At 52.4% G+C, this 252,265-nt stretch overlaps 12 protein-coding genes, 1 long non-coding RNA gene, 1 other non-coding gene and 1 pseudogene across 45 annotated transcripts; 9 read left to right on the forward strand and 6 right to left on the reverse strand.

Annotated features, from left to right (window-relative positions):
• Nucleotides 1–8,318: 8,318 nt before the first annotated feature.
• LOC141581252 (uncharacterized) lies at nucleotides 8,319–19,435 on the reverse strand. 2 transcript variants are annotated; one of them, XR_012513792.1, is made up of 3 exons: nucleotides 17,307–19,435; nucleotides 13,236–13,337; nucleotides 8,319–8,722 (listed from the first exon to the last, which is right to left on the reverse strand). It is a non-coding gene; the product is annotated as an uncharacterized LOC141581252 (long non-coding RNA). The 2 variants fall into 2 exon arrangements; XR_012513791.1 differs by lacking the exon at nucleotides 8,319–8,722 and having other exon boundaries at nucleotides 11,765–13,337; nucleotides 17,307–17,596; nucleotides 18,177–19,435.
• On the forward strand, nucleotides 13,540–28,770 carry IZUMO2 (IZUMO family member 2). Its single transcript, XM_074386044.1, has 9 exons — nucleotides 13,540–13,847; nucleotides 13,995–14,069; nucleotides 17,544–17,630; nucleotides 17,870–17,890; nucleotides 18,770–18,850; nucleotides 21,350–21,476; nucleotides 21,908–21,942; nucleotides 24,317–24,320; nucleotides 28,561–28,770. The coding sequence occupies exons 1-9, from the start codon at nucleotides 13,616–13,618 to the stop codon at nucleotides 28,637–28,639; spliced, it is 741 nt and encodes a 246-aa protein (XP_074242145.1). The 5' UTR covers nucleotides 13,540–13,615; the 3' UTR covers nucleotides 28,640–28,770.
• Nucleotides 23,898–44,467, forward strand: LOC101045121 (uncharacterized). Of its 3 annotated transcripts, none has more exons than XM_039465543.2 (5): nucleotides 23,898–24,316; nucleotides 31,962–32,050; nucleotides 33,123–33,249; nucleotides 34,631–34,732; nucleotides 42,046–44,467. In XM_039465543.2, the coding sequence occupies exons 1-5, from the start codon at nucleotides 23,995–23,997 to the stop codon at nucleotides 43,920–43,922; spliced, it is 2,517 nt and encodes an 838-aa protein (XP_039321477.1). In that variant the 5' UTR covers nucleotides 23,898–23,994; the 3' UTR covers nucleotides 43,923–44,467. The 3 variants fall into 3 exon arrangements, with proteins under 3 accessions (XP_039321477.1, XP_074242144.1, XP_074242143.1); XM_074386043.1 differs by lacking the exon at nucleotides 23,898–24,316 and adding an exon at nucleotides 26,774–27,923; XM_074386042.1 differs by lacking the exon at nucleotides 23,898–24,316 and adding an exon at nucleotides 28,819–29,510 and having other exon boundaries at nucleotides 41,969–44,467.
• Nucleotides 44,468–51,997: 7,530 nt separating this feature from the next.
• On the reverse strand, nucleotides 51,998–70,505 carry ZNF473 (zinc finger protein 473). Of its 2 annotated transcripts, none has more exons than XM_003940388.4 (5): nucleotides 70,325–70,505; nucleotides 68,299–68,376; nucleotides 63,689–63,815; nucleotides 61,205–61,294; nucleotides 51,998–58,066 (listed from the first exon to the last, which is right to left on the reverse strand). In XM_003940388.4, the coding sequence occupies exons 2-5, from the start codon at nucleotides 68,305–68,307 to the stop codon at nucleotides 55,686–55,688; spliced, it is 2,607 nt and encodes an 868-aa protein (XP_003940437.2). In that variant the 5' UTR covers nucleotides 68,308–68,376; nucleotides 70,325–70,505; the 3' UTR covers nucleotides 51,998–55,685. The 2 variants fall into 2 exon arrangements, with proteins under 2 accessions (XP_003940437.2, XP_003940436.2); XM_003940387.3 differs by having other exon boundaries at nucleotides 68,299–68,495.
• A 470-nt stretch (nucleotides 70,506–70,975) lies between these two features.
• On the forward strand, nucleotides 70,976–124,055 carry VRK3 (VRK serine/threonine kinase 3). Of its 6 annotated transcripts, none has more exons than XR_012513793.1 (15): nucleotides 70,976–71,076; nucleotides 77,669–77,731; nucleotides 82,719–82,858; nucleotides 86,562–86,705; nucleotides 87,979–88,257; nucleotides 95,203–95,267; nucleotides 98,750–98,816; nucleotides 100,752–100,836; nucleotides 101,107–101,212; nucleotides 103,088–103,180; nucleotides 106,961–107,093; nucleotides 108,523–108,643; nucleotides 115,696–115,767; nucleotides 117,130–117,302; nucleotides 120,158–124,055. XR_012513793.1 is itself a non-coding variant. In XM_074386050.1 (15 exons), exons 3-14 carry the CDS (start codon nucleotides 82,720–82,722, stop codon nucleotides 117,248–117,250), a joined length of 1,425 nt encoding a protein of 474 aa, XP_074242151.1. In that variant the 5' UTR covers nucleotides 70,976–71,076; nucleotides 77,669–77,731; nucleotide 82,719; the 3' UTR covers nucleotides 117,251–117,289; nucleotides 120,158–124,055. The 6 variants fall into 6 exon arrangements, 5 of the variants coding, with proteins under 5 accessions (XP_074242151.1, XP_074242150.1, XP_074242148.1 ...); XM_074386050.1 differs by having other exon boundaries at nucleotides 117,130–117,289; XM_074386049.1 differs by having other exon boundaries at nucleotides 115,696–115,754.
• A 250-nt stretch (nucleotides 124,056–124,305) lies between these two features.
• Nucleotides 124,306–126,901, reverse strand: LOC101044797 (sialic acid-binding Ig-like lectin 6; annotated as a pseudogene).
• SIGLEC11 (sialic acid binding Ig like lectin 11) lies at nucleotides 125,315–140,122 on the forward strand. 4 transcript variants are annotated; one of them, XM_039465629.2, is made up of 12 exons: nucleotides 125,315–125,780; nucleotides 132,114–132,276; nucleotides 132,348–132,728; nucleotides 132,831–133,115; nucleotides 133,398–133,445; nucleotides 133,574–133,837; nucleotides 134,237–134,284; nucleotides 134,417–134,674; nucleotides 134,746–135,033; nucleotides 135,256–135,352; nucleotides 135,783–135,969; nucleotides 138,235–138,591. In XM_039465629.2, exons 2-12 carry the CDS (start codon nucleotides 132,129–132,131, stop codon nucleotides 138,493–138,495), a joined length of 2,265 nt encoding a protein of 754 aa, XP_039321563.2. In that variant the 5' UTR covers nucleotides 125,315–125,780; nucleotides 132,114–132,128; the 3' UTR covers nucleotides 138,496–138,591. The 4 variants fall into 4 exon arrangements, with proteins under 4 accessions (XP_039321563.2, XP_039321565.2, XP_074242146.1 ...); XM_039465631.2 differs by lacking the exon at nucleotides 125,315–125,780 and having other exon boundaries at nucleotides 126,356–132,276; XM_074386045.1 differs by lacking the exons at nucleotides 125,315–125,780; nucleotides 135,783–135,969 and having other exon boundaries at nucleotides 129,456–132,276; nucleotides 138,235–140,122.
• LOC120362923 (small nucleolar RNA U3) lies at nucleotides 138,936–139,149 on the forward strand. Its single transcript, XR_005578710.1, has one exon. It is a non-coding gene; the product is annotated as a small nucleolar RNA U3 (small nucleolar RNA).
• Nucleotides 140,123–152,801: 12,679 nt separating the features above from the next.
• On the reverse strand, nucleotides 152,802–157,642 carry ATF5 (activating transcription factor 5). The gene is made up of 3 exons (XM_003940377.4): nucleotides 157,555–157,642; nucleotides 155,959–156,255; nucleotides 152,802–154,338 (listed from the first exon to the last, which is right to left on the reverse strand). The coding sequence occupies exons 2-3, from the start codon at nucleotides 156,134–156,136 to the stop codon at nucleotides 153,650–153,652; spliced, it is 867 nt and encodes a 288-aa protein (XP_003940426.1). The 5' UTR covers nucleotides 156,137–156,255; nucleotides 157,555–157,642; the 3' UTR covers nucleotides 152,802–153,649.
• Nucleotides 157,518–179,099, forward strand: NUP62 (nucleoporin 62). Of its 6 annotated transcripts, none has more exons than XM_010351105.3 (3): nucleotides 157,518–157,605; nucleotides 159,036–159,147; nucleotides 175,948–179,099. In XM_010351105.3, exon 3 carries the CDS (start codon nucleotides 176,023–176,025, stop codon nucleotides 177,592–177,594), a length of 1,572 nt encoding a protein of 523 aa, XP_010349407.1. In that variant the 5' UTR covers nucleotides 157,518–157,605; nucleotides 159,036–159,147; nucleotides 175,948–176,022; the 3' UTR covers nucleotides 177,595–179,099. The 6 variants fall into 6 exon arrangements, with proteins under 6 accessions (XP_010349407.1, XP_003940425.1, XP_010349408.1 ...); XM_010351106.3 differs by having other exon boundaries at nucleotides 157,524–157,605; nucleotides 159,036–159,133; XM_003940376.4 differs by lacking the exon at nucleotides 159,036–159,147.
• On the forward strand, nucleotides 157,518–200,220 carry IL4I1 (interleukin 4 induced 1). 5 transcript variants are annotated; one of them, XM_010351103.3, is made up of 9 exons: nucleotides 157,518–157,605; nucleotides 181,472–181,592; nucleotides 186,496–186,648; nucleotides 192,064–192,302; nucleotides 192,945–193,057; nucleotides 193,728–193,929; nucleotides 198,416–198,484; nucleotides 198,771–198,907; nucleotides 199,270–200,220. In XM_010351103.3, the coding sequence occupies exons 3-9, from the start codon at nucleotides 186,612–186,614 to the stop codon at nucleotides 200,201–200,203; spliced, it is 1,731 nt and encodes a 576-aa protein (XP_010349405.1). In that variant the 5' UTR covers nucleotides 157,518–157,605; nucleotides 181,472–181,592; nucleotides 186,496–186,611; the 3' UTR covers nucleotides 200,204–200,220. The 5 variants fall into 5 exon arrangements, with proteins under 5 accessions (XP_010349405.1, XP_074242153.1, XP_010349406.1 ...); XM_010351104.2 differs by lacking the exons at nucleotides 157,518–157,605; nucleotides 181,472–181,592; nucleotides 186,496–186,648 and adding exons at nucleotides 189,787–191,407; nucleotides 191,935–191,969; XM_074386053.1 differs by lacking the exons at nucleotides 157,518–157,605; nucleotides 181,472–181,592; nucleotides 186,496–186,648 and adding exons at nucleotides 191,414–191,746; nucleotides 191,935–191,969.
• Nucleotides 200,221–201,099: 879 nt separating this feature from the next.
• On the reverse strand, nucleotides 201,100–213,482 carry TBC1D17 (TBC1 domain family member 17). Of its 2 annotated transcripts, XM_003940370.4 has the most exons (17): nucleotides 213,375–213,482; nucleotides 212,861–212,959; nucleotides 212,530–212,604; nucleotides 210,304–210,427; nucleotides 208,942–209,149; nucleotides 208,286–208,397; nucleotides 208,038–208,196; nucleotides 207,262–207,390; nucleotides 207,078–207,181; nucleotides 206,383–206,477; nucleotides 205,767–205,883; nucleotides 205,579–205,679; nucleotides 205,380–205,479; nucleotides 202,333–202,430; nucleotides 202,062–202,178; nucleotides 201,543–201,629; nucleotides 201,100–201,446 (listed from the first exon to the last, which is right to left on the reverse strand). In XM_003940370.4, the coding sequence occupies exons 1-17, from the start codon at nucleotides 213,393–213,395 to the stop codon at nucleotides 201,246–201,248; spliced, it is 1,947 nt and encodes a 648-aa protein (XP_003940419.1). In that variant the 5' UTR covers nucleotides 213,396–213,482; the 3' UTR covers nucleotides 201,100–201,245. The 2 variants fall into 2 exon arrangements, with proteins under 2 accessions (XP_003940419.1, XP_074242152.1); XM_074386051.1 differs by lacking the exon at nucleotides 201,100–201,446 and having other exon boundaries at nucleotides 201,615–201,703.
• Nucleotides 213,483–213,575: 93 nt separating this feature from the next.
• AKT1S1 (AKT1 substrate 1) lies at nucleotides 213,576–222,399 on the forward strand. Of its 6 annotated transcripts, none has more exons than XM_074386060.1 (6): nucleotides 213,576–214,542; nucleotides 217,596–217,743; nucleotides 218,077–218,462; nucleotides 219,655–219,732; nucleotides 219,824–219,993; nucleotides 221,421–222,399. In XM_074386060.1, exons 3-6 carry the CDS (start codon nucleotides 218,084–218,086, stop codon nucleotides 221,562–221,564), a joined length of 771 nt encoding a protein of 256 aa, XP_074242161.1. In that variant the 5' UTR covers nucleotides 213,576–214,542; nucleotides 217,596–217,743; nucleotides 218,077–218,083; the 3' UTR covers nucleotides 221,565–222,399. The 6 variants fall into 6 exon arrangements, with proteins under 6 accessions (XP_074242161.1, XP_074242160.1, XP_003940423.3 ...); XM_074386059.1 differs by lacking the exon at nucleotides 217,596–217,743 and having other exon boundaries at nucleotides 213,576–213,882; nucleotides 214,377–214,542; XM_074386062.1 differs by lacking the exon at nucleotides 213,576–214,542 and adding an exon at nucleotides 214,643–215,040.
• Nucleotides 222,400–223,570: 1,171 nt separating this feature from the next.
• PNKP (polynucleotide kinase 3'-phosphatase) lies at nucleotides 223,571–231,078 on the forward strand. 3 transcript variants are annotated; one of them, XM_010351100.3, is made up of 17 exons: nucleotides 223,571–223,976; nucleotides 224,228–224,392; nucleotides 225,016–225,062; nucleotides 226,345–226,644; nucleotides 228,068–228,147; nucleotides 228,235–228,292; nucleotides 228,374–228,481; nucleotides 228,705–228,776; nucleotides 229,612–229,660; nucleotides 229,761–229,831; nucleotides 229,902–229,994; nucleotides 230,074–230,170; nucleotides 230,251–230,312; nucleotides 230,408–230,517; nucleotides 230,599–230,686; nucleotides 230,776–230,837; nucleotides 230,919–231,078. In XM_010351100.3, exons 2-17 carry the CDS (start codon nucleotides 224,242–224,244, stop codon nucleotides 231,034–231,036), a joined length of 1,566 nt encoding a protein of 521 aa, XP_010349402.1. In that variant the 5' UTR covers nucleotides 223,571–223,976; nucleotides 224,228–224,241; the 3' UTR covers nucleotides 231,037–231,078. The 3 variants fall into 3 exon arrangements, with proteins under 3 accessions (XP_010349402.1, XP_074242158.1, XP_010349403.1); XM_074386057.1 differs by lacking the exon at nucleotides 223,571–223,976 and having other exon boundaries at nucleotides 224,016–224,392; XM_010351101.3 differs by lacking the exons at nucleotides 223,571–223,976; nucleotides 226,345–226,644 and having other exon boundaries at nucleotides 224,016–224,392.
• Nucleotides 231,079–231,442: 364 nt separating this feature from the next.
• Nucleotides 231,443–242,867, reverse strand: PTOV1 (PTOV1 extended AT-hook containing adaptor protein). 3 transcript variants are annotated; one of them, XR_012513795.1, is made up of 13 exons: nucleotides 242,817–242,867; nucleotides 236,618–236,755; nucleotides 236,430–236,512; nucleotides 236,281–236,338; nucleotides 236,091–236,198; nucleotides 234,620–234,775; nucleotides 234,041–234,130; nucleotides 233,848–233,921; nucleotides 233,712–233,769; nucleotides 233,274–233,378; nucleotides 231,899–232,096; nucleotides 231,752–231,820; nucleotides 231,443–231,570 (listed from the first exon to the last, which is right to left on the reverse strand). XR_012513795.1 is itself a non-coding variant. In XM_074386058.1 (12 exons), the coding sequence occupies exons 1-12, from the start codon at nucleotides 240,060–240,062 to the stop codon at nucleotides 231,809–231,811; spliced, it is 1,251 nt and encodes a 416-aa protein (XP_074242159.1). In that variant the 5' UTR covers nucleotides 240,063–240,279; the 3' UTR covers nucleotides 231,443–231,808. The 3 variants fall into 3 exon arrangements, 1 of the variants encoding a protein (XP_074242159.1); XR_012513794.1 differs by lacking the exon at nucleotides 242,817–242,867 and adding an exon at nucleotides 239,892–240,279; XM_074386058.1 differs by lacking the exon at nucleotides 242,817–242,867 and adding an exon at nucleotides 239,892–240,279 and having other exon boundaries at nucleotides 231,443–231,820.
• Nucleotides 242,868–252,265: the final 9,398 nt, after the last annotated feature.

Consider the following 252,265-nt stretch of genomic DNA (forward strand, 5'->3'; position numbering starts at 1 on the left):
AGGAGAATCGCTTAAGGCCAGGAATTCAAGACCAGCCTACGCCACATAGCCAGACCCCATCTCTACAAAAAATAAAATAAAATTAGCTAACCAGGCGGGGTGATATGCACCTGTGTGGTGATGGGCACCTGAAGCTCAGCTACTCAGAAGGCTGAAGTGGGAGAATCACTTGGGCCCAGGAGTTTGAGGCTGCAGTGAACTGTGATTAAGTCACTGCACTCCAGCCTGGGTGACAGAGTGAGAACTTGTCTCTGAAAAGGTAGGTAGGTAGGTAGGTACGTAGGTAGGCAGGTAGATAGATAGGCTGGGCATGGTGGTTCACACCTGCAATCCCAGCACTTTGGCCAAGGCAAGTGGATCACCTAAGGTCAGGAGTTCGAGACCAGCCTGGCCAACATGGCAAACCCCATCTCTACTAAAAATACGAAAAGTAGCCTGTCATCATGGTTGGTGCCTGTAATCCCATGACTCGGGAGGCTAAGGCAGGAGACTCACTTGAACCCAAGAGGTGGAAGTTGCAGTGAGCTGAGATCATGCCACTGCACTCCAGCCTGGGCAACAAGAGCGAAACTCTGTCTCAAAAAAATACAGGGATACAGGCCTGAGCCACCGCACCCGGCAAAAAAAAATTTTTTTAAGATAGATAGAGAGAGATGATAGGTAGATAGATAATATAGCTAGATAATAGATGATAGAGAGATGACAGACAGACAGACAGACAGATAGCTGTGCTCTCCCTACAGACTCTCTAGAAAGCCTCCCTGTGCAATTTCACTCCTCAGTTCTTCCGCCCTCTGTGTGACCAATCCCCTGTATTAAATTACCTCCCGTTGAAAGACCTAAGGTGATTTTTTGTTTCCCTGGCCAGACCCTGTCAGAGACACACGTCTGGAACTGAGAAGGGGGCAGTGGGCATGTGTTGCACGTCCTTGAGATGCAGAACCCTATAATAATGCACACCACAACCCCATGACTCCAAACTGTGCGTCCTTCTCTGTGGAAGCCTGGTAGTGTCCTGGCTCCTTCCCTTTGCCCAGGCTGCTCCTTTCACCTTGAATGCCCATCTTCCCCTTCCCACATATCTGCATGTTATTCATCTGTGTTAGCCCTAACCAAGTGCCACAAACTGTGTGCCTTCAATGGCAGAAATTTATCGTCTCATAATTCCAGAGGCCAGAAGTTTGCGGTGCTGCCTGAGCTGGCTCCTCCTGAAGTCCACGAGAGAGAATGTGTCCCAGCCCTCTGTCCTGGCCTCAGCCATTTCTTCCCGTGTAGATGATACCCTCCCTGAGTCATCACGCAGTCTTCCCTGTGGACATATCTGTCTGTGCCCAATTCCCCGCTTTTAGAAGACTGGGGCCCACCATAATGACTTTATCTTAACTCTGTCATCTGCAAAGACCCTCTATCCAAATGAGGTCACAGTCTCAGGTACTGGGGGTTAGGACTTTGTCTTTTCAGAGAGCATCATTCAACCCACAACTCACACCCCATTTTCCAACGGCCCAGCTCAAATCTTGATTCCTCCATAATATTCCCTGGGAGCCCAGTGCTCTCTAATGTGTCTGTTGAATCTCCCTCACCCCCTCCTCCAGACCAGATCACATGCAGATTTGTCTAGTCTTTTTTTTTTTTTTTTTTTTTTTCAGAGTCTCAATCTATCACCCAGGCTGGAGTGCAGTGGTGTGATCTTAGCTCACTGCAACCTCCGCCTCCCAGGTTGAAGCCATTCTCCTGCGTCAGCCTCCTGAATAGATAGGACTACAGGCGTGTGCCACCACACCCGGCTAACTTATGTATTTTTTTTTTTTTTTTTTTTTTTTTTTTTTGAGACGGAGTTTCGCTCTTGTTACCCAGGCTGGAGTGCAATGGTGCGATCTCGGCTCACCGCAACCTCTGCCTCCTGGGTTCAGGCAATTCTCCTGCCTCAGCCTCCCGAGTAGCTGGGATTACAGGCACGCGCCACCATGCCCAGCTAATTTTTTGTATTTTTAGTAGAGACGGGGTTTCACCATGTTGACCAGGATGGTCTCGATCTCTCGACCTCGTGATCCACCCGCCTCGGCCTCCCAAAGTGCTGGGATTACAGGCTTGAGCCACCGCGCCCAGCCTAACTTATGTATTTTTACTAGAGACAGGGTTTCACCGTGTTGGCCGGGCAGGTCTCGAACTCCTGACCTCAAGTGATCTGCCCGCCTCAGCCTCCCAAAGTGCTGGGATTAGAGGCGTGTGCCACTGTGCCGGCTAGCATTATTTTTATAAGGATACCAGTCATGTTGGTTTAGAGGTTCACTCTGCTCTAGGATGACCTGAGCTTGACTAATTCCATCTGCAATCACCTTTTTTCCAAATGTGGTCACATTCTGAAGTACTAGGGGTTAGGATGTCAACACATCTTTTCTGGGGGGAGACATAATTCAACTTCTCACACTCGTGAATGCAAACCAGAAAGCAGAGAAGCCTGCCGGGAATGGCTCGGGTGAGGGGCTGCTCCCTCAGATCAGGGGTCTGGGAAGGCTTCTCTTCACTGGAGATGGCGTGAGTCACAGCATGAAGGAGGTGAGTTATTGACGCTTTCCCCAGAGCAAAGAATATGGACTTCATCGCCTGGCGTTGAGGACATTTCCCTTGGTGTCTCAGAGGTGTTTAAGTTTTTTTCCCTGTTCATTTCCTGGTTTGAAAGTGGTGAGGTTAAGAAAGAGGAGAGTCACTGAGGCGTGGTTCTTGTAAGAACCTGAGAATTTTTCCGCCGTGTCAGATTCACTAAATCAGTGGATCTGAGAAGCCTCAACAGCTGTGAGGCTGAGAAGCTGTCAGATCCCCATTCCCGTGAGCGGCTGGGGGATTCTGCTGCGCAGCTGCTCTGCCAGGTATCAGATTGTCACAGGCAAAACGCTTGCCCGGTTTTATTTAATAACACGCACACAAAAAAGGTGCAAACATCATGAATGTACAGCTCAACAAACTATCACAAACTGAACACGCCCATGAAGCCAGCACCCAGATTTAAAAATCAGAACATCCGGCCGGGTGCGGTGGCTCACGCCTGTAATCCCAGCACTTTGGGAGGCCGAGACAGGTGGATCACGAGGTCAAGAGATCGAGACCATCCTGGCCAACATGGTGAAACCCCGTCTCTACTAAAAATACAAAAAAATTAGCTGGGCATGGTGGCACGTGCCTGTAATCCCAGCTACTCAGGAGGCCGAGGCAGGAGAATTGCCTGAACCCAGGAGGTGGAGGTTGTGGTGAGCCGAGATCGCGCCATCACACTCCAGCCTGGGTAACAAGAGCGAAACTCCGTCTCAAAAAAAAAAAAAGAAAGAAAGAAAGAAAGAAAAATCAGAACATCCCCAAACCCTCTTGTCCCTCCTCTTCTCCCAAGGGTCATCACTATTCTGACTTGTTTTCGTTTTTTTGTTTTTTTTTTTTTTTGAGACAGAGTCTCGCTCTCTCGCCTAGGCTGGAGTACAGTGGCACGATCTTGGCTCACTGCAACCTCTGTGCCTCCCAGGTTCAAGCAATTCTCTTGCCTCAGCTCCCCCGAGTTGCTGGGAATACAGGTGCACGCCGTCACGCCTGGCTAATTTTTTGTATTATTTTAGTAGAGACGGGGTTTTACCACGTTGCCCAGGCTGGTCTTGAACTCCTGAGCTCAGGCAATCTGCCTGCCTCCGCCTCCCAAAGTGCTGGAATTACAGATGTGAGCCACCACGCCCGGCCTATTCTGACTTCTAACACCATAGATTAGCTCTTCCTGTTCTCGAATTTTATATAAATGGAATTGTACAGTCCATACTCCCGTGGGTCTGTCTTCTTCCGCTTAACATAGGTTCTATGTTGATTGCTGACTCTCATTGCTGAATGGCACAGGCTGGAAACCTGCAGCCTGGAGTCAGCTCTAGATTGTTGTCTGTTTGTGTAAATAAAGTTTTATTGGAACGAAGCCACACCCATTCATTCCGTTGTCTACAGCTGTGTAAGCTCAGCAATGGCTGCAGCAGAGACCACATGGCTCAGAAAACTGAAAATACTTACTGTCTGGTCCTTAACAGAAAACGTTTGTCAACCCCTACTGGATGGCATTCCATTGTACAAATATAACACAATCCATTTATCCATTCAGTGGTGGACGGATGGGTGTTTGTGCAGTTTCCAGTTTGGAGTTATTACAACCGGACTTCAAAGGACATTCTTGTATGGAGTTGTGAAACTTCTACAAAGAGCCAGAGAGAAAATATTTTATTTTAATTTATTTATTTTGAGGCTAGGTCTCTCTCTGTCACCCCAGTTGGAATGCAGTGACGCGATCTCAGCTCACTGCAGCCTCCACCTCCCGGTGAGCAGATTACTTGAAGTCAGGAGTTTGAGATCAGCCTGGGTAACATGGTGAAACCCATCTCTACTAAAAATACAAAAAATTAGCCAGGTTTGGTGGCACATGCCTGTAATCCTTGCTACTAGGGAGGCTGAAGCATGTGAATCAGTTGAACCCAGGAGATGAAGTTTGCAGTGAGCTGAGAATGCACCGCTGCACTCCAGCCTAGGCGACAGAGTAAGACTCTTGGCTCTAAAAAACAAAAAAACAAAAGTGGAGGCCAAGGATGCCGCTCATCATCCTTCGACACACAGGACAGCCCCCTCAGCAAAGAATCGCATGGCCCCAAATGTCAGCAGCGCCAAGGCTGAGAACCCAGCCCTAGAGACTTACTCCTGAGATGTGAATGGACCAGCAGCGTTAGGGAAACAGGAGCCCAGGAGAGCCAGAGTAATACCACTTTCAGTTCGGCTCCATCTGGGTACTAATAAGGCACATTTCTCGCCAGTCATGCACATTCCTTGCACACAGGCACAGCTTAGTTTAGTCTTTTTTATTTTTTTCTTTTTGAGACAGAGTCTCACTCTGCCACCCAGACTGGAATGCAATGGCACAATCTTGGCTCACTGCAACCTCTGCCTCCTGGGTTCAAACAATTCTCCTGCCTCAGCCTCCCGAGTAGCTGGAGGCGCCACCACATGGGGCTTTTTTCTTTCTTTCTTTCTATTTTTGGTAGAGATGGGGTTTTGCCATGTTGGCCAGGCTGGTCTCAAACTCCTGACCTCAGGTGATCCACCCCCTCTGCCTCCCAAAGTGCTGGGATTGCAGACGTGAGCCACCACGCCCAGCCTAGTTTAGTCTTTACATAGACAAGACTCCTATATAAAAAAAAAACCCTTAAAGATGATGCATTCTTCTGCTTGCATTCAGAGGATATCCTACTCTGCAATAAAGCAGCTTTCAATAAAATCTTTCTTGTCACCACACTCTGTGACTGTCCTTGAATTCCTTCCTGTAAGAGATTTAAAGACCCTCTGTTGGGGCCTGAATCAAGATCCCTTTTTCTGGTAACAGAAGCATCATCAACTCCTGGAAGCTTGGAAAAAATGTAGAACTTTAGGCGTCTTGTAAACCTCATATAGGGAAGCGAGGGGAAGGGAATCCACATCTGCAGGAGGTCCATGTGCAAGCATTTGAGAAGTTGGAATAGTGTTGACCTGGATGACATAACGAAGTAGCCAGGGCTTGCACAGATACTATCACCCTGAACAGCTACAAACCCAGTGTGACATCAGGAGGCCAAGGTGGGAGGCTCGCTTGAGGCCAGGAGTTTGAGACCAGCCTGGACAACATAGCAAGACCCCGCCTCTACAAAAAATTTTAAAATTAGCCAGGCATGGTGATACACTCCTGTATTTCCAGCCAATCTGGTGACTGAGGCAAGAGGATCCCCTGAGCCTGGGGATTTTGGCTGCAGTGAGCCAAGATCATGCCACTGTGCTCCGGCCTGGGCAACAGAGTGAGACCCTGTCTCAAAAAATAAAACTAAAAACACAAAAACCATAACATGCAGTCTTATAGATGAACATCCAATGAAACCCTGTCCCACAAAGTGAAACAGAAACTCATGGCCCCTCAGAAGGTGCCCCAGTCCAAGCCCCCCGTCCCTGCAGAGAAAACCTCTCCCCTCACTTTCCCACCATCGCTGTCCCCGCAGAGGCCACAGGTCAGGCGAGCGCACAGCTGTGGTTCCATCCCCTGCCTTTGCCCGCTCTGAGCTTTCCGTCGATGGAACAGAAGGTCACATCGTCCTTTGTTTCTTCTTTTGCTCAACATCATGTCTGAACAATGCCCCAGAGACGTTTGTGGGCAGCCAGATCATCAGCCCACTGCCTCGCTGAATTGCATCAGAGGAGCGCACCACTGTGGGTTCATCTATCGAGTCTCCTGTTGATGGACACGTGAGCTGCCTCCAGCCTGAGCTCCATACAGAGGACGCTGCCAAGGGCGTTCGTGTCTGTGTGCCTGGCGGATGCGTGCACCCATTTCCCGTGTGTGCGTGTGGAGGAAGGTTTGTGCACACGGCCAGCCTGCACAGATCCTGACAGTTCTCCCACGTGTCCCTGTCTGCCCTCCCACAGCTGTGCATGAGAACAGGTCGTCGTCACCACACACTGTGGACTAGGCTGGGGGCTGGACATGGGAAGTGGATGGTGGGAAGACACCCCTCACCCCAGCCCGCAACGCTGGAGCCGCCTCCTCTAATTCCCTCCCCTCCACTGGGCTCGAAGCCAAATCCCTCTAACCATTTCCCAGACATTCTTTTCCGCCTGCTGCACACCAAAGCCAAATCAGGCCGTTAGTGTCACTCAGCAGGGCTTTGCAGCCTGGGGACCTCTGGCTGCCTCCCCGGCCCCGCATCTGCCTCTGTCTCTACCTGCGTGACCTCACACGAGCGGATGGCTTCTGCCCTGCCTTTGTTTCCACATCTGCCAAACGGGGTGTGGGCGAAATGAGATAAGGCATGCCTGCATTCTGGCATACACACACGTGCATGTATGTGACATCGTGAGGTTCACGAAGCCCCTAAACCCTCTGGAAATACTAGAGCAGCAAGCACAGTTTTTTACGGTCACAAACTCAGATGCACATTAAAACATACGGTCCTTTTCAGCTGGGGTTGGTGATCCCAGCACTTTGGGAGGCTGAAGCAGGCAGATCACTTGAGGTCAGGAGTTTGAGACCAGACTGGCCAATATGGTGAAACTCCATCTCTACTGAAAATAAAAAAAATTAGCCAGGCAGCATGGTGGCACACACCTGTAGTTCCAGCTACTTGGGAAGCTGAGGCAGATTGCTTAACTCGGGAGGCAGAGGTTGCAGTGAGTTGAGATCTGCCACCACACTCCAGCCTGAGCAACAGCAAGACTCTGTCTCAGAACAAACACACGTATCATTCTTTTCTTTTTCTTTTTCTTTTTTGAGGCAAGGTCTTGCTCTGTCCCCCAGGCTGGAGTGCAGTGGCGAGATTGTGGCTCACTTCAGCCTCGATTTCCAGCTAGGACTACAGGCGTGTGCCACTACACCCAGCTATCTTTTTTTTTTTTTTTTCTATTTTTTGTAGAGACTGGGTCTTGCTATGTTGCCCAGGCTGGTCTTGAACTCCTGGGTTCAAGTGATCCTCCCACCTTAGCCTCCTAAAGCACCAGGATTGCAGGCATGAGCACTGCCCCCAGCTATTTTGGTTTTGTATAGATTTATTCAAATTTAACACCTCTAATCAATCCCAGAACTTTGGGAGGCCAAGGTGGGCCAGTCACTGGAGCTCAGGAGTTTGATACCAGCCTGGGCAACATGGCCAAAAAAAATTATCATCGTGGTGTGGTACATACAGCTATTCAAGAGGCTGAGGCAGGACATTCGCTTGAGCCCAGGAGGTTGAGGCTACAGTGAGTGAGCTGAGATCATGCCACTGCGCTCCAGCCCGAGTGACAGAAAAAGAAAAGAAAAGAAAATAATTTATGTCAATGGTATTGAGTGGTAGATTTCACTGTGTTGAGCGGGGAAACCCCACAAGTGCCGTGGCAAGGGTCTGAAGCCTCAGCCTGTTCCCATATAAATATTGACTTAGAAAAGAATTAGAAATACAAGCACATTTATATAATCACATGTAATCTTATAGTTACTTATAATCATAAAGATATATACGAAATATAACCTTTAATTGTGCTAATGACTATCGGGTTACGAAGCATGGAACTGAGGCGACATTGTGAACAAAGTGACCCTAAGGCAAGATGCTCTAAGTCCTCTGTCACGCCCGCATAAGGGCTGCTGGAGGGCGACTCGGCTGTGCGGAAGCCCCAGCGCTGGGAAAGTGCCGGCTGTTTAGCCAGTTAGGGAAGGAGACGTTCAAAATGGCTGAGACGTCTCCTTCCTGGGGAAGTTAGGAGAAAACTCCACTCCCCCAAGCTCTTGTGGCAAGGCCTGATGGCTGTCAGGGGGCCCTGCCGACATCCGGGGGCTTAACTGTGTCTATGTGACGCTGTGCTTCAGTGGGCACGTTCCACGTCTGCTCTCACGCTCCGCTTCTGCACCTGGTTTCTTTTTCTTAAAAGGTAAGAATTGTGGCCGGGCGCGGTGGCTCAAGCCTGTAATCCCAGCACTTTGGGAGGCCGAGGCGGGTGGATCACAAGGTCAAGAGATCGAGACCATCCTGGTCAACATGGTGAAACCCCGTCTCTACTAAAAATACAAAAAATTAGCTGGGCATGGTGGCGCGTGCCTGTAATCCCAGCTACTCAGGAGGCTGAGGCAGGAGAATTGCCTGAGCCCAGGAAGCGGAGGTTGCGGTGAGCCGAGATCGCGCCATTGCACTCCAGCCTGGGTAACGAGAGCGAAACTCTGTCTCAAAAAAAAAAAAAAAAAAAAAAGGTAAGAATTAATTATCGTAAATGTCCTTGACATTTCTAACAAATACGTGAAGAACACTGACGCATCAGGTTTTCTCCTCATCTCAGCCACTTGAAAGTCCTGGGCCCACATGATTTCCCTGACCCTGACACTGACCACCATGACCTCACCCTACCTTCCCTGCCCCCTGCTTCCTACTCAATAAAAGAGCGGCCGGGCACTCGAGGCCACTGCAGGTGTCCACGCTGTGGTTGGCCGTGGACCCCTGAGCCCACACTCTCTTTTCTCTGTCTCTGTGTCTGCCTCTTGTATCGCCACAGTTTCTCACCTCCGTACCAGCAGAGAGGGGCTCACAGGACCCTGCAGGGCTGGGCCCTTTGACTGTGGGTTTTTTTGTTTGTTTGTTTGCTTTGTTTGGCTTTTTGCTGTTTTCACTTGGATTCATTCCTGTCACGGTGTGGACAGGCTCGTCCGTTCTTCCAGCTGCTGCAGGGTGTCCTGTCATCAGCGACCCGCCACCCTGGTGAGAACACCCAGCTTGCCTTTGCCTCCCACGACACCGTGATGGACATCTGTGCGCCTGGAGGATGCGCGTGGGAACGTCCTCGGCCACTTTTGCTGGGGTGTGAAATCTGATGACAGTTCATTTAACTTATGTCTTACCAAATTAGGATGGCTGTGCCCGAGAAGCAAAACCGGTTCTGCATCCTAAGCCTTCCTGCCTCACACCCGGACCTGGGGGTTTGGGGCTTGGAATGAGCGGCCTCCCCATCCCATTCCACCCGCCCCTTCTTAGGGCAAACGACAGCCCCTTGACTCCCTGACTGAAAGGCAGATGGCAATAGGAGTGGGGAAAAGGAGGCACAAGTTAGTATCTCAGGTTCATTTCTCAAATTATGGTCCCCACAGCACCGGGTTGACAACTGGATGATCCTAAGGAATGTAGGCGTGGCAAGGCCCTGACTCTCAGTCGGGGCGCAGAGAGAATTTCGCTTGGGTGTGAGCACCTCCTTGTGGTCTAATCCCACACTTTGTTTTTTTTTTTTTGAGATGGAGTCTAGGTCTGTCTCCCAGGCTGGAGTGCAATGGCTCAATCTCGGCTCACAGCAACCTTCACCTCCTGGGTTCAAGCAATTCTCCTGCCTCAGCCTCCCAAGCAGCTGGGACTACAGGCACGCACCACCACACCCAGTTCATTTTTGTATTTTTAGTAGAGACGGGATTTCACCACATTGGCCAGGCTGGTCTCAAACTCCTGACCTCGTGATCCACCCACCTCAGCCTCCCAAAGTACTGGGATTACGGGTGTAAGCCTCCGCGCCTGACCGTAATCCTACGCTTTGTAATCCCAGCACTTTGGGAGGCTGAGGCGAGAGGATCGCTTGAGGTCAGTGAAGAAGTAAATTAAATAATGGAAATAATAGCAAAACAAAACCTTAAAATTTGGAGTTGCTATAGAAAAGCAAATTTTGCTGTGTTGTGTGCTGTGTGATATAATACCTCCCCAGCTCTGTTGAAGGCAGAATATTAAACTGCCTTCCTGCAAAACATTTATCCCTTCTCTACCCTCCCCACATTTTTAGCAAAGTTCCTGACCATCTAAAAATTCCTGTTTTTCCTACTGACAAGCTGCAAGGTCACAGGGCAGATAGAAACTGCCAAACGTGTTTCTCAAGATGTTACTTTTCAAATGTAAAGTACATTACAAGACATGTTACAGGTTAATTAACTGCTCTTCATTCTGGCTTCTGTAAACTGGCTTCCTGCTTCATCATCCTGTACCTCCCAGGTGCATAAAAAGCAACCCGTTTTCTTTGTCCTATGCTTAGAATGAGGGAGCAATTCCACTGAGCCAGTAATCGCATTAAATAAAATCCTCCTGCAACTCCATCATTCTCTCCAGATCCCTAATTTCCTGCTAGTCAGGAGATCGAGACCAGCCTGGCCAACATCGTGAAACCCTATCTCTACTAAAAATACAAAAATTAGCCATGCGTGGTTGTGTGCACCTGTAATCCCAGCTACTCGGGAGGCTGAAGCAAGAGAATCGCTTGAACCAGGGAAGTGGAGGCTACGGTGAACCAAGATCGCGCCACTGCACTGCAGCCTGGGTGACAAGAGCAAGACTCCACCTCAAAAATTAAAAAGGAAAAAGGGGAACCCAGAGAGTTCTCTCACCCTCTTTCTGCCATGTGAGAATACAAGAAGAGAGATCCGCCAGACCCCAACTTTGTTGGTGCTCTGACCTGGCATTTCCAGCCTCCAGAACTGCATGAAATAAATTCTGTTGTTTATAAGCCACCCAGTCTATGGTGTTTTGTTATAGCACCTAAACCATTAATAAGACAACTCCCTGTTAACACACAGGCTCTGAATGAGGAGACCCCGCCCCCCCCTCCCCGACCCAAGACAGGCTTCCTGTGAGCAACACGGCTGTTTATTCACCCAGGTGCGGGAGGGCTGAGTCCAAAAAGAGAGTCAGCGGAAGGCAGTGGGATAGGAGTTGGTTTTGTCGGTTTGCAGTAGGCAGTGGAAAGTTACAGAAGTTATGGTTGAGGGCAGTTTTTTTGCAAACTGGGAGGGGGCCGTAGGGTCTGGAGTCACAAGGTTGACAAAGGTCAGCTCCAAAGTCCAACAGCCTTATCAGTTGGGGTTGGAATAAGGAACAATAGAGAATTTCTGGAAGTTCAGTAGGCCCCGCAGGGGTGGATCATTTCTTCCCCTTTTCATGGTCTTTCAGTCACTTCAGATTTTCCAGAAACTCATCTGGAGTGTCCCTGCAGGTCACAGAGGTTAACAGGTGTCCATGGCATCGTCAGTCAGCCTAAAAGACCTTACACCCCCCTCTCCTTCTCTCATCCTCTCTCCCTCCATGTACTAATATTTCGTCTTAATTAATTTAATCTCTATGAATTAATATTTACTCTTTATATTAATATATCATATATTAGTGTAACGTTTGCTATAGCGCTCTATATGCTTTTATAAGCTCTCTTAATTGAATACGATTAAATTGATATTTAATTAACCTACATAGAGAGAGAGATACAGCGAATCCAAAATGTTAAGTCATATCTGAGTGTTTATTGTGTCATTCTTGCAAGTATCCTCTGGATTTTTTTTTTTTTTTTTTTTTTTTTTTTGAGACGGAGTTTCGTTCTTGTTACCCAGGCTGGAGTGCAATGGCATGATCTCGGCTCACCGCAACCTCCGCCTCCCGGGTTCAGGCAATTCTCCTGCCTCAGCCTCCTGAGTAGCTGGGATTACAGGCACGTGCCACCATGCCCAGCTAATTTTTTGTATTTTTAGTAGAGACGGGGTTTCACCATGTTGACCAGGGTGGTCTCGATCTCCTGACCTCGTGATCCACCCGCCTCGGCCTCCCAAAGTGCTGGGATTACAGGCTTGAGCCACCGCGCCCGGCCCTATCCTCTAGATTTTAAAACTTTCAAGATGAAAATTTCAGGGAAAAGCAGTGTCCTTCCCTCAGCAGCCCCCTCCCTTGTGGATTCATTGGTTTGCTAAATATTTATTGAGTACCTGGTACCAAAGCAGGAACGGCGGCAAGAAACAGACCGCTTGAACACCAAACTGGGAAGGAAGGGGTGATTTATTCGGCAGGGAGAAAGGCGGCTTAGTTGCTTAACAGCCAAGCTGGGGTTCACAAAGAAAGGCGATGCCCTTCTAAAGGCTTACAACTCTGGAAATTACATGTGAAAGGGTCTTGACCCATGAAGTAGGCGTGGGGTGGGGGTTTGATCCTCTTTAAATAAAAACAATGCCTTCGAGAAGGATTCCTTCATACCACGCCTGCTAGCTACAGGAGGGTGGTTAAGGTGGCACTGGGTCAGCCAGCCTTTACTTCTACTGAAATGTAAGGTGAAAGTCAAGGGGGAGGTGGTCTTAGATGCTTAGGTCTCCTTCCTCACTACATGCTAGGCACCAGAGAAGCAGACCGCACCTCCTGGCCTCAAGGAACTCTCTTAACCGTAACCATATCACACTGTGTATTTGCTTCCCAGCAGGTAATGCAGTTTGTCACTATTTTATTTACTCTTCTGTGTACCAGGTTTCACATTTCTCTTCCTTCCACTCCCTCCTGCTCCTGCTGAGAACCTGTTCATCTTATCTCAATCTATCTCTGGCGCCTGACACATAGTAGGTGCTCAATAAATATTTGTTGAATGTAGGCTGGGCACAGAGGCTGCAATCTCAGCACTTTGGGAGGCTGAGGTGGGTGAATCAGTTGAGATTAAGAGCTCCAGACTAGCCTGATCAATATAATGAAACCCTATTTCTACAAAAAATACAAAAATTAGCTGGCTATGGTGGTGAGTGCCTGTAATCCCAGCTACTCAGGAGGCTTAGGTAGAAGAATCGCTTAAACCCAGGAGGTGGAGGTTGCAGGGAGCCAAGATTCCACCACCACGCTTCAGCCTGTGAGACAGAGGGAGACTCCATCTCAAAAAAAAAAAAAAAATTATCCAGATGTGGTGGCACATACCTGTAATCCCAGCTACTCAGCAGGCTGAGGCACGAAAATAGCTTGAACCTGGGCGGTAGAGCTTTCAGTGACCTGGGTGGGATCACACCACTGCACTCCAGCCTGGAAGACAGAGCAAGACTCTGTCTCAAAACAAACAAAAAAACCAATATGTGTTGCATGAATAAATTTAAGAGGAATTCGTAAGTTCCAATACGGGTAGAGGAGATGCTTTCTGTTTTTTCTTGACTCTTTCTCTCTAGGTCCTAGAACCATACCTGGCACATAGCAGGTGCTCAGTGAACACGTGCCTGTAACACCCTGATGCTCCCTGAGCCTCTTGACTGCGCCCTCGCCTGGGGGGCGGGGCTCCCTCTGTGACGTCACAAGGGCCCCCCGCCATGCCTCTGGCCTTGACCCTGCTGCTGCTCTCGGGCCTGGGCGCCCCCGGAGGCTGGGGCTGCCTGCAGTGCGATCCCTCGGTGCTGGAGGCCCTGAATCACCTGCGCTCCGCCCTCATCCCCAGTCGCTTCCAGTTGGAGCAGCTGCAGGCCCGCGCCGAGGCCGTGCTGCTGGGCATGGAAGGGACTTTCTTCCAGGACTACGCGCTGAATGTGTTTGTGGGGAAAGTGGGTGCGCGCTGGGAGAAGTTGGGCGGAGAGGTGGGCGAGGGATGCTGGGGACCACGCCCCCAAGAGGGGAGGGGCCCAGGCCTGGAGGGAGAGGGGGTCACTTGGCTCTCTGGGGACCCACCAGAGTGTCCTCTCTCCTCTCCCCCAGAGAGGAATCAACTGGACCCTGTGGCGTCCTTTCTCAAGAACCAAACGCAGGACTTAATGGGTAACTCTCTGAAAGGTAGGAGAGAGGAGGGGTCGCCTTCTCCAGCACCCCTCCCCTTTCCACTGCTCGGCCCCACCTCCCTTGAATATAAAAATAAGAACAAACATGCATGTCATGCGGCCTTTTTCTTTTCTTTTCTTTTCTTTTTATTATAAGAGATGGGGTCTCATTGCTGCCCTGGCTGGAGTGCACTGGCACCATCACAGCTCACTGCAGCCTCAACCTCCAGGTCTCTAGCAATCCTCTGGCCTCAGCCTCCAGAGCAGCTGGGACCACAGGTGTGTGCCACCACACCTGGCTAATTTTCTAATTTTTAATTTTTTGTAGAGACAGGGTCTCATTATATTGCCCAGGCTGGTCTCAAACTCCTGGCCTCAATAAATCCTCCTGCCTCAACCTCCCAAAGTGCTGGGATTACAGGCGTAGTAAGCCACTGCACCTGGCCATAAACCAGTATACTTTTTGGGGGGGCAGAGTCTCACTCTGTCACCCAGGCTGAAGTGTACTGACGTGATCTTGACTCACTGCAGCCCCTGACCCCTGGGTTCAAGCGATTCTCCTGCCTCAGCCTCCCGAGTAGCTGGGATTACAGGCACTCACCACCACACCTAGCTAATTTTTGTATTTTTAGTAGAGACAGGGTTTCACCGTGTTGGCCAGACTGGTCTCGAACTCCTGACCTCAGGTGATCCTCCCACCTCGGCCTCGCAAAGTGCTGGGATTACAGGTGTGAGCCACCGTGCCCAGCCAAACCAAGAACTCTTAAGTCAGGATATTCCAAGGACATAGAGGTTACCTTCCAGGAGCCAGGCAAGAGCCAAATATATATAAATATATAATATTGGTGGTGGGGGGATGTGCAGGGTTTGGACAACCCAGGCCTGCTCAGTTAATCCTTTACTGCACAATAAGTCAAATAGGGGGAAATGCTACAGAGAATAAAAATAAAGCAGGGACCACAGAATAGTGAGTGCTGAGTAGGGGTGGGGATTGTGGCTTGAGGGAGGGCATCCAAGAAAGATGTTCCTGAGAAAGGAGCATGTGAGAAAAGATGTGAAGGGGAAGGGAGGCAGCCATGAGGGGGTCTGGGGGCAGAAGGGCGCAGGCACAGGGAACAACTGGCGGAGTCCTGGAGACAGGACTATGGCATATTCACAGCACATCCAAGGAGGCCGGAGCGGAGTGAGGGGGCGACACTTCCTCTGGAGTTAAGGGAAGGGAATGGATACTTTGAATATTGAGCCAACAAACAGGATTTGTTGCCAGTCATGCTGACAAATGGCACTGGGATATAAGAAAAAGAAAGATGTCGGCCGGGTGCGGTGGCTCACGCCTGTCATCCCAGCACTTTGGGAAGCCGAGGCCAGCCAGTGGATCACAAGGTCAGGAATTTGAGACCAGCCTGGCCAACGTCGTGAAACCCTGTCTCTACTAAAAATACAAAAATGAGCTGGGTATGGTGGCGTGTGCCTGTACAAGTCCCAGCTATTCGGGAGGCTGAGGCCAGAGAACTGCTTGAGTTTGCAGTAGACCGAGATCACGCCACTGTAATTCCAGACTGGGCCACAGAGCGAGACTCCATTTCCAAAACGAAAAGGAAAAGAAAGGCTTCAAGGGTGGCACCAAGGATTTGGAATTGATCAGCTAGAATCGTGACACATCCATTTACCAAGATGGAGTAGACTGGGAGGTTGGGAGTGGGTCTGGAGGAGAATAAGGGGGGCTCTGTATTGGCCTCAGTGGGTTTGAGATGCCTCTGAGACATCCACGTGGAGATCCTGACTGGATGGTTGCATATATAAATCCCACCTTCAGTGAGCCCTCTGGGCTAGTGCTATAAACGTGGATGGCATCAGTGTAGAGAACAGCGCCATCCAATAGAAACATAATTCAGCCACAACTAGGAGTCACATATGTAATTGTCAATTTTCTAGTAGTGGCTGGGACCGGTGGCTCACTCCTGTAAGGCTAGCACTTTGAGAGGCTGAGCGGGGTGGATCACCTGAGGTCAGGAGTTTGGGACTAGCCTGTCCAATATGGTAAAACCCTGTCTCTAATAAAAATTCAAAAATTAGCTAGGCATGATGGCGGGCACCTGTAATCCCAGCTACTCAGGAGGCTGAGGTGAAGAATTGCTTGAACCCAGGAGGTGGAGGTTGCAGTGAGCAGAGATGGCGCCATTGCACTCCAGCCTGGCTGACAAAAGTGAGATTGTCTCAAAAAAAAAAAAAAAAAAAAAATCTAGTAGCCACATATTTAAAAAGGTAAACAGAAGCAGGTGAAATTAATTTTGATAATATATTTTAGTTAAGCCAATATATAAAAATCACCATTTCAATATGCAATCCACATAGGAATTGTCAAGATATTTTACAGGTTTCTGCATGTCTTTAAAATCCAGTGTACATTTTATACCTATAGCATATCTCAATTCAGACTAGCCCATTTCTTTTTTTTTTTTTTGAGATGGAGTTTTGCTCTTGTTACCCAGGCTGGAGTGCAATGGCACGATCTCGGCTCACCGCAACCTCCGCCTCCTGGGCTCAGGCAATTCTCCTGCCTCAGCCTCCTAAGTAGCTGGGATTACAGGCACGCGCCACCATGCCCAGCCAGTTTTTTGTATTTTTAGTAGAGACGGGGTTTCACCACGTTGACCAGGATGGTCTCGATCTCTCGACCTCGTGATCCACCCGCCTCGGCCTCCCAAAGTGCTGGGATTACAGGCTTGAGCCACCGCGCCCGGCCAAACTAGCCCATTTCAACTGTTCAGTAACCACGTGTGGCTAGTGGCCACCACACTGGACAGTGCAAGTCTAGGTAATATATAAAGCCATATGGATTGAAATCATGGAGTGAGTGTCGACACAAAAGAAAGAGGAGGCCAGGCACGGTGGCTCATGCCAATAATCCCAGCACTTTGGGATGCCGAGGTGGGAAGATCTCCTGAGGTCAGGAGTTGGTGAAATCCCGTCTTTACTAAAAACACAAAAAATTCGCTGGATGTGGTGGCACGTGCCTGTAATCCCAGCTACTCAGGAGGCTGAGGCAGTAGAATCGCTTGAACTTGGGAGGTAGAGATTGCAGTGAGCCGAGATGGGCAACAGAGTGAGACTGCATGTCGAAGAAAGAAGAAAAGAGAAGGAGGAGGAGGAGGAGGAAATGGAGGGGAGGAGGAGGAAGAAGAAGAGAAGGAGGAAAGGGAGGGGGAGGAGGAGGAAGAGAAGGAGGAGGAGAGAGATCAAGTCCACTTACCAGATGAGGAAAGTGAGGCCAAAGAAGGGTGGTTTTGCCTGGGCCCCACATTGAATCCGAAGCTAGATGCAGGATCTCCCTGGCCATAGATTTGCGCAGCAGACCCTTAGTCATCCTGGTCTTGGTTGCCCCTTATAAATGCAGAGTATTTCCTCATCTCTTCTCCTGGAAGCTGCAGGTAGCCGGGTGGGCTTTCTGGGTGCCTCCTGCCCCACAGAGATCTCTTTCTCTCCTCAGATGAGCCTCTGCTGGAAGAGCTGGTGAGCCTTAGGGCAAATGCGATCCAGGAACTCAAGAAAGTTTTAAGATCATATGAATTAAAAGGTGCAGCATGTCTCTTCACCAATCCCCAATCCCCTTCTCCCTTATCTCTTGATCCCCTTTTCCCACTTATTCTCCCGAACTCTTTCACCTCTCCTATAACTCAGCCTTCTTCATCTCTCCCCAATATTCCCTTCTCTCCTTTCCCAGCCTCGCCCCTTACCCCATCTCCTGATCCCTTCCCAATTAAGTTTTCAAGTTGTCATCCCAATTTAGCTCACCTCAGCTCTTTTATCTTGCAGCCTGCAACGCCAAAATTTGCCGTGAGTTCTGGACCGTCTATCTCTCCCTTCTCTATTCTCCTAACCTGCTTCGCCCTGTCTCCCCAAATCAAGTCCTGCTACCATTCCTTACTCTATTTGGTGGTTCCCTCACCCCAATGCCATGGTCTAGGGAGATTTGCTTCTTAAAGACTTGTGAAAGTAAGGACTACCTGCAAAACAGTGTTTCGAAGGTATGTTAGTCACAGTGAGCTAAGCTACGTTGTATTAACAAATAAACCCTCACATCTTAGCGGTTTAACATAACCAAGGTTTATTTTTCTCTCACCCAAATTCCACTGAAAGTTGAGTGGCACTTCCAGGTGTTGACTCAGGGAGCCAGGCTGCACACACATGACAGCTTCTAAGTAAGCTTCAAACGGGAAAGCAAATGGGAATCACCCTGGGAGATGTATAGCCAAGCCTGGAAGGGAGGCACATGATTCTGCTCACTTTCCATTGGCCAGGACTAGGTCACATGGTCTCAATTTCCTGAAAGGCACCCTGGGAAATGTAGTCCTCTTGTGTACGCCAGCGGAGGAGGAGGCCAGACCCCCAAAGAGGAGACATCTCACCGGTGTCTGCAAAGGAGGCTCCAAATTAGAAAAGTGCAAACTCAGAATTTAAAAATGTTTAATTAAATGTCCACAGCAGGATGTTTAATCTGCTGAGCGGCTGCAACTGAATTTAACTCTTCAATGATTATATAAAAATTATTTTGTAAGTGAACTGTCTGTGCATTTTGCTCAGTTCCTCTGCTGTGCAGTGGGACGTGTGAAATTTAGGCGAGCCAAGAGACCCCAACTCCTCGTTCTCTTCTTCCTTCCCGCCCTTGCTGGTCCTCTGATATCTGCCCTTACTGCTCCCTTTCCCCTCGCCTAGGCTTGCTAAAAGAAGAGGTGTTGGACTGTTTACACTGCCAGAGGATCAGTCCCAAGTGTATCCACAAAAAGCACTGCTTTGGTAAGCTTCTGGAGGTTGGGGAAGACACGGGACAGGCATGCAAGTGGTTAAGACAGCCATGACCCACTAGATATGGGTTTCCAGCCTCCCACATGCAGCCTCAAATCCTGCCCTTACCATTTGCGTAGAGTGTGACCCAGAAGTTGCTTCTGTATTCTGAAATTCACTTTCCTCCATCTGTTACATAGAAAGACACCTCTGGAACTTTAGAATGCCCCTAGCACCAGAATGGCAGATGCTAGAAAAACATTTTATTCTTAGCCCTTGCTGCACTCGGGGAATGTGGAAGGACATGCTGAATTCACTCATTCATTTATTCATTCAGACAGTCTCACCCAGGCTGGAATGCAGTGGCGCAATCTCGGCTCACTGCAACCTCCACCTCCCGGGTTCAAGCGATTCTCCTGCCTCAGTCTCCCAAGTAGCTGAGATTATAGGCGCCCACCACTGCACCTGACTAATTTTTGTATTTTTAGTAGAGATGGCGTTTCACTATGTCAGCCAGGCTGGTCTCTAGATTCCTGACCTTGTGATCTTGGCCTCCCAAAGTGCTGGGATTACAGGCGTGAGCCACCACGCCCAGCTTAAAAAAATATATTCTCATAGCAGAAAGAATAGTACAATGAACCCACATATATCCATCCAGATTGAATAATCATGCTGGATATTTTCACATGCTGTTCCCTCTCTGTGTCACACTGTTCCCATCACTCCCTCACTTCATTCGGGTCTCAAACGTCACTTCCTCATACAGGCCTCTCTGATCATAATCTCAAAAGTAGCACTTACTATCAAATTATGGGTGTTTTTGTTTTCATTTTTGAGATGGAGTCTGACTCTGTCACCCAGGTTGGAGCACAATGGCATTATCTCAGTTTACTGCAACCTCCACCTCCCAGAGTCAAGCGATTCTCCTGCCTCAGCCTCCCGAGTAGCTGGGATTACAGGTGCTCACCACCGTGCCCAGCTAAATTTTGTATTTTTAGTAGAACGGGGTTTCACCACCTTGGCCAGGCTGGTCTTGAACTCCTGACCTTGTGATTCACCCACCTGGGCCTCCCAATGTGCTGGGATTATAGGTGTGAGCCACTGTGCCCAGCCCAAATTATATTAACGATTAACATTCTTCCATATTTACTTTACCTATTTTATTCTTTGCCACAGTATCTTAAAAGAAATCACAGACACAGACACTATGCCCCATACATCATGTACCTCTAAAAATGATGACATTTTCCTAAGTAGCCACGATGTTGTTTCCATGCCCACCAAACCTAGCAACGATTCCACAAGGTCAAATAATTCCAGGTCCCACTGGAATTGGGACCATAATTCCACAATTGCCCCCAGAATATTTTTCACAGTTGATTTGTTCAAACCAGGCAGAGTCCAATGAAAGGACTTCTTTTTTTTTTTTTTTTTTTTGAGATGGAGTTTCGCTCTTGTTACCCAGGCTGGAGTGCAATGGCGCGATCTCGGCTCACCGCAACCTCCGCCTCCTGGGTTCAGGCAATTCTCCTGCCTCAGCCTCCTGAGTAGCTGGGATTATAGGCACACGCCACCATGCCCAGCTAATTTTTTGTATTTTTAGTAGAGACGGGGTTTCACCATGTTGACCAGGATGGTCTCGATCTCTCGACCTTGTGATCCACCCGCCTCGGCCTCCCAAAGTGCTGGGATTACAGGCATGAGCCACCGCGCCCGGCCGAAAGGACTTCTTATATCATTCAACTGTTAGGGTTTTCCTTCTTTTTAAAATCTAGAACAGTATTTTGTTTGTTTGGTTTTGTTTCTTTTTAGGACTGGGTCTTGCCATGTTAGTCTCAAACTCCTGGGCTCAAGTGACTTGCCCACCTCGGCCTCCCAAAGTGCTGGGATTACAGGCATGAGTCACCGCACCCAGCCTAGAACAGTTTCTCTTATAAGTTTTTTTTTTTTTTTCCCTCCATGACATTGGCATTGGAAAAAAAAAAAAAGTGGGGGTGGGGGGAGTGTGTCCTAGAGAGTGTCCCACTTTTGGATATGCCTGTTTGCTTCCTTTGGCTGGTATTTAGGGACAACAAATATTTTGAGCACCCTACGATGCCCCAAACTGAGGAACGGTGGAAGGGGAGACAGGTGTAGTTCCTGCCCTCATGGAGACCACATTTTCCTGGTGCCCGGGGTGAAGACTGGGTTTCTCAACCTCAGCACTGTTGGGATTTGGAGCCGGATGGACCATTCTTTGTTTCAGGGGCTGTCCTGGTTATTGAAGGTTGTTTATCAGCATCCCTAGCTTCCACCCATCAGAGGCCAGTAGCATCTCCCTCCCCATTATGACAATCAAAAATGTCTCCAGACATTTCCAAATGTCCCTTAAGGGACAAAATTATCCCTGATTGAAAGAGCACCCCCACCCCCCACCCCTGTGCCCGGCTGCTGAATGAACAGGTGGGGTGGATTTGAGGCTAAGGAGGGGCAGTGACTTGGAGGTCGGGGCTGTTTCCCCACCCTCCGCAGTTGACAGGCAACCCCGCGTGGCCCTGCAGTACCAGACGGACGGCAAATACCCGAGGAACCAAGCTCTGTTGGGCACCCTCATTTCTGTGTCTCTGGCTGTCTTTGTCTTCGTGGCCATCGTGGTCTCGTGAGTCATCCTTGCCCCCTCCTCAGTCCCCCATGTGACCCACTGGGCCCCTCAAAAATGGCGACTCCCTGGATGGGTCACTGTGTACTTTGGAAATCTCTTCAGTCACTTTAGTCTCTGTCTCTCTTTTTCTCTCTCTGTCTCTCTCTTCCCTCTTCTCCCTCCCGCCCCCTGCCCCACCCATACCTCTCTCTCACCTGTATTTCTGTCTGTTTCTCATTTTCCCTTTTCTCCACCTCTGGGCCACATTACAACTTCCCCGGGTCCTCAGCACCTTTGCCTTTGTGGGCCTCTTCTTACATTAAAAGCAAACCAAAACCCCTAAAAGTCATATTTTGTGGATGCATCCGTAGAAAGACCAATATCATCCAAGGTGGCCTCATAATGTTTGTTTTTTGTTGTTGTTGTTGTTGTTTGTTTGTTTGTTTGAGATGGAGTCTCCCTCTCTCGACTAGGCTGGAGTGCAGTGGCATGATCTCAGCTCACTGAAACCTCCGCCTCCCGGGTTCAAGCGATTCTCCTGCCTCGGCCTCCTGAGTAGCTGGGACTACAGGCACCCACCACCACATCCAGCTAATTTTTGTATTTTCAGTTGAGACGGGGTTTCGCCATGTCGGCCAAGCTGGTCTCGAACTCCTGACCTCAGGTGATCCACCCGCCTAGTCCTCCCAAAGTGCTGGGATTACACGAGGGAGCCACCTCGCCCAGCCAGTGAACGCTCTTAATAGCACTTAGCACATGGGGAGTGCTCCGTGCACTTGCTCAGCCTCTCTTCCAACTCTCACTCTCTCCTCACTTGTCTATCTCCCTGTGTATTCATTTCCTATTGCTGCTGTAACATCACCACAAATTGGGTGACTTAAAACAAAAGCAGTGCATTCTCTGGGTTCTGAAAACAGAAGTGTGAAATCAAGGGGTGGCCAGGGTTGGTTCCTTCCAGAGCCTCTGAGAGTGAAACCACCCTGTGCCTGTGTCCTAGCTGCTGACAGCTGCTGGCAGTGCTTGGCATTCCTTGACTTCCTTCTAATCCCTGCCTCTGTCTTCACATGGCTTGGCTTCCTGTGTGTCCATCTCAAATCTCCCTCTCCTTTCTCTTCTAAGGACACCTGTCTTTAGATGTAGGGCCCATCCTAAATCTCATGTCACCTTAATTACATCTGCAAAGACCGTGTTTCCCGTTAAGGTCACGTTCCCAGGTACTAGGAGTTGGGACTTGGGTATATCTTTGGTGTGGGGGACACAGCGAAACCCACTCTACCCTGCTTCCTCTCTGTCTCTACCTTCTCTCTCTCCATTTCTGCCTGTGTCTCCTCTTGTCTTTTTAGACTCTCTCTGTTCCCACATTTTACCATCACCCCTGGTCCCAACTTTTCTCTTCCCTCTCCTCACCAACTCCTGTTGGCAGAGAACCCTGAAAATCTGCCCAGACACCCACGATGTCACTGGATGAGCCAAATCAGGCTAAAGATTGGAGGGAAGTTATGGGGGTGGGGAAGTTATAGGTCCCTTGATCTGGAGGAGCCTGAAATTATCATTGTAACCTACAGGCTTTTTCTCTCTGTACATGCAGGGCTTGTACATACAGGCAAAACCGAAAACTCCTGCTGCAGTAGGACGGTGGTTTGGGGTTTGTAAGAAAGGAAAATACATTTAATAAAATTGATGGCAGTCATCAATGTCTCTGTCCGTTTTCTGGGTACCCTCCCCCCAGCTGGTGTCCAGCTCTGTTTCTCTACCTGACTGGGTGCTCCTCAAAAGCTGGGACCAGATCCCACTCATCTGTAGACAGCCATTATCCTAATTCAAGGTAGAAGTGACTTGGATCTTCAGAAAGGACGGACAACATATTATAAGCATCTGAAGGGACAACCATTTCTCCTCCAGGAAGGAAATGCATCCGAAAGGACATGAGTCAGTGCAAGCCTCCAGGATGGCTAAACAGAGGAAGAGCAGTGGTCAATGCGGAAGGCACAGGGTTTCTTCTCTATCTAAACTACAATTCTTCACCCTCTGTGCACCTGAATACTAGATTCGGATATTCTTCTCTTTTTACTTTTCTTGTTTTTGTTTTGAGACAGAGTCCTGCTCTGTCGCCCAGGCTGGAGTGCAGTGGCGTGATCTCAGCTCACTGCAACCTCTGCCTCCTGGGTTCAAGCGCTTCTCCTGCCTCATCCTCCCAAATAGCTGGGATTACAGGCCTGCGCCCCCACGCCCAGCTAATCTTCGTATTTTTAGTAGAGACGGGGTGTCACCGTGTTGGCCAGGATGTCTCCAACTCCTGACCCGCCTCGGCCTCCCAGAGAGCTGGGATTCCAGGCGTCAGCCACCACGCCCGGCCCAGCGCGACTTCTGATTGGCCGAACCCTTGACGTCTTTGTTCCAGCCCCACCCGTTGCCAAGATACCAGCTTTGGCACATGCGCAGTAGGGTATCCCTTGAATGAGCGATTTTTGAAGAGGTGGAGCATAGGCCCCCAACTTCTGAAACTGATGGGGCTGCAACCGGAAAGACTCTGGGAATGGTAGTTTCCGGCGTCAGCCTGCGCAGGCGCACTGTCCTACGCGGCATTGGCGCGCGAGCCCCTTACCTCAAGCTGCCCGGTGCCTCCCACGGTATCCGAAAGTCCGCGGGAACCAGGCTCCAATGTCTGGGCCTCTCCGTCTCTGAGAACTGCTCCCTCCCGTCCTCTTTTTCTCGATTCCTCGCCTCCGCTGGGAGCCGGCTCCAGTGTCCCAGGGACGTGGCCGGACGACGGAGCGCTGGTTGCCATGGCGACTCTCCTCCTGGTGAGCGCAACGTCACCGTCACCTGTGTGCTGGCCGGGGACGTGGCTACTCCAGGTGGGTCAGAGATGCTTGACTTCACGCACACCTCTGAAGCTGGTAGCCAGACTACAGCATCTGTGAAAAACTCCAGTTTGAGGGTCGCCAACTGGTGGCCCCCGAATGCGTTTTGCTTGGGCAGTAGTGAGCAGTGTTACGGGTTGGTTTTTACGTCTTCATGTTGCAGGTCCAGACACTTCCTCACCTTCATGGAAATTTCCTGGGAGAAGTCCGTAATAAACAGATACTCAAGTCGCGCATAAATTCTAGTGTGACGAGAGCTCTCGGGGGCGCAGACTGGAGGAGAGAGACAGTTACCAAGAATTACAACACAGCGATTAGCACATAGCGCTGTAGGATCTAAGATACCAGGATGTTCCTGTGGGAACCCGAGAGAGCGAGTTGTCAGCTCCCGCTCAGCTCGGTGGAAATCGGCGACAGTTTACCGCAGGAGAGGCTGTAATAACTTGTTCTTGCAAGAAAAGTAGGTGTAGGTGTTTGTAGGTGTTTTTCTAAAGCAGTAGTGGGGAAAAGTTAAAGAGCAAATAAAAATCACAGGTGGGAATAATTAATCCTTTTTTTTTTTTTTTTTTTGGAGACGGAGTCTCGCCCCGTTGCCGAGGCTGGGGTGCAGTGGTGCTATCTTGGCTCACTACAACCTCCGCCCCCCGGGTCAAGTGATTCTCATGCCTCAGCCTCCCAAGGTAGCTGAGATTATAGGCCCCTGCCACCACGCCCAGGTAACTTTTTTGTATTTGTACTAGACGGTTTCACCATGTTGGCCAGGCTGGTTTTAAACTCAAGTGATTCGCCTGCCTCAGCCTCCTAAAGTGCTGGGATTACAGGGTGAGCCAGCGCACCCAGCCTAACGCGTTTTTAGTAATTGCAAACACTTACATGGTGTTTTTTTATCCGTCACATGCTGTTCTAATGGCTTTACTTCTATCAGCCTGCTCATATCTCATAACCCGATGAAGAGGGTACTTATTATTGCCCCATGTACAATGAGGAAACTGAGCCACAGAGAGGTTAATGACTTTCACAGTGTCACACTGCACATGAGAATAACTATTATGCTGGGCTGCACTTGCTACATTGTTCAGGAGTTAATAAGCACTTACACTTACAAAGCTCTGATAATAATCAAGGTCTTTGGAGACAGCTGTATCAGCCAGGATGACTAGTTATGCTTTAGTAACAAACACTCCTCAACCGTCATGGCTTATAGCAATGAAGGCTTACTCCTTGTCCACGTGTGTTCCATAGAAGGACTATTTATGCAAAATAACCCCCAAATATGGAAGGAGCCAGTAACGAAAAAAGAGGGAGACAAATCCAGTTTGTTGGTAAGGGGTGATTTATTTGGGGAACTTGCAAAGAGAAGCTTGGTCTTGGCTGGCAGCGAGACAGGTCGATCTCCACACAGTTACTCCCTAATCCCAAGTCTTATCTAACATAGGGAAGGGGAATATTTGCTTTATCGAGACAATTAAGGGTTAAGGCAGGTAACCCTCCAGAACAGGCAAGGACGCTGTTTGTGTCATAGCCTATAATTTGTGTGATAACATCAAGGTTGACATGATCTTACACTAGGGACAGTAAGTAAAGTAAGAATCAGAAGTCATTCCCAGGACTGGGGTGAATCAGAAGTCAACATGACATGCCTGTTAAAGATGAGCTGAGGCTCCGCTCCATGCCACCCTGACTCCAGAGCCTCAGCTGACAGTACAGCCTGTGCTTGGAGCATTTGGTTATTAGGACACAAAGAAAAAAGAGCAAACTTGGCAGTAGTAAAATGAAGTGGTTGCAAATATGGGCTGGACCCGGATTCAAATCTTGCTTCTGTCCTCGACTATTCTGGGAGTTTGCAGGAAGACATAAATCCTCTCAGTGTGCTTATCTGTAAAATAGGGAGAACAATGCCTTCTTCATAGGGTTGTGATGCCAGCTCAGTAAACTAGTAAAGCTCATAATGTGTTGTCAGTAAGTAACACCTATTATTATTTCATTCAGGCAATGGGCCATCTAGCTTTTGATCAAGAGCACATATACAGTTTACACTTTCTTTTCTTTTTTTTTTTTTTTTGAGACAGGGTCTTGCTCTGTTGCCCAGGCTGGCACCATCACAGCTCACTGCAGCCGTGCCCTCTTGGGCTCAATTGATCCTCCTGCCTGAGTTTCACACGTAGCTGGGTCTACAGGTGCTCACCACCATGCTTGGCTAATTTTTGTATTTTCTGTAGAGATGGGGGTCTTGCTATGTTTCCCAGGCTGGTCTCAAACTTCTGAATGCAAGTGATCTTCCCTCTTTAGCTTCCCTCTTTGAAATCCCAAAGTGCTGGGATTTCAGGTGTGAGCCACTGCACCCAGCCTGGCAATTCTTTTAGTGTTTTACCATTAAGCCTGATATGAGGTTTTGATTATATGGACATAAATGCATACAATAAGAGGTCAGCAATTTTTTTTTTTTTTTTTTTTTTTTTTTTGGTGACAGTTTCGCTCTTGTTACCCGGGCTGGAGTGCAATGGCGCGATCTCGGCTCACCGCAACCTCCACCTCCTCGGTTCGAGCAATTCTCCTGCCTCAGCCTCCTGAGTAGCTGGGATTACAGGAACGCGCCACCATGCCCAGCTAATTTGTATTTTTAGTAGAGACAGGGTTTCACCATGTTGACCAGGATGGTCTCGATCTCTTGACCTCGTGGTCCACCCGCCTCGGCCTCCCAAAGTGCTGGGATTACAGGCTTGAGCCACCGCGCCCGGCCAGAGGTCAGCAATTCTTTAACATTGTTGCTGTTGTTGTTCAATATGAATATATGCTTAATTTATTAAGCTCATCTAGAAATGACTGGTTATTGAATTATTTTTTGTAAGCTTTCTCAGCTTCTAGGATTACATAATGTTATCAAAAGTCCTTTTAGTATCTGTAGATATAGTTGCATATGGATATATTCAGAAAGATCAATAGATGAAATATGTAATGTCCTAATATCAAACCATCCTTGCACTCCTTAGCATACATCTCCCAGCTCCCAGAATAGACTCCATTGCCTTTACTAAACTGCCCTTTAAGAAGTAATGGGTGAAACTGAGGCAAACAGGAAGGCAGGTGCCCAGGGAAATTGAGTAACAGTGACTCAATTCATTCATCATCAGTTTACAAAGGGCCAACTTTTATCTGTCCTGGAGACATCAGCCATGGTAGGAGACATTTGGATTAAATGGACTATGGCATCATCTCCTGTGGAGGAGAAAACGCTGCCTAAAGCAGGGTTATTCACGGTGCCAGTGCAGTCAGGCATGTCCCAAATATCAGCTTTACCCCAGCTGCAAAGCTGCTATGTATGTATCTAAATACAGCCTTGCTCCCACCCCACATTCTGCTCCCAGACTCCGTTTCCCACCATTACCCCGCACTCAGAGCCTTTAGGCCGTGAGGACCTTGAACCTCAATGCTTTCTGGGAAATGTAGTCCGGCCGCGATGCCGAGTTTAAGGTACCGGGACTTCTATTTCCGAGACAGTGACCGCGCAGGCGCGTTCCGGGGCCCGCGGGAGGGAGGGAAGGCCTGGCTGCTCCGCAGATTCCGCCTGGACGCACTGACCTCGCGGACCCCACCGGAGCAGGTGGGTGTGGACCGGGCCAGGCAGGCTAGCAGCAGCTCAGAGGGCGGGCCCGAGTCGGACCTGGGTGGGAGGGGGAAGGGCGCTATGGGTGACGCCCCGCCCCCTCTTGTCATTCCCTGAGCCCCACCTAGCCATCGGCGGAGCAGGGACTGCTCAGCGCGCAGGAACTGGGCGCTTGCTGTTTGACGAGTCTGGTGGAGCGTGGGACTGCTGCGGTCTCCTAGGAAGGGGAACCTACCTTTCCTCACTCTACAGGTGTAGAAGCTCAGACTCGGGGAGACTCCGCGACTTGTCTCAGGCTGATAGAGCTGCAACCCAGATTCTGACCCCAGAGCCCGAGAGCGGCACTGCACGGGCGCATCCTCGGTCTCGGCTCCCCTTAGCCTGAGCACCTGTTCTCCTGTCTCTGGGTCTCCCATCTCTCTCTTTAATCTTCCCCTCACCTCCGCCGCCCCAGGTCCTATCCCCCTCTCTCTGGGTCTCTGTACCCCTCACTCGGTCTCTGCGCCCTCCTTCCACTCCCCAGCCCTCCTAGCGAATCTCTGTGTTTTCCAAAAACAAGTTCATTTTCTTTTTTCTTTTCTTTTCTTTTTTTTTTTTTTGAGATGGAGTTTCGCTCTTGTTACCCAGGCTAGAGTGCAATGGCGCGATCTCGGCTCACCGCAACCTCCGCCTCCTGGGTTCAGGCAATTCTCCTGCCTCAGCCTCCTGAGTAGCTGGGATTACAGGCACACGCCACCATGCCCAGCTAATTTTTTGTATTTTTAGTAGAGACGGGGTTTCACCATGTTGACCAAGATGGTCTCGATCTCTTGACCTCGTGATCCACCCGCCTCGGCCTCCCAAAGTGCTGGGATTACAGGTGTGAGCCACCGCGCCCGGCCAAGTTCATTTTCTTACATAACCACAGCACCACGATCACAATAAGGAAATTAATACTAATAGCTAATCTGTAGACTTTGTTCAAATTTTTTATGATTCTTCCAGTAATGTCGTGTGTGTGTGTGTCTGTAGACAGGATCTTGCTCTTGTCACCCAGGCTGGAGTGCAGTGGCACAATCATAGCTCACTGCAGCCTCCACCTCCTGGGCTCAAGCCATCCTCCCACTGCAGTCTTCTGAGTAGCTGGGATTACAAGCATATGCCACTATGCTCGGCTGATTTTTTTAAATTCTTTCGTAGAACAGGATCTCACTAGGTTGCCCAAGCTTGTCTCAAACTCCTGGGCTCAAGTGATCCTCCCACCTCAGCCTTTCAAAGAGCTGAGATTACAGGTGTGATCACGGTGCCTGACTGCAATAATGTCCTTAATGGCAAAAGGAAATCCTAGATCACACACTGCACATGTTGTTGGGTCTCTTTCAATGTGGAGCCGTTTTTCAGTCTTCTCTTGGAAGTTGCGAAGATTACAACCATCTACTTGCAGAAGGTCCCTCAGTCTGGGTTTGTCTGGTGCTTCTTTATAGTTAGATTTAGGTCATGCGCTTTTGGCAGGGATGTCCCAGGGATGATGCTGTCTCCTCACCCCATTGGAAACCCTGGGCTCAGCTCGTACCACCACATACCACATCAGCTTCATTCACATGGGTAAGGCGGCATCTGCCAAGTTTCTCCTCTCTAAAGTTACCCTGGTCCGGGCACAGTGGCTTACACTTGTAATCCCAGTACTTTGGGAGGCCGAGGCAGACAGATCACCTAAGGTCAGGAGTTCAAGACCAGCCTGACCAACATGGCAAAACCCTGTCTGTACCAAAAATACAAAAATTAGCTGGGCATGGTGGTGGGTGCCTGTAATCCCAGCTACTCAGGAGGCTGAGGCACAAGAATCAATATCCCTGGAGGTGGAGGTTTCAGTGAGTCAAGATCGCCTCACTATACTCCAGCCTGGGCGACAGAGCGAGACTGTCTCAAAAACAAAATAAGGCCGGGTATGGTGGTTCACGCCTGTAATCCCAGCACTTTGGGAGGCCAAGGTGGGTGGATCACCTGAGGTCAGGAGTTTGAGACCAGTCTGGCCAACATGGTGAAACCTCGTTTCTACTAAAAACACAAAAAATTAAGACAGGTGTGGTGGTAGATGCCTGCAATCCCAGCTACTCAAGACACTAAGGTTGGAGAATTGTGTGAACCCAGGAGGCGGAGGTTGCGGTGAGCTGAGATTGGGCCACTGGACAAGCCTGGGCAACAAGGGTGAAACTCCGTCTCCAAATAAATAAATAAATAAATGCAGCTACTGCACTCCAGCCTGGGCCACAAGAGCGAAACACCATCTCTAAATAAATAAATAGCGAAACTCTGTCTCCAAATAAATAAATTAAATAAATTAAAAAGCTACCCTGTTCTTTTTGTGATTAACAAGTGATTCATGGGGAGAAAGTTAAGACTCCCATGCTGATTTTCTCATCAAAATCTCGTGCAGTGGTTTCAGCATTCAGGTGTGTGTGTTCTGGGTAGCTGGGGATGTGTCTGGCTCCTTGCCTGGGAAATAAATGTGTGAGGCGCTGAATCTTTTTATTTTGTGGGCTGTATTAGTTTTCCATGGCTGCTGCAGCAAATTGACACACACTTACAATGACATGATTTTATTCTGTTACAATTCTGGAGGCCAGAAGTTGGAAGTGGGATTCTCTGGGAAGGGATCAAGGGGCCAGCACGGCCATGCTCCCTCCAGACGCTCACAGGCAGCATCCGTTTCGCTGCCTCCTGGCCAGTTTCCAGTGGCCTGCGTTCCTTGGCTTGTAGCTCTTTCCTCTGTCGTTAAAGCCAGCAGCATAGTGTCCTCTCTACTCTCTGCTTCTTCTGCCCTGCGCCAGATTCTCCTCTGCCCCCTCTTTTTATTTTATTTATTTATTTTTTGAGACAGTTTCGCTTTTGTTGACCAGGCTGGAGTGCAGTGGCACTATCTCGGCTCACCGCAACCTCCACCTCCTGAGTTCAAGTGATTCTCCTGCCTCAGCCTCCTGAGTAGCTGGGATTACAGGCACGCACCACCATGGCCAGTCTGCCCCCTCTTATGAGGACACTTGTGAAGGCATTTAGGTCCCAGGACGATAATCCAGGATAATCTCCCTATCTAAAGATCTTTAACTTAATCCCCTTAAGTCTCTTTTCCATATAAGGTAAGATCTGTAGGTTCCAGTGCTATCTTTGGGCGCTGTTAGACAGACTGTCTAGTCTACCAGGCAAGAAGTCCCAGTTTATGGAATAAAGTCTTAAGAATCGTTGCCAAGGCTGGGTGTGATGGCTCATGCCTGTAATCCCAGCACTTTGGGAGGCAGAGGTGGGAGGACTGCTTGAGCCCAGGAGTACGAGACCAGCCTGGGCAACAGAGAGACGCTGTCTGTACTATTAAAAAAATAATAAATAAATAAATAAATAAATAAGAACTCCTGGCCAGGCGCAGTGGCTCAGGCCTAAAATCCCAGCACTTTCAGAGGCCAAGGCAGGCAGATCACCCGAGGTCAGGAGTTTGAGACCAGCCTGGCCAACACGGTTGAAACCCCAAACCCCGCCTCTACTAAAAATGTAAACATTAGCCAGGCATGGTGGTGGATGCCTCTAGTCCCAGCTATTTGGGAAGCTGAAGCAGGAGATTCTCTTGAACCCGGGAGTCGGAAGTTGCAGTGAACCGAGATTGTGCCACTGCACTCCAGCCTGAGCAACAGAGCGAGACTCTGTCTTAAAAAAAAAAAAAAAAATTATAAGAAAAAGGATAAGGGGTGGCTCTGTGGCTAGACTTCTCTGATACTTTGTATTTCCACGAACTTGAGCAGGTCTTGACTTCTTGTGCCTCAGTGTCCTCATGTAGGGATAACTATGTTCCTGTGTCCAAGAGCTGTGGTGTGGGGGAGGTGAGACAGCCTCATGGTTGCTGGCTGTTGTCACTGGTATGAAAAGGGGGCCTCAGGTGGCCTAGGCTGAGCCTTTGCTGTGACACTTAGGGGACCATGGACCCTTCTGTGACAGGAGTCTTTGGGGAAAGCGTCTGTCTGTCTGGACCACAACTGACCCCTTTTATTCTATGATCTCCTACTCCAGCTCTTCAGGCCCTGGCCTGGACCTTTTTCCCGGAGGTGCATACCCAGGACCCAGCAATGGCCAACAGGACCCTGATGGCCACCGGCCAGGTGAGTCTGGGCCTCCTCTTCCCCACGATGACTTTGTGGACTCCTGCGGGCCCTCTTCATCCCTGTGCATGATCTGAAGGTCTCCTGACTCTCCCAATACTGGGAAAGGGGGTATGAGGAGAGGGAGGTGGGCAGTGCAGAGGGGCAGGGGGCAGAGGCAGAATGCTCTGAGCTGGGACCTCATCATGCAGTCTAAAAATTTTACCTCGGCCTGGTGCAGTGGTTCATGCCTGTAATCCCAGCACTTTGGGAGGTCGAGGCGGGCAGATCACCTGAGGTCAGGAGTTTCAGACCAGCCTGACCAACGTGGAGAAACCCCGTCTCTACTAAAAATACAAAGTTAGCCAGGCGTGGTGGCGCATGCCTGTAATCCCAGGATTACTTGAGAAGCTGAGGGAGGCTGAGGCAGGAGAATCACTTGAACCTGGGAGGCAGAGCCTGCGGTGAGCCGAGATCATGCCATTGCACTCCAGCCTGGGCAACAAGAGCGAAACTTGGTCTCAAAAAAAAATTTTTTTTCCACCTAACACTGCAGCCTTTTGGTTACCAGGCAAAGTGGGCAGTGGATGGTTTTGCTTCACCCCTGAGCCTTATCCCTGGAGTCAGGAATGGGGGTCAGGGTCAGGATGGGGTCTGGGATTGAATGGGATTTAGGAATATCTCCAGCACACAATGGCTTGAGTTTTTTCTTTAAGTATTTCTTAGGGCTGTCACTTACAGTTGTACAGGCTGTGCACTGCACAAGGGTGCCTCATCCCAGGCAGGATTCACACGTTGCACCTCCTTCGTTGCTGTATTCACTGTAGCAATTTTCAGGTGATGGGTACGTCATATGCTAAATTAATTAGTATATTACAATGACTGCCCAACAGATGGCAGTAAAGAGTCACGTGAAAGGGTTCCTGGTTCTACTTTATACCCAGGTGTCTATGTAGGCCAGTTTGATTCAGGCATCCCAATTCTGCACAGTCAGAATGTTCCATCCCTGGGGGCATTTGTAGGCTCTTGACTCCTGACACCTGTGCCCCCGAGTTCCAGAAGGACCTCCATCGAGCGAAATTGGCCCTTGCAGGAATCAGTGACCTTCAAGGATGTGGCCGTAGACTTCACCCTGGAGGAGTGGGGCTGGCTGGAGCCTGGCCAGAGGGAGCTGTACCGAGATGTGATGCTGGAGAACTACCGGAACCTTCTCTCCCTAGGTGAGGCCCCTCCCCCAGCCCTCCCCAGGGGGAGGCCTGATGCCCCCTGGTACCCTCTTTGATGCTCCTGTTGCTCTCTCTAATGCCTCCCGGTGCCCTCTCTGATGCACCTGGTACCCTCTTTGATGCTCCTCTGGTGCCCTCTCTGATGCCCCTGGCACCCTCTCTGATGCCCCCCCCAGATCAGCCTGGGCAACATAGCGAGACCCCATCTCTACAAAAAAGTTGAAAATTAGCCAGGCATGGTGGTGCATGCCTTTAGTCCCACCTGTTCAGGAGGCTGACCTGGGAGGATCACTTGAGCCCAGGAGGTCAAGGCTGCGGTAAGCCATAATTGTGCCATAGCACTCCAGTCTGGGCAACAGAGTGAGACCCTGTCTCAAAAAAAAAAAAAAATAGCAAATGTTTTAACTTACGTATTTAGGAGTCTTGAGATGGAAGCTTTGGGCTTCAATGAATCTAAAACAGAATTATCCATCAGAAATAAGATGCAACCCACTCAGGTAATTTTACATTTTTTGTTGGTTACGTTAAAATAAGAAACAAATGAAATTAATTTTAATAATGCAGGCTATCTAAAATCATATCATCTTGACATACTGAAATAATAACCGATTAACAAATTGTTGAGTTATTTTACTGTTTTTTTTTTTTTTTTTGAGACGGAGTTTCGCCCTTGTTACCCAGGCTGGAGTGCAATGGCGCGATCTCGGCTCACCGCAACCTCCGCCTCCTGGGCTCAGGCAATTCTCCTGTCTCAGCCTCCGGAGTAGCTGGGATTACAGGCATGCGCCACCATGCCCAGCTAATGTTTTGTATTTTTTTTTTTTTTGAGACGGAGTTTCGCCCTTGTTACCCAGGCTGGAGTGCAATGGCGCGATCTCGGCTCACCGCAACCTCCGCCTCCTGGGCTCAGGCAATTCTCCTGCCTCAGCCTCCTGAGTAGCTGGGATTACAGGCACGTGCCACCATGCCCAGCTAATTTTTTGCACTTTTAGTAGAGACGGGGTTTCACCATGTTGACCAGGATGGTCTCGATCTCTCGACCTCGTGATTCACCCTCCTCGGCCTCCCAAAGTGCTGGGATTACAGGCTTGAGCCACCACGCCCGGCGCTATTTTACTGTTTTTAGTAAGTCTTCGAAACCCAGAAGACAGTGTTTTTTACACTTTCTCAGGGCACTTAACTGGAACAGCACAGACCCGGAGCCTTCAACAGTCTTGTCAGAGCTCAGCCTCTCTGCAGTGTGCAAAGCACGCAACAAATAAGTCTGGCATTGGCCATTCGTGCTTCTAATCATTAGGCGCTCAACGCATGCGCCTTCCCTCCAGACCTCCCTGTGATTCTGGCACCCACTGCCAACTCTTATCTCTTTCCCCAGGGGCAGGGCTTTCTGGGTCCAAACCCGACGTGATCTCCCGTCTGGAGCGAGGGCAAGAGCCGAGGTCAGAGGAGAGAGAGGCCCAGCGAGTTACCTGTCCAGGTAGGTGAGGATGGCCAGCAGTGTGAGCCCTCTTCCTATCCCATCTCTCATGGTCAGTGAGGTTTGCTCAGGGATCAGACAGTGGAACACATGGGTGATCATTGTGGGCTCTGGAGTCAGGTGTCGGGGGTTCAAATCCCAGCTGATTGCTTCCTGGCTGTGTGGCCTTGGCAAGTCATGCAGCCTCTCTGTGCTTTGATTTTTTCATTTGTGGAAAGGGGGTGACACGAGTATCCAGGGTTGGGAGGAATAAATGAATTAACAGATACAGAGCAGAGCCCAGAGCTTGCCACAGAGTTGGTCGTGACTTCGATGGCTCTCATTGTTATAATTCTCACCCCATCCTCCCCTTGTCCCACCACAGCCCATCAGTCCCCAGCCTTGTCCCTCCTGCCCCTGGCCAGGCCTCAGCTTCTCTCCTCTGGACCCTCACCTCAGCCTCCTGGCCCCCAGGCTTACCCCTCAGTCAACACACAGCCCCAGGCGATCCTTCCATACTGAGAGCTGACCCCCTCCTTCCCCTGCTCACACCTCCCCTGCTCACACCCTCCCCTGGGCTTCCCAGCTCCCCTAAGATAAAGTCCCAGCCCCTCAGCCTGGCAGTCAGTGTGTAATCCAGCCCGGGCTTGCTCTGGCCTCGTCTTCGCCATCCACCCCGGGTTGTACGCCACGCCCTGATCTCGCTGAAGCGCCTGTCCAGACCTGAACCTGAACGTGTGTTCCCACCTTTGGACCCTCACATGTGCTGTTCCCTCTCTCCGGAACACCCTTCCCTGCTTTTTCTGCCTGGCAAACACCTTCATGTCCTTCAAGATGAAGCTTACAGGTCACCTCCGAGTGGCCGGCCTCCTTGCTCGAGGTGGTGTATAACTGCGCTTGTGCGTGTTGTGCTTAAGAGTGTGGACTCTGAGTTCCAGTCCCCTTTCTGCCGCTGACAGGCCGCGTGACTGTACGCAAGTGACTTAACCTATTGGTGCCTCCATTTCCTTACCTATTAAATAGGGAGAATAATAGTACCCACCGCACTGAAATTTTTGGATGATTAAATTACTTAATACACAGAGCAAGCTCAGAACAGTGTCTGGCATGTAGTAAGTGTTTAATGAATGTTTCCTATTGCAATGATAATAATTGTTATTATCCACTCTATCAGGACTCTTGCATATAAAGAATCAAAATAGCTTAAGAAAAATTAGATTTTTTTGACCCATATACCTAGGAAGTATTTCAGTGCAAGGCTTTGGGCACAGATGCATCTAAGGCCTTAAATGGTATTTTTAGGGCTTACTTGTTTTTTCTTTCTCTCTCTTTCCTTCCCTCCTTCCTTCTATCCCTCCCTCCTTCTCTCCTTCCTTCCTTCCCTCCCTCCTTCCCTGCCTTCCTCCTTCCCTCCTTCCTTCCTTCCTTCCTTTTCCACATGTGTTCATCCTGTTTCTAGCTTTGTTCTGTCTACAGGCCTTTCCAAGTAGCAGTCAACATGGCTACCCACAGTCCCAAACTTCTATTCTGCCTAGTAATTCCGTATATTAATCTCAGGGAAGACTCCAATTGGGTCCCTTGGGAAGATGAACCAATTATTATTTATCTATTTTTATTTATTTATTTATTTATTTATTTTGAGATGGAGTTTCGCTCTTGTTACCCAGGCTGGAGTGCAATGGTGCGATCTCGGCTCACCGCAACCTCCACCTCCTGGGTTCAGGCAATTCTCCTGCTTCAGCCTCCCAAGTAGCTGGGATTACAGGCACGCACCACCATGCCCAGCTAATTTTTTGTATTTTTAGTAGAGACAGGGTTTCACCATGTTGACCAGGATGGTCTCGATCTCTTGACCTCGTGATCCACCCGCCTTGGCTTCCCAAAGTGCTGGGATTACAGGCTTGAGCCACTGCACCCGGCTAATTTTTATATTTTCTTAGTAGGGGTTTCACCATCTTGGCCAGGCTGGTCTTGAACCCCCGACCTTGTGATCCACCCACCTCGGTCTCTCAAAGTGTTGGGATTACAGGCGTGAGCCGCCACACCTGGCCAATGAACCAATTTTTATGGCCTGGGGAATGGGGTACTATGATTGGCTAGCCTGAGTGTGATGCCCAGTACTGAGGTAGGAGTTGTGGAGATATGTATGTGACAGCCACACCAGGATTATAGGAAAAGGGAAGCAGTGGTTGTTCAAAGACAGGGATGCTAAAGATATATGTAGGATATATCCAAAACGTTGGAATACAAGCCGCCCCTCCCTTCTCTCTGAGGACAAGAACCAGATGTCTTGTTTAGCACAAGGTCACCCACTCACAGCACTGTGCTTGGCACATATGTAATTAATGGACATTCCATCAACAAACCTACTGGCTAAAAAAAAATCCATTCCTTCCACATTCCAAACGGTTTTGCTTTCTCCTCATGTCTTTTTATTCATTTATTTTTATTTTTAATGTTTTTTTTGATACGGAGTCTCACTCTGTCACCTAGGCTGGAGTACAGTGGCACGACCTCAGCTCACTGCAACCTGTGCCTCCTAAATTCAAGCAATTCTCCTGCACCACCATACCTGGCTACTTTCTGTATTATTAGTAGAGACAGGGTTTCACCCAGTTGGCCAGACTGGGCTCAAACTTCTGACCTTGGTGATCCACCTGCCTCAGCCTCCCAAAGTGCTGGGATTACAGGCATGAGCCACCATGCGCAGCCATGTTCATCACTTCTTCACTACAGCTTCCTTTCTACAGATTACAAGCTGATGCTGCAAAAGCTTTATATCTAATTAATATATATTGATGTTTTTCAGATCAAATAAAAGCTATGGGTTCATCATAGAAACTTAGAAAATCTAAATAAGAATAAAGCAGGAAACGAAACTTCCCCATAATCCTGTCTCCCAAAAATTAACCGACATTTTAATGGCGTTCTTTCAAGTATTTTCTTTCCTTCTTCTTCTGCATGTATATTTTTTGATACGGGGTCTCACTCTGCCACCCAGGCTGGAGTGCAGTGGTGTGATCACATCTCATTGCAGCCTTGATGTATTGAGCTCAAGCAGTCCTCCCGCCTCAGCCTTCCAAGTAGCTGGGACTACAGGCGTGCACCACCACACCCACTAATTTTTCAAGTTTTAATTTAAAACAATTAAAAATTTTTTTTTGTGGAGTTGGGGTCCCCCTATGTTGCCCAGGCTGGCCTCAAACTTCTGGGATCAAGTGGTCCTCCTACCTTGGTCTCCCAAAGTGTTGAAATTAGAGGGATGGGCCACTGCACTTGGCCCTCCAAGTATTTTCAACTCAATGTCTTCACTATCTTTATGGGGAGGGACAGTGGGGGGGTGGGGAGTTGGGGAGAGATAGCATGGGGAGAAATGCCAGATATAGGTGATGGGGAGGAAGGCAGCAAATCACACTGCCACATGTGTACCTATGCAACTATCTTACAATGTACCCCAAAACCTAAAATGCAATAAAATAAATTTTAAAAAATATTAGTTCTTTAAAAATATTATGCTGCTATAGTAGTATAGTACAACACTATAATAGTGTAGCATAGTACTAAATCTAAATCACAAGAAGGAATAAAATTACCATAATTTTTTTTTTTCCAAGACAGAGTCTTGCTCTGTCACCCAGTCTGTAGTGCAGTGGTATCATCTCAGCTCACTGCAACCTCCGCCTCCTGGATTCAAGCAATTCTCCTGCCTCAGCCTCCTGAGTAGCCGAGATTACAGGCGCCCGTCACCCCACCTGGCTAAGTTTTGTATTTTTAGTAACGGTGGAATTTCACCATGTTGGCCAGGCTGGTCTCGAACTCCTGACTTCCTGATCTGCCCACCTCAGCCTCCCAAAGTTCTGGGAATACAGATGTGAGCCACCGTGCCCAGCCTAGCATAATATTTTTAACAGTCATTCACATTGCAGTATGTATGAGAGCTTCATTCGTGTTAATGGCTGAATAATATTTTATTGTATGAATGTGCCACAATTGGTTTATTCATCAGTTGGTAAACAGTTATTTCTTTTTGGCTATTATGAATCATACTGCTATGAACATTCATGCACAAGGTTTTGTATGAATGCATGTTTTCATTTCTTTCGGGTAGATACCTAGGAGTGGAATTGTTGAGTCATAGGGTAATTCTATGTTTGACCTTCCAAGGAACTGCCAGACTCTTTTCAAAAGTGGCTGTAGCATGTTACATTCCCACCAGCAGTGTGTGAGGGCTCTGATTTCTCTACATCCTCACTAATGCTTATTATTATCTGTTTTTTGTTTTTTGTTTTTTTTTTCATTATATAACTCGTGAGTGTGAAGTGGAATCTCATCTTTTTCATTTTAATTTCCTTGTTGGTTAATGACATTGAGTATCTTTTCTTGTACTTATCGGCCATTTGTATATCTTTAAAGAAATGACAATTGAGATCTTTGCCCTTTTTTAATTGAGTTTGTAAAAATATTGAGTTGTAAGTATGCTTTTTATATTCTAGAAACAAGTTCTTTAGCAGACTTAAGATGTGAAAAAATTTTCTCCCATTCTGTTGTCTTTTCGTTAGTATCTTTGAAGCACAGTGGGTTTTAATTTTTTTAAATTAGTATTGTTTTTGAGACAGGGTCTCACTCTGTCACGCAGGCCGGAGTGCAGTGGTGCGATCATGGCTCACTGCAGCCTCAACCTCCAGGGCTTCGGTCATCCTCCCACCTCAGCCTCCCAAGTAGCTGGGACCACAGGCATGTGCCATCACTGCCTAATTTGTATATTTTTGGTAGATTTGGAGTTTAGCCATGTTGCCAAGCTGTTCTCGAACTCCTGAGTTCAAGTGATCCACCCACCTTGGCCTCCCAAAGTGCTGGGATTGCAGGTGTGAGCCAGCGTGCCCGGTCTAGGTCTTACTTTTGACAGTGTCCAGTTTATCTATTTTGCGTGTGTTGCTTTGTGATTCTGACATCATATCTAAGATAAGATACCATTGCCTGATCCAATGACAAAAGAATAATTTCAAGAATCCTACACAGCATTTCGTTGTCGTGTCTCTGTTTTGGGAGTCCCAAAACCACCCACCGGTTTGGCAATTTTCTGGAAGGAGTCACATGACTTTGCAAGTTGTATTGACAGCTCACAGCAAAGTGTGTCACACAGGAACAGTAGGAACTAACAAAGGCAAGAGAGGTCAGACACAGGCTTCCAGCCCTCCCTTTCCCTGTGAGGGTCACGCGCGTATGATTTTTTCTGCCAGTGCAAAACCACAGACACATGTGTGAGGTGTCTTCACCCAGGAAAGCCCACTTTGAGTCTTACAGTCAGAGTTCTTGAAGAGAGCTGATCCCGTATGCACCTACCTGCTACATGACCAGCCGCAGTAAGGACCCCAATCCAGGTACCAGGTGCCCATCATGAATCTTCATATTTACAGTCAACAGTGCTGACAACCTAGTACATCTTGACTCACGGTCTTGAGCATATAGAACATCTTCCCCAGCACCTGTGTGAATACCCCAGGAGTTTAGTTCTCAGAGACTGGCCAAGGGTCATTGCCATGTCTACAGAGACAACAAAACCAGAGTGAGATGGACCTTCTGTTAACTCTTTTCTTGCACATTCCCATGAACACCGTGTGAGAGGGTCTGTGCCATGCTCCCGTGACAACACGGGATTTCTTTAATATTTTCCAATCTAAAATGGATAAAACAGCACCCTAATGATTTGATTTTTTTTTTTTTTAGAAGAAGTTTCACTCTTGTTCCCCAGGCTGGAGTGCAATGGTGCGATCTCGACTCACTGCACCCTCCTATTGCTGGACTCAAGCAATTCTCCTGCCTCAGCCTCCAGAGGAGCTGAGATTACAAGTGCCAGCCACCAGGTCCGGCTAATTGTCTGTATTTTTTTTTTTTTTTTTTTTTGAGACGGAGTTCCGCTCTTGTTACCCAGGCTGGAGTGCAATGGCGCGATCTCGGCTCACCGCAACCTCCGCCTCCTGGGTTCAAGCAATTCTCCCGCCTCAGCCTCCTGAGTAGCTGGGATTACAGGCATGTGCCACCATGCCCAGCTAATTTTTTGTATTTTTAGTAGAGACGGGGTTTCACCATGTTGACCAGGATGGTCTCGATCTCTCGACCTCGTGATCCACCCGCCTCGGCCTCCCAAAGTGCTGGGATTACAGGCTTGAGCCACCGCGCCCGGCCAATGTCTGTATTTTTTTTAGTAGAGACAGGGTTTCACCATGTTGGCCAGGCTCGTCTCAAACTCCTGACCTCAGGCAATCCACCCGCCTCAGCCTCCCAAAGTGCTGGGATTACAGGTGTGAGCCACCACACCCGGCCATGATTTGATGTTTTTAACTATTGCTGATGTTCAGCATCTATACATGTACTTATTAGCCTCTTATTTTTCTTCCGTGAATTATTTACTCATATTCTTGCCTCCCTATTTTCTTAGATTTTTTTTTCTATCATTTTTCATATTGATTTGTAAAAAAAATTTATTATATACAGGCGCAATGGCTCACACCTGTAAACCCCGCACTTTGGGAGGCTGAGGCAGGTGGATCACGAGGTCAGGAGATAAAGCCCATCCTGGCCAACATGGTGAGACCCCATCTCTACTAAAATACAAAAAATTATTCAGGTGTGGTAGTGTGTGCCTATAGTCCCAGCTACCCAGGAGGCTGAGGCAAGGGGAATCATTTGATCCCACGAGGCAGAGATTGTAGTGAGCCAAGATCGCGCCACTGCACTCCAGCCTCGTGACAGAGCTAGACTTCATCTCAAAAAATATATATATATCTACTATCTTGGCTGGGCGTGGTGGTTCACGCCTGTAATTTCAGTACTTTGGGAGACCAAGGCAGGTGGATCACGAGGTCAGGAGTTCAAGACCAGCCTGACCAATATGGTGAAACCCTGTCTCTACTAAAAATACAAAAATTAGCTGGACTTGGTGGCGTGTACCTGAGAATCTCTTGAATCCAGGAGGTGGAGGTGGCAGTGAGCCAAGATTGCGCCAATGCACTCTAGCCTGGGCAGCAGAGCAAGACTCTCTCTCACTCTCTCTCTCTCTCTCCATAGATAGATAGATAGATAGATAGATAGATGGATGGCTACTCAACCTCTGTGTACGTAAACTGTTTGCAGCTTGGTTCTCTTCAGTTTTAGAGTGTATTGAGACTGTCCTTCCATGTCAGAACATGAATCTATCTACATACACCATGCCTTTCAAAATAGCAGCGTCAAGTTTGAAACTTTTTTTTTTTTTAGGTTTACACTGCCACTTCCAAGTAATCAGCTTACTTTGTCCTTGGAAAGATGGTGTTGGTATTTTCCATTTCTTTCAGACTTGGAGGCAAGCTCTGTGACTTTTGGAAAGATACCTCCAAAAAAGAGCATTTCTGGAGATTCAGCTTTCCCACCTGAGGGAACTTTAAGGGTTGTGCTTGGAGATGCCAAGCTGGGGAAACCCATGGCATGTCACTGTTCATTGGAGGACCCAAGAAAGCAGGAGATGCATTTGAGGTGTTTATTTGCTACTGCCAGTGGAGACACCTCAGGGGAGAGAGGCCTTGGGTGTGACGAGCTTGGGAGAAGCCTTCGGCAGGCCCCTGCCCTCATCAGGAAGCAACGAGTGCCCCATGGAGACAGGCCCCAGAAGTGGAGCAGGCCCTGGAGGAACTTGAAACGCCAAAGGACCTTCGTGGAGAAGAAACCATTTAACTGCACGGAATGCGGGAAAGCCTTCATTTACCATTCCGACTATATTGTGCATCAGCGAATTCACACTGGAGAGAAGCCCTACAAGTGCCATGACTGTGGGAAGGCATTCAGCAACAGCTCGTATTTCATTCAGCACCACATCGTCCACACAGGTGAGAAGCCCTATGCCTGCCATGAGTGCGGCAAGACCTTCACTCAGAGCTCTTCGCTCACCGAGCATCAGAGGATTCACACTGGAGAGAAGCCCTACAAGTGCAAGGACTGTGGGAAGGCCTTCACGCAGAGCTCGTCTCTCATCAAACACCAGCGGTGCCACACTGGGGAGAAGCCCTACAAATGCGGCCAGTGCGGGAAGTTCTACTCGCAGGTCTCCCACCTAACCCGCCACCAGAAAATCCACACGGGGGAGAAGCCCTACAAATGTGCAGAGTGCGGCAAGGCCTTCTGTCACACCTCCTCCCTGACCCAACACCAGACCATCCACACTGGGGAGAAACCCTACAAATGCAATGAGTGTGGGAAAACCTTCAGCCACAGCTCATCCCTGACTCAGCACCAGCGAGTCCACACTGGAGAGAAACCCTATGAGTGCACTGAGTGCGGCAAAGCCTTCAGCCACAGCTCGTCCCTGACCCAGCATCAGAGAATTCACACTGGTGAGAAGCCCTATGAGTGTCACAAGTGTGGGAAGGCTTACACACAGATTTCCCACCTCATGAGGCACCAGAGCACTCATGTGGGGGAAAAGCCCTACATATGTAATGAATGTGGGAAGGCTTTCAGCCACACCTCATCCTTCACCCAGCACCAGACCATCCATACTGGCGAGAAGCCTTACAAATGTACCGAGTGTGGAAAAACCTTCAGCCAGAACTCCTCCCTCACACGCCACCAGAGGATTCACACAGGGGAGAAACCCTATGAATGTAAAATGTGTGGGAAAGCTTATACCCAGATCTCCCACCTCATTCAACACCAGAGGGTTCACACCGGAGAGAGGCCCTATGAGTGCAGTGAGTGTGGAAAAACCTTCAGCCGGAGCACACATCTCATTGAGCACCAGAAGATCCATACTGGCGAGAAGCCCTATAAGTGTCAGGAGTGTGGGAAAACCTTCAGTCACAGCTCATCCCTCACTCAACATCAGAGAATTCACACCGGTGAGAAGCCCTACACCTGCAAGGAATGTGGGAAGGCCTTCAACCAAAGCATTCACTTAATCCAACACCAAAGGATTCACACTGGAGAGAAGCCCTACAAGTGTCATGACTGTGGGAAAACCTATACCCAGATCTCACACCTTCTCCAACATCAGAAGGTCCACTCTGGCAGCAAACACTATGCATGTGAGGAGTGTGGAGAGGGTTTCAGCTGGAGTTCACACCTGACTCAACACCGGAGGCTTCACACTGGGCAGGATGCCTATATTTGTGATGATTTTGAGAAAGCCCTTGCTTGGGGAACAGAGCTTGCTGATCATCAGAGAATGCATGCTGATTAGACAACCTGAGTGTGTAATGAGCTGTCTGTCCTGCAGAAGGTCCTAACATCATCAACACTAGGAACCTCAGGAAAAATTTTGCCTTCAGGAACAGATGGATCCAGGGGCATAAATAGCCTTTAAGCCATCTGCTCTTCATCAACACTAGGGACTCTCCAGAGAAGGATGCTAGCGCCATATGTTGAGATAATTTGTTCCTTTCTTCCCTAGAGGGAAGGTGGCACAGTTTTTCACTAACTGGGACAGGTTCTGATCATTTTGGGGGTTTCCCTTTCATATTTCCTTCACTTTACCATGTCCCTAGATTGTGGTATAGTTAGGGGTTGGTCCAAAATGGATACTATTTCATCTGGTACCTTTGCTAAGAACAGCCCTCTCCAAGCTTTTAAAACTGATTGATCTTTCCTTAAATTGGAGCCTGAATATTTAGTGGGGAAGACAGCTGTAAAGATTAACTCTTTAACATTTTTAGTTTCCTTTAAAACTTTATGTTACAAATATCACAATCTGCAATTGGCTTCAACAATAAATATGTTTCATATAAATATGACTCTAAATATAAATATGTTTGACATATTTATAGGCGTTCTTAATGTCCTATTGTTTCTGTTTATTATGTTTCCAGGATCTATGCTTTACAAAGCTATTATTTTCTTTTCTTCTTTTCTATTCTTTCTTTCTTTCTTTTTTATTTTGACATAGTCTTGCTCTGTTATCCAGGCCGGAATGCATCTTATTTTTTACTTTCTGTTTTTTCTTTTTGTTTTTGAGACAGAGTCTTGCTCTGTTACCCAGGCCAGAGTGCAGTGATGTGATCTCAGCTCACTGCAATCTCCACCTCTTGGGTTCAAGCAGTTCTCCTGCATTAGCCTCCCAAGAAGCTGGGATTACAGGCACCTGCCACCATGCCCAGCTAATTTTTATATTTTTAGTAGAGCTGGGGTTTCACCATGCTGGCCAGGCTGGCCTCAAACTCCTGGCCTCATGATCCTCCTGCCTTGGCCTCCCAAAGTGTTGAGATTACAGGTGTGACCACCACACCTGGCCTACGTAACTATTTGCCTGTTAAGTGTCATGTTCTTAAGCATCATTGTTTGTTCATGCCCAAGGGGAGATTTTTTAAATCATATTTTTAAAATACTATATAATTTTGTATTAATAATTATTTCTTTTATGACAGGAAAAATTTTAGTGAAATATCATATGCTCTTCATAAAGGATAATTTGGAAAGTATAAAGAAGTATGAAATAAAAGACAAATTCCCTGTAATCGTGCAGTCCAGAGAGACTCGCCAGTCATTCTTGGGTGTGTTTCTTTGTTGGGGTTTTTTGTTTTTTGTTTTTGAGATGGAGTCTTGCTCTGTCACCCAGCCTGTAGTGCAGTGATGCTATCTCGGCTCACTGCAACCTCTGCTGCCCTGGTTCAAGTGATTCTCCTGCCTCAGCCTCCTGAGTAGCTTGGATTACAGGCACCTGCCACTGCACCCAGCTAAGTTTTGTAGTTTTAGTAGAGACAGGGTTTCACCATCTTAGGCAGGCTGGTCTTGAACTTCTAACCTCGTGATCCACTTGCTTCAGCCTGCCAAAGTGCTGGGATTACAGGCATCAGCCACCGAGCCTGGCCTCTTTATTTATTTTTTTTAAATCTATATCCCATATCCACAGGGTTAGTTGTCAGAAATTTGGGGTCGAAAAAATAAAAGCCATCACTGACAATTTAGCCATCCTTAGAAGTCATATTGCTTTTATTTTTTATATTTCCTTCCAAATCTTTTAAACAAATATAAGTTTATTTTATTGTAATCACAATGTAGGCACGGTTTTGCCATCATTATGCCATGAGCATTGTCACCGTCCCGTATACTTTTATCATTATTAAGGATAAGGAAATGCTCTTGAGAAGGCGTAATTTATAAATCCACTCCGCATTTAGAGTCCTCTTTAAGCTTCTGACTCACACCGGTTGTTCACCAATTATCCCAATTACAAATAATGTTTTTTTTTTTTTTCTAAAATTTTTGATATTCTCACCTAATACATTTAGAGCAAATAATGTTATAATGAAATTTCCATGCTCACTTCCTCTCTCCCTTTGAGGTGATCATTCCTCAAAGTAAAATTCCCGGAATGGCAATGATGGGAATCAAGGCTTCAGCCACTTTCCTGATTCCTCATGCGTACGGCTATATTGCTCTCCAAAGGGCTGAACGTAACCTACCTGCCGTAGCTGGGCGTGAGGACCATGGATGCGCTACGTTTTTATAGCAATGGGTGTTAACTATTTAACATATGATTAAGTAACTTTTTTTTTTTAAATTGCATTTTAGGTTTTGGGGTACATGTGATGAACATGCAAGATTGTTGCATAGGTACACACTTGGCAATGTGGTTTGCTGCCTTCGGTCCCCTCACCTGTATCTGTCATTTCTCCCCATGCTCTCTCTTCCCACCTCCCCACCCCCCCGCCCCTCTCCCATTTCCCCCCAACGGACCCCAGTGTGTAGTGCTCCCCTCCCTGTGTCCATGTGTTCTCATTGTTCAACACCCACCTATGAGTGAGAATATACGGTGTTTGATTTTCTGCTCTTGTGTCAGTTTGCTGAGAATGATGGTTTCCAGGTTCATCCATGTCCCTACAAAGGACATGAACTCATCGTTTTTGATGGCTGCGTAATATTCCATGGTGTATATGTACCACATTTTCCCTATCCAGTCTATCATCGTTGGGCATTTGGGTTGGTTCCAGGTCTTTGCTATTGTAAACAGTGCTGCAATGAACATTCGTGTGCACGTGTCCTTGTAGTAGAATGATTTATAATCCTTTGGATATATACCCAGTAATGGGATTGCTGGGTCAAATGGGATTTCTATTTTTAGGTCCTTGAGGAATCGCCACACTGTCTTCCACAATGGTTGAATTAATTTCATTAAGTAACTTTTAACAACCTGATGTTTTGCAGCTTCATGCGGTTTACTCGGCCGACATATTATCCAGTCCCTTGTTGGACGTTTTGGTTGTTTCTAGCTTTTGGCTTTTATATATAGTATGGAATATCACTTTGATGAAAGGGGTGAGCGCCTTACCATTTCCCAGGCGAAATCGTGGCAGTAAGGTCATGGGGTCACAGGGAGAGATTTATGTGACCTCGAGCATATTACCAATGGGTTGCCAGAAGTTCTGTATCAGCTGGAACTTCTGTCAATATATGGAGCTGTGTCTTTCTAGCCCTCATCTGTACTATTATCATATTTTAAAGTCTTTGCCTAGGGTATTTCTCTTATCTTTTGTGCCTTCTTTCATGAGTGAAGTAACATTATTTGTGAATAATTCAGATGATACAAAAATGAAGAAATCAAGCCGGGCGCGGTGGCTCAAGCCTGTAATCCCAGCACTTTGGGAGGCCGAGGCGGGTGGATCACGAGGTCGAGAGATCGAGACCATCCTGGTCAACATGGTGAAACCCCGTCTCTACTAAAAATACAAAAAAATTAGCTGGGCATGGTGGCGCGTGCCTGTAATCCCAGCTACTCAGGAGGCTGAGGCAGGAGAATTGCCTGAACCCGGGAGGCGGAGGTTGCGGTGAGCCGAGATCGCGCCATTGCACTCCAGCCTGGGTAACAAGAGCGAAACTCCGTCTCAAAAAAAAAAAAAAAGAAGAAGAAATCTTTAGTACCCTGTAAATCTTTGTTCCAGGCTGGGTGTGGTGGCTCATGCCTGTAATCCTAGCACTTTAGGAGGCCAAAGCGGGTGGATCACTTGAGGTCAGGAGTTCAAGACCAGCCTGGCCAACATGGTGAAACTCGTCTCTACTAAAAATAAAAATAATTAGCCTGGGCCAAGCGCTGAGGCTCATGCCTGTAATCCCAGCACTTTGGGAGGCCAAGGTGGGTGGATCACGAGGTTAGGAATTCAAGACCAGCCGGGCCAACATGGTGAAACCCTGTCTCTACTAAAAATACAAAAATTAGCTGGGCATGGTGGCATGCACCTGTAATCCCAGCTACTTGGGATGCTGAGGCAGAATTGCTTGAACCAGGACCCTGGAGGCAGAGGTTGCAGTGAGCTGAGATCATGCCACTGCACTCCAGCCTGGGCCACAGAACGAGACTCCTCATACAATAATAATAATAATAATGAGCCTGGTGTGGTGGGGCATGCCCATAATCTCAGCTACTTGGGAGGCTGAGGCAGGAGAATCACTTCAACCCAGGAGGCAGAAGTTGCAGTGAGTCAAGATGGCACCATTGCACCCCAGCCTGGACAACAAAACTGAAGTCCATCTCAAAAAAATCTTCATTCCAAATATCTTACAGTTTTTCTGTAAATATGAATCTCCCTTTCTGTTTTTATGAAACTGATTATATATATGAGTGTGTGTGTGTGTGTATATATATATATATATATATATATATTCACATATGAACGGTATGTATGGCATCACATGCAAACGTAATTTTAAGAAGTTACTCATTTGATAGAATGTGGATACTTTCCCACAATAATGCAATATATATACATATATATATAGAGAGAGAGTACATATTACACAAATACACACACACACACACACACACACACACACAGGTATTTTCATTTTTCACAGCTGCGTAATATTTCATGCTAGGGCTTCTTTAATTTGTTTAACCAATCCCTATTAATGGACATTTAACTTGTTTCCATTTTCTTTTCCATCATTGGATATTTATTGTTTGACATACGTACAAAATGAATTCCTACAAGTACACTTGTGGGATCATAGAACATCTACATTTAAGTTTGTTCATGGTTATTGCTAAACAGTCCTCCAAAAGGGGTGAAACAATTTACACGACTCCTGGAAGTGTACATGAGTGCCTGTTTCTCTGTTCCTTTACTTCTTTCTCTAATACTCGGTATTAGTCATTTTTTAAAGCAATTTTAATCTGATAGGTAAAAATATCCTATTGGTCATGAGAGTAATGATTTTTTTAGATTAATGATCTTTTTTTTTTTTTTTTTTGAGACGGAGTTTCGCTCTCGTTACCCAGGCTGGAGTGCAATGGCGCGATCTCGGCTCACCGCAACCTCCGCCTCCTGGGTTCAGGCAATTCTCCAGCCTCAGCCTCCTGAGTAGCTGGGATTACAGGCACGTGCCACCATGCCCAGCTAATTTTTTGTATTTTTTTAGTAGTGACGGGGTTTCACCATGTTGACCAGGATGGTCTCGATCTCTCGACCTCGTGATCCACCCGCCTCGGCCTCCCAAAGTGCTGGGATTACAGGCTTGAGCCACCGCGCCCGGCAGATTAATGATCTTTTATGCATTTATTCATGTTTTGTATTCTGTGAATTGCCTATTTATGTATTTTGCTCCATTTTTAATTGAGCAATCTTTTTATATTGATTTATAATTGCAAGTCCTGTGTTTTGTTTTGTTTTGGTTTGTTTGCAAGTCCTTATATATAACATGTATATTAACACTTTGGTATAGAAGTGACTAATATTTCTCCCAGTTATTTCTCTTTCAATTTTATGTTTGTTATACAGAGTTTTTAAATTTTTAGGTATTTAAATCCGTCTGTATTTTCCTTTATAGTTCTTGGACCTACTATCATTGCTAACAATGCTGTCCTCACCCCCAACATTATGAAAAAAATTCTGCTGTATTTTATTCTAGTACTTTTATGATTTTTTTCACAATTAAAACTTTGATCCATCTGAATTTTTAAATAATTTCTGGTATGAGATAGAGAGTTATTTCCAGCCAAGAGTATTCTATTTGCTTAAGGAAGAAAGAGAATTTGTTAGCCTATGTCATTGAATAATTTTACCTTCAGGAACAGATGGATCCAGGTGTTTAAGTGACATGTCAATCATCTGGTTGGTCACTCTTTCTCTCAGCTAAGCTTTTTCAGTTAGGTTCATATTCTGGCAGGTTCTCCCCCCATGGTGGCAAGTTTGACACAGCAGCTCCAGGCTTATCGCCTATCATCTTAGATTAGAACCTCAACAGAAAGAAGGTATCTTTTCCTACAAGTCTCTCCCATTCAGTGTGTCTCTCAACTCTTCCTTTAAATGCTGAACTTGACCACCTCTCACACAGCTCAAACGAGAAGGGTAATTTATGGGCTTGAGTAGCTAAACGCACCAAAAGAAAGACACTCATCTTGTCTATGCTAGCACATCAGGATGTCTTCGGCTGTGAGTAAAAGAAAACCCCAACTCAAATTGTCACAAACACCAGGAAGAAGACATGTGCATTCAGGGCAGATTCCAGCTGCAATTCATAGTATTTCTCTACAGTTCTCTTGAGGTTGATACCATGTATTCACATTATGTTCTCAAAGAATTATGTTTCTTGATCCCACAGTCCCTCCTTCATTCCCATCTCAGCCCCTGCCTGTTTATGTCACAACATTTATTTATTTATTTATAGATGGAGTCTCCATCTCTGGCCCAGGCTGCAGTGCAGTGTCACGATCTCAGCTCACCACAATCTCTGCCTGCCGGGTTCAAGGGATTCTTGTGCCTCAGCCTCCTGAGTAGTTGGGATTACAGGTTCCCGACACTACACCTGGCTAATTTTTATAATTTTAGTAGAGATGGGTTTCACTTCTTGGCCAGGCTGGTCTCGAACTCCTGGCCTCCAGTGATCCAGCCACCTTGGCCTCCCAAAGGGCTGGAATTATTGGTGTGAACCACCACGGCTGGCCTACTTCACAGCACTTATAATTTCCAATCATATGTCTCGTAGTTACTGCCTGCCCCCTGTATGTCTGTCCCCGCTGTATCCCTAGCGTCTGGCGCACTGCCCGGTATACCGTAGGTTCTCAGGAAACAGTCACCCACTTTATGGCTGATTTACTTCTTTAAAGGCTGAAGGTATTCCTCTCCCTACCAGTAGGGTAGGAGAATGGCAGTTTCCCCACACCCTCGTTAAGACTTTTAATTTTGGCCAGATCTCTAAATATAGTGTATTTTCCTTTCTCTTCCTGGCGACCTTCTGCTCATCCCTCAAAGCCTTATTCAAAAGCCACCTCCCGGGCCCTGAGCGGTGGCTCACGTCTCTAATCCCAACACTTTGGGAGGCCAAGGTGGGTGGATCACCTGAGGTTAGGAGTTTGCGACTAGCCTGGCTAACAGGGTGAAACCACGTCTGTACTAAAAATACAAAAAATTAGCCAAGCATGGTGGCAGGCGCCTGTAATCCCAGCTACTCGGGACGCTGAGGTAGGAGAATCATGTGCACCCGGGAGGCAGAGGTTGCAGTGAGCCGAGATCACGCCTGGGCTGGACTCCATCTCGAAAAAATAGAAGTAAAAAATACAAATAAAATTTTTTAAAGTCTCCCTTCTTTGAGAAACCTTCCCTCACATCAACTCTTTGAGTACCGCCCAGCCCTGTGCTCTAACATTCGTTTCCCATCAAGTTTTACGACCTGATCACGCTGTTTGTCCAGCACTCATACTGCTTAAAGGCTCCGGTAATGGGCGGCCCGCCTGCGGGGTAGACAGTGGCCGTGGAGAAAGGCGTTTCCAGAGTTGACAGTTGCCTTGGAGACGAAAGCCGAGCGCACCGCAGTAGGGGGCGGGGCTTACAGAACGTATCTTGCGATTGGTCGCAAGGAAATAGACGCGCGGGCTGCCATCCCCCCCCCGCCGCCTACCGAGACCAGAGTAAGCCGTGGCTTCGTGCGTCCCACGCGAGGGCCGCCTGACGCCAGGGATGTTACCGCATCTGCCATCAGAGGACCGTCACCCGAGCTCCCGCGGGACTCTGGGAAGGGTAGTTCATCTCGGAGTTTGACAGGCGCGGAAGCATCCGTGGGGTTGGGGCAGCTTCGCCACCAACATGGGGATGCTGGTGGGGACCGAGGTCCAGCGCCCCAGTTGCCAGGTACCTGGGGGCCCGACCGTCTAGTGACACTCATCACTTGCCCACCCCATTTTGGCCTGAAGAGTGGCCCTAAGCAGTGGGGGATTTAGGCCACCGAGAGGATTCGAGGGGCTAGAGAATCTGGCGGCGGCCAATGAGGGTGCAGGGGTGCGGCTGGCTGGCGGCCGGAACCGGGGGAGGGGACCGGGTTAGAGGCTGCGGGAGCGGGGCTAGGGCGTGGCCTGGAGCCGAGTCAGCGCAAGGACTGGCTGGAGTAGACGGGAAGGGAAGTGGTTATTAGAGAATTGAGCCGGTGAAGCCGGCGTGGGCAGAACGCGCTGATGTTCATTTTGAGAATCCTTAAACCGAATATGATTCTTGAGTCAATTGGAGAAACTGAGGCTTAGAGGGGGCAGGGGACCCTCAGGTTCAGTAATTCATTAGAAGGGCTCTTGGTTGCATGGATTATAGCTAAAGTATAGAGATTAAAATCAGCACTGGAAAAGGTGCATAGGATGGAGTCTAGGAGAGACCAGGCGTGAGCTTCCGGGTGTCCTCTGCCAGTACAGCACGTGGAGAGTACTTAACACACCCAGCAATGATGTGTGACAACACACGAAGTACTGCCGGAGACGCTGACCCACGCCTAGGCACCCAGGGTTATGAAGTTGGTTATGGACTGTTTACCCTGACTGACCTTAGTCTCCAGCGCTTCCAGAGGACAATCTGAAATTTAGCTGGGGTATCAGTTCTAACAAGGAGTCCCCCAACTCTGAAGTGTTGGGGGAGAGCCCAAAGACTTTGCTGCTGCTTTATACCTTGACCTCGTTTTAGCTTGTCTTCGTCTCAACCTCATAGGTGTTGGGTTTCGCCGTCTTAGCCTTGCTTGGTTTAGGCTCCTGTAGCTCATTTCTTTTTCCGATCACATTTTTTTCCTTTATTTGGAGACAGGGTCTTGATCTGTCACCCAAGCGGGAGTGCAGTGGTGTGATCAGCTTACTGAAGCCTTAACCTCCCAGGCTCGTGATTCTCCCACTTCAGCCTCCCTAGCAGCCTGACTGCGGGTATGTGTCACCACCCCTGGCTGTTACTATTTTTTGTACAGATGGGGTTTCACCATGCTGCTCAGGCAGCTCTCAAACTCGTGAGCTCAAGCAAGCCACCCACCTCAGCTTTCCAAAGTGCTGGGGATTACAGGCGTGAGCCACCACACCCAGCCTACCACACAAACTTTAAAAATTTAGTATTTTATTTAAATGTTTTTTAATTGTGGTAAAAACATGCGTAACAAAATTTGCCATTTTAATCTTTTTTATTTTTTGAGATAGAGTTTTGCTCTTGCTGCCTAGGCTGGAGTGCAGTGGCACGATCTCAGCTCACTACAACCTCAGCCCCTTGAGTAGCTGGTATTATAGGCATGCGCCACCTCACCCAGCTAATTTTTTTTTATTTCTAGTAGAGACAGGGTTTCTCCGTGTTGGTCACGCTGGTCTTGAACTCCCAACCTCAGGTGATCCACCCACCTCTGCCTCTCAAAGTGCTAGGATTACAGGCATGAGCCACCACGCCCAGCCCCATTTTAATCATTTTTAAGTGATTGTTCAGTGGCCACCACCCAGCTAATTTGTGTTTGTTTTGTAGGGACAGGGTTTCACCATGTTGCCCAAGCTGGTCTCAAACCCCTGGGCTCAAGTCATCTTCCCACCTAGGCTTCCCAAAGGGCTGGAATTACAAGCATGAGCCACACACTGGGCCCCATCAGCTCACTTTATAATAAAACTTTCAATTACTACCAAGAGCAGGAAACTAGTATCTCATCACTAAAGGAAAAAGATGGGGAGAAAAATTAAAATACTAAGCAAAGTTATATTATTGGATGCTAATTAGAAACACCGGCCAAGCCTAAAGCCTGACGAGTCTGTAAGGAGAGAAGTGAACGCAGCTGCCTGCGCACGCTCCTTGGTTACTCAGGCTCACACCACACAGGCTGAAAAGCGTTGTTTGTTGATGCATCTGAGGACCAGCTGAACTTGTGTACCTCCTCAGTGGCCCATGCGCCACTCAGATGCTGGGGAAACAGACTCAGCTGCTCCCTCTTACTGGGCAGTGATTGCCATCAGAAGCCCTCCCCACGAAGATGTGAGGCCTGGCAGGCAGGGACTGATGCCTGGCTGCATGGCAGCAGGCTGAGAAGGAACCAGTGCTTTTAGACTCAACATTTTAATCAAAGAACCAAAAAACATGCACACATGGAGGGTGTTTCTACCCCGGCCCGAAGAAACAAAGGTGACTGATTTAGAGAGGCTGTCCCCAACCCCCAATAGCTGCCAATTTTCCAGAGTCCGCATTGTGTTCCGGCCTGCAACACTTCGAACACTCTTTCGGTATTTAACATGCCCATCTCCTAGATGAGACAGAGCTCCAGAGGACGGGAACCATGTACAAGTTAAAATGTTGCAGTCATTTGAAAAACAGTATACTGGAGTTAGCCAACAGGTTCCGTTTCAACCAAGTTTAACAAACTTAACCAGCAGAACTCTAGGTGCCAGACTTGAAAAGCCTGAGTGTACAGAGCACTTACCACCTAACCATTTTAAGCGCCTAGGATATTCAAAATATCAGTGCCCAGTGCTTTCCGTAAGACTACTGTTTCCAGCAAATGTGTGACTGAGCCACTTAGTGGTAGGGCACAAAAGCCTAGAGCTGACAAAACACTGTCAGGAGGGAACTGGCTGTGTGGTCCCATCTCACTGGACTCTCCAACAATCCCTGGTGATCCCACAACTGTGATATGAGGGAATGTGGCATTTTTAAGATGTCACTTGTCAATTAACAGCAGTCGTCTATGAAAATGGGTTCATTCATCTCCCCGATTCCAGAAGGAAGCTTCAGAGCAGCAGCAGTGCATAGTGTACTGATATTACCTGCCCCGAAGCCTCGCAAATTGCCAGGTGAGTGGCCATCTTGGATAAATGGCAAATGACAGCCCAGCAGTCACCTCCGCACACCGCAGGCTTGACCCCCAAGCATGTCTTCCATATGGGTTGTGTTTCACATGTGGTTAACACCTTGATCAACGCAGCGTTCCTGATGGAATCCAGCTGTGTTTTGGTGTCAACTCCCACAACAAATTGGGTGTCCTGCTGCATAACCAATACTGTTAAGTGGAGGAAGGTCCTGGGAAGAGGCAGCATGTCCCCTTTGAGTGAGAGGCTTGGGAGGTTAGGAGTGGAAGGTTTTAGCCGGTTGAGATCAGGTGTTTACATGTTCTTAGCTTTCTGGGGGTTAAGAAAAAAAACCAGGAAAGAGAGATGAAGGGACAAAAAAGGGCCAGGCGTTTAAGAAGAGTAAGGTGCTGGAGAAAAACCTTAACAAAGGAAAACTGACATTAAAGGCTATGCGTTGTAAGAACATTAACTACAGTAAACAGAGAAATTACTGCTTCCGTTCTTCCCGTAACATGCGTCTATTTGTGCCATAGCTGACGCGTATTTGTGGCTCATACTTGGTGAGCCCTCATGTGCTGGGCATCAGTTCTAAGTGCTTCACATTAATAATTTAATCCTCAAAAAAGCCCTCTGAGGTAGGTGATGCCCATTTTACAGATGAGGACACTGAGGCCCTGAGAGATTTTTCTGACTTTCTCAATCAAGGTCACTTAGGTAGCAGACGACAGAGGTGGGATTTAACTGAGGTAGACTGGCTCCAGAGCCTACCTCTGAATCCTGACACTGTACAGCTTCTCCATTTTTGTGTTTTCATTGTCATAATGAAACTCGTGTGCGCAAACTTTCTCATCAATCTTTAGACTTATTTATTTGGAGGGAAACTTGCAACGGGATGGTTTCCAACTTTTGACATCCAACGAACATGGTCTCCTATTCTGGGACTCTGCTACCACCCAATGGCTACAGGCAGTATTGCTGCCTGATGTGTACACGCTGATGGCGGCTGAGACTCGTGGGGCACTGAAAGGTTTTCTGACAATGTTGACACTGATAAAGTGTCCCCTGAGTGTGAACTCTCAGGTGCTGGTTGAGATGGGCACTGAGCCCAAAAGCTTTGCCACACATATTACAGGAGTAAGGCTTCTCCCCAGTGTGCATTCGCTGGTGCTGTGTTAGATTTGCTTTCTGGGCAAAGGTTTTCCCACATTCACCACATACATAGGGCTTCTCCCCGGTGTGAACCCTCCGGTGAATAGCAAGGCATGAGCTCTGGGCGAAGGCTTTCCCACATTCCTGACAAACATAAGGCTTTTCTCCAGTGTGAATTCTCTGATGGCGGACAAGCTCAGCATTCAGGCCAAAGGCCTTCCCGCAGTAGTCACATACATAGCGCTTCTCACCTGAGTGAACTCTCTGATGCTTAGAAAGGCACGAGCTCTGACGGAACGTTTTCCCGCACTCATTACACTGGAAGGGCTTCTTTCTGCCATGAGTTCTCTCATGCTGAACAAGGTAGTTTATCTGGCTGAAGACTCTGTCACACGTGCTACATTTAAAGGGGTTTTCTCCAGTGTGAATTAACTGATGTTTTGAGAGGCGTGCACTTTGGCTGAAGGTCTTTCCACATTTGTCACATTTAAAAGGGTACTCCTCAGTGAGGGAGGACTGAAGTTGGTTAAGGGAGCCACTGCTGATGGCTTTCCCTTGTTCACCCCATTTAGAGAGCCTCACCCTAAAGTGGATTCTTTGATGGCGAATGAGCTGAGTACTTTGGCCAAAGGCTTTCCCACAGTGGTCACACTTAAAGGGCTTCACCTTGGTGTGAATCCTCTCATGCTGAGTTAGGTATTTGCTGCTGCTAAAGGATTTCTCACATTTGTTACACTTAAAGCACTTCTCTGTCTGTGCTGGGTTCTGAACCAAGATCTTCCCACTTAAAACAAACCCTTGTTTTTCTCTGGTGTGAACACTCTGGTGGCACTTCAGGGTTGAGCTGCAAATGAAGCGTTCTCCACACTCCTGACATTCATATGGGATTTTGACAGCGTGCATTTTCTGGTGCTGCACAAGTTGACTGTTATGGCTGAAAGTCTCCGTGCATTCAGCGCAACTATAGGGCTTTTCTGCGGCATGAATGGCCTGATGTCGCATTAGCTGTGAGGGCCGCCTGAAACTCCTGACACATTCCTGACATTTGTGGGGTCTGTAGCCTGTATGAATTCGCTGATGTTCACTAAGGTTAGTGTTCCGCCAGAAAGCCTTCCCACACTCACTGCATTTGTAAGGTTTCTCTCCACTGTGGACTCTCTGATGGATCTTTAGGGTAGAGGTATGGCTGAAGGATTTCCCACATTCATTACACTTATAAGGCTTCTCTCCAGTGTGAACAGCCTGGTGTTCAATGAGCAGCGAACTCCGCCTAAAAACCTTCCCACACTCCTGACACTCAGAGGTAGTTTTTGCAGCATGAATTTTCTGATGTTGGACGAGGTGTTTTCTAAAGTTGAAGGTTGCCTGACATTTGGCACATTCATAGTGTTTCCGAGTGTGGTTCTTCTGGTGCTGAGTAAGATGAAGGATCCGGGTGAAAGTCTTGCCGCATTCACTACAGCTATAGGACTTACTTCTTCTGTGAGTTTTCTGAGGCTCAACAGGCTGTGTGGCATGACTGGGTGGGTGGTCACTGTCTTGACTCTTACATGGTTCTTCTCCAGTGTGAGTTTTCTGAAGCCACAGGTATGCACTCTCACCAAAAGTTGTCCCATATTCATTACACACATAGGATTTGTAGCCTGTGTGGCTTTTCGGATACACAGAAAAGGAAGCATTCTGGTTGAAACCTTGCTCACACTCTTGATGCACAGTGGGTTTCTCCTTAGTATGAGTAATCCAGTGCTGGATAAGATGGTAACTCCCACTGAAGCTTTCTCCACATTCACTACATTTATATGGTTTATCCCCTTCCAGAACAGAATCCTGCTGGCTGTGTTCTGAGGAGCCAAACTCATCCCTATGTTCCTTAGATTCAGCTGGTGTGATGCTCTTCTCAGAAACATGTATCATGTTTTCTTCTCCCGTGGAAAGGGTGGACACAGGACTGAAGCCTCTCTTTAATTCCTGACTCTCACATTCTGTGGGACCTTCCATGTTGGTGGCAACATCGGACCTCAGAAGACTTTCTGGATCTCCTAGCAAACTATCTAACCAGCTGTCCTCTATACAGGTTTCTCCAAAATTGGAGTTCCAGAAGCCCTCCTTGGAAATCATCTCTATAATCTCCTGGGAGAGTCCTTCTTCCAAGAAATCCTGCATCAGAGGAGAGTTCGTGGTCTCAGCCAAATCTGAAAGAGCAAGTGCAAATGTCTCCTGTTCACCAAGGGTAAGAACACAGACAAGGGCAAGTAGGGGTGATGGATCTTAAGTCCAGCCTGTCCATCAATGGACCCAAAGAGGTGACCTATGTAGAACTGGCATCACAGAAAAGAGAGAGAGTCCATTCCCAGGAAGATCAAGAGGGAAGTTGGGAAACCACAGGGGTTCAATGAGGAAGGAGAGACTCTACCATTACCTTCACACCCATGTGACTGACCAAGTTCCCTAAAGTCTCCTGGCCTCACCTCCTTCCACTCTCCACTCACAAAAATCTTCCTCTTCATATCCTGCATCCTCTATCCCAGATGACACCCTGCCCCTCCACTCCACCACCCATCCAGTTCTCCATGCTGGAATCCTAGGAGTCAACCTCCTCCCCACCTCTCCCTCAACTTGGCACTATTTTTTTTCATTTGGTCTCTATCAAAATGTCTCAACCCACTTCATCTCCTCTCTTTATCAAGACTCCATCTGACTCCAGGCTGCTTGTTGGCCTCCTGTCTCTGTTTCTCTCTCTAGTCTTCCACACTAGTCCTAAAGGGCTTTGTAATAAATGGATCTGACTACAGCACTCAGATTAAACCCTTCCATGGCTTCCCACCTATGGAAGAGAAATGAGTGTATTAGTCCAGCGTTCTTTGTGCTGACCTCATACAACTCTTGCGGTTCCCTAAATCTACCACTTTCTTCTCTGTGCCTTTAATGGTCCCTCATCCTGGACTGCACTTCCTGGTCTAACTCCCCTAAGACTTTTACCGCCCAGCTTGACTATCACCTTCCTCTGAGAGGCTTCCCTGACAACCCCATCTCCATTCTGCTTTAAGTCCCTTGCCCTGTATTATCCAAAGAACAGCCGAGTACCTAACATCCTCTACCATAACAGGTTATGAAAGGGTCTGACCTCTGACCAGAAGGTAAGCCCTTTAAGGGGCACCTTCCACAGCTCATCCATCCACTGCCACAGGGGCAGCCATGGGAAAGGTTGACAGGACAGAGTAACTCCCATTCACGGCATGCTTGCTCACAGGCAGGAGTGCCTCAGGCACACTCTGTTACCCTCAACAACCCCCTGTAAGGTAGGCACGTCTCTGCTTTTTTTTTTTTTGAGACAGAGTCTTGCACTGTCACCCAGGCTGAAGTGCAGTGGTACAATCTCAGCTCAGTGCTCTCTCCGCCTCCTGGGTTTAAGCTATTCTCCTGCCTCAGCCTCCTGAGGAGCTGGGACTACAGGCACGTGCCACCACACCCAGCTAATTCTTTTTGTATTTTTAGTAGAGACAGGGTTTCACCACGTTGGCCAGGATGGTCTCGATCTCCTGATCTCATGATGCACCCTCCTCAGCCTCCCAAAGTGCTGGGATTACAGGCGTGAGCCACCGCACCCAGCCACGTTTCTGCTTTCTTATACCTAAGTGAGCAGCAGAGTGAGATTTGAACCCCTCTGACTAGATCTACCTGTGTGTGCGTGTGTGTGTGTGTGTGTATGTGTGGGGGGTTTTTTTTTTTTTTTTTTGAGATTGAGTCTCACTGTTACCCAGGCTGGAGTGCAGTGGTGTGATCTCAGCTCACTGCAACCTCTGCCTCCTGTTCAAGTGATTCTCGTGCCTCGGCCTCCCAAGTAGCTGGAACTGCAGGCACCCATCACCATGCCCGGTTAGTTTTTGAATTTTTAGTAGAGACAGGGTTTTGACATGTTGGCCAGACTGGTCTCAAACTCCTGACCTCAAGTGATTGCCTGCCTTGGCCTCCCAATGTGGTGGGATTATAGGTATGAGCTACCACACCTGGCCCCCATAATCTTAACTGCCAAGCTGTATGCTCTCTGGGATCCTTCACAAAACATGAATGTCACTGCTCTGCTATCTGCCTCGTCTCCCAATCTCTTCTCTCCTCCATCATCACACTTTTTCCAGCCTGTCCCTTCTGCAATTCTTGGCTCACCATCTGAGTATCTATGAGACTGCTTAAGGTCTCTCTGCCTGGAATTAAAACTTGCAAATGAAAGCCTTCCAAAACCATGTCTCGCTCTGAATTGTCACCTTTGCCTCTGGCTCACTCTCCTCACCACACCTGTGCTCATGCTGTTCCCTCTGCCGGGAAGGCATCAGCAGACAAGTAATAGGCACCCCTTACGTGCCAAGCGCGATGTCAGGAGCTGGGAATAAGGGTGAACCAGCTAAGCTCTGCTTCCTGGACAGACATGCTGCAACTCCAGTGTCACTACTGGAGGGTATGGAGGTACATTTGTTAGTAAAGGCATGGCTACCTATGCTTGGAAACAGCCAATATGCTGAGGTGACAGAAACAAAGCAGAGGTTGTGGGAGCCTGTGAATGGGTTAGTCACCTACAAAGGACACTGATGTGCTGAAGAGGAGGCTGCAGGCCTCATGTTCACGAGCTTGAGGCTGATGAGCCAAGAAGGGAACTGCGGACTGACTGGGTGGAGTGCAGCCTGAGACTCCTGCGCTCTCTGGTTTAGAGCCCTGCTTCTCATGCAGATAAAGAAACAATGAGAGAAGTCTCCCACACCAGGCAAGGCAGCTGCCTCTGCTTTCTCCTCCTGGAGACATCTCCACCATGGGTAATACCCCAGGAATCCTGATCCACCTGGAGGAACCCTGGCTTGGGAGGTGGCAGGGCAGATGCTCTTGGCAATACTCAGGCCTGGGCTTGAGTTACTCCCTGATGTGGCCATCTGCTGTGCCCCAGGGCTAGGAAGGAAAAATGGGCCTGAAAAAAGGGAGGTAAAAGAAGTAGAATGAGGGTCGGCGCACTCAGGGGGCACAAGGCAGGAAAGTAGAGAGACCAGCTCGGTGAAGGGCATCCCCTTGTTGAGTCTTGGAAGGAAAGAGGAAGAGATGCGAAGAGGCACCGGGATAGCCCTGTGCTGAAGGGCGAGGTGGAGACACGAGAGCAGGGGTCTATAAACATGTCCTGATCCCCGCCAGCTGCCAGGATGAGGGAGGGAAGCCAGAGAGTGGCAGAGTGAGGTCCTGAAGCCGAGTGCTGTAATGTCTGGGTAGACCTGTTGGAGAGCTGGCCACAGCCCCAGGATGGCGGTCTGGAGGACAGAAGGTACACAAGGGGCCCCTCTCCAACCACTCACCAGGGCCCGTTGCTTCTGGGCTTCCTTGTGCCAGAGGCTCCAGATCTTCACTGCCATCTGGGTGGGAGGTCAGGTTGGGTCTTGGGGGGTCTGCAAGGAGAGAACAGCATTGTCATTCAACCAGGACATGAAGGGCCATCCACTCGGTGAGAACCTCCTGGCGCTGACTTTTATGCTTTATGCTGCACATGGCTCCTGTGGGCCAGGTGCTGTACTGGGCGACTCTGGGGATGCCTGTCCTGTAGCTTTCCCAGTCCAGTGACAGAGAGGGAGCCAAACAGTCACAATCCAGGGTGACACCTGGGACTGGGGACACAAAGGACTTGTGACAGCTCTTCAATGGGCAGAATCTGCCAGGTGGAGAGGCACGTACTTCCTTAGCCTCTCCCATGATTCACTCACTCACCCATGGGCCACACATTGCCCAAGGCCTCCATGGGCCAGGGACAGAAGATGTCAGGGTCCCAGAGTCCAAGCAGTCCTGAGCCCTACCCTCCACAAGCTTCCCCATGGAAGGAGCCAGAGTCATCATCCAGGGGGACACAGGCTACAGCAGAGAAAACACCACTGCTAGCTTTGAAGTCAAAGTGAAAGGCCATGAGCCAAGCAATACAGGTGACCTCCAGAAGCTGGCAACGAGCCAGGAAAGACTCTATGTGCTGGAGCCTCTAGGAGGAACAGGGCCCAGCCAACACCTCGCCTCTCGCCTCCAGCCTAGCCACATGCATTTGGAACTCCTGACCTCCAGGACTATAACGTAATAAAGGTGTGTTGGTGGAAGACACTAGGTTTGTGCTATGTGTAATAGCAGCAATAGGAAGCGGATCCACTACTCATACATACACACTTATGTGTGAAGGGGCAGTTGAGGTAAACACATTTCTTATGGTGGGCTGCAGTTTAAAAATTCAAAAAGACACTGAGATAGGACCTCCCATAAGATGCTTCGTAGCACACACTGGCCAGTTTGGAGAAAGTCTGCCCAGTGTGATGAGACTGTATCAAATGATAGTTTCCAGTGTGTTATCTTTTACTTCTTTCATCTTTGGAGTCAATTATGTTTCTGGTTCTTCAAAAAGAAAGAACTGAGGCAACAGAGAGGGGATGCGAGTTAATGAGGTGAGACTGCTGGGGAGCTGGGGTGAGGCGGCCTTGGAGCTGCACAGACCTGAGCTGGAGTCTGGGCCCTGCTGCCGTCTCACTGTGTGACACTGGTGTGCAGAAGAGGGTGACACAGCAGGCTGGCTGCTCTCCTGGGAAAGGCCTGCTGGCAAGGCTGGATTTCGGGAGGGTACCCCGTGTCTGCAGAACTGAAGACACGCTCCCGGGACCTGAACTGTGCAAACACTGCGGCTTACACCTGCTTGCCTTCTGGGAGTCTGGAATTTTGGTATGTGCCAGGCAGAGGCGTCCACGTGACCAGCCCCCAGTAAAAACCCCGGCACTGAGTCTGTGATGAGCCTCCCTGGTGGACAGCATTCTACAGTATTGCTGGGGGACTTAAGCATGTCCCATGTGACTCTCCCGAGAAAGAATTCTGGAAGCTTGTGCCTGCGTCCTTGGACTTTGCCCCATGTACCTTTGCTCCTTGCTGACTGTGCTCTGAATCGTTTCCCTGTAGTAAGTCATAGCTGTGAGTCTTGACTACAGGATGGGTCCTGGGAGTCCTAGTGAATCACTGAATCTGCGGGTGGTCCTGGGGACACTGACTTAGCTGGGAAGGTGACTGCCTCTCTTTTAACCTCAGTTTCAGACCAATCAGCTAAAGAGACAACCCAGCTTCTTCATGGGGTGACTGGAGGATTGAACGAGCAAGTCCTAGGAGCTGCTACTCAATCATTCATTTATTTAGGGCTGTCGGCTGGGCCCTGGAGCAGGTACTGTTTGTTCCAAACACTGGGGACACGCCCTGGCCTCACACAGCACCTGTTCTGGATGATAAAATGGTATTGAGAATGTGATGGAACGAGGTACAAGATGAATGGGAGAGGAGGCACGGAGTTCTAACAGGCTCCCAGTTCCGACCTGAAAAAGGTGGAGAGCCACTTAGGCAGACAGGAGGGCAACTGTAAGACCCTGAAGGATCAGCTTGAAGAATGACTGACCAAAATGACAAGTAGGACAGTGGTGAAGATGAGGCTGGGAGGCAGACGGGCGAGAGCTGGGTTTCCCAGGCTTAGCACTACTGCCACTGGGGTGGGCCTGTCCTCGCTCATGAGGCTGTCCTGTGCATTGCAGAATGTCTGGCAGCATCCCCGGGCTCCACCGGCTAGATGCTAGCCGCATACTGCTGGCCCAAGGAGTAACAATCAGAACCGTCTCCACACAGCGCCAAGGTCTCCCTGGCCAGCTGAGAACTGCCGGGCTAGGTCATGCTGATTCTGAGGAGCCCAGGAGCCAGGATTTCACCCCGTGGGTGGTGGAGGGCACAGGCGATCACCAAGCAGGGCAGTGAGTAGGCCCCTGGGGACAGGCGACACTCACTCAGCAGGAAGAGGTTCTGGTAGTTGTCCAATGCTGTGTCCCAGAACGGGTCCCCCTGGTCCAGCCCGAACTGCTCCCAGTCTTCCAAAGTGAAGTCCATGGCGACGTCCTTGAGGGTCACAAATTCCTGAAACACAACGCACTATTGGTCACTCAGGGGCCAGGGTCAGGGAGGAGTCTAACACTTCATTCAGGGCACCCCCAACCCTCAATCGGCCAGGCCTTTGGCAAAAACTATCCCATCCTCATCCTCAACAAGAATCTTGAGAAGGGATTGGAAACCCGTGCATTTTGTAGGCAAGGAAAAGAGAGTCTTGACCAGGGGACGGAATGTCAACCAGTTAACGCAGGTAGGACTCAACCCAGGTCTGCCCGATCCTGAAAGTCTATTTATTTCACGCTTTTGCTTTTTTTAGTGTTCATTCAAGATTTGATTTGGTAAATTTTCAAACACACATACAAGTAGGGAGAAGTATATAATTAACACAAGGAGAGAGGGGGAACCCATCGCCCAGGGGTCATCTGATTCCACCTGCGAATACTTCAGTATGAACAGTAACTCCTTAATCGCTGAACACCCAGACCACACTCAAAGTCTGTATCCAGATTAGGATGATGTCTCAGTGGCATGTCCTAGCTAGCTTGTCTGAAGCAGAATTCAAGGGGGCCCATACCCTGCTCGTAACTGATGTGGCTCTGAGGTTTTAAAATCTACAGCTCAACCCCTGTGCCCTCTTCATCCTCCACGCTCCTGATGTGAGGTCCCACGTTCTGCCTCTGTGCAGTGTCATCTGGCTGCTCCCCTGGCCCGTGTAAAACCTCAGAGCAGAGGCCCAACTGGAGTCAGTACAGTTTCTGGGGGAAAGACCCCCTCACAGACGTGCCAGGTCCACTTTAGGCCCCATGACTACCAAAGGCTCCTATCTGGCTGTCCAACTTTTAGTGACAGCATCTTTCTTCATTTTAAAACTTTCCTAGTTAATAAGTGTTTACTATTATTTAATTACCTGTGTGTGTATATGTTATATATATTATATATATAAAATATATATAATACATACATATACAGAGAGAGAGAGAGAGAGAGAGAGAGAGACAGTGTCTCATTCTGTCTGTTGCTCAGGCTTGAGTGCACTGTCACAATCACAGCCTCGACCTCCTGGGCTCAAGCAATCTTGCCTCAGCCTCCAAGTAGCTAGGACTACAGGCGTATGCCACCAGACCCAGCTAATTTTTTTCTTTTTTGGTAGAGTAGGAGTCTTGCTATGTTGCCCAGGCTGGTCTTGAACTCTTGGCCTCAAATGATCCTCCTGCCCCTGCCTCCTGATGTGCTGGGATTACAGGCATGAGGCCAATTAATAGGTGTTTAGGATACAAATTCAAATACTTGAGAAGTACAGACAATAAAACATGAAAGCCTGCCCCCACATACCCCACCTCTAGGTGAATCCATGCCTGGTGTGTCTCTTCCAAATCTCCATCAGTGTGGGCACAGGCACACACGCACACGTGCACACACAGGCACACTTTAAGGAAGAATGAAAACCACCTTTCTGCAGTTTGGATTTGAGGTATGGCCCTACTGCCTTCACTTATGACTATTGGCAAGTAAGCCGTATGTCTCTCGTGACCCCAATTCCCGCTCCACTAGTGAAATGGGACCAACGAGCCCCATCTCATCAGGGCTGCCACAGGAAGCAACTGAAATGCTGCTAGGAGGGGACTGCAAAGTACTCAGCACACAGGAGGAGCTCGACGAAGGGGTACTTCCACTCTGGCTCACACTGCCCGTGCCAACGCTCCAGGCATTGGACTGCAAAAGCCCTTCTTTGGCCAAGAGATTCTGGCATGCCGAGAATGGACTAGACACTTCAGGTGCCATGAGTCACTGAACTGCCTGACTCCACTTTGAGGCAGGATTATCCCCAATTTACAGAAAACAAGATCAAGGACCAAACAGTCACCTTCTCCAAGTCACACAGTATATTAGTCTGTCTTCTGTTGCTATAACTGAATACTTGAGACTGGGTAATGTGTAAAGAAAAGAAATTTATTTCCTATAGTTCTCAAGGCCGGGAAGTCCAAGGCCAGTGGACTGCCTCTGGTGAGGGTCCTCTTGCTGGCAGAGACTCTCTGCAGAGCCCTAAGAGGGCACAAGGCATAACAGGGTGAGGGAACTGAAGCAATGTCAAGCTGGCTTTTACAACAGACCCACTCTCATGATAACCCATTAATCCATAAATAAATGAATTCATTCACACAGGCAGAACCTTCATGACAATCACCTCTTAAAGACCCCACCTCTTAATACAGTTACATGAGACATTACATTTCAAGGAGCTTTGATTGGCCGGGTATGGTGGCTCACACCCGTAAATCAAACACTGTGGGAGGCTGGGGCAGGCAGACTGCTTGAGCTCAGGAGTCTGCTCGCAATTCTCCTACCTCAGCCTTCTGAGTAGCTGGGATTACAGTTGCGCACTACCACACCTGGCTAATTTTGGAATTTTTAGTAGAGACAGGGTTTCACCATGTTGACCAGGATGGTCTCGATCTCCTGACCTTGTGATCGCCTGCCTCGGCCTTCCGAAGCGCTGGGATTATAGGAGAATCACTTGACCCCAGGAGGTGGAGGTTGCAGTGAGCTGAGATAGCGGCCACTGCACTCCAGCCTGGGTGACAGAGCAAGACACTGTCAAAAAAAAAAATCAGGTATTGGAGATGTGAGAGGGCTATGACAGAGCCCACGAGGGACTTCTGGGATGAGTGGCAGAAAAGATTCTCACGCTTGATCTAGGTGGTGTTCACCTTCATTAAGTCACGAATTTGATGTGTGTGTTTCTACATCTGTGATTTTGCAATAAAAATATTTTTTAAATTAAGCACATACTAAACAGCATTCTCCTCCTGCTGCTATGTGGGAAAAGACAGAAGGTGGGAAGGGCAGAAGCAGGGAGTCAAGGAAGAAGGCCAGTTTGATAATACAGGTGAGAAACAGTGGCAGGAATGGAGGAAAGTCAGGGAAAGCTTCCTGGAGGTGAGGTCATTCGAGATGGATTACTGAGGATGAACAGGTGTTTACCAGATAGAGACATGGTTTCATGCATCATTCATTCATTCAACTAACACCTCATGAGGCTTCCTACGTGCCCGGCCTGTGCTGGGCCCTAGGGACCCAGAGATGAATCCCCATCAGTTCCTGTCCCCGAGCATCTGGCGGAACTTGAAATCTGGGTGGGGCTGACGAGTGGGCAGGAACATCCGTATCTAGGTGGATCTCTGCTACAGTGGAGGCAGCAGGGGATGCTATGGAAGGCCAGAGCAGGAAAGTGCTGACTGCCTAGGGAAGGGTGGGGGAGCTGAGCAGGGTCCTAAAGGCGGTGTGAGACATCACTGGATGGAAAAGGGGCACGGGATTCCAGCAGAGGGCACAACCTGAGCAAAGGCAGGGAAGCTGCTGGAAACTACAGAATAACGTTTTACTACCAGGCCAAAGGGAGGACTGGTTACCTAGAGAAATGGCAGAAGACGGTGCAAAGGGAGGTAGAACCCAGACCACGAAGGAAGGCTGAAAAAACTGGAATTCATCCTGTAAGCAGTAGGGATGCCCAGAAGAGTACAAGCAGAAAAGAACAGCACGCAAGCTTGCCTTTAAAAGGATCACCCGGAAGCCACCGTGGGACAGCAGGCAAGCTTGCCTTTAAAAAGATCACCCGGAAGCCACCGTGGGACAGCACGCAAGCTTGCCTTTAAAAGGATCACCCGGAAGCCACCGTGGGACAGCACGCAAGCTTGCCTTTAAAAGGATCACCCGGAAGCCACCGTGGGACAGCACGCAAGCTTGCCTTTAAAAGGATCACCCGGAAGCCACCGTGGGACAGCACGCAAGCTTGCCTTTAAAAGGATCACCCGGAAGCCACCGTGGGACAGCACGCAAGCTTGCCTTTAAAAGGATCACCCGGAAGCCACCGTGGGACAGCACGCAAGCTTGCCTTTAAAAGGATCACCCGGAAGCCACCGTGGGACAGCACGCAAGCTTGCCTTTAAAAGGATCACCCGGAAGCCACCGTGGGACAGCACGCAAGCTTGCCTTTAAAAGGATCACCCGGAAGCCACCGTGGGACAGCACGCAAGCTTGCCTTTAAAAGGATCACCCGGAAGCCACCGTGGGACAGCACGCAAGCTTGCCTTTAAAAGGATCACCCGGAAGCCACCGTGGGACAGCACGCAAGCTTGCCTTTAAAAGGATCACCCGGAAGCCACCGTGGGACAGCATGCAAGCTTGCCTTTAAAAGGATCACCCGGAAGCCAGGAAGCCACCGTGGGACAGGGAGGACAGAACAAAGGAAGGCCATGGGGGTGACCAGTTAACACAGAGCCGTCAACTCACCTCAGCCACAAAGGAAGGCTAACAACTTTCCTGCCAGGGGGCGTGACCAATTCACACAGAAGGGACTTCAACTCACCTTAGCCATAAAGGAGGGTCAGTTTTCCTGCCTTCGGGGGTGACCGAGGAAGACAGTGGCCTTCAACTCACCTCAGCTAAAAAGGCAGGCCAGCTTTCCTGCCTTTGGGGCCAATCAGTTAAGACAGAGTGGCCTTCAACTCACCTCAGCCATGGCCCACTGGGATTCAGTAGCCTCTCTCAAGCTCCTCCTCCTTCCCCTCCGTGTTCCCGACTGGCAAGGCTGTGGGAAGCACAAGGGAGCTGTGAGAAAGCCTCCCTTCCGCCCATGGCTGACTCGCTGTCCAGGCTGACGAGCCCCCAAAAAGTCCAGGAGGAGGACAAGTCCCAGTGAGAGTCTCCCTGCAGGAATCACAACGACAACTGTATTTACTGAAGCCACCCCAGCCGCACGTTTCCACCGTGCTTCAGAACCTACCAAGCAGCTTCGCCACCACTGTCAGCACTTAACGCAGTCAGTAAATACACACTCAGGAGATTTGGTGATGCGAGTCTATGGCCACAGTGGGAGCTTCTGTCCTGCTCTCTGCTGTGTCTTAGCACCGGCATGGTACAGTAAGTACCTGCTTTCACAGCAGGTATAAACGCACCTACAGCTGTAGACAGAACAAAGGTGTCTAACAGAAGCAACAGAACAATGCTTCTGGGATTTCTGATGATCATCTCTAGGATTTGAGTTCAGATCCATCGGCCTCCAAAACTGCTACTTTTTTTTGAGACAAGGTCTTGTTCCTGTTGCCAGGCTGGAGTACAGTGGCACAATCATGGCTCGCTGCAGCCATAACCTCCCAGGCTTAAGCAATCCTCCCACCTTGGCCTGTCAAGTAGCTGGGACTACAAGCATGTGCCACCACATCCAGCTAATCTTTTTTACTTTTTGTAGGGACAGGATCTCACTTGTTGCCCAAGCCGTTCTCAAACTCCTGACCTCAAGTAATCCACCCTCATCGGCCACCCAAAGTGTTGGGATTACAGGCGTGAGCCACCGAACCTGGCCACTATCTGTACAACAGAAATATCTAAACTTTTCTTTTAACCATGACCCACAGTAACAACGACAATATATTATAGGCCAGGCACAGCGGCTCACACCTGTAATCCCAGCACTTTGGGAGGCCGGGGTGGGCGGATTACTTGAGTTCAGGAGTCCCAGACCAGGTTGGCCAACATGCTGAAACCCCGTCTGTACTAATAACATAAAAATTAGCCGGGCTTGGTGGCACCTGCCTGCAATCCCAGCTACTCGGGAGGCTGAGGCAGGAGAATCGCTTGAACCCGAGAGGCAGAGGTTGCAGTGAGCCGAGATCACTCCAGCCTGGGCGACAGAGCAAGACTCCATCTCAAAAAAAAAAAAAAAAAAAAAAAAAAGCAGCTGATTTTTTTTTTTTTTACCACCTAGTGAGTTTCCCCACCCCCACCCCGCCCCCTCCCTTTCTTTCTTTCCAGACGCAGTCTCACTCTGCTGCCCAGGCTGGACTGCAGCGGCGCGATCTCGGCTGACCGCAACCTCTGCCTCCCGGGTTCGAGCGATTCCCCTACCTGAGCCTCTCCAGTACCTGGTGTTACAATTTTTAGGAGTGACGGGGTTCGAGCCAGGATCGTCTCTTTTTTTTTTTTTTTTTTTTTTTTTTTTTTTTTGAGACGGAGTTTCGCTCTTGTTACCCAGGCTGGAGTGCAATGGCGCGATCTCGGCTCACCACAACCTCCGCCTCCTGGGTTCAGGCAATTCTCCTGCCTCAGCCTCCTGAGTAGCTGGGATTACAGGCACGCGCCACCATGCCCAGCTAATTTTTTTGTATTTTTAGTAGAGACGGGGTTTCACCATGTTGACCAGGATGGTCTCGATCTCTCGACCTTGTGATCCACCCGCCTCAGCCTCCCAAAGTGCTGGGATTACAGGCTTGAGCCACCGCGCCCGGCCAGGATCGTCTCTTAACTCCTGATCTCCAGTGATCCGCCCGCCTCGGCCCCCCAGAGTGCTGGGGTTACAAGGGTGAGCCACCGCGCCGGCGGCCCTTTAGCGGACTCCGAAAGGCGGTTCACGCCTCCACCCAGACAACTGCCACCGACCCAGGCGACGCACCCATTGCCGAAGTCGCCCCCACTAGCATCCCGTCACCTTTCAGAAAGGATCGAGCCAGCAAGGCCCTCCAACCCCAGCGTTTCTGTACCTCGGGATTGTCGTCGGCCGCATCAACAGACGCAACCTGAGCCTCGAGGGAGCGAACGACTCAACTTCCCTCACACGCGCCTCCTCGCATCGACTTCCGGTGCGCGTATAGTTTCTTTGAGAGGCTCCACCCAGGATCCTCCGCGCCAGCGCCAGGACTCTATTTCCCAGAGGGCTGCGCGGCCGACTTCGTTCGCCTTCCCATCTCCTCCCGCTTCTTCAGCCTTAGAGACCACGCTTAGCAATCTGGGAGTAGAGTACAAACAGAATCAGAACCAAGCGGCCTGGGATTGTAGTCCAGTTTTTTACCTTGTTAAAGAATCATTTAATTAGGCTCTTGCCTTTCCTAGAAGACTGGGAGTTTTCCCTTCTTTTAAAGAGCAAGCAGTGGGTTGCCTTGGAAACGCGTTGAGAAGGGATTTCTGAGAAAACGCGTGGGAGGGGCGGAGTTGAGAAGGGCTCACGGTGCATTCCGATTGGTTTTACATGGACACATGCGCAGTAGAACCAGAAAGCGTTCCAAAGCGGCTAGAACGGAGTCGCGTGAGGGGGCTGAGCAATGAGGGAATAATTACCTCGCCCTGTGGAATCAGAGGGCGGGCCTGCCGCGAAGGCATCTGGGAAATGGAGTTCCTAGGTAGGTGAAGCCGGGCGCCGTCGGGAAGTCGGCGGCGCCTGCGCGGGCGCATTAGACTCAGGATGCGCGCGCAGCGCTCTCCGCCCAGCGGAAGTTTTCGCTGGGCAACTGAGAAGGTGAGTCCTGGTAACTGCCGGGGATCCGAGGGTCAGGCCGCGGAAGCCTAGAATCCCGCTCCCGTCCCCAAGTACAGAGGTGAGGGGAAGGGGAGGCGGAGCGGCGGGACGTCCCCCGACCTCCTAGCCGCAGCTCGGCCGGGGTGCCTGTGACGTCAGCCCGAACCTTTGTGGGAGGCGGGGTCCCCCGCGGTCGCGATCTAGGTTCGGGATGAGGGCCGTTCCGGGTCGGGGGGCTCACTGGCCTGCTCTTGAGCGGGCTTCGTGTTGGGCCTGGCTACCGCGGAGATGGGTGGGACTTTGGGGAAGTTTGACTTCTACTTCGCCTGGGCAGCTCCTCGTCTTTCGGTTTCTATGGGGGGTGCGACCGAAGGGAGGCTGTGTCGCCTGGGCAACCGTCCCACCTGCGCTGGGGTGGGGTCTGACCTTTAGCCTTTTTGCTGTGCTGTCTCCCGAAGTGTAGAAGGAACATTATGCTGTAGTTGACACATAGCAGCTGTTCAGTAAACATTTGTTGAATAAGTCAAATAAATGGATGGGTGAAGACTGGCCTGAGGGTTGGAACCTTGGGTTTCAAGTGATGAACTGGCCATTGCGTAGGTGACTTGAGCACTCTGAGACTCCTGTCTTTTTTGCATCTACTTTTATTGAGCATGTTCTACACGGAAGGCTCCGTGCAACCGATATTGCTAGTTGGAATGCCTAGTCTAATAGGCACCGTTCAAGCCCATGTTATAGTAGTGTCTAAAACAAAAATCCTGCCCTAGCTAATTCACATTCTCATGGTGGCTGGGGATGCCAGACACTGATAAAGGAGTGTTAAAGAATATTTGCAGGTCTGCAATCCCTTATCTATAACTTTAAAATCCAAAACATTGTAAAAACTGAAAAGTCTTCTTCTGTTTGGCAACTTACCTGGTAGCCCAGCCTCACCTGGCTTTGAACTTGTTTTCTGGCAATACCCACTCCGAACTGATGTGTGACTATTTAGAATTTTTAAAGATACTGTTGCATAAATCACATACTTACTTATGGAGAGTTGCCCTGGATCCCACCAGTGTTGTAATATGTAATAGGTTCTAAAATCCGACAAGTCTGGCTTGGTGGGGTAGCTCCCGCCTGTAATCCCCACCCTTAAGGAGACCGAGGCAGGAGGATCACCTGGGTTGAGGAGTTCAAGACCAGCCTGGCCAACGTAATGAAGCCCCACTTTTACAAAAAATACAAAAATATTAGCTGGGCATGGGCACACGCCTGTAATCCCAGCTACTCGGGAGGCTGAGCCATGAGAATCGCTTGAACCCAGGAGGCAGAGATTGCAGTGAGCTGAGAGCGTACCACTGTACTCCTGCCTGGGTGACAGCGGGACTCCATCTCAAACTCAGTAAATAAAATAAAAATGTTACAAAACCTTCAAAATTCTGAACTTTGAAACACAACTGGCACCAGGTGATTAGAATAAGGAATTGTGAATATATGTTAGATGTGTTAAGTGCTAAGGAGAAATATTAAGGAGGAAAGGGGAAGGGAGAGAGAAAAGTGGGGCTAGGGAATGCAGTTTATGTGAGGTGGTCAGGGAAGAACTCCTAGGCAGAGACCTGAATGAAAGAATCACCCACAGGGGAAAGTGGTGGGAAGCACATTCGTGGCCAGGGGAACTGCTGCATGTGTGAAAGTTCTCGGGGAGGAATTCACTGGCTGGAAATCAATGGAACCAAATCAGTTGTGAAGCCAGTGTTAATCAGATGTACAATATATGTCAGGTACCTTACACTTCAAAATTCAAGAGGTAACTGCTGCTGTTCTCAGTTTACAAATGGAGGAACAGGCAAAGACGTGTTTTTTAAAAATTGGAAATAGGCCAGGCGCGGTGGCTCAAGCCTGTAATCCCAGCACTTTGGGAGGCCGAGGCGGGTGGATCACGAGGTCGAGAGATCGAGACCATCCCGGTCAACACGGTGAAACCCCGTCTCTACTAAAAATCTAAAAAATTAGCTGGGCATGGGGGCGCGTGCCTGTAATCCCAGCTACTCAGGAGGCTGAGGCAGAAGAATTGCCTGAACCCAGGAGGCGGAGGTTGCAGTGAGCCGAGATCGTGCCATTGCACTCCAGCCTGGGTAACAAGAGCGAAACTCCATCTCAAAAAAAAAAAAGAAAAAAAATTGGAAATAAATTAGCTGGGCAAGGTGGTCTGCGACTGATCCCGGCTACTTGGGAGGCTGAGGTGGGAGGATTGCTTGAGCCCAGAAGGTGGAGATTACAGTGAGCTAAGATGGAGTCACTTCACTCCATCCTGGGCAACAGCGAGACCCTGTCTCTAAAAAAAAAAAAAAAAAATTGGCCAGGCATGGTGGCTCATGCCTGTAATCCCTCCTTTGGGAGGCCAAGGTGAGTGGGTCACAAGGTCAGGAGCTCGAGACCAGCCTGGCCAACATGGTAAAACCAGATCTCTACTAAAAATACACAAATTGGCCAGACATGGTGGCACGCGCCTGTAATCCCAGCTATTTGGGAGGTTGAGGCAGGAGAGTTGCTTGAACCCAGGAAGCAGAGGTTGCAGGTGAGCTGAGATTGTGCCACTGCTCTCCAGCCTGAGTGACACAGCGAGACTCTGTCCCAAAGGAAAAAAAATTATTTTATTGCCCACCATCACACAATATGTGGCAGAAGCAAGATCCAAACCCAGGCAGATTAGGTCCCAAATGTATCCTCTTAACCCCTATACTGATCTGCTTCTAAGTGGCAGGTCTATTTAAGGACCGTCCAGCTAGATAATTCTGGCCCTGAGCTTGAGGTCTCCGGCTCAACGTCTAGACTTCCCCTAAAGGGTGGATGTGTGCTGACACAGCTGGAGGCCCCTCTGCCTTCTTGGCAGGTTTCCTTCTGCAAAGAAGAAAATGATATATTCACTCAGCAAACATAGACCCAGCGTTTGCTCTGTGCCAGGCCTGTTTGAGGCTCTGGCACACTGTGGCAAACAAGGCAGACAAAAGTCCCCACCATCGTGAAGCTTACGTTCTAGTAAGTCAGAGTAAGTCAGGCGGTGACAAGTACTGTGAGGAAAAATAAAGCAAGGGTAAGGAGGATAAAACATGCTATTGGTAAAATGTTGTCCAGGGCCAGGCGCAGTGGCGCGCACCTGTAATCCCAGTGCTTTGGGAGGCTGAGGCGGGCGGATCACCTGAGGTCAGGAGTTCAAGACCATCCCGGCCAACGTGGTGAAACCCCGTCTCTACTAAAAATACAAAATTAGCCAGGTGTGGTGGCAGGCACCTGTAATTCCAGCTACATGAGAGGCTGAGGCAGGAGAATCGCTTGAACCTGGGAAGCGCAGGTTGCAGTGAGCCGAGACTGTGCTACTGCACTCCAGCCTGGGCAAAAACAGTAAAATGATGTCCAAGAAGGTCTCTGAGAAGGTGACATTTGAACAGAGAGCTGAAGATGGTGATGAGGGAGTCACCTGTGTGCACTCTGCGGGGACGGCATTCCAGGCAGTTGGAAGAGCAAGCGTAAAGGTCTTGGGGAAGAAATGTTCTTGTCACGACTGGGGAAAAGCACCGAAGCCAGCGTGGCTGGCTCAGAGCGAGCAAGGGGAGATGGTGGGAGAGGCCAGCAAGGGGACAGGGAAATGGCAGCTCATGTAGAGACTCCTGGGCCGTGGTAGGAATTTTGGCTTTGATTCTGTCTAAAATGAAATCCACCATACGGTTTTGAGTAAAGCAGGGACAGAGTCTGACTTAGATTTTTTTTTTTTTTTTTATTTATTTATTTATTTATTTATTTATTTTTGAGATGGAGTCTCGGTCTGTCACCCAGGCTGGAGTGCAGTGGTGCGATCTCAGCTCATGGCAACCTCCGTCTCCCTGGTTCAAGTGAATCTTGTGCCGAAGCCTCCTGAGTAGCTGGGATTACAGGTGCCCGCCACCATGGCTGGCTGAGTTTCTTTTGTGTGTGTGTGTTTTTTTTTTTTTAAGCTGAGATGGGTTTTCACCATGTTGGCCAGGCTGGTCTGGAACTCCTGACCTCAAGTGATCCACTTGCCTTGGCCTTCCAGAGTGCTGGGATTACAGACGTGAGCCACTGTGCCCAGCCCTCCATATGGTTTTGAGTAGAGGAAGGACAGGGCCAGGGTCTGATTTAGACTTTAAATGGATCCCTCTAGCTACTAGGTTGAAAATAGATTGTAGGGGCAAGTGTAGAAGCCAGAAGTCTGGTTAGGAAGCTGCTGCAGTAGCACAGGGAGAGATGGTGACCTCAACCAGGCTAGGAGCAGGATGTCAGAACCAGGGTTGGCACATGGTTAAAAACCCTCTTGGCGGGCCGGGCGCGGTGGCTAAAGCCTGTAATCCCAACACTTTGGGAGGCCGAGGCAGGTGGATTACGAGGTCAAGGGATCAAGACCATCCTGGTCAACATGGTGAAACCCCGTCTCTACTAAAAATACAAAAAATCAGCTGGGCATGGTGGTGTGTGCCTGTAATCCCAGCTACTCAGGAGGCTGAGGCAGGAGGATTGCCTGAACCCAGGAGGCGGAGGTTGCAGTGAGCCAAGATCACACCATTGCACTCCAGCCTGGGTAACAAGAGCGAAACTCCGTCTCAAAAAAAAAAAAAAAAAAAAAAAAACCCTCTTGGCCTGATTCCATACCCAGTGTCAGCTTCCAGATTCAAATCTGCAAGAATATTCTGACCTACTGCCCCAGGAACACAGTCCAGGTGTGCATTTTCATTGTATAAATTGGCACCAGGTTAAGAACATGGGTGTGGCTGAGCGCAGTAACTCATACCTGTAATCCCAGCACTTTGGGAGGCCGAGGCATGTAGATCACAAGGTTAGCAGTTCGAGACCAGCCTGGCCAATATGGTGAAACCCCATCTTTACTAAAAAAAATACAAAAATTAGCTGGGCATGGTGGTGTGCACCTGTAATCCCAGCTACTCGGGAAGCAGAGGCAGGAGAATTGCTTGAACCTGGGAGGCGGAAGTTACAGTGAGCCAAGATCATGCCATTGTACTCCAGCTGGGCAATAAGAGTGAAACTTCATCTCAAAAAAAAGAAAAAGAATGTGGACTTTGGGGCTCAGGGCTCCGGATTTCAGCTCTGTTTCCATCGTTTTGTAGGTGAGTGGAGTCGGGTCTAGGGGAAGGAGAATTCTCACCCATTTGTGCATCCTTTTGTAGCTTTCAAACATGGGATGACCATCCCTACCTCACAGAGTAGAGGGAAAGATTAAACAATGATGTGTCTGCCTCGCCTCTTTAGAGCTGTGTGGCGTTGGGCAAGTCATTTTCTCTCTGAGCCTCTGCTTCTCAGTAATCATTCTTACCTTGAAGAGGGTGACTGAAGGTTCTGTAGATAATACCTCCCAAGAACTTAGCACAGTGATCTGCACATACTGAACTGTCACGAAATGAGAGCTGTCATTAAGTAAGTGACTTAACCTCTGTGTAGACAGGACTGCCTGCCCCCTGTTCTGGTTACTAAGTCCAGAGGACAAATTATCCCCCAATTCAGTGATGGAGAGCCACCATTTGTTGTGCCCATGGATCCTACGTGCCAGGAATTCAGAGTGAGCACAGCGGGGTGGCCTGTTTCTGCTCCCTGATGCCTGTGGCTTAGCAGGAAGATGAAGCCTGGAGTCTATGTGGCCTGAGGACTTGCCCACTGACATATCCAGCAGCTGACGCTAGCTGTTGGCCACGGGCCTCAGTACGTCTCTTCCTGAGCCTCTCCATGTGACTTCTCTGCCTGGGCTACTTGAGGCTGCCTCATGGCATGGAAACTGGGCTCCATGGGTGAGCATCCTGAGCAAGCCAGCCAGGTGCAAGTTGTTTTTTATGACCCAGCCTTGGAAGTCTTGTGGCCTTACTTCTGCCCGTCCTCTATCAGTAGAAGCAGTCACAGCTCTGCCCAGATCCGCAGGAGGTCAAACAGATACCCTGACTCCTGGGAGGACAGGGGATAGGGTTCGAAAAAGCTCACAGGACCAGAAATACTGGCGTGGTCCGATTTCAAAAATACAAATGTCACACTCTCCAATGAAGTGGTGATAATTCTGGAACCTGCCTCCTGGACTGTAGTATAGACTAAATGGGATAATGCATAAAAAGCTCTCTGCCTGGGGGACTCCTTTCCATATATTGAAGACTCACTCCCTGGTTTCCTTTGGGTCTCTGTTCAGATGTCTTCCTCTGGGCAAGGCCCTCCTTAACCACCCTGTGTGAATGTTGACCCGCCGCCCTCTGTGGCATCCTGTTTTCTCCTATGGTACTTTATTGTCCTCCATAGCACTGTCTCCATCCGACCTGTTCAGCAGTTCCTTGCTCATTTGTTTGTTAGCTTCTCTTCTCCCACCAGAACACAAGCTTTCTGAGGGCAGGGGCTGTGTTGTTTCCTTTGCTGCTGTTTCCCCAGTGGCTGGCATAAACAGGAAACTCAGTAAATAATTATAGAATAGGTGATTGAGTGAATGAATGAACAAATGGATTTGGCACATGCTGGCGACGTGGCCAGTGCTCAGTAAACATTAGCTGTTTTCTTTCGTTGCTCTGTGAAAGCATCAATCAGCCTCTCTACTTTTGTTCACTTACAGGTTGCTGTCAAGATGGAGTTTCCAGCCCAGTAAATCCAAGGGCCAGGCCGTGACCTCCTAAAGGTATTATCCCTTGGGCACAGCCTCTCAGGGCCTTTTACCTTTTTCCCACCAGCAGCTGGCTCCTGCTTGTCTCCCTGGGTTGCTGCTGGCCAGCTGCACTCCCAGAAGGAACGTTGTCATGGATACAGCAGAGCTCACCTGTTTAGGCACTTGCTGCATCCTGGAGGCATCTTTATCCAAGGGCAGCCAGCATCTAGGGAAATTCCACTTAACATGAATCCATTTAAAACCGGCACAGATTTCTGCCAGGCTCACACCTGTAATTCAGTAGTTTGAGAGGCGAAGGCAGGTAGATCATTTGATGTCAGGAGTTCGAAACCAGCTTGGCCAACATGGTGAAACCCCATCTCTACTAAAATATAAAAATGAGCTAGGTGTGGTGGTGCACACCTGTAGTCCTAAGAGAATCGCTTCAGCCTAGGAGGCGGAGGTTGCAGGGTGCTAAGATCGCGCCACTGCACTCCAGCCTGGGCAACAAGAGCAAAACTCCGTCTCAAAAAAAAAAAAATAGCTGGGTGTGGTAGCGTGTACCTGTAGTCCCAGCTACCCAGGACCCTGAGGCAGGAAAATCCCTCGAACCTAGGCGGCGGATGTTGCAGTGAGCCAAAATCGTGCCACTCCTCTCCAGGCTGGGTGACAGAGCAAAACTCTGTCTCAAAATAAATAAATAAAACCGCAGATTTCTAAACAAATCTTTTGTTCACTTAAGAAATCTAAACCAGCTGGGCGCGGTGGTTCAAGCCTGTAATCCTAGCACTTTGGGAGACCGAGGCGGGTGGTCACGAGGTCAAGAGATCCAAACCATCCTGGTCAACATGGTGAAACCTCGTCTCTACTAAAAATACAAAAAATTAGCTGGGCATGGTGGCGCATGCCTTTAATCCCAGCTACTCAGGAGGCTGAGGCAGGAGAATTGCCTGAACCCAGGAGGCGGAGGTTGCGGTGAGCCGAGATGGCGCCATTGTACTCCAGCCTGGGTAGCAAGAGCGAAACTCCGTCTCAAAAAAAAAAAAAAAAGAAAAATCTAAACCAGGCATGGTGGTCCACACCTGTAATCCCAGTACTTTGGGAGGCCAAGGCAGGAATATTGCCTGAGCTCGGGAGTTCGAGACCAGCCTGGGCAACATACTGAGACCCCTATCTCTACAAAAAGTTAAAAAAAAAAAAAGCTATGGTGGTACATGCCGGTAGTCCCAGCTACTTGGGAGGCTGAGGTGAGAGGGTGGTCTGAGCCCAAGAGGTGGAGGCTGCAGTGTGCCATGATTGCGCTATTGCACTCCAGCCTGAATGACTGAGTGGGACCCTGTTGCCAAAAAATAAAAAAGAAGTACAGCAAAGTCTGTCTAGGCCACGTTTCAGTAACAAGCAACTTCCAAATCTTAGTGGTTTAACGCAATCACACATTCTTTCTAATCCGGCTCTCCAGGCACCAGCCTCTAGGCAGTTAAAAAAATTTTTTTTTTTTTTTTTTTTTTGAGACAGAGTTTCACTCTTGTTTCCCAGGCTGGAGTGCAATGGCGCGATCTCGGCTCACCGCAACCTCCGCCTCCTGGGTTCAGGCAATTCTCCTGCCTCAGCCTCCTGAGTAGCTGGGATTACAGGCACGCGCCACCATGCCCAGCTAATTTTTTGTATTTTTAGTAGAGACGGGGTTTCACCATGTTGACCAGGACGGTCTCGATCTCTTGACCTCGTGATCCACCCGCCTTGGCCTCCCAAAGTGCTGGGATTACAGGCTTGAGCCACCACGCCTGGCAAAAAAAAAAAAAAAAAAAAAATTTAATTTGCTAAGCCTAGTGGCTCACACCTATAATCCCAGCTATTCTGGAGACTGAGGCAAGAGAATAGCTTGAACCCGGGAGGCAGAGGTTGCAGTGAGCCGAGATCATGCCATTGCACTCCAGCCTGGGCGACAGAAGGAGACTCTGTCTCAAAAAATAAATTTTTAATTTTTAATCTGCATAGATACATAGTAGGTGCATATATTTATTGGGCACATTTAGGCAGTTTTGATCTTGTGACACGAGTGTCAACACCCAGGTTTGCCTGGGAGAAAGGAAGAAGAGGCAGTGAGACCTCTAGCTTGACAAAAATGCTCACCAGTATTTGTACCTTTGAGAAGACAGAGATGCTCTTTTACATACTATTACCAGGACAGCGTATCACTAAGTTACACAACCAATCAGAACAACTGACTTTCTAGAGGGCAAAAGGTAGTTGACTGACAGCCTTTGCAGTCCAGATGTCTTACACAACTCCTTTGTTTGAAAAAACAGAAGTGCAGATTTATGCCACAGAGTATTTCTGCTCTTCTACAGCCTGAGGAGGAATCCAGGACCCTGTCTCTCCTCACGTGGCTGAGATTTCTTCACTAGCTGATGGGGTGGCCTGTGGTTTTAAAGCACAAGCTCTAGAATTTCAGAAGTCAGTACCTAGAAGAAATAAGCTGAGAAGCTTAGAACTCCCTATCGAAGAAGAAAGGGAAGAACAGAACTATCAATGACTGGAATATAGTAACTGGGGTACAGGGCATGATATGGTCACAGCAACCACTGACATAAAAGGCTTTCTGTGCGCCCATCCCTGTTCTCAGCACCTCACATAAACGTATTCATTTAGACCTCAATGGTCATTCTGTCAGATAGGTGCTGGGAGAAGCCCCATTTTGTAGCGGGGTGGACTGTGGCACAGAGAAGTTAAGTAGTTTGTCCAGCATGTGGCAGATGTGGGATTCACATCTGGCAGCCTGGAGCCAAACCTGTGATCTTAACGAACTCCAGTGTTTCCATTTGCAACAGAAGCCAGCCTTTACACTAAATAAAGGAAAAGAGTTCCTTCAGAATGGCCTCTTGCAGCCAGGATGGTACCTCATGCCTATAATCCCAGCACTTTTGGGAGGCTGAGGCAGGAGGATTGCTGGAGGCCAGGAGTTCCAGACTAGCTTGGGCAACATAGTGAGACCCCCATCTCTACAAAAAAAATAAAAAATAAAATTAGTCAAGCGTGGTGGCACAAACCTGTAGACCCAGCTACGTGGGAAGGTTGCCTGAGCCGTGACCATGCCGCTGCACTCCTACCTGGTGCCAGAAAAAGTAAAGAAATTTTAATTTATTTAAAATTATCTCTAAAAAAATTAAAGAATTTTCTCTTTCAAGGTGAAATTAAATCACAAGCACATATTTATATTAACTTCTATTTCGATAGTTTCACTTTTCTTTTTTTTTTTTTTTTTTTTTTTTTTTTTTTGAGGCAGAGTTTCGCTCTTGTTGCCCAGGCTGGAGTTCAGTGTCACAACCTCAGCTCACCGCAACCTCCGCCTCCCAGGTTGAAGCAATTCTCCTGCCTCAGCCTCCTGAGTAGCTGGGATTACAGGCTCCTGCCACCACACCTGGCTAATTTTGTATTTTTGTAGAGAGAGGGTTTCTTCATGTTGGTCAGGCTGGTCTCAAACTCCTGACCTCAGGTGATCTGCCCACCTCAGCCTCCCAAAGTGCTGGCATGTAATCCAAAGGGATTACAGTCATGCCCAACTGATAGTTTCACTTTTAATTGCTAATGTACACTAAGCCTTAGACTATAAGAACAAAGAAATGGGCCTTTTTTTTTGTTGCTGCTGCTATTTGTTTTGTTTGTTTGTTTAAGACAGAATTTTCACTCTTTTTATCCAGGCTGGAGTGCAGTGACACGATCTTGGCTCACTACAACCTCCACCTCCTGAGTTCAAGTGACTTTCCTGCCTCAGCCTCCTGAGTAGGCTGGGATTACAGGCGTGCACCACTACACCTGGCTAATTTTTTTGTATTTTTAGTATAGACAGGGTTTTACCATGTCAGACCGACTGGTCTCGAACTCCTGACCTCGGGTGATCTGCTCTCCTTGACCTCCCAAAGTGCTGGGATTACAGGTGTGAGCCGCTGAGCCCAGTGCGTTGCTGCTGTTTGTAAGATGCTTATTACAAATAGCACTGCCATAATGAAGGGCAATACAAACTGCCTGTTGTACTCCATCCTTGTTGATTTTCTCTTCTTTTTTTTTCTTTTTTTTTTTTTTTTTTTGATGGAGTTTCACTCTTGTTACCCAGGCTGGAGTGCAATGGCGCAATCTCGGCTCACCGCAACCTCCGCCTCCTGGGTTCAGGCAATTCTTCTGCCTCAGCCTCCTGAGTAGCTGGGATTACAGGCACGCGCCACCATGCCCAGCTAATTTTTTGTATTTTTAGTAGAGACGGGGTTTCACCATGTTGACCAGGATGGTCTCGATCTCTGGACCTCGTGATCCACCCGCCTCGGCCTCCCAAAGTGCTGGGATTACAGGCTTGAGCCACCAAGCCCGGCTGATTTTCTCTTCTTCACTGGCTGAATTCTTCCATATCCTCCTTTGTCATAGGTTCAGCATGTAATTTGGACTTTTACAAAGTATCAGGAAATAGATGCAAAGCATCAAGAGTAATGTAGTGAACACTCGTCGTTCTACTAAATTAGTCAGGATAGAATAGGCTGTGCTGCTGTGACAAATAAACCCTAAAAGTTTGGCAGCTCAGTACAGCAGAATTGTATTTGTTGATCATGAGGTTCCAGTGTGGACCAGGCAGCCCTCCTTCATCTCACTGCTATGTCAGTTGGGAGCCATGGCCTCCAGGCCATATCTGCAGGTGGACGGGGAGGCAGAGGAGGTACTCTGACTCCTAACTGTCTCAGCCATGAGATGACTCTACTCATACCCCATTGGCTAGAATTAGTCTTGTGGCCCCTGCCTCACCACAGGGGAACCTGGGAAGTACAGGGCAGCATATGGATATTTGGGGAACACTGACTCTCTCTCCCATTCCCATCATATGTTTTAAGAAGTGAACATCACACACACAGTTGAAGACCCTGACTGTGCCACCTGCACACTCACCCTGTGATGGAGAGCAGTTCTCCACAGTGGCTTCCACTGACCTCCAGCCATCCTGCTTCACTTTGTGTTTGTTCATTCTGTTTCGTAGCATGATCTCCTTCTGTCCAGAATGTGGCAAAAATATCCAAGCAGCATTCAAATTCTGCCCCTACTGTGGACATTCTTTGCCTATAGAGGAGCATGTAGTGTCCCAGACGTTTGTCAAGCCACATGTGTCATCCTTCCGAGGTAAGAACCAGAGCTTTGAGCCTATTCCTGCAGATGGGATGAGGTGCAAGCACATGTGTGTCTCGGGACGGAGGACGCCTTTGCAGCCTGCCTGACCCTCTCCGGATACTGGAGAAGCTCAGGCCTCAGGACTGGACCACTCTGTCTACCCTCAGTCTCTTGGCCTCTTACTGTCCTCATGGCTTTGAACACCGTCTCTGTGTTGACAGCCCCTTCATTTCTATCTCCTGCCAGCCTGGACTCCTTCCCTGCTTGGAGGAGATGTGTATGTGCAGCCTGCCTATTTGGCATCTGCAGGTTAAGTATCCCTTATCCAAAATGATCAGGACCAGAAGTGTTTCAGATTTTGGAATATTCGAATTATACTTACTGGTTGATCATCCCTGATTTAAAAATCTGAAATCTGGCCAGGCACGGTGGCTCATGCCTATAATCCCAGCACTTTGGGAGGCTGAGGCAGGCAGATCACTTGAGGTCAGGAGTTCGAGACCAGCCTGGCCAACAAGCTGAAACCCCATCTGTACTAAAAATATAAAAAATTAGCTGGCTATAGTGGTGAACGCCTGTCATCCCAGCTACTTGGGAGGCTGAGACAGTAGAATCGCTTGAACCCAGGAGGCAGAGGTTGCAGTGAGCCTAGATCGTGCCACTGCGCTCCAGCCTGGGCAACAGAGCAAGACTCGATGTAAAAAAAAGAAAAAAAATCTGGAATCCACAGTAGCCCAATGAAATTTCCTTTGAGCATCCTGTTGACACTCAGAAAGTTTTAGATTTTGGAGCATTTTGCGTTTCAGATTTCTGGATTTGGGATACTCAACCTGTGTTGGATGTCCTGGGACCAGCCGTGCTGGCTGAGTTACTCAGTGTCAACTAAAAAGAAAGGACATTTGTTTTTAGCAATATGGCAGACCAGATGATAATAAAAACTCCTTGTAGTTCAGTGTGCCCAAATATGTTGAATCAAACATAAAAATGTCTTTTTAAAACATAGAGCTAAGCGGCAGGAAACTAAGGGGAATCCATGGAGGTGAGAAACAGTAGGAAAACAGAGACCACAGTGCCACATTGGTGTTACTTGGTGCTGGGGCTGTTTACTGTAGACCTGGTGCCTGGGTTTTTCTATTGGGGTATGGGAGACAAATCTTAGGGCCTTAGCAGTGCAGGAGTTGCAATTGGAAACCTCCTCTTAAATCTGGGGCTCCTCAGTGGGTGAACTGCAGTGAAAGTAATTGTTCCACAGAGAAAATTGGTGGAGACTTTTTTTTTTTTTTTTTTTTAGACGGAGTTTCACTCTTGTTACCCAGACTGGAGTGCAATGGCGCGATCTCAGCTCACCGCAACCTCCGCCTCCTGGGCTCAGGCAATTCTCCTGCCTCAGCCTCCTGAGTAGCTGGGATTACAGGCATGCGCCACCACGCCCAGCTAGTTTTTTTTTGTATTTTTAGTAGAGACGGGGTTTCACCATGTTGACCACGATGGTCTCGATCTCTCGACCTCGTGATCCACCCGCCTCGGCCTCCCAAAGTGCTGGGATTACAGGCTTGAGCCACCGCACCCGGCCTGGTGGAGACATTTGTCAGCCTTTGGTGGTGGGTTAAAAAAAAAAAGGAGAAATGTCTTCTTTGAGAATTCCTTTTTTTTTTTTTTTTTGAGACGTAGTCTCTCTCCGTCACCCAGGCTAGAGTGCAGTGGTGTGATCTTGGCTCACTGCAAGCTCCACCTCCTGAGTTCAGGCAGTTCTCCTGCCTCAACTTCCAAGTAGCTGGGATTACAGGCATCCACAACCACATCTGGCTAATTTTTATATTTTTTTGGTAGAGACAGGATTTCACCATGTTGGCCAGCCTGGTCTCAAACTCCTGACCTCAGGTGATCCACCTGCCTCGGCCTCCCAAAGTGCTGGGATTATAGGCGTGAGCCACCACGCCCGGCCTTCTTTGAGAATTTCTAACCAAGAATTCACATTCTCATCAGTTTGGGGCCAGAATTCACACTGATCTGTGTGGTCCCCCAAAATGCAAGCTGAACATTTAACTTAAAAGTGGTGAGATGTGGGTATCCCTCCCTCCCTGATATAAACAAGTCTTCTCTTGGAAAACATTCTTTAAAGACAAACCTCAGGGAACGTCCAAGGAACGTGAGTACCAGTCTTCATTGATTTACAGGGATGCCAGGAAATAAGCTAGCCTGAGAGTCAGCAGAAACAACAAATTACAGAATCAGACCTGCCAAGACCACAGACCTTAGAATTAATAGATGAGAATATTTACAAAGCATGCTTGATACATTTAAAGAAAGAAAGTAGGCCAGGCATGGTTGCTCACGCCTGTAGTCCCAGCACTTTGGGAGGCCGAGGCGGGTGGATCACGAGGTCAAGAGATCGAGACTGTCCTGGCCAACATGGTGAAACCCCATCTCTACTAAAAATACAAAAATTAGTTGGGCATGGTGGCCCACGCCTGTGGTCCCAGCTACTCAGGAGGCTGAGAATTGCTTGAACCTGGGAAGTGGGGGTTGCAGTGAGCCAATATCGCACCACTGCACTTCAGCCTGGCAACAAAGTGAGACTCCATCTTAAAAAAAAAAAGAAAAGAAAAAGAAAATAACATATTGAAAGTACAATGAAGGAGTAAGTTAAAGTGGCATAGGCAGATAAGAGAAGGAACGAAGTAAAACCTCTAATGATTGTGTGTGTGTATACACAATTACTGTATGTTTATATGTATGTGTGTGTGATATATAGTCATTGTAATCAGAAACTAAATGGGTGGTTTAAACAGCCGGCAAGACATAGCTAAAGGGAGAATTAGTTAACTGGAAGATAGATTTTAAGAAATTGGCCGGGCGCGGTGGCTCAAGCCTGTAATCCCAGCACTTTGGGAGGCCGAGGTGGGTGGATCACGAGGCCAAGAGATCGAGACCATCCTGGTCAACATGGTGAAACCCCGTCTCTACTAAAAATACAAAAAATTAGCTGGGCGTGGTGGTGAGTGCCTGTAATCCCAGCTACTCAGAAGGCTGAGACAGGAGAATTGCCTGAGCCCAGGAGGCGGAGGTTGCGGTGAGCCGAGATCGCGCCATTGCACTCCAGCCTGGGTAACAAGAGCGAAACTCCGTCTCAAAAAAAAAAAAGAAAGAAAAAAAGAAATTACGAGGAAGAAGCCAGGCAAGGTGACTCATGCCTGGAATCCCAGCACTTTGAGAGGATGAGGTGGGCAGATCACTTGGGGGTCAGGAGTTCAAGACCAGTCTGACCAACATAGGGAAGCATGTCTCTACTAAAAATACAAAAATTACCTGGGTGTGTTGATGCACGACTGTAATCCAGCTGCTTAGGAAACTGAGGCAGGACAATTGCTTGAACCCAAGAGGCAGAGGTTGCAGTGAGCCCAGATCACACCACTGCACTCCAGCCTGGGCAACAGAGTGAGACTCCATCTCAAAAATGCATACATATAAAGAAAATTTGTGAAAGAAGACACAGAGAGACAAAATGCTGGAAGATACAAGGGAGACTAAGACCTAGGAAGGAGAGAATAAAAGGAACAGTTTGCTTAGATATTCACATGATAGAAGAAGCAAGAATTGGTCTTGCGGGCCAAAGAGAAGAGCATAGCTGAATATAGCCTAAGGGCTCCAGGTCCTATGGTGCCTGCAAAGGGCCTTTGTAACTCCAGCCTGCATTTTGTCTGCCTTTCTTCAGGCTCAAAGAGAGAGCTGAACTCCAGTTTTGAAATCTCTCCCAAGAAGGTGAAATGGTCCAGCTCTGTCACCTCTCCACCTCTCTTCTCAGATGGTGACAGTTCTGATTCTGAAGATACCCCGAGTTCCTCTGAGAGATCCAAAGGTAAGAGTTAAGGTCAATCTGGCCTGACTCTAAGTGGGACCAAGTTAGATCATCTGACGATGTTTGGGACAAAACTGCCCTAGCCCTGGCTCAGACGTCACCCAGCCCTGCATGACTCTAACTCACTCCAGCATCTCCCCCAGCCTCTCATCTCCCCGTCCAGTCTGCTTCTACATGGCCCCACATGGGTCTTCTGGCACCCAGAGCTGCCCCTGCCCCTCCCTGCACACAGCCCCCTGCTGTTCCTAGCACCCACAGGCCAAGCTCTTCAGCCTGGCATCTGTGTGGCCTGGTTCCTGCTTTAGCCCTCAACACAGTCTTTGCCCAGAAAACTCACTTTTGGGGATTAACCTCGGTCTTCGCTAAGCCTGGTCCCTCAGCCCAGGGCACCCTCCCCTTCCTTCTTGGCCTGGCGTACTGCCACTCAGCCAGTCTGGTCTCTAGGAAGCCTCTCTGTCTGGTGCCCCCCGGGCCTGCTGCTACCCTCAGTGGAGTGCACGTCACTCTTGGCTCCACATCCCTTCCAGCCTCACTTTCTGGACTGGGGGCCCTTTGCCGACAGGGACCAAGTACAACTCAGGTGTGTATTTCCTGGGCCCCTGGATCTGAAGCCACAGCCACAGTTGCAGTATGAGGTGTCCCCTTTGCTCCTCCATATCCTCTGGGTCCCAGAGGCCTCCTACCATTACATGCCTTTAGGGGATGGTAGGTGGGAGGAATGGTAAGTGATGTCTTTTCCCATGTCCAAGGCTGTCTCCCACCACACCTGCCTCATTCTCTTGCCAGTCTAGGAGCCGTTCCAGGGCGGGGCTTCGGTCTAACAAATTTCTCAGCCCTTTTCTGTATCAGGACTGAGTCCTTTTGCAGGATGTTTTTGGGTAAACATCTAGAATATCCTTTTTTCCCAGGTAAACTTCTACTCATCCAACAACCCTTCCTCTGAGAAGCCTATCCTGACTTCTCCAGTCAGGATCTCTTTCTCTTTTGGTCCCTAATATCTGTCTGTACTGCCCTGTCTCAGACCCAAATCTGACTGGCTGTGTCTAGAACAGACTTCCCCACCAAACTGGGCACTCCTGAGAGAAGGATGCAGGTCTGACTCCTGTCTGGGGCCCCAATATCATCACACAAAGCCTGACCCGTAGAAGGTCCCAGGAAGTGTTTGCTGAATGAACGAATTCATAAAAGAATAGTATTTTGTGTGCTATTTCACTCTCATCTAACTTTTCTCTTCTGGTTGGTGCTTTAGCTTTATTCTTACCATCTCCTGCAGGCTTAGGGAGCAGACCCCCAACCCCCAAAAGCAGCCCTCAGAAGACCAGGAAGAGCCCTCAGAAGACCAGGAAGAGCCCTCAGGTGGCCAAATGCAGCCCTCAGAAGACCAGGCAGAGCCCTCAGACACTGAAGCGGAGCCCTCAGACACTGAAGCGGAGCCGGGTGACCACCTCACTTGAGGCTTTGCCCACAGGGACAGTGCTGACAGACAAGAGTGGGCGACAGTGGAAGCTGATGTCCCTCCAGACCAGGGACGACCAGGGAATTCTCTATGAAGGTACACTGTCCATGGACAGACAGGGGCTGGGTCATCTCAGCACTTGGACAGGGGGAGGGGGACTGTCTGAGAATGGGAATGGAAGCCACATCCCTTGCTGCGGACCTGCCACTAGGCAACTTTCTCTTAGACCTAGGACTCTACACCTACCCACCTGCAGGGCCAGGCAATAGTGGGAAGAAGTGCAGCAGGCTGGGGTAAGGCAGTGGGGAGTGGTGCGGACTTCCGCCGGTCGGAGAGCATGTGCCCCGTGTGAAGTGTGCCCCTCCTCGCCCTGCCTGCTATTGTCATGTGGGGGACGCAGGCCCAGGGGCTGCATGTTAAGGACAATTGTTGTGGCCAGCATGCAGAGAGGATGGACCCCCCTACCTAAAATTTAGTTCAAACATTGAGCCTGACGATGTCACACACACACCAAGCGGATATGAGACGTTTATTGCTTACGTAACAGGGGGCTCTGTGGAGAGCAGGGCAGGCTCCCCCGCCCCCCCACCGCAGATCTGAAATGCCCTGAGAATGAGGAAAGGAGACGGGCCAGGTGTTTCCATTGTGGTTGGGGGTGGGACTGGGGTGAGGGTTCCTGTACACGGGCCAATGCCATGCGTGGTTTGAGTCTCCTGGATGCAGACACCACAGAAGGAAGCACCGAGCCTTGCTCATCCGCTCGTCCAGGGTGGGATGGAAGGGGAGGAGGGAGGCATGAGGCTGAAAAGCTCAGAGTCTGTCACAATGAGGAAAGTAGCTATGGCAGTAGTGTTAGTATTCATTGTACTAAATATTGAGTGCTTATGCAAGGCCAGCCCTGTTCTGACACTTTACATGGGTTTTTCTTTTCTCTTATTTTTGGAGCTTTTTAATTGAGATAAAACTTACATTAAAGTTATTTTTTTTATTATTATTTTGAGAGGGAGTCTTGCTCTGTCACCCAGAGCAAGACTGGAGTGCACTAGTGCACTGGTGGAGTGCACTCTCAGCTGGAGTGCACTGGTGCAATCTCAGCTCATTGCAACCTCTGCCTCCTGGGTTCAAGCAATTCTCTTGCTTAGCCTCCTAAGTAGCTGAGATTATAGGCATATGCCACCGTACTCAGCTAAGTTTTGTTTGTTTTTGTATTTTTAGTAGAGGTGGGGTTTTATCACGTTGGCCAGGCTGGTCTTGAACTGCTGACCTCAAGTGATCCACCTGCCTCGTCCTCCCAAAGTGCTGGGATTATAGGCGTGAGCCACCATAAAATTATTATTATTATTATTTTTTTTTTTTTTGAGACGGAGTTTCACTCCTGTCACCCAGGCTGGAGTGGAATGGTGCAGTCTCGGCTCACCGCAACCTCTGCCTCCTGGGTTCAAGCAATTCTCTTGCCTCAGCCTCCCAAGTAGCTGGGATTACAGGCATGCACCACCGTGCCTAACTAATTTTTTGTATTTTTAGCAGAGACGGAGTTTGACCATGTTGACCAGGATGGTCTCGATCTCTTGACCTCGTGATCCACCCGCCTCGGCCTCCCGAAGTGCTGGGATTACAGGCATGAGCCACCGCGCCCGGCCCAAAAATTCTTTTAAAGGGTGCAACTGAGTGGTTTTCACAGTATTCACAATATTATGCAACCGTCATCGCTGTCTAATTCCAGGGCCTTTCTACCACCTGAAAAGAAACCCAGTACCTTTCAGCCATCACTCCCATTCCTCTGTCCTCCAATCCACTGGCAGCCACTAACCTCCTTTCTGCCTCATGCATTTGCCCTTTCTGGGGCAAGTTCACAAAGGTGGAATCCTACACTGTGTAGCCCCCTGTGTCTGGCATCCCTCACTCAGCAGTGTGTGCCCCAGATGCATCTGTGCTGTGACGGGTCACTGCCACACTCCTTTGACGTCCGCAGGATATTTCTCTGTATGGGAATACCCCGTGTGGCTTACCTGCTTAGTGGTTGTCAGGTGTTTGGGTTATTTCCACTTTGGGCTGTGCTGGGTAATGCTGCCATCAGTATTTTCTTACAGGTTATTTGATGGACAGAGGTTTGCTAAATTCTCACCACAGCCCTAGGATGTCGGTACTCCCGCTATCCCCGTTTTATACGTGAGAAACATGGATCCCAGAGGTGTGAATAATTAGCTAGGCTCTGGGCTCTGAGTCTTCCAAGTTTTCAAGGAAGAGCTTGCAACCTAGATTTCGATAGGAAATCTTTGATTTAGAAGTGCCCACTGGCCAGACAAGCCTGTGGGCAATTTTGAGCCTCCTGCTGGCCATCCTTCTCTTGGAGTCTGGGCAGGTAGGTGGGACAGCCAGTGTTTCAGACAGCTCCGAAGCTGAGCCTGACTTGGCTCCGACACGCTGAGGGAGCCCCAGCAAACAGCTCAGGCACGCTGTATCTTGATGTCCCCCACTGGAAAAGTGAGAGGACGCCTCGTCTCCTGTCTGCTGGGGCTGTTGGCTCAAATGATGACAGGAGATGGAGGCTGAGAGCTTGGAAAACTGTATTCAGACCTTCCCAGGCAGAGGTAGGCAGAGTTAATAATGGAGAGGCAGATAGGCAGGGCCAGGAAAGGTGAGGGAGAGGGGAGAGAGCGAGACCAAGACCAGGCAGGAGCAAGAGAAGGAGGGCCGTGGCTGGCACCTGGGGAGCACTCGCCTGTGCCGGTACGAGATTGGGTCTTGTCCCGTCACCCGGGCTTGAGTGCATTTGTGCAGTCACAGCCCACTGCAGCCTCAGGCTTCCAGGCTCAAGTGATTCTCCCATCTCAGCCTCCCGAGTAGCTTGGACTACATGCACGCGCCACCATCCCAGGTTAATTTTTAAACTTTCTTTTTTTTTTTTTTAGAAACGGTCTTGCTGTGTTGCCCAGGCTGGTCTCAAACTGCTAGGCTCAAGCAATCCTCCCACCTCAGCCTCTTAAAGGGCTGGGATTACAGGCAGGATCCCATGCCAGACACTTGGGGAACTCTGTCTTACCCACGTAATACTGCCAGCCACGCCATGAGAGAGGCACCCGTATTACCCCGTCCTACCACTGGGGCACAGAGAGGGGAAGCTACCTGGCCAAGGGCACGCAGCCTAGAAGTGGTAGAGATGGGATTTGAACCCAGGCACTCTGGCTTCTCCCAAGAAAGGGAGAGAAAGGAGAAGGAGAGGGTGAGGAGAAAGAGGAATCAGGGTGAGAAGGAATGAGAGGCTGAGGAGCACAGAGGCAGGAGACAGGGAGAGGAGTGAAAACCCACAGTGAGAAAGAGATTGCGGTGAGGGCAGGGGAGAAGGAGAGGAGAACACGCGGAGCCGTGAGCTCCTGGGAGGAGAAACCACGCTTGAGCTCCCCAGAAACCCACAGTGGAAGTACAGGAAGGGGCTGCTCTGGGCCAGCATAGTTTTGGTTTTGCCTTTTATGACTCAGGTTGTTTGATAAAAATAGCAAACCCCAGTGCCCAGCCTGCCTGAGCCATCCATTCCTTCAGCAGATCCCTTTATTTATTTATTTATTTATTTATTTATTTACTTACTTATTTTTGAGACACGGTCTCACTGTGTTGGCCAGGCCGGTCTCAAGCCATCCTCCTGCCTCGGGCTCCCAGAAAGTGCTGGGCTTACAGGTGTGAGCCACCGCGCCCGGCTGCTCGGTGCATCCGTAAGCAGCACCTACCACGGGGCTGGCAGAGGCCCTGCTGTTGTGGAGCTTGCATTTGGGGATGTACCACCGTCGGGTGGCATCGCCCCAGGGCAAATCACCTTTTCCTTCCACCAGTTTGCACCAGTCAGGAAGAGATGGTGTACGTTGTATGTCCCATAGTTGAAAGCAGTAACAGTAAAACAACAAGAACAAGCTGAATCGTTAGGGTTACTCGAGCAGCGGACCCTTCTATCCCACTCTCTGCACCATGCTCTTAAGCACTTTATCAGCTCTTTTCTGTCTGTCCCGTACTGAGTTACCGTGTCGTACTCCCGGGCCTCCCTGGAGCTCTGTGGGAGAGCCACCGTCCATCATGAGTCACGTGAATCCCTGTGGCTGCTCACTGTGGTGCAGCAACTCAGGCTCAGGCCCCCGCTGCCCTCCGCAGCCCCCGCTGCCCTCCGCAGCCCCCGCTGCCCTCCGCAGCCCCCGCTGCCCTCCGCAGCCCCCGCCTTCGTGGCTGGAAGCGGCGGCTTGTGTTGGTTTCCTGCGGCCGCTGTAACAGGTGACTGCAGTGAGTGGTTTAACGCAGCACATGCTCATTTTCCTGCAGTTCTGGAGACCAGAAGTCCAAAATCACTAGGTAGAAAGTGTAGGTGTTGACAATGCTGGTTCCTTCTGGAGGCCGGAGGGGAGAAGTCACTCAGCATCCCCAGCAGGGCCAGGGCACCCTGGAGCTCGGTGGTGGGCCGGGCTGCCTCTGCTGGCCACCTGTCGCTTGACCTTTCAAATGACATCATGACCCTGTGCCTCAGTTTCCTCATCTGCAGAGGGGAGATGGTAATGCTACTGACCTCACAGGGCTGCGGTCAGGAGAATGAAATGAGTAGCGTGTTGCCGGGAAAACAGCCAGCGTTGTGTACATGCTGCCTGTCGTTACGGTTAGGATGGGCCCCAGAACAGGGTTCCTGCTCCAAGTTCAGTATCACTGACCTTTGGCAAGGGGAGGCCCTCACCTGCCTGCCTCCCACACCTTGGTCTCCATTTGGCACACGTAGAGATTTTCCAGGTGTTAGGTTTCCTTCAAGCAGCAGCCTGGATCAGCCACCCTAGATCACAGAGTCTAGAGACCTGGGCTTGTGGCCCGTCTCTGCGGGGGCCCTTGGCCAACCCCCTGTTTCCTGTCTGGCCTCCCTTGGTTCCCTCTACAATGCAAATTCCCCACCTAGCTTTCCGGACTGTCGGCAGCAGGGCCAGTTAGAAAAGTGAAAGAGAAAAGCTTTTTATCATCTGCAAAGCGGTGCAGGAAAATTATATCAAATCGTCAGCTTTTTCTGCCTGCCTCCACGTGCCAAGTATGTACGCGTTGTCACTGACTTCATGGAACCTCTGAGAGACAGGTGTTGTTTCTATTCCTGGGTCCCAGAGTGGGGCGGATGCTTGGTCATGATGTCACAGCCCACTCCAGCATGATCCCCCGAAAGCTTTCCCCACAGCGGGAACAGATCCCTCTCCCACTGGGCTTAGAGCACCCTTGGCCTTGAACGTGTAGAGCCAGCTCCCAGCCCTGCTCCAGCTGGAGCTTCTTTAGGGCAAGGACGGCTTCTGGGTGACTTTGTCACCTCCCTAATCCCTTAGCATCTTAGACGATACCAGCCTTGATGATGAAGGGAGGATGGGCACCATGAGAGCAGAGGAAGGAGGGACACCAGCATGAGTCAGGGTGCGCGGACGGCGATGGCTCAGCTCATGGGCTTTGGGATTAGCTAGACCCAGGTGGAGCCAGCTCTGCCACTCCCTGGCTGCGGGGCCCTGGTGTTATGGGGATATTTTAAGGCTGCTGCCTGTGGAGCAGTCCTCACGTGCCAGGCTCCAGGCTGGGGTCCGGGCTGAGTGGGTTACCTCAGCAGCGGACGTGAAGGGGGACGCAGACTCCTGCTGCACACTTGGCTGCTGCTGTTCTCACTCTTGCCCCCCTGTTGCGTTCTTGCAGCCAGTCTCAGGATGGGCCTTATCACTCCCGTCTTACAGACATGCAGATGGAGGCCCAAAGTCACAGAGCGGAGGGAGGAGCTGGTATTTGAACCCTGGTCAGCCTGGCATTTCCTGGCCTCTGTCCTATTCTCATCTGTCAGATGGGACAGAGCATGTGAAGCCCACACTTAGCACAGCCCTGGAGATGGGGTACGTCTGTAAATGAACAGCAAGGGCTCCTGGAGCGGCTCCGTTGGGGGATGAGCCTGCAGGGTGCTTATGGGGAGATGCCTCAGGGATCAGAACCCAGGGAGCGGGTAAGAAAGCAGGTAGGGCAGACAGGGAGGTGGGGCTGGGATGCAGCCCAGTGTTGGCCTCAGCCGACCCTGCAGGGCTCTGGAACAAAAGTGATCTTTCAGTGTGGGTCCACGTTGGGCCAGGCGCCCGGGCCTTTTTTTTTTTTTGAGACGGAGTTTCACTCTTGTTACCCAGGCTGGAGTGCAGTGGCGCGATCTCGGCTCACTGTGGCCTCCACCTCCTGGGTTCAGGCAATTCTCCTGCCTCAGCCTCCTGAGTAGCTGGGATTGCAGTCACGCGCCACCATGCCCAGCTGATTTTTTGTATTTTTAGTAGAGACAGGGTTTCACCATGTTGACCAGGGTGGTCTCGATCTCTTGACCTCATGATCCACCTGCCTCGGCCTCCCAAAGTGCTGGGATTACAGGCGTGAGCCACCGCGCCTGGCCCCGGCCAGGCCTTTATGTCCACTTTAATCAGTCATCGGACCTGGGTCACCCTGGGATGTGGCCTTGGATGAGGTCACTCTGCCTAAGATGCAGCTATTTCTCTGAGCCATAGGCTGCGACAGGACATGGGAACTGTCCACCAGGAAGCTCCTCAGACACTCAGGGCCCAGGGCTGTTTTTGGGGAGCGGTCATGTGGCCCTCTCTGTCTGACATGTGTCCACATCCCAGGTTCCCCAGAGGAAAGCAGGGGTTGCACAGAAAGCACAGTGATTGCACGAACAGTTTAGGCTCAGCAAACCCCACTCATCAGTCAGGGGATTCTGGGAGCCCTCCTGGAATCCAGGTTCCCAGACTCTGCCAGGAGAGCAGTCTCAGGCCTGCTGTATTAGCCCTTTCCTGCACGGCTGGATAGTGACAGAAAAACGAGGGAGAAGCTCGTTTGAAAATAGGAAGCAGCAGGTCGTGGCGTTTCTTGGCCTCTCTCCTCTTGTTGTCCTCTGTCCCATGTGCACTTGACCTTGTTGAAACTAGGGCACTAGAGCTGCTTTTCATTGCTGGGAAGTTTGGGGACAATGACCCTGACCTTCCCTGTGGTTATAACCTTGCTAACGTGTTTGTTCCCCCACAGCTGCACCCACCTCTGCCCTCAGCTGTGACTCAAGACCCCAGGAGCAAAAGTTCTCGCTCAAGCTGGTAAGTGACCCTGCAGGTAGGGGGCAGCTCAGAGGGGAGGGACTTTCACAAACACATCCTTGACTTCTGAGCCCCTTTCTCATCTGGGAGAGATCGGCCAGGGGCCAGGGTCCCCACTTGCAAGGAGCACTGAGACCGTGGGCAGAGGAGGTCCTCAGTGCTCCGTCACCCCAGGGTGTTGGAAACCCGACTTTGGATCCGCCTGAGTCTGGCTGAGACTCCCCAGCTCTGTGACCTGGGCAAGCCCATTCCCCTCAGAGCTCAGCTTCCTCGTCTGCCGCCTACCACCGGCCTTGTAGCGTGCACATACTGAGCACCTGCTGTGTATCACCGTGCTGGGTGTGGGGTCCCTGCGCTGAGGATTCAGTGAAGTCACACACATCGGGTGCCAAGCACGAGGTTCAGCGGACAGGATGTGTGCACTTGGGGACGGCCAAAAGGAAACAAGCACAGAAAGGGAGAGTGGTCACGAGGGGAGTCACGCCTTCCGCACAGAGGAGGCGCCCAACAGAAGGGCATCGTCCTGGTTCGTAGCCCTGCCATCATCCCTGGGTGCTGGGATTACAGGCGACTTTTATTTTCCTCTTTTCATTTGAATTGTCACGCCCCAGAAAACCGGGGACAGCTGGGTTAGCTGCCCTCCTTCCACCCTAGATGGAGGCCATGAGAGTGGGTCCCAGCATGGGCTGTGGAGCCCAGCTCACTAATGATGGGGAGCACCTGCTTTGGGAGCCTGGCGTTGCCTGAACCGGGCCGGCTAAGAGTTTCACAAGCACTGCTTCATTGAGTCCTCTCAGCAGGGCAGCTGCCATGTCCCCTTTAACGCTTCTTGTGTGGTTCAGGTATGCCTGGCACAGTACATACCCCATCAACCTGAGCTGTTCCTGTCGTTTTTTCTTTTTCTTTTTCTTTTTTCTTTTTTTTTTTTTTTTTTTTTGAGACAGAGTTTCACAGTTGTTGCCCAGGCTGGAGTACCAATGGCATGATCTCAGCTAACTACAACCTCTGTCACCCGGGTTCAGGTGATTCTCGTGCCTCAGCCTCCCAAGTAGCTGGGATTACAGGCACCTGCCACCACACTTGTCTAATTTTTGTATTTTTATTAGAGACGTTGTTTCATCATGTTGGGCAGGCTAGTCTTGAACTCCTAACCTCAGGCGATACACCCGCCCAGCCTCCCAAAGTGCTGGGATTATAGGCGTGAGCCATTGCGCCTATTGTTATTACTGTGATTATGCTTATCATCCTAGAGATACAGCCTTGCTCTCTGTCCATCTGACCTCATCAGCATTTCCTGTGACTCAAAACTGGGTGATGATGAGTTGGTCCCAGGCACAGCCCGAGAGAAGCTCCCAGTCTGGGGGGGTGCCGTGCCCCAGTCCCATCAGAAAGTGGTACCTGCTGGGAGGGAGCACAGAGTACGGGGCCGACCAGAGGACATTCACTCTTCCCATCCACTGGGAAGGCAGCTCTGTTCTGAAGTATTCAAAAGGTCGGGCTGAATGCCCAGTGATGTTCATCCATTCATTTATTCATTCATTCATTCACCAAGCCTTTCCAGCAGCTTCCTGTGAACTGAGTGCTGGGGACATCAGAGATGGGTCAGACCCAATTCCTGCCCTGAAGGAGCTGTCCCCTTGGGGGAGTGAGGCAGGCATGAATACACCACGTGAGATTGCTCAGGGCCTACAAGGCTGTGCCCACGTTGCTCACGTTTACCCAGTCCATACCACAAGATTTGCCGGCCTCGTGGGGAGGACTCCAGGAGGCAGAAAGGGAAAAGGAAGGACAGGAGGAGGAGCTGGCCAGAGAGCCAGGCCCACTACTGACCGGGAGCACCTCCTGCTTCCTGAGAACCTGCTGTGTGACGGTCCCTGGGCCGAGTGTCACAAGCATTATGTCAGTTAGTTCTTTTGGGTTTTTGTTTGTTCTGAGACAGGGTCTCTCTCTCTCCCTCAGGCTGGAGTGCAGTAGTGCAGTCAAGGCTCACTGCAGCCTTACCCTGCTGGGTTCAAGTGATCCTTCCACTTCAGCCTCCCAAGTAGCTGGGACCACAGGCATGCACCTTCATACCCAGCTAATTTTTCTTTTCTTTTTTTTTTTTTTTTTTGAGATGGTGTCTTCCTATGTTGCCCAGCTTGGTCTGGAACTCCTGGGCTCAAGCAATCCTCCCACCTTCGCCTCCCAAAGTGCTGGGATTACAGGCATGAGCCACTGCACCAAGCCTTTTGGTGGGTGGGTGGTTGGATGTGTGTCTCTGTGTGTGTGTTTACTATGTTATTGAAATCTCTCAACAAGCCTATGGGATGGCTATGATGTTCCCATTGAACAGATGAGGAAACGGAGACTCAGTCACTTGCCCGGGTGCAGCCAGCATTCATGTTGCTTTGTTCACCGCTATATCCCCAATGCCCAGAATAATAGCATATAATGGAGGCTTTGTAGGAAGAATGAATTAGTGAATAGCAGAGCTGGAATTTGAACCAAGATCAGTTTGACTCTGAACTCAAGAATCCAGCTGCACTGGTTGTATTTAATTAAAATACTTGAGTGTTTTTTTTTCGAGACAAAGTCGTGCTCTGTCACCCAGGCTGGAGGTGCAACCTCAGCTCACTGCAACCTCTGCCTCCCAGGTTCAAGTGATTCTCCTGCCTCAGCCTCCCAAGTAGCTGGGATTACAGCCGTGCACCACAACGCCTGGCTAATTATTGTATTTTTAGTAGAGATGGGGTTTTGCCATGTTGGCCAGACTAGTCTAGATCTCCTGACCTTAAGCAATCCGCCTGCCTAAGGGATTACAGGCATGAGCCACCATACCTGGCTATTTGGTGTTATTTTTAACAAATGCCCAATATTAATAATGGCTTAAGATGATACTTTATTGCTTTTTCACTTAAAAGTTGCGGGGGGCAGTTTTCCAGGGCTGATATGATGGTTTCATAACCAAGGGGCCCAGTTTCCTTTTACTTTTTGCACCAACATTTTCAATGCATAACCTCCGTCTCTTGGGCTGAAGTGGCCGCTTCAGCTCCCACCATCATATCTGTGTTACAGTCAACTGGAACAGAAGAGGAAGGGAAGAGTCTGTCCCAGCCTTTTAAGGGCGTAACCTGGATGTTGCCCACATTTCTTCTGCTCACATCCCCACTGGCCAGAACTTGGTCATGTGCTCATTCCTCACTGCAAAGGAGGCTGGGAAACATGGTTTTTAAGCTGAAGGCCAAGATCTAGGGAACACTATGGCTCTTACCATAAAAGAAAGAAGAGGAACCTGGGTACTGGGAGGTAGCTCACTGCTGCGTGTTTTTCTTTGATGTGTGTTTGTGTGCAGCACCTGAGGAATTTGGCTCAGATGTGGGGACTTGGTGAGGAACCTGGTCATCAAGGGTATTACCCTGGAGTAATAAATGGCCAGTGGGGATTGGGGGCCCTTGTCTGAGAGTTCAGTGTGACAGCCTTCTGCCCCTCCTGTCCCCCACCAGGATGCCAAGGATGGGCGCTTGTTCAATGAGCAGAACTTCTTCCAGCGGGCTGCCAAGCCTCTGCAAGGTACCTGATGGAACTGGTAAAGGAGGGGAGAGTGGGGGGTGTCAGCTTGGTCACAGCACCTGGCTTCTACCTGTAGGTGTGAGAAGGGTGGGTTCAGATTAAAGGGCCAGGTTTGCTCCCATCTGTGCTCATAACCTGACTCTTGTCACCCCTCAGGCTTCAGTGTGTGTTGTAGCTGGCTCACACCAGCTCTTGCGAGCCAAGTATTAAATATTTAGTCTGGGCCTAGTGGCCTATAATCCCAGCACTTTGGGAGGCTAAGGCAGGCGGATCACTTGAGCCCAGGAGTTTGACACCAGCCTAAGCAACATGACAAAACCCCATCTCTACTGAAAATAACAAAAATTAGCCAGGTATAGTGGCACGCGCCTGTGATCCCAGCTACTCGAGAGGCTGAGGTGGGAGGATTGCTTGAGCCCGGAAGGGGGAGGTTGCAGTGAGCTGTGATTGTGCCACCTGAACTCCAGCCTGGGCAACAGAGCCAGACCCTGTCTCAAAAAAAAAAAAAAAAAAAAATATATATATATATATATATATATATATATATATAATTTTCAGGAAGATGGCAAGCTGGTTGTTACAGCCAGTATTAGAAATTATACAGGCCAGGTGCAGTGGCTCATGCCTGTAATCCCAGCACTTTGGGAGGCTAAGGCAGGTGGATCACCTGATGTCGGAAGTTTGAAAGTATCCTGGCCAACATGGTGAAACCCCATCTCTAATAAAAACACAAAAATTAGGCATGATGTCTTGTGCCTGTCATGTGCCTCAGCTACGTGGGAGGCTGAGGCAGGAGAATCGCTGAAAGGCAGAGGTTGCAGGGAGCCAAGTTCATGCCACTGCACTCCAGCCTGGGCAATGGAGACTCAGTCTCAAAAAAAAAAAAAAAAGAAAAAGAAATTAAAGTACATAATCTTACAAATAAATTATATTCAAAAACAAAGGTAATGACCCCTCAGAAACCCATCGCTTTCTGATTATTTCCCTGCGTGTCCTGTTACCTCTGCCAGCGAGGCTGTGTGCGCGGTTGTCTCTGCGGGTGAGAACATTGCATGACGGCCTCCCCTGTGCATCTCCCCCACCCACCTCCATGACAACATCATGTCACGTTGGTAGCTTGGAGTTGGCCATAGCAGGAGTATTTACACTGCAGAACTTAGCAAATGTGGGTGGCCGCGGTGGCTCATATCTATAATCCCCGCACTGCGGGAGGCTGAGGCGGTTGATCACCTGAGGTTAGGTGTTCCGGACCAGCCTGGCCAACATGGCAAAACCCCATCTGTACTAAAAATACCAAAAAAATTAGCCAGGCATGGTGGTACACGCCTGTAATCCCAGCTGCTCGGGAGGCTGAGGCAGGAGAATCATTTAAACCCAAGAGGCAGAGGTTGCAGTGAGCTGATACTATGCCATTGCACTCCAGCCAAGGTGACAGAGCAAAACTCAGTCTCAAAAAAAAAAAAGAATTGAGCAGATGCTACCAATCAGACTGCCTTCCCTGGACAGCCAGCTGTTAAACTCGTGTCAGCTTGCCGTTGGTTCTCGTCCACTCCACTGAGATCTGGAAGACAGGCCGAGGCACATTCTGGCGACGTCATGGCTGGGTTAGGCACGTATTGATCTCGTTAGCTCTGTGTGTGAATTCGGAAGTGACGTCATTATCCTTTCCCTGCACTCTGGATTTGTATTTGCTTCCTCCAGAGCCACCATGTTTTCCCCATCACCTGCAGACTGGGATCACAGACATTCATGGGTCACCCATGCCGGCCCCATCACCATCTTCTTCCCACTGTCACCCACCCACAGTGTTGTCACCTCCAACAAAGAGACTCAGAGGCAGTCTGGACACTCTGTGCTTCTGCTCTGAGAACAGGCTGTTGTTGCCATGGGCTTGGGACCGGGTGGGTTCTAACCTCCAGCCCCTGTTTTCTGCAGTCAACAAGTGGAAGAAGCTGTACTCGACCCCGCTGCTGGCCATCCCCACCTGCGTGGGTTTTGGTGTTCACCAGGACAAATACAGGTGAGCTGCTCCACTCACTGCTTGCCTCGCCAGCCCCTTTCCTCCTCTTCCTGTCATGTGTCCAGGCATGGTTGGGTCCCCAAAGCCATGGGCCAGTTCTTTGCTTCCTGCCTTCTCATAGTTTTGAGCCAGTTTGCTGCCCAGCCAGTCGGAACCTTTCATCTCAGCCGGGACCAGGACCTTGCAGCTCCGCCGCAGTCCATCCATGGCAGTCTGTACTCCTCTCTCCCCAGCTCATCTCCCACCTCCTGGGGTGCTTGTGTCTTCCAGGTTCTTGGTGTTACCCAGCCTGGGAAGGAGCCTTCAGTCGGCCCTGGACATCAGCCCAAAGCATGTGCTGTCAGAGAGGTCTGTGCTGCAGGTGGCCTACCGGCTGGTGCGTACCCACAAGTTGCTCAGCTCCTGCATTGGGGAGGGTGCATGAGACCTTAGTTTGGCAGGCTGTTTGGTCATTGACACATCCAGCCCCCACCTCCTTCCACTGCACACTGGGGGCCGGCTCACTGACGGGCATGGCAGGCAGTTAGAGCCAGGATGATGGGTGGTTGGTCCTGTGGAGTGCCCTTGGGGGGCCATGAGTGTTGGAGGGGGGAACCCCAGCCTCAAACCGAAGGCTTAGATTGGGCTTCCTGGTAGAGGGTGTTTCTAAGTCATGACTCTCAGGATGAGTGGAAACAGCAAGGTGCTGGGTGGAGGAGGCGGGGATAGATGAGGAGAGGATGGTCCGGCCAAGGATATAGCTGTGGTAAGACTTGAGAGGAAGAGAGCATACGGCATTTGTTCCTTTACTCATTCATTCATTCATCCTCATTAAATATTCATCAAGCATTTACTGGGTGCCAGACACTGTCCCCAGGGCTGGTTGCAGATCACAGAGCAGCATGGTTTCTGCGTGTTGGAGCTTATAGTCTAGTGGGAGAGGCCACTAGTAAATCAAACAGTTGCACAAACAATGACAAGTTTTCTGAATGGAAGCGGTGTCTGCTGTGATGGAGAATAAGAGTCCAGTTTACGTTGGAGGGATGGAAGTACCGAGGGAGCAACATGCTGAGCCCCCAAGGTCTTCAGGTTCAGCATCTGCAGTATGGCACTGCAGTGGGGACAGATGGAGTTGGTGCAAAGAGGTCAGCAGTGACCACATCACGCAGGGCCTCACACACCAGGCTGAGGGGCCGGGATCTGTCTTGAGGGCACTGGAGAGCCACAGAGGGCTGGGATTAGGGGAGGGCAGAGTCAGCTCTGGGTACAGAAAGGCCCTCAGGGGCCATATGGGGAGGGGCTGGAATGGGGAGCAGAATATGAGCGAGGGTCCATGTGGGAGAGGACGAGGCTGAGGGGGGTCCCAGGCCATGGGGGTGGAGAGTCTGTAGAAGGAAAACAAGCAGAATTTGGTGGACAGTTGAACCCAGGGGTCGAAGAGGGTTGGGGATATGATCAGAATGTAGCTGACACTCGGGCAGCAGGCACAGTTGAAGAGTTGGTCAGACACGGCTGCTCACACAGTAATCCCAGCACTTTGGGAGGATGAGGCAGGTGGATCACTTGAGTTCAGGAGTTCAAGACTAGCCTGGGCAACGTGGCAAACCCCCTCTCTACCAAAAATACAAAGAATTAGCCAGGTCTGGTGGTGCATACTTGTAGTCGCAGCTACTCGGGAGGCTGAGGTGGGAGGATCAACTGAGCTTGGGAAATCGGGGCTACATTGAGCAGTGATTACACCACTGCACTCCAGCCTGGGCAACAAGGAGTGAGACCCTGTCTCAAAAAAACAAAACAAAACAAAAAACCACACACACACATACATACATACATACACACACACCACCCAAAACTCCATGGGACAGCTGGAGATCATTACAAATTTATAAATGTTAACAAATTTTTTTCCTGTTCTCTAGGACAGGTGAGAAGAGCTCTTTGATATTCACAGGTGCTGAGTCATTTTTGCAGAGGATCATTAACCCCTTCTCCCTCTCCTGAGTTTGCCATCAGCTAAGAGGTACAGGAGTAGATGGGAAGCCTCGAGTTAGCTCGACTGGTGAGCTCTCTGAGAACCTGATTAGAGGCGTGCTCAGTGTGCTATCACAGCAGGCTCCTCAGGCTGCCCAGGATTTAGTCAGGTTTAACCCCAGTCACAGTGCCAGACTACCCCAGTCCTTAACAGTGGGGTTCCCTGACCCAGTCTGCACCAGAGCCTCTCTGTTAGTTAGTCGTACTGCTCATGCAGATGCTGGCTTGCTTCTTCCTGCAGCTCGATGCCCTGGAGTTCCTCCATGAGAATGAGTATGTTCATGGAAATGTGACAGCTGAAAATATTTTTGTGGATCCAGAGGACCAGAGTCAGGTAAGAGCAGTTCCTACCCATTCTGGAAGGTCTCTGGGCTCAGGTTCCCATCTGTCTCCAAATCTCTATTTTACAGTGCTTATTACAAACAAAAGATTGCTGTGCATCATATATAAAGAGTTCCTTCAAATAAATAAAAGATAAGCAACTGAGTAGGAAAATGGGCAAAGGATAAGCAATTCATAAAAAAAGAAATCCACAGGCTTAGCTAAATATACGAAAAGATACTCAGCCTCCTTAATAATCATAGAAATGTAACTTAAAAGAAGATGCTATTTTTCACCCTTTAGATGGACAGAATTAATAACAATAATAATACCTGTTGATAAGGATTTAAGGAAGTAGGAATTCTTCATACACTGCTGGAAGCATGAATAGGGAAACAGTTTTTGGAAGGTGATTGGCAATAACAGTCAAAATTTTAAATGCACCTTTGTTTGTTTTTGTTTTTGTTTTGAGACACAGTTTCACTGTTGTCATCCAGGCTGGAGCACAGTAGCGTGCATGAGCTCGGCTCACCGCAACCTCCGCCTCCTGTGTTCAAGCGATTCTCCTGCCTCAGCCTCTCAAGTAGCTGGGATTACAGGACTGCACTACCACACCCAGCTAATTTTGTATTTTTAGTAGAGACGGGGTTTCTCCATGTTGGTCAGGCTGGTGTCGAATTCCCGACCTCAGGTGATCCACCCACCTCAGCCTCCCAAAGCTCTAGGATTACAGGCAAGAACCATGGCACTTGGCCAAAATGCACCTGTTTTTTGGTCCACCAGTTTCTGTCTTAGGAAGGTGTCCTATCTATATATTCATAGGATTGTTCTAAGATATATGTACAAGATGTTTCTGGCAATGTTGGTTGTAATAGTAAAATGGGAAACACCTTAAGTAGGATACTGGTTAAATAGTACTTTAAAGTATTTAAACTTCTAATTACTCTTTATAGTTGCAGATAACCCATCTTAACATACCTTAAGCCAGGCCGGGCGCAGTGGCTCAAGCCTGTAATCCCAGCACTTTGGGAGGCCGAGGCGGTTGGATCACGAGGTCAAGAGATTGAGACCATCTTGGCCAACATGGTGAAACCCCGTCTCTACTAAAAATAAAAAAATATAGCTGGGCGTGGTGGCGTGTGCCTGTAATCCCAGCTACTTGGGAGGCTGAGGCAGGAGAATTGCTTGAACGCAGGAGGCAGAGGTTGCAATGCGCCGAGATTGTGCCACTGCACTCCACCCTGGCATCTGGCGACAGAGCGAGACTCTGTCTCAAAAAAAAAAAAAAACATGGCCGGGTGCGGTGGCTCACGCCTGTAATCCCAGCACTTTGGGAGGCCGAGGCGGGTGGATCACGAGGTCAAGAGATCGAGACCATCCTGGTCAACATGGTGAAACCCCATCTCTACTAAAAATACAAAAAATTAGCTGGGCATGGTGGCACGTGCCTGTAATCCCAGCTACTCAGGAGGCTGAGGCAGGAGAATTGCCTGAACCCAGGAGGCGGAGGTTGCAGTGAGCTGAGATCATGCCATTGCACTCCAGCCTGGGTAACAAGATCAAAACTCCGTCTTAAAAAAAAAAAAAAGTAAGCCAAAAAACCAAAAGGGAGTGTGTGCAATTTATTATTCCATGGAATGAAGAAATCCAGGACTGCACTGTCGGACATGGCAGGATCCAGGAGCTCAAGCCCTGTCATTGGGAAGCCAGCTCTCCCATCTCTGCTCTCCTCTTGCTTCTGCACTGCTCGTTGTCAGGCAGACTTGTTCCTCATGGTGACAAAATTGCCACCAACAAATTAGGCTTAAATCCCCAAAGCCTAGCAGCCCTGGCAGAAACAGATCTGAACTGCATGGACTGAGAATTGGGGAGAGGCAATCCCAGAGGAAAATCCTGGAACTACGTGTTAGGAATCTTCAGAGAAACAACCAGCAGGGGTGAGTGGGTGGGTGGGTGTGTGTGTGTGTGTGTGTGTGTGTGTGTGTGCGCGCGCGCGCGCATGCATGCGCATGTGTGGGTGGAGAGAGAGATTTATTGTAAGGAATTGGATGGAAGCTAGGCAGTCCTGAGATCTTCAGTTTGCAATCTGGAGACCTACGAGAGCCAGTGGTGTAAGTTCCAGTCCAAATGCCAGCAGGCTTGAAACCCAAGAAGAGCTTTTATTTCAGTTCAAGTCCAAAGGCAGGAAAAGACCAATGTCCTAGCTCAGGCAGTCAGGGAGGAGGAGCTTCTGGGTACTTAGCTTTTTGTTCTGTTTACATCTTGAGTTGATTGAATGGGACCCATCCACATTAAGGAGAATAATCTGCCTTACTCAGTCTACAAACCCAAATGTTCATCTCACCCAGAACACCTCATAGACACACCCAGAAAAGGGTTTGGCCAAATGTCTGGGCACCCCATGACCCAGTGAAGTTGCCACATCAAAATGACCATCATGGCCAGGCCCAAGGGCGCACACCTGTAATTCCACCACTCTGGGAGGCCATCCTGGGAGGATCACTTGAGCCCAGGAGTTTGAGACCAGTCTGGAATACATAGGGAGACCTGTCTCTACAAAATAAAAAAATAACCTTTCCGGGTGTAGTGGCACACACCTGTGGTTTCAGCTACTCAGGAGGCTGAGGTAGGAGTATCACCTGAACCCAGGAGATTGAGGCTGCAATGAGCTATGATCATGCCACTACACTCCAACCTGCGTGACCAAGTGAGACCCTGTCTCAGAATTTTTTAAAAAAATAAAAAATAAAAAAATAAAATAACGTGACAAACTGTGAACAGAAAAACAGAGAGCAGGGGAAGTGTATAGGTCTTACACAGACAAAACCAACAGCTGTCCATATCCATACGGTGGAATAAGATGCAGCCACTGAAAAGAAGACATGGACTGGGCACAGTGGGTCACGCCTGTAATCACAGCACTTTGGGAGCCCAAGGCGGGAGGATTACTTTAGCCCAGGAGTTCAAGACCAGCCTGAGCAACAGGGCAAAACCCCATCTTTACACAAAATGCAAAGAATTAACTGAGCATGATGGCACGTGCCTGTAGTCCCAGCTACTTGGGAGGCTGAGTTGGGAGGATCACTGGAGCCTAGGAGGCTGCAGTGAGTCGTGATCGTGCCACTGCACTTCAGCCTGGGTGACAGAGTGAAAACCCATCTCAGAATAAATAAGTGAATAAATATTTTTAAAAGAAGATGTGGTTAACTTCGTGTATCAGGCAGAAAAGCACTTAATTTTTGTTTTAAACTCAGTTAAGCTTCATAAAAACCCTTTGAGGTGGGGACTCTTAACTATTATCATTTTACAAATGGGGAAATCATAGCAGAGAGAAGTGGTGTAGCTTGCCCGAGGTTGTATCACCACCAGAAGGCTGAGCTGGCATTTGGACTCAGACCATCTGGCTTCAGAGTTAATACCCAGAACCACTATTAAACTGTTAAGTGCTGGTGCCCAGTGGGAGGTCTGGTGTGAAGCCTCTGGAAAACAAGAGCCCCCACCTCATCCACATATGTTTACCTCGTTATTTAAAGAAAACAATTTGGAATGATGCATAAGAAACTGTTACTAGTGTTTATTTCTGGGCGTGGGTTTTGGGGGCTGGGAGGAAATATAGATGGCTGGTTTGAGGTCTTTTTACTTCATCTCATTTTTACTGTGAGCATAGCTTAGTTTTGTAAGTGAAAAATGTCATCTTTGATAGAATGGTTGTTTTCAGTTGGATCTATAGTGGAAATCTCTGACTTCTGCACTCCTAACCTCCAATTTGTATGGCTTTTTCCTGTGTCCACAGGTGACCTTGGCAGGCTATGGCTTCGCCTTCCGCTATTGCCCAAGTGGCAAACATGTGGCCTACGCGGAAGGCAGCAGGAGCCCTCACGAGGGGGACCTTGAGTTCATTAGCATGGACCTGCACAGGGGATGTGGTACGAAGCCAGGGAGGGGTTTGGGACCACGGAGACCCGCTTCTCATACAAGGGCAGCTCTAGAGGTTCACAGCCAGAGACAGCAGGTGGCCAGACAGGACAGGCACTAAAGGCGCCAGGATGGGGGGACCACGGATAGCGTCCCAACCGCCGGGTTCAGTACCAAGGATAGCAGGTGGCTGGGCACTGGGGAGCCCTGAGTTTCAGAGGTTGGGATTCATGATCTGGTGATGACTTAGAAGATGAGGGTTGCCTAGGAGTCATCCAGGAGGGACTGTTGAGGAGGTGGTTGGCCACCACATCTGAATTGTGGGAGGGAACTCTGCACAGAGGCTCTGCAGTATCTCAGGAGTTAATCAGCCGAAGCCCTGGGAGAGGATGGGATCATCCACTGAAAGTGTAGAGAAGGAAGAGAGCCCGGGGCAGATTTCTTGAGCCCCTCTTTCTCATATCCCTTTATATTTTGGCCATCCACATGCCTGCCATGTCCTCCCACCAGACTGAGCTCCCCCAGGGCAGGGATGGCCCCCCTGCCTCCAGCATCAGGTGGTGGAAGGCTGGCATGGACAAGTAGTACTCGTTGAGTGCTTACACAAAGCATTGTGATTAAGTGGCTCAGGAAGCATAAGGAAAATAAACTGTCAGTCTTCCCTGCCCTCCCCCACTGAGGCTGGGTTTGGTGCCCATCCTTCTGGGCTCTCTTGTGCTCTGTTCTGTGTCCTTTGTCACTCAAGTAGTCCCACGCTATAGCTGTCTTCCCACTAGACTGTCATGGGCTGGGACTCGACAAGATCCTGGTTTGGGTTTTCAGAGTGTGAGCTAGTGCCCGGCACACAGGCACTGAGGATTCATTGAATGAGTGCATGAATGAAAGAAGAGTGGATGAGGGTGAGCTGGTGAAAGGGGCTGAGGGGATGGTTGAGTGAGAATGAGAATGAAGTCGACCTCTGCCTACTCATGAAAGTGAATGAGGCCGGGCGCGGTGGCTCAAGCCTGTAATCCCAGCACTTTGGGAGGCCGAGGCGGGTGGATCACAAGGTCGAGAGATCAAGACCATCCTGGTCAACATGGTGAAACCCCGTCTCTACTAAAAATACAAAAAAAAAAAAAAATTAGCTGGGCATGGTGGCACGTGCCTGTAATCCCAGCTACTCAGGAGGCTGAGGCAGGAGAATTGCCTGAGCCCAGGAGGCGGAGGTTGCGGTGAGCCGAGATAGCGCCATTGCACTCCAGCCTGGGTAACAAGAGCGAAACTCCGTCTCAAAAAAAAAAAAAAAAAGAAAGTGAATGAGCAGAGGAAACAGCCCATGTGGCTGGAAGGCTGCATGTGTGAGTGCATGGTTGAGTCAGTCAGGGAAAGGAAGAGGGTGAACCCGTCGGTTAGTGCAGAATTCAGACTGAGCCACCACCTCTACCCCTCCCTCCCCAGGGCCCTCCCGCCGCAGCGACCTCCAGAGCCTGGGCTACTGCATGCTGAAGTGGCTCTACGGGTTTCTGCCATGGACAGACTGCCTTCCCAACACTGAGGACATCATGAAGCAAAAACAGAAGTGAGTCTGGGGGTCAGCAGAACCCAGCACTGACCCAGAATCCCTACAACTGGGCAGAAACCCAGAGCCCAACAGGGAGCAGGAGGGAAAGGGAGGTAGCATCCAACATAGCTGAAGTCCTCTGAGCTACACAGGCCTGTGCTGCACTGGTATATACCGTCCACACAGCAGTTAAGGCAGGGGTTTCTGAGCCACGTCGCCTGGGCTCGGACTCTGGCCCCGCCACTGTGGGATGTTAATGTCTGCGAGCCTCAGTGTCCTACTCTATGAGATGGTCTCCTACTGGCTCCCTCCTTACAGGGCTGTTGAAGGGTTCAGGGGAGTCAGGTACACACAAAACTTAGCATAGGGCCTGGCTCATAGAAAGTGTTCATCGTATATGGGACACCATGACTCACTTCATCACAAACACGCCGGCAACCTGAGCAGGATAGGCCCAGGCCCTGCCTTAGCAGTCGTAGTTCTAGCCACCCAGTGTCCACACTGCCAAATCAGTGCCTTCACCTCTGTGTGTGAATGACCAGGTCCTGCTAGTGCTGGTTTAAACACTCAGCACCAAAGACAGTGTATAGTGGAACATATGGGGAATTTCTGGGGTGAGATTGAACACTAAGGGCATTGAGCAGCTGTACACAAAGGGGGAGCACTAGGAGTGTGTGTTCAGCACTAGGGACAGCGAGCAGCTGGACCCAAAAGGAAGCCACTTGGGTGTGTGTTCAGCACCAAGGACAGCATGCAGCTGGACCTAAAGGGAAGTGCTGGGGATGAGGCTTCAGCACCAGGGACAGCAGGTCTCTGGGCATAAAAGGGAAGCACCACAAGTGTGGGTTCAGCACCAGGGACCGTGGGTCGCTGGGCACAAAAGGGAGGCACTAAGGTTTGTGTTCAGCACCAAGGACAGCAGGCCGCTGGACACAGAAGGAAAGTGCTAGGGATTTGCTGGGCATGATGGCGGGTGCCTGTAATCCCAGCTACTTGGGAGGCTGAGGCAGGAGAATTGTTTGAACCCTGGAGGTGGAGGTTGCAGTGAGCTGAGATCATGCCACTACACTCCAGCCTGGGTGACAGAGTAAGACTCTCAGGAGAAAAAAAAAAAAGAGTTGCCTGACTCATCTGGGAGGTAGCTGTCCATCTACATCTGAAGTGCAGGAATGAAGTCTAAAGGGAGACTCAGACCCCAGAAATACCTCAGGAACTGTCAGCTAAAGCCCCAGGAGAGGATGAGATTATCTGGGAAAGTGTATAGAGTGGGAACAAGGTAATCCCTCCAATGAACAGCATCGAGTCCCTCATACTTCCCAGTCCTTAGTGTGCAGTGAAGTCCTTCCCAGTCCTTCCCTCATGTGAAGACTCTCATTTAACTCCCTTTGTATCTCTCAACTTCCTTCTCTAAACCATGGACAGCCTCTTCAGAATGCTTACTGTGTGTTCTGCCGATGTGGTCACTTAGATGTATTTATAACCTCAAAACCGCATGCCGGCAGTGGTGCTGTGTGTGGTTTGCGTAAGTGATGTTTCCCTCTGCATCTCATCTGTCTCTGGCTCTCTCCAGCTTTAACCCTATCCCTACATGTGGATCGAGTTTACTGCTTCTGACTCCTGCTTCTAAATCAATTTTATATGACGTGTCTGTGTCCTTGAACTATATATGGTGGTATGTGTGTTTAATTTGTATAAATGGTACTATGCTCTAAACCTCATGCTGTTTCTTGCCTTCTTTCACTCAATACTGTGTTTTTAACTTTAGCTACATAGCTAGTTCACTACTTCTGAATACTCCTAAATGTTTTTATTTAGATGCATCTGTGTCCTTAAAAACTATATGATATTCTTTTGTATGTTTAATTGGCATAAGTAGCACCATGTCCAGAAATTGATCCTCCTTCAGACAAGGGGATGTATCTTATCATTTTGACCTCCTCCTAGTTACTCTTCAAAGCTAACATTTATCATATGCTCGTCTGTGCAGGACACTGCACCCAGTGCTTCCCTGCATCCTGTCAACTGCTTTGAGCTGCGTGCTCTCATTTTCTGTGGCGCAGAGAGCTTAGGTAATCAGTCCAGGTCACACAGCTATCAAGCAGGGGCTCCTGTGCTCAAGCCCAGGCCATTCAACTCCAGAGACAGCCCCTGTCGCCTCCATGCTGCTTCCCTCTTATAGGAGGCTTATGAGGGTGAATTGGTGATGCCTGGACCCACCCTACCTTCACTCGACAAATACCAAACCCTACCATGTGCTAGGCTCTATTCTAAGCCCTGGGGATACAGCAGTAAGTAAGACAAAAATCCCTGCCCTCAGGGAACTCACATCCTAGTGGGGGAGACAGGAGCTAAGGGGTGAAACACCCGGCATCTCAGAGGTCAGACTGATGGGGGTCATGGGGCAGGTCCTGGGTATCCACTGGCGGGACTCTTGGGGTAGGGATGTGCAGCACACTTTCAGGTCTAATGTCCGGGGCAGGTCTCGCAGCGATGGTGACAGGTGAATTGCCCCCTGAATGACCATGAAGCTTGAAACAGTGACAAGAAGGATGTCACAGTTTGGTTCTGATTTACCCCAACATCCCTGCAGAAGAGGGAGAGACAGAGAGGCCTTCAGACTTCCGCAGGCAGCATCTGCATGGGAAGCCAGCCTCGGCACTCGCTAGACCACATGTCCATTCCCTCGTTTTTTTGGAGCTTATTTTTACACTTACTCTCTAGCTTTGGCAGATGGTGCTGGTTTTCTGCTCACAGTAGGGAGACAGAGGTTTCGTTTGAAATGAAGCCAGGTGAAAAATCAATGAGTCACAGAATGAGCAGCCCACTCGAGTGAGCCCATGTCCCTGTGTGAGTGAGGGTAGTGAAATGCTCACTCACACACTCTGGGTTATCTCAAGACAAGGCTGAGCTGCTCTCACAAGGAGACCCCAAAACACTGCAGCTTCCATGAGGGAGGGTTCACTTCTCTCATTAACTGTCCCAATGTAGGAGACTGAGGGTGTGGGGGGCCTCAATTCCCTGTGACATACACATATTCTCTGGATGCAACAGAGCGCACACATTTTGGGTGCCCAAGAAATAGTAGCGGATCTGGCGCAGTGGCTCATGCCTGTAATCCCAACACTTTGGAAGCTTACATGGGCAGATTGCTTGAGCCCAGGAGTTTGAGACCAGCCTGGTCAACGTGGCAAGACCCCATCTCTACAAAAATATTAGCCAGGTGTGGTGGTACATGCCTGTAGTCCCAGCTACTCAGGAGGCTGAAGTGGAGGGATCACTTGAGCCCAAGGAGGTTGAGGCTTCAGTGAGCTGTGATTGTGTCACTACACTCCAGCCTGGGCAACAGAGTGAGACACTGTCTAAAAAAAAAAAAAAAAAAAGGAAAGAGAAATTGTAGTGGGACAAAGAACAACTAAGGAGTGAATGCATGAGCCCACCCAGGCTTCAGTGCAGACACAGAGGGCAGGCAGGCACAGCCTCAGTGTAGGCGGTTCCTGGGCTGTGAGGATACCCAGACAGGAAGCAGGAGCTGCAGGTGAGGGTGGAGGTAGCCCCGGCACTGTGGGAGCAGAGGGGAGGCACAAGACCCCACCGCTGGCTGCCAGAAACTTTCAGCTGGGAGATGCCTGGCCTGGTGGCCAGGCGGGAGGCAGACAGGACAGCACAGATCTGAACCCTCTCCACTTTCTTTTTTTTTTTTTTTTTTTTGAGACGGAGTTTCGCTCTTGTTACCCAGGCTGGAGTGCAATGGCGTGATCTCGGCTCACCGCAACCTCCGCCTCCTGGGTTCAGGCAATTCTCCTGCCTCAGCCTCCTGAGTAGCTGGGACTACAGGCACGTGCCACCATGCCCAGCTAATTTTTTGTATTTTTAGTAGAGACGGGGTTTCACCATGTTGACCAGGATGGTCTCGATCTCTCGACCTCGTGATCCACCCGCCTCAGCCTCCCAAAGTGCTGGGATTACAGGCTTGAGCCACCGCGCCCGGCTCCCTCTCCACTTTCATTCAGGGCCTGGGTCCTGAGGCCAGTGGCTGTGCTGGACACCCAGGTTAGAATCAGTCCACAGTGGCTCTGCACTCCACTCTTGTCAGGGAAACCAGTCCCCGAGGCTCCCCTGGGTTCAGTCTTCTCCGCACTCCACTTCCTAACTCCTAGGAGCAGTCATATTACCGTTTTCACACACACACACACACCCCATCTAAAGAGACTTTCCATGAACGTGACTGGTTCACAGGGAGGGTCTGCACTTGCCAACATGATGCAGGGTGAATAAGACGGGTCGTAGTAATCATCGCAGATCAATGATATCAGCATGGATAACTAATTCCACAGTCCTAGCTCCAGACCATGACGGTAGAGGGCTGGGCGCACAAAGATACTCCCTGTAGAGTAGCTGGTGATGTTGATGCTGTACCCCAGACACGTCTCCTCACCCCCAGCCCAGCGTCTGTTGGCCCAGACAGTAACCAAGGGGGCCACAGATGGGCAATGTTGCCTGTTCGTTTCCTGCCTCCCCAGGGTTTCCTCTGTGAGGATGTTTTACTGATAGACATGGCCTTTTACCATTCATTCAGCAGATACTCATTTTTTGCACATTGTAGTTCACAATAGAAAGAATGAGTGAAAGAAGGAGGAGAGGCAGTTTGAGTCCCTGAGTCTTTCTGGCATTCAAGGCCCTTTGCTGGGCAAAGCACAAACAAGAGCCAGCTTTGATTCCGCTCTTAGGCCTCCCAGCTGGTCAGGGAGACCCCGTGTCAGTCGGCGGCAGCAGCGCTGCTGTGCAGCGCACAACGTCCTGGTGATGGCACAACTGGCCCTTCCTGAGCATGTATGTTGATGGCTGCTGTAGGACAGCTGGGATCTAAACACAAGCCTGGGAGGGACGGAGTTCCTCTGCCTGGAGGGGTCTGGGGAAGACTTTCTAGGAAGCCAAGCCCTTGAGCTATATCTGAAACGGAGAACAGCCACCTGCCAGAGCTCAGAGGGGAAAACCGCCCAGGCAGCTAGAGCGACAGGTGCAGAGGCAGAAATGTGCAGAGATGTGTGGCCTGGTGCGGCTGGGACATGCAATGGGAGGAGGGAGTGGGGAGACAGAGCCAGAGGGGTGGCTAGGTGGCCGTGTGTGCTGGGGAGCCACGGAGGGAGGGTGGGCTGTGAGCAGGGAGGGGCAGGGACAGGTGTAAAGAGAACCTCTGGGACTACATGGGGATGCACAGGAGGCCAGGGAGGACCTGAGGTCCAAGGAGAAAGGATGAAGCCTGAGTTGGGCCCGGATCTGTGGGACATCGGAGGACATGGGGCAGAGAGAGTTAAACAGGAGAGAGATGAGCAGGAGGGTGGGGCTGGGGATGGCGAAGGCAAGGTCAGAGCCCAGTGACTGGGCAGGTGGTGGGAGTTGGCCCAATGGACCAGGCAGAAAAGTGGAGGAGCTGGGCCTGGAGGATGGAGCAAAGGCAGTGGGCGAATCAGGATTTTTCCTGAACAGCTAAAGAGGGGTGCACGTGCAAGCATGTGTGTGTGTATACATATACTGTCAGTCCTGATTATTCAGAGTCCATATGTATGAATTCTCCTACGCACTAAAAGTATTTGCAACCCCAAATCAATTCTTGGAGTTCTTCCTTTTTTTTTTTTTTTTTTTTTTAAATACAGAGTTTTACCATGTTGGTCAGGCTGGTCTTGAGCTCCCAACCTCAGGTGATCCGCCCGCCTTGGCCTCCAAAGTGCTTGGATTATAGGCGTGAGCCACCACGCCCGGCCTCTTGGAGTTCTTTCATAAGCGCTTGCAGACTATATATAGTGTGGAGAAAATTTTTAATCACCTGACATGTGTTCCCAGCCTAGGGTGGAGCCAGACAGCATTCTGCTGCCCTGTTTCAGCCCTCATACTATATGCCAGTGTTCTTTTCACTGTTTAGTTAATGCTGCATTTTTTCCTGTTTTTATGCTTTTGTCAGTGATTATGCCATTTAAAATGGCTTCAGCCAGGTGTGGTGGCTCACACCTGCAATCTCACACTTTGGGAGGCAGAGACAGGAGGATCAGATGAGCCTGAGCAATATAGTGAGACTCTGTCTCTACAAAAAATAAAAAATAAAACAGCCACCTAGCGTAGTGCTGAAGCCATGTCTGACGTCCTGAAGCCTGAGACGGTTAATAATTTGTGTGTTTTATCAGCTTTGTTCAGGCATGAGCTATGGTGCTGTAAGCCATGAGTTTGTGGGGAACTCTTGCCATTTTACGTTGCCTTGGCATTCATTTGAATGTAAGTTGGACTTTATCTCATGCCAGAAGCAGGTCTCGATCACTCAGCATAGTTTCCAGTTTTCCACCTCCTCCCAGTTCCTCTGTATGGTTGACCCAGATATCTTCCTTATGCAGCCGCCTCCTGGGGACCACCTCTCTCCTTATGGGACAGCCACAGGCAGCCTACTTGACGGCCCTGCTGGCCCCCACACCCCATGTGGACTGTGTAGATGCCTTTCAGGCACAGTGTGACCTGGAACTCAAGCCTGCTTGCTTTGAACCCACCAGTTAAAGTCCCCTCGAAATGTTTGGATACCACACATTGGTCCCTCATGTAGCCACGAGCTCCCTGACCAGTGTGAGTGTGTGCGTGTGCGTGGGTGTGGGTGTGGGTGTGTGTCTCCTTTGGGTGTGCTGTGTGCCCCCAGGACCTGCAAGTAATAAAATCTTTATTTCCATCTTAGATCTTCCCTCATCATTGAAGGGATCCTCTCCGTCTTAAAGATCCCAGATTAAAATAGAGTTCAATGCTAATGAATCAAGAATACCTATTACATAAGATGTCTTTTAACAGAAACATACACAAAACAAGTCATATCGATGGGCTGATGAAAATGGTGTGAGCAGAGGCTTGCAGGAAGCCAGTGCTGTTTCCCCTGGGAGCAATGGTAGTGGATTGGTTGATTCAGTGTTCAAAATGACTTTAAGAACATAACTACCCTGGATGGCAAAGTGGACTGTGTGTATATCTTAGGCGATCTGTTTTAAAAGGTTGCTCTTCTTTCCCTAAAAGACATTTCACATGTGCTTCTGTCTCTTCAGGTTTCTTGATAAGCCGGGGCCCTTCGTGGGACCCTGCGGTACCTGGATCAGGCCCTCAGGTATGTCCCTCAGGTATGTCCCACCAGGTGGGACCTGGTGGCTTAGATCCGTCTTGGGGTGGCCTCTCCCTACATCCCTTGTTTTTTTTTTTTTTTAAGTTTTCCAAATTGCATTTGTAATATGTACCCATTGTAGAAAGAAAAAAATAGTCAAAAAATTCACAAGTGCTTCTGAACAAGAACAAAACAGAAACACACAACTTTTTTTTTTGAAGACAGGGTAATTTTTTTTTTTTTTTTTTTAAGACAGGGTCTTGCTCTGTCACCCAGGCTGGAGAGCAGTGGCGCAATCTCAGCTCACTGCAACCTCTGCCTCTGGTTCAAATGATTCTCGTGCCTCAGCCTCCCAAGTAGCCGGGATTAGAGGCGTGCATCACTATACCTGGCTAATTTTTTGTATTTTTAGTAGAGGTGGGGTTTACCACGTTGCCCAGGCTGGTCTCGAACTCCTGACCTCAGCTGATCTACCCACCTTGGCCTCCCAAAGTGCTGGGTTTACAAGGCATGAGCCTCTGTGGCCAGCCATTTTTATGACCAAAAAATGGGCTCACCTTACATATGTCTCATTCTACCTCTTGCTTTTTTCACTTAACCCTGGGCCCATCCTTCATGCCCTTCCTTATAGATGCTCCACAGCTGTTATTGACAGCTGCACGACATTCATGGTTTGGCAGCATCATAGCTTGTAAGTCCAGGCCCTGTTACTGGATATTTGCACTATTTTGTTTGGGCTTGGGGGGTGTTCGTCGTTGCTGTGGTCTTTTGCAGTGCCCTTCTGAAGAGCACTGATGCTTTTCTTCAAGCTGGAGGCAGAAAAGAAACAGACAGAAACAGATAGCTTTTCCCCTCGGGCTCTCTAAGGCTCATTTTTGAATTATTTAAATCTCTGGGTTCAGATCATGGCTCAGCTGCCTGAGTGGTGCTCCCCTCCAGTTCTGTCTCTAAATCTTGGGCCTCTAGGATTTTAAGCTGTCAGAGGTTGGAGGTAGAGGCGAGGCAGGGCCTGTCCACTTTAAAGATACATGCTAAGTAAGTATTTATATTCAGGTGGACTGCATTGCTTGCTGGGATTTGCTTTAAAACACTGCAGGCCAGGCGAGGGGTATTGATGAAACGAGATTGGCTGTGAGGTGGTCATTGTTGAAACTGAGTGATGAGTTCTTGGGTGTTCATGCCCAAGAACTACTGGTGCGTGTGTCGGAAACAAAACATTTAAGTCCTCTGGCAATGCCAGGCACCAAGCAGATGTGCACTTTTGCTCAGACCCTCATCCTCCTCAGTCCCCCAGCCCTCCACCTCTGGGCGCAGACCCCCTGGCTCAGGGTTGGGGGACACCTCTTAGACTCTTCCTTGCTGGGGGTTGTCTTCACCACAGAGACTCTGCAGAAGTACCTGAAGGTGGTGATGGCCCTCGAGTACGACAAGAAGCCGCCCTACGCCATGCTGAGGAACAGCCTGGAAGCCCTGCTGCAGGATCTGCGTGTGTCGCCATATGACCCCATTGGCCTCCCCATGGTGCCCTAGGCGGAACCCAGGTGGGAAGAGCTTGTGAGTTTTAAGCCCTCTCACCCCTTGCCTTCCCCCCAGCCCTGCCCCAAGCTCCAGGGGACGCTTCCCAGAGGCTGTTCCACATTCATACCAGGGCCCAGCTTCCCAGGGAGACGCTGGGTTTCTCCACAGGGTCTTTGAACTTTCCAACCTCCGGGAATAGCAAGCAGCAGAAACCCAGCTCAACTTGGCTTTAAGAAAAAGGGGGTTAGCCGGGCGCGGTGGCTCAAGCCTGTAATCCCAGCACTTTGGGAGGCCGAGGCGGGTGGATCACGAGGTCAAGAGATCGAGACCATCCTGGTCAACATGGTGAAACCCCGTCTCTACTAAAAATACAAAAAATTAGCTGGGCGTGGTGGCGCGTGCCTGTAATCCCAGCTACTCAGGAGGCTGAGGCAAGAGAATTGCCTGAACCCAGGAGGCGGAGGTTGCGGTGAGCCAAGATCGCGCCATTGCACTCCAGCCTGGGTAACAAGAGCGAAACTCCGTCTTAAAAAAAAAAAAAAAAAAAAAAGCCAGGCGCGGTGGCTCAAGCCTGTAATCCCAGCACTTTGGGAGGCCGAGGTGGGTGGATCACGAGGTCGAGAGATCGAGACCATCCTGGTCAGCATGGTGAAACCCCATCTCTACTAAAAATACAAAAAACGAGCTGGGCATGGTGGTGCGTGCCTGTAATCCCGGCTGCTCAGGAGGCTGAGGCAGGAGAATTGCCTGAACCCAGGAGGTGGAGGTTGCGGTGAGCCGAGATCGCGCCATTGCACTCCAGCCTGGGTAACAAGAGCGAAACCCCGCCTCAAAAAAAAAAAAAAAGGCGAGGGGTTGATTGGCTGTTGTAGCTAGAAAATTCTAAGGGGGAGCTTCAGGCATGACCGGATTCAGGGCCTCAGAAATAGCATCTGTCTGTCTTTCACCATCTTCTTCTGTCCCTTCTTGCATCTGTGACTCCCTCTGTCCTTCCACCTGGACACCTATAGTCTCTACTTTCCTTTGGCCTGACCCCATAGGGCCCCCCCGGCGCCGCCACACAAAAGGCAGCTGCTCCGTGCCTTCGGGTCTTGTTCATAGCACACACTACTGCATCACATGGGTGACGGACACTTCTCACAGCCAGCAGCTAGGCGTTTGCTTAGTTTCCCAGATTTTAATTTTACGAACAATGATGCCCGTGTGCACAGCCTGGCTGGTGCGTGCCATCCGTGGATGGAGCTGTCATCTTGACTGTGATAACTAGATTGCTTTACTCCCATCAGCACTGTGTGTAAGTGTACAGGAATTTTTGCAAAGTCGAAGACAGACTAACTTCGCAGTACATTTTGGCAAGGGTGCAGAGATGCGTCCTAAAGAGCAGAAGCTCCAGGCCCCTTATCTCTCCTAGAGTTTTCTTTTCTCTCATCAGGGTTGGCTGGAACCAAAGCTAAGTGCTTTTCTAACTGGGCACCACCCAAGGGGGCATTTGGCAGTGTCTGGAGACATTTTTGGTTATCAGGATGCGGGACAGTAGAGGCTGGGATGCTGCTGGACATCCTGTGACACACAGCACGGTCCTCACCTCTACCCGCCCCCGCGAAGAGTCCCCTGGCCCCAGTGGTCGGCAGCGCTGCGACTGTGAGGTCCTGGTCTGGAATAGCATCTCCTTTCGGCGGCCTGTCTCCCTGTGTGGCCACCTTCCTATGGGCGCTTTGATTACACATGCTTCTTCATTCCCACAACCTTGCCTTATACCGGAGGCCGAAGTGTGAGCTGACACGTGTGTGCCGAGCGCTTCACAGAGCAGCTGTGCACAGCCTGAGCCAGCGGTGAGGGGCGGAGTCTCTTTTCTCTGTGGTGGAGTGGCAGGCTCTCTGCTTCAACCAGCCACCCCAAGAGTGAAGTCATGACCTTATGAGCCAGGCTCACTCCTTCCCCACCTCTCCAGCTCGATAGACAGCTCCTCCTCTGTGCACCCAGTTGTCCAGGCCAGACAGCTTGGAATCCTCCCCAACAGCCTCGCTCCTCAGCATCCTCCTCCAAATCTTCGGTCCCAGATGAGGCCAACCATGGGGTCACTTGTCACAGTCTCCTGCTGGCAGCGGGCTCCTGGAGGGCAGGGTTGCATCTGACTCTAGCGTCTCTGCTTTTCTGGCATGGCACAAAGCAGAGGCTCCGTCCGGTTTATCGATGGAGCTAGCCCAGGCTTCCCGTCGGTGCCGCCCTGTCTCACAGTGCCTTCCTGTCACCCAGGACAAAGGGCGTTTAGAACCTGACCCTTCCAGGATCTCCACCGTCTCACACCCACACGCTCCCTGGAGGCCACAGCCCCTTGGTTGGGAGATGTGGAGATGGCATTTAAGGAGCCTGGTGATCTTCTAGCACCTTGAAGGTCGCTCCGCCTCAGCTCCATGGCAGCTCCTTGCCTTGGCCCGAGGCTGAGCTCCCTTTCTCCCCCGTGCACCACGCGCCGGCCACATCCCCTTCCCTCGGATTCTAGACCAGGCCAAGCTGGACCCCACCCTGGGACCTCTGCCCTTACCATCCCGGGGTCTGGAAAGCTCCCCTCATCCTGGTTTTACACACCTGCTGCTGCTGAAGACCCGAGGCCTTCCCCATCCTCCGTGAGGCATCCTCACCGCCTCCCACCCACTTGCTCATCACGTCACCTGTTTCCACACAGCCCTTGTTCCCATCTGGAGGGAAGCCTGTGTTTACTGTGTAGTCTCTGCCCTCCTCTTCTGTGTCCTGAACCCAGCAGGGGCTCCCCGTCCCATATGGTCATGATGACATCCCCAGTACCTAGAAAGTGCCTGGCACAAAGTAAGAGCATAGAGGGTGTTCCATGAATGAATGAGACACTCACAGCCATTTTTATTGTCTTCCAGAACTTTCTATTTGCAGTGTGCAACAGAAAAAAAAAAATGAAGCAATGTGACTCAAGGCCTGCTGTTAAACACAGATAAGCTTCTAGAACAAGCTCTGGAATGTGCATTCCTGCCACTGGTTTTAGGGTACTCATCAGTCCTGATTAGCCTCAGGGAGGTCCCCAGTTTCCCTCCAGCAAATGTGAAGTTCCCCCTCCCGTGGCCTGCCCTCTAGCCAGTGTCCTAGCAAGGCTGGATGGGGTTGGGCTGGCTCCCAGGGGGGACCCCTCCTACTCTTGACACCTCTGTGCTTTGGTAATAAATTGTTTTAGTGGAGTTTGAGGACCCAGTGTCTGCAAAAGAAATTCTTTTGGGGCCCAGGAGCGGTGCCTGACACCTGTAATCTCAGCACTTTGGGAGGCCAAGACAGGAGGATCACCTGAACCCACAAGTTTGAGACCAGCGCGGGCTGCAGGATGAAACCTATCTCTACAGAAAATTTAAAAATCAGCTAGGCATGGTGGTGGGTGCCTGTAGTCCCAGCTACCTGGGAGGCTGAAGCAGGAGGATCACTTGGGCCCAGCAAGTTGAGGCTGCAGTGAGCCATGATTGCACCACTGTACCCTAACCTGGGCAAGAGAGTGAGACTGTGTCTCAAAAAAAAAAAAAAAAAGAGGAGGAAGAGAAGTTAAACCCACCTCTCTGAATTTTTTTTTTTAATAGCTCAGAGCATGCATTTTTAGAAACAAATTTTCAGTGCTGCAAAAGACTAGCACTTCAACATAAATTTTCTCAGCAAGGCAAATCTACTTCCATAGAAGGGTGTGTCTCGTGGATGGAGCAATGGCGAGAGCACATCGGACACAGGAGAGCAAGGGTTTTTCATTTCTAACGCAGCTGGCCTTAGGTGCGGTATCATTCCCCTCTTGGTTGGGGTAGGACTGCACAGTCTTAAGCCAAACACGACTAGCTAATTTGAAGAGCGTAGGGAAGAACAGTTTCAGTGGGGAAAGCTGTTACAGGAGGGAGGGAGTGGTTTCTTGGCGGGCATGCCTGAGCACAGCAGGGCCGGAGGGGCTGATAGATTGGCAGGCAAGATGACTTTAGACAAAGAACAGGGAAATAAGACTTCAGGACAGACAGTACAAGCAAGTATAAGTCCTCTGGAGAAGAACACCTTATTTGTAACAAAGTGAAACTCTTTGAAGAGGAACTGTCTAAACTCGTTTTCCACATGCAGTATGGAGAATCTGAGGCCAGGTAAGGGAGGAAGTAGTGTCAGACGCCCTGACTCTCCTGTACTGATAAATCCTGCTCAGGACTAGCGGGTGGGATCGGGGAACCTCTTACCATCTCCTGGCTGAAAGCAGGTGTGTGCACCCCTTTCCAGAAGGGGACATTCACTAATAAGAAAACCCCCCTGAACCTGTCCTTGTTGCACATGAGTCTGTGAACCCCCAAAATTTGAGACAGGTCTCCATTAATTTAGAAAGTTTTATTTTGTCAAGGTTGAGGACACAGGCCAGTGATGCAGCCTCAGGAGGTCCTGATGATGTGCACAGCCGAGTTTTTGGGCGGACATGAGACATCAGTTGATATATGTAAGAAGTACATTGGTTCCATTTGGAAAGCTGGGAAGACCTGAAGTAGGGAGGGGGCTTTCAGGTCACAGGTAGGTGAAAGAGGAACAGTTACATTCTTTCGAGTTTCTGATTAGCCTTTCCAAAGGGGGCACTCAGATATCCAGCTGTCTCAGTGAGCAGAGGGGTGACCTTGAATAGAACGGGAGGCAGATTTGCCCTAAGCACTTCCCAGCTTGACTTATTATTTATTTCTCTTTCACAAGTCTATAAAAGATGAGGGGCATCAGCTGCCCTTTAGCACCCGGGTCAGCATTACAGTGTCCACACTAACCTCCATCCTCCATACCTTGGAGCAGTGCCCAGTCAAGCGCCGCCCCAAGGTCCCCGCAGCCCATGTGTCCTCCTCCCCTGTCTTTGCCAGCATAACCAGCCCAACCTGACCCTGCTCAGACAGTGGACGGAGCCCAGGGAAAGCCTGGGCAGTGGCCCCACTTCTCTGAGCCCAGTATCTTCTATCTCCAGAGCCCAGGTTCTGAACCCTCATGGACTTTGGCAGCTCATCCCCCAGGCTCTGAGAAGAGGCCATTGTCATCAGGGTTAGATGATGATCTCCAAACGTGGGAGTGGGAATGGCTCAGGTGCCACCAGGACATGGAGCTGATGCTGGCTGGAGCCCATTCCCTGTCCCCCACACCGACACCCTGCCCTCTGCCCCAAAATGGAGCCCTGGCTTAGATTTAGTCAGATATTTGTGGTGATGGTGGTGGTCTTTTTTTTTATATATACTTTTTTCTTTTTTTTTTTTTTTAAAGATGGGGTTTCACCATGATGGCCAGGCTGGTCTTGAACTCCTGACCTCAGGTAATCCACCCACCTCGGCCTCCCAAAGTGCCAGGATTACAGGCGTGAGCCACCGCATCCAGCCGATGGTGGTGGTCTTAGGTTTTTGAGACAGTCTTGCTCGGTCGCCTAGGCTGGAGTGCAGTAGTGCGATCTTGGCTTACTTACTACAACCTCCATCTCCCAGGTTCAAGCGATTCTCTTACCTCAGCCTCCTGAGTAGCTGGGACTACAGACGCCTGCCACCACGCCCAGCTAATTTTTGTATTTTTGGTAGAAATGAGGTTTTGCCACGTTGGCCAGGCTGGTCTTGAACTCCTGACCTCAAGTGATCCACCCACCCAAAGAGCTGTGATTACAGGTGTGAGCCACCTCACCTGACCCATTTTTAGCTATTATGCCATATTTTTACTAAACCTCTGTTTTTTACTAACGTACTCCCTGTGTTATAATTGCCTACAGCTTTCAGTACAGAAACATGCTATGCAGGTGTACAGCCTAGGAGCAATTGGCTATACCGTATAGCCTTGACGTGTGGTAGGCTGCACCATCCAGGACTGTGTAAGCACATCCAGGATGCTCACTCACAACAGAATCACCTAAGCATGCATTTCTCAGGACGTATCCCCATAGCTAAGTGACACATGGAAAGCAAGTTCCGCATGAAAGTTGCAGCAATGCCCCCCAGCAGCACGGCAGACACCACAGCAGGCTCTTCGGGGAATTGCCTCATCTTGCGTATGTGGTGCCTGTGGTTTCTTTCTAACGCCTGTTCAACAGAAGGAGGAGGAGAGAAATTGAATATGACCACTGCCAGCAACCTTTTAGAATGTGAATGGAACACAGACTGCAGCTGCAAGGAATTTTATAAGAGAATCCTGCAAAAAGAAGACACTGCTGGCTGGGCGCCGTGGCTCACACCTGTAATCCCACCACTTTGGGAGGCCAAGCCCGGTGGATCACCTGAGGTCGGGAGTTCGAGACCAGCCTGGCCAACATGGTGAAACCCCATCTCTTATCAAAAATAGAAAATTTAGCTGTGTGTGGTGGCACACGCCTGTAATCCCAGCTACTGAGGAGGCTGAGACATGACAATCACTTGAACCCAAGTGACAGAGGCTGCAGTGAGCTGAGATCACACCACTGCACTACAGCCTGGGTGACAGACTGAGACTCCTCCAAAAAAAAAAGAACACTGCTGAACGGAACAAAATCATCAGGGAAATATAATTAATGATAGAGGTATGTGATTCAGACATTCATCATTTATTTCAGGTAATGGATGATTATCTGTGTGTGGTAAAATATGGAGGTTGAGGTTCCAAGATGCCCCGGGATCCAGAAGGGCAGTGGGGGGAGTGGGAGTGGCAGAGAGAGAATCAGTTGAGCTACAAAGCAGCCCAAGGACAGCCCCAGCCCCAGCCAAGGCTTCAGGGAGCTCTGAAGCTAGACCTGTCCTGCAGAGTTGGACTGGAATAATCAGACTTTTTTTTTTTTTTAAACGGAGTCTTGCTCTGTCACCCAGACTGGAGCACAGTGGCATACTCTAGGCTCACTGCACCCTCCGCCTCCTGGGTTGAAGCGATTCTCCTGCCTCAGCTCCTGAGTAGCTGGGACTACAGATGGATGATCAGACCTTTCTACCTCATGGGCTACCCTGGGAAGAGGCGTGACTCAGATGAGACTCTCCCCTATTGGCTGCTTTATGTTAATTCCTCATGCTCACAAGAACCCTGCGAGTTAGGTTTACTGTGTCCACCACGCAGGGGAGGAAAGTGAAGAGTAAAGTAACTTGCTCGAACTATTAGTCCTGGATGGGGCTGAAATCTGAGTCCAGTTCTGGCCATCACACCAGCGTGATTCCCACATACTTGCTGGTGTCCTGTTCCCATGGAGAACTCCACTTTGGAACCTCCCTGACATCTCTCTCTCCAGCCAAAGCCCAAAGCCCAGGCCCCTTGGGAGCCACCCCTTATGGATCTTGATCTCTGAGTAGTCGGTGGTGCTGGGGGCCTCCTGGCCCGCAGGCTCCCAGGGCCTCAGCTCCTGGAAGTTGAAGGGGGTGTAGTGGAACTCCTGCTCCTCCACCAGGGTGGGGGTGGACTCAGCAGGGGGCCTCTTCCCCCCTTATACCATCCAGTTCCTGCTCCAGCTGTCCCCACACTCACAGTGCACACAGAGACTCAGAGACATTTGCAGGGAGCCCAGGGTGCTGAGCTCAGCAGGTGAAGCCTCCTCCTCCTGCAGACCCTATGCAAGGGGCTCCAGGACCCTGGTACCAGAGACCAGGGTGGTGTTTAGGGCAGGGAGCCCTGGAACCAGCTCAGGTGTGCAGGGGGTTGCCGTCAGCATCACAGAGCAGCCGCAGAGCCTGGCCCTCCAGGACAAGAAAGAACGAGGTGTTTTGCAGAATCTTGAGAGCTTTGGGGAGAAAGGCGCAAAGCCAGGTGGGAAGTGAGGCGCTCGTGTCCCTCTCCTCCTCCGGGGTCCACACTAGCTCTGAGGAGGGACTAGTAGAGGGAGGGCCTCAGGCCTTCCGAGCAGCCCAGACCACTTCCCCGGAGCTGCCCAGGCTGTCCCGAAGCAGGAAGAGCGGGGGCTGGGGACAGTAACGTGGCAAACAAGTGCGATTCCTGGACCACAGAGGAGCGGCAGGAGGAGAAACAGAGAGGGGTGTGGCGGCTCCCGTGGATGTGGCCACAGAGCATGTGGGTGAGCAGAGTCTCAGCTCAGCGCGGTCAAGTCTGTGGGGCCTCCTCATGCCCCTCCCCGAGACTGGCCTCCCTTTATTGCCTCAATCTCTCATCCTCACTTTATGCTGTAAGGATTATAGGGGTCAGGCTTTTCATATTGGTCCCCCTCTCTGCTTCCATCCAGCCCCGAAGAGGGCAGGACAAGCTCCTTCCTACCTGTGCTGTTACCTTGGAAGATGCTGATGGCCACATTCTGTGGAGCTTCTAGGGTGGAAAGAGGTGGCCACCTCCACATCCCTGAAGAGGGACATTGGGCATGGGGCCTTCCCTGCAAGGAGCCGTGGAAACAGAGAAGGAAGCTCTCCTCTTTGGCTACCAGGTCCCCAGCTCAAAGCTCTGGCTCAGCCCTGCCCTCCTTCCACACCCTCAGGGGCCCAGGCATCCTGGCCCAGCACTCACAGAGACATTAAGCTGGATGGTTCTTTCCGTGGTCACACCAGTTCCAGGGAACGTCACCTGACAGATGAGGTTAGTGCCGTGGTTCTGGGGCCGTGGGGTGATCATGAGCATCAAGGAGTGGAAGGTCCTGGGCCCCGGAGAGGTGGGGGCAGCTGACATCCAGCAGAAGATGGGGGTCGTTCCCTGCCCACAGGCCTGGGGAACAGAGCAGGTCAGGTTCCTGGGGCTGCTGGACTTGAGGGTCCCCAGGATGAGGATGTCAGGCCTGTTAGTCAGGGCTGGTAAGGAGAGGGGGACGCAAGATCAGGAAGAGGGGTCAAGGCGTGACCCTGGGGAATCTCAGGCTCTGATCTAGCTCCTCCCCTCACCTTGAGTCCCTTTACCCCCAACTCCCACCTAGGAGAGGGTCTGTGCCAGCCCTGGCCCGCAGCCCCCATACCTTCCTTGTGGCCACTCCTGGAGCCTGTGCCTTCCCTGTTTTCACACGCACAAAGAGCTGGTATTGCTTGTAATTTCATCTCACACTTCCTCTCTCCACCCGCAACAGGTAGGAATTACTGTCCCTCCCGCTGGCGTCTCTGATGACCAGGGAACACTCGTTGGTTTGTCGGTTCCTTAGGAGTTGGAATAATTGGCCCTGGGTCTCCTCCCCCACTTTTCTTTTCTTTATTTTTTATTTATTTATTTTTTTTTTTGAGAAGGAGTTTCGCTCTTTTTACCCAGGCTGGAGTGCAGTGGCATGATCTCTGTTCACTGCAACCTTGCAACCTCTACCTCCTGGGTTCAAACAATTCTCCTGCGTTAGCCTCCTGAGTAGCTGGGACTATAGGCGTGTGCCACTGTGCCCAGCTAATTTCTGTATTTTTAGTAGAGATGGGTTTTCACCCTGTTGACCAGGATGGTCTTGATCTCTTGACCTCGTGATCCACCCGCCTCGGCCTCCCAAAGTGCTGGAATTATAGGCGTGAGCCACTGCGCCCGGCCTCCTCCCCCACTTTTTTATCTGGGTTGTTTGTGGCCACTGGAGTGTCCCGGTCTGTATCGGTCCCTGCCCAGAACCAGTAGCCATGAACTGGGTGAGAGTTAGTCTGGCTGTCCCCTGGGTAGAAGAAGGAGCAGGGCACATGGACACCCAGGCCCTCCTGCACCGTCATCAGCCTCTGTACTTGGCAGCGGGTAACCATCCCCATGCTGTCCCTGTCCCTCCACCCCCGCCCTTCCCACAGAAGGGGCAGCAGCGGCAGCAGCATGTCTCGGGTTGAAGGTTCCAGGGAACGTCTGTTCCTTGGGCTGGTCTAAGGAACTGAGAGCTCAAGACTTTGGGGAGTCTCCACAGGAAATCAGGGGTGAGGTTGAGACAGTGACCTCCTGAGAGGAGGAACTTCACACCCAGACACTGTCAGGGCCAGGTCAGCCCTGGGAATTCCATCGTCCACTCCTGGGGACCCTGGGAGGCCAGCAGGGGGACCCTGGGAGGCCAGAGAATCAGGAGATTCTCCCAGATATCCACCCCAAGCTGGGCTCTTGCCCCCGTCTGTCTCCTGTCTTACCCTTCCCCTGAGATGACGCTTTCTGCAAAGTGACAATGGGTCCCATCTGGCCAGACCCCTGAGGCACAGGCTGTGGATGTTGTGGATTACAGGAGTGGGATTCTGGGACAGGAGAGATGTGGGCACCAGGTGGGGCGCATAGGCAGCCTCTCCTCCCTCCCTCCACAACTAGGTGGTGACCACCCTGTCTCTGCACAATGGGGTCACCATATTGTCCCCATAGAGTCTTTTCCAGTGGGAGATTCTAAGTCTTCCAACATCAGTTTTTCCATCGATGGGAGCTGTGATGATGTGAATACATGTATTCTGAATATTTTAAGACTCTTGTGGCCAGGCACAGTGGCTCATGTAGCTGGGATTACAGGCGTGTGCCACTATGCCCAGCTAATTTTTGTATTTTTAGTAGAGATGGGGGTCTCACCATGTTGGCCAGGCTGGTCTTGAACTCCTGACCTCAGGTGATCCACCTGCCTTGGCTTCCCAAAGTGCTGAGATTACAGGCGTGAGCCACCGTGCCCGGCCAAAACTTTGGATTTCAACTGCATTTTAGACTAAAGTGACCTGAGAGGTGTTTGCAGAACACCCTGTCCAACAGCTGAGGAACACAGTCTTCCCTTTGGCACATGAAACATTCTCCAGGATACACCATATGTTAGGCTACAAATGAAATCTGACATATTTATAGAAATTGAAATCCTAGGCTGGGCGTGGTGGCTCAAGCCTGTAATCCCAGCACTTTGGGAGGCCGAGGCGGGTGGATCACAAGGTCAAGAGATCGAGACCATCCTGGTCAACATGGTGAACCCTCGTCTCTACTAAAAATACAAAAAAAAAAAAAAAAAAAAAAAATGAGCTGGGCATGGTGGCACGTGCCTGTAATCCCAGCTACTCAGGAGGCTGAGGCAGGAGAATTGCCTAAACCCAGGAGGCGGAGATTGCGGTGAGGCGAGATCACGCCATTGCGCTCCAGCCTGGGTAACAAGAGCGAAACTCCGTCTCAAAAAAAAAAAAAAGAAAAAAGAAACTGAAATCCTATTAAACATCTTCTCAGACCACAGTGGAAATGGAACTAGAAGTGATTAATAAGAGGAACTTCAGAAGATGTACAAATGTATGGAAGTTAACATGCTCCTGAATGACCTCTGGGTCAAGGAAGAAATTAAGAACATCAAGATGTTGCTTGAGGCCAAGAGTGGTGGCTCACGCCTGTGGTCCCGGCATTTTGGGAGGCAAGACGGGCAGATCACCTGAGGTCAGGCGTTGGAGACTAGTCTGGCCAACATGGTAAAACCCATCTCTACTAAAAAAAAAAAGAAAGAAAAAAGGGTGGGCATGGTGGTGCATACCTGCAATCCCAGCTACTTAGGAGGCTGAGGCAGGAGAATTGCTTGAACCTGGAAGGTGGAGGTTGCAGTGAGCCAAGACCATGCCACTGCACTCCAGCCTGGGCGACAAAGTGAGACTCCGTCTAAAAAAAAATTTTTTTTCATTGAAATGAAGATGGAAATACAACCTACCAAAACCTGTGAGATACAGCAAAAGCTGTGCCAGGAGCGAAGTTTGTAACAACAAATGTCTACTTGAAAAAAATAGAAAGAATTCAAATATACCGTATAACAATGCACCTCTGGAGGGGCATGCTGGCTCAGCCCTGTAACTCTAGCAGGCAGGCGGACCACCTGAGGTGGGAGCCCAAGGTGGGCAGATCACCTGAGGTCAGGGCTTTGAGACCAGCCTGGCCAACATGGTGAAACCCCGTCTCTACTAAAAATAAAAAATTAGGCCGGGCGCGGTGGCTCAAGCCTGTAATCCCAGCACTTTGGGAGGCCGAGGCGGGTGGATCACGAGGTTGAGAGATCGAGACCAACCTGGTCAACATGGTGAAACCCCGTCTCTACTAAAAATACAAAAAATTAGCTGGGCGTGGTGGCACGTGCCTGTAATCCCAGCTACTCAGGAGGCTGAGGCAGGAGAATTGCCTGAACCCAGGAGGCGGAGGTTGCGGTGAGCCGAGATCGCGCCATTGCACTCCAGCCTGGGTAACAAGAGCGAAACTCCGTCTCAAAAAAAAAAAATAAAAAAATAAAAAATAAAAAAAAAAATAAAAAAATAAAAAATAAAAAATTAGCCAGGCATGGTGGCACAAGCCTGTAATCCCAGCTGCTCAGGAGGCTGAGGCAGGAGAATTGCTTGAACCTGGGAGGTAGAGGTTGCAGTGTGCCGAAACCGTGCCTCTGCCCTCTAGCCTGGGCAACAGAGCGAGACACCATCTCAAAACAAACAAAAAGCAGTGCACCCCAAGGAACAAGGAAGGAGAAAAGGCAAAATTAGTACAAGGAAGGAAATGGCCAGGCGTGGTGGCTTGTGGCTGTCATCTCAGCATTTTGAGAGGCCAAGGTTGGAGAATCACTTGAGGCCAGGAGTTGGAGACTAGCCTGAGCAACAAAGGGGAACCCCAACTCTACAGAAAACAAAAATTACCCAGGCGCAGTGGCATGTGCCAGTGATCCCAGCTACTTGGGAGGCTGAAGCAAGAGGAGCACCTGAGCCAGGGAAGTCAAGGCCGTGGCGATCTGTGACCACACCCCTGTGCTCCATCCAGCCTGGGAGATAGATTGAAATCCTGTCAAAAACAAAAGCAAAAACAAACTGCAGTGCTCGCTAAGAGCTTCCCAGGTCACCTCTGTCAAGGCTGGGGCCTCGGCTTGCCATTGGGTACTGACTTCATCCACTGCTTCAGCCACAGCTCTTTTCTACCCAGGGACCCTCCCCTACTGACCTGAAGCCTTAACTATTCAACCCAGTGAATAAAATACTGGGGAAAGGGCCGGGCGCGGTGGCTCATGCCTGTAATCCCAGCACTTTGGGAGGCCAAGGTGGGCGGATCATGAGGTCAAGAGATCGAGACCATCCTGGTCAACATGGTGAAACTCTGTCTCTACTAAAAAATACAAAAAATTAGCTGGGCATGGTGGCACGTGCCTGTAATCCCAGCTACTCAGGAGGCTGAGGCAGGAGAATTGCCTGAACCCAGGAGGCAGAGGTTGCGGTGAGGCGAGATCGCGCCATTGCACTCCAGCCTGGGTAACAAGAGCGAAACTCCGTCTCAAAAAAAAAAAAAAGGGACCCTCAAAACTATATAAATCGTGGAAATTAAACAATCTGCCCCTGAATGATTTGGGGGTTAACAATGAAATCGAGATGGAAATTTAAAAATTCTTTGAAATAAACTAATAGTGATACAAATTATCAAAACATCTAGAATACAGCAAAAGCAGTGCTAACAGGAAACTGTAGCACTCAATGCCTGTATCAAAATGTCTGAAGCCAGGCACAGTGGCTCACACCTGTAATCCTAGCACTTTGGGAGGCCGAGGAGGGTGGATTACCTGAGGTCAGGAGTTGGAGACCAGCCTGGCCAACATGGCGAAACCCCGTCTGTACTAAAAATACAAAGATTACCCTGGCATGGTGGCAGGTACCTGTAATCCCAGCTACTTGGGAGGCTGAGGCAGGAGAATCACTTGAACCCAGGAAGCAGAGGTTGCAGTGAGCCAAGATCACACCACTACACTCCGGCCTGGGTAACAGAGCAAGACTCCATCTCAAAAAAAAAAAAAAAAAAAAAAAAAAGAGCCTGAAAGATCATGAATTGACAACCTAATGTCACATCTCAAGGAACTAGAGAAACAAGAACAAACTAAACCCAAAGCTAGCAAAAGAAGAGACGTAACAAAAATCAGAGCAGAACTAAATGAAACTGAAACAAAAAATACAGAAATCAATGAAACAGAAGGTTGGTTCTTGGAAAATAGAAACAAAATTGATAGACCATTAGCTAGATTAACCAGGAAAAGAAGATTCAAATGAAGTCAATTAGAAATAACACCGGAGGCCGGGCGCGGTGGCTCAAGCTTGTAATCCCAGCACTTTGGGAGGCCGAGGCGGGTGGATCACAAGGTCGAGAGATCGAGACCATCCTGGTCAACATGGTGAAACCCCGTCTCTACTAAAAATACAAAAAATTAGCTGGGCATGGTGGCGCGTGCCTGTAATCCCAGCTACTCAGGAGGCTGAGGCAGGAGAATCGCTTGAACCCAGGAGGCGGAGGTTGCGGTGAGCCGAGATCACGCCATTGCACTCCAGCCTGGGTAACAAGAGCAAAACTCCGTCTCAAAAAAAAAAAAGAAAAGAAAAAGAAATAACACCGGAGATGGCCGGATGCAGTTAGCTGACATTGCGCCATTGCACTCCAGCCCGGGTGACAAGAGTGTTACTCTGTCTCAAATAAATAAATAAAAATCAACAAAAGAAAAAGGTTCATAGGGCAGGATCCAGAAGAGACCACGTGTGGAGTTCCAGGTGACCTTTCCCAGTGAAGTCATACAGAAAATGCTTAATGCTTGCAGCAAGGATGAATGACAACATACACCAAGTATTGCCACCCAGGCAAGCTTGCCAGAGCCTTGCTGTTCAGCGTTTTTACTGGGCGTTGGTCACATGGATGTGATCAATTGCCTGTATGGCTGACCTAGTTTTTACCCTCTGTGGAGGTAGAGCAATAATACATGCTACAAAGTCCCCACCATAAATCAGCGTCCTCACCGACTCTTCCAGTGTCCCATGGCCCACTGGAGAATGAATGAATGAATGGGACTGCATTCATCACCTCACCTGCAGCCATAACTCACCTGTGTCCCCTGACAGTCCCCTCCTAGCACTGCCCACCCCCAAGGCTGCCCAGGGTGGCTCCTTCCTGGTTTGGGGCAGATCCTCATGCCCTCTGCCGTGCTGCTTTCCCTGAGAAAGGAGAAGTCAGGAGGGGATCTTTCAGGACCTTGCGCTTCCCCAGGCTCCTCCTCTGCCGATGGTCACTGCCCCTCCGCCAGGCTTCCTGCTGGAGGAGTTTCCTTCCGAGCCAGGCCGGCCCAGAAGCCAGATGATCCCGGGACAGGCCCAGCCCGAGAGTCCAGAGATGCTGCTGCTGTCCCTGCTGCTGCCCATGCTCGGGGAGGGTGAGTGGGGTCGGCAGCTGGGGTTCCTTTGCAGGGGCTGGGGCTGCCGCTGAGCCGCTGCCTCTCCCCAGGGTTCCTGAACGAGGGTTCCAGTTACAGTCTTCAGGTGCAGAGGCTGGTGACGGTGCAGGAGGGCCTGTGTGTCTTCGTGCCTTGCAACCTCTCCTACCCCCGAGGTGGCTGGAATGAGTCTACTGCCGCTCATGGCTACTGGTTCAAAGTAACGACCAACACACGCACCCTTGCTCCTGTGGCCACAAACAACCGGAATCGAGAGGTGGGCATGAGCACGCGGGACCGATTCCAGCTCATGGGGGACCCCGGCAAGGGGAGCTGCTCCTTGGTGATCAGAGACGCGCAGATGCAGGACATGGGAATGTACTCGTTTCGGGTGGAGAGAGGAAGCTCTGTGAAATTCAGTTTCCTGAACGTGTTCCATCTAAAGGTAACAGGTATGGAATGGGGTGGGAACTCCTGCCTCTCACACTGGGGAGGGACCCTGGGCATGGGCTGAGCCCTGCAGCACTAGCACCGCTACCCTGTCTCTGTCCCAGCCCTGACTCAGAAGCCTGATGTCTACATCCCCGAGACCCTGGAGCCTGGGCGGCCAGTGACGGTCATCTGTGTGTTTAACTGGGCTTTCAAGAAATGTCCAGCCCCTTCTTTCTCCTGGACGGGGGCTGCCCTCTCCTCCAGAAGAACCAGACCAAGCAGCCCCCACTTCTCAGTGCTCAGCCTCATGCCCAGACCCCAGGACCACGACACCAACCTCACCTGCCATGTGGACTTCTCTAGAACGGGTGTGAGCATACAGAGGACCGTCCAACTCCGCGTGGCCTGTGAGTGTGGCCTCGGACTGTGGGGCCTGCAGACAGACCCCGGGGGTGGGGAGGTGGAGCCCAGCAGGGCAGTGAGCGGCTCCCAGCTCAGGAGGGTCCAGGGAGAGGAAGCCCTGGGAAGGGATGGGAATGGCGTCTGGTCCTGTCCACACGCGTGAGCCCCGGTGCTGGCTGTCACTTGTCTTCCTGGGATGGTCCCACTTTCTTTTCCCTGAGGGACTTTTTTCCTGGTGTGAGGAACCAATTGTTCCTCCCTGAAGCCAGCTCACCATCTTGTTGCAGACGCCCCCAGAGACGTTGTTATCAGCATTTCCCGTGACAACACATCAGGTACCGAGGGCCATCGGACTGGGGCTGGGCCAGTCCTCTTATTTGGAATGAAACATTTTCGTGGAGGTGAGGGGATGTGCTCCTTCCTTAGCCCTTCTCTGGTTCTCTGTTTCTCTCTCTCTCTCTAGTCCTGAAGCTCCAGGAAAATCTCACACATCTGGAAGCCCAGAAAGGCCAGTTCCTGAGGCTCCTCTGTGCTGCTGACAGCCAGCCCCCCGCCACACTGAGCTGGGTGCTGCAGGACAGAGTCCTCTCCTGGTCCCACCCCTGGGGCCCCAGAACCCTGGGGCTGGAGCTTCCCCGGGTGAAGGCCGGGGATTCAGGCCGCTACACCTGCCGAGCGGAGAACAGGCTTGGCTCCCAGCAGCGAGCCCTGGACCTCTCTGTGCAGTGTGAGTGCCTAGCAGGGGCCCGGAGTCCATCTGGGAGGGCAGGACGGGTGGGGACACAGGGGATGGATCCAAGTGCAGAGGTCAGTGACGGTGCCTGAGGGCCTGTGTGACTCTGTCCTGCTCTTTCTCCTACTCCCAAAAGGACTGGACAGAGTCTACCCCAGCTTATGGCTGCTGGTTCAAAGAAAGGACTGAGACAAGCAGAGCCAGGGCTCCAGAGCTGAGGGTCCTGGAACCCCAGGCCTAGGGGACCGACCTTCTTACCTGTTAGACTCATGCAGTTTGTGTCTGGGACTCAGTGGGTGATTCTGCTGTGCCCTTCTATCCCCCACAGGACAGTTCCCTTTGCCCAGAGGGAAGCCCCTGGCCCATCTAGAGCCTGTCCCGTCTCCATTTCAGATCCTCCAGAGAACCTGAGAGTGACGGTTTCCCAAGCAAACAGGACAGGTAGGAAAGGGGACAGAGGAGCCAGGGCCTCTCGGTGCTAAACTGGGGGCCCAGGCGTCTGGAGGGTCCCCACGCAGGAGGGTCCCTGCGCCCCAAGCTGCACCACGTGGATTCTGCCTCTTCCTTCTCTAGTCCTGGAAAACCTTGGAAACGGCACATCCCTCCCGGTCCTGGAGGGCCAAAGCCTGCGCCTGGCCTGTGTCACCCACAGCAGTCCCCCAGCCAGGCTGAGCTGGACCCGGCGGGGACAGACCCTGAGCCCCTCCCCACCCTCAGACCCCTCGTTCCTGGAGCTGCCTCGGGTTCAAATGGAGCACGAAGGAGAGTTCACCTGCCACGCTCAGCACCCACTGGGCTCCCAGCACGTCTCTCTCAGCCTCTCCGTGCACTGTGAGTGGGGAAAGCGGGCAGCTGGGTCCCAGGAAGGGGTCCCAGCTGAGTCCTGTCCTCCCTCCCCACAGACCCCCCACAGCTGCTGGGCCCCTCCTGCTCCTGGGAGGCTGAGAGTCTGCACTGCAGCTGCTCCTCCCAGGCCAGCCCGGCCCCCTCTCTGCGCTGGTGGCTTGGAGAGGAGCTGCTGGAGGGGAACAGCAGCCAGGACTCCTTCCGGGTCACCCCCAGCTCAGCCGGGCCCTGGGCCAACAGCTCCCTGAGCCTCCAAGGGGTCCTCAGCTCCCACCTTAGGCTCAGCTGTGAGGCCTGGAATGTCCACGGGGCCCAAAGCAGCTCCGTCCTCAAGCTGCCACGCGGTGAGGGGGCTGTGGGGGGCCAAGGCTCAGGGAGAAAGAGACAGGATCCTAGAGAGATGAAGTTGTGGGGAGGGGGGCTGGGCGTGGCGGGAAGGGATGGGAACACAGTCCCTGCTCTGTGGCAGGTGGGAGTGGAGAATCCCAGAGCTCTAGGTCTGTGGGAGGAGGGGCAGGAGGGTCTCAGGCTGGGAGGGCATCCCCCCAATCCCCGTTCCTCTGCAGGGAATCAGGAGTGGAGGAGAGGACTTGGTCTGGGGGCCGCTCTCGGAGCTGGCGTCGCTGCCCTGCTCTCTCTCTGTTTGTGCCTTGTCGTCTTCAGGTGAGTGTCGTCTTTAGGAGGGCTGATGGTGCAGGGCGTGGGAAGGGGGAGGGTTCTAGAATCCCAGATAGTCCCCGCTGCAGGAATCTGGGCGGGGCAGTGGGTGTGAGAAGTGCACCTTGGGCGAGAGGATCAGAGCAGGAGTCCGCTCCGGAACGGTGATCCGGGCCATCTTTGAGGGTCCCCAGATCTCACGGTGGAAGTCATCCCGTGGGAGGTGGAGGTTGCAGTGAGCAGAGATCGAGCCACTGCACTCCAGCCTGGGCGATAGAGCAAGACTCCATCTCAAAATAAAAAAGAAGTCCCCTGGTGTACCTGGCCCCACCCCACCGGCCCCACAGCCTTCCAGCCTCCACTAAGCCGTGGGGGCAGCCCTCGCCCCGGGCCCTGGGCCAGCCTGGAGGCTGAAGGGCCCTGCCCCCTCTGTCAGGGCGAAGATCTGCAGGAAGGAAGCCGCCCCGATGGCAGCCGCTGAGCAGGACGCGCCCTCCGCCCTGGGGCCCATCTCCCGGTTGAGAGCCCAGCCTCTGTCCTCTGGGGCCTTGGCCGTTCCCCTTTCCCGGACGGCCATGGCCACGCCTCTTGATGACTCGCAGAATCATCGTGCCCCGAATAAGGTTTTGCTCCTGGGTCCCCATCAATGCAGCCCGTGATCCATGAGGGGCTCTCCCCACTGCTGCCACATACCCTCCCAGAGCCAAGGGCGCCCGCAGGCCTGTCCCCCCCTACCTGTGCTCAGCTCCAATGGACCCTCCACCTCCTGCTCCTCCTTTCCCCCCGGACCCCCGACTCCTTTGCCCTCCCTCCTATCTCTCCTCAACACAGGATGCCAGAGAGACCTTTCCCCAAGTAACCATTGTCTACTACAAATCTCAGGGTCCCCATCCTCACTTCTGACAGCAACTGCGGTTGTGGGGTCCTCATGAGCACTCTGAGGTTGGATAGCCTCCTAGGACTCTCTGAGAGCTGAGATCCTCGTGGGGACAGTTTATATAGTGACCAATAACAGATGAAAATCAAGGGCCGGGCGCGGTGGCTCAAGCCTGTAATCCCAGCACTTTGGGAGGCCGAGGCGGGTGGATCACGAGGTCGAGAGATCGAGACCATCCTGGTCAACATGGTGAAACCCCGTCTCTACTAAAAATACAAAAATTAGGCCGGGCGCGGTGGCTCAAGCCTGTAATCCCAGCACTTTGGGAGGCCGAGGCGGGTGGATCACGAGGTCAAGAGATCGAGACCATCCTGGTCAACATGGTGAAACCCCGTCTCTACTAAAAATACTAAAAATTAGCTGGGCATGGTGGTGCGTGCCTGCAATCCCAGCTACTTAGGAGGCTGAGGCAGGAGAATTGCCTGAACCCAGGAGGCGGAGGTTGCGGTGAGCCGAGATCGGTGCCATTGCACTCCAGCCTGGGTAACAAGAGCGAAACTCCGTCTCAAAAAAAAAAAAAAAAAAAAAAAATACAAAAATTAGCTGGGCATGGTGGCGCGTGCCTGTAATCCCAGCTACTCAGGAGGCTGAGGCAGGAGAATTGCCTGAACCCAGGAGGCGGAGGTTGCGGTGAGCCGAGATCGCACCATTGCACTCCAGCCTGGGTAACAAGAGCGAAACTCCGTCTCAAAAAAAAAAAAAAAAGAAAAAGAAAATCAGGGATGGGGAGAGGTGCGGGGGGCAGGTCCAGGAGAGACCAAACCTGCAGCTTCTGGGTGTCCTTTCCCACTGGAGCTGAGGGAACAGCACCCAGTTCTCCTGGCAAGGGCATGTGACAGAAGCTCGGAGCGTCAGTGTACCGCCCACCCAGGAACCTCCCCTGAGCCTGGGTCCCGGGTTCGCTGGGGGTGGGTCATGCAGGCACAGGGCACCTGCTGATGACCTCAGTTCTTCAGCCCCTGCAGAGCCACACTGATGCCACGTAGGCCCCACCATAAGTCCCAGTGCTGGCATAGACGAGTGGCGTGGCCTGTGGTCCTGGGTGAACAGGGATGCCCCTACCAGCAGGATGCTGCAAGGCCCTAAATTAGAGGTTTTCCCCCACCCCTCGCCTGGGCACAAAGGGCCAAACCTTTCTCTGGGCAGGTGAATCCTTTACCTACAGTGACCTTTCTTTCCTGGGCTCCTAGCTCAATTTCACAGCTGTGTCTGGGTAGATCCTCACAGGTCCCTCGGGTCAGTCCAGGTCCCAGCAAATCCCTGTCTTTCTCACACCTCCTCCTTCCTGGGCATCCATCCACAATTTGCAATTAGATAGTAACTTGATTGACTATAGCTTTTTTTTTTTTTTTTAAGACAGGTTTTCACCATGTTGGTCAGGCTGGTCTTGAATTCCTGACCTCACGTGATCCGCCTGTCTCCTCCAAAGTGCTTGGATTACAGGTGTGAGCCACCACGCCCAGCCGACTATAGCTTTAATGTCTACTTCTCCTTCCACAATGCAAGCTGCCTGAGGTCAAGCATGGTGTCTGCCTAGTTCTCCTGAGAATATCCAGGGGCTGGCACAGGGGAGCTGTTCCATAAGGCAGCAGGCACTGGACTCAGAGAGACCTAGACGGGAATCCTGGCCTGACCACTGATTAAATGTGTGGGTTTGGGGTATTTACTCCGTCTCCATCTCTCCATCTGATCATGGGGATAATAGTGTCTCCCCAGTGATTGTGGTGAGGGTTTTGAGTCTGGCAGTGAATTACCAAGAGCCAGGCATTATTTTTCTCAAATATTTGCTGAATGAGTGAATGAATGAATGAGTGAATGAATGAGGGCCCGGCCAGTGTTTGTGGAGTAAGTGAAAGAGGAAACGCTTAGCTTCCAGGTCCTCTCGTGCACCCTCCTTGCTCTCTCTCAGCCCCCATGATCCTAATTCGACCCCTTTCTCCACTGCATTCAGGGTCACCAGCAAAAATGCCCAGCAGGCAGCTCCCAAGACTACGAGCCCCCAGGTGCAGCCCCCCCAACCGAGGGAGAGGAGCCGGAGCTCCACTATGCCTCCCTCAGCTTCCAAGGGCTCAGGCCTCGGGAGCCTGCAGACCAGGAGGCCCCCAGCACCACGGAGTACTCAGAAATCAAGATCCGCAAGGGACAGCCCTCGAGGGGCTCCGACTCTGGGCTTTTGTTGGAGACAAAGACATCAGGGACGCTTCCAAAGTGAAGAGTTCTCCATGGAAACGGGACACCAGCAAGGGTGTGGGCGTCACACTGGTATCGGCCAGAACTGGACTCAGATTTCAGCCCCATCCCCCACGAAGAGCTTGAGTTTGAAGATTATGCTTTCTGAGGCAGGGTCTCCCTCTGACTCCCAGGCCGGAGTCTAGTGGTGCAATCTGAGCTCACTGCAGCCTCAACCTGCCGGGTCAAACTGATCCTCCCATCTCAGCCTCCCGAGGAGCTGAGACTACAATTGTGCACCTCCACACCTGCCTCATTTTTGTATTTTTAGTAGAGACAATGTTTCACCATGTTTCCCAGGCTGGTCTTAAACTCCTGGGCTCCAGCGATCTGCCTGACCCTGCCTCCCAAAGTGCGGGGATTATGGACGTGAGCCACCGTGCCCAACCACAGATTATACTTTCAATTCAGAGAATGAGTCTGAAGATGACACTTCGAGGCACCGTTTCTATGGTTCATTGCTACGGAAGCTTCTCTGGACGCGTAAAGCACAGGAAACCAGGCAGAGGAGGCATGGGGCGCTCTCCGGAACAAGAAGCCAGCTCCTGGAGTTGCTTTGCTGCAACTGACGTTCTCCACTGAGGACCATTCTCTTCCTTCGGAAGAGGGAGAGTGAGAGAAGGAACTCTTGAGTGGTTCCCATTAACATTAAAAAAAAAAAAACAAAAATAAAGAGCCTGAGGTTGAGCAAGTCATCTTACTCCTCAGTAAAGTGTGCCCAATAAGCCTAATTCAAAGGCTCTTGAGGGACAGAAAGGAAGGTCATTAAAGCATCCAGGCCTGGCACGGTGGCACCCACCTGTAATCCCAACACTTCAGGAGGCCAGGGCAAGCGGATCACATGAGGTCAGGAGTTTGAGACCAACCTGGCCAACGTGCTGAAACCCTGTCTCTACTAAAAATATAAAAATTAGCCAGGTGTGGTGGTGCACACCTGTAGACCCAGCTACTCGAGAGGCTGAGGCACAAGAATTGCTTGAACGCAGGAGACAGAGGTTGCAGGGAGCCGAGATTGCACCACTGCACTCCAGCCTGGGTGAGAGAGGGAGGCTCTGTCTCAAAAATAAATAAATAAGGCCGGGCACAGTAGCTCACACCTGTAATCCCAACGATTTGGGAGGTCAAGGCCAGTGGATCACGAGGTCAGGAGATAGAGGCCATCCTGGCCAACATGGTGAAACCCCATCTCTACAAAAAACACAAAAAAATTAGCCGGGTGTGGTGCAGGCACCTGTAACCCCAGCCACTCAGGAGGCCAGGGCAGGAGAATCACTTGAACCCGGAGGCAGAGGTTGTGGTGAGCCAAGATCACACCACTGCACTCCAGCCTGGATCACAGAGTGAGGCTCTGTCTCATAAATAAATAAATAAATAAATAAATAAATAAATAAATAAATAAATAAAGTGTCCAACAGAGGCGTTTGTGCAGTGAGTCCCTCGCCTGAGTCACACCTTTTCCCAGGGCAGCCCACTAGCTATAAAGTTCTCACCGTCCTGGCCGTGCTGAGGGCCTCTGCCGGTCAACTGCAGCCTCCGAAAGCTGAGGCTGCGGTTGGTCTGTCTCAGCTCATTTCTCCTTCTGCCCGACTTGCTTCCTCCTCTATAGGGGTTTCTTTTCCAGATTTTTTTTTTTTTTTTTTTTTTTTTTTTTTTTTTTTTTGAGAAGTCTTGCTCTGTCTCCCAGGCTCACTGAAACCTCCGCCTCCCAGGTTGAAGCAATTCTCCTACCTCAGCCTCCCAACTAGCTGGGATTACAGGCGCCTGCCACCACACCCAGCTAATTTTTGTATCTTTTTGTAGAGATGGGATTTTGCCATGTTGGCCAGGCTGGTCTCGGACTCCTGACCTCAGGTGATCCACCTGCCTCAGCCTCCCAAAGATTACAGGCATGAGGCAGCACACCCAGCCTTTTCCAGATTTTTGAGGCATAACTGAAAGACAAAAATTGAGTATATTTGCCATGAATATCATGATGTTTTGATATAGGTATACATTCTCAAATGATTACTACAAATCTGCTGGTCAGCCTGTCTCATCTCCATAGTTCTCTCTCTCTCTGTCTCTCTCTCCTCTTTCTCAGATGGAGTCTCGCTCTGTCATCCAGGCTGGAACGCAGTGGTACAATCTCGGCTCACTGCAGCCTCCACCTCCCAGGTTTCAAGCGATTCTCCTGCCTCAGCCTCTTGAGTAAGTGGGATTACAAGCGCGTGCCATCATGCCTGGCTAATTTTTGTATTTTTAGTACAGACACCGTTTCACCGTGTTGGCCAGGCTAATCTCAAACTCCTGGCTTCAGGTGATCTGCCCTTCTCAGCCTCCCAAAGTTCTGGGATTACAGGCGTGAGCGGCCACCTCCATTGTTCTCTTTTTGTGTGTGTGTTGGAAACATTTAAGATGTACCCTGTTAACAAATTTCGGGCATGCGATACAGTATTGTTAGCCAGTCACCATGCTGGCCAATAGACTTCCAGAACTGATTGCTGTTTGTTTGTTGAGACGGGTCTCGCTCTGCTGCCCAGGCTGGAGGGCAGTGGCACAATCACAGCTCACTGCAGCCTCAATCTCCTGGGCTTAATCGATCCTCCCACTTCGGCTTCCTTAAGTAGCTAGGACCACAGGCACGTGCCATCACTCCCAGCTAATGTTTTAGTTTTTTGTTTGTTTGTTTTTTGTAGAAATGGGATCTCACAGCCGGGCACGGTGCCTCACGCCTATAATCACATGGTCGTTACTAAAAATACAAACATTAGCAGGACATAGTGGTGGGTGCCTGTAATCCCAGCTACTAGGGAGGCTGAGGCAGAAGAATCACTTAAACCTGGGAGGCAGTGGTTGCAGTGAGCTGAGATCGCGCCATTGCACTCCAGCCTGAATGCCAAAAGCAAACTCCATCTCAAAAAAAAAAAAAAAAAAAAAGAGGCCAGATGCGGTGGCTCATGCCTGTAATCCTAGCACTTTAGGAGGCTGAGGCAGGAGATGACTTGAGTTTAGGAGTTCGAAACCAGTTTGGCTATCATGCTGAAACCCCGTCTCTACTAAAAATACAAAAAATTAGCTGGGCATGGTGGTGTGCACCTGTAATCCTAGCTACTCGGGAGGCTGAGGCCAGAGAATCGCTTGAACCCAGGAGGCGGAGGTTGCAGTGAGACGAGATTGTGCCACCATACTCCAACCTGGACGACAGAGTGAGACTCCCATCTCAACAAAGAAAAGAAAAGAAATGGCATCACTGTGTTTCCCAGGCTGGTCTCAAAGTCCTGGCCTCAAGCAGTCCTCCCACCTTGGCCTCCAAAAGTGCTAAGATCACAGGTGTAAGCCACCATGCCACGCTGACCTGATCTTGTAACTGTAAGTTTCTACCCGTTGACTGACATCTCCCCATTTTTCTCTCCTCCCAGCCCCCGGCAGCCACGGTTCTAATTCTGCTTTGTTTCCATGGGTTTTGTGGCAGGAGAATAGGGGATTAAGGGAACGGGGTTCAACAGGTGCAGCCGCTTCCTACAGGCAGGAGAGCAGCAGACGTGTGCAGGTCACATCCTCGCTCCCATGGCAACAAGCCACATCAGCCTCTGACTGACTGTGGGCCGGGTCTCCACTATGGCCTCTGATTGGTCGTAAACCCAATCCCTCATAGCATGTAACCAATTGGAGGCCTCTGAGGGGGCGCCTAGGGCTGTTGCAGGGTTTTTTCTAGCTTAATAAAAAGCGTAATTGGGGAGGCTCTTGAGCTGCTGGCTTAATTCCACTCTCGCTCTGAATTGTTTTTGATAAATCTGTGCTTTTCTATTCACAATAGCAAAAACATGGAATTAACCCAAGTGCCCATCAGTGATAGACTGGATATAGAAAATGTGGTGCATATACACCATGGAATACTATGCAGCCATCAAAAGGAATGAGATCACATCCTTTACAGGGACATGGTTGGAGCTGGAAGCCATTATCCTCAGCAAACTAACACAGGAACAGGAAGCCAAACACCTCATGTTTTCACTTGTAAGTAGGAGCTGAACGATCAGAACACATGGCCACAGGGAGGGGTAAACCACACAGTGGGGCCTGTCAGGGGTGGATGGGGATGGAGGGAAGGAGAGCATCAGGAAAAATAGCTAAAGCAGGGCCGGGCGCGGTGGCTCATGCCTGTAATCCCAGCACTTTAGGAGCCCGAGGTGGGTGGATCACCTGAGGTCAGGAGTTTAGGACCTGACTAACATGCAGAAACCCCATCTCTACTCGGAAATACCAAAATTAGCTGGGCATGGTGGTGCATGCCTGTAATTTCAGCTACTTGAGAGGCTGAGGCAGGAGACTGGCTGGAACCCGGGAGGCGGAGGTTTCTGTGAGCTGAGAACTCCAGCCTGGCAACAAAATCAGGGGAAAAAGAAAGAAAAATAGCGAATGCATGCTGGGCTCAGTACCGAGGTGACGGGTTGATAAGTGCAGCATGTTTACCTACGTAACAAACCTGTACATCCTGCACGTGTACCCCACTCAGAACTTAAACTTATTTTTTTAATCTGTGCTTTTTTTACTTCATTCTTCTGTTGCTTTATCCTTTCTTGCATTTTCTTTTGATACTTGATTTGTGCATTTTGTTCAATTCTTTTTTTTTTTTTTTTTTTGAGACGGAGTTTAGCTCTTGTTGCCCAGGCTGGAGTGCAATGGCGCGATCCCGGCTCACCGCAACCTCCACCTCCCAGGTGCAAGTCATTCACCTGCCTGAGCCTCCCGAGTAGCTGGGATTACAGGCACGCACCACCACGCCCGGCTGATTTTGTGCTTTTAGTAGAGAGGGGAGTTTCTCCATGTTGGTCAGGCTGGTCTTGAACTCTCAACCTTGGGTGATCCACCCACCTTGGCCTCCCAAAATGCTAGGGTTACAAGCGTCAGCCACCACACCCAGCTATGTCGTTCAATTCTTTGTTCAACACGCCAAGAACCTGGACAACCCTCCAGTGACAGTTTGATTTCTGTGGATTCCACATATACGTGAGCTCACACGATATTTGTCTACCTCTGACGCAGGGTTAATTTCTGTTGCTGCAAATGGCAGGACTTCTTTTTTGTATGGCTGAACGATTTTCAACTGCATTATGTTGTTTGTGTATCTGCTGTGTACAGCTGACCCTCGAACAGCACAGGTTTACTCTGGGTTATACACAGATTTTCTTCCTCTTCTGCCACCCTTGAGACAGCAAAATGAGTCTTTTCCTCTTCCTCCTCAGCCCACTCAACGTGAAAACAATGAGGATCAAGATTTTAATGATGGGCAGGCGTGGCGGCTCACACCTGTAATCCCAGCACTTTGGGAGGCCAAGGCAGGCAGATCACCTGGTGGTGTTCTCAAGCTGGTCTCCATCTCCTGACCTTGTGATCCAACCCCCTCAGCCTCCTGAACTGCTGGGATTACAGGCACGAGCCATCGTGCCTGGCAAGCTGCTTCTCATTAGAAGGGAAATGACTTTTTGGGCTGCATTTTGTTGGAAGGGAAGTTCTTGCTGAGGACTATCTGCCTTCTCTGCCTAGCTCGTTTCTTTCTACCTTATCTCTCACTGGGAACGTTTCATGTCCTCTATTCTAGCTATTTTGCAAAATACAGTCTCTTGTTAACTGTATTCACCCTACTCTGCTATCAAACATTCGAACTTATTCCTTCTGGCTGGGTGCAGTAACTCACACCTGTAATCCAAGCACCTTGGGAAGCCAAGGCTGGCAGATCACCTGAAGTCAGGAGTTCAAGACCAGCCTGGCCAATGTGGTGAAACTCTGTCTCTACTAAAATAACAAAAATTAGCCAGGCATGGTGGCGGGTGCCTGTAATCCCAGCTACTTGGGAGGCTGGGAGAATCACCTGAACCCCGGAGGCGGAGGTTTCAGTGAGCAGAGATCATGCCATTGTATTCCAGCCTGGTGACAGAGTGAGACACCATCTCAAAAATAAAATATTTTTGGCCGGGCGTGGTGGCTCAAGCCTGTAATCCCAGCACTTTGGGAGGCCGAGGCGGGTGGATCATGAGGTGGAGAGATTGAGACCATCCTGGTCAACATGGTGAAACCCCGTCTCTACTAAAAAACACAAAAAATTAGCTGGGCATGGTGGCACGTGCCTGTAATCCCAGCTACTCAGGAGGCTGAGGCAGGAGAATTGCCTGAACCCAGGAGGCGGAGGTTGCGGTGAGCCAAGATCGCGCCATTGCACTCCAGCCTGGGTAACAAGAGCGAAACTCCGTCTCAAAAAAATAAATAAATAAATAAAATATTTTTACTAAGATCAAGTAAAATAAAATAGGCCAGGTGTGGTGGCTCATGCCTGTAATCCCAGCACTTTGGGAGGCTGAGGTGGGAGGATCACGAGGTCAGGAGTTCAAGACTAGCCTGACCAACATGGTGAAACCCCGTCTCTACTAAACATACAAAAATTATCTGGGTCTCATGATAATCCCAGCTACTTGGGAGGATGAGGCAGGAGAATCACTTAAACCTGAGAGCTGAAGGTTGCTGTGAGCTGAGATTATGCCATTACACTCCAGCCTGGGAGACAGAGCAAGACTCTGTCTCAGGAAGAAGCTATTCCTCCAGCCAGGCACTGTGGCTCACATCTGTAATTCCAGCACTTTGGGAAGCCGAGACAGGTGGATCCTGAGGTCAGGAGTTCGAGACCAGCCTGGCCAAGATGGTGAAACCCCATCTCTGGTAAAAATACAAAAATTGGGGCCCAGGGTTGGGGGGGGAAATATAAAAATTAGCTGGGCGAGGTGGCAGGTGCCTGTAATCGCAGCTACTCAGGAGGCTGAGGCAGGAGAATCGCTAGAACCCAGGAGGTGAAGTTTGCAGTGAGCTAAGACAACTTCACTGCACTCTAGGTGAGACAGTGAGACTCTATCTCAAAAAAAAAAAAAAAAACCTTCAGGCCGGGCACGGTGGCTCAAGCCTGTAATCCCAGCACTTTGGGAGGCCGAGGCAGGCGGATCACAAGGTCAAGAGATCGAGACCATCCTGGTCAACATGGTGAAACCCCGTCTCTACTAAAAATACAAAAAATTAGCTGGGCATGGTGGCTCGTGCCTGTAATCCCAGCTACTCAGGAGGCTGAGGCAGGAGAATTGCCTGAACCCAGGGGGCGGAGGTTGCGGTGAGCCGAGATCGCGCCATTGCACTCCAGCCTGGGTAACAAGAGCAAAACTCCGTCTCACAAAAAAAAAAAATAAAATAAAACAAAAACTTCAAGGAAACCTATTTCTTCTGTCTTCCATCTAACTGTATGTTTGTACCCATTAACCAGCCTCTCTCCATCCCCAGGCCCCCACCCTTCCAAAACTCTGGTAACTCTCTGTCTATTCTCTACCTCCATGACATAAACCTTTTAGCTCCCACACAGAGGTAGAAACATGTGCTATTTGTTGTTTTATGCCTGGCTTATTTCATTTAACAGAATGACCTCCAGTATCATTCCTGTTGCTGCAAATAGCAGGATCTCATTCTTTTTATGGCTAAATAATATTCCTCTGTGTGTGGGCGGGAGGGCGTGTAATGGTTTATTTATTTATTTTGACAGTCTCAATCTGTTGCAGGCTAGAGTGCCCTGGTGCAATCTCGGCTCACTGCAGCCTGTCTCCTGGGTTCAGGTAGTTCTCCTGCCTCAGCTTCCCAAGTAGCTGGGATTACAGGCGTGCGCCACCGTGCCCAGCTAATTTTTGTATATTTAGTAGAGTTAGCCAGGCTGGTCTTGAACTCCTGGCCTCAAGTGATACACCCACCTCGGCCTCCCAAAGTGCTGGGATTACAGGCGTGAACCATCACGCCCGGCTGTGTATAACGTTTTCTTTATCATTCATTCATTAATGAACATTGAGGTTGATTCCATATCTTTACTGATGTGAACAGTGGTGTAATCAACACAGGGTTGCAGGTATCCTTTTCATATGCTGACTTCCTTTCTTTTGGATATGTACCCAGTAGTGGGATTGCTGACTCATGTGGTAGCTCTATGTTTAGCTATTGAAGAAATTTCCCTACTCTTCTCATAATGACTACACTGATTTGCATTTCCATCAACAGTGTAGAAAAGTTCCCTTTTCTCTCCAGCTTTGCAGGCATGCTATTTTTTGTCTTTTTTATAATAGCCATTCTAACCAGGATAAGATGACATCTCACTGTGGCTTTTATTTGCATTTTCATATTCCCGTTGGGCATTTGTATGTCTTCTTTTTTCTTTTTGAGACAGAATCTCATTCTGTCACCCAGGTTGGGGTGCAGTGGCGCGATCTCAGCTCACTGCAACCTCCACCTCCCTGGTTCAAGTGATTCTTCTGCCTCAGCCTCTAAAGTAGCTGGGATTACAGGTGCCCGCCACCACACGCAGCTAATTCTTGTCATTTTAATAGAGACGGGGTTTCACCATATTGAGCAAGCTGGTCTCAAACTCCCGACATTGTGATCCGCCCACTTCAGCCTCCCAAAATGCTGGGATTACAAGTGTGAGCCACCGTTTTCTTTTTTTGTTTGTTTAAGACAATCTCACTCTGTCGCCCAGGATAGAGTACAATAGCGAGATCTCGGCTCACTGCAACCTCAACCTCCAAGGTTCAAGCCATTCTTCTGCCTCAGCCTCCCGAGTAGCTGGGATTACAGGCACGCACCACCACACCCACCTTTTTTTGTTGTTGTGTTTTTAGTAGAGACAGGGTTTCACCATGTTGGCCAGGCTGGTCTCAAACTCCTGACCTCAAGTGGCCCGCCCACCTCAGCCTCCCAAAGTGCTAGGATTACAGGTGCGAGCCACCATGCCCAGTCTAAAATGGGATTTTTTTTTTTTTTTTTTTTGAGATGGAGTTTCGCTCTCATTACCCAGGCTGGACTGCAATGGCGCGATCTCGGCTCACCGCAACCTCCGCCTCCTGGGTTCAGGCAATTCTCCTGCCTCAGCCTCCTGAGTAGCTGGGATTACAGGCACGCGCCACCATGCCCAGCTAATTTTTTGTATTTTTAGTAGAGATGGGGTTTCACGATGTTGACCACGATGGTCTCGATCTCTCGACCTCATGATCCACCCGCCTCGGCCTCCCAAAGTGCTGGGATTACAGGCTTGAGCCACCGCGCCCGGCAAAATGGGAATTTTTAACAATGGGTTCAACAAACATGCCCCATCCCTTCTGAGTGCTTTGCACATATTTAGTCACGCAATGCCCACAACTCAATGAAGAGGCTGCTGTTATCACTGCCATTTTATAGTGGAGGAAACCGAGGCACAGAGAGGCCAAGCACAATTCCTAAAGTCATACAGCCAGCAGGTGGCCCAGCAAGGCTCTACCCTGTGCTGTCAGGCACCAGAGACTTTTCAGCCCCAGGCTGGAGCCTCCCTGCACTGACAGGGTCGCCAATGGTCGCCATCCTCACTCCTGGGATACATATTCCGGGGGGCAGGGACCTCGTCTGGCGTGGGAGGCATTTAATCAGCGCTGTGGTCGAATAGTCTTAGGAGAGCCACTTCCCTTCTTAGCCACCTGAAATCCCCTGCAGGGCTCTGCTCCTTGAACTGTATTCGAAGTCAGGGCATCTAGTCCCCATAAAGCGGATCCTTAGGAAGAGACCTGACCAGAAGGAAATCGCCGACTTGGACTGTCTGAGTCTGGGAAGAAGCAAAACCCACTCTCGGCGGGGTACGCTCGCCACCCGGTGGCGGATTCCTGCCAAGGCAGCTCCACCCGGAGGCCAGCAATGTTTGCTTTCGAAAGTGGTGGAATTTGCGAACTGGTCGTGGTATGAAAATCAGTTTGTCAAGCTGGGGGCCGCCTACCAGCGGCTTCCAAACTCTATGACCATGACTCACAGCAAGAAATCAGCTCGTGCCCAGCGTGGTGGGTCACACCTGTAGTCCCAGCAGTCTGGGAGGCTGAGGTGGGCAGATCACGGGAGCTCAGGAGTTCAAGACCAGCCCGGCCAACATGGTGAAACCCCTGTCTCTACTAAAAATATAAAAATAAGCTGGACTTGGTGGTGTGTACCTGTCATCCCAGCCACTCAGGCAGCTGAGGCCGAAGAATCGCTTGAACCCAGGAGGTAGAGGTCGCAGAGAGCCTAGATTGTGCCATTACACTCCAGCTGCGCAACGAAGTGAGACTCCATCTCAAAAAAAAAAAAAAAAAAAAAAGACCAGGTGCAGTAGCTCATGCCTATAATGCCAGCACTTTGGAGAGGCCAAGGTGGGCAGATCATCTGAAGTCAGGAATTTGAGACCAGCCTGACCAAATGGAGAAACCCTGTCTCTACTAAAAATACAAAATTAGCTGGGCGTGGTGGCGCATGCCTGTCATCCCAGATACTTGGGAGGCTGAGGCAGGAGAATCACTTGAACCCAGGAGGCAGAGTTTGCAGTGAGCCGAGATCATGCCATTGCACTCCAGCCTGGGCAACAAGAGCGAAACTCTGTCTCAAAAAAGAAAAAAAAAAATTCTACCCACTTTCAGATTCCATGGAATTGCAAGCATTCAATGAATATAAATACAAAACACATCAAGAAGGCAGGAAAGGGAAGCCACTGCCTAACAGGCAGGGGGGTTTTATTTTGGAGTCATGTAAATGATCAGGAATGAGACAGTTGCACAACACCTCGAATGTACTAAATGCCACCGTACTGTGAAATGTTTTCTGTAACATGGTTAATTTTTTTTTTTTTTTTTTTTTTTTGAGACGGAGTTTCGCTCTTGTTACCCAGGCTGGAGTGCAATGGCACGATCTCAGCTCACCGCAACCTCCGCCTCCTGGGCTCAGGCAATTCTCCTGCCTCGGCCTCCCGAGTAGCTGGGATTACAGGCACGCGCCACCATGCCCGGCTAATTTTTTGTATTTTTAGTAGAGACGGGGTTTCACCATATTGACCAGGATGGTCTCGATCTCTTGACCTCGTGATCCACCCGCCTCGGCCTCCCAAAGTTCTGGGATTACAAGCTTGAGCCACCGTGCCCGGCCTTTTTTTTTTTTTTTTTTTTTTTTTTGAGACAGAGTCTCACTGTCACCCAGGCTGGAGTACAGTGGCACCATTTCAGCTCACTGCAGCCTCCACCTCCTGGGTTCAAGCGATTCTCCTGCCTCAGCCTCCCAAGGAGCTGGGACTACAGGTGCATGCCACCATGCCCGGCTAATTTTTTTACTTTTAGTAGAGATGGGGTTTCACCGTATTAGCCAAGAGGGTCTTCATCTCCTGACCTCGTGATCCTCCCACCTCAGCCTCCTAAAGTGGTGGGATTACAGGCGTGAGCCACTGCGCCTAGCCCTGGTTAATTTCCTATTATGTGAGTTTCACCTCAACTTAAAAAAAAAAAAAAATCAGACTTGGTAAGTAGAGACTTTATGTAGAGACTCATTCTTGCTCTGTCACCCAGGCTGGAGTGCAGTGGCACGATCACAGCTCACTGCAGCCTTGTAGAGAGAGACTTTATTTGAAAGGATTTTCATGCCGGGCGCGGTGGCTCAAGCCTGTAATTCCAGCACTTTGGAAGGCTGAGGCGGGTGGATCACGAGGTCAAGAGATCAAGACCATCCTGGTCAACATAGTGAAACCCCGTCTCTACTAAAAATACAAAAAATTAGCTGGGCGTGGTGGCGCGTGCCTGTAATCCCAGCTACTCAGGAGGCTGAGGCAGGAGAATTGCCTGAGCCCAGGAGGCAGAGGTTGTGGTGAGCCGAGATTGTGCCATTGCACTCCAGCCTGGGCAACAAGAGCTAAACTCCGTCTCAAAAAAAAAAAAAAAAAAAAAAAAGAAAGGATTTTCAAGGTGGGGGAGGGACTATTTGCTATAAAGGTGAGGCTACTGCAATAGAGAGAAGGAAAAGATTTGCAAGTGAGACAAGAGTTGGGCAGGGTTGTTTTGTTTTGTTTTGTTTTTCCTTTTTTTTTTTTTTTTTGAGACAGTCTCACTCTGTCACCCAGGCTGGAGTGTAGTGGCACAATCTCAGCTCACTGCAAACCTCTGCCTCCTGGGTTCAAAACATTCTCCTGCCTCAAGCTCCCAAGTAGCTGGGATTACAGGTGCACACCACCACACACAGCTAATTTTTGTGTTTTTAGTAGACAGGGTTTCACCATGTTGGCCAGGCTGGTCTCAAACTCTTGACCTCAAATGATCTGCCCACCTCGACCTCCCAAAGTGCTAGGATTACAGGCATGAGCCACCGTGCCTGGCTCCTTTTTCTTTAAAAAAAAAAAAAAAAAAAATAGAGATAGGATGTCACTGTCACCCAGGCTGATTGAGTGGCTCACTGCAGGCTTGAACTTGAGGGCTCAAGGGATCCTCCTGCCTCAGCCTCCAGAGTAGCTAGGGACTATAAGCACGTGCCAGCATGCATGGCCAATTTTTAATTTTTTTGTAGAGATGGGGTCTCACTATGTTGCCCAGGCTGCTCTGAAACTCCAGTCAAAGGATCTTCCCACCTCAGCCTCCCAAAGTGCTGGGACTATAGGCATGAGCCACATGTACATCCTCCTCTTTATGGGGAGGAATAAACAAAGCTGGAAGAACCAGCTCTGGGAAAACCAGATGAAAAGGCTATTGTACAGGACAACAGACCAGGGAATGTTTCACTTTTCTCAGGAGAGGTGCTTAAGGAGGGGCCGTGGATGGACTGAAATTCAGAGGCCTGGCAGGGAGGAGAGAGAACTAGTGTAAGTCTGGTTCAAGAAATGGGAATTTGGAGGGTTTTTGTCTGCCCTTGTCTTAGGTAGATGAGGGATTCATCCTCAAGTCTCATCTACGTCACATAGGGAAGGGTGGTTCTTCTCAGTAAGCCATCTCCTGGAATGCAAAAAATGTGGGAGAATTTTTTTTTAGACAGAGTCTTGCTCTGCCACCATGGCTGGCGTGCGGTGGCACAATCTTGGCTCACTGCAACCTCCGCTTCCCAGGTTCAAGTGGTTCTCCTGCCTCAGCCTCCCAAGTAGCTGGGACTACAGGCGTGCGCCACCATGCCCAGCTAATTTTTGTTGTACTTTTTAGTAAACATGGGTTTCACCATATTGGACAGGCTGGTGGTGTTAGTTTCTTTAAAACACTTTTTATAGATACAGGGTCTCACTATGTTGCCCAGGCTGGTCTCAAGCTCCTGGGCTCAAACGATCCTCCCACTTTGGCCCCCCAAAGTGTTGGGATTACAGGTGTCTGCCAGAAAAGTGGGGGATTTCTTCACCATCACTGCTTTCCAGGCACACAGGCTTCAGTCAGATTCAGCACTGTTGCATGTAAAGATGCTTTGCCGCTGGGTGGAGGAGGCAGGAATCTGCAGCTAGGGATAAGTCAGCCCACAGGTGGAGTTTCAGCCCCAGTTGACCAATCTTGGTGGTCCAGAAATCTCCAGGCTTGAGATTAAATGGAAATAAATGCCAACACAGCCATTCACAAACTTTTTTTTGCCCCTTTATTATTATTTTTGAGACAGTCTCCCAGTCTGTTGCCCAGGCTGGAGTGCAGGGACGCAGTCTCCACTCACTGCGACCTCCATCTCCCGGGTTCAAGCGATTTTCCTGCTTCAGCCTCTCAAGTAACTGGGATCACAGGTGTGCAGCACCATGCCTGGCTGATTTTTGTATTTTTAGCAGAGTCAGGATTTCGACATGTTGGCCAGGCTGGGTTTCTTTGCTTTTTTTGTTTCGTTTTAGACAGTCTTACTCTGTCACCCAGGCTGGAGTGCAGTGGCGCAATCTTGGCTCACTGCAACCTCTATCTCCTGGGTTGAAGTGATTTTCTTGCCTCAGCCTCCCAAGTAGCTGGGGCTACAGGCATGCACCACCACACCTGGCTAATTTTTTTGTATTTTTAGTAGAGATGGGGTTTCACCATGTTGGCCAGGCTGGTCTTGAACTCCTGACCTTAAGTGAGCCACCCACCTCAGCCTCCCAAAGTGCTGGGATTACAGGCATGAGCCACTGCACCCACCCTGCTCTCTTGTCTTTTTTGGGTTTGTCGTTGTTGTATATTTGTTTTTCTGAGACGGGAGTTTCACTCTTGTTTCTCAGGCTGGAGTGCGATGGCACGATCTTGGCTCACTGCAACCTCCATCTCCTGGGCTCAAATGAGTCTCCTGCCTTAGCCTCTCAAGTTGCCAGGATTACAGGCACACGTCACCACGCCCAGCTAATTTTGTAGTTTTCGTAGAGATGGGATTTCACCTTGTTGGTTAGGTTGGTCTTAAACTCCTGACCTCAGGCGATCTGTCCCCACCCTGGCCTCCCAAAGTGCTGAGATTACAAGGCAACCCTCTCCCCAGCTGCTTCTCTCAAAGACAAGATACACAGGCCAGAGGAAATGCTTCATTTTATTTTTGCTTATAACCTCCCCAAAAAATCAGTACCCCACCATCCCTCACCTAGACACAGCCCCTCTCCAACACCTTCACAAAACACTGACTTTCCCCCAGAGCTAAAAGGAACCCAGTCACCCACCCACTACTGCCCGGCCCTGCCCCTCCTTTCATGGGCCTGCCCATCCTCCTAGTCTGCAAACCTGGCCTTTATGCTCCCTCCCCTAGCCCTGTGTCCCAAGGTCACCTGGCCTGCTTTTGGCCTGTAGGATATGTGTCCCCTTCTTAAAGCCACCCCAACTTACATCCTCATTTGCATAGTGCCTCGCTCTGTCCTGTAGCGCCTCCACCCACCCCAGAGAACCACCTGCAGGAAACCAGGTTTGAAATGCAAGAGACCAGGTTTCCAAGCTCCCAGCAGCTTCCCGCGTTCCCTGTGGGCCTCGGTGCCTCCGCTGTTACATCGAGGGCACAGACAATGACTAAGGCCAAACATCTCATGATGTGGAGGTGAGAAGAGGGAAGAAAATCCAGAAATACAAAAGAGAGGTGATAAAAGCAGAGAGAATAAAAGGATAAAAGCAGAGAGGAGCTGGGTGGTTTTGGGGAGCAAAAGGGTTGATTTTTTTTTTTTTTTTAATAGAGACAGGGTCTTGCTATGTTTCCCAGGCTGGTATTGAACTCCTGGCCTCAAACGATCCTCCTGCCTTGGCCTCCCAAAGTGCTGGGATTACAGGCATGAGCCACTGCACCCAGCTGACAGAGGGGTTTGGAATGAAGGTGGAGGCAGGGGAATGGTGGGGCCAGGGCTCAATACCAGCCCCCAGAAGCCACACCCCAGCCTTCTAGCAGCTGCGGGTCCTCTGGCTCCGGGCCTTGTACACCTCGATGAGCAGGTCCTTGACGTACTGGATCTCACGCTCCACAGACTCTGCCCGTTCCCTCAGCTCACGGTTCCGCGCCTCCAGCCCCTGGCACTCGCCCTCCAGGGCCTCACCCTCTGCCCGCTTCCGCTGGCGGTACCTCAGAGCTGCTGACTTGTTCTGGTCTCTCTTCTTTTGCTTGCGGTCCCCTCGGGGGGTGATGGGATGGGGGTAGGGGGCCGGGCGAGAAGGTTGAGGTGGAGGAGGAAGAGGGGGCTGCTGTATCGGGGGCAGGGGCGCCATCCCCTCCTCCCCCTGCCTGGCCTCGTTGCAGCAGTAGATGGCCAACAAATCCAGAGCATCCAAGACAGGGGCCTGGGGGGCATCAAGGGAGGGGAGGGGAAGGGGGAAGGATGAGGCTGGTGGTGGTGGCGGCAATGGCGGTGGCAGTGGCGGCAACGGCGGTGGTGGGGAGGGTGGCGGGAGGAGCGGGGCATCTAGGAAGAAGTCTTCCATCTGTTCCAGCTCCTTCTTGAGGAGGGAGGCCATAGCTTCCAGGTCAGGTGGGGTTGGGGAAGTTGGGGGGAGGGTGCCTGGGGGCAAGGGGGGCTCCAGAGGGAGGAGGGCTGTGAAATCAACTCGCTCAGTCATCCAGTCAGAGAAGCCATCACCTGGGATTAAAATGGGGGGAACATAAAATTCCCTGAGTTGCTGGTGACCCATCTATAAGAGGACCCCAGGAAAAAGAAGAAAAATTTAAAAAGAAAAAAATAAAGCAGCAGCCAACCAACCAATGACTCAATCAACAGTCAGCCAAGCATTTCTTCAACCATCTCATCTACGGAGTACTCTGTATCTGCGGTGTCTCAATTTTTTGTTGTTGTTGTTGTTGTTTTGTTTTTTTGAGGCGGAGTTTCGCTCTTGTTACCCAGGCTGGAGGGCAATGGCGCGATCTCGGCTCACCGCAACCTCCGCCTCCTGGGTTCAAGCAATTCTCCTGCCTCAGCCTCCTGAGTAGCTGGGATTACAGGCATGCGCCACCATGCCCAGCTAATTTTTTGTATTTTTAGTAGAGACGGCGTTTCACCATGTTGACCAGGATGGTCTCAATGTCTTAACCTTGTGATCCACCCGCCTCAGCCTCCCAAAGTGCTGGGATTACAGGCATGAGCCACCGCGCCCGGCCTGTCTCTATTCTTAAAAGGCAAACTACATCACATCACCCACACGTGTGTGCGCACACATACCTGTTTCATTCTTTACTCATTTATTACTGAAAACCCACTATGTGCCAAGCATTTAGGCTACAGTAACGAATGAAATGATTCCTGCCTCAGGAGGCCTTCTGCATATGCTGTTCCCTCCAACTAAAATGCTCTTCCCTTGAGTGTTTTCTTGGCGCATTCCTTCCCTCCTCCTCCTTTAAGAGGGTTTCACTCTGCTGCCCAGGCTGCAATGCAGTGGCACCATCTTGGCTCACTGCAGCCTAGACCTCCCAGGCTCAAGTGATCCTTCCATCTCAGCCTCCTGAGTAGGTGGGACTACAGGCATGTGCCACCATGCCTGGCTAATTTTTAAAAAATTTTCTATAGACATGAGGTCTCACTATGTTGCCCAGGCTGGTCCTGAACTTCAGGCCTCAAGCAGTTCTACCCCCTCAACATGCTACCTACTTGGAGAACGTTTCCTGGCTCCCGTTTTTATTTTTATTTTTATTTTTTTTGGAGAAGGAGTTTCCCTCTTGTTGCCCAGGCGGGAGTGCAATGGTGTAATCTCAGCTGACTGCAACCTCTGTCTCCCAGGTTCATGCGATTCTCCTGACTCAGCCTCCCCAGCAGCTGGGATTACGCCTGTCACCACACCCAACTAATTTTTGTATTTTTAGTAGAGACAGGGTTTCACTATGTTGGCCATACTGGTCTCAAACTCCTGACCTCAGGAGATCCGCCTGCCTCAGCCTCTCAAAGCGCTGACTGGTGTGCGCCACCCCGCCTGGCTCCTAGCTACTCATTCTAAATTAGGTCCCCTTTGGCATTTTGTAGCTCAGCGGCTAGGTGTTTCTGACTTATTCCAACACACCCTCATTTAATTTGTCTCTGATCTACTTCTCAGAGTGTGAGCTGCTGGAGGGCACAGACCATGTTCTTCTGGTTCCTGACAGCATCCTCACACCTAAAACAGCGCCTGGCACAAGGTAGGCACTCAATATTTACTGAATACATGAATGAGTTCTTCCTCCCCCCTCTTCCCCTGCCCTCCACTCCCCAGCTCCACCTTCCACTTGCCCTTACCTGCCAGGGGCTCTCCCCCCACTGGAAGCCCGCCCTCCAGGGCTCCCCCAAGAACTTCAAAGGGAGCCAAGGGGGCAGGGGCCGGGGGGAGTTTCCCATAGTCTACGAGCCATCCCAGCCCGCTAGCTGGGAGCAGGGCCCTGTCCAGCTCCAGCCCCAGGGTCGCCAGGAGTGACATGTCGGTAGCCCAGGGGCTGGGCACTGATGGCAACAGGAGAGGCTGCAGCAGCAACTGGGACGAGGTTCTGAAGGTTGCTCAGCTGGGCGAAGACGGGCACCAAGGCGAAAGTGGAAGACCTACACGCGTGAGACAAGAGTGGGTGGGATCAGGACCAACCTCGCCCACCAGCCAAAAATCACGGGGAAGCCAAGCCACACCCCCAGGCACGTCCATGGGGCTCCTTCCTCCCCCTTCCAACCAGGGTTTAGGACTAAGCCTCTCTCTCTCCGAATTCTAAATTTGCCCCTCCCCAAATCTCTGAGCCCCACCCGCCACCAAGGAACTCAATTTAGGTACTAAGGTAGGACCGATGCCTCACCTCTTCCAATACAGAACCTACCTAAGGGTCTCCGGGGGGATTACCTTAGGCCCCTCCCATCCACCTCAGAATATTTCGCTTCATAGAAAAACTCAATCCTAGGGACATTTTCTTCCAGCCACGCCCCTTCCTCTAAAATATTTCCTTTTGGCCCCACTGCCTTCCTAGCTTCCATCCCAAATCAGTTCCCAGGGGAACCGCCGCAGGTCCCAGCCTTTTAATGTTATCGACTCAAATCCCACGCCTCGCCTTGCTACTGCCCCTCCAAGCCCCGCCCCTTATTGTTTATTTAGCTCCGCCCCCGATCCCCTAGAGGCCCCGCCTCTTTGTCCCATCCCTCAGCTAACGGTTGCCTTGGCCCCGCCCCTCCTCACAATGGACTCCCTAAGTCCCACCCATCGTGACGACGTGGTTCTGGTTCCACCTGTTTAAAGAGGTTCCCTCTAAGCCCGCCTTCTGCCCTGTCAATCTACGTGAGTCCCCGCCTCAGCAGGTGCCTAGTTGAAATGGAAGAAAGCTGTGCTGTGAGTCAGAGCAACGTGGAGCCGGAAGGGTGGAGGAGGGTAGAGGGGATTGACAGAGAATGGCTACCCGAACGCCACCTGTCTACACACGGCTCTGTCCCCCAGGGCCAAAGTGCATGCTCCGCCGCCGGAGCGGTCCAATTGCTTTTACACCGCCGCCCTCCTGGGTATCAATGCGGGTGTGTGACGCCGCACGGGACCCGCGGCTCATTCATACGGGGCACTAGTGTGCTACTGCGCAGGAGCAACCAAGCACGCACAGAATCGTTTAGAAAAAAGCACACCCTCCCCTGGAATGCGCAGGCGCAGCCGCACGCGGGCTGACAAACAAGAAGTCTAGAACTCTCCCACACGGCCCCGGGCCCCATGCGCATGCGCAACCGCGCGCCTACGGTCCACCGTCCCTGTTCTGCGCCTGCGCGACCGTGATTCCCCGCTCTTGGCTCCCCACCCCCAAGGCTCCCTAAAGAGGGCCACGAGCTGCGAAAGCGCGGGAAAGGCGGTTGGACAGGGAGAGGCGAGCGGTTACTCACTCCATGGCTGCGGCAGGAAGAGGCAGCGGTGGCCTCGGCTGAAGAAAGAAGGTGGGAGCGGAGAGCGCAGGCGCGGAGACGGGCTGGGGGCACAAAGGGGTCGCGGCTACAGAGCCATGGCGGGGTTACGCGGGCGGAGGAGGCGACGCTGTAGTGAAGACTGTGAACTGAGGACCGGGAATGAGGCGGCCCCGGGGACTGGGGATACATATACCCGGGGTGGCGCAGCACGGCCCGCCCGGATCCTTCCGCGCCCCGCCCTCGCGCGGCCCCAAGCGGGAGGCAGCCCGGTCCCCTCCTCGTGGGGATCAGAGGATCCGACTCCCTACTTCCCGCTCACAGGGTTCGGCCCCCTCCTGCTTGTGGCTCCGAGGTCTGGTTTTTCCTCGCGACTCTAGGCTCTGGTTTCTCTTTCCGCTTCTGAGGCCTGGGCCTGCCTCCTCCTGTGATTGAGAATCCAGTCTCATTCTCTTCCCGCAGACCGGCATCAGTTAATTTCCCTTTCCCTGCTTCCAGAATTTCCTGCCAGCCACACTTTTCATCTCCATCCCCCAACTGCTGACCCTTAGAACCCTCGTGGGTTAGAGTCCAGCATGAGTCACAGCCCCCTCCGCAACGCAGACCTGCCAGGGTGGCCTCGGGCAAATAAGTTCCCTCTCACCTCGCTTCCCTGTCTGCAAAATAAGAAAATCAACTCTCCTGGTGGGTTTATGAGACTCTGGACAATGTGTCCGCCAGGCTTTATGCACAGAGTTCAACTCATACATTCCTGTTCAACATACTTTATTTTATTTTATTTTTGAGACAAGAGGGTCGCTTTGTCACCCAGGCTGGAAAGCAGTGGTGCAGTCTCGGCTCACTGCAACCTCCCCCTTTCGGGTTCAGGTGATTCTTCTGCCCTCAGCCTACAGCGTAGCTGGCACGAGTACAGGTACGAGCCACCACTCCGGGCTAATTTTTGTATTTTTAATAGAGACGAGGTTTCGCCAGGTTAGCCAGGATGGTCTCTATCTCTTGACTTTGTGATCTACCCGCCTCGGCCTCCCAAAGTGCTGGGGCTACAAGCGTGAAGTACCGTGCCCAGCCGTATTTTATTATTAATAGAAACTCTGGGGCCCAGTCTCACTTCTTCCTCCCCGCTTGCAGGAGCCGCAGGAATTGGACTGGCCAACACCTGCTGGTGGGTCATTCTTCTGTCTCTCTCATTCCTCCAAAGTGTCCGCTTCCAGCCGTCCTCACCTCCATCCCCTGGCAGGGATTCATGCATCGAGGTCCCAGCTTCATTCTTTTCTCCATCCCTTGCCTTGGCTTCCTTTCAGACAGGCCTTAGCCTCCACTGGATAGGAGCTATCTCCCAACCCTGCCAAAAATGGAAGATCTCTGTTTCCCTTTGGTCAAAAGACAGGGTAGCCATCTTGCCCCTTCTCCTGCCCTGGGCCCTCCACCAGCTGAAGTGGATGTTGGTCTTTTCTCTGTTGCAGAAACCCACCTTGTCCCATCCACATCAGGACATCCCAGCTGGAGTTCAACCTTCATCCCTTCTGTGGCAGTTAAGAGAGTGAATCAAGGTCCAGAGAAGGTGGAGGAACCCTGGTATTGAGCGTTACACATGGACTTCTTTCTCCTCCCGTCCCTGTGGCAGGCAGGAAGTCCTTCTCGGGATCTGACCACCTTCTCTTGGAGCACTTGCCCTGTACTTACTTTGGCTGTAGGGGCTGTGTTACCACCTATGCAGTATGTAGCATAGCAGCCCAGAGCACAGACTGAGCTTGTCCCACTTGTGGCTCCACATGTAGCCCAGAACATTCCTAAAACATTATACAAATTTTTTTGCGATTCTATTTATTTATCTATTGCTCATCAGCTATTGTTAGTGTATTTTATGTGGCCCAAGACAATTCTTAGCGTGGGCCCAGGAAGCCAAAAGAGTATCCATCCCTGGCATAGACTCTGGAGCCAGATTATATGAGTTCAAAACCTAACTGCACCCCACTTATTAGCTGTGCGACCCTACTCATTTCCTTTCCCTGTGCCTCAGTTTCCCCTTTGGTACAAAGTGGCATTAAGAGTACCTGCTGCTGGGCCAGGTGCAGTGGCTCATACCTGTAATCCCAGCATTCTGGGCAAATTGCTTGAGGTCAGAAATTGACCAGCCTCAGTAACTTGGTGAAACCCCATCTCTACCAGAAATACAAAAAAAATAGCTAGGTGTGGTGGTTTGCTCCTATGGTCCCAGCTACTTGGGAGGCTAAGGAAGGAGGATCACTTGAACCCTGGGGAGGGGCAGAGGTTGCAGTGAGCCAAGATTGGGCCACCATACTCCAACCTTGGTGTCAGAGTGAGACCCTGTCTCAAAAACAGCTCCTACCTCTTAAGACTGTTAAGAGGATTAAATGAGTTAATTCATGTTAAACAGGTAGACTGTGTCTGGTACACAGTAGGTGCTGTGTAAAAGGTGGTTACTGTTATTGCTGTAATTAAGGTGGATGTGTTCTCTTTCTATTCCTGTGCAGTAAGTGCTTTCAAACTATGACTGGTCATCCACTTTACAAAGGAGATTTCAGGACCAACTTCCTTCCACTTCTCAGTATAGGTTTTTGAGCAAAAGCAGATGGAATTAAGGGTAGACTGTTGGACAGACTGCCAGTGGTAAGGAGGCACAGTTGTGCCCTGCCCACCCTGCACCCCTGCCAGAATCTTCTTGTAAGAAGACCTTCTAGATTGTACATGGGGAGTGGGTTTTTTTGTTTGTTCTGTTTTGTTCTTGAGAGGGAGTCTCACTGTCACCCAGGCTGGAGTGCAATGGCTCACTCCAACCTCCACCTCCCAGGTTCAAGCAGTTTTCCTGCCTCAGCCTCCTGAGTAGCCGGGATTACAGGTGCACGCCACCATGCCCATCTAATTTTTGTATTTTGTAATAGAGATGGTTTCACCATGTTAGGCTGGTCTCAAACTCCTGACCTGGCGATCCGCCTGCCTCAGCCTCCCGAAGTGCTGGGATTACAGGCCTGTAACAGGTTTAGACTTTCCTTGTCCTTCATGACCTTGACAGTTTTGAAAAGTGCTGGTTGGGTATTTTATGGAATGTGCTTCCATTTGGTTTTTGTTTCATACTTAGACTGGGATTGAGGGATATTGAGAGGATGGCCAGGTAGGATACTTCTTTTCTTTTCTTTTCTTTTCTTTTTTTTTTTTTTTTTTTTTTTTTTTTTTTTTTTTTTTGAGATGGAGTTTTGCTCTTGTCCAGGCTGGAGTGCAATGGCCTGATCTTGGCTCACCGAAACCTCCGCCTCCTGGGTTCTGGCAATTCTCCTGCCTCAGCCTCCTGAGTAGCTGGGATTACAGGGTGTGCATCATCACGCCCGACTAATTTTGTATTTTTAGTAGAGACAGTGTTTCACCATCTTGGTTGGTTTCAAACTCTGGACCTCAGGTGATGCGCCCGCCGTGGCCTCCCAAGGTGGTGGGATTACAGTCATGAGCCACCGCGCCCTGCCGGGCCTGGGTATTTTTTAATAACCTGATCAGTAAGAGAATTTTGGTGCTGACTGTGTGCCGTTTATGCTGGCTGCATGGGCAGGGACTCTGCTTCCCCTCCCCCACCTCCTCAGCCCTTTTGCCGTTTTCTCTCTCTGGCTGTTGGGTCCCACCCACTTCAGCCCAGCCCACCCAAGCAGCTGGACTCAGGCTGAGTGGGTACCAGTTCCCACCCTTAGCTCTCCAGCCCCTCCCAACCTGTTCTTAATTCACCGTGGGTTGTCAGTGGTTGCCTGTAGCCCCCGCTCCCCAGGTCTTTGAACTGTGAGTCCTCTCTTGTGCCCATTCCTAACCCAGGCCTTTGGCCCCTTCAGGACTCATTCCGTGGCCTTCCCTATCCTCGAGCTCCCCTTCAACATCCTCAGCTGGGGCTTGAAGCAAAGGTGGGGCTACTGGACTCTTTCTTGGTGCGGAGGGGCCTGGCTTGGGGAGTGAGGCGGTGATTACAGGCAGGTTGCATCAGCCCTGGCTCTTTGATGGGGAGGGGAAGTTGGAGGATTCTCTGGGGGCCCCAGCACACCTGGCAGCCACTCCTGGTTAGCAGCACAGCATCAGTGGGCGGGGCGGAGAGAGGGAGGGAGATCAGCCACCTGTGCAGGACCCTGAGAACCTGAGGCTTGGTGCCGAGAGGGAGCCTCAGATGACAGAGCCTTGTTAGCAGGAGACAAGACTGGGGTCCCGAGAGGTAACGGGGATTGTGAACAGCTCCCAGGGCCCCGAGGCCCATGGTACAGGCTCTGGGAGGTCTCCAAGTCCCGACCCTCGGCTCAGGCCTGCTGCTCACGGTTGCCAACGCTATCGATTTTCACTTGCACCGGCCCATCGCGCTGCTGTTGCTGCAACCCCTCGCTGATTTCCCAATCAAGGTGGTCTCCTGTGTGATGGAAAAGGCCATGAGGTTTGCATCAGACAGACCAGGGTTCTGGTCCTAAGCCTGGCACCAAGTTGTAGACTGGAATGCAGGCAGGGCCCTCATCTGCCCGAGCCTCAGCCACCTTCTGCAGAACAGGTCAGAGTGTGGGCCCTGGATCTGTACTGGGTTCACACCCAAAGTCCACCCCCTCTGTGACCATCAGCAGGTGGCATCCTCTCTCTCTGACTCAGTTCCCCCAACTCCGCCACTTCCGTGACCCTCAGCAAGCAGCATCCTTGCTCTGTGACTCAGTTTCCCCCGATATAAAATGGGGATGAGATGGTCCATTGCACGTGGTGGTTTTGAGGGTTAAATGTGTAAATGTGTGAAAAATACCTAGAGCAGGCCCTGGCATATAGGATCGTTCTGCTCTGGAACCTGGTGTGGCAGCACCATGGAGATGGTGTTGGTGAAGCCAGTGCCTGCTGCGTGCTTCTCTGTTCCCGCCACGCCTGCTTCTGCTTTCAGATCCACCTCGCACAGATGTCCGCCTACGTGACTGCTCCCCCGAGCACTTCCAGGACAAAGTCAGGGCCCTCCTGATTCCCAGAATTGTTCCCCACAACCCCCAGCCCTGTGCTGCTATTTCCGTAGGCATCAATACATTTTCTAATGAGTTAGCACGGGGGCCAGGGGATGTGTTACCGAGGTCCCTGAGAGGAGCCAGGGAGGGGAACTGGGTCACGTAGGCCAGGGCTGCCGGGGTTGAAGGTGGGAGTCCTGGCAAACAAGGGCAGGAAGGCCAAGGCCAGCTCAGTTACGGAGAGGACGACATGGGGGCTGGGAGGCAGCACAGGCTGCCACGTGGCCCAGAGTCCTCCGGAGCCCCTTCCCTCCCTCGCACCAGCCTTGTCCCTTTATCAGAAGCAGTCACAGCTCTTACACACAAAAAAGGACACAGCAAACTGATGACAACTGACAGTGTCCTAGAGCCCAGGAGGCTGTCACTTAGTGCCATGTGACCTGGGACAAGATACTGCACCCTCTGACCTGTGGTTGCCTCATCAGTAAAATGGGCACAGTAATAGAACTCCCTCAGGGCAGTGTGGAGGGACAGGGAGTTGACACGGGAAAAGGCCCGGGCCCCTGAAAGGCACCAGGGCCACAGCAATGCTGGCAGAGCTGCTGGCTTCACAGGAGAAGCTGGAAATCCAGATTTTCTGTGTGTGTGTGACAGCCAAGTTTTAAAGGTAGGCAAGTAATTCAGAAAAACCTGGAAAACCCTAGCAAACCACAAATGTGGACAGGACTCAGGCAGCTGGCCCTCTGTGACCTTTGTATTCAGTGACTTTCCCTCCCCACAGCTGTCGTCATCTCTGCCCATAGCAGAGAGCAAAAGGAACTGAGCCCTCATTCCAGAAGTCTCCAAGGATTGGGGCTGGCCCCTCTGTGCTGGACTTTACCAGCAGGGAGACAGAGCAGGGCCTCGTGACTCAGCTTGGTCCCTTGTGAAGTGGGGAAGCCGTTATTTCTAGGGAGCAGAGGAGGAGGTCTCTAGAGAGTCCTTCCTTAGGGTCGGGATGCCTGCTGGAAGCAGAAGCCGTGGGAGGTGGGTGGGCCGGAGGGGGTTGGTGTCTTATTACTGTCTTCTATCCTGCCATCCACACCCCCAGCCAGAGGCCACCAGGAGCACATCACTCATTGCGGCAGGAAGACTGTCCCCTGCAGGGACCTGAAGGACACCTCAGTAAGGAGGCGTTTGGACTAACTTTAGGAGTTGGGCTGTGTCACGTGACTTTGGGGTGGGTTTAAGGGAGTGGGGCATTGCTCTGAGTGGGAGACTGGTGGGAGCACGGGCAAGCTCATAATGAGGGTCTGTTTGACCCGGAGCCAGGAGAAGCAGAGGAAGCTAGTGCCGGTGATCATTGAGAAACAGCCAGCAGCTCTGAGCCAGAAGGGGTGTGTGGTCGTCTCTGTGGTTCGGACTTTGTGCTGTCTGTCGAGACGTGATTCAGGAATGGTCAGCTCTGCGGTTTGGACTTCGTGCTGTCTGTGTTGGGACGTGATTCAGGAATGGTCAGCTCTGGTTTGGACTTCGTGCTATCTGTGTCGAGACGTGATTCAGGAATGGTGGTCTCTGGTTAGGACTTCGTGCTGTCTGTGTTGAGACGTGATTCAGGAATGGGCTTGTCATCGGGGCTGCTTTCTTGCAGCAAATGTGCTCATCCTGCCAAGATGGGGAAAGGGAGGTGAGAGCCACCGCCACGTCCAGGGGAAGCGGCTCCTGCATCCAGCTGGCCCAGGATGCATGGTTCCTACAGGGTCACTTGGGCATGGAGGAAAGTACCCAGCTTGAGCCCAGCCAGCACTCAATAGGATGGCTAGTCATGGTAGAAGGTGCAGGGAGAGAGGTAGAGGCAGGAACCACGATGGGAGGGCTTCACAGGACCCCTAGGCTCCCTACGTGCCCCCTCAACAGCATGGGGTACTCCCCATGGAGAGCTTTGAGGGTCAGCAGCCATCAGAGTGCCAGGCCTTAGCCCAGTTTGATGCAGAATTCTTTGCCCTCTTCTTCCTGACCTACCACAAAGCAGGAATGGATGGGAGGGTGGTAAGCAGCGGACGCAGGCGTCTCAGGCCATCATCTGCAGCTGGGGCAGGCGCATTACCCCAAATGGATTCGAGCGTGAAGCCCAGGCTGGTCTGGAAGGTCATGGAGATGGCCCAGGAAGACTCTAGAGAGTGGGAAGGGGACTGGATGTGGCAGGGGGCGGTGGTGGTGGTAGGGAGCAAGAAAAGGCCAGGTTGGAGAGGCTCGGTGCGGTTACGAGCTCGGCTTTGGGGCCAGGCAGACGCCTGGGCTAGCCCTTCCTGGCTGTGGGACTTTACACGGGTGATTTAAGGTTTCCTCATTTATAAATGGGAAGTATGATAGTTCCCTCATGATGTTGCTGGGGAAGGTTAAGTGAGTGAGAACAGGTAAAGCCCGGGAAATAGTCTGAGTTCGTGAGAAAAGCCAGGAAATGTGATTGTGGAGATGGCTGCCGGGCGCCAGAGAGGGGCTGGGGCTGCGTCCAGGTCTCAGAATGAAAGCCACCCTGCCGCCATCCTCAGGCTGCCTTCACTTGGTTCCCAGAGAAACCCTCCAAGGCAACCGTCTCTACCACAGCCCGGCCTGGGCCCTTCCCTCCTTCCCCACTGACATCACTGCCTCTCCCAGGGGAAGCCGGTGTTGGGGCGAGGAGAGAGGCTGCGGAGGGGTACAGGTGTGCGCCGTTCCGTTTGCTGCTCTCAGAGTCCCTCAGCCCTGAAGCCTCAGTCACCCTCCAGGCGTTTGTGTGCTGTGCCTGTACCACTGCCCGGAGCGTTTCGCTCCAGGCTCCTCCCCCGCCTGTTCTCAACCAGCATTATTGGACACCCCAAGGAAGGCAGGGGCCTGCCCTTAGAAACTCCTCCGCCCATGCCATTGCCCTCGGGGTAAAGTCAACTCTGAGCCCGGAGCCTGTGCCCCTCCCTGACCTCACTGTGGCCCCTCAGCCCCTTCCCAGCACCCCCTGGTTGGTTGGTTGGTTGAATGGCTTCATTGAGATACTGTGTAATCCATATCCATTTATCAAAGTGTCTAACTTAGTGGTTTTAGTACATTACAGAGTAGTGCAGCCATCACCACAATCAATTTTAGAACACTTTCATCACACTAAAAAGAAACTCCTGGCCAGGCGTGGTGGCTCACGTCTGTAATCCCAACACTTTGGGAAGCCAAGGCAGGTGGATCACTTGAGGTTAAGGGTTCAAGACCAGCCTGTCCAACATGGTGAAACCCTGTCTCTACTAAAAATACAAAAATTAGCTGGCCATGGTGGTACAGGCCTATAATCCCAGCTACTTGGTAGGCTGAGGCAGGAGAATCACTGGAACCCAGAAGGTAGAGGATGCAGTGAGCCGAGATTGCACCACTGCACTCCAGCCTGGGAAACAGAGTGAGACTCTGTCTCAAAAAAAAAAAAAAAAAAAAACTGGTGTGGCTCACACCTGCAATCCCAGCTACTAGAGGCAGAGGTGGGAGGATCACTGGAGCCCAGGAGGGCGAGGCTCAGCTGTGATTGCGCCACTGCACTCCAGCCTGGGAGACAGAGTGAGACCCTGTCTTTGAAAAACAAAAAAAATTTTAATGCAGTTGCCGGAGGGGAGGGGCGGGGGTCTTTTAATACAAGGGAAAGAAACAAAATGGTTCTTGGTCAAAAAAGAAGGAGAGCCTGGGCACCAGAGTGTTCCTGAAATAGCTTCCAGTCCTGTTGTTTTATAGGAAGAGTGATGGTTCTAGAATCCTCCTTAAAATCTGTTTCCTGCCTTTTCCATGGTTGTCTGAGCTGATGCGTTTTTTCCTGCTGGGAAAATTGCTATTGGTCCCACCACCTGAGCCCCTTTGGGAGCTTCTGGGCCTCGGAGTCGAAAGGAGAAAGTAATTGCTCATTAGCTGGGAAGTGATTCAAGGGAAAGAAGGAGATTGAGAACCAGGGAATCCATGAATCTTTTAGCTACCGCCTTGAGGCAGTCCTGTGTAGCAAGTGGTGGAAGCAGGGTTTTGGTGCCCTGGGCAGGTCGGCCCCCCTCTGAGGGCCCCAGTTTCCTCACCTACTCAGGTGAGGCGAATAAGCCTGCTTAAAATGATTTCTAAGAGACCTAAAGAAAGAACAGTTGCAGAACAGGGCGTCTGACAGGCTGCATTTTGTGTACGTGGGGATAGTGCAAACCATGCTTTTGCTTAAATGCCCAGCAAGTCTCTGCAAACACGTGCAACAGAAAGCTAACGGCCTGTTTCCAGGGAGCAGGGCTGGGCGGCTGTGGGGCTCGGGGAAGACAGGCCACAATGTTCCCTTTTGTACCTTTGGAGCTAGAACAGTGTGAACATGCTACCTATTCACAAAAGGAATTTAGTTTTCGTTTTTCTGAATGCTCACAGGGTCACTGGGTTGGAGCAGGGGTGGTCCGGCCTCCTGGGTAGTGAGCACACAGGAGCATTGAGGCATTGAACACACAGTAAAGGTCCCAGTGACAGACTGGGGGAAAGACAGGCTGATCTATCACAGCTTCTCCCTGAGGAGCCCACAGAGACGGGCGCACACACCCTGTTCCTTTGTCTCCCCAAGGGTCTCTCATCCTTAATGCAAGTCGGTTATACCTGTAGGTTGAAAGGTTCAGGGAGCAAAATGGGACCAGAATGCCAGGTGGCATAAGGAGGAGAGACAGGACAGTTGAAAACCCACAGGTATCTGTATCCCTTCCTCCCTCCTTGCTGCTGGGGACGCCCGGTTCTGTGAAGGAGGGTGTCCTTTCGATGGAGGTGAGCGCTGGGGGTGGGAGAGGAGCTGAATTCCATGCCACAGATTTGACTTCGAAAAGCAACCTCTGGCACTTTGGGAGGCTGAGGTGGGAGGATGGCCTGAGCCCAGGAGTTCAAGACCAGCCTGGGCAATGTAGTGAGACCCTATCTCTACAAAAATTCTAGCTGGGCCTGGTGGTGTGTACCTGTAATCCCAGCTACCAGAAGCCTGGGGCAGGAGGATCATTTGAGCCCAGAAAGTTGAGGCTGCAGTGAGCCATGATCGTAGTGAGACTCTGTCTCAAAAAAAAAAAAAAAAAAGAAAGAAAGAAAGAAAAAGGAAAACAGCCCCTCTCCAAGGCTCTGTTGTTTTGTTTTGTTCTTGAGATGGAGTCTTGCTCTGTCACCCAGGCTGGAATGCAGTGACGTGATCTTGGCTCACCACAACCTCCACCTCAGCCTCCCGAGTAGCTGGGTTTACAGGCACCTGCCACCACAACTGGCTAATTTTTGTATTTTTAGTAGAAACAGGGTTTTACCGTGTTGGCCAGGCTGGTTTCGAATTCCTGAGTTCAGGTGACCCACCTGCCTCGACCTCCCAGGCCTGTGCTAGGGATTACAGGCCTGAGCCACCACGCCCAGCCTGCTCTGTTTTCTATTAATGGGGTTGGCCATACCCCGGGCAGGGTAATTACATAAGGTGAGGGGGCCCAGCCCAACAAGCTCCCAAGGCACTCTGGTTTGGCCACTTGAATAAGGTCCACTTAGGAAGTTGTCTGTTCGTTGACTTCAGTTCTTCAAGGACAGCCTCGGAGCTGATTTGTTCTTCAAGGTTCAGTTGGATTTTCTTTGATACAAAGGTAAGAGGAACTGATTGAGGAGATGGTTAAGAAGCAGACTTGTGGTTTGCTGTGCTAACAGATGGACAGTCCCAGCACTGACACGCCTGGTGATGGTTCTGGCCAGAGGTCCCCACAGGAGGGCAAGTGAGGAAGGCAGTGTCCGGGAACAGTGCCCGAGCCTCGGGAATCAAATGTCCCCGGGCTGGGCCCAGCCGGACGCTGATTTCCCCTCTTTTCTTTCCTTTCCACTCCCTCACTCTCTGCTCCTTTTTCCCCTCTTCTCGTCCCTCTGGTTCCACTGGTCATGCTTCTCCGGAATCTGAAACAGCGAATGCTGGGCTCTGCATCGCCAGCAGTGCCATCGGGTGGCTGTCGGCCAAATGCTAGGGGCCATTGTTCAGGGGCCTCCCAGAAGTTTTATTTATGTGTTTATTTATTTTTTGAGACAGAGTTTCACTCTTGTTACCCAGGCTGGAGTGCAAAGGCGCGATCTCGGCTCACCGCAACCTCTGCCTCCTGGGTTCCGGCAATTCTCCTGCCTCAGCCTCCTGAGTAGCTGGGATTACAGGCACGCGCCACCATGCCCAGCTAATTTTTGTATTTTTAGTAGAGACGGGGTTTCACCATGTTGACCAGGATGGTCTCGATCTCTTGACCTCGTGATCCACCCGCCTCGGCCTCCCAAAGTGCTGGGATTACAGGTGTGAACTACCACCACACCCGGCTAGAACTTTATTTTTTTGAGCAGAGTCTGGCTCTGTTGCCCAGGCTGGAGTGTGGTAGCATAATCACAGCTCACTGCAGCCTCGAACTCCTGGGCTTAAGTCATCTTCCCACCTGTATCTGGGATCACAGGCACCCACCACCACACCTGGCTAATTTTTGTGTTTTTAGTAGAGACAAAGGGGTTTCGTCATGTTGGCCAGGCTGGTCTGGAACTCCTGACCTCAGGTGATCCACCTACCTCGGCTTCCCAGAGTACTGGGATTACAGGTGTGAGCCACCACACATGGCCAGCACTTAAATCTAACATCTCTTCCTCAATGAAACCCTCCTGTCCCAGGTAGAAGGTCAAGACTTGGCCCCGGAAAGCTCTGGATTCCCATCTTGGGGCTGCTGTTTGCTGGGTGGCCTTGGGGAGTCTGCACCTGTTTACCACCCAGGAAGGGCTGGGTGCGCCACGTGCAGTGCTCCTGGCACCACAGCGGTTACACAGTAGGTCCTTAGTAAATGGTAGTTACTGAGTCCCTGCTGTGTACCAGGCACTGCTCCAAGTGTTGCGGATACACCAGGGAACAAACGAAAACCTGGCCCAATGGAGCGGGCCATCCCCGTTAGCCTTCCTCTGTGCTCGCAGGCAACTTTGTTCCTCCCTTCGTCGTCATAGATGGCCTGTCATGGCTGGGTGTCAGTGGCGATCCACCCACACACATCCACGCCCCTGGCAGGGTCGCCCCAGCAGCAGGGCACGTCTGGGTTTTCAGAGTTGCCGCTCACTTTGCTTCCTGTCTCCATGCACAAGGGCAGACCTGCACCGGACTCCAGCCGCTTTGTCAACCCCAGCTCTGCTCTTTGTATGCCCATCCGCCTATCTAGATTTCATTCTGTTCTTTCTCCGTCATCCCTCAGCCCACCCCCACTAGTGTCCAGTGGCTGCTGTAACAAGGCATCACAAAAGCAGTGGTTCACAGCAAATGTCTTCTCACAGTGCGGGGGTCCGGAGTCTAAGTGGGTGCGTGCTGCGTGGTTCCTTCGGGAGATTCTAGGGGAGAGTTGGTGTCCGCCTCCAGGTCTAGAGGTTCCCGCTTGAGGCCCCCGCATCTTCAAAGCCAGCAGCACAGTGTCTCTCATTCCATTCCTCTGTAGGCACATGGTCCCTCTGACTCCTCTCCTGCCTCCCTGAAGGACGCTTGTGATCACCGGGGGCTTACATGGATATGCCAGGATGATTTATCATCATCACATCTGCAAAGTCCCTTTGCCATGTAAGGTCGTATTGACGGTCCCGGATCCACGTGTGGGCATGTTTCGGGCCATTTTTCTGTCTATACCGCCACACAAACAACACACATCCTTCCTAAAACTTCCTTTCCTTTTAGTACAAAGCTGAGGTCTCCTATAATCTTTCCCAGGCACAGACCCCTGTCCCAGGCATCTAAGGAAAGGGGTGGGAGGCCAGGCGGGTGGATCACCTGAGGTCAGGAGTTCGAGACCACCCTGGCCAACATGGAGAAACCCCGACTCTACTAAAAACACAAAAATTAGCCAGGCACAGTGGTGGGCGCCAGTTACCCCAGCTATTCAAGAGCCTGAGGCAGGAGAATTGCTTGAACCCGGGAGGTGGAGGTTGTAGTCAGCCAGGATCACGCCACTCCACTCCAGTTTAGGTGACAGAGCGAGACTCCGTCTCAAAAAAAAAAAAGAGAGAGAAACTGGGACTTGGAGTGGCACAAGAATCACAGATGGCCGGGCGCGGTGGCTCAAGCCTGTAATCCCAGCACTTTGGGAGGCCGAGGCGGGTGGATCACAAGGTCGAGAGATCGAGACCATCCTGGTCAACATGGTGAAACCCCGTCTCTACTAAAAATACAAAAAATTAGCTGGGCATGGTGGCGCGTGCCTGTAATCCCAGCTACTCAGGAGGCTGAGGCAGGAGAATTGCCTGAACCCAGGAGGCAGAGGTTGCGGTGAGCCGAGATCGCGCCATTACACTCCAGCCTGGGTAACAAGAGCGAAACTCCGTCTCAAAAAAAAAAAAAAAAAAGAATCACAGATGGAGGTAAGGTAGTAGAGCTGGCTGAAAGCTGGGGTGATAGCAAAGAACCCTGGTTCCCGGCTGGGCGCGGTGGCTCAAGCCTGTAATCCCAGCACTTTGGGAGGCCGAGGTGGGTGGATCACGAGGTCAAAAGATCGAGACCATCCTGGTCAACATGGTGAAACCCCGTCTCTACTAAAAATACAAAACATTAGCTGGGCATGGTGGCACGTGCTTGTAATCCCAGCTAATCAGGAGGCTGAGGCAGGAGAATTGCCTGAGCCCAGGAGGCGGAGGTTGCGGTGAGCCGAGATCGCGCCATTGCACTCCAGCCTGGGTAACGAGAGCGAAACTCCGTCTCAAAAAAAAAAAAAAAAAGAACCCTGGTTCCCGCAGCTGGGGGTGGGATGTGTCTGCATATGATTCCCAAGCAGGTCTTCCTCTGTCCCCAGGACCGTGAAGGCATCTGCGTTGTTTGAAACTCAAGGGTAAATGTTGGGGCAGGCAGGACGGGAAGGGACTGGTGACTGCCAGCACGTCTCCTTGGTGACCGCAAGGCACTGTTTCTCTAGCGCCCTCTGGAGTCCATCCTGCCTGGGTGAACTATGGTGGCCACAGCCACCCAGTTCTGAGCACAAGCCCAGGCACATCCTCCTCCGTTCCCTGGAAATGCACCACTCAGTCTGGCTTCCTCCCTGCTTCCTTGCAGCACCAGCGGCTTTTGTAGGGAAACTCTCCCCTTTCGTAAATGTGGTAATTCCTGGACCAGAGCTCATAACTGTTTGCATGTTAGAGAAACTTCCCAAGTTCTGGTGTCTATGGTGTTTGAGGGTGTTTTGGTTTTTTCGGGGTTTTGCCTCAATCTCCTGGCTTAAGCAATCCTCCTGCCTTGGATTCCAAAATGCTAGGATTACAGGCATGAGCCATCGTGCCTGGCTTGTCACTATTAACCTGGACAGACCCTGTGTCATGGTGCAGGCTTTGGTAACGGGGAACAGACTCTTTGGTTTTGGTACAGATTTAACACTTTGCTCAAATTGTGATGCTCTCTTTTCTGAGTCCCAGTCTGGGCCTCAGGCTCTTGGCCCAGACCTCCCAGTCTTCTCTAAGCTGCCTGGCCGCCAGCCTCTACCCCTCCGGTCCATCCCCCACACCCATAACTTCCCCTGTGGCGCTCTCAGCATGACGCCTGAACCGCTTGCATGGTGTGTGTGGCTCTGCCAAATTCTCGCACCCGTCACGTGGCCATGAGTCCCCAAGACCACCCTCCGGCTCAGTGATGAGCTAGGACTCACAGCGCTCCACATAGCTCTCTCCTCACAGTCACGGTCCCGGTTTATCACGGGGAAAGGATACAGACTGCGAACAGCAAAGCGGAGAGATGCAAAAGCTCCGCAAGAGACCAGGCATGAGCCCCCAGCTGTCCTCTCCCAGGGGAGAGGCCCGGGCAGCCCTTAGCTCTCCTGGCAGCAATGTGTGGTGCACATAGGGAGTGTTGGCGGCCCAGGTTGCGGGGAGGAGCAGTTCTATAGGCATGGAGCACCCGTGTGGCTGAACTGAGGACTGCAGTCTCCAGCCCTTTGAGGTCTCGCTCATACCAAATGACCCGAAGCCCCCGCTGTAGGTCAGAGCGTTAGCATGGACACCCTAGAGTGGCCTGAGGGCCCAGGTGAACGAAAGCACTCTTACCTGGCAGGACATTTCAAGAACATAGAGATTCTCTCCAGGAGCTGGTCTAAGACCATTTCTGTCTGAAATGTGCAGATTTGAACAGCCCAGGCTTGGCAGGTCATTCCTTCACGCATAAATGTCTCCCTCTGGAAGCACCAAATCACTTAACATCTAGAGGCACGGCTGCTGGTTCAGCCTCCCTGCCTTCACACAGGCCCTTCCTCCTGCCTGGACAACCCTTCTGCCTCCCATCTTCTTCCTGGCTGATGCCGCATCTGCCAGCCTCCCAAATAGTTGGGATTACACGTGGCCACCCTTATGCCTGGCTAATTTTTATATTTTTAGTAGAGATGGGATTTTGCCATGTTGGTCAGGCTAGTCTCGAACTCCTGACCTCAGGTGATCCAGCCACCTCAGCCTCCCCAAGCGCTAGGATTACAGGCATGAGCCACCACGCCCAGCCTACTTTTTTGAGATGGGGTTTCACTCTGTTGTGCAGGCTGCAGTGCAGTGGTGCAATCACGGCTCACTGCAGCCTCCACCTCCCTGGGCTCCAGTGATCTTCCCACTTCAGCCTCCCAGGTAGCCGGGAGTACAGGTGCCACCATGGCCAACTCGTTTTTGTATTTTTTGTAGAGACAGGATCATACTATGTTGGCCAGGCTGGTCTCAAATTCCTGGGCTCAAGCAGTCCTCCCACCTCCGCCTTCCAAAGTGCTGGGATTATAGGCGTGAGCCACTGCGCAAGCCGTATTATATCTAAACTGCATGCATCAGGGCTGGATCAGTATGGGCTGCCATTGTGAATAGATCCCGGGCATCTGAAGTGTTGGAAACCAACGGTGCACTTAATCAGTGGTGAACTGTGAAGCCACACAAGACCCCACAGGAGACTGTTTTTCTTGTTTGTTTCTTGAGATGCAGTCTTGCTCTGTGGCCACACTGGAATGCAGTGGCGCAATCTCAACTCACTGCAGCCTCCATCTCCTAGGTTCGAGCAATGCTCCTGCCTCAGCCTCCTGAGTAGCTGGGATGACAGGTGCCCACTACCACTCGCGGCTAATTCTTTGTATTTTAGTAGAGACGGGGTTTCACCATGTTGACCAGGATGGTCTTGATCTTCTGACCTCGTGATCCATCCGCCTTGGCCTTCCAAAGTGCTGAGATTAGCGTGAGCCACCGTGCCCGGCCCTCTTGTAGTTTTGTGTGTGTGTGTGTGTGTGTGTGTGTGTGTGTGTGTGTGTGTGTTCTCTTGCAGTTTTTTAATAGTTGCAAAGAGCTTTTTATAAATGCTTTTCTTGGAAATTTTAGCTACAGCTTAGTAATAGCAAAAGCTTTTTTAAGCCGAGTTCTTGAGAACTGAGATGGGTAGGTGTAGCTGCTCAGATGCTGCCGGGAACCACACATGGGTGGAGGCTGCAGTGAGCCGTGATTGCACCACTGCACTGCAGTGAGGACTTGTGTTCTGCCCGCAGCGGGAGGACTAGATGCAGCTGGGCAGGGCCCCAGCAGTCCTGGGGGCTCAGGCACTTGCTGTGGCCTCCTGAAGAGACCTTTGTCAGAATCCCCCAGGAGAGCTTTATATGCCAGGGCCGGCATCCCAGCCCAGCAGAGACTGGCTTCACGGAGCCGGCAGCCTTGTGTGTTTGGAATGCTCCCAGGTGGTGCTCGTGGACACCCACTGAGATCCACTGGGTCGGCCACAGGGTGGTCTCCCCATACTTACTTGGCTGTGTGGAGGAGGAGAGGCAGATGAGACAAAAATGAGGGGCCTTGAGGGAGGTGGAATGGGTGGGGGTAGTGAGGTAGGTTTCCTCTGACTGAAGCTAGAAGGGGATTTCCTGAGGGCAGACACCAAGAAACTTGAAAACTGGCCTGGAGAGAGGGAAGAGGAAACAGACCTCACGGGTGTTTCTCTGGGCCGGGCACTTGGCTTCTCAGTCGTGACTTTGTTCACTCTCTTTTTTGAGACAGGGTCTCGCTCTCTCCATTCCCAGCTTCTAGAGCTGCTTCTGCCTTCCCTGGCTCCTGGCCTTCGCCATCTTCAGATTCAAAAGCGCATCACTCCAGTCTGCTTTCGTCACCACAAGCTTTCTTCTCTTCCCGAGTCAGTCACATCCTCCCGGGCTCTGTCTTCTAGGGACACTTCTGATCATCTTTGGGTCTCACATCTATAGTCCTAGCACTCTGGGAGGCCAAGGAGGGATGATTGCTTGAGTCCAGGATTTCAAGACCAGGGCAGCAGAGATCCGGTTTCTACAAAAATAAAAAAGATTAGCTGAGCATGGTGGCCTGCACCTGTAATCCCAGCTACTCTGGGAGGCTGAGGTGGGAGAATCACTTGGGCCCAGGAGGTCAAGGCTGCAGTGAGCTGTGATTGTGTCAGTGCATTACAGTTGGTATGACAGAGCAAAACCTTTTCCCAAAAGAAAAAAAGAAAAACACCACTATCCAGCACTCCTTCACCTTTTCCTCTCCAGGTAACCTTTGACCTTCCTGCTGATAGATGCTTTGGAGCTTTTTCAGTTAGACATTGCCAAAATCTAGTCAGTTTGAACTGAATGGACATGCTGTGGCCCATGGGGCTTCTGGGGTGCTCTTTATCCCTCCTCAACCCATCTCTGGTGGGGCTCATGGTCTCTGGTGATGTCCCAGTGTCTGCAGATGGTTGAGAAGGTATCCAGGGGAGGCCCAGGTGTAATCCTCTGCACCATACCTACGGGTAAAGGAGGCAGCTGCCTCCCAAACCTGGAGGAAACCCCAGGGGAGGCTCTGATTGACTGGCTCAGGTCTCAGTTTATCCTTGAGCCAATCACTGCAGCCAGGGGTATCTGTGCTCTTATTGAGCACGTGGGTTTCAGACACCCCCCCACCCCGAGTTAAGAGAGGGCGTTCCAGCATCCTTGCCTGCTAAAGAGTGCAGATGTGGGGGCCTTCAGCAGCCCAGGCTCTGCCATCTGGCCTGAGTTCCCAGCCCCATGTCTCTCTGTGAGGTCCAGAGAGGCCCTCAGGGCGGCATGAGCTGATCCACTCACACCCTGCTAGCGTCAGTGGGGCAGTCTCACTGGGTCCCATGCTCGGAGCAGGTCCTGCAGCTGTTCCTCTGTGTCCTAGTCCCGCTGGTGGCAGTGCCTCACATTTCATCCCCGCCTCGGGCCGAAGTGGGTCCAGGGTTCTGCTCTTCCGCCTCAACCTCCACAGAGTGGGAGCTTCTACTGTGCTAAACGTGGCCGTACACGTCCCTAGCACCCCGGCTCCTCGTACCTGACCCCTGGCACGTGCACTGGTGCTTTCGGATCCTCCTCGGTTTAGCAGAGCCTGGCTTAGGTTACACAGGAAGAAGAGGGGTTGCGTGCCACTGAGCTTGCCTTTCCAAAACTGCCATCTGACAATGTCGCTTCCTCTGCTTTAGAAATCTTCCCAAGGTTGCAGACACCGACGGATTTGCCCTGGGAGCCGGAGTAGCTGCCGCCATCAGTCTGGAGCCATGAGCGGGTTTAATTTTGGAGGCACTGGGGCCCCTACAGGCGGGTTCACGTTTGGCACTGCGAAGACGACAACAACCACACCTGCCACGGGGTTTTCTTTCTCCACCTCTGGCACCGGAGGGTTTAATTTTGGGGCTCCCTCCCAACCAGCCGCAAGTACCCCTTCCACCAGCCTGTTCTCACTTGCCACCCAGACTCCGGCCACACAGACGCCAGGCTTCAGTTTTGGAACAGCAACTCCTGCTTCGGGGGGCACTGGGTTTTCTCTGGGGACTGGTGCTTCAAAGCTAAACCTGAGCAATGCAGCTGCCACCCCAGCCATGGCAAACCCCAGCAGCTTTGGGCTGGGCAGCAGCAGCCTCACTAATGCCATGCCGAGCGCCGCCACCTCCAGCCAGGGCACAGCACCCACTGGCTTTGTGTTTGGCCCCTCCACCACCTCAGTGGCTCCAGCCACCACATCGGGTGGGTTCTTGTTCACTGGTGGAAGCACGACCCAAACCTCCGGTTTCAGTATTGGCTCAGCGGGGAATTCAGCCCAGCCCACAGCACCTGCCGGGTTGTCCTTCACTCCAGCCACGCCAGCAGCCACCACAGCAGGCGCCACTCAGCCAGCTGCTCCCACACCGACGGCCACCACCACCAGTGCTGGGCCCACCCTCTTTGCCTCAATAGCAACCGCTCCAACCTCATCCGCCACCACTAGCCTCTCCCTCTGTACCCCTGCGACCACAGCAGGAGCCCCTGCCGCTGGGACACTGAGCTTCAGCTTAAAGGCACCCGGAGCAGCTTCCGGCCCCTCCACAACAACATCCACTACTGCCACCACCACCACCAGTAGCACCAGCAGCAGCACCAGCAGCACCGGCTTTGCCTTGAATTTAAAACCACTGGCGCCAGCCGGGATCCCCAGCAATACGGCAGCCGCCGTAACTGCTCCACCTGGCCCCGGTACAGCCGCAGGGGTGGCCACCAGCTCTGCCATGACCTATGCACAGCTGGAGAGCCTGATCAACAAATGGAGCTTGGAGCTGGAGGACCAGGAGCGGCACTTCCTCCAGCAGGCCACCCAGGTCAATGCCTGGGACCGCACGCTGATTGAGAACGGAGAGAAGATCACCAGCCTGCACCGAGAGGTGGAGAAAGTGAAGCTGGACCAGAAGAGGCTGGACCAGGAGCTCGACTTCATCCTGTCCCAGCAGAAGGAGCTGGAAGACCTGCTGAGCCCGCTGGAGGAGCTGGTCAAGGAGCAGAGCGGGACCATCTACCTGCAGCACGCGGACGAGGAGCGCGAGAAGACCTACAAGCTGGCCGAGAACATCGATGCTCAGCTGAAGCGCATGGCCCAGGACCTCAAGGACATCATCGAGCACCTGAACACGTCCGGGGCCCCCGCCGACACCAGCGACCCGCTGCAGCAGATCTGCAAGATCCTCAATGCGCACATGGACTCGCTGCAGTGGATCGACCAGAACTCGGCCCTGCTGCAGAGGAAGGTAGAGGAGGTGACCAAGGTGTGCGAGGGCCGGCGCAAGGAGCAGGAGCGCAGCTTCCGCATCACCTTTGACTGAGCCCCCGCGGGTCCCCGGGGAACTCCCCTGTTGTCTGGTGTGCCCTGTTGTCTGGTGTGGGGTTGCGGCAACATACTTGTTTCTTGCTTTCCTTCGCGTGACTGTGCCCTTGAGACAGTTGTTGTGTGCTTTGACTTTTTCCACTTAGGAAATATCCTGAGCCCTCTGCCCAGGGAACAGCCTCATGGGTGTGGCTTCTGTGGCTTTCATTTCAGTGTCTTTTTTTTTTAAAGACGGGTTTTCACCATGTTGGTCAGGCTGGTCTTGAACTCCCGACCTCAGGTGATCCGCTCTCCTTGGCCTCCAAAGTGCTTGGATTACAGGCTTGAGCCACCGCGCCCGGCCCATTTTGGTGTCTTTGTCCCCTTTTCACCCACAGCAAACACCCACCTCATCCTGCCTCAGCCAGGTGCTGGAGAAGGGCTGACGGTCTTGGTCCCAGCTAGGGTCGGGTGGGCAGCTGCTCCATCCAAAACATAGTCACAGGTGCCGTGAAAAACACCAAGCGTAAGAGAGCCTCCAAGGCTGGGCGCAGTGGCTCGTGCCTGTAATTCCAGCACTTTGGGAGGCCGAGGCGGGCAGATCACATGAGGTCAAAGTTTGAGGTCCAGCCTGGCCAACCCAGTGAAACCCGTCTCTCCAAAAATGCAAAAACCAGCTGGGCGTGGTGGCGAGCGTCTGTGATCCCAGCTACTGGAGAGGATGAGGCAGGAGAATCGCTTGAACCCAGGAGGTGCTGTAGTGAGCCGAGATTGCACCACTGCACTCCAGCCTGGGTGACAGTGAGACTCTGTCTCAAAAAAAAAGAACCTCCCAGGAAACAGCAGCCTAGTTTTGGAGTATAAGATGTGGGTTCGTGAAAGCCAACCACCAAGACAAAGCACAGTGTGAATAGAACAGACAGTGGGATGGAGAATTTCACAGAAGACAGGTCAGCTGAGAGGCCTGTACACAGGGTGTTGAGGAACCACATGCGGGAGCCGAGAGGCCTGCCTTGTGCCTGGCCCAGGCTTACCCCACCTCTGGCCTCACCTCCTCCAGGAAGCCTTCCCAGCTACCCAGAGCTCAGTCTGGTGGCCTTGCAGGTCCCCATAGTACCCTGAGCCTGCACCTTGGTGGCACTTCCTACGCTGTCCTTTGCTAGCTGTTTGCGCCTCTGTCTCACTGTTAGATTCTGAGCTCCCACAGGCGGAGACCCACTTACTCCTGTGTGTCCCCAGCCCAGTCCCTGTCACATTTGTTAAATGAAAGAACAGCGAATCCCAGCATAACATCAGTCCATAGAACTGACCACAGCTGCAGTGGTGGCCACAGACTTGGTTGTGAACTTCCTGGCACCAGAGTTCCCCTAGTCAGTTACAGCAAAATCCACTGTGTGTGGAAGGCAGAAGCCAGCGGCTGTATCCCAAGTGTCTTTTGTATTTCTCTTTACGCTTTGCTGCATTCTCTGAAGTACTGTTACTGTATGTTGCTTTTCTAAATAAATGTATTGTGAAACCAAAAAAGCTGCTGTTCATACGGATGGGTGCTAGGAGAAAGTTGAGTAGAAAGAGCAGGTTTCAGGAGGCTCTCCAGGGAGCCATTCATGCGAAAGGCTCGGGCAAGCAAATCAAGCAGTTCTTGCTTAGACACGAGCATGTGATGAAGCAGTGTTTGCTTGATGGGAAGGAGGAATAGACAAATGCGGATTGTGGTTTGCCCCGGGAAGGGCCCGTGCCAGTGGTAGAAGAGGACATGTCCGTGAGCCTGCCGCGGGTTCACTTGAGGCCCGACAAATGGCCTCAAGTCCTTAAGGGGCCCCAGGTGTTCATGACACTTACGTCGTAGAATATACACAAACATAGCTGGGCGAGGTGGCTTACACTGTAATCCCAGCAGTTTGGGAGGCCAAGATGGGCGGATCACTTGAGGTCAGGGGTTCAAGACCAGCGTGGGCAACATGGTGAAACCATCTGTGCAAAAACGACAAAAATGTTGGTTGGGCATGGTGGCATGTGCCTGTTGTCCCAGCGACCTGGGAGGCTGAGGTGGGAGGATCACTTAAGCCCAGGAGTTTGAGGCTGCAAGGAGCCATGATTGCGCCACTGCCCTCCAGCCTGGGTAATGGAGCCAGACTCTGTCTCAAAAAATAACACACACATGTGAAGCCATCTGGCACCATCCCTAAGGCGCTATTCCAGTGGCTACAGACATCACGGGTTGCATTCCTTACTGTCACCTGGGGCTAGAAGGAGGGTATGAGGTGAATTTAAAGGCCCAGTGGTCTGCCTCCGGCCTCCCTCTGGGAACTGGAATGGTCCTAAGCGATCAAATCTCCTGGGCTGTGGGGCATGTACCCCTGTGGCCTCCCTCAGCCTGTGCCACGTCATGCTGGGGGCCCAAAGTCATGATCATGAGTCATTTCCTTGGACCATCTTGGGCTCTGGAGGACAAGAGTTGTGTCTAAGCAGAAGCCACCGGGTGGGTGTAAACCAGACAAAGACTCCGCAACCCCAGTTGCTTCTCTCAAAGCTGACACCTACACCTACAGCAGGGGCCTTTTCCTTCTTTTTGAGACGGAATGCAGCTCTTTTCACCCAGCCTGGAGTGCAGTGGCACAATCTGTGCTCACTGCAATCTCCACCTCCTGGGTTCAAGGGATTCTCCTGCCTCAGCCTCCCAAGTAGCTGGGATTACAGGCACTTGCCACCGTGTCCAGCTGATTTTTGTATTTTAAGTAGAGATGGGGTTTCACGGTGTTGGCCAGGCTGGTCTCAAACCGCTGACCTCGTGAGGTACCCACCTCCCAAAGTGCAAGGATTACAGGTGTGAGCCACTGCACCAGGCCCAGCAGGGGCCTTTTTCTACAGTTAATAGGCCATGCTCGTACTGTCCCCTCTGCCAGAAGGGAGGCCTGGAGACCCTCTAGGACAGGCGTCCCCAAACTACGGCCCGCGGGCCACATGCAGCCCCCTGAGGCCATTTATCCGGCCCCCCGCCGCACTTCAGGAAGGGGCACCTCTTTCATTGGTGGTCAGTGAGAGGAGCACAGGATGTGGCGGCCCTCCAACGGTCTGAGGGACGGTGAACTGGCCCCCTGTGTAAAAAGTTTGGGGACGCCTGCTCTAGGAGGTAGAAACAGTTTGCATTTTACGTACATTGTTGCATTCAGCGTCCATTTTTAGAGCTGATCCTGATCTGGGCCTGGAGTTACTGAAAATTGTCCACAAGGAGGTCATTGGCAGGGGCCACACAATCGTGATGCGAAAATTTGAGCATGTATTCCCAAAGTATATGTATATTTTTCCTATTATTTTGCATATTATTTCCTATTTTGCATGTTAAACATTAGCAATGCTTAATTGCTTTCTTATAGTTGTATTTTTAAAATAAGGACAAATTCCAGCTTTGGGAGGCCAAGGGAGGCAATCACTTGAAGTCAGGAGTTCAAGATCAATCTGAAACCCCATCTCCACTAAAAATACAAAACATAGCCAGATGTGGTGGCGGGTACCTATAATCCCAGCTACTTAGGAGGCTGAGGCAGGAGAATCACTTGAACCTGGGAGGCGGAGGTTGCAGTGAGCCGAGATCACACCACTGCACTCCAGCCTGGGTGACAAAGTTAAGACTCTGTCTCAAAAAAAAAAAAAAAAAGCAAATTTAAGTTCTACATTTTTTTCCCACCACCCACTTCCCCCATCCCCCACAAGGGATCTTAAAGAACACAAGTAATTCCAGTAAATCAGGAAGCTCTGTGCCCTGGAGCCATGTGGGAAATGGGTCCAGGAGGCCTCCTCAGGGAGTCTGAGAGGGATCCCAAGATCTCAGCAGCATCAGCAACCCACTGGGTGCCACGGTGGGTGGCAGCTCCATTGTAATTTGTTTCCCTTTCCAGGAAGAAAACACAGATGGGCTTCCTTGTCAGTCCCGACAAATGGCCTCAAGTCCTTAAGCTCCTCATTCATTAATACGAAGACACATTGGGTGACTAAATTTGGAATCAGAGGCTTTTAAAGGTGAATCTCAGCTCTTACTGCTTTGTTTTTCCCTGTTTAGGGTTAAGAGTGGCGGCTCATGCCTGTAATCCCAGCATTCTGGGGAGGCCAAGGGGAGTGGATCACTTGAGGTGAGGAGTTTGAGACCAGCCTGGGCAACATGGTAAAACCCCTTCTCCACAAAAATACAAAATTGAGGCCGGGCGCGGTGGCTCAAGCCTGTAATCCCAGCACTTTGGGAGGCCGAGGCGGGTGGATCACGAGGTCGAGAGATCGAGACCATCCTGGTCAACATGGTGAAACCCCGTCTCTACTAAAAATACAAAAAATTAGCTGGGCATGGTGGCATGTGCCTGTAATCCCAGCTACTCAGGAGGCTGAGGCAGGAGAATTGCCTGAACCCAGGAGGCGGAGGTTGCGGTGAGCCGAGATCGCGCCATTGCACTCCAGCCTGGGTAACAAGAGCGAAACTCCGCCTCAAAAAAAAAAAAAAAACCAAAAAAAAAAACAAAATTGAGCCAGCCATGGTGGCTCCTGCCTAGAGTTCCAGCTTCTTGGAGACTGAGGTGGGAGGATCGCATGAACCCGGGAGGCAGAGATTGGTTGTAGTGAGTTGAGATCGCACCACTGCGCTCCAGCCTGAGTGGCAAGAGCGAGACAAAAAAACAGACCCAGCACATACGATAACATACGTAGTCGGCCAGGCATGGTAGCTCCCACCTGTCATCCCAGCACTTCAGGAAGCCAAGGCGGGCGGATCACAAGGTCAGGAGTTTGAGACCAGCCTGGCCAATGTAGTGAAACCCCATCTTTACTAAAAATACAAAAAATTAGCCAGGCATGGTGTCGGGCATCTGTAATCCCATCTACTTGGGAGGTTGAGGCAGAAGAATCGCTTGAACCAGGGAGCTGGAGGTTGCAGTGAGCCCAGATCGCACCATTGCACTCCAGCCTGGGCGACAGAGTGAGACTCTGTCCCAAAAAAGAAAAAAAAAAAAAATCTACCCTCAGACTCTCAGACTCAGGGCAGCAGCTCTCCACAGAACCTCTCAGGGAGCGAAGACCTCACGCTTGGAAGCCAGGTCCGCTTCTTAGCAGCCAGGTTTCAGTGACCCCAGCTGTTCCCATGCCTGTCCCACAAGACCACACCCTTGGCTCCTGCACAGGAGGGCCCTAGTCACTCCAAACACTGACCCACACAGACGCCCTCGTCCCATCTCCCCTCCAGACACCATTAGGTTGAACCCTCTCAAAAGCCAAAAATTTCCTGAAGCAAGAAGCAGACCAGGTGTGCTGCCTTCTTGGGGACTAGCCTCGTGCCCTGGAGTCACATTAGACACCCTAGTTCCCTTGAATCCACAGAACTGAAAGTGACACACTTTTTTTTTTTTTTTGAGACAAGGTCTCATTCTCTTGCTCAGACTGGAGTGCAGTGGCACAATCTCGGCTCACTGCAACCTCTGCCTCCCGGGTACTTTTCTTGCGTCAGCCTCCCGAGTAGCTGGGACTACAGGCGCATGCCACCACACCCAGCTAATTTTTTGTAGTTTTTTAGTAGAGACGGGGTTTCACCATATTGCCCAGGCTGGTTGAGAACTCCCGAGCTCTGGCAATCCACCTGCCTCAGCCTCCCAAAGTGCTGGGATTGCAGGTGTGAGCCACCATGCTGGGCATCAAGTGACACTGACCAAGACAATCACTCAAATGCAATATGGACTCTGATTTGCATCTTGACAAACCGTTTTTCATTTTCTTTCTTGAGACGGAGTCCCACTTTGTTGCCCAGGCTGAAGTGCAGTGGCATGATCTCAGCTCACAGCAACCTCCGCCTCCTGGGTACAAATGATTCTCCTGCCTCAGCCTTCTGAGTAGCTGGAATTACAGGCATCCGCCACCACGCCCGGCTAATTTTTGTATTTTCAGTAGTGACAGGGTTTCACCATGTTGATCAGCCTGGTCTCTAACTCCTGACCTCAGGTGATCCGCCCTCCTGGGCCTCCCAAAGTGCTGGGATTACAGGCTTGAGCCACAGCGCCCGGCCCACACCAACTGTTTTTTTAAAAAAATGATGACATATTCCAGGAAACATGAACGTTGATTTAATGATAATAAGAAATGTCTGCCATCTTAACATATGACAATGGTATTATGATTTTTAAAAAGCCAAAGGCAGTGGGGCACAGTGGCTCACGCCTGTAATCCCAGCACTTTGGGAGGCCAAGGCAGGCAGATGGCTTGAGAACAGGAGTTTGAGATCAGCCTGGCCAATATGGTAAAACACGGTCTCTTCTAAAAATACAAAAATTGGTCGGGTGAGGTGGCTCACTCCTGTAATCCCAGCACTTTGGGAGGCCAAGCCAAGTGGATCATTTGAGGTTGGGAGTTGAAGACCAGCCTGGCCAACATGGTGAAACCCTGTCTCTACTAAAAATACAAGATCAGCCAGGCATGGTGGTGCACGCCTGCAATCCCGGCTGCTCAGGAGGCTGAGGCAGGGGAATCCTTAGAACCCGGGAGGTGGAGGTTGCAGTGAGCCGAGATCGTGCCACTGCACTCCAGCCTGGGCAACAGTGCAAGACTCTGTCTCAAAAAAGAAAGAAAGAAAGAAAAAAGTGGGTGGTGGTTGGTGGGTGCCTGTAATCCCAGCTACTTGGGAGGCTGAAGCACAAGAATTGCTTGAACCTGGGAGACAGGTAGCAGTGAGAGCTGAGATTGTGCCACTGCACTCCAGCCTGGGCAACAGATTGAGGCTCCACCTCAAAAAAAAAAAAAAAAGAAGCCGGGCGCGGTGGCTCAAGCCTGTAATCCCAGCACTTTGGGAGGCCGAGGCAGGTGGATCACGAGGTCGAGAGATCAAGACCATCCTGGTCAACATAGTGAAACCCCGTCTCTACTAAAAATACAAAAAATTAGCTGGGCATGGTGGCACGTGCCTGTAATCCCAGCTACTCAGGAGGCTGAGGCAGGAGAATTGCCTGAACCCAGGAGGCGGAGGTTGCGGTGAGCCGAGATCGCGCCATTGCACTCCAGCCTGGGTAACGAGCGAAACTCCGTCTCCAAAAAAAAGAAAGAAAAGAAAGAAAAAAAAGGAAAACTATAGTCCTCCCTCCTGTTTTTGTAAATAAAGTTTTACTGGCACATAGTCACACCCACTCTGGTCCCTGAGTCCCTTCTATCTGGGCCTGGACCCCCTGACTCCCACCCAGGTCCCAGGTCATCCCCTGGGCAGGCCCTGCCCACCCAAGCCTTGGTGAAAGTTTTTTGTTTTTTTTTTTTCTTTTTTTTTTTTTTTTTTTCCTGAGACAGAGTTTCGCTCTTGTTACCCAGGCTGGAGTGCAATGGCGCGATCTCGGCTCACCGCAACTTCCGCCTCCTGGGTTCAGGCAATTCTCCTGCCTCAGCCTCCTGACTAGCTGGGATTACAGGCACGCGCCACCATGCCCAGCTAATGTTTTGTATTTTTAGTAGAGACGGGGTTTCACCTTGTTGACCAGGATGGTCTCGATCTCTCGACCTCGTGATCCGCCCGCCTCGGCCTCCCAAAGTGCTGGGATTACAGGCTTGAGCCACTGCGCCCGGCTTGGTGAAAGTTTTAATACTGACCACTTAAGGTCTTTGGACAGACTCAGAGAAGAGAATCCATATATAGGTAGGGCATACATTTTGGTCAGCTGCTTGGAGGGCAGCCTGGAGTACTCAGAGAGAAACCTTTTTTTTTTGAGACGGAGTTTTGCTCTTGTTACCCAGGCTGGAGTGCAATGGCGCGATCTCGGCTCACCGCAACCTCCGCCTCCCGGGTTCAGGCGATTCTCCTGCCTCAGCCTCCTGAGTAGCTGGGATTACAGGCACGCGCCACCATGCCCGGCTAATTTTTTGTATTTGTAGTAGAGACGGTGTTTCACCATGTTGACCAGGATGGTCTCGATCTCCTGACCTCGTGATCCGCCCGCCTCGGCCTCCCAAAGTGCTGGGATTACAGGCTTGAGCCACTGCGCCCAGCCAGGGAGAAACCTTTAGCCTGCAAAGCCTCAAATATTTACAGAAAACATTGGCTGGCTTCTGCTTTAGAGAAACATTCTAATGTATTTAACTACAAAACAATATGATGGGCTGGGTGCAGTGGCTCACACCTGTAATCCCGACACATTGGAAGGCTGAGGTGGGTGGATCATCTGAGGTCAGGAGTTCAAGACCAGCCCAACCAACATGATGAAACCCTGACTACTAAAAATACAAAAATTAGCCAGGCATGGTGGTACGTGCCTGTAATCCCAACTCCTCAGGAGGCTGAGGCAGGAAAATCACTTGAACCCTGGAGGAGGAGGTTGCAGTGAGTTGAGATCGCACCACTGCACTCCAGCCTGGGCAAAGGAGTGAGACCCTCTCTCAGGAAAAAAAAAAAAAAAAAAAAAAAAAGATCAGGCTCCGTGTCTCACACATATAATCCCAGCATTTTTGGGAGGCAGAGGCGGGTGGATCACCTGAGGTCAGGAGTTCAAGACTAGCCTGGCCAACATGGTGAAACCCTGTCTCTACTAAAAATAAAAAATTAGCCAGGTGTGGTGGTATGTGCCTGTAATCCCTGCCACTCCAGAGCCCGAGGCAGGAGAATCGCATGAACCTGGGAGGCGGAGGTTGTAGTGAGCCAAGATCATACCATTGCACTCCAGCCTAGTTGACAGAGGGAGACTCCATCTCAAAAAATAAAAAAGAAAGAAAATACGGTGTCTGGGTTTGCTCTAAAATAAGTCCAGTGAGGGGAGGGAGAGGATGTCAGTGAAACACGGGCTGTGCGAAGCCATCGCTACCCCTGGGTTCATCGCGCTGACCACTCTGGTTTTAGAGGTTTGAAAGTTTCCATAATAAAACTCTTCTGAGAAAGGGGGACCTACCTTTCACAGCCTCCCAACTGCTCTGACCCCAGCACAGGAACCCTGGCACCTGTGATCTAACAAGGGCCTCAGGACATCGCCACTATCATTCACTTCGGTTCCGCACACGCCCAACGATGACTTCTGTCCTGGGCTAACCAGAAAAGCCATGGGTGCTGAGACAGCCCCTCAGAGCCAGCCATGCAGTGAGTGCCCCCCGCCCGGGGCCCTGGGATGTTCTGGAAACGGGAAGGAGGGTTCCATGGGAAGGGGCCCCTGCCCTGGGGTCCGGCCAAAGATCAGGGCACTCAGTAGTCCTGTCCTCTGATCCCTGAGTCCCTTTCGCCATCTGGGCCTGGACCCCCTGTCTCCCACCCAGATCCCAGGTCACCCCCTAGGCAGGCCCTGCTCACCCACCCAAGCCTTGGTGAAAGTTTTGTTTGTTTTGTTTTGAGATGGAGTCTCACTTTATCGCCCAAGCTGGAGTGCAGTGGTGGGATCTCGTCTCACTGCAACCTCCGCCTTCCAGATTCAAGCGATTCTCCTGCCTCAGCCTCCTGAATAGCTGGGATTACAGGCATGTGCCACCACGCCTAGCTAATTTTTGTGTTTTAGTAGAGATGGGGTTTCACCATGTTGGCCAGGCTGGTCTCAAACTCCTCACCTTGTGATCCACCCACCTCAGCCTCCCAAAGTGCTGGGATTACAGGCGTGAGCCACTGTGCTCAGCTGGTGTGTATTAATACTGACCACTTAGGGTCTTTTCACAGACTCAGAGAAGAGAATCCGTATATACATAAGGCAGGGGCCTTGTCTCCAGCAAGTCTGTACAGCCCCCATCAGCATCAGCTGTCCTGATGTGCCACAATGCTCCCAGTGGGGCTGGGGCCAGGTCTCTGGCTGCTGTGCAGACACAACTTAAACCCCATCGGAACTGTCATTATGGGCCGGGCGTGGTGGCTCACACCTGTAATCCTAGTACTATAGGAGGCCAAGACTGGTGGATCACTTGAGGTCAGGAGTTCGAGACCAATCTGACCAACATGGTGAAACCCCATCTCCACTAAAAATACAAAACTTAGCCGGGCATGGTGGCGCATGCCTGTAATCCCAGCTACTCAGGAGGCTGAGGCAGGAGAACTGCATGAACCCGGGAGGTGGAGGTTGCAGTGAGCCGAGATCATGCCACTGCACTCCAGACTGGGCGACAGATGGAGACTCTGTCTCAAAAAAAAAAAAAAAAAAAAAAAAAGAAGAAACTGTCATTGTGGTTCTAGAAGCCAAGCAAATAAGGTAGGATTTGCCCCCACCAAAGACCATTATCTAGGAGAATTAACTTTGTTTTCTAGAAACCACCGTAAAACCAGCATATCCCTAAATCAATTGAAGTCAACAGATACTTGACCATGCCATTCCTCCCCATCCTCTCCTTCCTGTCTCTGACTCACCTAATCCAAATCGCTTTTCCAGAATTCCACCCTCATCCGTAAACCTAATTTAACCTGAACACCAATCTCCTTAGTATCAGAAATGATCCTGGAGGCTGGGCCCAGTGGCTCCCAGTACTTTCGGAGGCCTAGGCGGGTGGATAACCTGAGGTCAGGAGTTCAAGACCAGCCTGTCCAAAATGGTGAAACCCCGTCTCTACTAAAAATACAAAAATTGCCGCCAGGTGTGGTGGCTCACACCTGTAATCCCAGAACTTTGGGAGGCTGACTGAGGCAGGCAGATTACAAGGTCAGGAGTTCAAGACCAGCTTGGCCAACATGGTGAAACCCCATCTCTACTAAAGATACAAAAATTAGCCAGGAGTGGTGGTGCGCACCTGTAGTCCCAGCTACTCCGGGGGCTGAGGCAGGAGAATCACTTGAACCCGGGAGGCAGAGGTTGCAGTGAGCCAAGATCATGCCATTGCACTCCAGCCTGGGTGACAGGGCAAGACTCCCTCTCAAAAAAAAAAAAAAGGGCAGAAGTGCACCAAGGGGAGCCGCACATGAGCCCAGAGCCAGAGGAGCTTTGTGCGGCAACCCTGTGTGATCAAGGACCAGGGGATTACTGTGGGGCCCCACCCACTCTGGGGACCCAAAAACTCCTGGGACATGCCCTGGGAGCCAGTGGCTCTGGGGCTGCGCCCCTTTCCATGGTCGTTTGCGCTGCTATGACGCTGCAGAGCTGAACAAGCTGCTGGGCAGGGGCCGGGCACCTGGGGTCTGCCCGACCTGCCAAGGAACCGCCAGCACGGCCATTCCCCGCTGTGGGACCCAGGCCAAGGCCCAGGTGAACAAGACCCCAATCCTGCCCCGTTCATACTTGACACGTCATTGTGAATGGAGCGCTGAGACCTGGGCCAAGCCCCTTCCCCTCTCTGTGCCCCGGGGTCCTCTTCTGCCCCACCCTCTCGCCATCTCCAAGCCTCAGTTTCCTCATCTATCAAATGCAGGCATGTTGTTGGGTTTGTTTGTTTGTTTGTTTGTTTGTTTGCTTTTTGATTTTGGGGTTTTTTTGAGATGTAGTCGCCCAGGCTGGAGTGCATTGGCGAAATCTTGGCTCACTCTAGCCGCCGCCTCCCATGTGCAAGGGAGTCTCCTGCCTTAACCTTCCCAGTACCTGGGATTACAGGTGTACAACACCATGCCTGGATTTTTTCTTTTTTCTTTTTTTTTTTTTTTGAGACGGAGTTTCGCTCTTGTTACCCAGGCTGGAGTGCAATGGCGCGATCTCGGCTCACCGCAACCTCCGCCTCCTGGGTTCAGGCAATTCTCCTGCCTCAGCCTCCTGAGTAGCTGGGATTACAGGCACACGCCACCATGCCCAGCTAATTTTTTGTATTTTTAGTAGAGACGGGGTTTCACCATGTTGACCAGGATGGTCTCAATCTCTCGACCTCGTGATCCACCCGCCTCGGCCTCCCAAAGTGCTGGGATTACAGGCTTGAGCCACTGCGCCCAGCGACTTTTTTCTTTTTTATAGAGATGCGGTTTCATCATGCTGGACAGGCTGGTCTCGAACTCATGACCTCAAGTGATTTCCGCCCCCCTCAACCTCCCAAAGTGCTGGGATTACAGGTGTGAGCCACCATACCCGGCCTGAAATGCAGGCACTGTGAGGGTTACGATGGGTGCAAAGCCCTGAGCACTGGGCAGCCTCCGAGCAGGTGATCGCCACGGGAACATTTTCATCATTACTTTTTTTTTTTGAGAAGGAGTCTTGCTCTGTCGCCCAGACTGAAGTGCAGTGGTACGATCTCGGCTCACTGCAACCTCCGCCTCCTGTGTTCAAGCAATTCTGTGCCTCAGCCTCCCAAGTAGGCACCTGCCACCATGCCCGGCTAATTTTTTGTATTTTTAGTAGAGACGGGGTTTCACCACCTTGGCCAGGCTGGTCTCAAAAACCTGGGCTGAAGCAATCTTCCCACCTCGTTCTCCCAAAGTGCTGGGATTACAGGAGTGAGCCACTGCACCCAGCCCTTGTGACTGTTTTATTTAGTATTACTATTATTTTGAGACGGAGTCTCACTCTGTCACCCAGGCTGTAGTGCAATGGCGCGATCTCAGCTCACTGCAACCTCCGCCTCCCGGGTTCAAGCGATTCTCCTGCCTCAGCCTCCTGAGTAGCTGGGATTACAGGCACCTGCCATCACGCCTAGCTAATTTTTGTATTTTTAGTAGAACAGGGTTTCACCATTTCACCTGACCAGATGGCCGGGCTGGTCTTGAACTCCTGACATAACCAGGAGTTGGTCCGCCAACCTCAGCCTCCCAGAGCGATGGGATAACAGGCGTGAGCCACCGCCGGCCCTTGTCACTGTTTTTGCTGACCCGAGCTCTTTCGGCCTGGGGCCCATCCAGCTCTCTGATGGTTTTCCGTAGAATTCTTACTCACGTTCACCCCCAGCCCTTCGTGGCCATAAACCACATCCCTCTTTGATTTACTGCAGGAGTTTCCCATCTTCTTGGTAATGCCCCTGACAACCCTTAATCAGGAGAATGTGCCTCCCTCTGGTTTTCCTCCTCACCAAGGCCCCGGCTCCCTCACCCCCACCCCACGGAAAGTCCCCGCTATTTCCTCTCCACCTCCACCCACTTCAAGGTGCTGCCCCACACCCTGCCCTGAGTACCAAGGTGGTTCTCAAGGCAGGGATGGGTGACGCCTGAGCTCTTCCTCCTGCCAGGTGGCCACTCACAGAACCCTTCCCCCAGGGCCCCTGCAGCCACAGCTGCTGGCATTTCCAAAGGAGCTGCTTCCAGTACTGCCGGGTCCTAAAACACCATGACATCCCCATTTGACAGCTGCAGACAGGAGCCACAGAGGAGAGGGCAGGCTCACAGCCCAGGTCCTGACCCCTGGGCCATGGCTGTCAGCCCCACTGCTACACCCTTTTGACAGAGGGGGAGACTGAGGCTCTGAGTGGCAAGTGGAGGGCGAAGTGGAACCATGGGAGGCCCGGTAGGACATGGCGTCACCTGATGGAGAGGGACCTGGAGGGGAAAATTGGCCTGGCCCAGGGACTGTAGCTCCTCTGTCCCCAGGCCTCAGGAATCAAGGCGGCATGGGGGAGGGTAGAAACAAAGGCCCCGGGGCATTCCCCGCTGTCGACACGGTTACCTGAGCATCTATTTCTGGCCTCCAAACCACCCCAGAACTATCTGGGGCAAAAGGAAGAAAAGAGACTAAACGACTTCCTCCGACCCCCTTTCTCCAACCTCAGCTAGACTCAGCATCTGACCCTGCGACTCCAGAACACCAGTTTCATTTCCCTTGGCCAATTTCCCAAAAGGAGGGGCGGGCGGGGCTCTGCCAGTTTAAGGGGAGAGAAAGGGCCACAGCAGAGACAGCGGAGGGCAGAGGAGAGGATCTCGCGGTCCTGCTGTCGCCAAGAGCTGGAGGTGGCCACACGGCCAGCCGTCGGGGCACAGAGAGAGAGGACCCACAGAAATCGGGACTGAGAAGCAGTCAGGCGGGGAGGTGAGGAAGAGGGAAAATAGGCCGCGCACGGCAGCTCACGCCTGGAATCCCAGGACTTTGGGAGGCCGAGGCGGGTGGATCACCTGAGGTCAGGAGTTTGAGACCAGCTTGGCCAATGTGGTGATTAGCCAGAGGTGGTTGTGGGTGCCTGTAACTCCAGCTACTTGGGAGGCTGAGGTGGGAGGATAGCTTGAATCCAGGAGGTGGAGGTTGCAGTGAGCCAAGATTGTACCACTGCACTACAGCCTGGGTGACAGAGCAAGACTGTTAAAAAAAAGAAAGAAAGAAAAGAAAAGAAAGAGAGAAAAGAAGGGACAGAGACAGGAGCCCGAGAGAACGGTGAGGAGGGAGGTGGGGACGGCCCAGGGGACGCTGAAGGAATGGGGTCTGGTGACACGAGTCCAGAGAGGAGGGCAGTGATGGGGGGAGGGCTGGGTGGAGCAGCTGGGCAGCCCGTGGGAGACAAAGGCGGGCTCCAGGGCACCGAGGCGGCGGTCACAGTGGCCCTCACTTCTCCTCCACCCCAGACGCCATCTCCCACCGACAGTCATGGCCCCGCTGGGTGAGTAAGCAGGGGAGGGGCTCTGGGACAAGCGAGCAGAACCCCTTTCCCCGCACCCACCGCGCATCCGCTGACCCTGTCCTCCCCTTCCCAGTCCTGCGCCTCCTCGTCCTCGTCCCCATCCTCCTCAGCCTGGCAGCCTCCCAGGACTGGAAGACCGAACACGGCCAGGACCCCTTCGAGAAATGCATGCGCGATCCTGACTACGAGCAGCTGCTCAAGGTGGTGACCCTGGGCCTCGATCGGACCCTCAAGCCCCAGAGGGTGATTGTGGTTGGCGCTGGCGTGGCTGGGCTGGTGGCTGCCAAGGTGCTCAGTGATGCCGGACACAAGGTGGGAAGTGCTGCTTGTAGTCTACCTGGAGTCCCTCCTGCTGTGGGCTGGGGTCCCTGGGCAGAGGGACCTGGCCCTGCTCCTGCTTGAGAGGGTGGGGTAGGGTGTGGGGGGAGGGGAGGGAGAGGCTACCTTTCCCCCTGGTCTAGGGGTGAGGCCCAAACCACTTACTGCCACGTGTCATCATTGAGAGGCCCTAGACTTTCCTATCCCACTTTCCTCATCCCAGAGGGAAGTCTCACAGAAAGCCCCTCTGTCCTGGGGTGGGGTGCCTGTCTGTGGAGCTGGAAACTTTACCAAGGGGATGTGTGCCCTGAGGTCTAACCACTGACCTACTCACTGAAATCCAAGAATGAGAACAGTCCAGCCCGGGGACTTCTACATATAGGGTTTATCTCCCAGCTCCCTGAGCTGGGAAGTCCCTCTGAAGTCTAGCTGGCGGCCTTCCTGCTGTACTCTGGAACTGCTCACTCAGTTCTGTTCTCCCGCCTCCCATACAGAAGGGGACCCTCACCTAGTCTAGGGTCTAGGTCTGTGCCACCGTGAGGATGGAAGAAGGCAGGACGCTGGCACGGGGCAGGGGAGCAGGGAAAGGTCATGGGTGGAACCGCAGGGCCCCCCTCACTGCATGGTTTCCCTCAGGTCACCATCCTAGAGGCAGATAACAGGATCGGGGGCCGAATCTTCACCTACCGGGACCGGAACACGGGCTGGATTGGGGAGCTGGGAGCCATGCGCATGCCCAGCTCCCACAGGTGACCTGGCAACCCACCCACACATGTGCCTCGAGTCAGCCAGCCCCCTAGCTCCACGCCCATGCCAGAGCAGGCCCGAACTCCAGCTCTGACTCCCAAACCCAAACCCAGCCTGCGACCCCATCCTTCACCTGATCCATGACAGTCCCACTTCAGCCCCAGCACCCGGCCTCTGGCAACACTCAGGCCACCTGGTCCCTAGCCTCAAGCTGAACCACAGCTACTCTCCCCTCCTGCCTCCCAAGTCCCTCTAGGAACCCGGCCACCCCTACCCGAGCCCGGCCCTCACTCACCAGCCCCCCAGCCAGCCCTGCCCGTCCCAAATGCCAGCTCCTCTGTGGTCCCCTGCAGCCCTGCAGCTCCACCACCCCCACATCCTCAGGCACTCCAGCCCCAGGCTCCTCCCCACCTCAAACCCCCATCCAACCCAAACTCTGTCCCCCTTCCCGATTCCCACTCCTAACCCAATCCTAATCCTGGTGCTGCCCTAAGCCTTCCAACCTTGTCCCCATTTCATTCCCATCCCCTGGCACTGATCACCCCAAATCTAGCCCCACCCCCAGCCTCTCGCTGGCCCCCAGCTATTCTCCCCTCCCACCTCCCAAGTCCCACTAGGGACCAGGCCACCCCCGCAGGAGCCCAGCCCTCACCCGCCCACTCCCTCGCTCAGGATCCTCCACAAGCTCTGCCAGGGCCTGGGGCTCAACCTCACCAAGTTCACCCAGTATGACGAGAACACGTGGACGGAGGTGCACGGGGTGAAGCTGCGCAACTACATGGTGGAGAAGCTGCCCGAGAAGCTGGGCTATGCCCTGCGGCCCCAGGAAAAGGGCCACTCGCCCGAAGACATCTACCAGATGGCTCTCAACCAGGTAGGCGCCCCGCACCTCCCCGCCCTGACTTCTGTGTCCTCCTCCCCAGCCAGCCCTGGCTGGCTCCCTGGGTCCTTGGGTTCCCTCCATGGGGTTGGGTGCCTGTTGATGGAGATGGAAATTCGACCAAGGGCATGTGTGCCATGAGGTCTAACCACTGACCTACCCACTGAAATTGGAGAATGAGAGTGGCCAGCTCCACGGGCTTCTACGCCTGTGGGTCATCTCCCAACTCCCTTTTTTTTTTTTTTCGAGACGGAGTTTCGCTCTTGTTACCCAGGCTGGAGTGCAATGGCGTGATCTCGGCTCACCGCAACCTCCGCCTCCTGGGTTCAGGCAATTCTCCTGCCTCAGCCTCCTGAGTAGCTGGGATTACAGGAACGCGCTACCATGCCCAGCTAATTTTTTTTTTGTATTTTTAGTAGAGACGGGGTTTCACCATGATGACCAGGACGGTCTCGATCTCTTGACCTCGTGATCCACCCGCCTCGGCCTCCCAAAATGCTAGGATTACAGGCTTGAGCCACCGCACCCGGCCTTTTTTTTTTTTTTTTTTTTTTTTTGAGATGGAGTATCACTCTGTCGCTCAGGCTAGAGTATAATGGCACCATCTCGGCTCACCGAAACCTCCACCTCCCGGGTTCAAGTGATTCTCCTGCCTCAGCTTCTCGAGTAGTTGGAATACAGGCATGCACCACCATACCTGGCTAATTTTGTATTTTTAGTAGAGACGGGGTTTCTCCATGTCGGTCAGGCTGGTCTTGAATTCCCGACCTCTGGTGATCCACCTCCCAAAGTGCTGGGATTACAGGCGGCAGCCACCGCGCCCGGCCCGGCTCCCTTCTTTAGCTTCCCCATAAGTACTGCTAATCCCAAAGCTGCATCGGCTTTTGGTCTCTTCCCCTTTCACCCACACACTGTCCTGGACAACCTCCTGGTCTCCAGCGTGGATCCAGAAACTGACATCTGCTCAATCTGTCTCCCAAGACCTTGGCCTGTGTCCCTCCCCCAGGCCCTCTAGCACCGCTGGGCTCAACACCTTCCCTAAACCAGTTCCTCCTCCCGTTACCCCCATCTCACGATGGCCCCACCATCCCGCAGTCACGGGCAGACCCCCAGGAGCCACCCTCCTCCCGACCTCCTCCTCGCCCACCTCCCCCACAGTCAGTGCCCATCCCTGCCCCGGGACTCTCATGCCCTGCTCCCCTCTGCCCACCCCAGCTCAGGCCTCCTCCTCTGCCCTGGGCCCTCCACCAGTCTCCCCTCCAGCTGCCCAGGCTCCATCTTCCCACACCCAGAGTGATACTGCTCACAGCCCCTGGTGGCTCCCCCTTGCCTCAGGGTCAGCTTTGAGCCCTGACTGGCCTTCCCTCCTGCACCCCTCCAGCCTCATGTTCTTTTCTCCTCTAAGGAACTTTTGTCCTCATGGTGGTCCCCATGCCCCCCGCTGTGTTCCTCACTCCCACTACACCTGTGCATCGCCCCCCACCCCGCCTGGAATGCCTGTCCCTTCCCCACACAGGGACTCCTGCTCCACCCTCAAGAACCAGCTCTAATGTCCCCTCCTCCAGGAAGCCTTCCCTAATACCTTATTTATTTATTTATTTATTTATTTAGAGACAGAGTCTCATTCTGTCACCAGGCACCAGGCTGGAGTGCAGCGGCACAATCTCGGCTCACTGCAACCTTCACCTCCCAGGTTCAAGCAATTCTCCTGCCTCAGCCTCCCGAGTAGCTGAGACTACAAGTGTGCGCCACCAAGCCCTGCTAATTTTTGTATTTTTAGTAGAGACGGACTTTCACCATGTTGGCCAGGCTAGTCTTGAATTCCTGACCTCAGGTGATCTGCCCGCCTCAGTCTCCCAAAGTACTGGGATTACAGGCGTGAGCCACCGTGCCCGGCCAACCATCCCTGATGCCTTTAGGGGAGAGCTGGCCACACCCAAGTGTGAGAACGCTTTACTTGTCCATCTCCCCTTCTGGACCAGGGTGGGGGCCATGTCCAGGTCATTTCTATGCCTTAACACTGACCGGTTTGGGAGCCTGGGAGATGCCAGATGCCTGAGTGAGCAAAGGGGCACCGCCTTCCCTCCGAGGTCCCTGGCCAGGAGGGGGAAGACAGGTGGACCAAGAAGAGGCCTGAGGCCGGGCGCGGTGGCTCAAGCTTGTAATCCCAGCACTTTGGGAGGCCGAGGCGGGTGGATCACGAGGTCAAGAGATCGAGACCATCCTGGTCAACATGGTGAAACCCCGTCTCTACTAAAAATACAAAAAAATTAGCTGGGCATGGTGGCACGTGCCTGTAATCCCAGCTACTCAGGAGGCTGAGGCAGGAGAATTGCCTGAGCCCAGGAGGCGGAGGTTGCGGTGAGCCGAGATCGCGCCATTGCACTCCAGCCTGGGTAACAAGAGCGAAACTCCGTCTCAAAAAAAAAAAAAAAAAAAAAAAAAAAAAAAAAAAAAAAAAGAAGAGGCCTGAAATTAGGCAGGAGCAGCAAGGCTTCTGGGAGGGGCTGTGACTTGAACGAAGGGCTGAAGGACGGGCACACATGTGCCACGAAAAGACAGGAAGGGAACAATAGGTGCCAGACGTGCAGCGGGGAGAGCCCTGGTGGGGGTGGTCTCGGCACTGGATACTTCACAGAACCAGAGCTGCCATAAAAGACATTGACCGGACGGGCACAGAAGCTCACTCCTAAGTGAGCTCACTCCAAAGTGGTAATCCCAGCACTCTGGGAGACTGAAGCGGGCAGATCACGAGGTCAGGAGTTTGAGACCAGCCTGGCCAGCATGTTGAAACCTCGTCTCTACTAAAAATACAATTAGCCGGGCATGGTAGCCTTCGCTTGTAATCCCAGCTACTCCGGAGGTTGAGGTAGGAAAATTGCTTGAACCTGGAGGTGGAAGTTGCAGTGAGCTGAGATCGCGCCACTGCACTCCAGCCTGGGCAAAAAGAATGAGACTCCAACTCAAAAAATAAAAAACAAGGCCGGGCGCGGTGGCTCAAGCCTGTAATCCCAGCACTTTGGGAGGCCAAGGCAGGTGGATCATGAGGTCAGGAGATCGAGACCATCCTGGTCAACATGGTGAAACCCCGTCTCTACTAAAAATACAAAAAATAAGCTGGGCATGGTGGCGCGTGCCTGTAATCCCAGCTACTCAGGAGGCTGAGGCAGGAGAATTGCCTGAACCCAGGAGGCCGAGGTTACGGTGAGCCAAGATCGTGCCATTGCACTCCAGCCTGGGTAACAAGAGCGAAACTCCGTCTCAAAAAAAAAAAAAAAAAAACTAAAAAATAAATTAATAAAAATAAAAAAACAAATTAAAAAGACATTGAGGCCCGGCGCGGTGGCTCAAGCCTGTAATCGCAGCACTTTGGGAGGCCGAGGCGGGTGGATCACGAGGTCAAGAGATCGAGACCATCCTGGTCAACATGGTGAAACCCCGTCTCTACTAAAAATACAAAAAAATTAGCTGGGCATGGTGGTGCGTGCCTGTAATCCCAGCTACTCAGGAGGCTGAGGCAGGAGAATTGCCTGAACCCAGGAGGCGGAGGTTGCGGTGAGCCGAGATTGCGCCATTGCACTCCAGCCTGGGTAACAAGAGTGAAACTCCGTCTCAAAAAAAAAAAAAAAAAAAAAAAAAAGACATTGAGGCCAGGCACGGTGGAACCTCAGCACTTTGGGAGGCCAAGGAGGGCAGATCACTTGAGGTCAGGAGTTTGAGACCAGCCTGGCCGGCATGGCATAACCCCATCTCTTCTAAAAACGAAAAATCACTCAGGTATGGTGGTGGCGCGCCTGTAATCCCAGATATTCGAGAGGCTGACGTAGGAGAATAGCTTGAACCTGGGCAGTGGGGGATGCAGTGAGCTGAGATGGTGCTGCTGCCCTCCAGCCTGGGCGACAGAGCAAGACTACCTCTCAAAAACAAACAAAGACACTGAGGGGCTGGCAGGGGCCTCGAACACCAGGCTGAGGGGTGAGAACTCTGTGGCTCTAGGCACTGGGGAGCCACAGGAAGGCTGTGGGCAGGGGACAAACTGGTAGGTGAACTTCTCAGCCGCCATGCCCTGTCAGCCCTGACCAGTAGCACAGGGGGCCAGCTTCAGCCTGTGGCCAGCAACCAGTAATCACTGTGCCCCGGGAGGACACAGCACGCCTGAGACCCTCTCCCAGCCTCCTCTCCAGCTGCCCACACCCCTGCCTCCATGGAGCTCACAGGCTGGCGCAGGAACAGGCAAAATAACACCCAACTGGGACAAGCTGTGACCAGCCGGGCAAACGCAGGGGTGGTAACGGTCTGGGAAGATGGGAGGAGTGGTGGCATCTGAGCTGCAGTGGAGCGCAAGGCAGAGGGCATGGCGCGGACAAAAGCCCAGAGGCTTGAGAGTGGTGAAGGGCTGGCCCGGGGCAGAACCACAAGGAGAAGCCAGGGGTGGGCTCCAGACCTCGCCTCAGCACCATGTCTGCCTCTCCCACAACAGGCCCTGAAAGACCTGAAGGCGCTGGGCTGCAGAAAGGCAATGAAGAAGTTTGAAAGGCACACGCTCTTGGTGAGTGGGGCCCTTGGTTCTGCGGAGACGCAAGGCAAAGAGAGTGACTGTGGGCCTTCCCCGGAGAGTCAGGAGGCAGGAACCCGGGACCCTAGTCCTGCCACTGAATTCCTGCCTGACCCGGGGGCTGGACACGCCCTCTCTCTGGACCTCAGTTTCCCCCATCTGTCACAGAGCGGGGACCGGATCTCTAGGGTCATGGAATCAGGAGGCCTGGCTGGGGAACGGTCCTCTTCGGGCGTGCCGCCCGCCTGGGCCCTGACCTCGGCCCGCGCCCACCCTGCAGGAATACCTCCTCGGGGAGGGGAACCTGAGCCGGCCGGCCGTGCAGCTGCTGGGAGACGTGATGTCCGAGGATGGCTTCTTCTATCTCAGCTTTGCCGAGGCCCTCCGGGCCCACAGCTGCCTCAGCGACAGGCTCCAGTGAGGGGCGGGGCCGGCGGGCGGGGAGGGGCGGGCGGGGACCAATCGGGGCAAGGAATCAGGGAGTGGGCGGAGTCTCGGGGCCTGGCGACGGAGCCGTTGTGAAGGGCGTGGCCTGATTGACAGGGGCGGGGTTAAGGGTTCCCAGATAAAGGGAACGGCCTGGGGAGGAGAAGTGGTGGGGTTCCAGGTCACACAATCCACTACTGGGGCCTCCGGGGTGTCAGGAACGGGCGGGATCCGGAGAGGTGGATGAGGTGGGAGCGGGTCGGTGCCCATAGGGGCCAGCAGCCGAAGTGGGTGGGGCCAGACGGAGGGGTGGGGCCGCAGAACCCGGGGTCACGCCCCTGCCCCGCCCGCAGGTACAGCCGCATCGTGGGTGGCTGGGACCTGCTGCCACGCGCGTTGCTGAGCTCACTGTTGGAGCCTGTGCTGTTGAACGCGCCCGTCGTGGCGATAACCCAGGGGCCGCATCATGTGCACGTGCAGATCAAGACCTTTCCCCGGGCGCGGAATCTGAAGGCGCTGAAGGCCGACGTGGTGCTGCTGACCGCGAGCGGGCCGGCGGTGCAGCGCATCAGCTTCTCGCCGCCGCTTCCCCGCCACGTGCAGGAGGCGCTGCGGGGACTGCACTACGTGCCGGCCACCAAGGTGTTCTTGAGCTTCCGCAGGCCCTTCTGGCGCGAGGAGGACATCGAGGGCGGCCACTCGAACACCGACCGCCCGTCGCGCATGATTTTCTACCCGCCGCCGCGCGAGGGCGCGCTGCTGCTGGCCTCGTACACGTGGTCGGACGCGGCCGCGGCGTTCGCCGGCCTGAGCCAGGAAGAGGCGCTGCGCGTGGCGCTGGACGACGTGGCGGCGCTGCACGGGCCGTTCGTGCGCCAGCTCTGGGACGGCACCGGCGTCGTCAAGCGCTGGGCCGAGGACCCGCACAGCCAGGGTGGCTTCGTGGTGCAGCCGCCGGCGCTCTGGCAAACCGAAAAGGATTACGGGCCGTACGACTGGTCTGTCCCTTACGGCCGCGTCTACTTCGCCGGCGAGCACACCGCCTACCCGCACGGCTGGGTGGAGACGGCGGTCAAGTCGGCGCTGCGAGCCGCCATCAAAATCAACAGCCGGGAGGAGCCTGCATTCGAGACGGCCAGCCCAGAGGGGCAGAGGCAGAGGCAGGGGTATGCGCATGGGGTGGCGGGCAGCCCCTCGTATGACCGGGCAGAGGAAGAGGGCAGCCACCCTCCAGTCCAAGGCCAGGTACCTCTCCAGCACACTACCTACCCGAGGACCTGGCATTAAAGTATTTTCGGAAAAAGCCGTGTGGTCCAGCCTCCCCCGTGGCTCAGTTCCTTCCCCAATTTGCCTGCATCGGAACCCCTAGCCCTGCAGTTAGCAGGCGCTACGCCTATCCTGGAGCCTTCCACAATCTGCCCCTCACTTCTTCCCGGACATTGGGGCTCCACAGGAGGGGGGACACGCAGAGGGAACAGGACGGACTCCCTGCACCACCGGGAAGTGGCAGTCATGGAGACCATCTCCAAGTGTCACGAAGCTGAAGCACAGATGGGCCCTAACGCTAGTAACAGCCCGGTTGACAGTGGCTGAACAGGTGACTTTTCTCATAAGCAGCAGCTGGAAGGGCAGACTCAGCGCACAGCTCTGCAGTCCCTTCCACCTTGGTTATGTCCGGGAAGTGTTCCCGCGCAGCTACCAGGTCGCAGCCACAGCCCTGAGCACCCCATCTTCACTCCACTCCTCCAAAACCCCCAGTCAGGCCGGGCGATGTAGCCCACGCTTGTAATCCCAGCACTTTGGGAGGTCGAGGCAGGCAAATCACCTGAGGTCAGGAGTTCGAGACCAGCCTGGTCAACATGACACCCCGCCTCTACCCAAAATACAAAAATCCGCCGGGTGTGGTGGCGCACACCTGTAGTCCCATCTACTTGGGAGGCTGAGACAGGAGAATTGCTTGAACCCGGGAGGCAGAGGCTGCAGTGACCCAAGATCTGCCACTGCACTCCAGCCTGGGTGACAAGAGCAGGACTCCATCTCATAAAACAAACAAATCAAATCAGGCAACTCAGGGAGCCCTGCCTCCACAAGCCCCAATCATTCACCCTAGACCCTGCTGAGCCACAATCCCCACCAAGGTCGGAGCCCACGTGGCAGCTTCCCCCAACTAACATGAAGCCAACTGCACAAGAGAAGTGTCAGTTTAATGAAGCCAGCTTATCAGGAGGGCGGCGGCGGCCGGGGGCGGAACGCACCCGCCCCCTCGCAGGTGTCCCTGGCCTCCTGCGCGGGCTAAAGTGCCTGTGCAGAGCGAGGCTGCCTGGCGGGGTTAGGAGTCGGCGCCGTCGTCCTCCTCCTCCGGCAGGATCTCCAGGCTGCTGTCGGGCTGCGGGGCTGTGTCCGCGGGGGGCGGCGGGGAGGGCACAGCCCGGGTGGGCGACAGCGGCAGGGGAGACACGGTGGGCGAGGGGCTGTGGGGCTCTGCGGGCTGCGCCAGCCCCAGGATCTCCTGCACGTTGTGGGGCAGCTCCTAGAGGCGCGGGGCGAGGGCGGCGAAAAGCAGAAGGTGACGGTGAGATAGGGGCGGGGTTCGGGAGGGGGCGCTGCGGGGCGGGCCGGCACTCACGGGGCAGGCGGTCAGCTGGCGGTGCAGGGCCTCGGCGCGCGTCAGCACGTCCTCCACGCTCAGCTTCATAGTCAGCTCGTTGATGTGCTGCGGGAGGGGGTGGGTCAGGCGCCAGCCAGCACTCAGCCACCTCCGCCCGAGCGCCCACTCTGTGCCTCGTGCTGGGGAACAATGAAGACACACCGGGCTGGCCCTCTGGGGGCTCGGAGGCGCGCTGGGGGCTGGGGGAGTCATGCTTCTTAGGCCTCCGGGAGCATTCGGAGCACGTACTGGGGGAAGGCAGGTCCCCACCCACCTGCCCTGTGAGGACCTTGCTGGGAGCAGGCAAGGGATGGGGCGAGAGAGAAACCCAGGCGGCCGCACCCCGGCGGCGCTCTCAGCTAACCAGGCTTTCAATAATCCCACACTGAGCACCTGCTCCCCGCGGGTACTGCGGCCCTGGACGCGCCCAGCTCCGGGTGGGCGGGGGGCGGAGGTAGGGGTGGAGGGAGCGGGGGCGGGAGGGAGCCGGCGCCTCACCTTCAGGATCTCATTGGAGCCGAAGCCGGACAGCATGAGGGTGTCCCGCTCCATGTCTAGGATGGCGCAGGCCACCAGCAGGTGCAGATTGGGGCCAGGGAGCCCTGTCCAGAGTACCTGGGGGTGCGGGACAGAGGGAGGGAGGGGTCATGGCCCAGCCTGGGCCTGAGGTCCCACCAGGGTCTGCCCCTCTCCGCCCAACCTCCCATCCTCTCCCATAGGTGGCAGAGCCCACCCCTTCAGGCCTCCCTCCCACAACTGGCTGGCCCACCTCCCACAGCCGAAGGACATCCAGGAAGGGAAATTCCCTCTTGAACCAGATGAGCAGCCACCGGAAGCAGAAGCAGAGAGAACCAGAGTCCTGGGAATCTGAGGAGGACAGGGAGCCCACTCAGCGCTGTCCAGCGCTGGGACTGAGAGTCTAAGAAGCCATCCTGGCTGGAGGACCCTCCCCAAGTCTAGGCAAGCGACTTATGCCAGGCTTGGGACCCTCGGAGGTAAGGCAGGAGCAGCTCTGAACCCGGACCTTGCCCTCCTTCATCCCACTTTCCAGAAGAAGTGTGTTATACTCCCTCATCTTCCACGGACATGGAAGGGAGGCAGGGTGCCCAGCACACCGGAGAAAACAGACCTCAGTGCCTGCTGCCAGTGAGAACTAAGACAGCTGGCGCTCCTAGATACAAATTTTTATTAGCAAGAATTTAAGCTGAGGGCTGGCTGGGGTGGCTCACGCCCGTAACCCCAGCACTTTGGGAGGCCAAGGTGGGTGGATCACCTAGGTCAGGAGTTCAAGATGGGCCTGGCCAACATGGTGTGAAACCCCATCTCTACTGAAAATACAAAAATTAGCCAGGCACGTGGCGCTTGCCTGTAATCCCAGCTACTTGGGAGGCTGAGGCAGGAGAATCGCTTGAACCTGGGAGGCAGAGGTTGCAGTGGGCCAAGATCAAACCATTGCACTCCAGCCTGGGTGACGGAGCGAGACTCCATCTCAAAAAAAAAAAAAAAAACCCTGCAAAGGACCCGAAACTCCAGCAGGTGAAGTTAAATCAATTCTGCCACATCTTGCAGGTGGACAGAACACCAGGCAGTCAAGAAAAGTGATGTTTGAGAAGACTGAATAACACAGAGGTGGCCTCTCCTTGAGCTCCAGGGAGTGAGGCTCTTCATGACTTGTTATCATCACGATCTGCACTCAAAAAGAATAATGTTATCAACAGCAACTTGAACTTGCTTTTTTCTTTTTTTTTTTTTTTGAGACAGAGGCTCGCTCTGTTGCCCAGGCTGAAGTGCAGTGGTACTTCAGCTCAAGGGATTCTCCTGCCTCAGCCTCCTGAGTAGCTGGGACTACAGGCGTGCGCCAAGCCCAGCTAATTTTTGTATTTTTGGTAGAGATGGGGTTTCACACCACGTTGGCCAGGCTGCTCGCAAACTCCTGACTTCAGGTGTTCCTGATCCACCCACTGTGGCCTCCCAAAGTGCTGGATTACAGGTATGAGCTACCACACCTGGCCTCCCCCCACCCCTACTCTGTTTCCCAGGCTAGGGTGCAGTGGCGCAGTCTCTGCTGAATGCTAACCATCACCTCTGATTCTTGTGCCTCAGCCTCACCAGTAGCTGGGATTACTGACATGTGCCACCATAGCTGGCTAATTTTTTTGTATTTTTAGTAGAGACAGAGTTTTGCTATGTTGCCCAGGCTGGTCTGGAACTCCTGGTCGCAAGTGATCCGCCTGAATGGCCTCCCCGGGTGCTGGGATTACATTGTGCCCAGGCTAACTTTTAAATTTTTTTTTTTTTGTAGTTTCTCAGTTTTTTCTGTTCTCCCAATGTTGCCCAGGCTGGTCTCAAACTCCTTGGCCAAGTGATCCTCCCGCCTCAGTCTCCCAAAGCACTGGGATTACAAGTGTGAACCACCACACCCAGCCTTACTTTTTTTTTCTTCATCCGAATTTCTTGCTTTTTTTTTTTTTTTTTTTTTTTTTGAGACAGAGTTTTGCTCTTGTTACCCAGGCTGGAGTGCAATGGCTTGACCTTGGCTCACTGCAACCTCCTCCGCCTCCTGGGTTCAGGCAATTCTCCTGCCTCAGCCTCCCGAGTAGCTGGGATTACAGGCACGCGCCACCATGCCCAGCTAATGTTTTGTATTTTTAGTAGAGACGGGGTTTCACCATGTTGACCAGGATGGTCTCGATCTCTTGACCTTCTGATCTGCCCGCCTCGGCCTCCCAAAGTGCTGGGATTACAGGCTTGAGCCACCGCACCCGGCATTTCTTGCAGTTTTTACACTGACCAAGTAATGAAGAATGAAAATTATTTTTCCTTTTTTTTTTTTTTTTTTTTGAGACGGAGTTTCGCTCTTGTTACCCGGGCTGGAGTGCAATGGCGCAATCTCGGCTCACCGCAACCTCCGCCTCCTGGGTTCAGGCAATTCTCCTGCCTCAGCCTCCTGAGTTGCTGGGATTACAGGCATGTGCCACCATGCCCAGCTAATTTTTTTGTATCTTTAGTAGAGACGGGGTTTCACCATGTTGACCAGGATGGTCTCGATCTCTTGACCTCGTGATCCACCCGCCTCAGCCTCCCAAAGTGCTGGGATTACAGGCTTGAGCCACCGCGCCCGGCTTTTTTTCCTTTTTTTGAGACAGAGTTTTGCTCTGGCTGCCCAGGCTGGAGTGCAGTGGCACCATTTTGGCTCATAGCAACCTCTGCCTCCCAGGTTCAAGCGATTATCCCGCCTCAGCCTCCTAGACAGCTGGGAATCACAGGCATGCGCCACCACGCCCGGCCAATTTTCTAATTTTAGTAGAGACGGGGTTTCTCCATGTTGGTCAGGCTGGTCTTGAACTCCCGACCTCAGGTGATCTGCCTGCCTCGGCCTCCCAAAGTGCTGGGATTACAGGAGTCAGCCACCGTGCCCGGGTGAAGAATAAAAAACACTAAAGCCAGGATGCAGCCTTAGGGTCCAGAGAACCAGGTTCTGATTCCTGGTTCAAGGTGAGCCACAGTCAGGTGGAGGTAAGAAGTGGCAGGAACGTCCTTATTTCTGTAAAGTACCCAGCAGGTTAAGCCAAAGGTAAAGGCCAAACAGGATGGAGGTGAGCACGAGGGCGGGATGAGCCAGCGTGCCTGCGTGTCTGCATTTGGTGACGTTTTGCTTCAAACAGCAATTCTGCCTCTACGTTCTAGGTTGTGTGGGGATGTTTCTCTTTTTTGGATCAGGACCCCATGTCCAGAACGCCACCTGTGGCTGCTACCAGAGACTTCATCCAGGTCTGTGGCCCCACTGGCTCCTGCCCACCCGCCCGAGAGACATACCCAGGAAGTCACAGAGCGGGGGGTCCAGCACCCTCAGGAGCAGTAGCAGGCACCCAAGCTGCCGCTTCATGGTCTCCTGGCTCTCTTCAAAGTTCCCCTGCTGTGGGATGGAAGCAGGGGAAGGAGGGCAGGCTCCGTGAGGTGCCAGGTCCCTTGACTGCTCCCTGGGCCCGAGTCCCACCCCTGACCCAAGCCTCACCACGAGTTCCATGAAGCCGCAGAAACACCAGAAGGCATCCACCTCGTTCTGAATGACGTAGAGGATCGGGGAGAGCAGGTCACTCATGCCCTGGACGTAGCCTGGGGGGACAAGGGGTCAGGCTACAGCCAGGCCTGCAGCGCTCCCCCGGCTCCCCCGGCCCCGCCCGCCTCTGGCCTGGCGCCCACCGAGGTCAAAGTGGTACATGCAGTAGGTGAGGAGGATGTCATTCAGCAGGCCCAGCCCTGGGTTCTCCGGACCCTCGTAGAACTTGTTGTTCCTGTCAGTGCGGCTCACGTCTCTCTCTGCAGGGACCGGGCGCAGGGTGCAGAGGTGAGAAGAGTAGAGGGGCCTGTCCCTGCTGGCCACAAGGGCCAGCCCCCACCGCTCCTCCTGCCGGCAGCCCCCAGCGCAGCACTCGCTCCAGGAGAAGCAGAGCTGGTTCTAGAAACCATCACTGATGCTCCTGCTTCGAGGCGCCAGGTCTCCTGCGCATCAGCTGGCTATATCCTCCCACAGTGGGGGAAACTTTGCCCAGGGAGGCAAAGTCACTTGCCAAGATCAGTAGGCATCACTGACAGAGCTGAGACTGGGCCCAAGGCAGCCAGCTCCTCTTCCCCGGCCCTTCACGAGCCTTGCTCGCTGGGGACACTCCCCCGCGGTCTGCGCTGCTTCCCTCCCAGATGCCGGCTCCCTGGTCTTGGGAGCCAGGGGGCTCCCTGTATCTCCCCCTCGCACCGGTGCCCGAGGCCCTCCTGCTGTTCCCTGCTCCCATCCACCCCGAGCGCCACCCCTGACACCGACCGATGAGGCTGCGATATCCATGCAGGAGTGAGTTTCTCCGCTCCTGCTCGGGGCTCACAGATTTCCACTGCAGCTTCATTCGGAAATACTCGTCCCTGAGGGGTGGAGGGAAGCGAGATGTGAGACCACCACTCTCTGCGGCACTGGGAGACCTCCCGGCCTGGCGCCACCTCCCTGATCAGCCTTGCAGAGCCCCTCCCTGACCACACAGACCCAAGCAGGTCACCTCATCATTCTTGACACCATCCCTTATGCTTCACCTTCCTACTACACCTGTCACTACATAGAAATCCTTGTGGGCTTTTGGCGACAATCTGTCACACACACACCCCTCCCCACTGCTGGATAGGGTACCAGGGACAGGGAACTGTCCAGCACTGCTGCATCCTTGGAGCCCGGCAGGTACATTACCTACACCAGGAATGAGGAAAGATAGGCCCTCCTTAGGTTATAAAACATGCTGCAAAACTGTGATCATTAAAACCGTATGGCACAGGAATGAAAACGGCAATGGAGACAAGACAGACCATACAGGGGTGAGGACGGGTCTGGCTTGTTCATCGCCATATTCCACAGGCTCAGGGTGGTGCCCAGATACAGTGGGCTCACAACCAGCATCCACAGAACCTGCCCACTGATGCCCTAGGTGGTGCCAGATGTTGTGCCTGGCAGGGCAGGGCCTCCTGAGGACTCACGTTTTCTTGCGTACATGGGCCTTGTGCTCCTCAGCTGTGCCCTCCCAGCTGAGGTACCCCAGGAGAAACTTCCACGCCTCGCGCCGCAGGCCAGGGCTCAGACCCTGGGGATGTGAGGGGACAGGCAGCTCAGTGGGCCCTTGTTCTGGCCCTGGCCCATCCTCCCACCTGCCCTGGCACTCACCCCGGAGAAGATCCGGTTCTTCAGCTCAGGGACCTGCTGCAGGCGGCCCTCGGGGCTCATGTGGCGCATCCACTCCTCCTCTGTGACTGGAGGGCCCCGCTCCACAGTGGGTCGAGGCCCCAGCTCCACCTATGGGTGGAGGGCAAAGGAGCCTGGGGCTCAGTGGGGCAGCTTCAGTCCACCAGCACAGAGCACTTCTTTTTTTTTTTTCTTTTTTTGAGATGGAGTCTGGCTTGGTCGCCCAGGCTGGAGTGCAGTGGCACAATCTCAGCTGGCTTCAGGCTCTGCCTCCTGGGTTTAAGCCATTCTCTTGCCTCAGCCTCCGGAGTTGCTGGGATTACAGGCACGCGCCACCACGCCTGGCTAATTTTTGTATTTTTAGTAGAGACGGGGTTTCACCATGTTGGCCAGGATGGTCTTGATCTCCTGACCTCATGATCCGCCTGCCTCAGGCTCCCAAAGTGCTGAGATTACAGGCGTGAGCCGCCGCGCCCGGCCTCAGAGCACTTCTTAGCTTTTGAATGACTAACGTTCAGGGGCAGGCAGCAGCCTTGCCCTAGGCTGAGCAGCCAAGTCACCCCCCAGTTAGGAGGGGTGCCCCAATAATAAGAGCAAGCAGGTGCCCACTGTGCATGGCAGAGCCGTCCTTATGCACCTGGAGGCGGTCCCATTACCATCCCCGGTTTACCAAGGAGGAAACTGAGACCCAGCGAAATGAAGGCATGTGTCCAGGAGACACAGCCGGAGCTGACAGGGAGGGTCCACTCACTACTCACACAGGAAATGACCTCGAACCCAGGCTCAGGCTCATCGTCCGGCGGCGGGGGAAGGTCAGAGGAGGCTCCCTCGGGCTGCGGCTGCAGGGCACCCCGGAAGAAGTTGGTCACTCGGGAAAAGCTGCTAAAGGTGGTGGAGTAGGGATCCTGGAGGAAGCGCTGGGGGCGAGGCCAAAGGGAGGTCACGGCCCACCCCTTCTTGTCCCTCCCTGCCCACACCCACCAGGCCTGGTGCCCGGGACACTCACAGACACCACATTGGAGCTGTCCTGGTCAAAGAGCTGCAGGTGGTGGAAGGAGGTGGACAGGGCAGAGGAGTCGTGGGGGAAGACAAGGTAGAGGCGGGAGTCCTGCGGGGAGCTGGGAGGCGGGAGGTGACGCACAGGTGACGCACGGGTAGGGGTCCAGTGTCCCAGGCTGGCTGTGCTCGCCCGACATCCCTTCCAGCCACAGCATCCCAACTGCCCCTGGAGAATCCCTCATTTCTGGGGATGCTGTTACAGGGGGACCAGAGCTGGATCCGAGGTGGGCACATGACTCAGGCCTGGTCGATGAGGGACTTTCACCTTCTGGATCAGGGTGACTGACTCAGGGACAAGCCAATGAGAGGCAGCTCTGGGACCTTGTTGGAAGGTGGGGAAAGAGGTGCTTTCTATCCGGTGGGGTTGTTAGTCCAGGGATGCTGGGGTCCCAGAGAATGACAAACTCAGAGGGAAAAAGGGTAACTGTTTCCTGGGTCCTGTCTGAAATCAACACTCCCCTTTGATTTCTCAGTTACGTGTCCACTCTCTTTGCTTTCCAATAAATCAGTGCGAGTTGTGTTTCTTTCACAGCTGCAAGGGATCACGCAGCAGCCAGGAAGGGCTGGGCGCAGTTAAAGGCTCAGCCCTGGGAAAGAGCTCACCTGGCCAACAGCAGGTAGCGGCTGAGGACACGGAGCAGGGCACGGGTGCCCCCGCGGTGGAAGTGCAGAGCAGGTAGGGAGCCTCCGGCCTGGGTCACCAGAACTAGGTAGGCCCAGCTGAGGCCCGGCTTGGAGCGGCGGATGGACTTGAGCTCCCCCAGACTCACCGAGAAGGCCCAGGAGCCCTGGGGGGAGCTGGGCTCTGCACCTAGGGAGACAGCGCCATGCCGGGGGAGGTGTGGGAGGCCAGAGCCGGCCTTATCAACCTCACCCCAGGATGTCCCTTCGGCACAGGTATCTCCTGAAGGCCCCGCCACCAGCCACCCCCTGGCCTCTGGCCTCACATTCCTCGGAAGCACAAAAGAGTTCAGATGCGAAGAGAGCCCAGTGGACATATGCCTGTTCCAGAACCTTCCTAGGCACCCCCTGACCTGCAGGGTAAGGACCTATTCCTCAACCTGGCACTTGAGGCCCCTCAAGTCGGTCCCCTTTCCCCGCCTATCTTACCTCCAACCCTTCTTCACTCCAAATCCCACACCTGAGCCACAACAAAGTCCAGCGGCTCCCTAAACACACCGGGGCCGCCTGCCTCTGACATGCACGGGCTACTCTCTCTGCCAGAAGAGAAAACTCTCAAGTGCCCCTCAGCACCAAGCTCTGGCATCACCTCTTCCCGGACGGGGTCTCCATTCCCCAGAGGGGCCATGTGCTTTCTCTAGATGTCCCCTGAACCCTGTGTCACCCCAGGATGGTGCAAATCACCCTGAGTGGCTACGTCTGTTGCCCCCACAGCCTCGAACCTCAGAGGCACGCTTCGCTGGGGGCACCCACAGCCAACCCGGGAGCCCAATAGGATGAGCAGGGTTGCAACATCAGAGACACTGGTCATGCTGCCCTGGGCTGGGACGGTCCTGTACCCCCATTGACGTCCATGCTCCTGGGACTGGAAGGTGGTGACTGGTGGCCTTTTTTTTTTTTTTTTTGAGACAGAGTTTCGCTCTTGTTACCCAGGCTGGAGCGCAATGGCGCGACCTCCGCCTCCTGGGTTCGGGCAATTCTCCTGCCTCAGCCTCCTGAGTAGCTGGGATTACAGGCATGTGCCACCATGCCCAGCTAATTTTTTGTATTTCTAGTAGAGATGGGGTTTCACCATGTTGACCAGGTTGGTCTCGATCTGTTGACCTCGTGATCCACCAGCCTCGGCCTCCCAAAGTGCTGGGATTACAGGCGTGAGCCACCGCGCCCGGCCGACTGGTGGCCTTCTTGACTGTGGGCAGCAGAGCCCATGGGGCCATGACCACTGAGAGCAAGATATGTCATACCTGGCCCACACGCCTCCCAAGGGCCACCTCCTCAGCCTACCTCTCGTGGGCTCTGAGTGTCGGGGCTGTGGCCGCACAGTGCTGATGACGGCCCAGTCGGGTTCATAGCCAGGATCAAAGGTGGGTTCCTCCTCAGAAGTGCAGGAGTCACCCCCACTGGAGTCCTTTGGGGAAGAAAGGAGCAGACAGTAAGGGGCTGTGGATTCAGTTTCCAGTTCTGAGCCGTGAGGCTACCCTGGAAGATAGACCCAGTGACCAAAGAGGGAAACTGAGGCACGAAGAAGGTACAGCATTTGCTCAGGGTCACCCAATGCAGCCAGAGAGAGCCAGGACTTGACCCCACATCTCCTGGTGCGTGGGGGAGGTCCATGCGACATGGCAGGTGGCTCTGCAGTCAGACTGTAGAGTGCTGAACGTACACTGCTGGTACTCATTAGGACAATACAAAACAAAACCACGGTAAGATACCACTTTCCACCTTTGAGATAGTGAAAAAAACTACATTTCCCAGGTTTCCTTGCAGCTAGAATCCGAAACACAAGACAAATTCTACCAACCACAGGCAGGCACACCTGAAAAGCAGAAATGACTTAAGGCAATTTCCAGGTGCCTTGGCCGTGTTTGGCTGTGGAGCAAGGAGGTAAAGACTCATCTTCATCTTCATCCTCCTGCCCTGGGGCAGCATGGGTGTCCAGCTCAGTTTTCTGGTGTCTGGTCACTAGCTCTGTGGTGCTGACTTCCTGACCCTAGATGGAACTCAACAGCTCCAATGGAGGTCTCATTCCCCACAAAAAAAAACCCTCTACAGGCTGGGTGCGGTGGCTCATGCCTGTAATTCCAGCACTGTGGGGGGCCGAGGTGGGCAGATCACGAGGTCAAGAGATCGAGACCATCCTGGCCAACATGGAGAAACCCTGTCTCTACTAAAAACACAAAAATTAGCTGGGTGTGGTGGCAGGCGCCTGTAGTCCCAGCTACTTGGGAAGCTGAGGGAGGAGAATCGCTTGAACCCTGGAGGCGGAGGTTGCAGTGAGCCAAGATTGCGCCACTGCACTCCAGCCTGGCAACGGAGCGAGACTCCATCTCTTTTAAAACAAACAAAAATAAAACCCTCTCCAGAGGCATCCAACTTCTCCGTGTGCCTTGAAGGCTCTTCTGCTGTCCCTGAAATACCGTCTTGTCTTTTTACATCCTTAGAGTCCCAGCTCAAACATCTGCTCTTCCAGGAAGCGATCTGGAATCAGACTGACTGGATTCAAACCCATGTTCCAACACCTCCTTGGGTTTTCGACCTCATCTACCAGTTTCTCAAAGAGTGAGTAAGGGTGAGGGCTTAGGTCGGTCTGGATCTGACTCATCTCTGGATCCCAGAGTTTCCCAGGTCAGGGCCCAGAGATTAAAGAAGGGGAAGATGAGAGCAGTGATGAAGTGGGTGAGTAGGCTGTCAGGCCCTGTCCTCTGGCACCAGAGGAAATGCCACTCCCCTTCAAGCAACTCGAATCCACAGGTTGAGCTGTCATCTTGCACCCTGGCAGGGATTTCCCAAGAAGCAAATGGAGAGAGGGGTCAGGTGTCCCCAGCATCGTGCACCTCAAGGTCCCTGCTCTTTTTCCTGTAACAGGCATCCTCTGCCCATTTCACAGAAAGGAAGAAACCGAGAAGCAAAGAGTACCCGAGCCCACTAGGGTCACACATGCCCCACAAGTAGGTCTGGGATTGTACTCAGGTCCCCAAAATGACTTCCAACAGTACAGACCTAGAAAAAAGCGAGAGGAGCCAGCGCAGTGGCGAGAGCCTGAGTCCCAGCTACTCGGAAGGCTGAGGCGGGAGGATCACTTGAGCCCTGGAGTTCTGGGCTGTAGTGCACTATGCCGATCGAGTGTCCGCACTAAGTTTGGCATCAATATGGTGACCTCCCAGGAGCGGGGGACCACCAGGTTCCCTAAGGAGGGGTGTATCAGCCCCGGTCCCAAACAGAGAAGGTCAAAACTCCAGTGCTGATCAGTAGTGCAATCGTGCCTGTGTATAGCCACTGCACTCCAGCCTGGGCAACATAGGACACCCTGTCTCTTAAAAGAAAAAAGCGGGCTGGGCGCCGTGGCTCACGCTTGTAATCCCAGCACTTTGGGAGGTCGAGGCGGGCGGATCACCTGAGGTCAGGAGTTCAAGACTAGGCTAACATGGTGAAATCCCGTCTTAAAAAAAAAAAAAAAGCGAGTGGAGAAGGGCAAAGGGAGTGGAGCCTGTGCGACCCGCAGAGACCTACCTTCTTGGAGAAGAGGATTTGAGTAGAATCTCCAGCCTCCTCTACAGGAGCCCAGTGCAGGAGGACGTCATTGTCCTAGGGGAAGGAGGGAGGAGCGGTTAGAGGCGTTCCCTAAACCACATTCCCAAAACTTTCCGCTGCAAATTTCCAAACTTTCCAGGTTTCTACCCTCTGCCTTTCAAAGCCCCGCCCCTCATTCCAGTTCCCACCCCCAGACTTCTTCAGGTCCCTCTGCTGAGCGCCAGATCAAACTCCTCCAGTTGCCGCCTGCATCCCAGAGCGTCTGCATCCCTCTCGGAGCGGGCACGAGCCCTGCTCCCTCCCAGCGCACCTTTTCCACGACACGGATGACACCAGCGATGAGGGAGTCTCGATCCTGATACTTCTTAGCGCTGGTGTGCAGGTACACTCCGCCCTTCTCAAATACCACCTGGGTTGGGGGGAACCAGCGAGATTTGGGGCCCAAGCGAGGGCGACACGCGAGGGGACCGGCCCAGGGGAGCCAATAGGGACGGGCCCCGGGAGGAGCCACCCTCAGGGGGCGGGGCCGGGAGAGCCATTGCCCCGGGACCAGGGCGGGGAGAGCGGTCCAGCCAGCGTTCGGAGGCGGGCGTGCGTTCCGCAGGGGGCGGGGCCCAAGGAGTCGCCTGACCCGGGGGCGGGGCCATGAGAGGGTCTCCCACGGGGTGGTGGACAGGAGGGTGACGGCGCGTTTATGAGAGATCGGTGTTTGCCAAGGCCGTGCCGGACTCTCAGGAGCACGCGCAAGGGCTGAGGGCGGAGCTGACCACTAGACGGAGCGTTTCGCATAGACTGAAGCGAGGGAAAGCGCCCTCAGTGCTTACCCTGTAGCCGGCTCCTTCCATAGCCGCCGCCGAAGGCCCCACTGCCCCGCCTCCCCCTTTTCCGAGTCAGCGTGTTGTCACTTCCGGAGAAAACAGTTCCCCTCCGGGCCGGACAGTGGTAGCGCCCCGACCTGTTCTAGAGCCGGAGTGGGCGAAACCATCTTTCAGAAGGGGGTTATTCCACTAGAACCTCAAGGGCGTATCGGAGTCACGTGGCGCAGACGCCGGAGGTGGAGCTGCCCGCGGAGTGTGCGCAGGCGTAGTGTTCTCCCTCTCGCCACGAAGTAAACAAGTGGGAGGGTCTGAGAGCTGCACCAGCTGGGGCAAGCACGCCTCCAAACGCTGATTTCCTTCTCCATATTGTATGCTGGAATCGAAGCCAAGGAGGTGCCATTTTGCTCGAGGGCACGGCCTAAGCAGGCCGGATGAGGCCATGTTAATGCGGGGCAGTCCCATCTCTGCGTGACAGCGAGGTGCTGGAAGAGCAGAACGGATAAGAGAAGAGGAGGTGAGAGGAGCTGTAGTTGTACACCGCAAGAGGCACTGAGGGATTCGGGATGACGAGATGAAGCCGTCAGTGTCCCCGGAAACGAAGCGGCCCCAGACGAATTTCTGAGTCACCGTCGCGAGAAAGCAGGCTGAGCCGCCATCTTGAAGCCTGGCAAATCTAAGCAAGAAATGCTGTTGTGTTGGATCTTTGCCAGCGTTGTTGCTGAATGTGGGAGCAGGTTGGAGGGAGAGAGAATCCATATACACTATGGGCTAATTAAGCCCAGTCGTCTGCCATGTTGTTAACAGGCACCGATTTCCTCCATTTTTGTCGAAGACGTTTATTGTGGGTGAGGGACGTCAGGTCACTTGCCTTAGTTTACCGTATTCATTAATGAGCATTGAGGGCTGCCATTATTGTTAGGGGCAAATGGAAATACCTAGGCACGAAAACTAAAGCCTGCCTTTCGCCATTTTTCTTATGGGCACGCTGCTGTCGCGATTGCTCACTAGTTCCGACGAAGCCCCTGTGGCCGCCATCTTGATCTCGGGCGGCCCGGATAAGGGAGGCGGAGTATGCGAAGAGGAGGCGGGGTAACTACACGGACGTGACGCAAGGCGCCGCCATGTCTTTTGAGGGCGGCGACGGCGCCGGGCCGGCCATGCTGGCTACGGGCACGTGAGTGGAGGCGGCGTTGTGAACCGCGGTGTGGGGAGGATTTGGCCGTCCAGAGGCAGTGGGGCGCTGGGAGGGCGAGCGACTCACGGGAGGGGTATGGCCTGCATAGATCAGAGGGGAGACGTCGGCCAGCGACCCTTTGCTGAACGCTGGAAGGGGGTCTCCCGTGGGAATCATCCTGTCTGACCTGAGGCAAATCCTAGACAGCCTCACCTTGCGATGTCCAGAACCCCTGGGATCCCTACTTGGGCCGTGGACCAGGTCCACGGGGTCGGGGGACGGCTCGGGGGGCCTCGGGGCGCCCCCTCACCCGTCCAAAGGCGGGACTTCCGGTCCTGGCCTCCGCCTGGGCGGGATTTCCTGTTTTTTTTCCTCGGCCAGTGGATCTTCCCTGGACCCCGGGCGAGGTTGGGCGGTCCCTGGGCAGCCGACCCTGGCCCCAGGCACTCACCCCACCCACGGCTACCGCGTGCACGCTAGGGTTCCTCATATTTTGGGGTGAGGGCACTAAAATTTCGGCGGGGGAGTGGTTCCACCCCTCCCCTTAGCACTCCTCTCTCCCCGAATCCAAGGAGGAGAGCCACATCGTGCCTCCTCCCTCTTGCGGGTAACACGTCCCACCTTCCTCTCATCTCTCCCTGATCTTAAACGAGACTCGTCCATCGGGGCGGGTTCTTCCTCCAACTCTCAGCTCCTTGGAGGAGCCAGGACCTCCTCTAGAAGCTGAAGGGTAAGGAGGGACCCCCAGGTCTTGGCTGCTCTCCTGCCGGGGAACAGACTGCAGGGTGTCCCCGGACCTCGGCAGAAAGGCCTGTGGAAATCGCCCTGTCCTTTTTGCTCATGTCTCCTGAGTTGGAACCCTCACAACCCCCTCACCCCATTTCACTCTTTTCAGTCTCGTGGCTACTCCAAGATTGAGTACAGGGAGGGAGTTTCATCGGGACATTCTCTTCCGGGACCCCCGCTCCCCCTCTTCTCCGCATGTGATTAGGGGCTGGGGGCCCGTGGAAGTGAGAGCCCAGGCCTAGTATGGGCAGGCAGTTGACTTTGGACTAGCCACTTCCTTGCTTTGAGCCTCAGTTTCCTCCTTCATCAGGTGGGAAGGATGTGAGGGGTGTGTTTGAGACATTGGGTACCCCAGTTCAGTGGGGTTTGGGGGCTGGGCAGTCAGCAGTTTCAGCTCCACTCGTGCCCTGTGTAGCTGTGTGCTTTCTGGCCAGTGTCCTAAGTTCTGAGCCTCACTTTGCCATCTAGATTAGGAGATCTGTTTTTGTTTTTTGGTTTTTTTGAGACAGAGTCTTGCTCTGTCGCCCAGGCTTGGAGTGCAGTGGTGCCATCTTGGCTCACTGCAACCTCCTTCTCCAGGTTCAAGCGATGCTTCTGCCACAGCCTCCCAAGTAGCTGGGACTACAGGTGTGCACCACCACATCCAGCTAATTTTTGTATTTTTAGTAGACACCAGGTTTCACCATATTGGCCAGGCTGGTCTTGAACTCCTGACCTCATGATCCACCAGCCTCAGTCTCTCAAAGTGCTGGGACTACAGGTATAAGCCACGGTGCCCGGCCAACATCTGTCCTCCTAAAGGCAGGTAGGATGGCGATCAGGATTTAGAAGAGGCTCTGGATTAGGTCATCGGAGTCCCGGTCCCAGCCCTCCCTCTTCCAGTTGTGGGGCCCTTCAAGGTGCTGACTGTCCCTGGGCCTGAGTTTGTGACTGCAAAGTGGGGTGAGCTGTAGCTGAAGCTCCTGCCTCGTAGCGTAGGTAATAGGGTGGGATGAGAAGGTCGAGCCCATCTTTGGTCCTGGCATGGCTTCTGGGAAGTGCTGGGTGAACCTCTTCCTTCCCTCAGGGCTTTGAACTCCCTGAGTGAGTCAGATAGGAGGTGAGATGCCAGATGTGGAATCCCAGCACTGAATAGGTGCTCAGCAAACACGATCGTGAGTCATAAAGGGCCCGCAGATTTCCTTCCAACCCCAGACTCCCTGCTCCCTTCACCCTGGCGTGCTGGACCACCGCTCTGCCTGAATCCCTGCAGTGACGGTATGCTCACTGCCTCCCCAAGGAGCCTCTTCCGCAGCCCAACAGCTCTGGCTCAGCTTCCCCTTTAACCAGAGTTAAAGGGGAAGAAGATGAGGCACAGAGAGGGCTAGTGAGTGAGAAGTCCAAGGTCACACAGCAGGTTTGTCACAGAGTCAGAGCAAGGACCCAGCCACCCCGCCCTCCATCTTCTCACCGGGTAAGGAGATGCACCCTGCCTTGTCTGCTTGGGACCGACCTGTCCTGTGAACACAAATCCCTTACTTCGGGGGAATTCACAGTCTGATGCAGGAGGCAGCGGGGTACAGCTGTCACGAGCTCAGGTGACATGAGTGCTCATGGAGGAAGCCCAGGGCATTGGATGGGCTCCTGAAGTCATCTGATGCACCCTGGGCGATCAGGGACGACAGAGGACCTGCCACAGCAGTGCTGTAGGAAAAGCCACGTGGATTTCCCCGCACAGAGCAATCCCAGCACCATTTCTTGCCTTTGTTCAGCCCCAACTCTGAGGCTTCAGTCCTGGAACCAGTCAGTTCCCTCTGGAAGGAAGTGTCCTGGGGAGGTGGCCACTCAGACATGGTGGGACCCCCCCCAAGGAGGGGACTGGCTGGATCTAGGGGTGAGGGAAAGTTTCTTCCACCCTAGGGTGAGTGAAGGTTGGTGGGGAACAGAGCACGAGTGATCCAGGTTGGGGGGGTCCATGTTCTCTGAAGGCCATGGAGGCAGGATGGCCCGGGAGCCAGGGATGGCCAGAACACATGGGGCCTCCAGGGCCAGGCTGAGGGCCTGGGACCCTGTCCTGAGGACTGGCAAGGAGTAGCAGGAACTCCAGGTTCAGAAGGACCGCCCCCCACCCCGGGACTTGGGCACCACACTCTGGATGGGACGCCGGGGCAATGGAACAGGGTGGCATCGCCTGTCAGTCAGTGCAAGCCCCATGTGGAATTCCAGATTTTCTAGACTCCATGACAAAAGAGTCAAAGCAGATAATTTTTTTTTTTTTTTTTAAATAGAGACGGGATCTCAACATGTTGCCCAGGCTGATCTCGAACTCCTGGGCTCAGTGATCCGCCTGCCGTGGCCTCCCAAGGTGCTGAGATTGCAGGCGTGAGCCACCGTGCCTGTCTGTTCTGCTTTTTTGTTCTCAGTCTTCAGAATCAGGTGCGCGTTTGCCTCTCAGCATCCTCTCTGCTGCAACTCCCCACCTTTCCAGTACTCCCTGCTCACGTGTGGCTGGCGCTCCAACAGAGGCCAGGGCAGGGAGTAGGGTGGCAGGAGGAATGGGCTGGGGCTGGGGCTGAGGGCTCGCCGGGGTCTGGGCCTGCGAGGGCTGGATGGTGAGAATCGGGGGAGTAGCAGGTTTGGGGAGGACACGCAGCAACCCTGGGACCAGGTGGGTGGAGGGGTGAGTGCCATCCGGGGAACAGGCGGACACCCTGGGTGGGTGGTGGAGGCAGCCAAGCCTCAGCCCGCTCTGTCCTACTCTGGCCGCAGGGCGCGGATGGCATCGGGGCGTCCCGAGGAGCTGTGGGAGGCCGTGGTGGGGGCCGCTGAACGCTTCCGGGCCCGGACTGGCACGGAGCTGGTGCTGCTGACCGCGGCCCCGCCGCCACCGCCCCGCCCGGGTCCCTGTGCCTATGCTGCCCACGGCCGAGGAGCGCTGGCAGAGGCGGCGCGCCGCTGCCTCCACGACATCGCGCTGGCGCACAGGGCTGCCGCCGCCGCCCGGCCTCCCGCACCCCCACCGGCACCACAGCCACCCGACCCCACACCCAGCCCGCCCCAGCCTGCCCTGGCCAGGGAGGACAACGAGGAGGATGAGGATGAGCCCACAGAGACAGAGACCTCCGGGGAGCGGCTGGACGTCGGCGATAACGGAGGTGAGACGGCGGGCGCGGGGGCGGGTGTGGCCCAGCGCTTGGCGAGGTCCCCGCAGGAGGCTTTCCTGGGGTCGAGGGTGGTGGGACCTGCTTAGCGCCGAGTACTTCCGTCGAAGTGCGGTCTCAGGACCCCACAGCCAGACAGGCTTGCCTGGGACTTGCTGTGTGATCTGAAGCCACTCCCTTCCCCACTCTGAGCCTTACTGGTCCTGGAGCCAGCCCTGTGTTGGGAGTGGTGGGCACCGGGACACAGAGCAGACTTGGGCCCTTTCCTCAAGGGGCTCCCGGTCTAGCCAAGGAATTGGGAGTCCCGATGAGGGTTGGCGGCTCTGGAGTAGGGCATGAGTAGAACCAGAGTCATTTCCACAGTGACTGGAAGGCAAGATAGGAGTGAAAGAATTGTCAGGGATGCGGCCGACATCCGAGGAAGCGGGGAGGGTCCATTCAGCTGTTGGTGGGGGGCATTTGGGGGTTGAATCCTTCCAGAGGCTGGGTTGTAACACTAGGGCTTTGAGGAGTGAGTAGGAGTTTGAGCAGTAACTAGGAGGTCCTTGTTTGTTGTTACTACTTTTTTTTTTTTTTTTTTTTGGTCTTTTTGTTTTTTTCCTTTTTGTGGAGAACAGTGTCTCGCTATATTGCCCAGGCAGGTCTCGAACTCCTGGGCTCAAGCTATCCTCCCGCCTCTGCCTCCTTAAGAGCTGGGATTACAGGCATGAGCCACAGCGCCTGGCTTTTGTTATTACTAATGGCCGGCCTCCTACCTGTTGTGGGAGAAAATCCACAGAGGGGGAGGGCAGGCATCCTGGGTTCAAATCCTGGTGGCGTCCCTTAGTGGCCATCGGACCTCCGACAAGTGACTTAACCCCTCTGGGCCTCCAGGTCTCCATTTGTCAACAGAGGTCACGGCCATCCCATATTTCTCTCAGGCTGTATTTTCAGTCCCATCGTCCCGAACAGATGGTAGCGGTTTCCTGTTAGCTACCTTGTGTGCAGCCGAGAAGGTGACAGATGCATAGAGGGTGTGTTTCTGCCGATGACCAGGCAGGTGGCTAGGGGAAGGGTTTTCGAGGTGAAGGAAGTGGGTCTCAGCAGGGAGGCGGGGACCGGGGCCGGGGCCGTGGCTGGGGAGGAGTGCACGCGGAGCGTGGCCAGGCGCCCACTGGCCCGGGCCTCTCACTCACACCATCCACAGGGCTCTTCGTGATGGATGAGGACGCCACCCTCCAGGACCTTCCCCCCTTCTGTGAGTCGGACCCCGAGAGCACAGACGGTCAGTGTCCCAGGCTGGTCCCCTCCCTACCTGGAGGTGGGCGGCTGGCACAAAGACACGGACAGAAGCTGAAACTTCCCCTCGCTTTCAGATGGCAGCCTGAGCGAGGAGACCCCCGCGGGCCCCCCCACCTGCTCAGTCCCCCCGGCCTCAGCCCTGCCCGCACAGCAGTACGCCAAGTCCCTGCCTGTGTCCGTGCCCGTCTGGGCCTTCAGGGAGAAGACGACAGAGGCACGGTCATCCGACGAGGAGAATGGGCCGGTGAGGGGCAGGTGGCGGGAGGTAGGGAGGGCAGCTGGAAGAGCCCTGAGCCGCTTCCTCCAGGAAGCCCTCTGGCATGGATGCTGCTTTCCACCCATAAGCTCACTGAATCCTCCCCTCAAACTCAAGAAGCAAGTTCTTGGGCCCAAGGCTTGCGGTTTTAACGACTGCAGCCTTACCGTGTGTCCTAGTGCCTTACAGAGAAGCCCTCTCCTTTCCAGGAGCGTCTCCATTTATAGCACACTTGCTCTGGGCAAGGCACCGGTACTTTGGCATCCCCTCCAGATGGGGAAACTGAGGCTTGGAGAGTTCAGATCACCTACCATCCCTACCCTGCACATTCCTGGCCCTTTGCAGAATTTGTCCCACCCCCTGGTCCCGTTCATCCCTGTTTGAAGCTCCTGGGCTGGGCTAGCCGGGGGTGGGTCCTCCTCACCCCTCACTGAGGCAGTGAGAGGACATGTGACTTACTTCCCTGAGGGGCAGAGCTGGGACTGGAATCCAGCTGCCTTTCAGGAAGAAGCTGTGGGCTTTGAGGGAGGAGGTCTGGGTCCCACAGTCCCTGCTCTCAGACTCAGTGTCCTCATGTGTAAACCAGCAGTCACAGTGGTCACGTCCTCCCTCCCTCCTTCCTCCACAAGGCAGTGGGCGCTGAAGACCAGGAACCAGGCCCGGTGCAGACAGGGTCTACCTGCTGCTGCTCTCTGTGTTTGGGACTCATGGCAACAGTTCACTGAATGCTCTGGCCTCCCCCTGGTCAGGTCCAGCTCCTGATCTGGGTCTCTGGGTCCCATCTGGCAAGGGGACAGGCCCAGCTCAGGGTGTCAGGGCTGTAGTGGAGGCAGGACTAGGTGCTGGAGCTGCAGGCAGAATGGCAGGACCGCTCCTTGGTGGGGCTGACACAGGGAGGGATCCTTTCTGCACAGCAGTGGCCACATGATACAGCAATAACAGCTGATTATCTCGGCCCTCACAGAGAGATCCTGTTGCCCACCCCATTTCTCAGAAGGGGAGACTGAGGCCTAGGGAAGCAAAACCTCTTGCTCACAGCTAGTTGGCGGCAGAGGTCTGATTGGAACATGACTGAAACCCCAGCCCAGATCCTCAGACATGAGACAGTGCACACAACCTTAAAGGCTAGCAGACAACAGCGTTTCCAATGTGTAGGAGGCAATGTCCCAGGCCAAGAAGGGGAGGGGGAGAGGGGCAGGAAGGCTTCGTGGAGGTGGTGTCTGAACCAGGTAAGAAGTGTTCCTACGCGGAGCAAGACGGGGAAGAGCACTGCTGGCAGTGGGCATCGCTAGGCACAAGCGGCAGGGTGGGGACGTGCAAGGAGTGGGCTTGGGGCCAGGGCGCACGCCCGGGCTGCGTGTGGGTGCAGGGGTGGCCATACCGGCGCTGACCTCGCCCCGTTGCCGTTCCCGCAGCCCTCCTCGCCCGACCTGGACCGTATCGCGGCGAGCATGCGCGCGCTGGTGTTGCGGGAGGCCGAGGACACCCAGGTCTTCGGGGACCTGCCACGGCCGCGGCTTAACACCAGCGACTTTCAGAAGCTGAAGCGGAAATACTGAGGCCCGGGGCAGGAACGTCCCGGGCCGCGTCCGCCCCGCCCCACACTTCCCCGCCCCATGCCCGGGGCCCGCCAAGCCGAGGCCGATCTGGGAGCCCCCCCACCCCCAGGATTGACCCGTCTCTGCCAATCCCCGCTGCCCTTCCGGCCTGCGACTTCCAGCGCCGAGGAGCGGGATATGTCCCTTTTCTCGATTGCATCTGTCGCCTCTCTCTGCCCAGCGACAGATTCCTTCTATTAAGGGATTGGCTCGCTCCGTTCTAATCCCTAAACGGGTCAACTCCGTTGTTTTCTGCCTAGCGACAAGGCCTTTGCTCGCACGGCATTGGCTCCATCCCCTAGTCGCTGAGCAGCTCTTTTTTTTTTTTCGTTGGCTCGGATCTTGTAAAGGGCTTGAGTTCTCCCTCCTGATTAGCTCCAGCTCCCTAGGGGCGTGGCCAAGCCCTCCTGTTCCCCAAATTGGCCTGGGGCCTTCGATTTACGTTCTTCACACTACTGGGGCTAGGGTGGTTTTTGCCCAAGTCCTGACAGCTTGTCCCCTGACCCCCTCAGGGATGGCCCCAAACTGTCCCTGCGTCTGACACCCCCTTTCATTGGTTCCATCCATCGCCACAACAGCCTGCCAATCGAAGCCCGTCCCTGCATCCAGGATGGTACCAGCTCCCGACCCTCGCTCCCCACCTCCACAGGTGCCTTAAAGGGCCCTCGTCCACCCAAGGCGGGGGGCAGGGGGCCTCACTCTCCGGCCCTGGTGTTGGGGAGAGAGTGAGGGGTTGGGGGACCGGCAGTTGGGAAGGGCGCTCTGAGATTAAAGAGTTTTACCTCTGACAGATAAATGTGTTTTGCATTGAACATTTTCTAAAACCGAATTACGGCGTCTGATTATCAGTGTAACAGCTGGGGGCTGGAACTGCTGTGCCTATTTTATTTTTAAATTTTGAGACAGGGTCCCACTGTCGCTCAAGTTCAAGCAATTCTCCTGCCTCAACCTCCCCAGTAGCTGGGAATGCAGGGGCGCGCCACTACCGCCCGGCTAATTTTTGCATTGTTAGTATAAACAGGGTTTCACCATGTCAGCCAGGCTGGTCTCGAACTACTGACCTCAAATGATCCACCACCACCCCTCACCCCCCGTCTGCTTCCCAAAGTGCTGGGATTACAGATGTGACCCACCGCACCTGGCTCTGTGCCCAATTTATAGATACGAAAGGGGGATGGAGACCATTCCAGTCTTGTGTGACCATGGAACCCCCATCTTGAGAGGGTGTGTTGGAGCGAGAGCCCACATATTCACTAGTAAAGCCAGGAACTCCAGCCGGCAGTCTTGTTAAAAGAAGACTGGAGCAGCTGGGCTTGGTGCCTCACGCCTATAAGCCCACGCTCGGAGGCCGCCGCGATCAGCATGGGCAACACAGTGAGACCCCTTCTCAAAGAAAAAATGGCTGGAGGTTACAGAACAGGTGGAACCACGTCCGAAATCAGGACAGGTAAATGTCATCTCCCACCAGACCACCACTGGAAGAATGCTAACACTAAGCAAGACTGGAACAGGTCTTAATACCACCCAGACATTTTAAAAAGTGCTTGTCATGTTGACTCCTTTAATCGTCACAGTAATCCCACGAAATGGAAACGATGATCGCCTTTATAGATGAAGAAACTAGAACACAAGGTAAAGCCAAAGAAGGATTTAGGGACGCTGTCGAGGGAGGAGGTTTCCTTGACTGACATGACCATCAGGTGGGGAAAAAACCTCACTCCCGTGGTAACTACCCCCAGCCACGGAGATGGAAATGAGAAGTTATGGCCGGGCGCGGTGGCTCGCGCCTGCAATTCCAGAACTTTGCGTGGCTGAGGCGGGCGGATCACCTGAGGTTGGAAGTTCGAGAACAGCCTGACCAACATGGAGAAACCGCGTCTGCACTTAAAATAGAAACTTAGCCGGACGTGGTGGCGCATGCCTGTAATCCCAGCTATCTGGGACGCCGAGGCGGGAAGAATCGCCTGAACCCGGAAGGCGGAGGCTGCGGTGAGCCGAGATAGCGCCATGGCACTCCAGCCTGGGCACCAAGGGTGAAAACTCTGTCTCAAAAAGAAAAAGCAAAAAAAAAAAAAAAAAAGAAGTCAAAGTGGAAAGAGACAAATCTGCGAACGGAGGATCCAGTCCCCGCTACCGGCCTAAGCCTCGCGTTGCAGTAAGAGAGATGAAGGTCAGCACTGCCGAGGAACCGTCGGGGCCAAGGGTCGACGGAAGGGGCGTGGCTACTGTGGGAGGAACGCAGGCCCCGCCCCCTCCGGGGAAATCACTTCTTTCCGCCGAGGAACTGAGAGCCGCCGGCAGAGTTGCAGGCGGGGCGCCTCGGGCAGGACCTCCCTAGTCAGAAGCGGCCGTAAGCCCGAGCAGCTGGCCAGGGTGAGTGCGCGGAGGGACGGAGGCACATGCGAGGCTCTCGGCCTGTATCCTGGGAAGTGAGGATCCCAGCTCGCGGAGAGATGAAGCTCGCATCGTCGCCTGGGAAACGACGCGACCCGCGGCGGGCGAGGGGGCGGGACTTCCGGAGCAGTTAGCGCGGTGGAAAGTTGTTAGCGGAGGTGGGAGAAGGCGGGACTTCCTGGAGCAAATTCGGGAAGTGCGCCGCTCAGGCCGGTTTACCTGCTTCCTAGGGCCCGCGCCCAGGATGGGCGAGGTGGAGGCCCCGGGCCGTCTGTGGCTCGAGAGCCCCCCAGGGGGAGCGCCTCCAATTTTCCTGCCCTCAGACGGGCAAGCCCTGGTCCTGGGCAGGGGACCCCTGACCCAGGTCACGGACCGGAAGTGCTCCAGAACTCAAGGTGAGCGGGGCCTGAGCACGAGGGGGTGTGGCCTGCTGCAGAAGCGGGAACAATTTAGAGGGACTTGCTTGGCCGCTACGCGGGATTGCGTGGTGCAGCCGGCCCCAAAGTCGGAAGGCGCTCTTCTAGGGAGTACGGGAAGAGAACGTTTGTGCTTGATTTAGAATTAGCGAGATCCTTGCGGGGAGAGGGGATGGAGCCAGTTTCGGGAGGATGTTTACTGCGCGGATGATACTCAGGTCATAGGGAAATCTGGAAACAGACGACGACTCTTGTCAAAATAGATAAATGGTCCCGTGGGGAAAAGTAAATGTCGCTAGGTTGGGATGGACGGTAACAGGCCAAGCCCCAGACTTGCATCTAGCTACATTTTTTGTCAAGGAGGAAACCAGTTGTACAGAGAAAAGTACCTCTCTGTCCTTTGCAAGGACCAGTGTCAGGCAATCCCAGTGCCACTGTCTGGCTACGGCATGTCAAGCAGCCAGTCCCAGGTAGAAATAAACTGCCTCCTACTCCCTCCCGAATGGACGGACGCTGTAGCCTGAGGCATGCCGCACTCCCTAGAAATGAGGGAACCAATCATACAAGGATACAAATCCTGACTTCACCCCTTCAATCCTCAGTGGAGCTGGTCGCAGATCCTGAGACCCGGACAGTGGCAGTGAAACAGGTATCAGTGCCTCTGCAAGGGGCAGTAACGCTTGGGGATGGGATTTGGGGAGGAATTGCAAGCCATCAGTGAAAGGTTACATTAGGAAAATCTTGATTGGGACCTGGTGTGTTGGCTCACGCCTGTAATTTCAGCAGTTTGGGAGGCCCAGGTGGGCGGATCGCTTGAACCCGGGTGAAACCGCTCTCTAAAAAAAATTAGCCAGGGAGCCGGGCGCGGTGGCTCAAGCCTGTAATCCCAGCACTTTGGGAGGCTGAGGCGGGTGGATCACGAGGTCAAGAGAACGAGACCATCCTTGGTCAACATGGTGAAACCCCGTCTCTACTAAAAATACAAAAAATTAGCTGGGCATGGGTGGCGTGTGCCTGTAATCCCAGCTACTCAGGAGGCTGAGGCAGGAGAATTGCCTGAACTCAGGAGGCGGAGGTTGCGGTGAGCCGAGATCGCGCCATTGCACTCCAGCCTGGGTAACAAGAGCGAAACTCCGTCTAAAAAAAAATAAATAAATAAATAAATAAATTAGCCAGGGATGATGGCGCGTCCTTGTCTCGGCTAATCGGGTGGCTGACGCGGTAGGATCCTTTGAGCCCAGTAGGTCAAGGCTGCAGTCAGCGGTGATCACCACGCTGTACTCCAGCCTAGGTGACAGAGCGAGAACCTGTCTCAAAAAGGAAAAGAAAAACGGCTCGGAGAGAAGGGGGCGTGTCCAGTAAAGAAAGAAGTGTTGCTCGTTTTAACGGGGTGGATACCCGTCAAATCCGTTCGAAATTGGACAAGGCGGCCAGGCGCGTTAACTCACGCCTGTAATCCCAGCACTTGGGGAGGCTCAGGCGGGCGCGATCACCTGAGCTCAGGAGTTCGTGACCAGCCTGGCCAACATGGCGAAACCCCGTGTCTCTACTAAAAATACAAAAATTAGCCGGGCGTGGTGGCAGGTGCCTGTAATCCCAGCTACTCGGGTGGCTGACGCAGGTGAATCTTTTCAAACTGGGAGGCAGAGGTTGCAGTGAGCCGAGATTGCACCACTGCACTCCAACCTGGGCGACAAAACAAGACACTTGTCTCCCAAAAAAAAAAAGAAAAAGAAAAAAGAAAAAAAGAAATTGGGCCGGGCTGGAAACCTGTAACCTTTCCAAAGCCCTGATTGGTGCTACGGCGGGAAGAGGTGGGGCTTAAGGGTCTCATTAGTGGTGGGGAAAGGCAGGTCTTTCTGCTGGGTATTTGATTGGAGGAGGCTCCCGGTGGGGGGAGCCAGTCTCAGCTCCTCCCTCTCCCTCTGCAGCTGGGTGTTAACCCCTCAACTGCCGGGACCCAGGAGTTGAAGCCGGGGTTGGAGGGCTCTCTGGGGGTGGGGGACACACTGTATTTGGTCAATGGCCTCCACCCACTGACCCTGCGCTGGGAAGAGACCCGCACACCAGAAGCCCGGCCAGATACTCCACCTGGCACCCCTCCGGTGTCCCAAGAGGAAAAGAGGGATCCTGAGCCACTGAAGAAGCGGATTCGGAAGTCATCCCCCGGCTGGGAGAACTTGGAGAAGTTGCTAGTGTTCACCGCAGTGGGGGTGAAACCCCAGAGCAAGGTGAGGGGCACGCCGGGGCCTGAGGGAGCTGCCACAGACTGGGATTCAGTCCTAGGTTGGTTGTGTGCTGTATCTCAACTTCCTTTTAGCCTTTACTTACTCTTCTCAGAAATGGGCCTAATGACAAACACCGGGGTCATTGGAAGCAGTGGGGAAAAGAATGTATGTCAGCTCCTGCATGACCCACGGTGACCACCCAGGAATCAGCAATGACCATGACCGTCTGAATAGGAGCAATTATGAGTATTTTTTAGGTCGAGAGACTTGAGGTCAAATGCTGTTACTGCCACATTCGGAGTCCCATGTCTCCCATCTCTGTGATGCTGATTCGATAAAAAGCACGTGGCATCGTCCTTGACAGGCAGTTAGCACCCAAAGCTTTGCTCCTATTTTTATTTCCATTATTATAATTTTTTTTTTGGAAGGCGAGGGGGGCCCTGCGAGCTGGAGGACAGGAGGAGAAGATTGGGGGGGATCCCCCCCTTTTTTTTTTTTTTTTTGACACGGAGTCTTGCTTGGTTGCCCAGGCTGGAGTGCAGTAATGTCATCTGGGCACACTGCAGCCTTTGCCTCTGGGGTTCAAGCAGTTCTCCTGCCTGAGCCTCCTAGGTAGGTGGAACAGGCGGCATGCCACCACCGTGCCCGGCTAATTTTTTTATATTTTTAGTAGAGACAGGTTTTCACCGTGTTAGCCAGGATGGTCCTGATCTCCTGACCTCGTGATCCACCAGCCTCAGCCTCCCAAAGTGCTGGGATTACAGGCGTGAGCCACTGCACTCAGCCTATTTTCACTGTTATTAGGCCTCCGGGGTGGAGGCGTCCAGGGGAAAGAGGCGGCTGGGTAAGACCTTAACCCACATTTTTTTTTTTTTTTTTTTTGAGACGGTGTTTCACTCTTGTTACCCAGACTCGAGTGCAATGGCACGATCTCAGCTCACCGCAACCTCCGCCTCCTGGGTTCAGGCAATTCTCCTGCCTCAGCCTCCTGAGTAGCTGGGATTACAGGCACGCGCCACCATGCCCAGCTAGTTTTTTTTGGTATTTTTAGTAGAGACGGGGTTTCACCATGTTGACCAGGGTGGTCTCGATCTCTTGACCTCGTGATCCACCCGCCTCGGCCTCCCAAAGTGCTGGGATTACAGGCTTGAGCCACCGCACCTGGCCAACCCACATTTTAAAGACTGCAATCCTGGGGTCGGGGGCATAGGAAGTAACAGGAGACAGTGAGATTACAATATCTGGCTGCACTCCGCGGCATCATGGATACCTGACATGGAGGTGCTCTGTGACTCAGTTTCCCCATTTGTGAGATGGCAGTGGTAACACCCTGCCTGGCAGGGTTGGTGTGAGTCAGCCTGTGAGTGGGGTGGGGAGGGTCAGAGGTGTCACAGTGCTGCTATTCCTCTTTCCTTGGTGACACCAGGTGGCTGGCTTTGATCTGGATGGGACCCTGATCACCACACGCTCTGGGAAGGTCTTCCCCACTGGCCCCAGTGACTGGAGGTGATAAGAGGCAAAAGAAGGGAGTGAGTGAGGCCTGGAGTCCACCTCTGGCCCCGGGTCAACCCCACCGCTTCCTACCTGCCCTAGGATCTTGTACCCAGAGATTCCTCGTAAGCTCCGGGAGCTGGAAGCTAAAGGCTACAAGGTACACGCAGGCGGTGCCTCCATGGGCACGCGCCCAGGGCCCTGGTGAGCAGGGCACCTGGTGAGACCCTCTGCTCCCCAGCTAGTGATCTTCACCAACCAGATGAGCATCGGGCGTCGGAAGCTGCCAGCCGAGGAGTTCAAGGCCAAGGTGGAGGCTGTGGTGGAGAAGCTGGGGGTTCCTTTCCAGGTATGGCTGGAAGGGAGACTGAGGGGCGATGTGGGAGGACAAGAGATGCAGAGAGAGGGTGTCAGACCCCGGAGTGGGTGGGGTGGAGGCCTCAGGGGTGACGCTGATAGGAACCCATCATCAACTACAAATGCTTTAGCTCTGCTTGTGTGGATGAGGGCTGCATTAGCATCCTGTAGGTGCCTGAGTGGGAGCTGAGGCTGGGGGCCCCTCCCATCCACAGGTGCTGGTGGCCACGCACACAGGCTTGTACCGGAAGCCAGTGACGGGCATGTGGGACCATCTGCAGGAACAGGTGAGCCTCTCAGCCTGCCCAGCCTCCCTCCTCTCCCCCGCACCAGCCCCTCACTTCCAGGTCTCTGGTTCCAGCCTCCTCCCTCCTTCTGTCCTCTCTCGGTCCCGCCTTCTGTTTTTTGCTGTCACATTCTAGGTGTTGGTTTGAGGCCAGTGCGCCTAAATGTTCTAAATCAGAGTAGTGGAGAGAGAAGCTGTTCATCTTTCTTCGTTTGTTGTAAAGTTTAGCACATTCTAGAACTGAAAATACCAGTGACCAGGACAGCCTCGTCCAGGGGAACCCGATGGGCAGACTAGCGTGTGAAACAGCGGGAGGGAAGGAGGTGGAGAAAGCAGGCATCGTTTCAGCCCTGATGGGCAGGGATGGCCTCTGAGGAGGTGACATCTTTGGAAAGGCTTAAGGCAGGGCAAGGAGGGAGCCACATGGACACCTGGGGAAAGTGGTCCCTGTGGGAGTGACAGCAAGTGCAAAGGCCCTGAGGCAGCCCCTAGGCTGGGCTGGTTAGGGACAGAGTGGCCCATGCAGCTGGCCCTGAGCAAGGGACGGGAGAGGACAGGGCCACAGGGAGGGCACTACTTTTGCCCTGAGGGAGGCAGGATCTGAAGCTGGGCAGGCGCCCTCTGGCGGCCGTGTGGGGAACGGGCGGGGACGGAAGCCAGGAGGGAGGGGGCTTCGTGGAGACCAGGAGGGCCGGGAGCAGGGTGGGAAGTGGTAGGACGGTGGGGACACGGAAGGTCAGAAGAGGAGGCCTGATGCGGGGCACGGACCAGGCGGAGCAGCCCTGTCCTGCGGTGGACAGCTGTGGGCAGGGCCTCCTCACTGCCGTCTCCTGTAGGCCAACGAGGGCACGCCCATCGCCATCGCCGACAGCATCTTCGTGGGAGGTAAGGGCCTGGGGGCTGCTCAGGGCGGGCGGGGACCCTCCCTCCCTCCCTCCCTCCCTCCGAGCTGCCTGGTGGAGACGGGGTGTCCTGTGTGTTCCAGACGCGGCCGGACGCCCGGCTAATTGGGCCCCAGGACGAAAGAAGAAAGACTTCTCCTGCGCCGACCGCCTGGTGAGGCCCCTTGCCCCCGCCCCAAGCCCGACCCTGGATGCCAGTGTCTGACGTCTGTCCCCGCCCCCAGTTTGCCCTCAACCTCGGCCTGCCCTTCGCCACGCCTGAGGAGTTCTTCCTGAACTGGCCAGTGGCTGGCTTCGAGCTCCCCGCCTTTGACCCGGTGAGGCCCTGGGGGGGAGGGGGAGGGCTCCCGGGATCAGGACGGAGGGGGTCTCACGCACGTGTCCCACCCCTCGCAGAGAACTGTTGCCCGCTCGGGGCCTCTGTGCCTCCCGGAGTCCAGGGCCCTCCTGAGCTCTAGCCCAGAGGTGGTTGTCGCCGTGGGATTCCCTGGGGGTGAGTGCCCGGCCCGTCCTGGGGATGCGCTGAGCCCCGCCTGGGTCCCAGGCCACCCACCAACCCTGCTTCCCACACAGCCGGGAAGTCCTCCTTCCTCAAGGAGCACCTTGTGTCGGCCGGATACGTCCACGTGAACAGGGTATGTCAGTTCTTTCACCTCTCAGCTTGTTGGGGGCACTTCCCTCCAGCATTGCCTCCCCCCTCAACCCCGTTTGTGATCCCTCGTGCCCCCAGGACACACTGGGTTCCTGGCAGCGCTGTGTGACCGCCTGTGAGATGGCCCTGAAGCAAGGGAAACGGGTTGCCATCGACAACACAAACCCGGACGCCTCAAGCCGCGCCAGGTAGTGGAACTGGGGTGCGCTGTGGCGGGATGTGGGGTGGCCTGGAGTGGGGGGCCTGCACATTTGGCTCCTCCCCCACAGATACGTCCAGTGTGCCCGGGCTGCGGGCGTCCCCTGCCGCTGCTTCCTCTTCACTGCCACTCTAGAGCAGGCGCGCCACAACAACCGGGTGAGCCCGCTTGGCCCAGACACCCCAGCCTGCACCCCCACCCCCCCCTCCCATGACCCCTGGGCCTGCTGTCCCCTTTGTCCCCCCAGTTCCGCGAGATGACAGACTCCTCCCACGCCCCTGTGTCAGACGTGGTCATGTACGGCTACAGGTAGGGTTGGGGCCCGCAGGGTGCAGGGTGTCAGCTGGCCCCATAAGCTGGGCTGTCCCTCACTGTCCTCACCACTGCCAGGAAGCAGTTCGAGGCCCCGACGCTGGCGGAAGGCTTCGCGGCCATCCTGGAGATCCCATTCCGCCTGAGCCTGGAGCCGAGGCTGGAGCGGCTGTATTGCCAGTTCTCCGAGGGCTGACCCCCCAGCTCCCCTCCATAATAAATGCTGTTTCTCTTTGAACTTGGCCGGCCTGTTGCTGGGAGGAGGGTGGTCGCATAGGGGAGGGACCCAGGCCTGGCAGTTTGTCACGTGGATGGAGGCTCTCGGGACATTTTCAGGTAACAACAGTTGGGGCCCCACAGAACAGATTCCCAGCACGGGTACGTTACAGACCGGGATGTGCACATGCCAGGGCAGGGGGCTGTGTGGCCCGCCAGACACAGGTGGTAAAGCCATAGGGCCCAACCCAGGACTAAGTTCAAAACCTGGCATGACCCCCAAGGACAAAACCCCGGCCTCAGGTTCTGTGGCACTGGACTTGAACCCAGGGCCTGGCACCTGCCCTGTGAGCACCTGGGCTGCCAGGCATCAGGCAGAGGGCAGGCAGGTTTTTAAAAGGCTTTATTGGGGAAACATACAGGAGTGGGGACCGTCCTTGAGCCCTCAGGACGCCATCCTCCATGGTGCTGGGCAGCTGAAGTCCCCAGGGGCCCCTGCTCAGAAGCGTGTCACCTAGTGGCAGGGGTACAGTGGGGGCTGCTGGCCACAGGCGCCCAAGCACTGACCCCACCTCCCTGTGGGCAGAGGCCCCGCCTGGGCCTGGACACTGCGCCTCCCCCTCTGCCTGCCCTGCTGCTTCCCCACCGCCACCCCACAGGCCCAAGGGTCCCTCGTGGACAGGGTCACCACTCACCAGTCTCTGCAGGGGCCTCGTCTGTGACTCCTGGAGGGGCCCAGCCCGGGGTAGCCGCTACCCCCCCATCTGTGGGGAGGAATGAGACGGGGGTGAGCACGTGGGAAGAGGGGGAGGAGCCGCGCCGGCCAGGGGCCGCTGCCTCACCCCTCGCTGCTGCTGCTCCTGCTCCAGGTTCCGCTGTAGGACCTGCTGCTGGTTGGCAATGACACGCCGGATGCCATTGACGAAGTTGCCCTGGTCGTGGGGGATGAGGCCGATGAAGATTTTCTTCTCCGAGGAGTACAGAAGCATGAGCACGCGGATCTCACACGACGCTTTGTAGGAAAAGTGCACGCAGCCAGCCTGGCAGGCACATGGCAGGCGTCACCAGGTGGGCACCATGCCGTGGGCTCCATTGGCCAGGTGCTGGCTAACTGCTGTCCTCTCACTCCCCTCACCCCAGAGGTGGGCCCCGTTATGAGGACAGCATGGCCAAGAGGCTCTAGAGGGAGAGGCCCGGGAACCTGCATTTCAGAGCTCCTGGGCAGGCCAGGCTGTCTGGGGCCACCTCACCCAAGCCACACCACCTGAACCACCAGCCATGACTCCAACTCGGGAGCCCCAGGGACTTGCGGCAGCCAGCCTAACACAGGTAAGGGCTGGGATATGTGGAGTCTCACTCTGTCACCCAGGCTGGAGTGTGTGGCAGGATCTCGGCTCACTGCAACCTCTGCCGCCAGGTTCAAGTGATTCTCCTGCCTCAGCCTCCCGAGTAGCTGGGATTACAGGTGCCTGTCACCCTGCCCAGCTAATTTTTTTACTTTTAGCAGAGATGGGGTTTTGCCATGGTGATCAGGCTGGTCTCAAACTCCTGACCTCAAGTGATCCACTCACCTCTGCCTCCCAAAGTGCTGGGATTATAAGCGTGAGCTACCGTGCCCGGCCCGAGGGGAGTCTTGAAAGTTCTTTACTATAAAAGCATCTACACCCAGACCCCCCCAATGCACAAATGGCTTTGTGACCGTCCGACTGAGCCGAAGGTAATTGTAAGGTAGTTTCCGGACAGATGTTACCAGGTATGGCCCAAACAGAAGGTGGACGTTAGCAGGTAAACTCCAACCCTCCCACCTCATAGATGGGAGAAACTGAGTCCAAGAGAGAAGCAGACTCTGCTATGATGACCACCAGACCCTGTGGGGCCTTGCGGGGGACAGACAGCCCTCACCACCTGGCAAGGGGCCTTTGGGATGTGGCACAAGCTGACAGGGCCTGTTTTTCCGTCAGGAAACCTGGAGCGACGAGCGCCTGCCCCTGGGGAGTGGGAGCAACCCTGACAGGGCAGAGGAGGGGCAGCCCCATACAACTGGGATCAGCGCCCCTCTGTCCAGCGGGGTGGGGACAACGCAGAGCCCCCCTGAGCCACCCACCCTCTCCCCAGCCTTCCTGGACATGGCGTTCAGCTCCCACGTCCACGCCCATGAGCGGTCCTGCCTCCCTCTGCCCGGGCCGGGCCCTGCCAGCCTCGGCTGGTGCCACTCACGAAGCCATTGTCCATGATCCGACACAGACTCTTGAGCGTCTCCATGTCCTTGGTGAAGTGGAACTGCACCAGACGCGAGTTCCGGAATAGTGGCACCAGTGTGGTCTGCGAAGAAGCGAGGGGACCCCGGCTCTAGCTTCTGCCACCGTGGCCTCCCCCTCGAAGCTTGCTGGGTCCCCCGGGCTCGGGACCAAACTGAGGCTCCCATGTCTGCCCCTAGCTCAGGAAATGTCATCTCTGCCCCTCACTCCCGCTCCTCAACTAGCCCGACCCTGGAATCCTGGGGAAGCTGCTCTCAGATCTCTTGGCAGCCCTCCAGGTTATGGCCGCCGTGGCCCTGCTCAGTACCTGCGACCCTCAGAGCCGGGCCTGCTGCAGCTCTGCCCCCACTCAGCCAGCCCGGGCCTCCCCCCGCCCCGCCCTGGGGAAGGCCCTCACCAGCAGCTGCTGCGGGATGAGCTGCATGCACAGCTTTCTCGGCCACTGCTCAGTCCTCCTGCAGGACGTGAGGGGACGAGGGTCAGGAGGCCCCGGCTTCCCTGGACGCCGCCTCCGCCCCCAGCCCGGCACTCACAGGATCTCTCCCTGGTTCACGTAGACATGGGACGGCAGCCACCTCTTGGACCGGCTGTTGGGCTCAGGCCTGGGCTTTTGGGGGAGAGGCAAAGAGGAGGCCCTCAGGGCTGGGCGCCCAATGCCTATGTCCCCTCCCAGCCACAGGCCACGAGATCTTGGGGTCCCAGGCCCCCAGGCTGCTGAGGGCTCACCTCCTGCCACTCCATGACGCCACTCCACGCCAGGAACTTATTGTTGACGATCTGCACTGGGCCTGCGTTGACGCCACCAGGTCCCACTGCCTGCGGGAATGGAAGGGGTTGGCAAGAGGGACACAGGCTCCCAGGAAACCTGCCTGTCCTGGGACCCGCCCGCCCTCCAAGCCAGCCCCAGCAAGCTCCCAGGAACAGGCCCTGCCCCTCCCCCGCACACAGCCCCGCAAGGCTCCCAATGCACTGAGATAGGTCCTGGCCCTCAGCTGGATGCCCGCAGCATCTGCCTCAACGGGCAAGACGCAACCAGGACACAACGTCACAGGCCAGGGCCTTCCAGCCTCATGATAACCCAACCCGTGCCGCCAAGACCCACTCTCCGGCCCTTCAGAGCCCCCCACCAGTGGTCACTTTTCTGCGGAGCCCTGGTGGGAACCCGCCCCCTCCTCTGGGCTCCCCTGCAGCTCCTTGCTCCAGCCATCGCATCACACTCCACCCGCAGCAAGTCTGGCTGCACAACCTGGGTGGCCCGACCTAACTCCGTGCTGTCCCCACAGGTGCCGTGCTGGGTTGGCATACCTGCTTGCGGGTGGTGATGACCTGCCGGATGGCGCTGACAAAGCCACTCTGGTCGTAGGGGATGAGGCCCATGAAGATTTTCTTCTTGGACGAGTACAGGAGCATGAGCACACGCACCTCACAGGGGGAGATGTGAGGGAACAGCATGCAGCCTGCCTGTGGGGGCCAAGGGGCAGGACCTGAGGGCACGGCCCGGTGCCACCATGCCGCCACCACCCCAAGACTGCCCCACCTGGAGGGAGCAAAGGGAGCTCATGAGCAGGCAGAGGCCCCCACAGTCAAGGCCTCGGCCACCAGTGTGGGACCCCTGAGAGCCTGTGCAGTGCCCGTCAGCGTCTTCCCCCACCCTGCCGCCGGGCACCCAGGCTGTGGTGAGAACACCCAGAAAGCACCACCTCCCACCCCCTGTGCAGGCGGTGCCCCCCTCCCCCCACCACAGCCTCCTAGCTCTGTGACCTAACACCAGCCACCTCTTGCTTTTCGGAGTCCGCTTCCTCACTGGTAAAATGGGATAATAGTGCATACAATCAGTGCCACATAAAGGCTCAACAAATGAGGTGTTGGTGCCTCTTGGATGGGACGTGGGAGAACGGCCTGACAGATGTGCCTGACCATGGTGCCCAGGTAAAGGGGTGTGCCCGTCCCAGAACCCCACGTCCCCTTCCCACACCAGCCTACCCCTGAAGTGCAGTCCCCAACAGGCTGGAGACCCTAGGCCAGGCGCAAGCCCTGGTCCGCCCAGGCTGTGAGGGCGAAGGCAGGCCCCGGTGGAAGCCACAGCACCTCCAAGCAGCAGCTGAGGCAGGGTCGAGGCAGAATATCCCAAAGGAGAACAGGGACTGGGAAGTCCCCAGAGCTAGGTCCTCTGGGCAGACAACTTGGTTCCAACCCATCCCTGCCTCCTCCCCAGCACCTGCAATTTTCCCCAGCCCGACACCCCCACTTTCCACCCTGTGCAGTACCAGAACCCCAGTCACCTAAACAGCCTCACCAGCTGGGTTTGCCCAGCACTCACTAGGTACTAAAGCCACGGTTTCAGGCACTTTATACAAACTCCCCTCTTCCAGCTATCCTCCAGGTGGCCCCAGGAAGCACAGCTCCTGTTAGCCCCATTTTACAGATGAGAAGGCTGAGCCCCAGAGCACCCCTCTCTCCTGGCTGGCACTTGTGCCCAGCACACACATTTACGAGGTCCCTGACACACACCGTGTGTCCCCGACAGGCTCCTGGGCCCCAGCAAGGCTACCCTCAGCTGGGCACAGATGCAGAAGCCGGACGTCTCCCAGGCTGACTTCATTGACCCGGTGCTCTACTGAGGATGCCTGGGGTCCTAGAGGCCACGAGGGCTACCCTTGACACCAGGGGAGACCCCCCAGCCCCCACCCAGGCTGTGGGTAGAGCACTGCCTCCAGCTGCACTTGTACAAGGGGGCCACCCCCGAACCCCCCGCGCCCGAGCCTGCCCCACTCACAAAGCCGTTGCCCATGATGCGGCAGAGCCCCTTGAGCGAGTCACAGTCTCTGTTGGTGAAGTGGAACTGTGCCAGCTGGGAGTTGCGGAACAGGGGGCCCAGCGTGGTCTGGGGGTGACAGGGGACAGAGCTGGATCAGCTGGGCATGGGGGTACTTGAAGTGGTGGGGGCAGGGCAGGGCGTGTCTCACCAGCAGCTGCTGTGGGATCAACTGCATGATCAGCTTCTGCGGCCACTGGTCGGTCTCCCTGCGGGAAGCAGCGGGTCAGAGAGGGCTGCCCTGATCCCCATGGCCCCGGCCCCGGCCACCGCGCTGGCCGCCCCAGCCTCAGCACTCACAGGTTCTCGCCTTGGTTCACATAGGCTTGACAGGGCAGGGTCCGCTTCAGCTTCGCGGTGGAGTCAGAGTAGGGTCTGCGCTTCTGCATGGGCAGGAGGGACGTCAGCATGCACGGCCGAGATGCCCCACCTTCCCCTCGGGGACAAGACAGGCCCCTGGAGACCAGCCCCAGCCCACAGGGACTCACCTCCTGCCACTCCAGGACGCCGCTCCAGGCCAGCAGCTTGTTGCTGAGCCGGTGCTCGCTCACCGCCAGACCCCCGAGGGTGAGCCCAGGCGAGGAGGGACTGATGGGACCCAGCGCCCCGAAGACCCGAGCACCTTCCTGCAGTGGAGTTGCGGGGTCGGTGGGAAAACTGAGGCAGGGGCCTGCAAGGACAGGCAGTCCCCACACACCCCAGAGGGGCCAGCCCAACATTCAGACCCCCATCCCCTGCTGCACACCCACAGGGCCATGTCTAAACCCTCCGCTCAGTGCTCAGTACCCCAACACCGTGGTCCTCAAGTCCCTTCCCACTGCTCCCTCGGGACCCTTCCTTCCCGGAGCCTGCTGTCACCTTGACACTGGCCGGGCAAATTCCTGAGGCCCCACGTCCAGCCTCTGCCCCAGCTGCGTGCCTAATCCATTCCTCCAGACCCAAGTTAGAAGCCAGCTGGGGGGGGGGGGGACTTTCCCGTGCCCCATGCTGGGCCCAGGGTGTCCTTGCAATCCTGGGAAGCACAAGCTGGCCTGTGCTGTCTGTCCTGCACACGGGCTTGCCCTGTCTTTGCCAGGCTGAAACCCTCCTAAGACTCCTGTCCCCACAAAGTTCCGACTCGTCCCTCCGGCCCAGGCCAGTGCCCACCTCTCAGGTCTTAACAGTCTGAACCGAGGGAGGCAGGGAGGTGGTGAAGAAACACAAAGGAGACCGAACCATCCAGAAGAAAGAATTGAGAAGGAGGAAACAACTGGGAGAAAGCTGGGACACCACCCCCTGGAGGGGGTCCCACAGACCCAAACCGTGCCAAACACCGGAAGGGTCTAGCAATAAAGCCAAGCATAGCCACAAACCCTAATCACAGGGCACGCTCCCACGCTTTTATTTTTTGTTATTTTTTTTTCAGGTGGGAGTGTCGCTCCTATCGCCCAGGCTGGAGAGCAGTGGAGTGACCTCTGCTCACTGCAACCTCCACCTCCTGAGTTCAAGCGACTCTCCCGCTTCAGCATCCCAAGCAGCTGAGATGACAGGTGCTCGAGACCACACCCGGCTAACTTTTTTTTTAGTAGAGATGGGGTTTCACCGTGTTGGCCAGGCTGGTCTCGAACACCTGACCACAAGTCATCCACCTGCCTCGGCCTCCCAAAATGCTGGGATTACAGGCGTGGGTCACTGCGCCTGGCCTTGCTTATCTTCGTTAAAAACCAAAAACATCTCACAGCAAACAAGGGAAAGCTTCGCAAACAGCCTGGTGGCAGGAAACCCATGAGATCTCCCTGTAGTAGGCGCCTCCGGCCAGGGGAAAAAAAATTCGAAGAGTGATTTCTTTTTTTCTTACTACAAACGGGTATTTTCCAAATTTCTATAAAGTACAAGGAGACCTTTCCTTCCAGAATACCAGCAAGCAGAAAAAACTTTAGTCTGTGAACGCTTAAAAAGATGAACCTGAACAAACTTGATCTCCACCCACACAGGTGATTGTGGTTTTTGGGCAATCGTCAAAAGATCAGGAAGAAAACCTGAGTGTCTTGGCGTCACAATGAGTTGTTGCTGGGGCTTCAAGCACCACACCGGACATCCAGCATCTGAGATGAGTTAAAACGCACAGTCCGGCAGGGCACGGTGGCTTAACACCTGTAACCCTAGCACTTTGGGAGGCCAAGGTGGGTGAACCACCTGAGGTTGGGAGTTTGAGACCAGCCTGCCCAGCATGGCAGAACCCAGTCTCTACTAAAAATAGAAAAATTAGCGGAGCCTGGTGGCGCATGCCTGTAATCCCAACTACTCCGGAGGCTGAGGCAGGAGAATCGCTTGACACCGGGCGGTGAAGGTTTCAGACTCCATCTCAAACAAACAAACAACGCACAGCTGGAGATGGCTTTAGAGATGAGGGTATACTTGCAACATAAAAGTTGTTTATGGCGCTGGGACCTGGGATATCTAGACTGGCACACACAAGTCCGCACACACGCGTTTGCTGCCACAAAGCTGGGTAAAAATCAGGCGACCGAACTTAAGAGTCCAAGCCACATACTAAACGTCTGCTTATCTAAGAGGGCGGGTTGACTCAGGACTTCAAAGATGCTGGCATCTGAAGCCCTGGTAAGGAGCAGAAATACTTGCCTAAAACCCAGGAACACCTTCTGCTGCAGGAGCAGCACATTAAGATGGGAGGATCACATTTAAAATCGACGGTTAAGGTGCAACCTAAAGGAAATCTCACATCTCGTGAAGCATGTGCAGAACTGCGCGGGCCTGACACCCCTACTGGCACAGGGAACTCCATCTAATACTTGCACTGAGCTTTAAAGCCTTGAGGGGCACGTCTGAGCACCCAGAAAACACTTCTGAACTAGATGCGAATGCTGCAGGAAGGGGCCAAGGCAGGGAAGGGAAGGGCTACGTTTAAGTTGTGGGAGGTAATCGGAGTCTGGGTATCCATGTTTAAGACCCGGGAAGCCTGTTTAAGACTTCAGTAGGCCTGCCACAGCGCTGTGCCATCCACACCGCAGGGGCAGTGTTATTTAAGAAGTGGGCAGGAGCGCGGGCCCTGGGGAAATCTCACATCGGTGCAACCATGTGCACATTGCAAAGTCGCGATGTGCAGTTTTACCACCCCGGGTAAACCTTACGGTTTCTGAAAAGCATGTGCGTCTTCTGGATCTGGGGAAGGCTATGTAACCCAAAGAACCTGCAAAGCTGAATATTTACGTTTACTGTCTGGGCTCACGGCAGTCCATCAAGACACCCCACATCTGGGCGCCGGCGCACATTCTAGGTGCGCACTCCACGGGCACAGCGCGGGCCCCAGGGAGAACGCCCACGGGTGCGACATCTGGACGCACTGGTACAAAGCGCGGGCCCCTCCCTCGCCGCCGTCCCCAACCCCCGCCCCCATTTCCACGTTCCCTGTCCGGAGAGCGAGCAACTTTCCAACGGGAAAAACAAACGCGCGTGGCGGCCTCCGGTCCGCCGCCCCCCACCCGCGTTCAAATCGGACCACGGAGTCAGCAGTAATTCGAGCCGCCCCGCCCCCGTCCCCGTCCCCTACCCCTCACCCCGGCCAGAACGCGCAACAAAGGGGAGAGCGCGGCGCGAACCACCGGGAGCTCCACGGGGGAACCTGGCCCCGGGCGGGACCACCCTTCGGGCCACAGGGGAGACCCCGGAGCGGAGGGGGCCGCGGACAAAGGCGTGAGCCCGGGGTAGGGACTGGGGGGGGCGGGGCCGTGGAAGGCTCTGGAAAAAGGGCGGGGGGCTCACCATGGGAGGGGCCGAGCGGGCCCGGATCCGCGGAGGCTGCGGGCCTCGGGGGCTGGCCGGCCAGGAGCGCGAGCGGACGGCGCGCACTACCAGGGGCCGCGGAGGGCGGCCGCGACCACCGAGGGGTCCCCCGGCGCCGGAGCGATACGGGGCACGGCGCGGACGGACCATGGCGGGCGCGGACCGAGAGAGCGGGGAGCTGCCGCGGGCCACACGGGGGTCTGCAGGCTCCACCGACTGAGGGGCGCGGGCGCGCGGCTTCGGGGCAGACGGGCTGAGCCGTACCAAGCGCGGGGGACGCGCCGCCGGAGAGGGGTCGCCGCGGCCGAACCACTGCGGCGAGCGGGGGAGCCCGGCGCGTACCAAGCGCGTCCGAGGGGGCGTGGCCGGAGCGTACCAAGGCAGCGCGGGGGAGCGGGGGGCGCGGGCGGGAGCGGAGTGTGGGCTCGGTGGTCCTCTGGGCCGCTCCGGGGCGAGGGAGGGCCTGGGAGGACGGGCGAGCAACTTCAGGGGGCGTGGCGGGAACGGGAGCCCCTACCAAACGCGAGGGCAGGAGAACGAAGGCGACACCATGCTGGCTCCGTGCCGGGGCTCGGGACGCCGGGAGACCTTATCGGGAGCTACGAGACCGTAGAGCCGGGAGACCGCTCCAAAAAACATCAGGGAAGAGGGGAGGACAAGGGAACCCACTAAGAGGGAACCTACTTAGTGGGTAGGTTTTGTGCCCGAGGGGAGGGCTGAAGGTTTGCAGGCGGTGACGTGGCGAGGTGGGCAGGGGACTCCAACTCCCAGCGGCCTCCGCGCGGCCTGGGCGTGGCCAGCGGTTCCGGGAGGCTCCACCCATTAGTCCCGCGCCCAGGCTCCGCCCGCCGCCCATGACGGCGACTCCGAGCTTCTCGCCACGCACGTCGCTCCCCGGCCTTGTGTGGATTCGCTCATTCGCTCTGCTAAAATGAAATGACCGTGCAGCCGCTTACTAGTGGTTGTGTAAGATTTGCCCCTCGACGTCCTGTTTCTTAAACGTGGCTAATATCTAACCCTAGGGTGCCTATGGGTATCAAATGCTTGGCGGAGTCACTACTCAAATAATAGCTTTTCTTAAAAAAAAAAAAAAAAAAAAACATGCTATAAGTACCGTGTCCGGTTCTGTGCTCGGCGATGAGTATATACGGCGACGACCCAATCAGACCAGGTTCCTCAGAGCCCACGGTCCACTGGGGAGAGACATAAGCACACATCCACAGGGCGATGGGATGTGCCCACAGGGAGGTAAAGTTAGCAAGAGAAGTCAAGAAAGCGACCTGTGAGCAGCCTGCCCCTCCAGATGACCGGAAAAGTGTGCCAAGAGGAGGGAACAGCAAAGACACAAATCCTGAAAGTCGAAGGAATAAAAGGAAGCCAGTGTGGCTGGAACCGAGTGAAGGTAGAGGAGAAATAGACAAGGCTGTATGAAAAGGTTATGGGGGGAATGCCTACTTCTGTTTAGGATGTTGACCAAACAATGTAGGTAGATACCGATACCGGAGCCTGGAGACAAATTTGGGAGTCATCAGTGTTTGATGAGATCACAAAGAGACTGAGACACGTCCCTTCACGACATGAGAAGTAATGAGCAAAGGAGACAGGAGTGGCCAGGGAAACGGCAGAAGATCCCTTTTGCCCGTCGCTGTCTCCCTGCCCCACAAAGCCCCCTGCCCAGGGGCTTCCCAGGGCTGACTGGAGCCCAGCCCCAAAGCCAACCTGGATTGTGGGCGAACACAGTCGGAGATCCTGGACACAAACTGCAAGTTAGCTATCAACAAGTACCTCTAGTGCCCTGTCAATCACCCATGTGAGGACAACCTGGAAGCAGGACGGAGAAAAAACAAAGAGCTTCCTTAATCTCCTGGAATCCTCGTTTCTTCCCTTCTTGTTGGTCCAGATCAAGATCTGTGTGGCCGGGCGCGGTGGCTCAAGCCTGTAATCCCAGCACTTTGGGAGGCCGAGGCGGGTGGATCACGAGGTCGAGAGATCGAGACCATCCTGGTCAACATGGTGAAACCCCGTCTCTACTAAAAATACAAAAAAATTAGCTGGGCATGGTGGCGCGTGCCTGTAATCCCAGCTACTCAGGAGGCTGAGGCAGGAGAATTGCTTGAACCCGGGAGGCGGAGGTTGCGGTGAGCCGAGATCGGGCCATTGCACTCCAGCCTGGGTAACAAGAGCGAAACTCCGTCTCAAAAAAAAAAAATCTGTGGCCTGGGTGACACCATCTAATTCTTGCTGTCTTCTCCCACTAATCAAAACCATCCATTGGCTTCCCAGTACCCTTAGCATTAAATCCAAACTTGGTGGCCCCTGCTGCTACCCCGCAAAAAAAGCTCTTTCCCATCCTTCCTGTTCTCTACCTAGTTAATGCCTTCCCATCCCTCAAAACCCATCAGGACACACGCGAGTTTGAATGCCCTGGATTGCATAAGCATGGAAGTATACCAGGGTGTACTCCAGAGTGAGCAAAATGGGAACCCATGTCAGAAAGTGAAATAAAAATGTAGGCTGAAGGCCGGGCGCGGTGGCTAACGCCTGTAATCCCAGCACTTTGGGAGGTCGAGGCGGGTGGATCACAAGGTCAAGAGATCGAGACCATCCTGGTCAACATGGTGAAACCCCATCTCTACTAAAAATACAAAAAAAAATTAGCTGGGCATGGTGGTGCGTGCCTGTAGTCCCAGCTACTCAGGAGGCTGAGGCAGGAGAATTGCCTGAACCCAGGAGGCGGAGGTTGCAGTGAGCCGAGATTGCTTCATTGCACTCCAGCCTCGGTAACAAGAGCGAAACTCCGTATTCAAAAAAAAAAAAAAATAAATAAAGAAAAATGTAGGCTGAAATTCGCTGAAATCCTATCAGTAATACTGCAACAAAACTCTCCGAAACCATCTCACTTACCCAGTCGACCAACTTGAAAGACACTTTCCTTTTCATCTGTGAAACCCGCTGCTGGGGCTAGCAAGCTATTATGACTAAGCAATTCCACTTCCGTCTCTCAAGCTGCTTGCTTCCTGAAAGGAGGCTGTTTGATCCTAACTTGTGTACGCCAGAAGTTCTTAATAGTTTATTATCAAACTAATGAAATTAATGCAAGACAGTTGTTTATATACAAACCAGGTGGCTTGCATTAGAAAGATTAAAAGTGAGTTGGTTGTTAAAAGCAAAACATGCTGGGTGTAGTGGCTCACACCTGTAAATCCCCCACTTTGGGAAGCCAAGGAGGACAGATCACTTGAGGTCAGCAGTTCAAGACCAGTCTGGCCAATATGGAGAAACACCATCTCAAACACGAAAATTAGCGGGCATGGTGGCATATGCCTGTAGTTCCAGCTACTTGGGAGGCTGAGGCAGGAGAATCACGTGAACCCGGGCGGGGTGGGGAGGACACAGAGTTACAGTGAGCTGACATCTTGCCACTGCACTCCAGCCTGGGCAAGAGAGCAAGTTGACTCCATCTCTTTAAAAAAAAAAAAAAAAAAAAAAAATGCTGCCAAGTTAGGTACATGGAAAGCAACTGTAAATTATTTAATAAAAATGCTCATAAGAACCTAGGAAGACTTAGCCCTCAGTGTTTCATAAATGTCTTTAGGTTCTCTAGCCACTTAAAAAACAAAAAACAGGCCGGGCACGGTGGCTCAAGCCTGTAATCCCAGCACTTTGGGAGGCCGAGGCAGGTGGATCACGAGGTCAAGAGTCCGAGACCATCCTGGTCAACATGGTGAAACCCCGTCTCTACTAAAAATACAAAAAATTAGCTGGGCATGGTGGCACGTGCCTGTAATCCCAGCTACTCGGGAGGCTGAGGCAGGAGAATTGCCTGAACCCAGGAGGCGGAGGTTGCGGTGAGCCAAGATCGTGCCATTGCACTCCAGCCTGGGTAACAAGAGCGAAACTCCATCTCAAAAAAAAAAAAAAGAAATGACTCACTGTGGCTTGTGGATGTAGTTTATACAAGAATGTGATGTTCTACTGGGTGCAGTGGCTCATGCCTGTAATCGCAACACATTGGAAGGCCAAGGTGGGAGGATTGCTTGAGCCTGGGAAATTGAGACCAGCCTGGGCAACATAGCGAGACTCCCACCTCTACACAAATAACACTAATTGGCTAGTCATGGCGGCATGCACCTCTGGTCCCAGCTACTCAGGAGGCTGAGGTGGTAGGATATCTTGAGCCCAGGAGATTCAGGCTGCAGTGAGCCGTGTTCACACCACTGCACTTCAGCCCAAGTGACAAAGCAAGACCCTGTGTCAAAAAAAAAAGCCAGGCGCTGTGGCTCACACCTGTATGTAATCCCAGCACTTTGGGAGACCAAGGAAGGTGGATCACGAGGTCAGGAGTTCAAGACCAGCTTGACCGACATGGAGAAACCTTGCCTCTACTAAAAATACAACATTAGGTGGGAGTGGTGGCGCACGCCAGTAATCCCAGCTACTCAGGAGGTTGAGGCAGGAGAATTGATTGAACCCGGGAGGAGGAGGTTGCAGTGAGCCCAGATCGCTCCACTGCACTCCAGCCTGGGAGACAGAGCAAGACTCGGTCTCAAAAAAAAAAAAAGTGATGTTGTGTGTTGTTAATTGGTGGACCAATACTGAAAGGGTCTTGGTCCTACGTATAAGAAATGTCTGTTTAAGCCGGGCGCGGTGGCTCAAGCCTGTAATCCCAGCACTTTGGGAGGCTGAGGCGGGCGGATCACGAGGTCTCATCCTGGTCAACATGGTGAAACCCCCTCTCTACTAAAAATACAAAAAAATTAGCTGAGCATGGTGGCGCGTGCCTGTAATCCCAGCTACTCAGGAGGCTGAGGCAGGAGAATTGCCTGAACCCAGGAGGCGGAGGTTGCGGTGAGCCGAGATCACGCCATTGCACTCTAGCCTGGGTAACAAGAGCGAAACTCCGTCTCAAAAAAAAAAAAAAAAAAAAAAAAAAAAAGTCTGTTTAAATGTTCTTGGTTAAAAATAAGATGTTTAAAGTGTTCAGGTGGTCATTAGTGCTATTTGCCATGTATTTCTAGCTCCCCACTTGACCAGCATTTTGACCCCATTTGGCTGAGTGGGGCCACGTGATTAATTTTGGCCAGTAAGTTGTGAAGCCATGTGATTAATTCTGGCCAAGGAGACAGGAGCAGAAGTGACACATGTGCATTCAGGCTAGATCACTTAATTGCTAGTCAGAGACCAGACTTCTCTGTGCCTTTACTACGTCAACTGACAACCTTCATGATCTTGCTGCACAGAATTCAAGGTGACACTCAATACAGCACGAGTGAGAAAACCCACCTTTGCTGTTTAAAGCCACTGCAATTTTGGGGTTTGTTACTACACCATAATCCAGCCTTTCCTGATATACGCTCCCCCCCGCCAAATAATCCCAGTTTAACCAACATTTCTTTTTTCTTTTTTATAACAGAGATACGGTTTCACCATATTGGTCAGGCTGGTCTCGAACGCCAAACCCCTAGTGATCCGCCCCCCTTGGCCTCCCAAAGTGCTGGGATTACAGGCATGAGCCACCGCACCCGGCCCTCAACCAACAATTCTTAAACCAATCAACTACCAGTCTCAGTTTCCTAGAACATACTGGCAGTACATATAGGTTGGATGACATAGGCAAAGACATAACAACATGGACAAATAAAATGTTTTGTACTGGCTGGGCATGGTGGCTCATGCCTGTAATCTTAGCACTTTGGGTGACTGAGGCAGGTGGATCACCTGTGGTCAGGAGTTTGAGACTATCCTGGCCAAAATGGAGAAACCCTGTCTCTACTAAAAATGCAAAAATTAGCCAGCATGGTAGTAGGCACCTGCAACCCCAGCTATTCAGGAGGCTCAGGCAGTAGAATTGCTTGAACCCAGGAGGAGGCAGACGTTGTAGTGAGCTGAAATCACACCACTGCACTGCAGTCGGGGCAAAAGAGTGAGAGTCTGTCTCAAAAAACAGTAATAGGCTGGGCACCATGGCTCACACCTGTAATCACAGCACCTTGGGAGGCTGAGGTGGGCAAATCAGAAGGGCAGGAGTTCAAGACCAGCCTGGCCAACACGGTGAAACTCCGTCTCAGCTAAAAATACAAAAAATTAGCTGGGTGTGGTGGTGCGCACCTGTAATCCTAGCTACTTGGGAGGCTTAGGCAGGAGAATCACTTGAATCCAGGAGGTGGAGGTTGCAGTGAGCTGAGATCGCGCCACTGCACTACAGCCTGGGCGACAGAGCAAGACTCCATCTCAAAAAATACTACTACTAATAAAATGTTTTATATTTATATGAAGAAAAGGGAGTAAGGTCATCTCTGGCTTGAATTTTTCTTTTCTTTCTTTGCAATGACAAGGTAATGTCTGGCTAAGTTTTTTTAAAAAGGTCCGCCTGACACATGCTCTGCAAACTCTAGTTATTTCAACTTTCTCATCATTATCTATGTCCAGATGCAGTGGCTCACACCTGTAATCTCAACATTTTGGGAGGCCGAGGTGGGAAGATTGCTTGAGCCCAGGAGTTTGAGACCAGCCTGAGCAACATGGCAAGACCCTCTCTCTACAACAATAAAAATAAATTAGCCAGGCATGGTGGCACATGCTTGTAGTCCCATATACTCTGGAGACTGAGGCAGGACAACTACTTGAGGCCAGGAGTTCGAGACCAGCCTGAGCAACATAGCGAGACTCTATCTCTACAAAAAATACAAAAATTAGTTGGGCTTGGTGGTGCATGTCTGTAGTACCAGCTACTTGACCAGCTGAAGAGGGAAGATTGCTTGACCCCTGTAGGCAGAGGCTGCAGTGAACTGAGATCATGCCACTACACTCCAGAGGTGACAGAGTGAGGCCCCTGGCAATAATAGTGGTTAATATTTCTCAAGCACGTCATGTCTGAACTCACTGGATTCTCACATAGCAGCCTGTGAGTTCAACAATCTTTTTATCCCCACTCTACAGATGGGGGAAACCAGAATCCAGAAGCAAAAGCCTGAGGTCACATGCTAAGAAGCAAGGGACAGGGACAGGGTCCAGTTTTTTTTTTTTTGTTTTTTGTTTTTTTTAGAGTGCGCTTCATAGGGGCCGGGCGTGGTGGCTCACGCCTCTAATCCCAGCACTTTGGGAGGCCGAGGCAGGGAGATCACAAAGTCAGGAGATTGAAACCATCCTGGCCAAAATGGTGAAACCCTGTCTCTTAAAAAAACAACAACAGGCCGAGGCGGGTGGATCACGAGGTCAAGAGATCGAGACCATCCCGGTCAACATAGTGAAACCCCGTCTCTACTAAAAATACAAAAAACTAGCTGGGCATGGTGGCACGTGCCTGTAATCCCAGCTACTCAGGAGGCTGAGGCAGGAGAATTGCCTGAACCCAGGAGGCGGAGGTTGCGGTGAGCCGAGATCGAGCCATTGCACTCCAGCCTGGGTAACGAGAGCGAAACTCCATCTCAAAAAAAAAAAAAAAAAAAAAAAAACACACAGAGCTTCACTCTGTCGCCGAGGTTGGAGTGCAGTGGCGTGCTCTGCCACCTGGGTTCAAGTGATTCCTCCTGCCTCAACCTCCCATGTAGCTGGGACTACAGGTGGCCGCCACCACGCTCAGCTAATTTTTTTTTTTTTTTTAGTAGAGATGGGGTTTCACCATCCAGGCTGGTCTTGAACTCCTGACGTCATGATCCACCCCCCTTCAGCCTCCCCAAGTGCTGGGATTACAGGCAGGAGCCACCATGCCTGGCCGGGTTCCAGGTTCTTAATCTCAGTAAGTGCTGGCCTCCACTTTGTGGGACAAACAAGGGACACTGCCCCTTGGGGCTGGGCCCATCTTACCCTCACACTGCCATGCTTCTCAACCTCTCTGCCACCATCTGCCCTCCAGCACAGACCATGCTGAGCATTCTCAGATTGTAAAAGACACGGACCAAAACAAAAAAAAAGAGAGAGAGAGAGAGAGGAAAAAAAAAAACTGTACTGAAAAACGTCACATCCGGAGTTTAAAAAAAAAAAAAAAAAACACAGACCTTCCCTATCCCCAAACCCAGGGTCCTGTCTTCCCTCAGAGGCAGAGGGCTGAGGCAGCCTCACAGTCCCACCCAGCCTCTGCCTGCCCGTCCGATCCACACCAGGTGAACTGGTGAGAAACAAATTAGGTACGATTGGTAGGCGACGTGCTTTTTGGAGTGGGCAATTTGACAGTTTTTGGTTTGGTTTTGTTTTATGGAGTCTCATTTTGTTGCCCAGGCTGGAGTGCAGTGGCGCGATCTCGGCTCATTACAACCTCTGCCTCCTGGGTTAAAGCAATTCTCCTGCCTCAGCCTCCTGAGTGGCTGGAATTACAGGTGTGCACCACGACGCCTGGCTAATTTTTGCATTTTTAGTAGAGATGGGGTTTCACCATACTGGCCAGGCTGGTCTCGAACTCCTGACCTCAAGTGATCCGCCCACCTCGGCCTCCCAAAGTACTGGGATTATAGGCATGAGCCACCACACCCAGCCAATTTGGCAGTTCTGTTAACAGTTTAAAATTGGCACCCCAAAAGATCGGAAATGTCCTAAGTGGCCAAGAATAGGGTACCGATTAAGATATGCAGCTGTTCACACAAGACACTACTCTGCAGCCTTTAAAATGAATGCAGCTTTAGCAGCACCTGCCTGTTTGTTAATGTTGTTGTTTATAATATATATAGACAGGGTCTCACTCTTGCCCAGGCTGGTCTCAAACTCCTAGGCTCAAGTGATATTCCTGCCTTGGCCTCCCAAAGTGTTGAAAATACAGGCATGAGCCACTGAGCCCAGCCCCGTGGCCTATTTTAAACGATAAATAAAATGAATGGAGGGCTTTTTATCCTGGTACAAACTTCAGTATACGTTGTCATATTAAAAAACAAAAACAAAAACAAAAAAAAATAAAAACTAGAGAGTAGCCGGGCGCGGTGGCTCAAGCCTGTAATCCCAGCACTTTGGGAGGCCGAGGCGGGTGGATCACGAGGTCGAGAGATCGAGACCATCCTGGTCAACATGGTGAAACCCCGTCTCTACTAAAAATACAAAAACTAGCTGGGCGTGGTGGCGCGTGCCTGTAATCCAGCTATTTAGGAGGCTGAGGCAGGAGAATTGCCTGAGCCCAGGAGGCGGAGGTTGCGGTGAGCCGAGATCGCGCCATTGCACTCCAGCCTGGGTAACAAGAGCGAAACTCCGTCTCAAAAAAACAAAACAAAACAAAACAAAACAAAACTAGAGAGTAAAGTACGCTGCCACTGGATAGAAAGGCCAGAAAATGAATCTGTTTCTGTTTGTTCTAGCTGCTTGTACCTATCTCTGAAAAGGCACTTAAGCAATTGGTAATTGATCTCTAGAGGGAGCTGGGAGAGGCTGTGCATTGGTTGGTTTCTGGAGCCTCTCCAAGTGTGAACCATAAGGTTTTGTATACGCGAAAAATGAATGCAACATTTTTAAAGTCACATAAATAAAGCTGGCATACTCGATTTTGAAATTCTACTGGGAGGAATGCATCCCACAAGAATGCCTGCACAAGTGGGTTTAAAAAAAAAATACACATTCATCCTTTGCAGCATGAATAATAGTGAAAAACTGGCCACCTGTGACAACAGTTAAAAACTGGCTGGGCACGGTGGCTCACACCTGTAATCCCAGCACTTTAGGAGGTTGAGGCAGGTGGATCATTTGAGGTTAGGAGTTCAAGACCAACCTGGCAAACACGGCAAAATCCCATTTCTAGTAAAAATACGAAAACTAGCTGGGCGTGGTGGTATGTGCCTGTAATCCAAGCTACTCAGGAGGTTGAGACAGGAGAATCGCTTGAACCCAGGAGGTGAAGGTTGCAGTGAGCTGAGATGGCACCACTGTACTCCAACCTGGGTGATGGTGCCAGACTGCATCTCAAGAAGGAAAAAAAAAAAAAAGTAAAAACTGGACAACCCCCCAGCTGGCAAAGTGCGGTGTGGCAGGCACCGGGAAAGACAGCCCCCATGACCCTCAACTCCTGGTCTCAGGCTTCTGTACTCACTGTTCTCTCAGCTTGAGTGTGGCCTGAACCTCACAACTCGTAATGTACAGAATATGGCCAGAGTGACAGGATATCACTTCCAAGACTGGGGTACAAAAGACGATGCAGCTTCCACCTTAAGCGCCATTTTTTTTTTTTTTTTTTTTTTTTTTGAGACAGAGTTTCACTCTTGTCGCCCAGACTGGAGTGCAATGCCATGACCTCGACTCACTGCAACCTCTGCCTCCCAGGTTCAAGCAATTCTCCTGCCTCAGCCTCCCAAGCAGCCGGGATTACAAGTGCCTGCCACCACTCCCAACTAAATATTTTGCATTTTTAGTAAAGACAGGGTTTCACCATGTTGGCCAGGCTGGTCTCGAACTCCTGACCTCAGGTGATCCACCCGCCTCAGCCTCCCAAAGTGTTAGAATTACAGACATGAGTCACCACACCCAGCCCCTCTCAGATTTCTAGAGAAGCTGGATGCCACATCGCAACTGCAAGGTGCCCTGTCAAGAGGCTGCCATGGTGAGAAACAGAGGGAGACCTCCAGCCAACAGCAAGGAACTAAGGCTCTCAGCCCCATCACCTGTAAGGAGCTGAATCCTGCCATCAGGCATTTGAGTGGGCTGAAGTGAGCCCTCCTCAAGGAGCCTTCCAATGACCGCACAGCCCCAGCCACAAGCTCGACCGCAAGCCCCAAGCGCCCAGGAGCCAGCAGCTCAGCCAAGCCTGGATTCCTGACCCCTAGCAACTGTGAGGCAATAAGGGCTTCTTGTTTGAAGTCACTGAATGGTGGGGTTTGTTATACATCAAAAGATAACTTACATAGTGGATGGCTTGTGGAACTGAAATGCATCCATTTAGTACACTACTTGAGGCCACCATGAGACATGGGGACACAGAGGCACCGGCAATCAACAGTGCAGGCAGGCCAGGCACGGTGGCTCACGCCTGTAATCCCAGCACTTCGGGATGCCGAGATGGGCAGATCACCTGAGGTCAGGAGTTCCAAGACCAGCCTGACCAACACGGTGAAACCCCGTCTCTACCAAAAATACAAAAATTACCCAGGCCTGGTTGTGGGTGCCTGTAATCCCAGCTTCTTGGGAGGTTGAGGCAGGAGAATCGCTTAAACCTGGGAGGCGGAGGTGGCAGTGAGCCAAGATCATGCCACTGCACTCCAGCCTGGGCAACAGAGTGAGATTCTGTTTCAAAACAAAGACAAAAACAAGCAAACAAACAAACAAACAAACAAAAAACAGTGCAGGCAGATGGCCATTACTTTGGTGGGGGAAAAAAAAAAAAAAAAAGCTGCCAGGCGCAGTGGCTCATGCCTGTAATCCTAGCACTTTGGGAGACCGAGGTGGGCGGATCATGAGGTCAAGAGATCAAGACCATCCTGGCCAACATGGTGAAACTCTATCTCTACTAAAAATACAAAAATTAGCCAGGCGTGGTGGCACACGCCTGTGGTCCCAGCTACTTGGGAGGCTGAGGCAGAAGAATCGCTTGAACCCAGGAGGCAGAGGTTGCAGTGAGCCGAGACTGTGTCACTGCACTCCAGCCTGGCGACAGAGCAAGACTCTGTCTCAAAAAAAAAAAAAAAAAAAAAAAAAGGCAAGCTAAAGAACAAAGAAATTGACTCACTTCTATACAGGAAAAAAAAATTAATAAAACTATCAGTGTGTCCACAACCATACGCATGCATGTAAATCTGAAAAAAGAACTGGTATATCAGCCTCTGGGACGAAAGGGGTTTGCTCAGGGTGTGTGTTTGGGGCGGGAGAGGTGAGTGAGGTGTGAGGGGGCACTTCCTACTTCCGCTCTCTATTCCACACATTTCAGTGCCCTTCCATTTCAGGAAACTGTTCTAGTGAGTCTAACTCAATACACCTTAAAAGTTAATTTTTAGGTCGGGCGCAGTGGCTCACGCCTGTAATCCCAGCACTTTGGGAGGCCGAGGCGGGTGGATCACGAGGTCAGGAGATCGAGACCATCCTGGTCAACATGGTGAAACCCCATCTCTACTAAAAATACAAAAAAAAAATTAGCTGGGCATGGTGGCGCGTGCCTGTAATCGCAGCTACTCAGGAGGCTGAGGCAGGAGAATTGCCTGAACCCAGGAGGCAGAGGTTGCGGTGAGCCGAGATCGCGCCATTGCACTCCAGCCTGGGTAACAAGAGCAAAACTCTTGTCTCGAAAAAAAAAAAAAAAAAGCTAATTAAAAAAAAAAACATGGGGCGGGGCGCGGTGGCTCAAGCCTGTAATCCCAGCACTTTGGGAGGCCAAGGCGGGTGGATCACGAGGTCGAGAGATCGAGACCATCCTGGTCAACATGGTGAAACCCCGTCTCTACTAAAAATACAAA

The sequence above is a fragment of the Saimiri boliviensis genome, chromosome 14 (genome assembly GCF_048565385.1).
Source record: "Saimiri boliviensis isolate mSaiBol1 chromosome 14, mSaiBol1.pri, whole genome shotgun sequence".
Classification (NCBI taxonomy): domain Eukaryota; kingdom Metazoa; phylum Chordata; class Mammalia; order Primates; family Cebidae; genus Saimiri; species Saimiri boliviensis.

Excerpts from the sequence above, each read along its gene's own strand:
- VRK3 (XM_074386049.1), top strand. The coding sequence starts at position 82,720 with ATGATCTCCTTCTGTCCAGAATGTGGCAAAAATATCCAAGCAGCATTC. Across the intron at positions 86,706-87,978 it reads TTCCTCTGAGAGATCCAAAG|GCTTAGGGAGCAGACCCCCA; the intron begins GTAAGAGTTAAG and ends CATCTCCTGCAG. Across the intron at positions 98,817-100,751 it reads GGCTGCCAAGCCTCTGCAAG|TCAACAAGTGGAAGAAGCTG; the intron begins GTACCTGATGGA and ends TGTTTTCTGCAG.
- ATF5 (XM_003940377.4), bottom strand. The coding sequence starts at position 156,136 with ATGTCACTCCTGGCGACCCTGGGGCTGGAGCTGGACAGGGCCCTGCTC. Across the intron at positions 154,339-155,958 it reads GGGGGGAGAGCCCCTGGCAG|GTGATGGCTTCTCTGACTGG; the intron begins GTAAGGGCAAGT and ends TTTTAATCCCAG.
- IL4I1 (XM_010351103.3), top strand. The coding sequence starts at position 186,612 with ATGGGTGCTGAGACAGCCCCTCAGAGCCAGCCATGCA. Across the intron at positions 192,303-192,944 it reads TCAGTGATGCCGGACACAAG|GTCACCATCCTAGAGGCAGA; the intron begins GTGGGAAGTGCT and ends GGTTTCCCTCAG. Across the intron at positions 198,908-199,269 it reads TGCCTCAGCGACAGGCTCCA|GTACAGCCGCATCGTGGGTG; the intron begins GTGAGGGGCGGG and ends CCCCGCCCGCAG.
- PNKP (XM_010351100.3), top strand. The coding sequence starts at position 224,242 with ATGGGCGAGGTGGAGGCCCCGGGCCGTCTGTGGCTCGAGAGCCCCCCA. Across the intron at positions 224,393-225,015 it reads GAAGTGCTCCAGAACTCAAG|TGGAGCTGGTCGCAGATCCT; the intron begins GTGAGCGGGGCC and ends TTCAATCCTCAG. Across the intron at positions 229,995-230,073 it reads AGCTCCCCGCCTTTGACCCG|AGAACTGTTGCCCGCTCGGG; the intron begins GTGAGGCCCTGG and ends CACCCCTCGCAG.
- ZNF473 (XM_003940388.4), bottom strand. Across the intron at positions 61,295-63,688 it reads CCAGAACCTCTTCCTGCTGA|ACCCCCCAAGACCCAACCTG; the intron begins GTGAGTGTCGCC and ends CTCTCCTTGCAG. Across the intron at positions 58,067-61,204 it reads CCCAGAAGCAACGGGCCCTG|ATTTGGCTGAGACCACGAAC; the intron begins GTGAGTGGTTGG and ends TTGCTCTTTCAG.
- NUP62 (XM_074386056.1), top strand. The coding sequence starts at position 164,161 with ATGTGCTCATCCTGCCAAGATGGGGAAAGGGAG. Across the intron at positions 164,194-175,947 it reads GCCAAGATGGGGAAAGGGAG|AAATCTTCCCAAGGTTGCAG; the intron begins GTGAGAGCCACC and ends CCTCTGCTTTAG.
- PTOV1 (XM_074386058.1), bottom strand. The coding sequence starts at position 240,062 with ATGGTCCGTCCGCGCCGTGCCCCGTATCGCTCCGGCGCCGGGGGACCC. Across the intron at positions 236,756-239,891 it reads CCCGCTCGGCCCCTCCCATG|GAAGGTGCTCGGGTCTTCGG; the intron begins GTGAGCCCCCCG and ends ACTCCACTGCAG. Across the intron at positions 234,131-234,619 it reads TCATCACCACCCGCAAGCAG|GCAGTGGGACCTGGTGGCGT; the intron begins GTATGCCAACCC and ends CCATTCCCGCAG.
- AKT1S1 (XM_003940374.4), top strand. The coding sequence starts at position 214,490 with ATGTCTTTTGAGGGCGGCGACGGCGCCGGGCCGGCCATGCTGGCTACG. Across the intron at positions 214,543-218,076 it reads GCCATGCTGGCTACGGGCAC|GGCGCGGATGGCATCGGGGC; the intron begins GTGAGTGGAGGC and ends CTCTGGCCGCAG. Across the intron at positions 219,733-219,823 it reads GGACCCCGAGAGCACAGACG|ATGGCAGCCTGAGCGAGGAG; the intron begins GTCAGTGTCCCA and ends CCTCGCTTTCAG.
- IZUMO2 (XM_074386044.1), top strand. The coding sequence starts at position 13,616 with ATGCCTCTGGCCTTGACCCTGCTGCTGCTCTCGGGCCTGGGCGCCCCC. Across the intron at positions 13,848-13,994 it reads TGTGTTTGTGGGGAAAGTGG|AGAGGAATCAACTGGACCCT; the intron begins GTGCGCGCTGGG and ends CCTCTCCCCCAG. Across the intron at positions 21,477-21,907 it reads TTCGTGGCCATCGTGGTCTC|ATGGAGTCTCCCTCTCTCGA; the intron begins GTGAGTCATCCT and ends TGTTTGTTTGAG.
- TBC1D17 (XM_003940370.4), bottom strand. The coding sequence starts at position 213,395 with ATGGAAGGAGCCGGCTACAGG. Across the intron at positions 212,605-212,860 it reads TCATCCGTGTCGTGGAAAAG|GACAATGACGTCCTCCTGCA; the intron begins GTGCGCTGGGAG and ends TCCTTCCCCTAG. Across the intron at positions 202,431-205,379 it reads CCCGCTCTGTGACTTCCTGG|ATTCCCAGGACTCTGGTTCT; the intron begins GTATGTCTCTCG and ends TGTCCTCCTCAG.
- LOC101045121 (XM_039465543.2), top strand. The coding sequence starts at position 23,995 with ATGGTAGTTTCCGGCGTCAGCCTGCGCAGGCGCACTGTCCTACGCGGC. Across the intron at positions 32,051-33,122 it reads CCCTGATGGCCACCGGCCAG|GAATCAGTGACCTTCAAGGA; the intron begins GTGAGTCTGGGC and ends TGGCCCTTGCAG. Across the intron at positions 33,250-34,630 it reads CCGGAACCTTCTCTCCCTAG|GGGCAGGGCTTTCTGGGTCC; the intron begins GTGAGGCCCCTC and ends CTCTTTCCCCAG.
- SIGLEC11 (XM_039465629.2), top strand. The coding sequence starts at position 132,129 with ATGGTCACTGCCCCTCCGCCAGGCTTCCTGCTGGAGGAGTTTCCTTCC. Across the intron at positions 132,729-132,830 it reads GTTCCATCTAAAGGTAACAG|CCCTGACTCAGAAGCCTGAT; the intron begins GTATGGAATGGG and ends TCTCTGTCCCAG. Across the intron at positions 135,353-135,782 it reads TTGTGCCTTGTCGTCTTCAG|GGCGAAGATCTGCAGGAAGG; the intron begins GTGAGTGTCGTC and ends CCCCTCTGTCAG.